Below are 288,358 nucleotides of genomic sequence, written 5' to 3'. Positions count from 1 at the left end.
ACTCTCTTTCTGCTAATCATAGGGAAGCTGGCTCTGTTTCTATATCTTTTTAAGCCCTGGCCAAATGGCAAGAAGTACATGTGTTGTTTTTCCCCAGCGCCTAAATCACACTTGCCAGGTCCACCAGGCAAAACCCAAGCTCCAGAATATGTCCCCTTTAAAGCACCAATGCATGATTTCTTTATTTGCTCTATTTGATTATTTCGACATGGGGTATGTACTTGAAGAGTTTGATCAGATGAATTCGGTCGTTAAAGAACCCAGGACGCCTATCGTAAAGAGTAGGGGGTTCCCAGACGTTCCTGGCCAAATTCCCAATCAGGTCTCTGACATCAAGGCCACCTAATCATCCCTTCCCCTTAATTGGCTGATATCAATCCCTGTCTCCTGAGCCGTTCAGCCATTGTGTAGTGTGATGTGTGCCTGGTGCCAGTGTATGGCAGCCATTGAGCCTGCATAGCCCAAGGTTGGGTGCTAGCAGTGGTGGTGAAGGAGGCAATTTCCTTAACCCTACATTGTAAAGCACTTTGAGTCTGAGAAAAGCGCTATATAAATGTAATGAATTAATTAGATAAAAAATCTGGTCTCCACATTGTGTGGAACATGGACTGCACAGATATATCAATTAAAGGTGCACAGTGTGAGGCAAAGAGTAAGAATAACAAATCAATTGAAACACGTAGGCCTACGACTTGATTGACAAAGATTGGAGGTCAAGGTTTTAAACTCTGCAACAGAGGGGAGTGTCTCAAGCTTTAAGGACTGTTGGAGTTCATTCCATGAGCTAGAGGGGCATCGTAGCAAAATGCTGATTTACCCTGTTCTGAGCAAACTCAAGGGATCTTAAGGACCAGCCAGTCACAAGAACGGGTTCCATAGGTTCCAAAATTCCATTCCAATAATAATGTAATTTAAGGAGGCATAAGGAGGTATATAGAATAAGTAGTATGTAGTATAAGGAGGTAGCTTACCAATCATTGCTTGCTCGTCTAAGTGGAGCATAGACTCAACCATTGAAAGTATCCAAAGAGTTTTCTACCACTAATTGATTAAATCGGTGGTGCTATAGAGCACAATAGGAGAAAAAGGGTCCCCAGAAATTGTGTCATGTGTTCTTCCAGCATGCACACGAGGAAGCACGCAGAAAGACACGAGCACGCCACAAGCATGGGGGTGACATAGAACACAAAAGAAAGTGCACTGAGGGTGTGTATTCAAATTGATTGGCCTGTACAATCTCCCTCATTATAACAAGCAAACTACCGTCATTCAAAGGAGGTCTTTGCCAAACCGAAAGTGGAATTTAACATGGATAGGATTATAAATAAACATTATTAGAGCAAAAACAAAGGTTAAAGGAAGTAACACATTTATTCAGCTTGTAGATTATAGAACAACAATAACGCTGTCTATTTGGGTGGAAATGTGAATATAAACAAAGGCCAGTTGTTTACCGTGTCATTTTATTTGGTTGTTTGTTTGGTATGTGTTTTAATTATTTCCCTTATCTCTGTGATGTATGTATCTTTTGTGTCCAATAGTCTTATCTGGATTGTTCTTTTTGGTTTATTTATTTTATTTATTTATTTATTTATTTATTTATTTATTTATTTATTTATTTATTTATTTATTTATTTATTTATTTATTTATTTATTTATTTATTTATTTATTTATTTATTTATTTATTTATTTATTTATTTATTTATTTATTTATTTATTTATTTATTTATTTATTTATTTATTTATTTATTTATTTATTTATTTATTTATTTATTTATTTGTTTATTTATTTATTTATTTATTTATTTATTCATTTATTTACCTATTTACCTATTTATTTACCTATTTATTTACCTATTTATTTACCTATTTATTTATTGACCTGCCTGGTTAAATAAATGTTAAATTAAATAAAAATTATAAAGATTATACAAGAATAACTTGTATATATCCCCTGGTTGAGTCTACAGAGACCTCATTCTCAACTATTGAAAATCTCTGAAAAAGAGAGTGCACTGTTAAATCAAGTAATTGATGTCAATAAAATCCTGTGACTACTAGCCAACTGAGTATTTCTGCTCTAATGTACAGTAATAGGCACCAGTGACAAAAACTACTTTAACCACGATTTTGGTTTCACCTCTGTTTCATGTCACATCTAGAGATGAAATGCACAAGCAGACCTTTTGGAAGTGAATCCCCTCCCTATTATCGTGTCTATTTTCACCTGAACATGCCTTCCTGCCTGAGTCCCATTCCTGCTGGGTTTATGTGCACCGTGACCTCTGGGAATGTCACAGGCATTCATCTGTGGGTGTCCCCGGGGCCGTAATGTCTTCAAGGCACGTGTTAATGGACCGTGTCCTCACATGTTGCATGAGGCAGTTTGGGGGATTACGACCTTGTTAAAAGCCTTTACAATAAAATTTACTTTTTAGCCTTTTCAAGATTAAAACAGTCAAACATAATGATTATGCTCATAATGATTTGCTAAACAAAACCCAAGGTCTTTGAAGGTTTCAAGGATAAGGTAAGAATGAAATGTGTACTTTAGAATATCTTTGTACATAGTATCTTTCAGCTCTAAGAGCAAGATTGCAATGAAATCGTATCAGCCGCAAATTTGGCACTTGCTTCTCATACGTGATGGTACTGAAACAAGCTCCCTAAAGGTTTTAACCCTTTCACTACCACACTACCAAAGGGTTAACCCTGTCACCACGACAATACAGAAGCCTTTCACTACCACACGACAAAGGGTTAACCCTTTCACTGCGACAATACAGAAGGTTAACCCTTTCACTACCACACGACAAAGGGTTAACCCCGTCACAACCACACAACAGAAGGTTAACCCTTTCACTACCACACTACAGACGGTTAACCTTCTGTAGTGTGGTAGTGAAAGGGTTAATAGACTATGTGTATCCAGGCTTTAATAGGCTATAGGCTGTGGTATTTATCCTAAACATAAAAAAAATGTATGATAGTTGAGTGGCACATTCAGTCCAATCTATGGATAGACAGTGACCATGAATGATGGTCAGTGTGACACACGGCAGAACAGGAGATCTTAGATTCTCAGAACTCTTGCTACCAAATCTGTTCACATTTATTAGTTGTTATTCTGATTATTACAGATTTATTTCATTATATTATAATAATTATTATTATTATTATAATATAAGACATGTCAATACACATACAGAGACACACTGACAGACAGACATACAGTCACACACACACACACACACACACACAGACACACACACACACAGTGGCTCAGGAGGTTGAGCAGTCGTCTGGTAATCGGAAGGTTCCCGGTTAGATTCCGGCTCCTCCCGGCAGCGTCCTTGAGCAAGACACTTAACTCCTAACTGCTCCTGATGAGCACCTTGCACGGTCGCCCCTGCCGTCAGTGTGTGAATGTCTGAGTGAATGGGTGAATGAGGGGCATAAATTGTAAAGCACTTTGGATAAAAGCGCTATATAAATGCATTATAATTTTCATTATAATATGTATCAAGGCTGTTTTCTTTTTCTTTTCCTTAAACAACCTGGGTTAGTGAATGGAACCCAACTGCACATCCATTAGATTGACTGATCCTAAATAGACTTTTGGGTCAACAGAGCCAGCAGGAGAGACACCAACAACCTGTGGTCGTGGAACTAATATAGACTCTAACTAATCTGAGGCAGTTCTTTATTTTTGATCACATGTTTGTTATTTTACGTGACTGCTGATGTATTCAGGTGATGGGATTATATTTGCAGGGACAGAGTGTTCACAACACGGGTAGAGCTTTTACTGAACACAGTGTCTTGGGGTGGAAAGGAACTGGCTATAATGAACAGATCGGCGGTTTATTTTTATATGATTTCAGCGATCTTGAGAAAATCAAATTTGCCTGGATGAAATTATATATTGCATTTACATTTCATGTAATGAAACCTTATCATTAACTGCAACCCACCTCCATCGGCAAATGTAGAACAAGCTTTTAAATGTCATCCTCAATCTCTTCAAATGTCAAAGGATGCTATTTAGGGGAAATAAGTTATGGTAGACTGCAAACTAAAAAGTTCTAAGATAATCATTTCAGTCTTACAGTTCAAGAAAACAGTCAAAATTAAATTAGTTTGACCATATTTCTTTGTGGTGTGATGCAAATTCGACCTGTCTAGTTTTCTAAAGATTCCACGAACACAAGAGAAATGTGCAGCATTTTCATCTACTAAAATGTGACCTTTTGTCCAACCACCTACGCAATTGCTTTGGATGTGTACATAAATTTGAATACAAATCGACAAAATGCATTATTTAAATTAATCCCAATAGGCTTTTTTTCTAATATAAAAAAGGAATCTGATTATATACACAAAATACAACAGACTGGATATAATGCATGTGCATTGTTACAGCATAATAAAAAGCAACTCCTGTAAAATGTGTCTGGTTGCTATACTGGGAGACATCATCTGAGCTCCAGTAGACTTTAATTAGCCACATATCACCTGATACTTGACATGTATCATCTCATCAGACGAGCCGAGTTGTCTAATTCAACATTTTATTACAATTACTATATCAACCTGTAGCTAAATTGAACTGGTCCACGGGAGATGCAGGAGAGGAGCCGGTGCTGTAATGAGGAATGGCAACATATCAGCATTACAGTGTAAGAAATACATGACACCTTGTATCACATGATTCTCCAACACTGAGAATAGCCTACTTGGTAAATACCAGCTACATTGTAATGTTATACTCCTCCCACATCCAAACAGTGGTCCTGCATAATTCTGAACACAGCAGCCGGTGTGTTCAGAGAAAGGTGATACCGCCCCCTATAGACCAAGCTTCGTATAACACATATCAACAACAATGCAAAAAAATGGAAAAAAGTGTTAGATTGTGCATCCCACGTTATTCATCTGTGTTCTACTGGCTGGTAAGATTAAACACAACAATTCACTCTTTGTCACACAGTTTCGCCGACACCTTGGAGAAGGTGGGGGATGAGTGATAACGGCAGAGAAGGAGGCCGAAAGAGGAGGATGGAAGCGACGGCCTGCCGTCTTCACTGTGAGGAGACGAGCGGAGAGGAAAGTTCCCTTGGCTGTGGGCAGATGCCGGTTGCCGTGACAGCTGGTGGGGGTGGGCACACCTGTCTCTGGCTCTCCCCGTCTCTTGCTCCTCTGGTGTCGAGAAAAAGCGACAGATGGAGTCCGAAGGTTCCGCTCCGGTCCCAGAGCCGTTTCCTCCGCCCAGCTCGGACTGCAAGGCATGAGGGGCCCCAGCCCTCACTGCCGCAGGGGTCAAGTGTTTACAGAGAGGGGGTCAACCCTGCGCCTCCTGGACGTGAAAATAATTCACTCCGCGAACCTGGCAGGATGAGGAGAGCGTTGCGTTCGCCCCCAAGGTCTCTCAAGGATGCTCGCATTCTTTCCCTCATTCTTCCAGTCGGCAGCTACTTGTACGTCTGTTCATTTCTCACAGTCCCTCCATTGAAGCCCATTGCGAGGTGACAATGACAAGAGTGTCAGAACAACATTATGTGTTGTGCATTCTGTTGTCCCATTGTATTATCCAGTAGGAGTGGTTCAGTCGTATCGATCTTTTCACAAGTGTTCCGTTGCTATTCCGTCTCTAGGGGAACAGCTTTGGCCCCCCCTGTTTAATTCCTGTCGGAGACTGTATTCACAAACGATGCAACAGGAAATACAAAGGGGCCTATTTAGAATGTGTAAGTCGTCAATTTACAAAAAGGTCTGCAGTGTGTCAACTGTGTGACAGCATGACGGGTAGCCAATAGTGACACAGGGTAGGGGGAGGTCACGGGGTCATGTCCATATAGTGAGGTCCATCACAGGTTGGCTTTGTGACCTTTGTGTCCCTGTCATGTGGTAAATCAATGCACAGCACTCTACGGCAAGACGGAAGACTCATCATGGGCTTCTATAAGGTGAAAGCCAGTTAAGTCAGTTGATCTATTGGCCCTCTTAATTAACCTCCTACGCATTTGTTCGCAGTGATACCCAGGACTCTAATTACTGCCTGCAGTGCAGATGTAGTATAACATAATAAATACATCAGACTGTGTCTCTTGCTGGAGAAACCTTTCTAGGAAACGCTTCAATTATAAAACACTGTCATGGTAGACTTTCCCCCAGACCTGAGATGTGCTGTCTACCGTGTCTGGTGAGATTTTGCCATTCCGGTCGGCTCCGGTTTTTCCCCCTCCGAGTCTGCCTCAGTAGTCAAGGTGTCTGTGTTCATTATTAACAGCGTAGCTGAATTATGACTAAGGTCCTATCTCCTATATGGCAGCATAGCCGGCTTGTTTCCACACAAAGCCGCTCCCAGGGGAGCCTTTACGGCACATTAATGGATCCTCCGCTGTTAGAGGAGGACAGTTAGAGTTGAAGCAAAAGCTTCCTCTCAGCACTAAAGAACTAGGCCCTGTCTCCCATGCCAGTTATCGATATTTAAATACCAGGCTCCTTGGATCTTGAGATTCAATATTATGCAGTGACTTGCCCGTCCTTCAAGCTGTATCTCTTAAATAACCGACTGAATGTGCAAGCGAGGACGTGGAGCGCGGTGGGGGCGCTCCCTCGTAGCACTCTCTTTGTAGGGTATCGAGGGAGGTCGGCGACCCCGTCTGGTGGTATGCGACGGCACAGGGGGACTTAAGACTTTCTTTAACTTGGCTTCGAGGCTTGTTCGTTTTCCGAAGACTTTCGGTATAGTGATACACAATTGCATAATGGAAACCTATCCAGGCGCTTGAAAACTGTGAGGCGGCTTATCCGTGAGCCTCAAACTATTTAGTCATAAAACTAAGACAGTAAAAGCAGACCGTGAGACAGTTTAGTATTATCTACACAGACAAAGCCTCTCAATTATCACTGAACATGAAAAGAATCCAAAGGGACCCATTTCAGCAAATAAGCGAGCCATTATCATTCATGACTCAATTACACAGGGGGAAATTGCCAGGGGGCTCTGCTGTGTGCCCAGTGGAGGAGAAGAGTGGGGGAACAAAAGAGATGGACAGACTGGTGGTGCCTGGTGGGGGAACGCATGGCCAGCGCGCTTCCTTTTCAGGACCGGTGTTGTCGGCGGTCAAGGCTAGGCAGGTGGGGGGGGGGGGGGGGGGGGGGGGGGGGGGGGGGCGGGGCGGGGTAGAGCGGCCCGGCGGTAGTGTGACGTTAATCAGCTGCTGGCGAGTTACACGAGCGGCCACTCTCCTAGCAGCGGCACCCCAGGTCGGAAGCCGGTTTGAAGTTTAATGATGCCAGCTGCCAGCTCTGCCAGTCTGTGAGCGCTAACGAGCTGGCACCGCCGGCAGCTCAGGCCACGACGGCAGCACCTGGAAATGTAGCACGCGTTTCAGAAGGGCGGGGCTCTGCCAGGGCTGTCGAGGGGGGCCGCCGGAGACCCAGGACGGCACGGAAAGCCCGGATCTCTTTGAAGAGCGCCCCAATTTCCATATTTCATTACGCACTGCTGACTGACGAGGCCCAGCCAGATGTTCTATTTCCAGCTATTTAAATTTTGACCTGCTTTTCTAGATGGATGCAACACACACAAAAAAAATAGATTTAATCAAATCACAGATGCCAAGGATAAGAACTTGGAGATGTTTGTCTGCCAGTTTTTGTTATCGTTCCCCCATTTCATTCCATCAGGATAAAGGTTGAGAGAACAATATCATCAGAGAACTATACAGAGGATTGCCGCCATTTAACTTAATCAGGAGACGGCTCCAAAGTGAATACTTCATGGCTCGGAAATGCTCTTTCAGCCACACAGCCTGAACTATCTGGGATGATTAATTCCTGTGGTATTCCCCTCAAATTGGTTGCTAAATTGCAATGTCCTTATTCAATCCCTCACTCAAAAATACATCGACATCCCTGACCTTTCCGAGTGTCTGCTACAAATGGCACTTTGTCAGATTGAGTGAGGGGGCTTGAGCATCAATGTGAATGTGTTGGTATAAAACTGCTGTATGGACTCTCTGTGTGTGTGTGTGTGTGTGTGTGTGTGTGTGTGTGTGTGTGTGTGTGTGTGTGTGTGTGTGTGTGTGTGTGTGTGTGTGTGTGTGTGTGTGTGTGTGCGTGTGCGTGTGTGTGCGTGTGCGTGTGCGTGTGTGTGTGTGTGTGTGTGTGTGTGTGCGTGTGCGTGTGTGTGTGTAGGCTTTGCATTACTGTGTGTTAGGTCTGACTGACAAATGCATATGAAAGAGAATTTATGAGTTGCACCTTTAAAGCCTCAAACTACAATTATTTGCTTTGTTTTGTTTTGACCATATCCATGTTGTGTTCTTCAACACTTTGATCTTAGGGTGAAAAATAAGCTTCTTGGAACTTATTCATTAACCCCTTGTAAATCAGAATATATGTCTGTCTACAAATATTAGCAACGTAAAAAGAGAAATAAAAAATACAATGCGTGCGTGCGTGCGTGTGTGTTAGGGCTGCTCGATTATGTCAAAATCATAATCACGATTATCTTGATAGCATGATATTGAAATCACGACTATTGAACACGATTACTCATTGATGTGAGAACATCATTCGAAGACGACTGAGTTTGTTTTACCTTTCTTCTCGACAAAAGGCTGCCTTTCTGTCATCTTCTACAAGTTATCAAAGACGTTTAAAAAATAACTGGAGAAACGTGCTGTGGACCCCTTCTCCTTCTGGAGCGCACCACTATGAAGGAAGGGTGCGCTGCATTTACAATAGCACAATCATTTTATCTTGATTATCTTGTTTTCATGATGGAAGCCAAAATCGTAATTGAAATTGAAACTCGATTAATCGCCCAGCCCTAGAGTGTATGTATGTGTGTGTGTGTGTGTGTGTGTGTGTGTGTGTGTGTGTGTGTGTGTGTGTGTGTGTGAAATTAATTGCCAACACTTGCAATCCAAAATATGTCCGTTTCACTCCCACATACATGCCAACACTTCTATGCATTAACATAGCATATCTGCATGCTCTATAAATACATGATATAGTGTGGGAATATCATGTTTGTATGAATGGCAGGCCAGCTGTTTCTGTCCAGCATCACCTCAGGCGTGACCTTCAGGAGACAATTTGCTGTGAAGCATTCGTCTTTCTCCACTCCCATATTATCCCCCCTCATTATTTTCCCTCAGAGATGCTCGCAGAGCAGCGACAAAAAAAAAAGAGCTGAATCCCACAAAGGGGTCAAAGGTCACGTGGAGCGAGGAGGGTAAAGATGCGGGTCAGGTCGGTGCTACGGTTGTGTACAGCCGAGACCCTGAGAGAATTCACGGTATCGTATCCATTTGACCTCAGCGCTCCAGAGCTGTCACTCAAAGCCTGTCCCTAGGTATTGACTGTTATCTGACAAGTTGAAGTAGGACAGATTTGAAGAAAACCTCACATAGTAATACCAGACAAGCAAATTAAAGCATTTTACAACAATAGAGCATTGTATTGAGATAATAAATGAACTTCACATGTTGCAAACATTATCCTCTTATCGATATCAATTAGATAAAGAGGAGTGACACAACCGTAGCAATAGTTTTGAACACTCATTTAGTTACATTACTTCATCTCTTGCTGATCATCGGTTTCGGTTTCTCGGTTTCTTTATTAGTTGTCATACAGAAGTACAGAATACTTTTATACAAAATGCTTATTTCTGTTACGCTCCAGAGACTGTGCTAGACAAAAATAGATAAATATCAAATAAAATAAGTATAGCAAGTATAAAATAGAAGTCACGTACGTAGACACAAGTGTTCAGTATGTACATATGTACAATGTTCAATGCAGAGTAGAAGTAACTGAGTTACCATACAATATACTATACAATATACTAATATACAATATACTATACAGTGCAAAGCAGAAATGGGATGAGGTACAATTTAGGTACAATTTACAGTAAGGTGTAATGAGGTATGGGTTGTAGTGCAAATTCTTTACCAATAAATATAAAGTGTGTTTAGGTGTTCTAAAGTGTGTAAAATGGGTGCTGCAGTGAGTTGTTTGTTTAAAGTGAGTGTGTGCGTGTGGATGTGTGTGCTGTGAGTGCATTTGATGGTTGTTACATAGTGTTATTGTTCGTTGAGCATCCTGATGGCCTGGGGATAGAAGCTTCTTCTGAGTCTTTCTGTGCTTGCCATGAGACTCCGGTATCGCTTGCCTGACCGCAGCAGTTCAAAGAGGCAGTTGTTTGGGTGGCTGGAGTCTTTGATAATTCTTAGCCTTACCCATGCACTGCTTGTTGTAAATGTTCTGGAGAGTGGGAAGCCCCCCTCCAATTGTGCGTTCGGCTGAACGGGCCACTCTCTGTAGTCTGCTACGGTCTTGTGCAGTGCTATTCCCAAACCAGGAGGTGATATTGCCAGTCAGGATTCTCTCTATTCTACATGAGTAGAAGTGCTTAAGGATCTTCTGACTGACTTGGAACTTCCTTAGGCGCCTGAGGAAATAGAGGCGTTGCCGTGCCTTCTTCACAACACTGTCAATGTCCATGTCAAGTCCTCGGATATGTGGGCTGGTTATTCAGGCCTCGTTTTCCTCCAGTCTGGTTTGTAAACAGTACGTTTACTGGAAAATGTAGTTGTCAAACTAGCAGTACTTTGAATAAATATAGTTCAGCTATACATTTACATTTACATTTAGCTGACACTTTTGTCCAAAGCGATATACAAGTTCTGTACAAGTCACACAACTCTGGCAGCTAAGGGCAAGTTGTTCATCAAACAGTGTTGAACTTGGGTGCTACAGTCTTGAGTGCATAGTAGAATAGACATAATTAGCATAGTAGGAAGTAATATAGGCAAGGTAGACATCAGTATATATTGAAACTGCATCACGGAAAATGATCACAATTCGAGTATGGAATGTCTTGTAGGTAGGTACAGTACATCAGTAAGGGGCAACAGTGGCTCAGGAGGTAGAGCAGTCGTCTGGCAATCCATAAAATCAGTCTCTAGTAGCTGCAGATTTTATACCTGATGACATCACACGTTTGAGTCTTACTTCTCTGGTGTCTGGTGAAATAACATACTGGAATTATTGATCCGGGTGGTGTTCCCCTCTAACTACATGACCCAAAAGTAGTTAACAACTGAACAAACAATAGATTTTAATGTAGTTAAACTACCACAAAGCCACTGCAAAAAATACAGGAACTAGTAATTGAACTACATGTGATTGATTGATTGATTGATTGAAAATTGTATTAACAGATTGCAGAATTGGTACAATACAGTACGGCTCAATACACACAATTGTTAAGGGGATGCCGACCCGACTTTCGTCTTGTTTACATCAGGGTCCCCCATTTTCAATTCATCATAACATTTATGACATACACACATACAGTACTGTTACATCCAGACATTTATGACATACAAGATATACAAATATACAGTACTGTAGTGAACTACTCTCTGGCATTTCTTACCCTTATGATCGTGCCAATCTAGTTAATTTCTTGATAAAACTGGTTACTACATGTTAACCTTGATCCAGTTTACGCCCTTTGATTTATTCAAAACCGGGATTAGCCAAGAGCTCAATGACAATTTTGGCAAATGTCCATACTATATAAAATATTCTGTAGTAAAAAAAAACATAATAATTTTAAAGAAGTTAACTTTCAACATTGATGAGAAAGAAAAGCCAGCATTTGAGAGGGTATACCGCCTATGTGAAGTTTGGAGATTTCTATTCTATTCAAATGTGAAGGTCTCCTTGACATTTTCCTTATGGCGGCGGCTGCTCATCCTTGTCGCATATTTTTCCAACACGAGATGAACAGCGTGACCTGTTGACATTTACAAACTCATCTGGCAGAGAGCGATGGCATTCTATAAGGAGAAACACCTCTGCACGTCCCTCTGCGAGAACCCCATCACCGCCGCTCCGTTTAATACTCTCACCAGAACATTATTACTTTATTCATCACAAATATTAATCAACCTTTTCCAGGCCGAGCGCAATGTTCTCCTGCACTCCCACTTCCCGGAGTGTAATTTGAGTCGGTAGCTAAAACGTCTACTGGCGATAGTGCAGGCGGCAATTAAGGGGCCAAGCATATAAGTTCATTTGACCCTTGATCACACATGATAAAATAAGACCTGGAGAAAATACACCACAAAGGGGAAGGAGGATGAGGAGAAGATGAAGACGAGGAAGAGGGGGGTAAGGATAAGGATACCCACAGCTCCGCTTAGTTAGCCACAAACTAATGCAAAGTCCGTCTGTGCAGGCTGACTGAAACTAACCAAAATCTATTTTTGTGCACACTGTGGAGTAGGTTGTCAGTTTCAGTCAGCTTGTACAGATGGTAGCTTATCCCAATTGACTTTACATTAGTTTGCGGCTACCTAAGCAGAGCTGCGGATATCCAGTATGGATTCTGCTGTGAAAGGACTCTACCAATAAACATCATTGGTATGTAGGAAATAGGGCTATGGTTCCAGAATTGCGAACTATTCCTTTAAGGCAGCATAGGCTGTTGCATGAACCTAACATTTCTTAAGAACCACGCAATAGTTGAAGTCACAACCTTTGTAGCCAGTGGCAGATCAAGTTCAGCCAAGTGAGATGTATGTAACATGCAGCGAATATGCACTTTTTTAGTTCATCTATGAGCGGTCCACATAATGAAATCAAAAAGCTGTCAAAATTCCGTTTGAGATAAAATTCAGAAACCTGTCAAGCCTAATCTAGATATTATGTAAAAAAATATATATATATTTGATTTACATGACGATTGATCACTTCATAGGCAAAAACTGGATGTGAAAAGATTCTATTTTCCATTGATTAAAATGTTAAATTACTTGAAATGTAGTTTGAGATTAAAGTATATTTGACACACTGCATCAACATGCACTCCCACATTATGTAATTTAGTTTAATCAAGATGCGTTGCAGTAAGTGCGCAGCAGACTACAGAGAGTGGCCCGATCAGCCGAACAATTGGAGGTGGGCTTCCCACTCTCCAGGACATCTATACCAAGCGTTGCAGGGCCAAGAGAATAACTAAAGACTAGTCACCCAAACTGCCTCTTTGTCTGGCAAGAGCTCATGGGAAAAAAAAAAACCAATCTGTTTTTTTTACTTTGGTCCGATGGTAGGAATTGATGTAAAGGTCTTGGGGTGATCAAACTTTCTGTGGATAGTAGCCCTAGTTTCATGAAGAGTGACCAGTCGGTTCTATGGGCTGCCATACAGTCGACAGAAGATAATGTACAAATGCAACAGGTGCCTACGCACCATCGGTGCTTGGCCCCTAATAATACTGCACTGCAGCAGACGGTCAGGCCATGTGAATAGCCAAAGCACGGGGCAGCACTGCATTACAAAGTTGTTTTAAATGTCATGGTTACCACCAGGAGTCGGGAGCCGTGTTGTGCCGAGACTCTGGTATGCAGAACGGCCATATAGATTAGACCTTTGGAGAGCAGCCAGGAACACGGTGGCATATAGGGAAGACAGCTGGGGTGAGGCAGGACAACGGTGGCATGAGGTGAAACTATAGCCCTTACAGTTACAAGAGTACAGACCATAACATTGACAGTAAACAGTGTGTTGATTAGTGTGTGGAAGGCCGACTTCATGGACATGCATGCCGTCGCAGATAGTGGAATAAATTTGATGGTAAAAGTCTGAAAAGTGATTTCTAGGAAATCATACGAATTTTTTTTTTAAATAAATCACACAAAAGTCTCAGTCCAAAGAAATTAGATAAGAACTTTTCTCTGTATGCAGGAGAAGAAACTCCTTCATTTAATTGCTGCAGACAACCGTACAGAACGAGAGAAGGGGAATGACATAGTCTGTCCTCACTTCACCTCTGAATAGGAGAAACTCAAATATATAAAACAGAAACTTGTGTGTGTGCGTTTAGCTTCTTTGCATCCATTGATTTCAGGGAACAAGTTCAGGGGGGGTTGTGTGGACTTGTGTTCTCAAGCCTTTGGTCCAGCAGTGCCCTAGCACCAAGTAACATCTTAGAAGTCTGGGCCATTCTTCTTCAGCTTGCTGTAGTCCATGTTGACTGCTAGGAACTGTGAAAACCAACGGACATAAATATTCAAGATTAAGCAATCCCATGTCCTATTACTGCACGGTGCAATATGCGTTGACACTGTTAATTGCTGCGATAGTGATACCACAAATATTCGATCTCAATTTATGTCTTGGACACTGAAAATAATAATCATCGCAAGAGGGCTTGACATACTGGACAGTGAATTGCATCAAATATGATGTACAATTTTTATCATATCTGGAGCCCTTTGGCCATTTTGATTCTTGATGGTCCAAACTAGTTAATTGCTCGATAAGATTGGTTACTACCGGTACTCTCAACGTTAATCCAGATTACACCACTGGATTTATTCAAGACCGGGATTAGCCAAGAGCTCAATGACAATATGGGCAAATGCCCATTCTATATAATCCCTCGACAAACTACCTGCACTCTTCAATGACAACTGAATAATAATGCATAGCCAATTACAATATATCCTATATAATGTATGTTAAGTTAATGGGATGTCCGAGACACACCTTGTACTGATCAGTTGGGGCCATTCTGCTCCAGGGCTCTGGGTTGTTCTTCTTGTCCCAGCTGCAGAGAGAAAAGATACACCATTACTCACAAGACACTACACTTGACAACACTGTCGCTGTCATAACTGGCTGCCCCTTTTTTGATGGGATGTTAATCAGAATGTCTGCTTCTTTGCATCAACTTCCCACACTGCCAAACACACATGTGGAGGAAATGTCTATGTCTCCCATTCAAATTAGTTGCTTTGAAAGGAGGTGTAAAAAGGACACCAGGAGGATCTTACCAGACTTCTGGGTTTCTCAGGCCCAGGCGAGCAAGGTAGATTCCGGACATGCCAACCCCACCGGCGATGAAAAAGAGGAGAGGGATTAACTGTAGGCAACAAACAGGACAGGTTAAGAATTGTCATGAGAAAAGCTATGCTGATAATATTGATTGAAAACTTTATTAACAGATTGCAGAATGGGTACAATACAGTACGGCTTAATACACACAATTGTTAAGGGGATGCAGACCAGAGAAAGACTTGCGTCTTGTTTACATCAGGGTGCCCCATTTTCAATTCATCATAACATTTATGACACACACGACATACAGATATACAGTACTGTTACATCCAGACATCCATTACTGTACATTGGAGGGGGTTGGGTGGGGGGGATTGGACATTTACAGGGGCCAGTTTCGAATTGTAGCCTCCCGTAGGTGCTCTTTGAGAGCGGTTTTGAAGGTGGGTAGGGATTCACATTATTTTACGGCTGTGGGTAGGGAGTTCCACATTGATGTGGCATAATTGCTAAACGTGTTTAGTCCCTTGTTTGTGCCGAATCTGGGTTGAACATGATTTGTGGAAGTCCCTCTGGTGTTGTGGTCGTGGTATTCACTGACCTTTGTATTTCGACATGTACATGGGTATCTTAGTGGTGTAGTGTATCTTGTAGACCAGGCCCATTGCAAGTTGCTGTACTCTGTCGTCTACTCTAAGCCATCCTAGGTTGTCAAAATGGGCAGGGGTGAGGTGTAGTCTTGTTTTTAGGGCCTTTGAGGTGCAAGCATAGTCGTAGTACCCTTGAATGAGTGCTCCCGTTAGAGTCTTCAGGGTATTCTTGTTTACCAGAGAGGAGATCCGGTACAAGAATCTTGTTCGTTGGTTGACTTTTTTGATTACATTGGTTGCCATTTTGTCACAGGAAAGATTTGCCTCTAGGGTGGAACCCAGGTAGGTAATTTCATCTTTCCTTGTGACAATATTGTCACCCAATGTAACAGAGAAGCTGTCGGTGTTGTTGAGTTTTGTTATTTGATACAAAGAGAATGGACTCTGTTTTACCCAGGTGTAATGATAGTTTGTTATCAGCGAGCCAGGTGCAGATTCTGCCGAGTTCAGAGCTGAGGGCTTTTTCACCCTGCAACTTGTCCCTGTCCGATAATAGGCAAGCCACGGTCAAGGCCAGGGTATGGCGCTATAGATATATATCAAATAACCATTGACATATTGCAGTAGCTCACTTCACAGCTAGCTGATACGCAGTACTGCTAGATAGATAGTATGGGGGGGGGACTCAGTAGGCCAGGTCACTGTGCCACTGTGCCACTGTCCTCACTTCACCCCTAGTGTCGCCCTTGAGGTGCGCAGCTGTCACGGACGTCATGGCCATGGGCCTTTTGTTGACAACTAGACATTCAACACGAGTGCCTTTATAATCGCATGAATGTCAGCAGTTAATTACTGGAATAATAAACGGTGGTTGGCATATTTCAGTTAGTATTTTAAAGAGGGTCGTCTACTCGTCAAACCTTAGCTAGCTAACCAGTTAACAAGATTAACATGCAACATTAGCTACGGCTAATGTTGAGCTGTTGACCTAAATCGACTCCAATGCATCACCTGTCCTAAGACAAGTAAGGTATTAAATAGCATCTATTAACTAAAGTCAATTCAACACTAAGGTTAACAGTTAGCTCACAATAACTTAATAGACAAACTGCCGTTTTCTTCAAACACAGAATAGACGCCGTGGGCTAGCTAACGTTAGCCACATAAACTGTCGATAAAGACATCTAATTTATTTAACTACATAACTATAACTCGATTTTCTAAATATCACCAGCAGACATTACTTACAGCTGGGTGGCTTTTAAGCTGTTTGCTGAGTGTAGTGAACATTCTGACGTCGAGCGGGTTTAATTCACCCAATTGTGTTGTTACTTGTACAAATGAAGAGAATGTTGGAAGATCAGCGAGACGAGAGGAGGGTCCAGCAGGGCTGTGCCGGATGTGATGCTGCCTGGGCGGATGTCGTGTGATGATGTCATACTAGTCTAGACAAAAAGTTGACTGACTTGAGAAAAAAAAACAATATTGGGCTTTCATCAACGCGTTATTGATGTTATTTCCCCCATTTTAATTTGGAATATACTATTAAACTGGCACGATAGTTTCCAATATGTTCCAAATATGTGTTCATGTATACACATTTAATTTAATCTGTTCAAATATATAGCGTTTTTATCATTTGAAATGATCTGCAAAGGCACAGCATGATGATGTACAGGATAGATTGAACAGTCAGCATCCTTTCTATTTTGACTCGAGAAGGGCGTGAAGCTGATGTTGGAATCCGATTCGTCTTCAGCCGTGAATAGCCCATGATACATTCACGGAACCTCGGAAATGTCAATGTCCAATACAGAAATCGTACAACCGGCGCACAAGAGATTAACTTAATTTGAAAACACATGGCAAACAGTTTGTATGTTGTATTTATTTATATACAAAATCGAATGTGCCTCAACATTTTGGATTTTCCCCTATACAGACCAAATCTATATAATAAAAAAACGGCTACTTAGAGTAGACAGATCCTAACCTGGACTAGATTAACAATACGATTAATAGAGGCTAAATACTCTTTGAAACCCGTTTCTGATTTGTGAAAACAGAACATGTTGATTTCTGTTTTTTTTCTGTACAGACCAGATATCAGACCAGATCTAGATCAAAAACTGCTATCAATCAATCAATCAATCAATCAAATGTATTTGTATAGCACGTTTAAACATGACGCTTGTCAACCAAAGTGCTTCACATGGCTAAGCTAAGTACAAAGAAAAGTATAAAATAAACAGAGAAACAAAATAAAATCAACGGATAGACAAAGGAAAAAACAGAACAAAACGTCAACAAGTACGGCAAGAGTCAAAGTGAGTCAGGGAAGGCCAGGCGATATAGGTGGGTTTTGAGTTTTGATTTAAAAGACTCGATGGAGGGGGCAGATTTGATGGACATGGGGATGCTGTTCCAGAGGTCAGGGGCTGCGACCGCAAAAGCACGTCCCCCCCTAGACTTGAAGTTGGACCTACGAGTGGTTAGGAGACCCTTATCAGCCGATCTGAGGGCCCTGGCGTTGGTATAGGGGGTAAGGAGGTCTGCTAGGTAAGCAGGGGCTTTACCATTTAGGGCTTTGTACACCATTAAGAGGACCTTGAAGTCTATTCTAAAGCGCACCGGGAGCCAGTGGAGGGAGGCAAGTACAGGGGTGATGTGAGCTCTCTTCCGGGTACCTGTGAGCAGTCTAGCGGCAGCGTTTTGGGGGAGTTGTAGACGGGCTATGGTGGATTTATTTAGCCCCAGGTACAGGGAGTTACAGTAGTCTAAGCGTGAGGATATGAAGGCGTGAATTATTCTTTCCAGGTCTGAGGGGGAGAGAATGGCCTTGATCTTGGCTATGGACCGGAGCTGGAAAAAGCATCCCTTCACCACCGAGTTTACCTGCCTATTGAAGGAAAACTCGGGGTCAAAGAGCACACCCAGGTTTTTAACAAAGGGCTTGACTAGGGGAGACAGGTTACCCAGGCTGCTGGCAATGACATTGGTTTGGTTTGGAGGGCCGAAAAGGAGGATTTCACATTTTGAGTGATTGAGTTGTAGAAAATTGTGTGCCATCCAGCATTTGATGTCGTCTAGGCAGGAATGAAGACTGTCAAGATTGTTTGTATTGTTGGGTTTCATGGGGAGATAGACCTGAGTGTCGTCAGCATAAAAATGGAAAGAGATGTTGTGTTTTTTAATTATCAGACCAAGGGGCAGCATGTATAGGGAGAATAGGATAGGGCCAAGGATGGAGCCTTGTGGAACCCCGCAAGAGAGAGAGGCAGAGGGGGAGGAGCAGTTTCCGATGTTAACGGAAAAGCTTCTGTCACTGAGGTAGGAGGTGAACCATGATAGGGCTGTGCCACTGACACCAACTGCTTGGTGGAGACGGTCAATGAGGATAGCATGGTCTATTGTATCGAAAGCTGCACTGAGGTCTAAGAGCATAAGGACAGCGCAGTCCCGGTTGTCTGTAGTGAGGAGCAGGTCATTGGTGACCTTAAGCAGGGCAGATTCTGTGCTGTGGTTGGCTCTGAAACCTGACTGAAATGTGTCCAGCTAGGTGGAAGATGGGTTATTCACTCTTCCTTTAAATATAAACTACCCCTTTTATCTCACCTCTGCTCCAGCTCACCACGTTATTCCACAGACTCCAAGGTCTCCAAGTAAATAAAAGTCACAATAATTTCCTTTATTCTATTTTGCCATCATAAATATCATCATGAATGTATAATATATTGATCAATTACTGACTGTACAACTAAATATATTACTCAATGGTACACTGGTTGAAGAAACATGGCTTGGTTTCAAAACCAAATTCTCCACAATACTAAACGACATGGCACCGATAAGAACCACCAGGGTAAAAAATCGCACTGAGCCGTGGATGCACTCCGAAATACTGGCCGCTATGAAAACCAGAGACAAAAAATGCTCTGAGTTTCGTAAAAGTCAGTCAAAGCTTACTAAAAGCACGAGCAGTGAACTCCAAGCCCACGTGACTGAACTCAAACTAGAAAGAAACAGACTAAGAAACGACGTAAACTCCATGATCAAAACTGCAAAAAAGAATTTCATCAATGACAAAACTGAGGAAAACAAAAACAAACCACGTGAACTTTGGAAATTACTCAATAATCAACTAGGATGCAGTAAAAAACTTAAAACCAGATTCTCAAACATAAACATAAAAACGGACAACACGCTCATCACAGACAAGCTGGATGTAGCCAATTACTTAAACATTTTCTTCACAAACATAGCCACAACACTGGTAAACAAACTACCCTCCCACTCAGGGCTTTATGGGGTAGAACACATAGTAGCTTACTACAAAAACCTAGGGGTCCGCAAGGACGACTTCAAGCTGGAAATGGTAACAACAGATGAGGTACTCAATAAACTGAGCGCCCTCCAACCTAACAAGGCCACTGGCCACGACAACATCCCTTCAAAATTCCTCAGAGACTCAGCAGCCGCCATCACCCCAATCATCACACACATAATAAACCTCTCCATAAAACAGGGACACGTCCCCAAGGACTTCAAAATTGCGAGGGTGACCCCTCTGCACAAAAAGGGCAGCAAATTAGACCCAGGCAACTACCGCCCTGTTTCTATTCTCACCTCCATCTCGAAAGTCATGGAAAAAATAGTCTACGAACAGGTCGAAAAGTACCTAGCGGAAAAAAATCTAATCTACGAATTCCAATCTGGCTTCAGAACATCCCACTCCACTGACACATGCCTTCTCTATTTGAATGACCACATCAAACAAGAGGTGGACGCAGGCAAATACTGCGGCATGGTCATGCTGGACCTACAAAAGGCCTTTGACACGGTCAATCACTCCATTCTGATTGACAAGCTAAAAGCAATTGGTTTTGATAGTCTATCAGTGAGCTGGATGCAATCCTACCTTGAGGGGAGGGAACAGATGGTGGAGGTAAACGGTACCCTATCCCCCCCCCTCACAGTGAGCTGTGGTGTTCCACAAGGAAGCATACTAGGACCGCTACTGTTCCTAATTTATGCAAATGACATGTCGTCAGCTTGTGACTGCAACTTGTTCCTGTTTGCGGACGACTCAGCCCTGCTGGTCTCTGACAAGAACAAGTTACAGGTTGAAAAAACCCTCAGCTCGGAACTAGGCAGAATCTGCATATGGCTCGCTGATAACAAACTATCATTACACATGGGCAAAACAGAGTCCATTCTCTTCGGTTCAAATAACAAACTCAGCAAGACCGACGACTTCTCAGTTACAGTGGGTGACAATATTGTCACAAGAAAAGATGAAATTACCTACCTGGGTTCCATCCTAGAGGCTAATCTCTCCTGTGACAAAATGGCATCCAATGTAATAAAAAAAGTCAACCAACGAACTCGATTCTTGTACCGGATCTCCTCTCTGGTAAACAAGAATACCCTGAAGACTCTGGCAGGAGCACTCATTCAGGGGTACTACGACTATGCTTGCACCTCATGGTACCAAAGCACCTCAAAGGCGCTAAAAACAAAATTACAAACATCTCAAAACAAACTGGTCAGACTACTGCTTGACCTTACTCCTAGAACCCACCTCACCCCTGCCCACTTTGACAACCTAGGATGGCTTAGAGTAGACGACAGAGTACAGCAACTTGCAATGGGCCTGGTCTACAAGATACACTACACGACCAAGGTACCCATGTACATGTCAAAATACTTCCCAAAGGTCAGTGAATACCACGATCACAACACCAGAGGGAGCTCCACAAATCATGTTAAACCCAGATTCGGCTCAAATAAGGGACTAAACACGTTTCGCAATTATGCCACATCAATGTGGAACGCCCTACCCAAAGCTGTAAAGGAATGTGGATCACTACCCACTTTCAAAACCTCTCTCAAGGGACACCTACGGGAGACTGCAATTCAACACTGGCCCCTGTAAATATCCTAACCCAACCCCCTCCAATGTACAGTCATTTACCTAGTATGGTTTTGTCAATAGTCCAATGTACAATTTTGTTTGTTTGTACAGTATCTCCCCCCCCCCCCCCTCAATGTACAGTTTTGCTTGTATATACAGTGTGCCCCCCCCCCCCCCCCCCAACCACCTCCAATGTAGATTACCCAGTATGGTTGTCAATATCCCAGTGTACCCAACCCCCCCCACCCAACCTCCTCCAATGTACAGTTTCTACGTCAAATGTATATACTCCCTTTTCCTGACTCCTTCTGTATCACAAACAGTACTGTATTTGCAAATCTGGTATGTCATAAATGTATAGATGTAGCAGTACTGACTATCTGTATGTCATGTATGTCATATATGTCCTGATGAATTGAAAATGGGGGACCCTGATGTAAACAAGACGAAAGTCTTTCTCTGGTCTGCATCCCCTTAATAATTGTGTGTATTGAGCTGTACTGTATTGTACCCATTCTGCAATCTGTTAATAAAGTTTTCAATCAATCAATCAATCAAACAGCTTAATACCCTTCTGCCAATTGTCATCTGCGTGTCTGAGGCAGCAGGGGTCTAAAACACAGTAGGCCTACATTGAATGATAAGTTTGTACATACATGTCAAATTGTCTCATAATCACACCAGATATGATCAAAACCTTAGTCAATTACACAATTTCTCTATATTTGATCACTTCTGATGCTATTTTCAAAATAAATGTATTACATTTTTTATTCTCTGTGCAAATGATGAAATAAATCCATTTGAAATACTGAAAAAAATATTTTTATTGTATTTGAAAAGCTATTTACAGTGGTAACAAAAATGACATTGGAAGAGGCTGTGGGAGAACTTAGTAGTAGTTTACACTTAAAGGAAGAGTGAATATCAATCAATAACCCGTTTTTCACCTAAACAATCTATTTTGAGATAGTATTTTAAAGGTGAAATATCATCTTATTTACTCTTGTCCTTTACATTAGCGAAAGAGAGGAATTCAACATGAGAATTCGTAATGACATGGAAAGATGTGGTGCTTCAGGAATTTATGGGAAAGGGATTGTTCTCGCTTAGAGGAACAAAACAATTAAGAGGACAAAGGGTCTTTAGGCTGTCATTGTTAATCTAGTCCAGGTTTGATGAGTCTAAGTAATAGCCATTTTCTTTTTGTATCTATAGATCTGGTTTGATATAAATGGTAAAATAGTAAATGGTGCATTTAAATAGCGCTTTTATCCAAAGTGCTTCACAATTTGTTCCTCACATTCACCCACTCACACCCCAACAGCAGAGGCAGCCATGCAAGGAGCCAACCTGCTCATCGGGAGCAGTTAGGGGTTAAGTGTCTTGCTCAAGGACACTTCGACACGCTGCCCGGGAGGAGCGGGAATCGAACCGGGAACCTCCGGATTACCAGACGACTGCTCTACCTCCTGAGCCACTGGCGCCCCCAATGATATAGTCTGCATAGAGATTTTTTATTTTTTTTTCACAAATCTGAAACATGGTTTCAAAGAGTGTTTAGACTCTCATTGTTAATCTAGTCCAGGTTTGATGAGTATAGCCGGTTTTGATCTAGACCTGTGGTGTGATGTGGTCTGTATGGGGGAAAACAAAAGCTGTGAATCGGAAGCCTTCAGCTTGTTGTATACAGGGTTCACTTTTTTTTCCTTTTTTAAAACCAGGCCATATTTAAACATCGTCTGGCATGATGTTGACTGATAAGGCATGATGTTGACCAGGCCATCATTTCACGGATCGCTTTAGTATTGAGAACCTTAGCATTGTGCTTCATCCTCCCACCAGCGTCTAATCCAATGGGGTCAAGTGTTGCCCTGAAAAACCATGATACATGATACCAAAACAGGAAGCTCACAGTAGCCTTTAATGATTATACTGTGAGAAAAGGACATGCATCGTGGTTTCTGTAGGCTAAAATACCTGCCCCATTGGACTGGTGAGAGGATGCAGCACAGTGCTAAGTTTCCTAATACTAAAGCAATGAGTGAAATTATGACCTATAGCTATACTAGTCAACGTCATGTGAAACCAAAAAAAGGTAGACTAACTTAAATTAAATTAAATGCATGTAATTTATTCATAATACATGGCCAAGATGCAATATACTCATAAGTTATGAGGGGGACTGTATTAAGCATACAATCTACAGAATCATATAGAGGTATTGCTGGACTGCCCCCATTAATGTCATAAACATTTTTACATCTATCCCACAATGCAAAGCATCTACATCCTTTTATGAAAGCATCTTCTTCTATATAACTATATTCATCCTTTGCCATTAGCAAGCATTAGCCCTAACATTTGTAACCAGAGCTGCTATGTCAGCTACCAAATGTAACAGCTAACACTAGTTAGCATTAATCAAAGACTGTCTTTAATTAACGGTACCTAGAGTTAGTTGCAACATAGGGCTAATGCTAGCTAACAGCAAAAGTGGATGTGTTAGACGTGTTGCATTGTGGGGCACATTAGCAGGACTGAGTGACATCATACTTAGTACAGTCCCCCATTCATCACAGTGTGGGTCACAGTTGACTCTTTATAGCCCAAGAAGACAGGAGGCGTCGCTGTTCTGGGGAAAACTGTTTTCAAAACAGTTGAATTGGTTGGAACTGAAAATTAGATTTCTGTCTCTTTTTTTGTGAGTCATGATACAAAACAAATCTTAGCCTCTTCTTCAAATCAAATCCATTTGTACTGTAAATCTGTTGAACAGGCACATGATGTGACTGGTTGAATGTTGTGGCAAAAAACATGGCCAAAGAAAGCTGATATGTGGTGGCTGGAACAATTATTTTCCCTTTGATATGTAATTTTCGACAAGACAAAAAAAGAAAAGAATAAAAACAGTAAGATTTGGGCTACACGATTTAGGCTACACACACCAGTTTATATTTTACAAATGATACTTGACTAAATGCCACAAAAGGAAAGAACATACAGTATATAATAACAATTGTGCATGTCCAGCTACTGACAACGTGTCATTCACTTTGTTCTGTAGATGGTTCTGTATCAATGTATAACTGGTCAAATCTTTGTAAACCAGGCATTCCTAGGTGGCGAGTTCATGAGTTAAAATGCTGGAGATATTATGTCTTAGGCCTTGTGTGGTATAGTGTCCATCCAGAGGAAATAAGACGGGCTTAAAAAAAAACAATAAGGATTCACCCATATGCAAATTTTCCACTCATTTCTTTTATCCAGTCGGAGTCGGACACAAAAAAAACATACCTCATGGTCAAAACGCACGTTAATGCCTCAATCTGACAAGTCAGTTCAACCTTGATCCCGAGAAAAATACATCTCATCATCATATCAAAAGTACAGAGGGTGGAGTTGAAAACTAAAAAGGGACTTCTCTCTTCAACACAAGTTAAAAATAAAAAATTGTACGGAACAATTCTATGGCAAATGTGCCAATAAAGGATCTCATAAGAAAATAATGGATAATGGCTATGTTGTTGTAGTATTGTCCATTTGACCTGCAGTCTTTCTGTCCTGGATCACATGTTCCAGTTGTCTTAGTGTGTAGTCTTCTTGGGGCCCTTGCCAAATTTGGCATCCAAGCCAAGACCTTGAATAAAAAAACAACACAGAAATGGTGATTAAAGGTGCTATAGATGTGCCACTAGATGTCGCACTAGAGCACAAACATTCATTTTGGACCGGCCACATTTTTTTTTATGACAAATTCATTCATCAATAATTTTTTGCACATGAAAAGCAATACTTTTATTATGCATTTATCTAAAAGCTCTGTGGCTGTGTTATTTACCAAAAAACATGACGACATGATTTATTTATATGGACCTCTCGATTGTTATTCAAGATATGTGATATATACACACATTAGTGCATAGCCCTTGTGAGCTAATACCTATCTCAATATTTCAATAAGTTATGCCGGCAACGCTTCACTTCAAGATTGACACAGTTTATGATTAAGTACCTAGGAAATAATGAGGAAATATACGTTAACAACACGCTTGTTAACCTTCAGTTACACAAGTCTCAGACCGGATGTCTCTAGTCTCTGGCTTCTACTTCTGCTGCATTCGATTATAACTCGGAGGTTGGAGAATTCTGACTTCCTACTAGGAGAAATCAAATAAAAAGGCTGCGTCGACTCGAGAGTTCCTAAGGTACGATTTCTCAACCCCCAGTAAGCCTCATCATCATTTTACGTCATTTCAATATGGCCGTCCACATTGTATAAACATTAATGTCGTTATTAGCCGTTTTAAGAGTACATTTGTACGTATATTAGCTATATGTCATTGTAAACCGTCCTCGTGAGTTGTAGTTCATGTGAGGCAGATTGTAAGAAAGAATTTAGAGTTTAGCGTGAGCATCCACGTTTTCTGTAGCTCGAACGCACGTAAGTCGGTGCCCACACGTGTTTCACTTCCAACTCGCAACCTCTGACCATAAACAAAAGAGAGATAAGCAGACACAAATGGGGAGGGTCAGATGGAAAATGTAAACGTGTCATTGTGAATCCAATGCTTATCTCTAATTCTAAGTAACATTTTAAGATTCAATACAATGAAAATCTTGTTTTTCAATCTTGTCGCATTTTTTAATAGAAGGTATGTTGACGTAAAATTAACCAAAATGTTAAAACTGTTGCTGTGGAAATTATGACTAAAGCCCTTTGATGTCTATCCCCCGGCTATCAACAGAATCAAGCCATTTCAGATATCCAATCTACTTCCTTTGAATTATTACACAACAGGTTATCCTAATTGGTCCATCAGTCGGTCTGCCAGTAGTTGTAAAGGATATCAGCTAGCTAGTCCACAAACAAGTACTAAAACGAATTCATCACCTGCTACTGCTAGCATAGCACAGTTAGCAAATGTTAGTCTCCCATAGCAACAGATCATATTGTGCTCATGGAGTTGTTTACATTTGAAAGCTTCATGTATTATGATACTAACTTGACATCTAATTTCAATGAACAGAAGGCCCCGCCCCCTCAACCTACTGAGAGTTGGCTGTACTCAGAGAGGGTGCACTAAAACACTTAACAAATCAAATGATACATCTGAAGCTGGAAAGATTATATTAACATTCCACAAAAAGCAACGTACCGTATGAGGAAAGAGATTTGGCCCGATCCTTACATGTGCGACTTGGCCACAATAAAGTCATTCATCTCCCTGAGCACCATAGAACGTGGATGCTTTTAAAAAAAGGGCCTCAAAACACATCTTTTTAATAGAGCCTTTTTGTTGATTTCTATCTAGTTTTAGCGCCACGCATTTTGTTATTTTACTAGTTTTAGCCCTTCTTATTTTATGTTATTTTATTATTTTACTAGTCTTAGCCCTACTTATTTTATTTAGATTTGTTCCACAAATATAAAGCGCCCCAACAAATTTAATATATTATTATTATTTTTGCAGTGCCCCTTTAAAACCATTCAATGTTAACAAGCCGGTATGGACTCTCACCGAGGAACACCAGGACGGTTCCGACCCACTGCATGCCACTTATCGTGTTGTTGAAAAAAATTACGGAGCCAAGGATGGTGAAGAACTTGCGCGTGGTGGTGACGATGGAGCAGGTGAGGGGTCCGAAGTACACCACCGTCATGAAGATGAAGGTCTAGTGGAGAGGAGAGAACGGATGGCTGTAACTATGGAAACGCACTGACACGAAGTTTGTCTCGTCACAGCGGCGGTGCGCGCACAAACGCACGCTCACACACACACACATGCGCAAGCATGTATACAGACTCACCTGGCCCAGAGCACTGGTGAATCCAAACAGAAGAATGTCGTATAAGATGCTGGGGTGGCGTTCAGTGAAACTCAGGAACTCCCAGACCTCCCCTGTCCACAATACAGCTGAGAACAGACAGAGGGAGATAGTGATCATCAGTGATATAAATCAGAAGAAAAAATTAATATATATATTGATCATCTAATGTCAACTGCTGCCAACATTTGAAAATACTCAAAATAGCATTTTCTCTGATCATAAATGGCACATTTCCCTTATGTGCTGAATTTCTTTTATATTGTTGTGTGGACAAAAGGTGACACCTAGTGGTGAAACTCAGCAACAGCAGTTAGATGAAGCCTAATGGAAAAAGCACAACAGTGAATTGAGAAAGGTAAAAACTGTTATAATCAGCTGCGTGCACAGATAGGGCCGCAGGGAGCCCCTCTGGCCGTTTGCCCCGAGTACCCTTCCAAAAATAAAAAAAATAGCGTTTATTTTATTTATTTAGTTTTCAAATATGAAGACAGAAAAGTATACTACTATCCACGAAAAAATATGAAGACAGAAATGTATACTACCATCCACAAAAAAATATGAAGACGGAAATGTATACTACTATCCACGAAAAATATTAAGAACATTTGGAAAGTGTAGTAGTCTGTGTCAGGCAGAGGCCGTGGCTGCAGGCCCACCTAGTCCCAGCACCACTGCTCTACCTAACCTGACTGTGTGTTAAACTGTGTAGTCTGAACAGGCTGCAGGCCCACCTAGTCCCAGCACCACTGCTCTACCTAACCTGACTGTGTGTTAAACTGTGTAGTCTGAACAGGCTGCAGGCCCACCTAGTCCCAGCACCACTGCTCTACCTAACCTGACTGTGTGTTAAACTGTGTAGTCTGAACAGGCTGCAGGCCCACCTAGTCCCAGCACCAGGGTGGACCACAGGTTGATGTTGAGCATCATGTGGTAGGCGGTGGTCTGGAAGCGGGTCTTCATGTGGTCCTGGGCCACGCCAGTCAGACCGTCCATCGTCAGAGAGAGCAGCTGAGACACAAGGAGAGTCGGCATTACGTCTACAGCAACGCTGTCTCAAAGCCCGCCCTCTTTTCTTGCCCCCCCCCCCAATCATCTTGCCCCCCCCCCAATCACAACTGTTGCTTCCCTCGACAAACAAAGATACTATGTGTTTGATTAGAGGTTAAAAATGAAGGCGACGCCGTGAAATAACAGTGTTTGGGTAGAGCCTTGGGCGAGTATACAGCTGTCAGTATTACGGATTGTAAACAGCAATGCAAATATTTGCGTCTAGACTTCAGGATTCACTACATCATAAGAATGTCATCAATTCTAGAGCAATATATATAATAAAATGTTTTAATTAAAATAAGATTATATATACAGTATATAATAAAGAGTTGCCAGGGAGCCTCCCAAATGCTTTCAGTTTTCAAAAATACTATATTAAAATGATAAATAAATAATAAATTGACAAAAGTTCTGATAGTAGTGATTCCTGAAAACCAGAAATATCTGTGTAGCATTACGATTTCCAGTCCATAATACTGACCCGTGTGATATTATGTTCGTCTCTACTAGATGAGATGAAGGTAGAGGTGGAGGAGGTAGAAAGGTTTATTAAAGGGTCACTCCGCAAAGTTACAATCAACATCAATACTGACAAAAGATCAGATAAAAACTTTCCGGACCACTCTTGAGTTTTGAGACACTATATACATAAAAAGAAATATTATAATAATAATAATAATAATAATAATAATAATAATAATAATAATAATAATAATAATAATAATAATAATAATAATAATAATAATAATAATAATAATAATAATAATAATAATAATAATAATAATAATAATAATAATAATAATAATAATAAAAGACATTTTACACTGTAATATCATAATGCATGTAATTTTGTGGCGTTGCCTTCCTTTATCAGGAGAGGGGAGTGTGGAAGTTAAGACCCCCCGCCCTCTTTGATCTCCCTCACCCATCTTTCATGCCTACCCCCATCCCTCATTCTTAACCCCAACAAACCCTCCCCCACTTTTCCATATGTTCCCAAAATGTCACGACACCCCTATACGTCGTTTGTTCCTGTGGGGGGGGGGGGGGGGGGGGTCTCTCTTCCCTGGTGTCCTAGCTAGCTAACCACCTCGTTGAGAGTCATCCAGCCCATAACTCTGACTATTTTGTATTGATACTTTGATTGAGTTAATAAATCGTATTAACCAGGTCTCTTTGGACCGAGTAAGTTATTAGCTTCGGCTATATTTTCCACCACAGGAGACTGTAAAACAAGGCGGTTCTCGCTCACCAACAGAATTTCACCGAACCCGAACATGGTCTCATCGGCAGCGATGGTCTTGTTGGGTTTGTAGAGGAACAGAGCCACACCAGACACTATCAGCAGCACACACAGGTACTTCGCCAGAGGGTATTTCTTCCTCAGTATCATCACGCCAAGGATCATCACTGGGAGAAGAAACACGCTCATTAACGGACTTAACCTTAAACTTTATTACAAACAAAAGTTATTTGTTTTAGGTGCATTTCGCCACAAAAACAATGTCAGGGAATCGGCCATGAGAGAGAACATATAAACCAGCGATAGTAGTAGTACTAATAGTAGTACTAGTATGTATATATATATGTGTGTGTGTGTGTGTGCCACGTATGCGCTTTTGTTCTGCCACAATCTCTAAGTGATAAGAGATAACCTTCATGTACAAACAGAACATATCGTAACGTGAAACTTGCCATATGGGAGGACAGCCACAGGCTTGCCAAGATAAAAGCACTGAGCACACTAGCTCCATTGATGAGCTTTGTGTGTATATATACAAATCGCCACAGATTCTGAGGGTCAAGTCAAAACTCGTCCTCCCATATGTAATATTTAATGCATACAAACAAAGCTGGTCAATAGAGCTACAGTATGAACACACCCTACATGTCCTACGTCGGTTCAGAGATGATGGTAATAAAGGGTGCGTGGCGAGAAGGGCCTTGCAGCTGTCGATGTCGCTCACACTGACACAGCTGAGAGGCCTAGTGTTAAAACATGACAGAGGTCGGTGTAACCAAAGCCCTGCCGAGCTCCAATCAGGCCAGGGGCTGCATGGCAACACGGTCGTGACGGGTGACGTTATGTAAGCGGTAAGGCGACAGTGGCTCAGGAGGTAGGACAGTCGTCTGGCAATCCGGAGGTTCCCAATTCGATTCCCGCTCCTCCTGTCTTAGGTAACCTAATGTTCTGTGTTCATCATGTTGGACTGCGTGGCAATGGGAAGTTTAATACAATATCAAACTGCGACTGTACATATCAAATTACATTCTCAAATGTTTCAGGAAGAACATCTTCTAGGAAGTCGAAGCAGACGGGTTCTATGGGAATTTGGGCGCCGCAAAAGACTGAAAGCTGGTATTGCATAGAGGCTGGTTTTTAAAGGAGAAACACATAAAACAGGGAGCGAATGGCGCATAGATGGTTGCATGTTGGGAGTGGCAATGGGGCAAAGTCACAGGGTCAGGTTTGAGGCAAGGTGGAAGGTGATAGCGTGTGTGTGAGAGGAGATGTGGGGCAGAACAGGGGGCCTTAAAAAGGAACACGCCAACATCATGGGAAATGATAAGATACAGACGAGCTAGCCTAGCTTAAAGCTCTGGGGAGAAGTGTTATTGGCCAACAGCTAGGCTAGCTGATCCCCATCTGCTTCCATTCATTTGAGCTCGGCCGGGCTATCTTGCAGCCGGATAGCTTTCTACTGAACGCAGAGAGGAAATTGGTATCCATCATCTTGTCCGACTGTGGTGAAGACGGTAAAGCACATTTTCCATAATGTTGGCGTGTTCCTTTAAGGGGCGTGTGTACGGAAAGTTGTAAGCCTTTCTACCGAAAATTACATTATTACATTTCAATGAATGTATGCTTTTTTTAGCACAACTTTAGATCGCATTCATAATAAAACACAAGATACTTGTGCTCCTATTGCCAAAAGAAAGTCTAACATGCCTATAAATACTTACTATGGAATTATCAAAATCTTTCAGCACCATTCATAAATAATGTCTCCCATCTTCTCATGTATTTACCACTGTTCCATCCAGCACCAATGTCAAATCCCTGTAAACCATCTCCCATTCTTTCCTTTCCTATACGACGACACAGATAGACTGTACGCAACAATAATTGATACATTGCCCAGCCCTATTAAGTGATATACTGTACAAGACAAGTGTGAGGTACGGGCAGAGAGGGAGGGCGTTCATGAGTCGTGTTGTCGTCACATACCTGGTATGGGCTTGCAGGATTTCCCCAACACCTATCACAAGATACACAACATTTTAGATTACAACACCCATCACAAGATACACAACATTTTAGATTACATTTTAGATTACAATACCCATCACAAGATACACAACATTTTAGATTACAATACCTATCACTACACAACATTTTAGATTGCAATACCCATCACAAGATACACAACATTTTAGATTACAATACCTATCACAAGATGCACAACATTTTAGATTACAATACCACCACCATATATAAGCAATAAATGGTATATAGAGAGAATAGAGAGTTCATCGACAATAAACTACAACTCTGGAGACAGCCTCACCTGTGTGGGGTAGTTGACATACCGCAGAGCAGAGTTACTGGAGACCATGGCTCCCAGATAAGAGAGGGAACACAGACCATAGATCCAGCTCGTGGTGTGGTCCGGTTTGGAGCTCTCGAAAAATTGGATCACTGATGATGATGATGATGATGATGATGATGATGATGATGATGAAAGAGGAAGAATGAGAAAAAGACTCGGGCAATGAAAAGACAGAGAAGGCAATTGACCCATCTCGAGCCCCGCCCTCTTTTCCTCAACCCTCCAATCACAACAGTTGCTTTCCTCGGACAAACAACAGTTGTGAACGGAGAATTAGGCTGGTAAAGCTATGCCTCCTAAAGTGTTAATCGGAAATACAGAAATACCGGCTACAGGCTTTCCGGTTTCCGGGCACCCCCTGATCTGTTTATAGTCCCCAGGGAAACAAACAACAAGCAGACGCTCGTACTGTCGAGGGAGGCAATAACGAGGTTGTTTCTGGGGGGAATACATTTTCATGAGCACCTTGTCGTGATTTCAGGGGCGGGACTTCCTACCCGATTCCCACTTTCGGCCGTAGTGCTTTACCAGGCTTTATCTCGAGAGATAAAGCTGGGAACGAGGTTAACGGAGAATTGAGAAAAGAGGGCAGGGCTTGAGATAGGACCATAGTGATAGGTCACAGGTCACACACACAGCTCTTTAGATTTCTACAGGTGTGATGTGGACTGTGGAGTCATCGGAGCAGATGTTATGCATGAAAGGTGGACAACAGAGTCTTTAATTAAGGATACAGTAGTTAACTGACAGAATGACATGTGCAAACACCCTGACATCTTTTAAATCAGCCCTCAAAACTCACATTTTCAATCTTGCTTTTGACCTCTAATTCTGTCGGTTTTATTTTATTTTATTTTGTCATGTATTATTTTGTTCTGTTTTGTTCTGTTTTTTGTTTTGCCATAGTTTGTCTCTCCTGCCCATGTAAAGCGTCTTTGAGCACCTGGAAAAGCGCTATATAAAATAGATGTATTATTATTATCTCTAAAGAATAGTGGGCTAACAAAGTATTTATACAGGAGAGTAGACAAAACTAAGTGGACCACGAGAAGGCTGTGTTTGTGTGTGTGTACAAGTTGAAGGCTATGTGTAGAGAGAGTGAGAGGGTGTGTGTATAGATATGTCTGGGAGTGAAGGCTATGTGTGTGTGTGTGTGTGTATATGTGATTGTACGTGTGTGTGTGTGTGTGTGTGTGTGTGTGTGTGTGTGTGTGTACGTGTGTGTGTGTGTGTGTGTGTGTGTGTGTGTGTGTGTGTGATAGCAAGAGAGACAGAGAGGTAATGTGTTTGTGCACGTGTCTCTCCGTGATCACATCTGCTCATTGTGCTTATTCCTTGTGTATATACTCACAGATCCTGGCAAACAAAGAATTGATGACACACTGGATGAATACCAATGTTTGAGCGTAATGAAACTTCTCCTTCTTGTCCCCCTGGCCATACTCTCCTCGAGTGCTGGGGGAAGTCAGAGACAGCGCAAAATATAATTACTAGTATACTACTGTATAATTATGACAGTGACGTTGCAGTATGTTCAAAGACCACGCATTTTGCACAGAGAGGTGAAGGCACTCTAAAAACACATAAAAAAACAGGGTTCATAACCATTTACAATGGAATGAACATGAAGAGGATATGTGCCTGAGTGAGCCACTAGTTTCAAGTCATATAACCTGAAACCAGATGCTGCCCCACCTCGCTCGAGTGACAAAGACAGGAGATACCTTGAGGCGCCACTCACTATGTGAATATAGCTAGACAACCATGAACCCTATATAGATCATATATAAGATAGCCTATGTGACATTACATATATCATGATAAGCCACTTAAATTTTAAACTAGATCCGGTTAACCGACCTGGCTGTGTAGCATCGATTTGCACAAGCATCAGTTTGTGTCAAGTCAACTTTATTTACACACAGCTATATAAACACATAAAGGCATGAGTTATTCAAAGTGCATCACGGGAAAGAACCATAACAACACACGGTATAAAACAATACAATTAAGGCATACATGCAGTGTTTACGTCAAATGTATATACTCTCTTTTCTGGACTCTTTTTGTATCACAAACAGTACTGTATTTGCAAATCTGGTATGTCATAAATGTATAGATGTAGCAGTACTGTCTATCTGTATGTCATATTATGTCCTGATGAATTGAAAATGGGGGACCCTGATGTAAACAAGACGAAAGTCTTTCTCTGGTCTGCATCCCCTTAACAATTGTGTGTATTGAGCTGTACTATATTGTACCCATTCTGTAATGTTAATAAAGTTTTCAATCAATCAATCAATCAATCAGTCGCTGGCACCACTTCAGAGGGGTGTCTGTCATGTCTTTGTATAGATTCGTCGTATATTGTATAGATGCAACGAGCTCGGTACTTACATCGTCTCCTGCAACAGGCCGTAGCAGAAATAACACACGAAGACTCCGAGGAAACAGACGGTGAATCGGACGCGCTCGCTCTGCATGAGCGCGGCGGGCTTCCCGGCTCCCTTTCCCGCAGCAGCCATGCTGTCCTCCAGCAGCTGCAGTCCGGGGATGGAAACCGACACCCCGCTGCTCCCCGAGCCCCGCAGACCCACGTCCCGCTCCACGACGAGCCGAGGTCACGAGTCCGAGCCCGGAAATGGTGCCGCTTCACCCCCAGTAGTGCAGTGGGGCGATAATAAGGTGATCCCACCTCAAAATGTCACACCTGTTTTAAAGTGCTTTAACGCATTGCTAACATTACAATACACTGAGTCTGGTTAATCCGAGTTTGTTGCACTGAAAACCAGTACGCTAACTAATCATGACATAATTATGTATGTACCATTCTTTATCTTTACGGTTATTCGATCACTCTTACGACACTATAATGCTACCGTCCCGGGACAGGCTTTATATTAATAAAAGCACCTGAAAGCCCGGTATAGAGAACAATAACGTGCCGTCAGATAAGCGACATATGAGTGTTTTCATTGGGTTCACGGGGAAACCAAACCACAGAGCAGGAAGTCGCGTCAGAGAAGGATTCCTACAAAGACCTCAAGGCTCGCTCGGAAAGAGCCTGATTTGGTTTATAAAACGGAATCTTAGAATATATATAATGATAGCGTGAAAGCTGAGGCATCCTATAGAAAGATATGAGCAAAACGTTAAGCGATATATCTTCTATGTGTTATATAATTATATATGGTATACTTATGATTCAATAATAGGGCAGTATGAAGGCCTACTATTAAATTGCATCAGGGTCTTTGTCGCGTGTGTTTTTGTCGTCCTTGGATGTGGATGAATATCATTGGTCCAAATCAACCGAGAGAGAGCCACTTGTAGCCAATCATGCAGTGAGGTTTAGAGAGAAGGCAGTGTTTCAGCTCAACAAATCGAACTACACGTGTCAAAAGGAAAAGACAACAACAAAGAAAGCCACCTGATCAAACCCTACAAGTTTGCCAATAATAACTTTATAATTCCATCATGTACATTAACACTCATGTGGATGGAAACAAGAAATCTTTGCATCGTCAGCATGAGTTATTTTGATTTGATTTTCCATAAAGAATCAGTGCCACACACCTGTGTATAGCCTAGCTTAAAAAGTACAAAGAGAGTACAAATTGTGAGACAACTATTCACAAGTGATTCTGATGTTATGACATCCATACAGGCTTTCTTGTGTTGCGCTGACAGTGAAAACAGGTTTCATTGTCAGTATGAACTATGGTCACAAGGAAAAATAAACGAAATAATGTCAGAGTAGAACATCAGCAGTGTGACTAAAAACACACAGGGAGGAAACTTCAAAGGGATTCAGGGCACAGGTTCAGCAGTGCCATTTTCCGTCATAACCTCCATTAGACTCATTCGGTTCAGGAAAGGTGTGGGACCATTTCTGCGTTTGAATCCCAGACAGAAAACCCTGCCTCTGATCTCCATCCCTGCTCACGCAGTATGTAACTGAGGAAGTGTAAACATTAGGTCTATCAATGTAAAAATGATGGGCCTATTTATGAATCCCAAAAAACAAGTACCACCAGCCTCCTTACTCTTAATCCCAAAATAAAAAGAGATCTCCATAGAAATGCATCTATACCAGCTTCCTTACTCTTAATCCAAAAATAAAAAGGATCTCCATAGAAATGCATCTATACCCTTCCTTACTCTTAATCCAAAAATAAAAATGATCTCCATAGAAATGCATCTATACCAGCGTCCTTACTCTTAATCCAAAATTAAAAAAAAAAAAAAAAAAGATAGAAATGCATCTATACAAAAGTACCACAGTATTCGTAGACCGTATGAAAACACTGAACAAATATCTCCCTTAATCCGAAAGTTCAAGAACAAATTCACTTAACACTTACAACATGTATGCCATTCTTTCATCGGCGAAACATCAAGTTGTAAGTTAATTCTGAGATAGTAAATACAATTACTAAGCGTTCAGGATTTTCAATATGAATTCACTTTGACATCAATTTAGCATGAAAACACTTTGATTGAGAATGTTAATCTTTCTCCATCGAAAACAGAAATGATAAAAATGCTGATCCAACGACTCAAAGGAACGACTGACAAAGTGTCGTTCATAATATATATATTTTTAAAACAGCACTGTATAATTTCCTAAATGTAGGCCCATAAACTAGTTCATAGCCAGTATAGGACAAGAGTGGAACGATACAAGTGCTGAACAAACGCATGTCTGAGCTCCCTGCAGGAAACAGTCAAAGTTTTTTATTACTTATCTTGATCGGATCGATCATGATGCCTCAACATGTTACAGCACAGTCACAGACGACATAGCTGGTAGTCCTGCATAAAAATGAATCGACTTCTTCAAATTCCCAAAAAAAAAAAAACAAGGAGTCCGCTGGTAATGTTCACATGTGTGGTCTAGTCCTGATAGGGTCCACTCAGATATGCACCCACAGTGTGCCCGGTGGCAGCTTGACCCGGGCAACCGGTGACGGGAGAGACAGACAGGCCACGGAAGAGGAGGTCCATAGAGGGCAGGAGAGGCTTCAGAAGACTCACGGGACAGAAGGCAGAGCCTCCGTGCGGGGTAAAGTTCACCTTGTTGGGGTCGGGGCAGGATGGCCGGAGGAGAGGCTTGAAATGACAGTGGGAACTGGAGGTAGGGTAGAAGAGATGAGAGAAATAATCAGAGAGAAATCAAGATTCTGTCTTCTAAGATTAAAAGCGAACCCAGGATCTAACCCGTCGAATTGCCTAGATCATAATTATGAATTGAGAATCAATTTTAGATCAAATTGTGACCCCAAAAATGTATATTGAATTGAAATCATAAAGATTCCGAACCCCTAGTATTCATAACCGTGGGGAAATTGCATGGTCAGCAATTTGTCAGGATAGAAATGTAGAGGAAAAATAGATAAAAAATAAATATGATGTTGATCAGTAGAGTCTTTTCTCAGCACTGTACAGCTGACTGAAATCTACTTTGTGTGAACTGTGGAGTACATTTCAGTGAGCGTCAGTCAGCTTGTACAGACAGGAGCTTGACCCCATTGACTTGAGTCTTTAGACATTAGTTTGCGGATAACTAGCCAGAGCTAGTATGAGGAACAGCATGGATTGTGCTGAGAAAGGATTCTACCAATCAACATAATTGGTAAGTAGACTAAGGTTCCACAAATCTGAACTATCCCTTTAAGTAAAACACAAGAATTAATTAACACTTTGAGTGCCACGCCGGGTTTTCCTTTTTACCCCCTTGATGCCACGGTCCACTTCAATGGTAACGTTAATATCGCCTAATCTATGTTTTAAATTATGGCTATGTGTCTAATCTGCCCGTCGCTTATCAAAGACTACTTTTCCAGTCAGTGCTGTCAAGGCAGATTGGTTTTTTATCGCTTCATTTCCGTTTCAGAGCATTTAGAAAAGCACCCGTTTTGAGATAAAAAACAGTTCATTCTGGACCATTCTATGATAATCGTCTTTTACTGGAATATTCCAGAACGTTGATATTCGTCGGCCTATTTATGAATCGTTTTCAAATAAACGCTAGATGAGCAATATTATACGTGCACGCAAGCACATTCGGGCCGTGCACGGATAATCGCCAAACAGCCTATATCTTCATCAAAATTTGTCTGATTATCCTAACACTGATAACATAGATTCCTTACCTGACATCAGATGGTATCCAACTGGTATATTCAAATTCCTGATCACCATTCGAAAAAATCGATAAGTGTATGGATCCAACGTGATACAGTAGTACACATGATTCCGCGGGGCTGAGAGGCTCCAGAATGAACTGTGGTAACCCCGGCTGGATCAGTGGACTGGAAAAAGTGGAGTACCGGATTTTTTTCCCCATCCATTTTCATTGAGTCCATTCCAAAATCCCTTATGTCATCTGGGAGACGATAGGGGGCGCTTTTTCCACATATGATCGCCGGCGGCGCTCGGGTAGGCTCGCGTGATGAAATATGATTTCAGATCGCTTAAAAAAAAAAAAAAAAAATCTGAGAAATCTTGTGAGTGGCTTTCAACATAACTATCGGAAACCCAAGATATCTCGTGTGGCAGTGAAAGTGTTAAAAGGTGGGGCGGCTGGGTGGCGCAGCGGACATTGCGCTCGTCACCAACGCAAGAGACACCGGGTTCGACTCCGGCTGTCGGCGTTGCCTCCGGCTTGGGCCAGCCGTCATACTAACTCAATGGCAGAGTTAGCGGGTGGAAGCCGATGGGTGGTAATCTGGACGCTGTGGACAGCGACTCCTACAGGTCGGTTGGAGACGCCTGCACAGCAGAGACAGGAAATGGCGGGGGTAGTGTGAGCCTCCCACACGTTACACCTCGCCAATGAGAGTCTGCGCTGGCAGGTGAAAAGATGTGACAGGCTGCCTCCTCGTGTATCGGAGGGGACACGTGATGCAAGGCTTCTATCCTCCCTACAACCGGCCAGTGGGGGGCATATGCGAGCAACGTTCAAGACAGGGGAGGGGAGAATTGGTACAGTGGAAAAATAGAAAGGAGAAAAAGTGGATAAAAAAAATAATAATGGTGCGGAATAAAAGTATTGCTTTCCCCCCCAAAAAATTATTGATTAATGAACTTATCATTTTAAATGTTGGCGGGTCCAAAATGAATGTTGTCGTTTACATGTTGCATCCATGCATCGCCTCCCTACCTCCATGCTGGTGCTCTAGAGCAACATCTAGTGGCTGAAAGTTATCTAGCACCTTTAAAAATGAATAGAAATGCAAGAATTTCCTAGCAGTCTATTCACATATCTCCAGAAATAATGAATGTAATCTAAAATGCATTCAGTTCATCACAATATTACTCACATGGCCTCTTCACATATTATGCGTATTCGCTCACAGCCCTCCGGAGGCTCCCGCTGGAAGGAGCAGGTTTTGCTGGGCCGAGGGGAGGAGGAGGAGGAGGAGGAGGAAGAGTGCAACAAAGAGGGGTCCAGAGGAACCGGAGGAAGTGACGGAGAGGGACACAGGGTCCCACATTCCACAGGCTCTATAAACGGGACAAAAACAGTCAAGGCTTTAAAAACACAACACAGTACCTACTTTTACAAAGCACAGACAAAACGACTCTGGGTACCAAAAAGAAAAACAAATTCCTTTCACTTGGAAGCATATTGACGTGACTCGTCGTCACACGCGTTTCCCCTCTGATTTGTGACATTTGACCACCGACGTTTCAGCGTAAAGCTAGAGGGACGATTTGTGCTGAAACATCGATGATCCAATAATCTTAAACCTCAAATTTAAATTCAGATTATTTTATTGTCAGCTTTTTTAAATGTACATACATTCAGAAAAACGTATTTTTTCCCCACCTCCTCAAACGTAGTAGATTTTTAGACAACAATACACAACGATCCATATAAACTATACAATACAAGGTATATACTATTTTTCTTCAAGGTAAGAAAAACAGTGGATAAATAAAAATTATTGTTGTAAATAGCAGCAGTGTGTGTGTGTGTGTGTGTAATAAGTGTGCTTGTGTAAGTCACTTAAAGGAAAACTCCAACATTTAGGGAAATTAGCTTATTTGGCATCTACCCTGGAGTTAGACAAGAAGATACATAGCCTTTTTCTTCTCTGTGCATGCAGTAGGAAGAAGACACGCACCTTTAGCCTAGCTTAGTGTCAGTCACTGGAAGTAGGTTCCTCCATTAGCCTAGTTCCAAACGTCTTCCTACTCCTACTGCATGCACAGAGAAGAAAAAGGTATGCATCTTCTTGTCTAACTCCAGGGTTCCCAAAATGTTGGAGTGTTAAGATACATACGTTTCTCTTCTCTGTGCATGCAGTAGGAGTAGGAAGACGTGCACCGTTAGCCTAGCTTAGCGTCAGTCACTGGAAATAGGTTCCTCCATTAGCCTAGTTCCCAACGTCTTCCTACTCCTACTGCATGCAGAGAAGAAAAAGGTATGCATCTTCTTGTCTAACTCCAGGGTAGATGGCAAATAAGCTAATTTCCCAAAATGTTGGAGTTTTCCTTTAAAGTGCTTTTGTGTGCTTCTTCAGCCAATACGTGAAGGCTAGGGGTGCACCGATGCATCGGTCGGGTATCGGTATCGGCCGATAAGTGCCTTGTTGACTGCAATCGGCCTATCGGCCGATAAGCTTGAATGTGCCGATGGCAGTAGCCGATAAATTCAGTCGCGTCCTGCACAACGCGCCGCCCCCAGTCCCCCACACACACACACACACACAAGCTACTGCATCAAAGTTACTACTAAATATTCAACATTGTCTTTTGAGACTCCGCTTCAGACTCTTATCATTTGGCACTAAAAGCTAAACATTGTCACCGATATGGCTGTCCGCAACATGTCATTAATTGTGTACCGCGAGGTGGTCGCTCAGTGACTACGTTAACATGAGCTAGGTTAGCTAGCATGAGCTACCGGGAGGTGGAAGACTAACGTTACTGGTGAAAATGTGATTTACGTTGGAATACTCCTTTGCCAACTTGCTGTACTTTGCTTGCAGGTCTGCAGCCATTATGGCTGGATTATGAATAGCCCCAACTTTAGCCAAGGTAACGTTATGGCTAAACCTTTAACGTTAGTTAACGCTAGCTTTTGGTTAGCTGTTCAATGCTATTAATAACACAACCAAGCGAACCCATCACAGCTCCCCGTCAACACCCCTCTCTCGGGAAGATGGCATTTAAGAAAGTATCTGCTGTTAAAATGACACAAACATTCGTTTTGTGGCATTAACGTTATATAGTTAGTGTTACACGTTCAATAACATCAGCATATTATTTACCCGAAGATAGCAAGTAAGCAAGGCATTACTCCGTTCATAGCTCAGTTCCATTCCGTACCCAACTACCCATTCTGCAATCTGTTAATAAAGTTTTCAACCAGACAAATGTATAGAAAGGCTTTGTTTTATTATAACATTTGTTGCAGTAAAATCATTGTGTCTCGTTTGGTCATCCTGTGGACTCTGGAGCGCTGGTCGGCGGGCAGCTAACGTATTAGCTTGTTGTGGTTCTCGCAAGCAGATCAATGGCGGCATGCCCGGAAGTAGAAAATGAATAAACGCTTGCCGATTGGTGGTAAGAACAGCAGGAGGTGGGTGCTAGCGGTGTGACGTAATTGGCCGAATCGACTGTCAATCAAAATGGTTCTATTGCATTGGTTTGAGAGCTCTGGTTGAGAGAATAGTATCCATCTGCAGGCCACCAGACGATACTGGGAGAGGGATAGTGCTACATGGCATGGTGGAATTAATACCATAAACATATTTCTTGATGTTTCCTTTTTTTAAGTAAGTAAAGAGGCCTACAAATACAAACATACACATACAAATATACAGTAGTTTCATTCAAAAAAAAAAAAAAAAAAATGAAAATAAAAAAATATATATATTAAAAAAAATTACAAATACTTATATTTTGCCACAAATATCGGTATCGGCCGATTGTGTTAGTTGAACAATCGGTATCGGTGGCCAATTTTCATATCGGTGCATCCCTAGTGAAGGCCACTACAAAAGATATAAACCAACAAGAAGAACATACAATTCACTAACCTGGCTCTGCCATGGGGCAGGGGGACTGAGACGGAGACAGAATACATGGGTCCAAAGCACATGGGGACGATGATGGAGACAGGAGGGCGGGGTCCAGGGGACAGGGAGACTGTGATGGAGAAAGGAAGGCAGGGTCCAGAGGACAGGGGGACTGTGAAGGAGAGATGAAGGAGGAATCCAGAGGGATTGGGGACGGATCACTTTGGGAGCCACTGCTGCATCTCTGGGCAGGAACGGGGGCCCTATGGCCATCTGGGACGTCCAGAATCTGAAATATCCAGCAGGGGAAAGAGGTGTGAGATAATTCAGCTAAAAGAGACAGGGGGGCAGCGGGTGTGGTTTGCAGTAGTAGTAGAAGTAGCAGTAGTAGCATAGGTAGCAGTAGTAGCAGAAGTAGCAGAGGTAGCAGTAGTAGCAGAGGTAGCAGTAGTAGTTAGAAGTAGCAGTAGTAGTTAGAAGTAACAGTAGTAGTTAGAAGTAGCAGAAGTAGTTAGAAGAAGTAGTAGCAGTAGTTGTTAGAAGTAGCAGTAGTAGCAGTAGTAGTTAGAAGTAGCAGAAGTAGTTAGAAGTAGTAGCAGTAGTAGTTAGAAGTAGCAGTAGTAGTTAGAAGTAGCAGTAGTAGCAGAGGTAGTTAGAAGTAGCAGTAGTTAGAAGTAGTAGCAGTAGTAGGAGTAGTAGTTAGAAGTAGTAGCAGTAGTTAGAAGTAGCAGTAGTAGTTAGAAGTAGCAGTAGTAGTTAGAAGTAGTAGCAGTAGTAGTAGTAGCAGAGGTAGTTAGTAGTAGCAGTAGTAGTTAGAAGTAGCAGAGGTAGTTAGTAGTAGCAGTAGTAGTTAGAAAAAGTGAATATCAGGAAGGCAGCAGGTCCGGACGGCATCCCCGGCCGCGTCCTAAAAGTCTGTGCCGACCAACTGGCCCCAGTATTCACTGACATATTTAACCTGTCCTTAGAACAGGCTGTCATCCCCACCTGCCTGAAGAAGTCCACTATTATCCCTGTACCCAAAAAATCCAAGCCTGCTTGCCTCAACGACTACCGCCCTGTAGCTCTCACCTCCATAGCCATGAAGTGCTTTGAGAAGCTAGTAAAGGGCTACATCTGCTCCTCCCTCCCCATCAACATGGACCCCCTGCAATTTGCATACCGCCCCAACAGGTCCACGGAGGACGCCATATCCCATGTGCTGCACACAGCAGCATCACACCTGGACAAGAGGCAGGGGAACTATGTGAGAATGCTATTCATCGACTACAGCTCGGCATTCAATACCATAGTCCCCTCCATACTCATAGCCAAGCTCAGGGACCTGGGCTTGGGCTATGACCTCTGCCAGTGGGTCTTGGACTTCCTGACTGGCAGACCCCAGGTGGTGAGAGCAGGCAACTGCACCTCCTCATCCATCACCCTCAACATAGGGGCCCCCCAGGGCTGTGTTCTGAGTCCCCTCCTCTACTCCCTGTACACACACGACTGTGTGGCTCAGCGGAGTAGCAATACAATCGTCAAATTTGCTGACGACACAGTGGTGGTGGGCCTGATCTCTGCCAACGACGAGAGGGCCTACCTGGAAGAGGTCAAGGTCCTGGCGGGATGGTGCCAGGAAAACAGCCTCTCCCTGAACGTCAGCAAAACAAAGGAGATGATTGTGGACTTCAGGAGGTCGGGGGTCAAGGACTACAGCCCCCTCAGCATCGACGGGGCACCGGTTGAGAGAGTCAACAGCTTCAAGTACCTCGGAGCCTACATATCCGAGGACTTGACATGGACCACACACATTAACAGTGTGGTGAAGAAGGCACGACAACGCCTCTACTTCCTCAGGCGCCTAAGGAAGTTCCAAGTCAGCCAGAAGATCCTTAAGAACTTCTACTCATGTACAATAGAGAGCATCTTGACCGGCAACATCACCTCCTGGTTTGGGAATAGCACTGCAAAAGACCGAAGCAGACTACAAAGAGTGACACGTGCAGCCGAACGCACAATTGGAGGGGGGCTCCCCACCCTCCAGAACATTTACTACAAGCGTTGCAAGGGCAAGGCTAAGAGAATCATTAAAGACTCCAGTCACCCGAACAACTGCCTCTTTGAACTGCTGCGGTCAGGCAAGCGATACCGGAGTCTCAAGGCGAGCACAGAAAGACTCAGAAGTAGCTTCTATCCCCAGGCCATCAGGCTGCTAAACGAACAATGAATGAACACTACACAACAACAACCACCAAACGCACATAGCACACACATCCACACGCACACACTCACTTTAAACAAACACACTGTAGCACCCACTCCACACACTTTATAGCACACACCCACTTTAAACAAACACACTGTAGCACCCACTCCCCACACTTTATATTTATGGATGAAGGATTGCACTACAACTCGTACACCTTACTGTAATTGTACCTAAAATTGTACCTCATCCCATTTCTGCTTTGCACTAGATAGTACTGTACATTAGTACACTGCATAGTATTGTGTATTGTATATTATATGGTAACTCAGAACATTGTACATATGTCTATACCGAACACTGTGACCTCATTTTCTTCTTCTAAATTCATGCTATATTATGTTATTATGTTATTTGATACTATCTTGTCTAGCACAGTCTCTGGAGCGTAACAGTAAGAAGCATTTTGTATGAAAGTATTCTGTACTTCTGTATGACAACTATTAAAGAACTTGAACTTCAAGTAGTAGCAGTAGTAGTTAGCAGTAGTAGTTAGAAGTAGTAGCAGTAGTAGTTAGAAGTAGCAGTAGTAGTTAGAAGTAGTAGCAGTAGTAGTTAGAAGTAGTAGCAGTAGTAGTAGTTAGAAGTAGTAGCAGTAGTAGTTAGTAGTAGCAGTAGTAGTTAGAAGTAGTAGCAGTAGTAGTTAGAAGTAGCAGTAGTAGTTAGAAGTAGTAGCAGTAGTAGTTAGAAGTAGTAGCAGTAGTAGTAGTAGTAGTAGTAGTAGTAGTAGCAGTAGTAGCAGAGGTAGTTAGTAGTAGCAGTAGTAGTTAGAGTTAACGTCCATCATCCTCATCGGAGTGTACATTCCACCACACGCGAACACTGAGGTCGCACTTTCAAAACTTCACGACGAGGTAAACAAACTCCAGGCAGCTAACGTTGACGCGGCCATTTTGGTTTTGGGGGATTTCAACAGCGCGCGTCTTAAAAAGGTGCTGCCGAATTTCTATCAGCATGTGACCTGTCCCACCAGAGGCGAGAACATATTAGACCATGTATACTCGCAATTTAAGAATGGGTACAAGTCACAGGCTCTTAGTCCATTCGGTAAAAGCGATCACGCCGCAATTTTTCTTTTGCCTAAGTACAAACAGAGTCTCAAGCGAACGCCGGTGGTCTCGCGAGAGGTTAAGCGTTGGGCCGTGACGTCAGTGGAGTCACTCCAAGCAGTGCTGGGAAGCACAGAATGGAGTGTATTCCGTGATAACACAGCCAATATTAACGAATACACCGAAACGGTGATTGACTATGTCTGTACTCAGGTAGAAGTAATAATCCCCACCACCAAAATTAATATCTACCCAAATCAAAAGCCCTGGGTAGACAAATCCGTCCGTGAGGCTCTGAAAGTGCGCACATCAGCATACAACACCGGGCTGGTGACAGGCAACATGGAAGAACACAAGATGGCAAGATACAACGTCAGGAGAGCAGTAATAGAGGCAAAACGGCGTTACAGGGATAAAGTTGAACTTCAGTTTGAACAGGCTGACTCTAGAGGCATGTGGCAGGGCCTCAGAACAATGACAGACTACAAAGGAACCCCCCTCAAACTGAACAGTGACATCTCCTTAGCAAATGATCTCAACTCCTTCTATGCGAGGTTTGAGGCTGTGAATAACAACACCAGCCTACAAACCACGGCAATGGGGGGGGGGGGTCTGCTGATGGAGACTCAGTGTTCAGGGTAACAGAGCATGAGGTGAGACGGATCTTTAAAAAAGTGGATATCAGGAAGGCAGCAGGACCGGACGGCATCCCCGGCCGCGTCCTAAAAGTCTGTGCCGACCAACTGGCCCCGGTATTCACTGACATCTTCAACCTGTCCTTGGAACAGGCCGTCATCCCCACCTGTCTGAAGAAGTCCACCATCATCCCTGTACCCAAAAAATCTACGCCCGCTTGCCTCAACGACTACCGCCCTGTAGCCCTCACCTCCATAGCCATGAAGTGCTTTGAGAAGCTAGTGAAGGGCTACATCTGTTCCTCCCTCCCCATCAACCTGGACCCTCTGCAATTTGCATATCGCCCCAACAGGTCCACGGAGGACGCCATAGCCCATGTGCTGCACACAGCAGCATCACATCTGGACAAGAGGAAGGGGAACTATGTGAGAATGCTGTTCATCGACTACAGCTCAGCATTCAATACCATAGTCCCCTCCAAACTCATAGCCAAGCTCAGGGACCTGGGCTTGAACTATGACCTGTGCCAGTGGGTCCTGGACTTCCTGACGGGCAGACCCCAGGTGGTAAGAGCCGGCAACTGCACCTCCTCATCCATCACGCTCAACATAGGGGCCCCCCAGGGCTGTGTTCTGAGCCCCCTCCTCTACTCCCTGTACACACATGACTGCGTAGCACAGCGGAACAACAACACCATCATCAAATTTGCTGATGACACAGTAGTGGTGGGCCTGATCTCTGCCAACGACGAAAGGGCCTACCTGGAAGAGGTAGAGAACCTGTCACAGTGGTGTCAGGAGAACTGCCTCTCCCTGAACGTCAGCAAAACAAAAGAGATGATTGTGGACTTCAGGAGGTCGGGGGTCAAGGACTACAGCCCCCTCAGCATCGACGGGGCACCAGTTGAGAGAGTGAACAGTTTCAAGTACCTCGGAGCCCACATATCCGAGGACTTGACATGGACCACACACATTGACAGTGTTGTGAAGAAGGCACGACAACGCCTCTACTTCCTCAGGCGCCTAAGGAAGTTCCAAGTCAGTCAGAAGATCCTTAGGAACTTCTACTCATGTACAATAGAGAGCATCCTGACCGGCAACATCACCTCCTGGTTTGGGAATAGCACTGCACAAGACCGTAGCAGACTACAAAGAGTGACACGTTCAGCCGAACGCACAATTAGAGGGGGGCTTCCCACCCTCCAGAACATTTACAACAAGCGGTGCAAGGGGAAGGCTAAGAGAATTATTAAGGACTCGAGCCACCCGAACAACTGCCTCTTTGAACTGCTGCCGTCAGGCAAGCGATACCGGAGTCTTATGGCGAGCACAGAAAGACTCAGAAGGAGCTTCTATCCCCAGGCCATCAGGCTGCTAAACGAACAATAATCGCTAAACGAACAATAATCACTATGCAACAACCATCAAATGCACACAGCACACACACCCACACGCACACACACACTCACTCACTCAAACAAACAACACACTGCAGCACCCACTCTCCACACTTTAGATCACACAAACACACTTACACTTTATATTTATTGATAAAGGATTTGCACTACAACTCGTACACCTACTGTGAATTGTACCTAAACTGCACCTCGTCCATTTATGCCTTGCACTATATAGATTATAGTATTGTATATTAGTACACTGCACAGTATTGTATATTGTATGGTAACTACGTCTACGAACATTGTACATATGTCTAAACTGAACACTGTGACCTCTTTTTTTTCTTCTAATTTTTACTATGTTTTTATTTCATACTTATCTTGTCATGCACAGTCTCTGGAGCGCAACAGTAAGAAGCATTTTGTACAAAAGTATTCTGTACTTCTGTATGACAACTATTAAAGAAACTTGAACTTGAACTTGAAAGTAGTAGAGGTAGTTAGTAGTAGCAGTAGTAGCAGTAGTAGTTAGAAGTAGTAGAGGTAGTTAGTAGTAGCAGTAGTAGTAGTTAGAAGTAGTAGCAGTAGTAGTTAGAAGTAGTCCAGCGAGTGCCTCACCGCGTGTTGATCCTCAGGCTTCTCAGACACAAAAACCCCTTCCAGCTCCAGGTTGAGACCTTCAACACTACGTCTGAGCCGAGGGGCCAGTCTGTTCAGTGGTATCAGGGGCATAGTCTGAGGAGAGACCACATAAACAATACAATGAAGCAAAAGAGTGTGTGTGTGTGTATATAGTAGATTAAAATGTATTTGATTAAAATGTATCGTCATTACAACAAGTACAGTATAATGAAAAGAGGTTTGACATCCAACCAGAGCAAATGTGACAGTAAAGCAGTATGAACAGACTCAAGTCCCGCCACCCCTACAACACGGCGGCACAAGAGATGCTCCGTTCCACCACTGAGAACCTATCCAGAAATGGATGGCTGGCGGCAGCCTGGAAGAGAGAGTGGGAGAGTGCTGGGCCAACCTGTATCCACCACTACATCTGGGATCCTGGAGATGGCGCCACAGGAGACGATCTTCCACGCCAGCAATGGGTTCTGCTGAACCGTTTAAGATCTGGGGCCGTCGCTTTAAAGCAGCATTAAAGAAGGGGGGCCTGGCAGACAGCGCTGCATGTGAATGTGGAGACCCTGAGCAGACTGTTGACCACATCCTGATCATCTGCCCCCTATACAAACCACCCTCGGAAGCTAGCCTCTTTGATGTGGGACCAGAGTTAAGGGCATGGCTACAAGATACGGAGTTGGACCTCTGACGTTACACGAAAGAAGAAGAAGAAGACACTGTGGTAGTAAGTCATACTGGCCAGCAGTGTAACTAGTAAGAGTAGGTAAGGGATATGTACAGATATAGTATCTACAGATACTATGTATAGTATACTATGTATAGTATAGTATGTGTACAGCAGTGGTCACCAACCCGTCGATCTTGATCGACTGGTCGATCTTTGAGACTGTCCCTGCAGATCTTTCCATGAAAATTAAAAATAAAATAATTTTTTTTTTTTTTTTTCGATCTTACCCTGAGAGTCCACATTACAGTTCTACCTTTGTTTTGATGTGAAAAGTGATGCTGCACTTAGCACTGACTGAGAAAGTACACATACAGTTCTACTTTTGTTTTGATGTGAAAATGATGCTGCACTTAGCACTGACTGCACTTAGCACTGACTGCACTTAGCACTGACTGAGAAAGTACACATTACAGTTCTACTTTATAAAATGCTAATTGTAAATATGTTTGTCAATGTAAATAATATGAGAAAGTCCACATTACAGTTCTACTTTTGTTTTGATGTGAAAGGTGATTCTGCATAAGATGACTGCACTTAGCACTGACTGAGAAAGTACATAATAGTTCTACTTTGACGTTTTAATGTTGGACCAAAGCATTGCATGTAATTAGAATACAGGCAAATAAAAGTCATTTAGTTTAAAGTACAATCTTGGCTGTCTTTTTCTCTCAACGCTTCAATAGGTAGATCTTGCCTTCACCAAAAAAAAAAAAAAAAGTGATCTTGGGCTTAAAAGGGTTGGTGACCACTGGTGTACAGTATGTGTGTGCCTGAATGACATGTCCTCAAATATGCATCTTTCTGTGTATAACAGCGCTGTAAAAGCAAGATGTTCATTGATTATAGATTAGGAACAAGAATGTTCACAGGGTCTCATACTAGGAGTCTACTAGGAATGTACTGGAGGTGTTTTGTTGTCCCGTGGTTTTGTATTGCCTTCCTGCGATCGCATGGTAGTAACGCAGGCAGCTCGTTGACAGCAGTTCCTAAGAAAAGCCGAGCTGTTTTTATATCACTGTTGCTAGCGTCTCCCTCCTCTGCCAATGAAAACAGAAGCTGGGCATCGGCAACACCCGTCGAAACCCATCTTCGTCTCATGTCATACCTCACACTTCATAAAATTATTTTTATAAAAAGTTGTTAAAATATTTCCCTGCCATTCTAAATAGAAATAACTATAAATCAGACTACATTCCATAGTGCATCATACGGAGATCTATGTGGTGTGCCGGCATATTTTACCTACAACAGTGACAGCAAGTGGAGAGTAATGTCCACACAGTGTAGTGTAGGTCTACCTGAGAGTAATGTCCACACAGTGTAGTGTAGGTCTACCTGAGAGTAATGTCCACACAGTGTAGTGTAGGTCTACCTGAGAGTAATGTCTATACAGTGTAGTGTAGGTCTACCTGAGAGTAATGTATATACAGTGTAGTGTAAGTCTACCTGAGAGTAATGTCCACACAGTGTAGTGTAGGTCTACCTGAGAGTAATGTCCACACAGTGTAGTGTAGGTCTACCTGAGAGTAATGTCTATACAGTGTAGTGTAGGTCTACCTGAGAGTAATGTCCACACAGTGTAGTGTAGGTCTACCTGAGAGTAATGTATATACAGTGTAGTGTAGGTCTACCTGAGAGTAATGTCCACACAGTGTAGTGTAGGTATACCTGAGAGTAATGTATATACAGTGTAGTGTAGGTCTACCCGAGAGTAATGTCCACACAGTGTAGTGTAGCTCTACCTGAGAGTAATGTCTATATAGTGTAGTGTAGGTCTACCTGAGAGTAATGTCTATACAGTGTAGTGTAGGTCTACCTGAGAGTAATGTCTATACAGTGTAGTGTAGGTCTACCCGAGAGTAATGTCTATACAGTGTAGTGTAGGTCTACCTGAGAGTAATGTATATACAGTAGTGTAGGTCTACCTGAGATTAATGTATATACAGTGTAGTGTAGGTCTACCTGAGAGTAATGTCTATACAGTGTAGTGTAGGTCTACCTGAGAGTAATGTCCACACAGTGTAGTGTAGGTCTACCTGAGTGATTCCCGCAGCATGGCCTCCAGGAAGGGGGCGATGGGGGCGCTCACACCCGCCTGGGGGAGGGGCATGTCGGGAGCGCTTCTGCAGCTGGTGCCTCAGCTTGGCCACCTGAGGGCAGAGGATTGATTGATTGATTGATTGATTGATTGATTGATTGATTGATTGAAAACGTTATTAACAGATGGCAGAATGGGTACAATACAGTACAGCTCAACACTAACAACTAACAAAGAGGATGAAGACCAGAAAAATACTTTCGTCTTGTTTACATAAGGGTCCTCCATTTAGTGACCCTAGGTTTGAGCGTCTACCTTCCTTTTTTAGAAAGGATAGATAGGGGAACTTATTTCACTTTGACTTTACTATGTAAACAGAATGCCTTGTGAAGGTGGATTAGCTCATCAAAGTGAACAGAGATTTTGTTATTTTTAGCTATTGCACAGGCAATCACTGCAACTGAAGAGGTTTTTTTTGTACTCATCACGCAATGGCGATATGTGTTCCGTTTAAATGTTTACACAAGTTTCAAGTTCAAGTTTCTTTATTAGTTTTCATACAAAAATACAGAATACTTTTATATGAAATAAATAGTCACAGTGAAAGAGGACCTTTAAAAAGGACCATCAGTGGGGCGGCTACGTGGCGCAGTGGGCAAGGCGCTCGCAACGAATGCTGGAGACTGAGCTCGAACAGGATGCCTCCTGTTCGAGCCCCGCTCTCCACATTGCTTTCAGTTTAGCTGGTCGTCCACAGTAATACACATTGGCCGTATTACGGGGAGGGAAACTGATGGGTGGGGATCGGGCGTTGTGGACAGCGACTCCTACAGGTCGGTTGGTGCGCCTGCGCAGTAGAATCAAGAAGCGACGGGGGCAGGCCCCTCCAAAGCCCAGACCCCCGACGCTGAAAGATCGAGCCGCGCAGGTGAAAAGATGCGACGGCTGTTACCTCGAGTATCGGAGAGGACTCATGCTATGTATGACTTAGTCCACATTGCAGCCGGCTTGTGGGAGGCAAGAAACAACGTTCGAAGACAGGGGAGGGTTGAATTGGACGATATGAAAATTGGGATGGGAGAAAAATAGAAAAACGGGAGAAAAAGTGGATAAAAAAAAAAGAAAAAAAGGACCATCAGTGATCGGGTGAGAACTGGGGAGAAAAGGGCGTCTTTGTTTCACGTCTGGTAAAAACGATTACTGGAAAATGAACAGAGAAAATTATTCAAATTAAATGGAAATACTTGCCTCCTTCAGGTGCTCCGCGCTGCCCCACGATGCAGAGCGTTTGTGTCCCCCGGCGCCTCTCCTACCCCGGCTCTCCTCCGCCCAGGAGCGTGGCGTCTGGGGAGAGGGAAAAAGATAGGTTTCTTTTAATCCAAGTGTCCTGTTAAATAAGCATATCAAGGATGCTGTGTTTTGGGCGGCTGGGTGGCGCAGTGGACTAAGCGCTCGCCACCAACGCGAGAGACACTGGTATCGAGTCCGGCTGTCAGCGTTGCCTCCGGCTTGGCCGGCCGTCATACTGGCTCAATTGGCAGAGTCAGCGGGAGGGAAGCCGGTGGGGTGGTATTCTGGTCGTTGTAAACAGCGACTCCTACAGGTCGGTCAGGGCGCCTGCACAGCGAGGGAGGGAGATGGTGAGGGTAGTGTGACCTCCCACACGTTACACCTCACCAATGAGAGTCCGCGCTGGCAGGTGAAAAGATGCTGCTGGCTGTCTCCTATGTCTCGGAGGAAGCATCTGATAGACTTCAGGGCTCCCTAGACCGACCAGTGGGGGGCACATGCGAGCAACGACCAGGAAGGGGAGGGGGGAATTGGCATAACGACTAAATTATTTATTTATTCTCGCCGTCAGCCAGGGTTGACCTTTTGCCTGCATTTCTTTTTACAGGAAAATCTTGGAACTCTTGAGCAACACCAAGACTATATTTGAATATTGAACAGAGGTGGCGTCCCACAGCTGTCCTTAACGCCTGCCGCACAGACAGCTGTGAAGAGGCAGGCGAGGAGACGAGTCACCACAATCCCCCTCTACACAGGCCACAGCATAATATATAGTACATTATAATACAGTGAAACACCAGCGTTCAACACATGAGTGCACCTGTGCTCGCAAAACACCCACACCCCAGTGTTATACGACAGAGAGAGAAGTACAGAACACCCAGTCACTCTGCAAACTAGATGGAACTTCTGATGGCCCACTTTCCCACACACACACACACACACACACACACACAAAGGCTGAGAGCGAACGGAAGGCTTAGCGGAGGCGTGATGTTCCTACCGACTTCTTGACATTGACCCTGGATCCCGTCCCGGCAGCGGGGCCCGGGCCGAGGCTGAGCACAGCGGGCTCCTGGGTGGACATGGAGGAATGGTGGTCCATGAGTCCAAACCACAGAAACAGACTCTTAGCTCTGGTCTTGCCACACTCTTACTTTGACACACACACACACTGCTTCTCATGAACTGGCCTCAGCTAGCCTTTTAGCTACCCTCCCTCCCTCCTCCAGAGCATGGTTAAGTATCGTCCTCCCGTGTCCTCCGCCCCCGTGCCCCCCACAAACGTCTTGGGGGTGCAACTCCCCCCTTGCCCGTCAGAGACGTCCCGCCGTACTCCGCGGCGACGACGTAACACACTGTGGCAGGGAGCTATAGCGCGCTGTAAGTGTGCAACGCCAATGCCATATTCCGCCCGTCCAGTGGGCTCGCTAAATAAGTTGGAGAGGAACACAAGTCGTCAGTCACAGTCACACACACACACACACAGTGACGTGTTGGTGTAGAGTTACAGCTACCACCCCTCCACCCCAAAACATAATCGGGGGAGATCACGGGACACCGGCCTATAAAAAGACTGTGCTCATAAGGTGATAGAATGTTCAGGATGGCATGTCTAATGTTTCCATGGCGGTATCAGCCTCGTGTTTTGACATTACACACACAAGTTAATTACATTTGTCATATTTATTATATTTAGCCCGTCTATAAATAACTGTGAATCAAAAACAGATGATATAACGTTAAACATAATCCAAGAGTCTCTCCCAAGTCAGTCAGTTTACCTCCAAGAGATCCCGTCTAGCAACAGTGGTCGTCTGGGTACTGGTGCGTTCCGTCGGTCCTCGTAAAGACGGAAATGTGTCGTGTGACCAAATGGTATATACGAGGTGATGGCGTTCGGTTGAGCTAGTTAGGTCATAAAGTCAGGAAACAATCGGATGTAAGGCAGCAGATTCAGCGAGATTATTCAACCTTTCTTTCTTGATTGCAGGCAATTTGAGAGATTCTTAGGAATCCCAGCATGTCATGTCATGATATTTCTTATGAGGTCTCACGATTCTCCATGTTCATAATAAAGTATGTTTTCACAAGAGGTGAAAGGTCACCGATACATCACAACTCATAAACTCGGGTATCATGGAACCTGCCAGAGTTTACCGCTGGTATTTACCACTTGGTCGGCCGATGGAGTACAACTTCCTGGTGGTAAACTCAGAAATCTCTGACTTTACGAGTTGACGAGGACCGACCGAATGCACCACCAGACAACTGATGAAAAGATAACAATGGCCAACAGTTACATCCTCTTAACACTTTCCGTGCCACACACGAGAATACTCGGGTTTATTAATAGGTGGTTGAAAGCCACTCACGAGATTTCTCTGATTTTTTCTTTTTTTTAGCGATCTGAAATCATATTGCATCACCCGAGCCTAGCCGAGTATAGCCAAGCGGCGCCGGCGATCATTGTGGAAAAAAGCTCCCCCTGTCGTCTCCCAGATGACATAAGGGATTTTGGAATGGACTCAATGAAAATGAATGGGGGAAAAAATCCGGTACTCCACATTTTCCAGTCCACTGATGCAGCCGGGGTTATCAGAGTTCATTCTGGATCCTCTGAGCCCCGCGGATCATGGAGTTCTACTGTATCGCGTTGGATCTATACACTTATCGATTTTTTCGAATGGTGATCAGGAATTGGAATATACCAGTTGGATACCATCTGATGTCAGGTAAGGACTCTATGTTATCAGTGTTAGGATAATCAGAGTAAGTTTGATGAAGTTATAAGCTGTTTTGTGAAATGTCCTCTTTCGGTTTCACTGTAAAAGTCCAAGAGGAAATCAACGCAGCGATTATCCGTGCGCGGCCCGAATGTGCTTGCGTGCACGTATAATATTGATCATCTAGCGTTTATTTGAAAACGATTCATAAAAAGGCCGACGAATATCAACGTTGTGGAATATTCCAGTAAAAGACGATTTTCATAGAATGCCCCAGAATGGGCTGTTTTTTATTTCAAAACGGGGGCTTTTCTAAATGCTCTGAAACGGAAATGACGCGATAAAAAACCAATCTGCCTTGACAGCACTGACTGGAAAATAGTCTTTGATAATGCGATGGGCAGATTAGACACATAGCCATAATTTAAAACATAGATTAGGCGATATTAACGCTAACATTGGCGCCGATGGTGGCATTCAGCGGGTAAAAAGGAAAACCCGGCGTGGCGCTCAAAGTGTTAAAAAAAAAAGGGGGGGGGAAATGCCACCCATTTTAAGAATTCACATATGTTCTTCCTGGGCCCCAGGACAGTTCTCACACCCAAATAAGGTTTATATTCTAGCATTGCTAGAAGGTCTCATTTGGGTGCAAGAGCTCACTCAAACAGGCCAAGACAGAGCCCCATTCATTGTCAACGGAGCATCCCCAGATTGTACATCCCAGCGACATCACAGATTGCAAGGTTCTCTCCATAGAAATCTCTGATTTCTCGCTTTAAGGGAGTGGTGCGTGTTCACAAATATTGACTGAACTGTGGGGCACAGGGAAAACGTGTATGAATTTTTTAAATGGGTGGCATTCCCCTTTAAGTAATACAGAGAAACTATGCTAAGAGGGGGGGGGTATGAGAGGTGTTAGGAGGGGTAGGGTGGTGGTAGCAGAGCATAAATGGGGGTGGGGTGGTTGGGTGTCTGTATAATGAGGTCGGGGGAGTCTGCTGTGCACAATGGAGGCGAGGGGGTTTCTTGGGTTTAAACGGTGCCATGAGTGAAGACGTAGCCAAGGAAGCTTGGTTATGTTGGCTTAAGGCTTTGTGCACTAGTTAGGGCTAGATACAGTAGAGGGGAGGGGGTATGAGAGTGTAACTGCATAGGCTGAAGAGAACAAAAACAACTATTTTCCAGTTGGCTGCCTTCGACTATAGAACCGCTAGACACCTGCGGAGCCGGGCTTACCCCTTCACATATACACGGATCCTCACAAGACAAAGAAATACAGCAACGTTACGTTTTGTGCCAATTCTCTCTATGGTTCAACTTGGGTCATAGTGAGGTTAACTTGGGGAATTACACAATGCCATCCAGACCGTATTGTGTCTATTAGCTGCATTTTTAAACCCATGAATTTAAGTGAACCCACCTGTGTGGCCTTGTCGTTGACACAGGAAACAGCTGGGCTCTCCGTCTCCTTGGGCCACTGACCCTGTAGATAGGGTCCAACTATAGCGTCCAAGGACAGGGTTCTGCGAATGGTCGGTTTCGGGGGGCGAGACTTGGTCCCGTCCGCTTGTGGGAACAGACAAGACACATTAAAGCCATAAATATCTGGTTACTTAATACTGAAAATTGGGCAATGTTTAACTGGATAGTACACCATCAAAACAATTTCTGTCTGGCAGACTTATTTACAAAACTACCTTTGGCCAACTTGTGCATGTCCCGTCATGTTTATAGCTTGCAGGAACATTGTAAATAGAATAAAAACAGTCACATAAAAACCTACATCTCAACCCCAGTTAAGCAGCTCAGAACTATTTATGTTAGTTCTACAAAATGGCCGCCATGCTACCCCCTGCCTCGGCCCAAAGGGCTTGGTGGTTACCATGCAGAGTGTGTGTGTGTGTGTGTGTGTGTGTGTGTGTGTGTGTGTGTGTGTGTGTGTGTGTGTGTGTAATCTCTGACAGGTGAGGGAAGGACCATGAGCTTGGAGTAAAGCCATTCAAAGACATGCTGCACAAGACTGGCAACAGTTCCCCTACTGCAAAATAGATCAGCCTATCTACCCCCACCTCAGACACAACCACATGCAAGCATGCACACACACACACACGCACACAAATACTGCTTCCCTTCAACCCGACCTCACAGGGCAGACAGGATGTATAAATAAACACCACAGCAAAACACACTTGAGTTACATCGTTGCAGTCAGACACATGGGAATTACAGGGAACCCGGGACAAAACAAAGAGCCCTTTAAACCTGTTGCGCAGGCAATAGAGATCACGGAGGTCAGAGTGCACAGGAGTGATTGAGTGTCCAAATATGTCACCTCGGGATGTAGAACAGCGTTATTCTGGGAACAGATTTAGAGCTCAAGGTCTTTCTAGATTGTTCCACGGGGAGCCAGCCTTGATGTTAACATATTTTGCATTAGGACTGTGGAGGGTCAAACACAGCGCAAAATAACTGGTGGACGTTCTTTCTTTATGACGTCATACAAGTAGAGAACATACTGACATGAAGGAGTACAGAATGTGACGATCCAGCTTGCCCATGCCATTTATTGTCGTCGATTCGTTGGTCATCACCGCATCCTCAGCCCTACTATCGTGAGCTAGCAAGGAGCTCTAGGCAATGCCTGTCTTTTGGTCGGGTCAAACGTCCTGCATTCAGTACATGTCACACTACACCTCCTTACAATAATGTTAAGATTGCACCAGCTCGTGTCATGCTAACTTGTCGGGGTTAGCCAAATTAGTGGCCGGTTCTCAAATCCCCCTTATGGACGGTGACCTGACATCATTTGTGGTATAATAAGAGCTGCAGGACTTTATTACTATTGAATTTGGTAATTTACTGTTCTATCTAATCTGTCCTTTGCTGTAATAAATATAGGAGAGAGTGATGTAAGATGAGCCAATATTTACATAAAATTACCTCTAAAAACGAGATGGAAGTAAAACAAGTACATCCATATTTTCTTCTTCTAATTGAAATGAGAATGCATCTGAACTAAAAGGGCATGGAAATACAACATCTGGCTCAACATTCCCAGGTTAGGAGTATGGTAATTTGATCCTAGTTAAAGGGTATATAATTTAATGAATGAATGAAAGATTTAAGTATATATATATATAAGTATAAAAACAAAGATATATCTGTTCATTTGACATATATATAATATACAAAGGACAACAAAAAGAGAAACAAATCATAGTGTACCCTGTTTGAAAAAGGGTATATAATTGAGCCACGCATAGGTAAACTAACCAATAGACTTTTGGTAAAAATCTGAATAGAATAAAATATTACCTATTCCTCTTCTAGATACTGAAGAGCACTTTCTCTCTTAGTAATTCAGAGCTACCTTTTTTGGTAATTACTGCATGTGTTCTTATACCTTGGTGATATAGCCATTAATGTCCAAGCCTTGCTAAATTTGCATTGAGACAAGTGAGTTACAGCTTATCAAAAACTTTCAACTGGAAAAAAACAAAAACAAAGAAACAATATCTTTATTTTCTGGTGTGCTCATATTACTCCACTCTCCCCTACAGTCTCTAATCGTGACATTAGAATGTGTAAATTACACCAACGCCTCTCTATCAAGTCATTTTACATCATGCAAATTCAAAACAGGTTGACAACAACAGACAAGAGGCCAACAAAGAAAAAGCATGGCATGCACAAGATGGGGGATGGCTGATGGCAGTGTGAGGAGGCCTGGCTACTGTACTGCCATCACCAGGGCTGGTCGTTTTGACAGCCAACATCTATCTAGCAGCAGCTTGCATTGGTGGTGGACATCATTGTTGACACTCATTAGTAGATTACAACAACAACAAACAAACCCTTCATTGTGTAAACGTCACACATTTGAGTTGAACATTTGAAAAATGTCTGTCTGTTAGTGTCCAATTTTGTATATTTACCAGCGTTGACATCTTTGCAGAGAAGTGCTTTATTGTGAAGCTGGAATGGGACAGTGGCTCGGAGTGGTTTTAAACTAGGACTGACGCTGACCCCCACAACTGCTCCACTCCTGCACGACATCCCCCAACGGAGGAGAACCAGTCGCCCACTCTGCACAACTCCAACAAACGATCAAAGTTATGAACGAGTGCAATAATTGAGTTCTCCTTCTCCCACCACCACCACTGAATTTCAATTTAGAATAGACCAATATTTTTCAAACGTTTATTCCAAAAGTATGGTTATCCTGTGGTTAGCCAGCTTGAGCTTTCTTTTGTGATGACCATGATTTCCTCTCAACTTCTTTCGAACTCAAAAGTAAGAAACCAGCTTGAGTGGTCCTTAAAGTTTAGCTAATACCAATAGATAACGGTAGTTGCATATACCTAAGCGCGGACAATCATTAGTTAACCAAAACTAACCCCCTCTACAGCTCTGGTTCAATGTGTATATAGCAGCCGCGCTGCAGAGTGACAACACCAGCACACAACACAACCTCTGCCACAATCTCGTGCGGTATATGATTCCAATGGGCGACGCGAAGAGCAGATGCTTCATCTGATTGGTTACTGCAAAATACTACTGAACGCCGATTGGTCATAAGCTCGATCTGTCTCATGAGGGTACGCCCCAACCCGGCCCACTTTGTAGAAATTCCTTCCACCGTGCCCCCTTCTTCCCCTTCTCTCTGTCTCTCAACAGGGGGGTTGGTCAGTTGTCCAGACAACCCCAGCCTCTATACGCGTTTTGTTCATAATGCAAACCCCAGGGGCAGGTCAGAGAAGGTTCCACGACAGCGTTGACGAGTCAGACAACTGTCCTATTCCGGTGTCCGCCCCGTCGTTAAGCAGCCGTTCTCTAAACATGCTGCAGTGATGACAGAAAGTCCAGTAACACCAAAAGCAAACGAATGAAGTGATTAGTTAGTGAGTGTTTTTTTTTTTTTGCCAAAGTGAATGCTGACTTTAGTTTAATCACCCAATAGAGGCCTTGCACGGAATGTTTTGTATAGTGCTGTTTCTTCCAGTATGGCTGCCTCAGCACATTGGTAACCATTTTCTAAATAAAATGATTGATTTATGTGCAGTGGTAGAGGGTTTATATTACATGTATATTACTCATTACTCATCAACACATAGCAACCGCACATTGGTGCCACGTACGTTATTGAGCTACTGTACCCATTCTGCAATCTGTTAATTAAAGTTTTCAATCAATCAATCAATCAATACAAAACAATGGTTGCTATGTTACAGGCAGCCATGTTGGAAGACACTACACAAACATTCCATGCAAGGCAGGCCAATAATCATCTGATGTATAGGCTACTGTAGGCTGGATCGGCTACTGCTACCAGCAACAAATAAACTAATGCATTTGGAAAATAGATCAATCAGTATTCTGTGATGTGTGTTCATTTCTACAACACAGATGAATGAAAATGGGGGACCCTGATGGAAACAAGACGAAAGTCTTTCTCAGGTCTGCATCCTCTTAACAATTGTATGTATTGAGCTGTACTGTACTGTACCCATTCTGCAATCTGTTAATAAACTTTTCAATCAATCAATCAAACAGATTTAGTGTGATTTTTCATGCATCTCCCATAGACTTCAATATTGACTCTAGGCTGAACATTGATGCAACAAAGAAAACGACCAAGAAGAAAAATTATTCAATCGTGAAAACTGTTCTAATCTGACAGTTGACAATTTATCAAGTAATCTTTACCCTATTTACATTTACATTTAGTAATTTAGCTGACACTTTTATCCAAAGCGACTTACAAGTTCTGTACGACAAGTCATCAGGAAGGGCACAACTCTATCAACTGAGTAACAATGTTAATCAAAGTGTTGTAGGTTAGTTAGGGTTATTTATTTTATTTAAAAAAAAATCTTCATTTCAGAAAATGGTTGAAGAAGTGGGTCTTTAGTCGACGGCGAAAGATTGGACGGGTTTCGGCTGTCTTAACTGGGGTGGGCAGTTCATTCCACCATTCTCTTTGATGACCCTCCCGGAGCTCGGATAGGAGTGGGTCTGAGACGGCCAGAAGATGCAGAGCGTAGGGGTCTTGAGGTAGTTAGAGACCATTGACTGGAGGTAGGCGGGAGCAGTTCCCTTTGCCGCACGGTATGCCAGGTCGAGGGCCTTGAAGCGGATTCGTGCAGCAATGGGGAGCCAGTGCAGGTCCCTAAGAAGTGGGTTGACATGGGCTGACTTCGGTAGGTTTGAGATCAGGCAGGCCGCTGCGTTCTGAATGAGTTGAGTGCATTGCCTAGTCGAGGCGGGAGATGACTGTTGATTGGACAAGGTGTTGGGTGGCTTCTTTTGTCAGGAAGGGGCGGATCCTTCTGATGTTGCTCAGGAGGAATCTGCAGGTTCTGGTTGTCGCTGCGATGTGAGTGGAGAAGTTCAACTGGTCGTCGAGGACAACACCAAGGTTCTTGGCGGTCAGAGACGCGGTCACAGCTGCATTCTCGACTGTGATGGAGAGGTCGGTCAGGGGGGAGGATTTGGCCGGCAGGTGGAGCAATTCTGTTTTGCTTAGGTTCAGTTTGAGGTGGTTGGTCATCATCCAGGGCGGAGATGTCGGACAGACAGGCTGAGATCCGCTCAGAGACGTGGATATCCGAGGGAGGGAAGGAGAGGAAGAGTTGAGTATCATCGGCATAGCAATGATACGAGAAGGCATGAGACGTGATAATGTTACCCAGAGATTTAGTGTAGAGGGAGAAGAGAAGGGGTCCTAGGACCGAGCCCTGGGGGCGGGTGGCCGACAGGGTCCCTCTCCAGGAGCTGCGGATGTTCTCCACTTTTTCCTCAAAGAAGATCGCAAAGTCTTCGGCAGAGAGAGAGGAGGGGGGAGTGAGGAGGGAGGACATGGTGACGTGCAGTTTGTGAAGGTTGAGGGCTGACCTTCGAATTCTTTTTGGCAATCGAAGCTTCGGGGCCGAGCTTCGGTTTTAATTCGAAGCTTTGAATTAAATTTTTTTTTATTAATTTTATTTTATATATAATTTTTATTTTTTTTATCTTATGTTGTGGGACTTGTACAGCACTTTGGTAAACTTTGTTGTTTTTAAATGTGCTCTATAAATAAAGTGGATTGGATTAATGAATTAAGTAGCCCCTTTCGTGACTGTGACGCAACACGGCTGTGTGATTTAATTCAAGGTGGATCGCTGTTGTCGTTTGAACAACTTCAGATTTCATGGGAACTACCAATCCCCCAAATCAAGAATGTTTAAGATGAATGAAGTAAGATTTTAATTATTTGAAATATGGCCTGTGTAGACTAAACTATGCACAGAATTATGTCAGTCTACAAGGTCCGGCAATGTAGACCTTGTAGACTCCACTACAGACCAATTATCAGTGAATGTTCATGCATTTTTAAGAAGGGCTACTTCCACAAAAAAACAAAGAACTCACCAAAACATCTCAGTAGCACCTTATCTAAATGTTCTATTTCATATATGGAGATTCATATTTATTTATGTATTGCATGCATTTCTACATTTTATTTCCTATTTTGTTTATTCATCCCAGTATCTTTCTTTCTTATGTGTGGAATTCTACAAGGCATTTACATTCACATTTACATTTAGTCATTTAGCTGACGCTTTTATCCAAAGCGACTTACAAGTTCTGTACAACAGGTCATCAGGAAGAATACAACTCTATCAGCTGAGTAACAATATTCATCAAAGTGTTGCGTGTTACAGTGTAGGTTCGTTTATTAGGACAAGTGCATGACAGTAAGGTTAGTTAGGGTTAGATTTATTTTATTTTATTTCAGATAATGGTTAAAGAAGTGCGTCTTTAGTCGACGGCGAAAGATTGGACAGGATTCGGCTGTCCTAACTGGGGTGGGTAGTTCATTCCACCATTGTGGGGCAAGGACTGAGAATAGGCGTGTAGTGATATGTGTTTGAGGATGATATCCTTCAAACAGGCAATAGTGATGATATAATTTGGGCAGTGCTGAGCTGGGTTACTTTCCTCCAGTGTATTTGTCCTCCGGCCCCACCCAATGGCCCCATGCACACACACACACACACACACACACACACACACACCGAAGTAAAAAAAAAAAAAAAAAAAAAAAAAATTTAAACTTTGATTTTTTTTTAATGTTCGAAGCTTGTGCCATCGAACGAAGCTTCGAAGTATTTAAGACAGCCCTAGAAGGTTCTTGGCCGAGGCCTCGATCCTATGGTGAAAGAAAGACGCTTTGGCAGTAGTAATGGTTTTGGATAATGTTAACGAGAGGTTGTGATATGTGGCGATGTCACTAGTGTTTTGTTGCCTGAGAGAATGCATTGTCAGACATGAATCCTAGTGAGCCTATATGACCTCCCTTTACATGGGAGACCTGTATCAGGATGTCACTGAGGACATGCTGTATGATCAATTCAACCTGGCTGGGCACATTCTCTCAATCCATCTATTTAGAGACATGATCACTCACCCGATTCCTCGGCTACATCAGCTGATGCTGAGCATACCTATGAACTTTAACCCTTTCACTACCACTCTACCAAAGGGTTAACCTTTTCACTGCGACAATACAGAAGGTTAACCCTTTCACTGCCACCGGACAAAGGGTTAGCCCTTTCACAGCCACACTACAGAAGGTTAACCCTTTCACTACCACACTACAGACGGTTAACCGTCTGTAGTGTGGTAGTGAAAAGGTTAACCTTCTGTAGTGTGGTAGTGAACGGGTTAATGTGATTGAAGGCAGACCCCCTGCGTATCATGTGGTCACATCACAACCCCTTGAGGAAGAGTGAGGTGCAGGGCCAACATCTTAATCAAGAACCTATAGACAAATCCATAGATAGTGAGGCCTTCAATGACACCTTCTCTGCCTTCGGAAACATCCTCTCCTGCAAGGTGGTTTGTGATGAAAATCAGCACCTACTAGCTCACCCCACCCTCTGGCTACTTTGTGGCCGCTGTTCCCCAGACTCGGAACTGTGTTGCATACTACTTGGCCAACCAGCTGGCCCAGCTTCGCCCTAGCCCTCACACTGGGCCACAGACCCCAACACTTCCAGAACACGCCCAACACTGTGCGTCCCTCTGCCTCCAGGCCCACCACCTCTCAGCTCCCATGCATGTCCACCCTGCAGGCACTCAGCCATGGTGGACGAGGCTGCTGTGCTGCAAGTCCACCAAGCCAAGGAGGCAGCCCAGAAGTCCATGGTCATTTTTATTGGAAAAGTTAATTAGTGGGAATCCACTAAAGAACAGTGTTGATGAATAGTTTGACTTCTTTGAGCCGTTCACCATAGTTATGGTCGCACCCTTGTGGCCACTGACTGGGCTGATTCCACATTTGCACACAAAAAAAACAGCCTGGATGCAGCAGAATCACTGTGCGCCAGGCGTGGACCTTTGTTCAATTCAGGCAATTTAATTGAAGGCAATAAAATGTGGTGACGATTCTTTCTATGACGATTCTGTCTTGGAATTCTGTAACTATAGCTTTCAATTGTTGCCACTGTGACATTGTCATTTGAATGTTCCGTTCTCAAAATTCCAATCTCACACAAGATTGTACAGCTGAAAAGGTTCATTCAAGCTTGCTGGCCTTGACTTACACTCATGTTCAAATGAAAACCCTCCTCGGGAGTACATGCTTTGTCCTTTTTTAGAAAGGCCGTCAGTGGGTCTACTGCTCCCAGCCGGGAAAGATACAGAATGGAATCGGCAGCTAATTGATACTTGGAAAGGAATCAAAGCAAAGCTTTGACACATTGTATCTATTCATAGCCACACAGTAACTCTACATACATGGCACCTGGCACACACCTATCTACCCCAGTAACACTGTTGTTAATAGTTCTATGTCTCATACCAGCAGTTCACATCATATAAGGACTTTTCCATGAATGACACAAAAGACGGGAGCAATATGCAATGCCCTAGAAAATTCTAAGTAAATTCATTGTCGCTGTGATTTATCTGTTTGATCCTACATTCAGATTACGAGATAAATCTCACCTTTAATTGAGTTCAAATAGTTTTGGTTTTGTTTGTTTTTTAATCATGAAACAATCATTTCCCCCCAAAACATGCATGTCACAATCATTAGCTCCCCAGAAATTCTCATGAACAAAATCTAATCAATGTATTTTCTGATTCAGATTTTACTTTTAAGAGGAGCTACCCCAGTTGAATAGGAAAAAAAATCAGATTTCATCCTATTTTAGTGTAAGCTTTACACATTGAATTTGGATACAAAAGAAACTGTTACTTTTGTATTATGACCTTTATATATTTTGCCGTTAACATACTATTACTCAAAGTAGCTAATATTTCATAAGAAATAGTGAATCTGCATAGTTAGAACACCTTTGTTTATCAGTGGTTTAAACCAGAATTAATTTGTCTGTTTCAATGTGATGAAGAACTAAATAGTTGGTAATTTACAGAGGGGTCTGTCAAAAGTTAATGAAATGATGTAGATTAAATAATAGAGATAAGAATTGTAATTTTTGTATCTACATAATTTCATTGAGCTGTAATTAACACAAGGATTCAGTGTCCTCTGATGACATCACAGGAGGAGATATTCAAACTCATTAACTCTCAATAACTGTCAAACTAAATTAATGTGTGCAAAACAGAGTCTTGGCATATGTGTGAGATTATGTGCAAAATAAATCAGCGTTGTTTTTCGGTGAAGTGCCCCTTTAATGGGATTTGAACTGTACAGTGGACATCAGAAGGTACTCAAGGTACTTGTACTCAAGCACAAGATTTCTCCATTGACTTCCACAGTAAAAAGCTATTGAAATTGCACCTTTCAAATTCATTTGTGTATAAGGTACATGTACATTCTATACTTTCACTTATAGTGACAGAAGGGTGATGAAGATGTATATTATCTTTGAACCCTCAGGGACTGAAAAAAATAACACTGAAGTCAATGACATATCCAATACTGTATTTGGATATTCTGATGGAGAGTCCACTTACACCTAAAATCCCATTATGTCCCAATCAAATGTACTGTATTGAGAGGCATTGATCTATGTTTTGTTGGCAGGAAAGACAGAATGATTTCATGACTGGTCGCTGAAAAGTTCCCAATGACTCATATACACTTACCTTATATTCATATACACAAAAAAAAGCGTAATAAGAATACACACCCAGCATCTCCTGGGTTAGTGGCGAGCGCCTTGCCCACTGCGCCACTTAGCCGCCCAGGGTCCTCCATTTTCAATTCATCAAAACATTTAGAGACATACAAATATATAGTACTAATGATTGTGACATGCATGTTTTTGAGGAAAAGCAATTCTTTGAAGAATTTAAACTCAATTAAAGGTTCGATTTCTCATACATTTAGAGTTTAACATCAAGCTGATAAACAACAATGACGTATTTTCACAGCCTTTTTTGTCCACATTTACTTAGGGTGCCAATAATTCTTGATGGCACTTGATGGGCAGTGGCATGTCACATCGAGTGCCCCTTTCACATTGAGAAATCAAAATAAAATTTTGCACTAGATTTAGCATCTCTTTCCTGGCTGATGGCGTGCCCTTAAAAAAAGACATGTTCAATGTTAGTGAACTAAAAAGTCACACCAGAGAGACACTTGAATGAATGAATGAATGAAAACTTTATTTAACAGATTGCAGAATGGGTACAATACAGTACGGCTCAATACATACAATTGTTAAGGGGATGCAGACCTGAGAAAGACGTTTGTCTTGTTTCCATCAGGGTCCCCCATTTTCAATTCATATAGACATATATGACATACATGACATACAGATAGTCAGTACTGCTACATCTATACATTTATGACATACCAGATTTGCAAATACAGTACTGTTTGTGATACAGAAGGAGTCAAGAAAAGGGAGTATATACATTTGACGTAGAAACTGTACATTGTAGGAGGTTGGGTGGGGGGGGTTGGGTACATTGGGATATTGACAACCATACTGGGTAATTTACATTGGAGGTGGTTGGGGGGGGGGGGGGCACACTGTATAAACAAGTAACACTGTACATTGAGGGGGGGGGGGGGAGGAGACACTGTACAAACAAACACAATTGTACATTGAACTATTGACAAAACCATACTAGGTAAATGACTGTACATTGGAGGGGGTTGGGTTAGGATATTTACAGGGGCCAGTGTTGAATTGCAGTCTCCCGTAGGTGTCCCTTGAGAGAGGTTTTGAAAGTGGGTAGTGATCCACATTCCTTTACAGCTTTGGGTAGGGCGTTCCACATTGATGTGGCATAATTGCGAAACGTGTTTAGTCCCTTATTTGAGCCGAATCTGGGTTTAACATGATTTGTGGAGCTCCCTCTGGTGTTGTGATCGTGGTATTCACTGACCTTTGGGAAGTATTTTGACATGTACATGGGTACCTTGGTCGTGTAGTGTATCTTGTAGACCAGGCCCATTGCAAGTTGTTGTACTCTGTCGTCTACTCTAAGCCACCTGATCCCCTGAACTAAGAGCATGGCAGGGCCCTCTCTTCCATACACTGTATCCCTATGCAGTATGGAACTCCTAGTAGCTTTAAAGATGATGTAAGTGGTATTCTTTTGTTAAGATAAGTGTTAAATAGCTCTACATTCCAACAGCCATCACTGATATAGAGTGTTTGATCAGTAACATGGGTTTCCCATTCCCTCCGCTCTGCAGTAAACAGAGAATAGATTAGCTGGTATCCCTTCTCACTTTATCCAATCAGGAGAGAGAACATTCGATATTTTTACTTATTTCAAGAAATCTTGCCACGCCAAATTAGCTTATTGCGCACTGGTAGATTATTTTACTTGTTTCAAGGACACATTTGCTTGGGGTTCTCTATATATAATTCTATGGTTCAGGGGTCAAGACGGTCCCATGGAAGTTCCCGTCCATCTCAGAACCATTAGTACTCAGAAAGAGCAATGTATAGCTAGGAGATGCTAGGAGAGGTGTGGAAGAGGTGATATGCTGCATGTTGTGGAAGATATCGGTTGCACTGGTGAGACAACAGTGACACCACCAGAGGGCGATCAACACACAGAGAGAGAGAGAGAGAGAGAGAGAGAGAGAGAGAGAGAGAGAGAGAGTTTGATTGGTTGATTGATTGATTGATTGATTGATTGATTGATTGATTGATTGATTGATTGATTGATTGATTGATTGATTGAAAACTTGCAGAACAGATTGCAGAATGGGTACAATACAGTACAGCTCAATACAACAACTGCTAAGAGGATGAAGACCAGAAAAATACTTTCGTCTTATTTAGGGTCCTCCATTTATTATTCCCCCCCCCCCCCCCCCCCTCCTTTTTCCTCAGTTTTTCTCCCATCCCAATGTTAGTCGTTATGCCAATTCCCAATCCCCTTCCTGGTCGCTGCGCACCTACCCCCTACAGTCGGTCTGGGACAGTGGAGGCTAATAGGCTATCACATGCTTCCTCCGACACATGTGTAGCCAATCAACCGCTTCTTTTCACCTGGCAGCGCGGACTCTCACTGAGAGGGTGTAACGTGTGGAAGGATCACACTACCCCCCTTAGATCCTTTCCTCGCTGAGCAGGCGCCCCGACCGAACTGTAGGAGTCGCTGTTTACAACGACCAGGACGCGTCTATTTTTTTACCAACAAACTTGCATTCTTCCGCGATCTGATTGGCCACTGACGTTTCTGGTCATGTGACATCTGCGCCAATCGTGTGATGCCTGTTTCTATCACTAAGCTTAGGCACTCTTTCGAAGTTGGTTAAGGTTAGAGTTTGTCTTAGAGCAGGGCGATAGTACACCAGCCCTGATTCCAAACTCTAACCATAACCAACTTCGAAAGTCGCCTAAGCTTAACCAGTGATAGAACTAGGCCTTAGGTAGTTTGCAGGCTGTTATAGGCGGAAATAGACGCAGAAACAGGCATCACACGATTGGCGCAGATGTCACATGACCAGAAATGTCAGTGGCCAATCAGATCGCGGAAAAATGCAAGTTCGTTGGTAAAAGACTACACGCGACCAGGACCCACCCACCGGCTTTCCCACCCTCTAACACTGCCAATTGTGTTAGTATGAACGACCAGCCAAGCCGGTAGCAACGCCGAGAGCTGGGCTCGAACCCAGCATCTCCTGCGTTAGTGGCGAGCGCCTTGCCCACTGCGCCACTTAGCCGTCCAGGGTCCTCCATTTTCAATTCATCAAAACATTTAGAGACATACAAATATATAGTACTATGTAAGAAAGAGAGAACATCATAAAAATAGAAAACAAAAGGGGAAGAAAATGTACATTAGAGGGGGCTGTGGTTGGGTGGGGGTGGGGGGGTGATTTTGACATTTACCAGGGCCAGTTTCTAATTGCAGCCACCCGTAGGTGCAGTTTTGGGATTCACATTCCGGCTGTTGGTAAGGCGTTCCACATTATTGTGGCATAGTTGCTAAACGAGTTTAATCCCTTATTTGAGCCAAATCTGGGTTGAACGTGATTAGTGGAACTCCCTCTGGTGTTGTGGTCGTGGATTTCACTGACTTTTAGGAAGTATTTAGACAGGTACATGCAGGCCCGGACTGGCCATCGGGACGTTCGGGACGAATCCCGATGGGCCGGAAGTAAAGTGGGCTGGTCCACTTTGGTAGGGTAGGGCTAAAAAAGTGAAAATTGCCACAGAAAGATGCTTAAAAATAGCCTACTAGCTCTTGCAGTGATTTCAGTCATCTCCCAGGCTACATGGTCTGTACGGCAGGCCGGTGTGGGCCAGTGTGAGTCGGTGTGTGGGCCACTAATGTGGGCCGGTATGTGGGCCGGTGTGTGGGGCGGTGTGTGGGCCAGTGTGTGAGTCGGTGTGGGCCACTAATGTGGGCCGGTGTGTGGGCCGGTGTGTGGGCCACTGGGCCAGTGTGTGGGCCAGTGTGTGAGTCGGTGTGTGGGCCACTAATGTGGGCCGGTGTGTGGGCCGGTGTGTGGGCCAGTGTGTGAGTAGGTGTGTGGGCCACTAATGTGGGCTGGTGTGTGGGCTGGTGTGTGGGCCAGTGTGTGAGTCGGTGTGTGGGCCACTAATGTGGGCCGGTGTGTGGGCCAGTGTGTGAGTCGGTGTGTGGGCCACTAATGTGGGCCGGTGTGTGGCCCAGTATGTGGGCCGGTGTGTGGGCCGGCAGTGGCGCTGGCAGGCTTCAATTCCATAGTACGCATGCTTGCTCGCACAGAAACAGTCCGTCCAGATGATGTAGCCTACACAGCTCTCTACTACAGATACACTACCCAGAGCGCAACGACACACGGGTGACAATAGTGTGTGTGCGTGTGTGTGTGCGTGCGGGCCGGAGTGACTCTGAACGTCTCAGGCTGAATTTGTGAAACACAGAAAAAAGGCATTTATTATGCATGTCCCCTTTAGATCAACTTTCCAGCCCCCTGTCAACTGTCAAATGATGTCAACTGTCAACCTGAATTAACATTCAGTGTTCAATATGGTCTGATATTAACATTCAGTATTCAATATTGTCTGATTCAATATTAACATTCAGTATTCAAGTAGAACAGCTAGCTAGCCGTTGTGGACACTCACCTTTCCACAGCAAAACGGTAGCCAAGGTACCTTCTTCTTCTTCTTCTTATTTGAATTTCCGGCAGTGTAGACGCATCGTGGCGTATTACTGCCCTCCGCAATTCTTTTTATGGGCTCTTCTTCTTCTTCTTCTTCTTCTTCTTCTTCTTCTTCTACTGGACCCCGTCATCAACTACATTGTCCATTGGAGTGCAGCTAATGCTGCTACTTCCTGTCTGAGCCCCCCTCCGCGGGACCCTCCTTGCCCCCTGCAATCTTATTCTGGGCTGCTTTGTCCCTCTCAGCCCCCTCAGCCAATTCGCTACACACCACCTCCCAGTCCAGACCTTCCAATCCCAGATGTTGAACCGCTATCCTAACAATCATCTTCACCATCGCTGTTTTACCCTTAGCCTCTGTCATACCAGTAACTACCCCTGCCAGGCGGCACGGTGGTGTAGTGGTTAACACTGTCGCCTCACAGCAAGAAGGTCCAGGGTTCGAATCCCGCTTGGGGACCAGGTTTCCATGATGCCAGTTACCCAGGTGGGGTATCTCCCAGGCCTTTCTGTGTGGAGTTTGCATGTTCTCCCCGTGCTCGCAAGGGTTTCCCCCCCCGATAAGATAAACCCAATGGAAAAACATGCACAACAACAAGATCGCTAACGCTGTGGCGTCCTTGACGAAGACGGACAGGAGCACTTGGATTGGTCCCCTGGCGCGGCTCACGTGGCGCCTGTCTGCTCCCGGCTGCCCTTGGGGGGGAAGGACGACGGGATGGGTTAATCGCAGATACGCATTGTATGCATGGTTCGCATGTGTGCCAAATGGTGACCTCGGAGCAGGTCCTAAATTATTTATTATATATTATATTGCCACGAAGGCCACAATACCTAATTTCTCCTCCCTTCCCCTCTCTCTTTCCACCTGCTCTACCCTCTCTGCCAACTGCCCTCCTTCAACCCACTGCACCCTTTCTTGGCTGCCCTGTCCTACCCTGCTAACCGCCTCAGCATACGACAACTTACCCTCCCTTCTCACTCTCCGATCCGCGACCTCCTTCTTCATCACCTCACACCCCCTAAACGCTACACTATGCTCCCCACCACAACTACAGCACATCGGCTTCACTCCCTCTCCACACTTCCCATATTCATGTTCCCCGCCACACCTAGCGCACCTCCGCCCCTTCCTACACGTGGTAGCTATATGGCCAAACTCCTGGCACCTATAGCACCTAAGAGGATTCTGAACAAATTCCCTAACCCTATACATCCTACGCCCTACAAACACCTCCCACCTGCGAGAATTGTTGAATATATATCGAACACAAATGTTCTAGATTGTTTGATTATGACATCATACTGTGACATCACAAATGTTCTAGAATGTTCTATTATGACATCATACTCTGACATCACAAATGTTCTTCTTCTTCTTCTACTTTTGAATTTCCGGCAGTGTAGAGATCGCTTGGAAAAGCGCCCGACTTCCATCATAATACATCATATTTCAACGCACAGCGCGTTACGCACTGATTGGCTGCGATGAAACCAGTGCACTGCGTGCACGCGCACTCAAAGCGCTATTGCGTCTAGCCCGAGAGAAATGCGGCCGAGAGAAATGCGGCGACGGAACGTATTCTCTAAGACAGTCACTTCCTGTTCATGGAAACAATTATTTATATTTGATATATTAACATTATATTGTGCATTGGAAACACAAACATACTTAAAATGAGTAAATATTATGTATTTATAGGGCTATAAAACAAAAAACTAAAAATTCTTATTCTTCTCTCATTTAACCAGGGTTAACCAGGGGGGGCGGCGCCCGAGCGCCCCTAGTGGCCAGCCGCCACTGGCGCATCGTGGCGTATTACTGCCCTCCGCAGTTCTTTTGATGAGCTCTTCTTCTTCTTCTTCTTCTTTCTTCTCTTGAATTTCCCGCAGGCGTATTACTGCCCTCCTCAGTTCTTATATTACGCTAGTGGTTTGGTTTCCATAGTTAGGCCTCTGGTAAATCAACTTTTGATTGTTTACCCTCTTCTTCTTCTCATCACATTACTATCGACTCTATCTCCTTCTTCTCCTTCTTCTAATGTTATATTATTATTATTCTTTTGTATCTCTCTTTCTCCGATTTGTCTCTGTTTTCTCCCGATCCCAATTTAGTCGTTGTGCCAATTCCCCCCCCCCCTCCCCTACCTGGTTGTTGTGCGCATGTTCTCCTACTGGTCGGTACAAGGGAACCCTGAAGTATCCGCATGCTTCCTCCGACACGTGCGGCGACAGCCAGTGGCTCTCTTCTCACCTGGCAGCGAGGGCTCTCATTGGTGAAGTGTAATGAGTGGGAGGTCACGCTGCCTTCCTCAAGTCCTGCCTCCGCTGAGCAAGCGCCCAGACCTGACCTGTAGGCGTCGCTGTCCACAACGCCAGTTTCCCACCCATGGCTTTTCTCCCCCTAACCCAGCCAAACGAGTTAGTATAGCGATCAGCCCAAGCCAAGGCGATGCTGACTCTCCGGGAGTCGAGACCGCAGCCTCTTGCATTGGTGACAAGAGCAATCTCCGCTACGCCACCTGACCGCTATAGAATGTTCTATTATGACATCATACTGTGAAATCACAAATGTTCTACAATGTTTGTTTATGACATCATACTGTGACATCACAACGGAACATGTTTGAGACATTTGAATAATATAAATAATGTTTGGTAAGGCTGTCCCCGAAGCCTGTTTTTGGGATTCAAACTTCGTCAGGGTTCTTCGAACGGACATTCGAACCTTTCCTTTTTTAATTAAAACATTTAAATAAATAAAAAAATTCAATTTTTTTTTAATAAATTCTTTATATATTTTTTTTATATATCCTCAAACTAAATCCTCAATTTGAATAAAGTGATTAATCTGATTGAATGAGTCTTTTTTCTTTTATTGTTTTGTTAGTGATGTAATCAAAGATAACACTTGAAACAAAACAAAAACGATAATATACGATTGGTCTCTGATTAACCAAAACACTTAAAAGAAAACTGGATGAATTATTATAATAATATGTGGTTGGCACTTCTTTATCGTTGCTATTGTAGATAACTGTGGCAATTCTAGAGTTAATACATGTAAAACATTTTATTCATTAATAACCCAAAAAAAACAGTATCTACTTGAGGAGAGAATGTGTATATCTGTGTTTTAACTTTGTGTACACACTTACCGCCCATAATGGGAGTAGGTATGCGTTACTCATAAATTGTTTCTGCTTGGGGAGAAGTCTTGGTTTTGGGGAGAGTAATACTTAGGGTTTCCAACATGCTCTACTTCTAGAAACAAAACAGTGAACAAAATGTGTATTTTAGCAGCTTTAGGGGCTACAGGCATGTAGTTCACCAGTTTGATAAGAATCTATTATTTGGGAAACAGAAATTACTCTGTTACACTATAACCACTTGTAGGATTGGGCGTGGGCGATATGGCCAAAAATAATATCGCGATAACGATATCAATAACAATATCATATCACGCAATATCCATAATTATCGATATTGTTATAAGTATAAAAACAACAGATGTATGTTTATTTTGCAGCAATTCTTTGTTGTTGCCGCCATCTTTAGTGTTACAGCCCCTCACACTCCAGTTCTCAGGCTGCAGATGGTTTGAAAGCTAAAGTAAACAGGCTTCTCTGCTGGCTGTGGCACCAGGGGAGTTGAACAGTTCTGGCTCTGCTAGTTTCTTTTCTATCTTTTCTATCTATCTTCTATCTTTTCTATCTTTCTATCAGTCTGTCCACTGTCTCTGGGTTTAAAAAAAAATATAATAATCCGATCTTTATTTTTTTCAACCTTTTTTTCCCGATATCGATTATTAAAATATATCGCAATAATTATCGTTATCGTTATATCGCCCAGCTCTAACACTTGAATGTGTAAACACCATGTCTCATGCCTCACCATATAGTGTGAACAATATGTATAATATATATATACCATCTTATATATCTTTACATATTGTTTTCAAAGGCATTTTTTTTGGTCTCATGAGTGTTTTACAAAGGTGTGAGAGAGAGAGAGAGAGAGAGAGAGAGAGAGAGAGAGAGAGAGAGAGAGAGAGAGAGAGAGAGAGAGAGAGAGAGAGAGACCTGGAAAGCGATCTTGTAGACACGATATAGACAGACAAATGATCTATATCCTTTGCTATTTTAAGCTTGTTCTGGAAGAAATTACTGTGAGTGTCAACCTTTAGTAAAGTCCTGTCTTTAGTTAGTCTAAATAAATCTTATACAATTGATATCTTAATTATAACTTATTAACCTTAGTTGTATAGTGCATAATGAAACGTTTGTCAATCTGTATTGTTCTAGAGAAAGAATGGGCATTCATTCAAGTCAAAGTTAATTTATCATGGATGATTCCATCATTCCAAGCTGTAGAGAGAGAGAGAGAGAGAGAGAGAGAGAGAGAGAGAGAGAGAGAGAGAGAGAGAGAGAGAGAGAGAGAGAGAGAGAGAGAGAGACACACACACACACAGACAGAGAGAGAGAGAGACACACAGACAGAGAGAGAGAGAGATCTGGAAAGCGATCTTGTAGACCAGGCCCATTGCAAGTTGCTGTACTCTGTCGTCTACCCTAAACCATCCTAGATTATCAAAATGAGCAGGGGTAAGGTGGGTTTTAGGAGTAAGGCCAAGCAGTAGCCTGACCAGTTTGTTTTGGGATGTTTGGAGCCTTGTTTTTAGGGCTTTGGTACCATGAGGTGCATGCATAGTCGTAGAAACCTTAAATGAGTGCTCCTGTTAGAGTCTTCAACGTATTCTTATTTACCAGAGAGGAGATCCTGTACAAAAATCTTGTTCGTTGGTTGACTTTTTTGATTACATTGGTTGCCATTTTGTCACAGAAAAGATTAGCCTCTAGGATGGAATCCAGGTAGGTAATTTCATCTTTCCTCATGACAATATTGTCACCCACTGTAACTGAGAACCGTTGGCCTTGCTATTGTTAAAATTAGAGGTTATATATGATTGCTAGTAACTGAGTAACTGTCTAACTATGCATAACTGTTTCCACTGGAGGGCGCTATAGGCGGAGCTGTTAATGTTACCGCCAGGTAGAGGGTATATAAGCTGATGCCGACTCCCCCTCTGTCTCTTCCCACCTACCTCTCACGGAGAGGAGATCTCATGTGCTGCTGTTGTGAAATGTAAATAATAAACCACGCAGATTAAAGGCTAAAGGTAGAAACCATGCCTCATGAACATATTATTGTCGCCCCATAGCCAGTTCTGTCAACAGCTATTTGATCCAAAAATAATGGATTCAGTTTTTCCCAGGTGTAATGCCCAGAAGAAGCTTCTATCCCCAGGCCATCAGGCTGCTCAACGAACAATAAACACTATGCAACAACCATCAAATGCACACAGCACACACATCCACACGCACACACTCACTTTAAACAAACAACTCACGGCAGCACCCACTTTAGAACACCTAAACACACTTTACACTTTATATTTATTGGTAAAGGATTTGCACTACAACTCGTACACCTTACTGTAAATTGTACCTAAATTGTACCTCATCCCATTTCTGCTCTGCACTATATAGTATTGTATATTAGTACATTGCATAGTATATTGTATATTGTATGGTAACTCAGTTACTTCTATTCTGCATTGAACATTGTACATATGTCTATACTGAACACTGTGACCTCTATTTTTACTTCTATTTTACATGCTATACTATTTTATTTCATACTTATCTTGTCTAACACAGTCTCTGGAGCGTAACAGTAAGAAGCATTTTGTATAAAAGTATTCTGTACTTCTGTATGACAAGAAACTTGAACTAATGATAGTTTGTTATCAGCAAGCCAGGTGCAGATTCCGATTTCAGAGCTGAGGGCTTCAACCTTCAACTTGTCCCTGTCAGAGACCAGCAGGGCGGAGTCATCCGCGAAGTTGCAGTCACAAGCTGATGTCATGTCGTTTGCACAGATTAGGAACAGTAAACGACCTAGTATGCTTCCTTGTGGAACACCACAGCTCACTGGGAGGGGGGGGGGGGGGGGGGGGCTGTGTTCCGTTCACCTCCACCATCTGTTCTCTCCCCTCCAGGTAGGATTGCATCCAGCTCACTGATAGACTATCAAAACCAATTGCTTTTAGCTTATCAATCAGAATGGAGTGATTGACGTGTCAAAAGCCTTTTGGAGGTCCAGCATGACCATGCCGCAGTATTTGCCCGCGTCCACCCCGTGTTTGATGTGGTCATTAAAATAGAGAAGGCATGGGCGGCTAGGTGGTGTAGTGGGCAAGGCGCTCACCATCAACGCTGGAGACGCTGGGTTCGAATCCAGCTCTCGGCGTTGCTATCAGCTTGGCTGGTCGTTCATACTACCACAATTGGCAGTGTTAGGGGTGGGAAAGCTGATGGGTGGGACCTGGGCGTTGTGGACAGCGACCCCTACAGTTTGTTCGGGGCGCCTGCACAGCGAGGGTAGGATCTGGAGGGAGGTAGTGTGACCTTCCACACGTTACACTCTCCCGGCGTCTATGCCAAATACAACGCAGTTCGGTTTCCGGGTTCCTCTGATTGGCCACTAAGCCCACGTGACCGCGGGCTAGCACGCCCCCCTTATCGCCCGCTGCCGCGTTGTGAAGCGGAAGAGCCAGCGAGGCGACGCGGTGGTTTCAGCAGCGGCCGTCTTCTTCCGAGGCGGCTCGTTCTTATTAATCCCTAATGTCATGTATGTTGTGTATGTCATAAATGTCGATATGAATTGAAAATGGGGGACCCTGATGTAAACAAGACAGACGTCTTTCTCTGGTCTGCATCCCCTTAACAATTGTGTGCATTGCGCCGTACTGTATTGTACCCATTCTGCAATCTGTTAAATAAAGTTTTCATTCATTCATTTCTCCCCCACTACTCCCAAAAGTAACACTAAATAGATAAAGTACAACAACGCCAGACTCAAGAAACTGTGTTCCCTTTGGATGTATTCTCATAAACAATGTTTGTTTACACTGCACACGACACTCGAGGCTGCATGGGTGTAATCTCCTCTAGCTATATCAAAGAGGTTGCGTTCAGGAATCGACGTTGTGATGTCCTACGGATCTTCCTCTCTAAAAACATTTATGACATACACAACATACATGACATTAGGGATTAATAAGAACGAGCCTCGTCGGGAGAAGACGGCCGCTTCTGCTGAAACCACCGCCTCGCTGGCTCTTCCGCTTCACAGCGCAGCAGCGGGCGATAAGGGGGGCGTGCTAGCGCGCGGTCACTGGGCTTAGTGGCCAATCAGAGGAACCCGGAAACCGAACTGCGTTGTATTTGGCATAGACGCGTCTGCCCGGACGCGTGAATATTAAAGGCAACCAACTTGTGTTCAGCTTTTCGTTCAGCGTTTCTCTGATTGGCCACACGGCCAATCAATCAATCCACTAGCACACGCCCTTGCGGCGCGGCAGAAGTGTTCTGTTGTGTGACTGTACTACAGCGGTGTTCTGTTGTGTGACTGTACTAAACTCTTCCACCACATGACCGACATTTGACATACAGTACACCTCCTATCTATGTTCTATGTATCTATGACGTGTTGGATGCATGCTTAGCTGGAGTTGAGGATACAGAAATGATTCTTATTGGGGATTGGAACACGGATATGCAACAAAAAGATGCACCCGTCTTCAAATCCTACAATAGGTTTTGTGATCTGCACGGCCTCAGCCAACTAATCACACAACCCACACGTGTGTGTGAGTCAACTCAGACTACCATTGACCTCATCCTGACCTCTGACAAGTCCAAGATCGCCAATAAAGGGGTTATAGCATGCGGGTTAAGTGATCATTATATGATATTCTGTACGCGCAAAAAGCTAAAACAAAAGGCTGGCTGTCACAAAACAGTCACATCTAGAGACCTAAAAACCTACTCTAGCGAGGCCTTTAACCTTGAACTGGAAAGTCTGGACTGGTCAGATGAACTCAATGGTACACTGGTTGAAGAAACATGGCTTGGCTTCAAAACCAAATTTTCAACGATACTAAACAACATGGCCCCCCTAAGAACCACCAGGGTAAAAAATCGCGCTGAGCCGTGGATGCACGCTGAAATACTGACCGCTATGAAAACCAGAGACAAAAAATGCTCTGAGTTTCGTAAAAGTCAGTCAAAGCTTAACATAAGCACGAGCAGTGAACTCCAAGCCCACGTGACTGAACTCAAACTGGAAAGAAACAGACTAAGAAATGATGTAAACTCCATGATCAAAACAGCAAAGAAAAAATTCATCAATGACAAAACCGAGGAAAACAAAAACAAACTGCGTGAACTTTGGAAATGGTACTCAATAACCAACTAGGCTGCAGTAAAAAACTTAAAACCAGTGTGGTAATATTGAGTTGAATTTCATAAACAGCCTTGTATACTGTTTAGCAGAAGTGGTGGCAGGGATAGTTGAATAGACAAAGGTCACACCTACTGTGACCAGATAGTACTGTATGGTAATCTGGCCCAAAGGGTCAAAGAGTATTCACACCCCCCCCACCAGAGGACATCAGGCTAGCCCCCCCTCGTGAGACAAGACAGGCCCCTTCATCTCAGCAAAAGATCACATCAACGGGGGCCACCGCTGTCCCATCACGTCGCCACAACCCAGGAGGGAGGGGATTAGGCACCCCGAACCTCTAGCCTTCAACAGGCGGCAGTGGGCTCGCAAGAGTCTGGGCGCACGTTAAACACAAACCTATAGTGCTGGGGAGAAACTGAAGGCCCTCGTGCGTAACGAGGTATGAAATAACATACCACTGTGGCACCGCCTAGTCGGCCCAGGAAACATCGCACGTAAGTTGGTGTGGGCACTGGGTGGTACGTGGGCGACAGTCCACACCTAGGAGCAGGGCGGTGCACCGGAGGGGGCACAGCTCCTGCCGTGAACAGGCAAGGCTGGCGAAAACGGTCAATATTTCCATGCCCAGAGCAAGCGGGGTGGGGACAAGACCGTCGGTTTCTAAACTGAGTGGCTGATAGGTACTACGGACAGTCAGCCGCTTGGGGTCCTGACTTGATGACGGACTATGAGGTCGCTATCGACTGGGTCGCCAGCCGGTTGGGAGAGCGTTATGGCAGAGACCATAAATGCACCTGGCTCAATGTACAGTCAGGCCACAGTAACCTTACTAGCCGATACAGGGTTAGTAGGCGAGTTGTGCTTCTGTGATCAGTGTTTTTGAAAAGAAAATGCTGGGAAGCAGAGGGATGAGGGGTGTCAATTCAGAGGAATCTGGATTGTCTCTCCTAAGATTGGAAAGGGACCCAGCCTTAAACTGCACCTGAAGGTAAAATAAGGGGGCTTCTTCCGTTCATGAGAGGAGACCTTACCGCCGGAAGTGGAGACCTGCATCTCTGTTGGGGGAGAGGGGCCGGCGTCGGACAAGGCAGTCCTAAGAAAGGAGCTGGTTGTACCGTCGTAGCGGACTGCCTAAACCTTACGGGGAGAGGTGCATCTAAGTAGGGGAAGGAGTGCATCCGAACGGGAGGAGGGTACTCTTAACTGGAAGGAGGTTAAAAGGGTCAAAGCGTTTAGATTTCTTTTCTTTTCTTTCTAAATAACCATTAAGGTGGTCTGCGGTTGGAGCTGGTTAATTTCATTGATTTGCTTTCACATCTGTTGGAATGTTTTTTTGATTATTTGCCTTTTGTTTCTTAATTTCTCTGTTATGATCTGGTGAGAGGACGGGTGAAGGGTGAGATGCATTGGGACAGATCGAGGCTGGGATACATTGGATCAGATCGATGGCAGTTAAGTGGTCCCATCACGTTTGCATAATGGTTAAACATTTGGCTTCTCTTGAGAAATATTTGACATATTGTGTAAAGAAAATTTGTTTTGTGTTTTTGTTCCCTTGCAGTTCAGTCGGAGGGGGAGGATGGACCATCACAAGTGGAGGGATCATGGGAAAAATGTGTAGGAATACATTTCATTAGATTATGACACGATGGTGTGAACCCGTTCAGTCAGTTCCTGTGGGAGATTGTTGGACTGTGGAAAGAGGTCGCTTGTAGACGCTGCCCCTCCGTCAATATAGCCCCGGATACAAAGGCCGGAGGTTTGGGACGAATCTGTAGATCCATGGAAATACAGTCATGGCTCGAAATATGACGAGATCACAGGCCTACAGACGTTGGCTTCAGCTGAGGCTGGCCGACATGGGGTGGAGGGGGGGGGGGGCGAAAACGGTCGGAGACTGTGCAACCAAAGCGTTGAACAAGGGCCTCTGTGTGATTGATTGGTATGTTGAACGGGAGGTGACTGAACGGTAACAACTGGTATAGATTATGACACAACGCAAGAGTACTAAACTAAACACATACACATAGGTAGGATATTAGGTGTAGGTTATGGCCGATAATTTCTGGTGAAATTTTTTTTCCCTTGAGTGCTGCTCCGCCCTCCCTGTCGACTGTGCGCTGAGGTGGTAGGTGTTATGTCCATGGGATGTTCATAAAAGGGGGGAGAGGTGAGAAGACCAACTGAATTGATTATGCAAAATGTGATTGGGCTGACTTGGAAAAGGAATTAACAAGAGAGGAGAAGCAAAATGTATGAAAGAATGAATAATAATTTCTGTGTCCTCCCCAGATCATGTAAACGAATACTGTAATTTAAAAAAAATTGTGATGGATTATACTTTAAATGTGTAATGTTTAGATTAAATTGTTTTATTGTGTTCAACAAGCTCAAATGTTGTTGTTTCAAAAGTAGGCCTCTGGCTATGAGCCATGAGGAGCAGAAAGCTAATTGATGATATGTACAAAAGAAAAATGGAAAAAGAAAAAACGCAGACATTTTGAAAAAATGAATTTTAATTTTAGAAAAAATGAATCCTTTGTATGATTAGTATGTATAGAAAATCAAGTCAATATATCATATGTGACGATAAGAATCGTCAAAACGGGGAAATGTGGTAATATTGAGTTGAATTTCATAAACAGCCTTGTATACTGTTTAGCAGAAGTGGTGGCAGGGATAGTTGAATAGACAAAGGTCACACCTACTGTGACCAGATAGTACTGTATGGTAATCTGGCCCAAAGGGTCAAAGAGTATTCACACCCCCCCCACCAGAGGACATCAGGCTAGCCCCCCCTCGTGAGACAAGACAGGCCCCTTCATCTCAGCAAAAGATCACATCAACGGGGGCCACCGCTGTCCCATCACGTCGCCACAACCCAGGGGGGAGGGGCTGCCAGCGCCCACAGGAGACCGCTCACAGAAGACGCCCACGGACCAACTGTATTATGTAAAGCTATTATTGGCTAGAAATTAGAGTATATAAGAGGACACAAAATGGTAGTTCAGGAGCCCAGACCGAACCAACCCCAGGGGTCTGCGGCTCCACCCCTCCACCATCGAGAGACTGCTGTGCTGTTTGCATTTTATGTGAGTAAATACATGGGAAACACCAATTGTTGTTTAAGCTTAATGTCTGAAACCAGATTTACTCATGTATAATGTGTGCAGTATGGTTAATGTATGTTCAGATTATGTTAACCAAGTGACTGTTTTATGTACATTATTGAGGTTTGAGATGCAAACCTGATTGTGATATTTCTGTACACAGACAGCCCTGTTAATGTTCTCTGATAATCTTTTGTATGTAAAAGGCAACCTTCTATTCACTCTTGGCCCTGGCTCAAATAAATCAGTTGAGTTGAATTACAGTTCTGGTTTGTCTGGCGTACACGTTTTATTCCTCATCTGCTAAGTCAGATGAGGAGACCAACAACTCTATCAAGTATGAATCCTTCCTCCTCCTTCCAGATAATCAATCTCATTGTATTGTACTACAATAACCTCAAATTATTGTAGAAAGTCTGTGGGAATTTACCACACCAGATTCTCAAACATAAACATAAAGACGGACAACACGCTCATCACAGAAAAGCTGGATGTAGCCAATTACTTAAATAGTTTCTTCACAAACATAGCCACAACACTGGTAAACAAACTACCCTCCCACTCAGGGCATTATGGGGTAGAACACATAGTAGCATACTACAAGAACCTAGGGGTCCACAAAGACGACTTCAAACTGGAAATGGTAACAACAGATGAGGTACTCAAAAAACTGAGCGCCCTCCAACCCAACAAGGCCACTGGCCATGACAACATCCCCTCCAAATTCCTCAGAGACTCAGCAGCCGCCATCACCCCAGTCATCACACACATAATAAACCTCTCCATAAAACAGGGACACGTCCCCAAGGACTTCAAAATTGCGAGAGTGACCCCTCTGCACAAAAAAGGCAGTAAATTAGACCCAGGCAACTACCGCCCTGTTTCTATCCTTACCTCCATCTCGAAAGTCATGGAAAAAATTGTATACGAACAGGTCGAAAAATACCTTGCGGAAAAAAATCTAATCTACGAATTCCAATCTGGCTTCAGAACATCCCACTCCACTGACACATGCCTTCTCTATTTAAATGACCACATCAAACAAGAGGTGGACGCGGGCAAATACTGCGGCATGGTCATGCTGGACCTACAAAAGGCCTTCGACACTGTCAATCACACCATTCTGATTGACAAGCTAAAAGCAATTGGTTTTGATAGTCTATCAGTGAGCTGGATGCAATCCTACCTGGAGGGGAGAGAGCAGATGGTGGAGGTAAACGGTACCCTATCCCCCCCCCTCACAGTAAACTGTGGTGTTCCACAAGGAAGCATACTAGGTCCGCTACTGTTCCTAATTTATGCAAATGACATGTCGTCAGCTTGTGACTGCAACTTGTTCCTGTTTGCGGACGACTCAGCCCTGCTGGTCTCTGACAAGAACAAGTTACAGGTTGAAAAAACCCTCAGCTCAGAACTAGGCAAAATCTGCATATGGCTCGCTGATAACAAACTATCATTACACATGGGCAAAACAGAGTCCATTCTCTTCGGTTCAAATAACAAACTCAGCAAGACCGACGGCTTCTCAGTTACAGTGGGTGACAATATTGTCACAAGGAAAGAAGATATTACCTACCTGGGTTCCATCCTAGAGGCAAATCTTTCCTGTGACAAAATGGCATCCAATGTAATAAAAAAAGTCAACCAACGAACACGATTCTTGTACCGGATCTCCTCACTGGTAAACAAGAACACCCTGAAGACTCTAGCAGGAGCACTCATTCAAGGGTACTACGACTATGCTTGCACCGCATGGTACCAAAGCACCTCAAAGGCGCTAAAAACAAAATTACAAACATCTCAAAACAAACTGGTCAGACTACTGCTTGACCTTACTCCTAGAACCCACCTCACCCCTACCCACTTTGACAACCTAGGATGGCTTAGAGTAGACGACAGAGTACAGCAACTTGCAATGGGCCTGGTCTACAAGATACACTACACGACCAAGGTACCCATGTACATGACAAAATACTTCCCAAAGGTCAGTGAATACCACGATCACAACACCAGAGGGAGCTCCATAAATCATGTTAAACCCAGATTCGGCTCAAACAAGGGACTAAACACGTTTCGCAATTATGCCACATCAATGTGGAACGCCCTACCCAAAGCTGTAAAGGAATGTGAATCACTACCCACTTTCAAAAACACTCTCAAAAAACACCTAAGGGAGACTGCAACTCGAAACTGGCCCCTGTAAATGTCCGAACACAACCCCCTCCAATGTACAGTAAATTACCAAGTATGGTCTTGTCAATAATCCAATGTACAGTGTTGTTTGTACAGTTGTACAGTGTCCCCCACCCACCCCTCCTTTGTACAGTTGTACAGTGTCCCCCACCCACCCCTCCCCCACCCACCCCTGTCCCCCAACCCCCCCCCCCCCACTCCTACCCAACCCCCCCCCCCCCCCACCCACCCAACCACCTCCAATGTACAGTCCCCCCCCACCCCCACCTACCCAATCCAATGTACAGTTTCTACGCCTAATGTATATACTCTTTTCTTTCTGGACTCTTTTTGTATCACAAACAGTACTGTAATTGCAAATCTGGTATGTCATAAATGTATAGATGTAGCAGTACTGTCTATCTGTATGTCATGTATGTCATATATGTTACGATGAATTGAAAATGGGGGACCCTGATGTAAACAAGACGAAAGTCTTTCTCTGGTCTCTAATTGCAATGCGTTTTTATATCGTGGGTGTTCAAAAGATCCGGCGCAGTCATGAGCAGTCGCATTACAGAGAGCTCTCACCATCGATCCAAAACAACAAGGTTTTGTGCACATTTTCTCCTCCTCATAATATGGATTACGGATTTATACCTCAATTCAGCAATGAAGCAACATCTAACAGAAGTGGAGAGAAGTGAAAACGGATTTAACGAGACCCACAGTGACTTCTACCTTCTCAATGGCTCTGAAAAGAAACATCTACACGTCGGAACGGCGGCTATACACACGCTACTAACAGCGAGCCCGGCACGTAAGAACTTACCCCCGAATGGCAGATTGGACCGTAGGACCATGATCATCCTGGTTCTACTACTTTCGGGAGACATTCATTTAAACCCAGGCCCGGTCTTGACCAGAACTCAGGCGAGAAGACTTGGTCTGGCAGCGCAAGAAGCGAAGGTGGTTTCCATCGCGACCAACAGCAACATCAACAACTCGACCCGTGGCAACATCCACTGCGCGGACGGCAACTGTTCCCCAATGACGCCGCAGCAGACGAGCACACGTGAGGCAGAGACGAGAGGAGGTGAACCGAGGGTCGAAACCATGACGACCAACTCGACGCGGGATTTAAACATCTCGACGCCCGATAGCCGGCTAGCTAGCAGAGCTAACAACGGAAACATCCAGGAACGAGTCCTTTGTTGTTCCAGCACGGCGCGGGACCCGACCCCCCCCTCCCCCCTTCTTTGTTGTTCCAGCACGGAGCGGGACCCGACCCCCCCCTCCCCCCTTCCCACCCTCAACAACAAAGCCCCCCAGCCCCACACAGAGGAACAGATCACAAACGAACAATACTTCGAACCTGCCAACATCAATGAAATAACCAACGCCAATGGACTGAACATTTTTCACATTAACATTAACAGCTTAAAAAACAAATTGGATGAAATCAAACAATTATTCATAAATGGTAAGGCAAACATACTGTGCTTCTCAGAAACTAAGCTTGACGATTCTGTAAAAGATCCAGAGATAGAGATTGAGAACTACTCAATAATTAGGAATGATAGGAACAAACATGGAGGTGGTGTCTGTATGTACATACACAAGGACACCAAATTCATCAACAGAAATGACCTGAATCATAAATCAATTGAAACTGTATGGGTGGAAATCCTATTCGAAAGGGCGAAATCCCTACTGGTTGGCACAGTCTACAGGCCGCCAGATCATAGTGACTTTTATGATACACTGGATGGGTGTTTAGCTGGAGTTGAGGATGTAGACAAAATTCTTATTGGAGACTGGAACACGGATATGCAACGAAAAGATGCACCCGTCTTCAAGGCATTCAGTAGGTTTTGTGATCTGCACGGCCTCAGCCAGCTAATCACCCAACCCACACGTGTATGTGAATCAACTCAGACTACCATTGACCTCATTCTGACCTCCGACAAGTCCAAGATCTCCAAGAAAGGGGTTATAGCATGCGGGTTAAGTGATCATTATATGATATTCTGTACCCGCAAAAAACTAAAACAAAAGGCTGGCTGCCACAAAACAGTCACATCTAGAGACCTCAAAACCTACTCTAGCGAGGCCTTTAACCTTGAACTGGAGAGCCTGGACTGGTCAGATGAACTCAATGGTACACTGGTTGAAGAAACATGGCTTGGTTTCAAAACCAAATTCTCAACAATACTAAACGACATGGCCCCCCTAAGAACCACCAGGGTAAAAAATCGCGCTGAGCCGTGGATGCACTCCGAAATACTGGCCGCTATGAAAACCAGAGACAAAAAATGCTCTGAGTTTCGTAAAAGTCAGTCAAAGCTTACTAAAAGCACGAGCAGTGAACTCCAAGCCCACGTGACTGAACTCAAACTAGAAAGAAACAGACTAAGAAACGACGTAAACTCCATGATCAAAACTGCAAAAAAGAATTTCATCAATGACAAAACTGAGGAAAACAAAAACAAACCACGTGAACTTTGGAAATTACTCAATAATCAACTAGGATGCAGTAAAAAACTTAAAACCAGATTCTCAAACATAAACATAAAAACAGACAACACGCTCATCACAGACAAGCTGGATGTAGCCAATTACTTAAACATTTTCTTCACAAACATAGCCACAACACTGGTAAACAAACTACCCTCCCACTCAGGGCTTTATGGGGTAGAACACATAGTAGCTTACTACAAAAACCTAGGGGTCCGCAAGGACGACTTCAAGCTGGAAATGGTAACAACAGATGAGGTACTCAATAAACTGAGCGCCCTCCAACCTAACAAGGCCACTGGCCATGACAACATCCCCTCCAAATTCCTCAGAGACTCAGCAGCCGCCATCACCCCAATCATCACACACATAATAAACCTCTCCATAAAACAGGGACACGTCCCCAAGGACTTCAAAATTGCGAGGGTGACCCCTCTGCACAAAAAGGGCAGCAAATTAGACCCAGGCAACTACCGCCCTGTTTCTATTCTCACCTCCATCTCGAAAGTCATGGAAAAAATAGTCTACGAACAGGTCGAAAAGTACCTAGCGGAAAAAAATCTAATCTACGAATTCCAATCTGGCTTCAGAACATCCCACTCCACTGACACATGCCTTCTCTATTTGAATGACCACATCAAACAAGAGGTGGACGCAGGCAAATACTGCGGCATGGTCATGCTGGACCTACAAAAGGCTTTTGACACGGTCAATCACTCCATTCTGATTGACAAGCTAAAAGCAATTGGTTTTGATAGTCTATCAGTGAGCTGGATGCAATCCTACCTTGAGGGGAGGGAACAGATGGTGGAGGTAAACGGTACCCTATCCCCCCCTCTCACAGTGAGCTGTGGTGTTCCACAAGGAAGCATACTAGGACCGCTACTGTTCCTAATTTATGCAAATGACATGTCGTCAGCTTGTGACTGCAACTTGTTCCTGTTTGCGGACGACTCAGCCCTGCTGGTCTCTGACAAGAACAAGTTACAGGTTGAAAAAACCCTCAGCTCGGAACTAGGCAGAATCTGCATATGGCTCGCTGATAACAAACTATCATTACACATGGGCAAAACAGAGTCCATTCTCTTCGGTTCAAATAACAAACTCAGCAAGACCGACGGCTTCTCAGTTACAGTGGGTGACAATATTGTCACAAGGAAAGATGAAATTACCTACCTGGGTTCCATCCTAGAGGCTAATCTCTCCTGTGACAAAATGGCATCCAATGTAATAAAAAAAGTCAACCAACGAACTCGATTCTTGTACCGGATCTCCTCTCTGGTAAACAAGAATACCCTGAAGACTCTGGCAGGAGCACTCATTCAGGGGTACTACGACTATGCTTGCACCTCATGGTACCAAAGCACCTCAAAGGCGCTAAAAACAAAATTACAAACATCTCAAAACAAACTGGTCAGACTACTGCTTGACCTTACTCCTAGAACCCACCTCACCCCTGCCCACTTTGACAACCTAGGATGGCTTAGAGTAGATGACAGAGTACAGCAACTTGCAATGGGCCTGGTCTACAAGATACACTACACGACCAAGGTACCCATGTACATGGCAAAATACTTCCCAAAGGTCAGTGAATACCACGATCACAACACCAGAGGGAGCTCCACAAATCATGTTAAACCCAGATTCGGCTCAAATAAGGGACTAAACACGTTTCGCAATTATGCCACATCAATGTGGAACGCCCTACCCAAAGCTGTAAAGGAATGTGGATCACTACCCACTTTCAAAACCTCTCTCAAGAGACACCTACGGGAGACTGCAATTCAACACTGGCCCCTGTAAATATCCTAACCCAACCCCCTCCAATGTACAGTCATTTACCTAGTATGGTTTTGTCAATAGTCCAATGTACAATTTTGTTTGTTTGTACAGAGTCTCCCCCCCCCTCAATGTACAGTTTTGCTTGTTTATACAGTGTGCCCCCCCCCCCCCCCCCCCAACCACCTCCAATGTAAATTACCCAGTATGGTTGTCAATATCCCAGTGTACCCAACCCCCCCCACCCAACCTCCTCCAATGTACAGTTTCTACGTCAAATGTATATACTCCCTTTTCTTGACTCCTTCTGTATCACAAACAGTACTGTATTTGCAAATCTGGTATGTCATAAATGTATAGATGTAGCAGTACTGACTATCTGTATGTCATGTATGTCATATATGTCCTGATGAATTGAAAATGGGGGACCCTGATGTAAACAAGACGAAAGTCTTTCTCTGGTCTGCATCCTCTTAACAATTGTGTGTATTGAGCTGTACTGTATTGTACCCATTCTGCAATCTGTTAATAAAGTTTTCAATCAATCAATCAATGGTCTGCATCCCCTTAACAATTGTATGTATTGAGCTGTACTGTACTGTACCCATTCTGCAATCTGTTAATAAAGTTTTCATTCATTCATTCATTCATGTTGGGATTATGTTTGGTCATGACAAAACAATAAAAATCGCTACTGTTAGTAATGCTGCCACCACCCACTTCAATGACAGAGCTCTCATATTTGCGAATGCATAAACTATATCTTAAATTATGGCGATGTGTCTAATATGGCTGTCGCGAAGTCATTGATAAGCGACAGCCATATTAGACACATAGCCATAATTTAAGATATAGTTTATGCATTCGCAAAATATGAGAGCTCCGTCATTGAAGGGCTTCGTTCTACAACGGAGCACGGCCGCTGCTGCTGGAGCTGGACCGAGTCAAGCCGGCGGCGGCGCACGGAAGCCGGGGATAAACCACCGCGTCGCCCCGCTGGCGCTTCAGGCTCAGCAGCCTCCACGGGCGAAATAACATATAACGTTACAGTTCCACACTGATGTACAGTGAGTGTCTAATATGGCTGTCGCGAAGTCATGCCTCTCCCTCTGAAAGCCCATCCACGCTGTGTATCATAGAGACATAATATCATAATGATGTGTTTTCTATATTATATCCACAATCATTCATCTAAAAAATTGTATGGGCTTTGATTAAACATGTAACCTACACCTACTGTAACTTACTGTACCTCTGCTTCCTACAGCACAGCAGCAGGTAATGGCGTTAATCAATGGAACGCGAAACATAATAACGTTACGCTTTCTAGTTCAGCGCATTTCATAACTGTATGGGCTTTGTTTATACACAAGTGAATCTGGTAGTTGGTTGTTAAAAACGCGAAACATAATAACGTTACGCTTTCTAGTTCAGCGCATTTCATAGCGCTCCACTGCTACCGCAGCCCAACACAAGTGCGTTGGAACAGCAGCCACAAGTTGGTTGCCCGCGCTGCCGCTCGCGCGCGCTCCTTGGATTTCATTTGGGACGTGGGACGCCTGCGCTTGCCTGCGCGTGGGGGCGGGGGGGGGGCGCGGCCAATCAGAGAAAAGCCGAACACAAGTTGGTTGCCTTTAATATTCACGCTGCCCGCGTCAACAGTAGGGGGGAGTGCGCAACAACCAGGAAGGGGGTTGGGAATTGGCATAACGGGATGGGAGAAAAATCGGAAAAAGGAGGGGGGAAAAAGATAAAAAAATAAAATAAAAATAAAAAAAAGACAGTCGTTCACCCAGCGTATAGGTTCTAAGTAGGTGCTGGATAACAAGAGGAGACAAGGAGAATATATCTGCAAACTATAGCCATCCTATATTCTATTAAGTGGAACATAGCATTTAAGTGTGCGAACATTGCGTAGCAAAATACAGGACACGTCTTAGATGAGCAAACCACAAGATGGCGCCATCGTATAGGCTAACATGTGTCCAATGTAGCAGGATGCTCTTTTCTTATCCTTCCATGTTACTATCTCTATCACACATTGTACTATTCACACACAGACAGAAAGACAGACATAACGGAAAAAAGGCAGTTTATTGCAACAAAATAAACAGATTATAGAACTATAACCAAATGTGTAGGCTACATTTAAAAATAATGTACAGCTTAATTTAATAAATTAAGATTGATGAACAAAGGCATAGTGTTCGCATTAGGTTTGATAGTATCAATCAATTGCTTCACAGATTCACACATACTGCAACAGTAATGTTTGATTACTCAAGCAGACAATGATATGGCAGTTCGGGTGTGGTGGGGGGGCAGAATTTGATCCTCTATCATTCAGTCACGTGCAACAAACACACCTCTTAACACTATCCTAGTAACAGTCCATCAACATCCAGTCATTATAAGGGCAGTCAGCATCATCCTAACGATAAGGACTGTTTCTAATCTCTGTTTTGAAAATCGTTTTATCTTTTTTCAAGTGTTTACGTAACCAGCGATAACTGTCATCTCGGTTACATTTGGAACAATAAACAGGACAACGTAGGAGCGAGGGCACATTGACGTACAAACAATGCAACGGGCAGAATAGTAACATTCAGAGAGGGAGTAGAGTAGGAGAGGAATCTGGATGCTTTACTAGAAAGTTCTGAAATGCTTCAGAGTGTCCAGACAGGCATGGGTTTAAATTTAGACTGGAGAGACCGACAGACTCTGCACTTCAGAGTGGTTGTAGGAGGAGTTATGTACGAGGAAGAGAGTGAGTAACAGCAAGCAAGGAAAGAACAGAACAGGGGAAGTTAAAGTATCATTTCAGCTTCACCACAACGTCATGACCGTCCACATGAAAGACCCAGACACGCTGACGACGCCTTTCCCCCCTGTGCTCGTGGTGTTGTAGCCAAGGTGGAGCAGAGAGCTGGGTGCTTGGTGACTGGGATGATGGTAGTCGTAGGAAGGGGGGGGTTCTAAGTTAGGTGGTTATTTTGTGGTCAATGCAGCATCACCAGGCTGGGAGACAGGGCTGGGGTTGGCTCTGGGCTTGGCTAATGGGCGTGGCGCTGCTCAGAAGGTTGTTGTTGTTGTTGTTGTTGTTGTTGTTGTTGTTGTTGTGCCTCCTAGCTGGGTGAAAGAGCAGGGCTGGGCTCGGTGCTGATGTTGACCAAACACTCGCTGGACTTGAGGCTAGCCAGGGACTTGGAGCTGGGCAGAGAGGCCAGGGAACCACACAGGCCCAGCATGGAAGGAGTGCAGTCCTTTCCTGGAGGGGGGGAAGAGAGATTGGACATAAACACTGTGTACCTAAAACGCGTTTGTCTGACCGGCATAACTTAAAACGCCCACATAAAAACACACCACGAACGGACCTCAAACATGCCTTTGTATGTATCTATGTGTGTGTGTGTGTGTGTGTGTGTGTGTGTGTGTGTGTGTGTGTGTGTGTGTGTGTGTGTGTGTGTGTGTGTGTGTGTGTGTGTGTGTGTGTGTGTGTGTGTGTGTGTGTGTGTGTGTGTGTGTGTGTGTGTGTGGATGCCTTTGACTGAGTTCGTGTTGGTGCGTGTCGGACAAAGGGCGACTGTGTGTCCGCTGCCAACGCTCTGTATCCGTGCATATGGAACATGCTTCTATGGATGTGTTTTCTCTTCTCGAGTGTGCCGCTCAGAGATGACACACCTGCTGAAGACCAGACGGCATCTCCGTTCTGCTGACCGTCCGTCCTCTGGGAGTCTGAGTTCAGGCTGACGTCAGTGGAGAGCTGCTCCAAACTGGGGAAACTCCTCCTGAATGGAGGAATAACGAAATGGCACACAGTTTTATATACTGTGTGGATTACCTTGTATGCACTTTCTGTTAGACATCGCATAATTACATACGCATACTGTAGTTATGTAACTGTGAATAAAAACAATCAATAGGTACATCGAGAAACTTCCATATCGGGAAAAGGAAGTACCTTATTTTTATAGAATTCTTTTTAACACCCTATGAAATAATTTTGGAGGGCGTTTGGGAACGAAACACCCTTCAAAAAATGAATGAATGATTACAATGATTACTCTGTATACAATTAGCTGAAACAAAAGAATTGTTTGTGCCCTTTTTGCACCATAATCCCATTTCATTTTTTCCCACCCTTAGCCCCTGTTCATTTCTTACACTGCTACACATACACACACACATGGCTGGTCTCGCACACATCATTAAGATGAAATCCTAGACTAAGGATGATTTTACCCCAATGGAGATCCCCACTGAAAGCAACATTAGATTCTAGGACTAGCCCACATCCCATTAAGGCTACCTGCGGAACAGCTTGACGTCACCCTGGTTGTTCTTAATGAAGGACCACTGGTTGATCAGGGGAATGGAGAGGTCTTTAGCCAGATGAGAGGAGTCACAGGGGATCAGGGAGGAGCTGTAGGGAGGACACAGGACAGATGATTCATTCTAGACCTCAGATGACTTCATTTGTCTGTGTGAATGTGTAACATGTATGTTGTTTGCGTGCCAATCTGTCCTGAGAGAATCAACAGATCAATGTGTGTGTGTGTGTGTGTGTGTGTGTGTGTGTGTGTGTGTGTGTGTGTGTGTGTGTGTGTGTGTGTGTGTGTGTGTGTGTGTGTGTGTGTGTGTGTGTGTGTGTGTGTGTGTGTGTGTGTGTGTGTGTGGGGGGGGGCGGGTCAGGCTTGTACTCAATTCAATGGACCTCATTCACCAACATTGTCTTAAGACCTCTCTTACGACAACCTCCTTGGAAGGTCGTAAGAGAAAGCCAACGACAATTACCCCGCATGGAGAGGTTGTCTTGCCAAATGATCACAGCTGCGAACCCTTGAATGATCGTATGTCACTCATTCATATACTCATATACTTCCTGCTTCTGCTATGCAAGCTGCTTTTCACTGTCGCTCCGTGTTTTTCTACCTATCGCTACCTTAATGATTTATTATAGCCCTTTCAACTCTAAATACTCTGTATGTTAACTCCCAGTTCCTATGGTACTTCTCCAGAACTGTGAATTTATTTATTTAGATTTATGACCGCAGTACTTCGCCGAAAGGAGAGTAGCGAGATCTCTCCGTGGGAGGACCAGTGAGATGAAGAAATCTCTGTCTTATCAGCTACACACAAAGGACTATATCGGGCACTGCTGAAGGCGAAGATATTTATGAAAGGCGAGAATACTTCATAAAGACCCCGGCTGAAAGAAAACCAGACCCACCATCACCAGCTAAGTACCTAGCTTAGCTTCAGTTTAGCTTAACCTAAAAAGACAATTAATAAGGGAAGATGCCGGGACTCGGCTCTCCCACAGAATGTACTAGCTGCATGAGGATGAGTAAGAGGATTATAGAGCTGGAGGCTCGAGTTACTATCCTGCACCAAATCCAACAGGATGAGCGACTCATTGACTCTATTCTTGAAGCTACTACAAATATAGCCAACAATAACATTATTGAGACCTGGCCTAGACTAGCTACAGTACAGCACCACCCAAAAGACGGTCCCTGGCACAAGCAAGGAGCTAGACCAAAGCAGTGGACCACCGTCAAGGATAAAAGGAGAAATAAACTAACCAGGAACACGACTATTACCTCGCCCCCGGTACCGCCAGGAAATAGTTTCAACCTACTCTCGGAAACACGCATATCAACACCAAAAGCAAAGAGACATAGAAGCGTGGCTAACGACGCTAGCGAAGCAAACAGCGAGCGGAACGGAGCTCACGCTAACGGCGCTAATAGCAGGAATACCGGAGCTCACGCTAACACTAGCGAAGCAAACAGCTTGCATGCCGGAGCTCACGCTAATGCTAGCGAAGCTAACAGCCGGCACATCGGAGCACAGCTAACGACGAGACAACGAGGAAAACAGAGCCACGAGCGACACGGCTAGCAAACACGACCCAGACCGAGCTAACGGCTAACAGCGAAGAGACTACCATGCGCTGAGGAGAACGTTGCGGTAGCCAACGCCGAAGGTACGGGACCAGCGTTAACATACCGGCTATTGAAAAGGCTAACAAGGCTTCACCAAGGCCACAGGACTGTGGTAAGAACCGGCAGACTAAGCCTAGCCCAAAAACAAACGTCCCCAAAACTGTTGGAAAGAAAAATGCTAACCTCACACAGAAAACAGACTGCATACTGATTGGAGATTCCACAACAAGGTATGTGGAGATGGCAAACACAGAAAATATCTGTCTAGACAATACATCTGTGAAAGAGCTGGCCGAAATACTTCCAACACTGATCAGACCGGGCATAACAAAAATTGTCATTCACTCTGGATCGTTTGACATCCTGCAAAAGAAGACTGGCACAGAGACTTTGAAAGACGATTTCACACGTTTAATGAACACACTAGACAAACATCAGTCTGTGTACATAGACACTGATGTGTCCATCAGTGGACCAATTGCATGCTTTCGCACAAGACAAGAAGCCTTTAATCGACTCCTAAATTTGTATTCATGGTTAGGGTCTGCATGTCTTGTACACGGCCTGAATTTCATTGACAACTTCAACGTTTTCTGGAATAACCCAGAACGTTTTCAAAGAAATGGCTTCTTCCCAAATCGCTTAGGTTCAAGGCTTCTAGCAGCAAACATGCGTCATGCCTTAATGGCCTCCAAGAATATCAAACTCATACCAGCACGAGAGATAATCACAAAGGACACAATCTCACCACGAGGTGCAGCAGCAGCACAAGGCGTCCCCCCCCCCCATATCACACAAGGCCATCTCGTCTGATCAAATGTCCCCGAAAGCACAGTACAGTCAGTACGGTGCAGTATAGCACAATTGCCATGCCATCTCTCAAAACATACCGGTAATCATAACCAGCCAATGGCATGGTGAAAAATATACGCCATTAATGCGTTTACCTGCTATTAACCTCAGGGCCATCAAGGTCAAGCCAAAGCAGACCTCCTCTAAAGAAGTCCAACAAATAAAATTAGCCCTCCTAAATGTCAGATCACTGAATAATAAAACATTCTTAGTAAATGATCTGATTAAAGAAAATAACTTAGATTGCATCTGCCTAGTAGAGACATGGCTAAATAATGACACAGCTACATCAATAATGATAGAAGCTTGTCCACCAGACTATAACTTTTTTCAAATACCCAGAAAAAATAAAAGGGGCGGAGGAGTTGCAGCAATCTTCTCCTCAAAACTCTTGTTTAGAATCACAGAACTAGGCGAGTTCATGTCAATGGAATATCTTGCCATTGAGCTCAAAACAGAATCAACTATTATTGTCACAATATACCGCCTAGACACCAATATTTATACAGGAGCTCTCTGAACTGATCTCACTATGTGTTACCGGATATGATGAGGTGATCCTAAATGGAGACTTGAACATCCATTTTAATAAGAAAACAGACTCCAAAACTATAGAACTAAAAAATCTACTGGATAGCTTTGACCTAATACAGCTTTATAACAAATGCAACTCACAGGCTTGGGAATACACTAGACTTAGTTATAACAACAACTGGGCTAAGCATAACAAATATCTCAATAACTGAATTACCTCTCTCCGACCATCACTGTATATTTTTTGATACTCAAATAACCCTTACTAAAACAAAAAAATAAATCATAGTTAAAAAGAGGCTCCTAAACGACAAGGCTGAATCAAAGTTCATTGATCTTATCAGACTACATGAACCACACAATCATGACAGCTCTCTAAATGAAATGGTAGAAAATCTCAATGATGCAATGTCATCTATATTAAATTCTGTCGCCCCATTAAAAATGAAAAAGAAGAAAACTAAAGCCTCGCCCTGGTTGAACTATAATACGGTCAACAAATAAAAAAGGAAATGTCGTGCAGCGGAGCGAAAATGGAGAAAAACAAAAACCACCATATGCTGTGATATATACAAAGATGCTTTAACTGCTTATAATAAAACCATCCGCTTAGCAAGGAAAGATTACTTCTCTAAAATCATTACAGAAAATGCTGGAAACTCCAGAATCCTTTTTTCCACTATTAATGTACTACTCAACACTGCCCCTACACCTCCTCAGTCATCAACGGTTAAGTGTGAAGAACTTGCACTATTCTTTAACAACAAAATAACCTTGATCAGGGCCAGCATTACTCATGATGGAAATAAAGCTGATTGCGGCAAACCGCGCAATGTAACCATGAGATGTTTCACATGCATCACATTAGATGTACTCTGCAAAACTGTCTCAGAATGTAACTCCTCCACCTCAGACATTGACCCTATACCTACAGCTTTATTCAAACGGGTGTTTAATAGTGTTTCAAGCCCTGTGCTAGATATCATAAACACTTCCCTTAGGACTGGTATTTTCCCAGATGCCTTTAAAACAGCAGTTGTAAAGCCATTACTAAAAAAACCTAACTTGGATAGTAATGAAATGGCAAATTATCATCCAATATCCAACCTACCATTCATTAGCAAAGTACTTGAAAAGATAGTTTCAGTTCAAATAAATTCCTTTCTTGAAGAAAACAACATCTTAGAAGAATTTCAGTCAGGATTCAGAAAATATCATAGCACTGAAACTGCCCTCACCAAAATAATCAGTGACCTCAGACTAAACTCTGACGAGAATAAAATCTCCATCCTTATCCTGTTAGATCTCAGTGCAGCATTTGATACAATCGATCACGATATTCTAATCGATCGTCTTGAAAACCATGTCGGTTTCTCAGAACATGTGCTGGGCTGGTTTAAAACATACATCAGAGGGAGGAAATTCTATGTTAAACTAGGAGATCACATGTCTGATATATATAACAACTATGGAGTTGCACAAGGGAGTTGCTTAGGTCCTTTACTCTTCTCCCTTTACATGTTACCGCTGGGTGATATCATCAGAGAACATAATGTAGATTTCCATAGCTATGCGGATGATACACAACTGTACATATCTGCTGAACCAAATGATACAGCGATTAGCTCCATTACAGACTGCTTACTGGCATTAAATAAATGGATGAGTAAGAACTTCCTGAAACTAAACGAGAACAAAACTGAAATTCTAATTATCGGCTCCAAAACTAAAAAAGAAACATTAATAAAGAACCTGGGAGAACTAACCCCTTGGATCAAATCTGAGGTCACTAGTCTTGGGGTTATCATAGATTCAGAACTGAACTTCAATTCTCATATTAGCAAAGTGACGAAAACATCGTTCTTCCATCTCAGAAATATAGCAAAAGTACGACCATTTATTAATCAGAACGATGCTGAGAAGCTAATTCATGCATTCATATCTAGCCGGTTAGACTACTGTAATGCACTTTTCACAGGTCTCCCTAAGAAAACCACAGAGAGGCTTCAGCTAATCCAAAACTCTGCAGCCCGACTGCTAACTAGAACCAAAAGGAGAAAGCACATTAGTCCAGTCTTAGCTGCTTTACACTGGCTTCCTGTAACATTTAGAATTGACTTTAAGGTCCTTCTCCTTACATACAAAGCTCTAAATGGACAGGGACCTAGCTACATCGCCAACACTCTAATAAATTACACACCAGCAAGAACACTGCGATCATCAGCTGCTGGACTACTGGAGGCTCCCAGAAGCAGTCAAAAGAGGATCGGTAATGCAGCCTTTATCAACTATGCCCCAAAACTATGGAACAAACTACCCCAAAACATCAGGGAAGCCAACTCGCTAGACATCTTTAAAAGACAGCTTAAAAATCTCTTTGCTCAGGCATTTCACTGATAGATATCTGCTACCACCTAGTGGCAAGAGGAAACATCAGGGATATCCTGACACAACTTCTTACCCTGCCTACTCTTATACACTGCCTATCAAATTCATGTGTCGGTTATTGCACTTTTTACTTCTTACTGATGACTATTTTTAAACTGAATAATTTTAAACTATTTTTATTATTTGCTAGATCCAAATGTGAAACAATGTGATTATTTGTATTACTGAATAGAGAGCCTATTAGGATGCTAGATCCTAATGTGAAACACTGTGATTTACCATACCTTGCTATGCTCGCTCATGCCTGTATTTTTTATGTCCGTTCTATTTTATAATTTTTTGACTATTTTTAAACTGAATCATTTTAAACTATTTTTATTATTTGTGTTACTGAAAACTGTAAGCGGAGAGCCTATTTGGGATGCTAGATCCTAATGTGAAACACTGTGATTTGCCATACCTTGCTACCTGTCTATCTTTTTTATGCCCGCTTATGCCTGTATTTTTTACTGTTGTGAAGCACTTTGAACTGCAACCTCTGTATGAAAAGTGCTATACAAATAAAGTTTATTATTATTATTATTATTATTATTATTATTATTATTATTATTATTCACAAACTGGAACGCTCGTTCCCGTTTACTTCATTTGCATACAGACACGCCCCTCCAGCTCATTATAATGTGAGGGCTGTGTGCAAAAAAAGGGTCGGCATTGCCCCGTATTCAACAGGTAGCGAGGAAGCGCTTTGTAACGGCATACTGTATAGTCTATGTGCGTAATGAATGAACAGTAGGCTTTTATTATTCTTATGACTTGTTTTATTAGGAGATCACAGATCCTGCGCTGCCCTATGGTAGTCATACTGTAATTCTACTACAGTACAGTACAGTACACATCTTAGCATGACATAAGGCCGCCACAGAGTTGTTGGTTGACATCGACCTGCATTAAATGTAGTAAACTGGCATGAGAAATGTAGGAAATTGGTAAGCGGTGGTAAGTTTGACTGAAACCTCAAACGATTGCGGACATGCCGCGCAGAGTCCGGTCCGCTCACAGTATGCCGGACTCTGTGGCGGCCTTAAGATGTCATGCATGTGTACTGTACGTACTGTACTATAGGGCAGCGCATACAGTATCTATCTACTATCTCCTAATGAAACAAGTACAATGAATTAGATTAGTGTATGTGTGTGTGTGTGTGTGTGTGTGTGTGTGTGTGTGTGTGTGTGTGTGTGTGTGTGTGTGTGTGTGTGTGTGTGCTGAACTGAACATTAGCTTTAGTTCTTATTTATTTATCCACTGGCATTTGCAGTGTTGGTGTAGTGTTTTTATCTATTTTTGGACATCACAATGCCTCTTGAAGCATGACTGTAAATGTAAAACAAATGTTGTATCATACAAATAGTCATATTTATTATTATTATGATTACTTTATTTGTTTGTATAGTTGACATGAATGCAATCACCATGATTCCTCCCAAATAAAGCCCGTAAGAACACGGCACAGACCAGTCTGTCCGACTTATGACTGCTCTTCAGTGCTCCTAAATCCTGCTCTTAGTTAAGACCGTATGTGTGTGTATGCATGCATGTGTGTGTGTATGCATGCATGTGTGTGTATGCATGTATGCATGCATGCGTGTGTGTGTGTGTATGCATGCGTGTGTGCATGTGTGTGTGCATGTGTATGCATGTGTGTGTGTGTGCATGTGTGTGTGTATGTGCATGTGAGTGTGTGTGCATGTGTGTGTGTATGTGCATGTGTGTGTGTATGTGTGTGTGTGTGTGTATGCATGCGTGTGTGTGTGTGTTTGTGTGTGCATGTGTGTGTGTATGTGTGTGTGTGTGTGTATGCATGCGTGTGTGTGTGTGTGTGTATGCATGCGTGTGTGCATGTGTGTGTGCATGTGTATGCATGTGTGTGTGTGTGCATGTGTGTGTGTATGTGCATGTGAGTGTGTGTGCATGTGTGTGTGTATGTGCATGTGTGTGTGTATGTGTGTGTGTGTGTGTATGCATGCGTGTGTGTGTGTGTTTGTGTGTGCATGTGTGTGTGTATGTGTGTGTGTGTGTGTATGCATGCGTGTGTGTGTGTGTGTGTGTGTGCGTGTGCATGTGTGTGTGTGTGTGTGTGTGTGTATGCATGCGTGTGTGTGTGTGTTTGCGTGTGCATGTGTGTGTGTATGTGTGTGTGTGTGTGTATGCGTGTGTGTGTGTGTGTGCGTGTGTGCGTGTGTGTGTGTGTGTGTGTGTGTGTGTGTGTGTGTGTGTGTGTGTGTGTGTGTGTGTGTGTGTGTGTGTGTGTGTGTGTGTGTGTGTGTGTGTGTGTGTGTGTGTGTGTGTGTGTGTGTGTGTGTGTGTGTGTGTGTGTGTGTGTGTGTGTGTGTGTGTGTGTGTGTGTGTGTGTGCTCTCACAGTTGCGCCTGCAGCTCCAGCACCACGGCCTCCAGCTCCTGCTTCTCCTGCTGGTTCTGGACACTGAGCTCCTCCACTCGGTTCCTCAGCAGCTTGCTCTCCGTCTCCACGTTCTTCAGCTGAGACTCCCGCAGGCGCACCAGCTCCTCCAGGTAACCCTGCACCAACAGAGAAGCCAACAACAGATTGGTTGATTGATTGATTGATTGATTGATTGATCAACCGTTCGATCGGTCAGTCGATTGATTGATTGGTTGGTTGATTGATTGATTGGTTGACTGATTGATTGATTGATTGATTGGTTGATTGATTGATTGGTTGGCTGGTTGGTTGATCAACTGTATTAATCCCCAAAGAGGGAAACTTGTTAGATATACTGTTCATCATAACTTAAAGGGGGAATGGCACCTAGTCTAAGAATTCACATGTTATACAATGTGCTCCAGGACAGTTCAGTCAGTATTTGTGAACATGTTATACAATGTGCTCCAGGACAGTGCAGTCAGTATTTGTGAACATGTTATACAATGTGCTCCAGGACAGTTCAGTCAGTATATGTGAACATGCACCATATTCTCCTAAAGCGAGAAGTCAGAGAGAAAGAGAGAGAACCCTCATATTTCAGATGTCACTTATGGGTGTAAACAAGTAGGCTATTGTCACTTATAGATGTTCACAAAGACTGACTGAACTGTCCTGGATGACAAGAATAACATTCTTGTTTGAAATGATAAAGATATGAATAAACTTTATTTGTATAGTGTTATGGTTTGTAACCGACCCCAATCGCACAACACAAGACAGGTATGATGGTTTGCCAAGAAACAGATATTTATTGAAACACAGGGAAAAACAGGGGAAAGGGCACTGTCCCTTTAAGGGAGAATCACAAATACAGGAATATAATATGAGGGGAAGGAAGGGTGCCTTTAAGAGGCGGGCAGGAAAAAGGGAACACTATGGGAAGGTAAGGGAACGCCTAAGGGAAGGTTAAGGGAACGCCTTGGGACAGAGGAACTAGAGACTAGGTAAACAAGGGACAAGGAGAACTAGGGAGAGAGGACTAGGGACTAGGAGAGCTAGGGATAGAGGACTAGGGACTAGGAGAACTAGGGAAAGAGGACTAGGGACTAGGAGAGCTAGGGATAGAGGACTAGGGACTAGGGGACTGAGGCCCGCGGAGGCGGGCTGGGGAACAGGGAGGAACTGGGAGGACTGGTGGAAATCATCTGGGCCGCTCTGCAGGACAGAGGAGATAGTTAATGCACAAAGGGAAAAAACAGAGCAGGTGCAGAACAGTCCAAATAACAAAGTGAACAAAGTAATAATATAAGTGAGAACCAAAAACAGAGGCAATACGCTGGGAGATGAAATGTCCAAACTAACTAACAGAGGCAATACGCTGGGAGATGAAATGTCCAAACTAACTAACAGAGGCAATACGCTGGGAGAGTGACATCACAATCAAAACTCACCCAGCGTATGCGTAATGGTACAGGAACAGCAGCGGCGGGGTGCCGGCTGTCCGAGCCGAGGACAGAGTGGTGCTGGAACAGGCGGCGGTGGCGAGGGTATCGCCACCGGGGAGCCGGCAGTCCGAGCCGAGGACAGAGTGGTGCTGGAACAGGCGGCGGTGGCGAAGGTGTCGTCACCGGGTAGCCGACTGTCGGAGCCGAGGACAGAGTGGTGCTGGAACAGGCGGCGGTGGCGAAGGTGTCGTCACCGGGTAGCCGACTGTCGGAGCCGAGGAACAGAGTGGTGCTGGAACAGGCGGCGGTGGCGAAGGTGTCGTCACCGGGTAGCCGACTGTCGGAGCCGAGGAACAGAGTGGTGCGCCACTGCTTGAGTGCGCACCGGAACCGAGGGACGCGTCGGGGTGCGTCTGCGAGGAGGAGTGTGCCAAGCACGAAGGTCTAGAAGATGCGCGTTGCGCGCTGGTCTGGAGAGCGTGCCAAGCTCGAGGGTTCTTGGAAGATGCGCGTTGCGCGCTGGTCTGGAGAGCGTGCCAAGCTCGAGCGTCCTTGGAAGATGCGCGTTGCGCGCTGGTCTGGAGAGCGTGCCAAGCTCGAGGGTTCTTGGAAGATGCACGTTGCGCTCTGGTCTGGAGAGCGTGCCAAGCTCGAGCGTCCTTGGAAGATGCGCGTTGCGCGCTGGTCTGGAGAGCGTGCCAAGCTCGAGCGTCCTTGGAAGATGCGCGTTGCGCGCTGAGGACTGGAGAGCGTCTGCGCTGGTCTGGATGTGCGTCAGGACGAACAGCTGCGCGGGGGTCTGCAGTGGAACGCTGGGGTGCCTCCCGTGGAAGTACAGGGAGCGCAGACCAGTCTCCCCCACAGGCAACGGCGACAGCTGGCGAAGGCTGGAGCAAACATCTCGACGCCGGAGAATGGAACAGCATAGGCAGACAGAGGATCTCCCGAAAGAGTCTAGATGTTTAGAGAATATGACTCGGCAAGTATACAACACGACCCCACGCCAAAACGAGGGGAAGCGCCCTGGTATTTAAAGCCCACAGGGGGACTAATTAGCCTGCCACCACAGGTGCGAGAGATAATAGAATATCGAACAGGTGTGGCCACTAAGGGTAAGGAACGAGAGGGTGGGGGCTAGAGAGAGTGAGTGAGAAGGGAAATAAACAGTATAGGCTTAAAGAAACAGAGAAAAGGTAGTGAGCAGCGGGCAAAACCTCACAGTATCCCCCCCTCCAACGGGAGCCACCCGGCGACCCAAAACAAATACAGACAGAGTGGCAGGGGGCAAAACAAGAGGTACTGGCCAAGCCAGCAGGGGAAGCCACCACAAGAGTGGGGCTAGCAAAAGAAACAGGGTCGCCGAGGGGTAACTGGGGGAACTGGTCTAGAGGAACCGGTCTAGAGGAACTAGTCTAGAGGAACTGGTCTAGAGAACTGGTCTAGAGGAACTGGTCTAGAGGGACTGGGTCTAGAGAACTGGTCTAGAGCAACTGGTCTAGAGGAACTGAGGGGCAAGCAGGGTAGCAAAGGGGTAACCATGGTAGCACCGGGAAAGGGCTAGCAGAGGGAAGGTTGCTGCCAGGGCACTGATAGCTACAGGGCCTCTGCTAGCTGTACTGCTACATCAACATAGAGGCTGCGCAAGCTGCCGGAGCCAGGCTAGCAGAGGGAAAGGGTAGCTGCCAGGGCACTGATAGCTACAGGGCCTATGCTAGCTGTACTGCTACATCAACATAGAGGCTGCGCTAGCTGCCGAGCTAGGCAAGCAGAGGGAAAGGGTAGCTGCCAAGGCACTGATAGCTACAGGGCCTATGCTAGCTGTACTGCTACATCTACATAGAGGCTGCGCTAGCTGCCGGAGCTAGGCTGGCAGACAGGGCTGGACCAGCATGAGAGAACAAGCTAGCTGGAAGGACAGTCCTAGCTGTGTGAGAAAAACTAACCTTGCTAGCTGAAAAGGGCAGTCCTAGCAGTGGGATAAACTACACAAAAAAAGTGGAGGCCATGCAGAGGGACCGGGTTAGCTGCTTGGGCCTGGCTAGCTACAGGGGGGTCAAACAGGGCAAACGGGGAGCAAACAGGGGAGCTAACCGGGGAGACTAACAAGCTAAACAGGGGAGTAACAGGCTAACAAGGGAGCTAAACAGGACTAACAAGGAAGCTAAACTGGGCTAACAGGGAAGCTAGAGGGGAGACTAACAAGCTAACAGGGGAGCTAACAGGGCTAACAGGGGAGCTAGAGGGAACAAGAAAAAAAAAAGGCAAACTCAACATACACAGTCTGTGCTGGCTGGGGTCGTAGACTTGGTGGGGTCGTACTGTTATGGTTTGTAACCGACCCCAATCGCACAACACAAGACAGGTATGATGGTTTGCCAAGAAACAGATATTTATTGAAACACAGGGAAAAACAGGGGAAAGGGCACTGTCCCTTTAAGGGAGAATCACAAATACAGGAATATAATATGAGGGGAAGGAAGGGTGCCTTTAAGAGGCGGGCAGGAAAAAGGGAACACTATGGGAAGGTAAGGGAACGCCTAAGGGAAGGTTAAGGGAACGCCTTGGGACAGAGGAACTAGAGACTAGGTAAACAAGGGACAAGGAGAACTAGGGAGAGAGGACTAGGGACTAGGAGAGCTAGGGATAGAGGACTAGGGACTAGGAGAACTAGGGAAAGAGGACTAGGGACTAGGAGAGCTAGGGATAGAGGACTAGGGACTAGGGGACTGAGGCCCGCGGAGGCGGGCTGGGGAACAGGGAGGAACTGGGAGGACTGGTGGAAATCATCTGGGCCGCTCTGCAGGACAGAGGAGATAGTTAATGCACAAAGGGAAAAAACAGAGCAGGTGCAGAACAGTCCAAATAACAAAGTGAACAAAGTAATAATATCTTCGTGTGACAAACACACAGGGGGAGATGTAAAGTCCAAAAATACTATTCTAAGTGAGAACCAAAAACAGAGGCAATACGCTGGGAGATGAAATGTCCAAACTAACTAACAGAGGCAATACGCTGGGAGATGAAATGTCCAAACTAACTAACAGAGGCAATACGCTGGGAGAGTGACATCACAATCAAAACTCACCCAGCGTATGCGTAATGGTACAGGAACAGCAGCGGCGGGGTGCCGGCTGTCCGAGCCGAGGACAGAGTGGTGCTGGAACAGGCGGCGGTGGCGAGGGTATCGCCACCGGGGAGCCGGCAGTCCGAGCCGAGGACAGAGTGGTGCTGGAACAGGCGGCGGTGGCGAAGGTGTCGTCACCGGGTAGCCGACTGTCGGAGCCGAGGACAGAGTGGTGCTGGAACAGGCGGCGGTGGCGAAGGTGTCGTCACCGGGTAGCCGACTGTCGGAGCCGAGGAACAGAGTGGTGCTGGAACAGGCGGCGGTGGCGAAGGTGTCGTCACCGGGTAGCCGACTGTCGGAGCCGAGGAACAGAGTGGTGCGCCACTGCTTGAGTGCGCACCGGAACCGAGGGACGCGTCGGGGTGCGTCTGCGAGGAGGAGTGTGCCAAGCACGAAGGTCTAGAAGATGCGCGTTGCGCGCTGGTCTGGAGAGCGTGCCAAGCTCGAGGGTTCTTGGAAGATGCGCGTTGCGCGCTGGTCTGGAGAGCGTGCCAAGCTCGAGCGTCCTTGGAAGATGCGCGTTGCGCGCTGGTCTGGAGAGCGTGCCAAGCTCGAGGGTTCTTGGAAGATGCGCGTTGCGCGCTGGTCTGGAGAGCGTGCCAAGCTCGAGCGTCCTTGGAAGATGCGCGTTGCGCGCTGGTCTGGAGAGCGTGCCAAGCTCGAGCGTCCTTGGAAGATGCGCGTTGCGCGCTGAGGACTGGAGAGCGTCTGCGCTGGTCTGGATGTGCGTCAGGACGAACAGCTGCGCGGGGGTCTGCAGTGGAACGCTGGGGTGCCTCCCGTGGAAGTACAGGGAGCGCAGACCAGTCTCCCCCACAGGCAACGGCGACAGCTGGCGAAGGCTGGAGCAAACATCTCGACGCCGGAGAATGGAACAGCATAGGCAGACAGAGGATCTCCCGAAAGAGTCTAGATGTTTAGAGAATATGACTCGGCAAGTATACAACACGACCCCACGCCAAAACGAGGGGAAGCGCCCTGGTATTTAAAGCCCACAGGGGGACTAATTAGCCTGCCACCACAGGTGCGAGAGATAATAGAATATCGAACAGGTGTGGCCACTAAGGGTAAGGAACGAGAGGGTGGGGGCTAGAGAGAGTGAGTGAGAAGGGAAATAAACAGTATAGGCTTAAAGAAACAGAGAAAAGGTAGTGAGCAGCGGGCAAAACCTCACATATAGCTTAAAAACAGATCCTGAAAACAAGGAATAATAGATATACAAATAAACAAAATAAAAATGTTATGATGTCGGTCACCTTCTGGGCGTAAACAATCTTAAACCTCTGCTCCATCTTGCGACACTTGTTGCTCCAGCTCTCCTCGTCGGTGACCAGGGGGATGTAGGGATGCTCTGGGACGCTCTCCTCGCTGTTGCTGCTGTCCACACTGCGACGGTCCTCCTCATCACTCAGGTAGTCATAGCTGCAAAGCAGAGACACCAGAGAGCCGTAAAACATCATTAAAAAAAATATATTATAATAATTTTTTTTTTAAATAATAATAGTATAAATTAATAATACTCTGTAATTTGTAGGTACAGTATACTAGGAAGAATTTGCACACCTCTGTTGGCTGGTGAAGTGGAGAAAAGCAGCATATATGAAAATATTCCAAAGATTTCTGCAGTGCATGGACTCTTTCATACACATCATTTGTAGGTATAAAATACATACATTGGAATTTAAAGTGCGCTGTGTTTAAAGATTAAAATTAGGGGAAATTCAGCAGTAGAAGAAAACTTGTGATATGCTGTATACTGTATTGCTAATGGATTGCATTACAGTAATAGTAATGGACAGCAACTTTTCAGGAATTAATAAAGAAAAACTAAGAAGAACATGTATTCTTTATGTTATACACTAGGTTTTCAATGGGTTTCATAGTCATTAGGTTCATGACAATTACTCACAACATGTGTGGACTTTCAATAAAAAAAGGGAAGCGATATTGAAAATATCCAAATGGAGATATACCGTATGTTATGCATCGTCTCCAGTTTATCAATTGACATAGCTCAAACCCGAGGAAAGCAACAGTTGTGATTGGAGGATCAAGAAAAGAGGGTGGGGCTTGAGATAGATCAATTGTCATCCACTGCCTCTGCGCTGAATGTGAGGTCCGAGTTACCCTTGTATACCACAAGTGTGTTACTGTGTTGTCAATATATCTCTGCATCAATGCCACCTATATGAATTCCTGTGCACTTATATCTGGCAATTAAAGTGGCTCTGCTTGTGATGACTGACTGGAGCCACTGAGTCTGCCTCACCTCTGAGTGAACTTCAGGTAGGGTGTATAGTCAATCACTGCTGGGGATTTCCCATCCAGCACCTCCCCCTTCAAGCAAAAACTGCACACAGAGAGAAGAAAATGTTAAGACTGCTGTTTAAGATCATGTTAAATATAGTCCTAGTAAAGATTTGTCTCTAGAGCAGTGTTTCCTAAAAATATAGGTCGGACCTAAAATGGGCCATGAACCTGTTACTGCCCAGTCTCCTCGTAGCATGTGTGGACTTGAATGACCCCGGGGTGCCAGGGATATATCTCCATTTAATGAGTTTGGGTCCTGGGTTTTAAAACCTTGTGCTGTATTTAAAATAAACAAGGATTTCACCTGAAGTCTATGGCACTGAGCCCAATGAGCATGCCTGTCAGAACAGTGGCCTCCTCACGCAGCATAATGGCACCGTCATCATAGAATCTCCTGTAAAGTGAAGGTGTAGTTATTACTGGAGTGTGGGTTTACCGATTTATTAGCGATGTGTCAAACACTGTAGGGGGGCGCTCGACTAACCATACATTTTGGCGACTAATGGATTAGTTGATTTAATAGACACATCTGTAAAAAGAAAAATGTCCCACATGCAATAATGCAGAAAAAACTCTTTATTATTAATAAGAAGAAGAAGAATACATTACATTTATATAGCACTTTTCTAAGTATCCCAAAGTTGCAAAGTCATGGTTACCAGAGATGTTCTTTTTTTTCAGAAAATATCTCATTCTGCATTAATTGATTAATCAAGAGAGAGGGGGAAGCCCTACACTATAATGGACAACTGGACACATTATCAGTGGAAAAGGATGTAGTATATTAGCTGGTGAGTCATTACAGTCAGATGTTTTTAGTCAATTAGTCATTTTAATTTATTTGAATGTCTGAGTTCTGAAAAACTACACGTACCTCACTGGCATCATTGCAATGATAAAATGTATTGTTTTACATCTACAATCATTCACAACACAATACAGTGGTGTGAAGCAAATACACTAAACAATTATTAGACCAATGGTCAAGGACAGTTATTAAGTGGTTTCCAGTCTGACCTGGTCGTTCTGGTGTCCCTCAGGGCTGTGGCCACATATTCAGACAGTCGCTTTTCCATTAGGGCCACTCGAATCCATGCCCGACCCTGCAGAGTGTGTGAGTGTGAGTGTGTGTGTGTGTGTGTGTGCGCGTGCGTGCGTGCGTGCGTGTGTGTGTTGGGGACACATAAACACAGAGAAGGAATTGAGTGGGAACCATGGATTTATTATAGAAACTATAATAGAGTGGGGTGGTTGGCCCTGTACAGGGTTTCAGTGAGACAAAACACGGCTGACAACAGCCTAAAAATCTACAAACGTGCAGCTGCTGGCTTCGAGTTATTCAGTGTGCATGGGCAGTGGCTCAAAGGCCCCTCCCACTTTTAGGCTAGCTTCAAAGACTGTTACACCCCCAAGGGGGTCTCTCTCTCTCTCTCTCTCTCACACACACACACACACACACACACACACACACACACACACACACACACACACACACACACACACACACACACACACACACACACACACACACACACACACACACACACACACACACACACACACACACACACACACACACACACACACACACACACACACACACACACACACACACACACACACACACACACACACACACACACACACACACACACACACACACACACACACACACACACACACACACACACACACACACACACACACACACACACACACACACACACACACACACACACACACACACACACACACACACACACACACACACACACACACACACACACACACACACACACACACACACACACACACACACACACACACACACACACACACACACACACACACACACACACACACACACACACACACACACACACACACACACACACACACACACACACACACACACACACACACACACACACACACACACACACACACACACACACACACACACACACACACACAGTCACAGTCACAGTCCTTGCCTTGGCTCGTGATGTGCTGATGTTTTCAATGTTTTCTATGCTGGCGATGCAGTTGTTCTGCACCTTGCTGCAAGCCAGCCGGATGTATTCCCAGAAACTGCGCTGACCATCTGAGCTGAACCAGCTTCCTGAACCTGGTCCAAGAATTAAAACACAAGCATCATTCATATTTACAGCTCAATACAGTTTATATACAGATACACGTCATCACCACTATATCTCACTGTAGGCACAGTAAGACCAGTGCTCTGTTCTGGGCAATTAAATCATTACATTTAGCAGTCTCTATCGTATACTGTATTGTGTTTGATAAACCTTACTGAGGCTTTCATATTCTGTATGTTGTACTTTTATTATCACATTTCAAAAGCGATATTAATTGATCAATGAAGTCTACAGTACTTGTCCCATCTTCTCTTGTGATATACTGTACTACAGTATGTTACCATCTTCTGTGATATACTACAGTATGTTACCATCGTCTCTTGTGATATACTACAGTATGTTACCATCTTCTCTCTCTTGTGATATACTACAGTATGTTACCATCTTCTCTTGTGATATACTACAGTATGTTACCATCTTCTCTCTCTTGTGATATACTACAGTATGTTACCATCTTCTCTCTCTTGTGATATACTACAGTATGTTACCATCTTCTCTCTCTTGTGATATACTACAGTATGTTACCATCTTCTCTTGTGATATACTGTACTACAGTATGTTACCATCTTCTCTTGTGATATACTACAGTATTTTACCATCTTCTCTTGTGCTATACTGTACTACAGTATGTTACCATATTCTCTTGTGATATACTGTACTACAGTATGTTACCATCTTCTCTTGTGATATACTACAGTATGTTACCATCTTCTCTTGTGATATACTACAGTATGTTACCATCTTCTCTTGTGATATACTACAGTATGTTACCATCTTCTCTTGTGCTATACTACAGTATGTTACCATCTTCTCTCTCTTGTGATATACTACAGTATGTTACCATCTTCTCTTGTGATATACTACAGTATGTTACCATCTTCTCTTGTGATATACTACAGTATGTTACCATCTTCTCTTGTGATATACTACAGTATGTTACCATCTTCTCTTGTGATATACTACAGTATGTTACCATCTTCTCTCTCTTGTGATATACTACAGTATGTTACCATCTTCTCTTGTGATATACTACAGTATGTTACCATCTTCTCTCTCTTGTGATATACTACAGTATGTTACCATCTTCTCTCTCTTGTGATATACTACAGTATGTTACCATCGTCTCTTGTGATATACTACAGTATGTTACCTGCTGTGTTACCATCTTCTCTTGTGATATACTACAGTATGTTACCTGCTGTGTTACCTTTGAAGCGGTGGCTGAGGATGTGTTCTAAAATGGCGGCAAAGTTGACAAACTCGTCCGAGGAGTCGTCTATGGGCTCTGCGGTGTACTTCTCCAGGAGAGTCTTCACAGAGAACCTGGAGGAGGCGGACAGACAAACTCACACATCACATACAAATGTACGACTGTACTTGCATCTCGCAACAATGGCAGGGAGGAGTTTCTTTTTTTTTGGGAGCCTCGCCATCTTACTCTGCTGAGGTCACCCCCAATTGTCTTGTGTGCTACACAATGTACCCCTTCAGTCCCTCGGCTGCGTTGTCGTGACAACAACACAATTAACACCCTGTCTGAACAACCGATGAGCAGATGACACGACCGGCGGCACTGCAGCCTTTGTCCGCTACGCGCTTCCAGGTCAATTTGGGTCTTGTATTTCTAACGAACCGGCTAAATCAAAGAGTGGTCAAATATACCCCCCCCCAACAACCCCCCCCCCCCCCCCCCCCCCGAGTACAAGGTGGTGTGATGTATTTAGAGCTGCTGCTGCCACTGTTTTAGCTTGGCTGTTGACCTCCGTACACAACACCCTGCTCCGCTGAGAGGCAGGAGGGTTATGCTGCGAGCGAGCTAGGAGCCAGGCTAAGGCTGACCGCCTCCCGCTTCCATTATGGGCAACACGAGCATCACCGAGGGCAAGACTGCCCTGGCTGTGGGGAGAACCTCTATAGCCAGGGGGAAGACTACCGTCTCCTTAGGCAACTCCTCCATCTTCAGGGGAGTGACCACCACCTCCATGGGAGATTCCACCATCCAGAGGGAGAAGACGACCGTCGCTCTGGGAAGAGCCAGCTTCACCAGGGGAACCACCAAGACCTCCTTCCGCAAAGCGCTAATGTCCAAGCGCAGGACCACTTAGATGGACAGGACTCCAGGCGCCAGGGCTAAGAAGGCATCCAGACCGGCAAAGCCATCAAACAAAGACTCTACCGATGAGTGGAAAACCGCATTCTTGTCGAGCAAGACCTCCTTCACTAAAGGCAGGGTTTCGATCCTGAAGACTAAATACGCCGTGTCCTGGGGCAGATCCTCTATCGCCTGGAGCCGAACCACCGTCGCCTTGGGAAACACCACGGTGGCGATGGGCAAAACCTCCGTCACGCGGGGCGACACCACAAGCGCCCTCATCACCTTGACCTGCACTGTTGGAACCAAGTCTGTGTCCGCGATCAAAACCACCCTCACCAGGGGCAACCAAACTCAAAGCAACACCTACTGGGATTTTCACATGTGAATACTGTACGCACACTCTGTGTGGATGTTGTCTAATACCCGGTCAGCTTTAGCAGGTCAGTAGCTCAACGTCACTATGAAATCGATGCCTTAATTGTGTTTGTGCTAAATGTGCATTGTGTGTCGGTGAAACATGACCTATCGCTTATTTTGTACAACATTTACCCAACAGCCCGGATTCCCGTGTGAGAAAGCGAGTTGCAGAACTAACAGGCTTTGCACTCGGATGAGTAAGATGTCCCGGTGCTTGCTGCCCCGCAGAGAGCATTATTCAAATGTGACAGTGATGAGATAGGGTTCCGTGGTGTGTTGGCAGGGAGGGGTATGTGTGTGATGTATGTGGAGAGTCACAAGAGCGCGTGGCGTCAGCACTGGTCTCCTTAAAACCCTGTCGTCCTGTATAATGTGCCTGTGCAGTAATCAAACTATCCACGTTGGTGGAAGACAGCATGTTGCGTTGGTCTATATATTTTTTTAAAGGTATGCGTGCATCTCAATAACTATAATGCTGCCATATGATCAAAGGTACTTGATGAAATAGAGAACTGTAAGGATTGATTGATGTGATAGTGCTCATAAAAGTAACCATATGCCTCAACACTGCTGCTTGGCTTGATTTAATTTTTTTTTGTTTTGTTTACAAATCGGATATTTTAAGTAATACTCTTGTGATCCAAATGTCGTAAGGTGGAAGAATATTAAGACTAAATTTGATACAATTCGATGAGGACACAAATGGATGAAAGAAAACGACCCCTGATGGGACCACGCCCATATTTCAAATGAAAGGCCAAATGCACAAAGAAAGGAGGTGAAAATGATATAAATAAGAAGTAATAACAGGAAAATATGGATACCTTGCATTCACCATTCATCACACGGTAGCGCGGTTAATTTCACACATGGTTTATATGGCGTTTGTGCACCAAGGGCGAGGCCATGTCTTTCTACCAGTGGGATATAGGGAACAATGGTTCAGAATAAGAGTGATGTCACTCCAGATTGTCTCTCTTTGCAACAATGTCTCCTTCAGCTGCTCAGTGTCGTCGCGGAGACGTGACAATCGTTCCACTGTCCCCGGTCCCCGGTCCCCCCCCTAGATAGGCTGTGGCCACCTACGACTGCCTCTGTCCATTCACGGGGACACATGGGTGGTATGTGGCCTTCCAGAGCCCACGTATAACGAGCTCAACGAAGGCATTATGTGAGACACGGGGGTAGCTCTGTCCGCGCTTAGCATTCTGGTCTGGTCTGGGGGATCATCGCCACGGGTCACTAACTCACTATCACACCCAGGGGCTTCTGCAGAGCAGGGTGTGCCGCATGAGTGTGCGATGTGCCTTGGCGAGTGAACCCCGAAATCCGCCGTCTCGTCTGGGTCAGGAAGACGCTCTTCTCCCCAATGGGCAACACCAGCATCACCGAGGGCAAGACGGCCCTGGCCGTGGGCAACACGCAGATAAAGAGGGCGAAAAGCAAGTACTCCATGGGCAGCTCGTTCATCGCCCGGGGCAGGAGCACCACCTCTCTGGGCTCCTCCACCATCACCAGCGGGAAGACCAAGATCTCCCTCGGTGGCGCGTCCTTCAGCAGGGGCAGCACCACCACCTCGTTCCGGAAAGCCTTCTTTCCCAAGCGCAAGAACAAGACCCTCTAGATGAGAAGGGACCTCATCGCCGGGGCGGGGAGACCGGCGTCCATCTCCACGACACAAAAGGACAGAACACAACACCACCACCACCACCACCACCACCACCACCACCACCACCACCACAGGGAACAACATGAGGACGTCGCCGTATACTCTGCGGGGGGGTTTATCAAAACTTCTAAAATTGGATTAACGTTGCTTTTGGAGCTTTTTTACTTTTTTGATCATGCAGGATTTATCAGAGATACAGGTCAGTGGATTGAGAATTCTGTCAGATAATCATAGTCACTCTACTGAAAACACGCAGGTAAATCCCTGGGTTTTGGTTTGGGGCGTACACATGTCCTGTTGGGGTTCTGCACACCGCCGACACCTAGAGAATTCCCTGTTGCCAAAAATATCTGTGGCGGTCAGTGTCAGTTTGCTAGCACAAAGTTCAGGGGCAAAACCATCCGTTTCTTATACACAGGTTTAAGTTTCAGATAGTCTTTCGTGTTGCAGCAGGAACTTTAAAAAGCAGGTTAAAAAGCAAATGTGATTCATATTATGACATAGAAGATCAGCGTTGATTTAATTGATGTAATTAAAATAATCTCATCCGAGTCTGATTGCAACAACAAGATTCAATGGAGGATTAGCAGAATCCACAACAGTGGATTGGTTTAGAAAATGGGCCTGAGGTCTTCTGATCAGAAGGGGGAGTTAAAGACCTGGAATAACTCACATGCCTCAGATGCAAATGTTTGGAGTGCCACAGCTACGTGCACTTGGTACGATTTGACACTGAAAAACAACCGCAGAGCCTTATGACAAGCTCTTTTGTGCCCCCTCTCACTCTCCTTGGATCACAGCCAGGCCCACTCTCAGCTCCCTCTCTTCAAACAACCTCTTGTTCTTTTCTCTCTCTCTCTCCCCCTCCCTCTCTCTTTCTCTCTCTCTCTTTCTTTCTCTCTCTCTTTCTGGTTTACTATACTCCCTCAGTCCTGTTTCATTACCAATACCACCTATAACTAATGCCTTCCTTTGTAATAATCTAACCAAAAACAGAAAGATCTTTTAACTCGTTCTCTGAACTGCGAGTTGTTAGGACATTGTCCTTCTGCGTGTACCTTTCCCTGACTCCTATCTCTCTCTTTCTCACTTCTCTCTTCCTCTCTCTCTTTCTCACCTCTCTCTTCACCTCTCTCGCTCTCTCTCTCTCTCTCCCTAGTCGTGGCATAACCGGCAGGATCAGCTGACACAGGAGGACTCCTCACGGGCCACAGTTTTGTGGGACACCACCTGATGGTGTGTTTAATCCTGGACTATGAGGGAGCCGTCTTGTCCTCTAATGATGGATCAGCATCCTCTGTCTCCATCTAGAGAACAGGAGGACGTCAGAGGAAATTACCTAGTCCTGTCAAAATAGGGAGGGTCAAAATATGATGGGCGGGTCAAAATCTGACAGGAGCAATAATAGTGTTGAGAGATGATATATAAGTAGGGTGTGTGTGCCCCCCTCCCCCCTGTGAACTGAGGGTCCAGGGGAAAGTGTTGCATGGTCTGAGCATGTGTGAACGGAGCAGGGTGAAAGAAGGACAATGAAGGGTGCTGGAAATGGGAAGTACTGAGAACAGAAATCAGAAACTTCAAATTAGACAGGGAGGAAAATATGAAGGGTAAATGTACGACACGTCACAGGGGAGACATTAGATGGAGGCGGTTGGGTTACCAACACTGTGATTTGAAAGTTCCGATGCACACGCCCCGTGGGTTTTGTTTTAGCAAGGTCAGATAAAGGTAAACAAGTAGGCTAGCCCCCTCTGAAACATTAGCTACAAAATCAAAATAATCGCAAACAGAGGGTTCTTTTTTTGAGATGTTAACAAATGACCGGTCTCAAGCCCCGCCCTCCTTTCTTGATCCTCCACTCACAACTGTTGCTTCCCCTCTGGAAGCAACAGTTGTGATTGGAGGATCAAGAAAAGAGGGCGGGGCTTGAGATAGGTTAATTTACAATGGCACAGCTACTTCCGAGAGGATAAAGAGGTGCTTTTATGAGAATAGTAGCAGATCTTGAGAGAAGATCTCAGAAAACACAATGCCTCAGTCAGTATCCAACAACACTCCTGTTCATTCCTGTCCTTGTGCGTTTGTCCTAAAGACATGACATACATGACCTCTAAAGCCTCACCCATCTTATTTATGTTTTCTTAGGTTCACCGTGTCAACAACAACAACAACAACAACAACAACACTGTTCCTCCAGTCATGGACCCACGGCATGCGAGCTCTCAGCCAGAATAATGCCACAAGACAGTAACTCATTACAGAGCAGCATGTGGCCTGTAGAAAAAAACAAAACACCACCCCTTGTGACCGCTGATGCTCCCGGTTTGGCCTATTTCAACACAGCAGAGTAGTGTGAACTGGAATCACATGTGAATCCCTATATGAATGATCCACCCCAAGTAGAAGAAGTGCACCTTAGCCTCTGCCACGTTGCCTATAGCAACGGCTGCACTGCGGAGAGGTGGGAGTTCATAATCAAACTCCATCCTATAATTGACAGTATGATAAAGTCCCCTGCAGCCATATAGCCATAAAATGATCACTTTTTCCATTGGATTATCTCCATAGGCGTGGAATCCCCCACTGACCCCCACCGCAAACAACCATTATCCTTGAGACTTAAGTCACGTTGCTTTACCATCAACCTCACGAGTTGCCCATACTCTGGAGAATTATGTGAAAAAGAAAAAAAGAGCAAAAGAAAAAGAAAATAAATATTCGACACGACGTAAACCTAATGTGAAAGGGATGTTCCTTGTGATGGTGCAAATGTTTGACCAGGTTATCGTTCCACTACACACACGTGTCCATTGCTGTACATAGGTAAAAATAGGTTAATTATTTTTTCTTTTCTTTTTAGATAAAATATGACATAGTGGGAAAAGACTTTGATAGAATAATTGGACGCTGTGTCTAGATGTAGCAGACATGTGAGAGGTGATCACACTCTGCCACAGCAAGGAAAGATAACTTGGTTTGTCCTTCATTATGACCCCTAACGATGAATACTGTTGATGAGGACATTCTACATCAACGCATTCCCTGTGTTAGACCTGTGTTAGACCTGAGTTAGACCTGTGTTAGACCTGTGTTAGACCTGTGTTAGACCTGTGTTAGAATCAGAGGATCCACAACCCCAAATGTTAAAACCCCAGGCAACCCCCTGGGGGGAAATGTCAAAACAATACAAAACAAGCCCTTCAATGAGGTCCCATGATAGAAGATGTTAATCTCCTGTGTGTCGATTGTATGTTCAATGTGTATGAAGTGATAGTGAAGGAAAAGATGTCTTTATTATGCAAAAATGTATTAGGCAACAAATGCTTGAGCTGGTGTGCTAACATAACACTAACGTGAGCTTAGCTTAGGTAGGTTTTAATTATCCGAAGGTACTGTAGCCGTGTCTCTCTGTCAGCGGAACCAGCCCGTATACTGTATCGCACAGCCGTGCACTAAGGCCTCCCTGCCCCCGCTGATCCACGCAAACATGATAGCCGGGGCGCGCAGGGCCCACAGCGTCGCCCAGCCTGACTCCAAGCACAACCAGAGGTCCAGAGGAGTCAACCTGCAGATACAGCATCTCTCAGACACAGCCGTTGACTATTGTAACGCCCATCTTCCTGTCACTGGACTATGGCTGACATGATGAAAGAAAAACATGTCACACGGACTCATAGTGTGACAGCCATTTTGATCGATAATGCCATGCCAGCCTCTGAGAGAGAGAGAGAGGCGGACCGGTGATACAGATGTACAAAGCCTGGAAAAGAAGTGCCCTCCGGTTGAACTTAATCCACGTCTTTCGCTATAAAACGGAAAGAAAGTTATAATAAGCATTACTGATGGAAAATTGTTTTAAGGTTTTCTTTTTTTGGTGTCCCGCGTCTTCTGTCTCGAGTCTTTTTAAAACGCTTGACTTTAAGTGTACTTTGTAAAGGTCGGTCAGTGGAAAAATGACCCAAGTGAAAACAGTCGTCTCTTTGTGCTAACATTTTCTCGAAGTCTCAAGTCTGTTATGAAAACGTTTTTTCTTTTGAAGTATTGCTCTATGTGATGTTTTACGTTCTGTTACACTGCATGTGTCACTAAAAGGCAGAAGGAACCTTCGACCGTAAGGTACTGTAATAAAAGAAATGTGCTTGATTGTGTGTCTACTTCGGAATCTGGTGTGCATTTTTTGGGTTTCTGGTTGCTTATTTATTCGCTCATTTCAACGCCACACACGTCCACTGGAGGTAAACACAAAGATGTCAACTCTTATGGTGTGATAGCATTCAGTGTTGTAGCACTCGAGTCCAGGACTGATTTTCAGGACTTGTGACTCGACTTGGACTTGAGCACTGATGACTCAGACTTGGACTCGAGCATTGGACGGAAGGTGCAGATGAGGACTCAAGACTTGTTAATTGATAAATACAGTTATTTATAAAATAAATAAATTGAATAGGCCCTAATAATTTGCCATAAGGTATTGATGGCTAGTGCATTTGTTTGGCTATTATGTCACAAAGTAAATAAACTCCCTTTGAAATGGTGACCGCTGTGTCATTAATGTTTAATGTAGACCTTTTTTTATTTGTATGTCAGCTCTTTGACTGCCAGACTGGAGTGGACTCAACCTTGATGAATCGGACTAGGGTAATGGGGACTCGACTCGGGCTCTTCTTTGGTGACTCAGACTCGGACTCGGACATTGGGGACTCGAGACTCGACTCAGACTCGAGATTTAGTGACTCGACTACAACACTGATAGCATTGTCGGGGAGGGGAAGTTAGAGAGCAAATCTGTGCAAAACAATGTCACTTCTGCTATCATTCATTGGACCCCATATCTCCCTCAAGCGATAGGCTAGATAGTTCCCTTGACAACTGAACTTCCCCACTTCCCCTGGTGACAACACGCTGGACACAAACATGCCAGCACAGCCCAGACCTTACCGGGGGAGGGGGTTGATCAGAGCCCGCTGATCAAACCAAACCCACATGTTTATGAGTCAACAGTTATGTCCCTGTTCCTACAGGAGCTCCATTTAGAACCACATCTTACTGGTGAGAGTTTTGATTGATTGATTGAAAATTGTATTAACAGATTGCAGAATGGGTACAATACAGTACGGCTCAATACACACAATTGTTAACTCATTGACTGCCAGGCTGTTTTTCCATCTTTACTCCCTGGCGCCAGCGTTAGTGACCATTTTCACGATGTTTGCGGACCCATCATATATTCTATATTATAGCTATGGATTGATTGATTGATTGAAAACTTTATTAACAGATTGCAGAATGGGTACAATACAGTACAGCTCAATACACACAATTGTTAAGGGGATGCAGACCAGAGAAAGACTTTCGTCTTGTTTCCACCAGGGTCCCCCATTTTCAATTCATCAGGACATATATGACATACATGACATACAGATAGTCAGTACTGCTACATCTATACATTTATGACATACCAGATTTGCAAATACAGTACTGTTTGTGATACAGAAGGAGTCAAGAAAAGGGAGTATATACATTTGACGTAGAAACTGTACATTGGAGGAGGTTGGGTGGGGGGGGTTGGGTACACTGGGATATTGACAACCATACTGGGTAATTTACATTGGAGGTGGTTGGGGGGGGGGGGGGGGGCACACTGTATAAGCAAGCAAAACTGTACATTGAGGGGGGGGAGACTCTGTACAAACAAACAAAATTGTACATTGGACTATTGACAAAACCATACTAGGTAAATGACTGTACATTGGAGGGGGTTGGGTTAGGATATTTACAGGGGCCAGTGTTGAATTGCAGTCTCCCGTAGGTGTCTCTTGAGAGAGGTTTTGAAAGTGGGTAGTGATCCACATTCCTTTACAGCTTTGGGTAGGGCGTTCCACATTGATGTGGCATAATTGCGAAACGTGTTTAGTCCCTTATTTGAGCCGAATCTGGGTTTAACATGATTTGTGGAGCTCCCTCTGGTGTTGTGATCGTGGTATTCACTGACCTTTGGGAAGTATTTTGCCATGTACATGGGTACCTTGGTCGTGTAGTGTATCTTGTAGACCAGGCCCATTGCAAGTTGCTGTACTCTGTCATCTACTCTAAGCCATCCTAGGTTGTCAAAGTGGGCAGGGGTGAGGTGGGTTCTAGGAGTAAGGTCAAGCAGTAGTCTGACCAGTTTGTTTTGAGATGTTTGTAATTTTGTTTTTAGCGCCTTTGAGGTGCTTTGGTACCATGAGGTGCAAGCATAGTCGTAGTACCCCTGAATGAGTGCTCCTGCCAGAGTCTTCAGGGTATTCTTGTTTACCAGAGAGGAGATCCGGTACAAGAATCGAGTTCGTTGGTTGACTTTTTTTATTACATTGGATGCCATTTTGTCACAGGAGAGATTAGCCTCTAGGATGGAACCCAGGTAGGTAATTTCATCTTTCCTTGTGACAATATTGTCACCCACTGTAACTGAGAAGCCGTCGGTCTTGCTGAGTTTGTTATTTGAACCGAAGAGAATGGACTCTGTTTTGCCCATGTGTAATGATAGTTTGTTATCAGCGAGCCATATGCAGATTCTGCCTAGTTCCGAGCTGAGGGTTTTTTCAACCTGTAACTTGTTCTTGTCAGAGACCAGCAGGGCTGAGTCGTCCGCAAACAGGAACAAGTTGCAGTCACAAGCTGACGACATGTCATTTGCATAAATTAGGAACAGTAGCGGTCCTAGTATGCTTCCTTGTGGAACACCACAGCTCACTGTGAGGGGGGGGGATAGGGTACCGTTTACCTCCACCATCTGTTCCCTCCCCTCAAGGTAGGATTGTATCCAGCTCACTGATAGACTATCAAAACCAATTGCTTTTAGCTTGTCAATCAGAATGGAGTGATTGACCGTGTCAAAGGCCTTTTGTAGGTCCAGCATGACCATGCCGCAGTATTTGCCTGCGTCCACCTCTTGTTTGATGTGGTCATTCAAATAGAGAAGGCATGTGTCAAATGAGACAATAGTATGGCTCATTTGACAGGGACTATTTATACTCCAACAGCGACTAAACAGTTTATTCCTACATACCTTTGTTTGTGCGCTATACCACGCTAAAAATCGCCCCGTTTCACAATAATCCAGGCTGGTTTTCTATTGTGAGATATAGTGGTTTGTGCGCATATGCGCAAATCTCGCGGCTGCTCGCCTGAAACCTATATTATTGCCAGGTCAAAGGTAAACACGGCCATGTTTCTTCACAAAGCCATCGGGGGGGGGGGGGGGGGGGGTTCCGACGCTGCAATCCTTACAAAAGCATGTTTTATGATGGGGTTTGGTAAAATAGACATAAAATAGATGTTACCTTTGTCAGAAGGTACACAACCATAATTATGTTTCTTCACAAGGCCATCGGGGGGGGGGGGTCGTTTTCTGACACTGCGATCATTACAAAAGCATGTTTTATGATGGGTTCGGTCAAATTTACGTAACGTAGACGTTACCTTTGTCAGCAGGTACTCCACTCTCGCTCAAAGTGTCTTGGATCAGAACAGGATCAATAACGTTAGGTGGCCCTCATCCGTTGTCTTCTTCTTCTATAGTCTGCTCGGGCCAGACTATACCACCGGTTTCCTCATCGGCCGGTTTGACTATAGTATTTTTATAATTTACCAGAAGTGCTGAGTCCAACATAGTCTGGTGGAAACGCACCTTATCATCCATAATCATCATCCATATAATCCATTTTGTCTTCTTCATAATATCCAATAGTTCGCTCTAGGCGATCGCCATTATCGAATGTTAGATTGCTGTAGTTTGCTCACTGCTGCCATGCCACTGCTGCCACTGCTGCTCACTCCCTAGTGATCCCTAGTAATCATTGCTCTCACTGAACTGGCTCATGCTGTTCATAAGGTAGGCGTTACTGCCACCTGTCGGGATTAAATCATCATTGCAGGTCCCAGCCACACTCACAAAGGCCTGCGCAAGTGTTTAGATTAGAATAAGAAAATAGAAAAAAAGAAAAAAGGAACCAGAAACAAGATATCTCGTTTTTGGCCCTCAAGCGTTGGCTCTCAGAAACGAGATATCTCGTGTTTGGCGCTCAATGAGTTAAGGGGATGCAGACCAGAGAAAGACTTTCGTCTTGTTTACATCAGGGTCCCCCATTTTCAATTCATAATGAGGACTACTATATTATAGAATAACAGCAGGGCAGGGCAGGCATTATTACATAATATTGGGATACAGTATACAAAGGAGGGAAATAATGTCACCCCTCTGCATCAGCACGACAACAATAGACTTAATCATTATAAAAACAATAATAATAATAATAATAATAATAATAATAATAATAATAATAATAATAATAATAATAATAATAATAATAATAATAATAATAATAATAATAATAATAATAATAATAATAATAATAATAATAATAATAATAATAAATAAATAAGAACTATCTACCTCTCTGTCACTTGTAATATTGCACAATAATATTATACAGATTATTGGGGAGAATGGGAAGAACATCTGGATCATACTGTATCATACTGACTACTTATATTTTAAATGAGCAGCTGTGTGTTACAAAGATGAAAACGAAGAGGACCTTATGCTATGCTCTTAGAGATATGGGCCTTTTTCCTCTGATATGATCATGGTTAGGTATCTTGATTGATAAACATACAGTATAGGCCTAAACACTGAGACAACGAGTCGAATATGATTGATTTCGCACAGCCAGATAAGGTCACCACAGATAATAACAGGAATGATCAGAAACTGCACTGTACATCCTAAGCAGCTCCTGCTGAGAAGCACTCTTTCGGATGCTTCAAAATGCCCTTGTCCCAAACAGGCCCTCGTCACTTGGTAGTGCCAGCTGGAGAACAGCAAAGCCCTACCTACACTGAGGGCTGTTGTACTCCGGTGTAATCCGCTTAAAAACATTTCCTTTAAATTCCACGATTTTACAAAAAAAAGGACAGAATTAAAAAGAGGGTAATTGAGCCAATGCTGGGTGTGATATTGGGGGGGGGGGGGTACCTGAAGGTGAAAACGCACCTGCCTCATAACAGACAAGTAACACCGGTTTGGCGTTGAGGAAAAATATGATGAATGTTTCTCTGAATCGCACTGTACAATAAATCCATTTTTGAGATATGAGATTATTTTACAAAACGTTTCCCCCCGACAACCGTGACAACAACTGTATACATAATGCATCATGCATGGAATGGCATTTGTATGTGTCGTGAATCTACCTGCAAACTGTGATGAGATTTTTTCGCTCCACGCCGACGCTCCGAGAAGATGCCTTTTTCGATGTCAACCCCATAGCCATTGCTGTCTGAACGCAGCCCGACTCCATTCAGCAGCGGCTCGGAGCCTCTCGGAATCCCTGCCTGCACTCGGACCCCTCCCTCCGCGGCCCTATGTCATATATAGATCCCTGCTGGAGGAGAGAGGGTAGACTGCCCAATCACGCAGGCACTACTAGTGATGCTCGAGTTTCATCTCACGACTGACCGCTGCACCGCACTGAGCGGAAATGTCCCTGTAGCGTTGGGTCCAATAAAGATATGAATGAATGAATGAATGAATGAATGAATGAAAACTTTATTTAACATATTGCAGAATGGGTACAATACAGTACGGCTCAATACATACAATTGTTAAGGGGATGCAGACCAGATAAAGACGTTTGTCTTGTTTACATCAGGGTCCCCCATATAATGATTGAAAGATCAAAAGCACATCACTGAAACCGAGTAAGTGTTATTTCTTGTGGATAAACACTGTCATTTTGCATCTTCACATTACTGAGAGAGACATGATTTCCCCCTAGCAGTAATAGTTCCAGTATTGGCCACAAGGTGGCACAATATATTATTCAAAGATACTGCCTCCAAGCCACCAGGTGGCGCTGTACGTGACGCGCCCCGCTAACGCTGTTCGTGTTTATGGTTCTAGGAAGATGGCGGAGTCAGAGGAGCCCAAACCAACTTGTACTTTTCTTTTTAAAAAATCCACAAAGAAATTCTCTGGACGAAAACGAAAAGCGAGTGACAGCGACAATGGTAACTATGGTCTCAAAAGCGACTGTTTTAATTTCACCTGCCGTCGACGCTACTATGGCGAAACTCCTCAAACAGCGTCCACTTCAACGCCATGATCCCTGATATACAATTAGCATTACGTTTATAGCCAATGACTTTTGATATTGGGGAAGACTTTAGGGATGTGTGTGTGTGATTGATTGAATTGATTGAAAAGTTTATTAACATATTGCAGAATGGGTACAGTACAGTACAGCTCAATACATACAATTGTTAAGGGGATGCAGACCAGAGAAAGACTTTCGTCTTGTTTACATCAGGGTCCCCCATTTTCAATTCATCATAACATACATGACATACAGATAGACAGTACTGCTGTGTGTGTGTGTGTGTGTGTGTGTGTGCGTGCGTGCGTGTGGCGTCTGCCTAGTGCCCACAGTGCAGCTGTCAGCTTCATTTGTTTTTCCTAGATGGCAACAGCGATGCAGATCAGAAGGCCGTGGTCAGAAAAGACAAAAGGGAAACTCGAATCAACCCGATGATTCAGACGGTAATAATGTGATTGTTGTTCATTTATCTGGAATTGAATAGCTTAATGTGTACACAGGCCTGGTACTTAAAAAATAATGTCTTCTCTCTTACAGTCAAAGAAAGTGGAGAAAGAGGCCGTGTCATCCAGTGAGAGTGACGAGGAAAAAGATCGGAAGAAAATCACAGTCGCCTACAAGTCCACACGGTCAGCAGTGAGTGCTGAGATTTCTAACGTCACGGTCACACTTTATACATCAAAACATTCTGTCTTCAAAACTATTAATGTTGTGTTGGGAATGTATGCTCCATCTCTTTCTGTCTGTTTGTCTCTCTATCAAACTGGTAAATTGTTTGCCAATGGGGGGGGGGATGATGGAACTGTCCTTTCTGTCCGTCGTCTCAATAGAAACCAGAGGGTCCTGAGGACATGGGGGCCACTGCTGTGTATGAGCTGGACACTGAGAGGGACAATGACGCCCAGGCTATCTTTGAGAGAAGTCAGAAGATCCAGGAGGTAAAGGAGAGAGGCTCCGTCTCATTTGAACATCACCAGAAGTCTGCTCTATGGGGAATGGACTACGGTTTAATTTATATTTGTAAAAGGAGCAAACCTCACTCATCATCTGATGAGTGGGTGGTGTGTTCAACCAGCCCAATCTCGCTTAAAATATGAAAACAATATACTAATTGACCACAGGGGAAAGGTACATATTGTACGTTATGTTTGTTACCATAAGTGATATATTGACAAAAATGTACAATGTGTTAAGATTTTAACGTTTTCAGAAAACGTTTGAGCTTCCCTGCTGGGGAGAGAACCCAGGGTGCTCGCATGAGAGACAAGTGCCTTTTACCTCAAGACTTCCGAGACACACTTTTCCGAAAACCTAACCTTAACCACACTGTTACCATAAACCCTTAAGCCTGTGCCGAGATTTATTTCATGTCATAAATAGATCAATACAGTCCGTATTAATTAATGTTGCATTTCTTTTTCAAATGTAGCAAAGAGTAAAGACCCTAACCCTATCAAAACGGCAGTCAAAGTCTATATTTTCAGCACTACGTTTGTTTACCAATGATTTTAAGTGTTATTGGCGAAATATGAGCTTATAATAATCTCTGTGCATTGTATCGGAAACCAGATGATTTAGACGCAATGACATTTTGCCGTCGTGAAATCGTTGTAGTCCTAACAAAGAGGAGACCTAGGGCTGTTTCATAAAACTCCACTACCCAGCTCACACCAGCCGCTGTCAAAGCTGCAGCCAGCTGACGTGGGGGAAAAAAACATTGACCTTATTTTCATGATTATATGTCATGGGTCGAACAAACCTGAACGTTATTGCCATGAAATACAACGTATATTGTTTCTGTACCTTTCTGTGAACGTCTACAAAAAAAACACGTTGCAATCTGGTGAAAATGGTGGAGCTATGGACATTATCCAAAAGTAACTGCACTTACAGTAGATTTCATTCACGGTTTTTGCTGCCCTGTAACCTGGTGGTACTAAATCCAGATTTAACTCTGCCATTGGAAAGAGGAGATTTGGCCAGATCCATATAAGTATGACTTGGCCATAATAAGGTCATTTATAGGCCTGATGTTCTTTATTCATATTTCAAATTGCATGTTGGCTGGATGGCAAAATTCAGTACTGTATCTACTATCTACAAAAACCCCTGTAAATCATTTGCAATTTTTCACATCTGGTCAATGTTAGCATGTTGTTATTCACTGTCGAAGATGAAAAAAAATTATAATTTATATTCTCCTTTGGTTCATTACAATTTACTCAAGCATAGTAACAGACACAATATTCCTGACACTGGGAATACATTCCCTGAGGTCCATAGATGTCCCTAGATACCGCAGTCAGTCATCAGTCTAACCTTGTAGAAGTGGAGCAATCTTCCATTTACTTGGGTATGTACTTTTAGGCAAATATTTTGAAAATATGGCTAGGGCTTAACTCAATCAGCGCCAAACCCGAGGATAGTCGGGTTATCTCGCCATGCGTTGAGCGCCAGGACCCCCGAAAACCCGAGTATAGTCAGGTTTTCATCGTTATTTCTTTTATTCGATATTTCCATTCATTACAGGCACACAGACTCGGGGTTAACATGGGGAATCATCCTGAGAATGCCAAAGTGCAATACCGGCCGCATCCACCCAGGTGGTGCGTCGATCAAATGTCTCCGGGCGCACTTTTCTTTGTCAGGCGGGCGGGTATCCCGATCGCACCGAGAAGCGTCAAATGCCTCCGATACATCTGTTGTGGTGGATTATGTTGGCGACACGATGGACACTGGTACTTGGACTCACGATCACATGTAATATTCTTTTTTGGGGTACCTCCCAGTGAAGGTAAGGATTAAATTATATCAATCCTGCTTTGATCCAACCATGATTTCACCTCGATTGCAACGTGTGTGTAACGTTACTCCACAACATATGCCGTTGGTGACGATCAAAGCATCAAAAAACTACCCCCCCCCTTTCATGCATTCATGATGAAACATAATACCTATTATTTGATTTGGAAATAGTAGCGTGTCCAGGTGAGAAACGGCAACGCTTTTAGTGAAATTCACGTTTTCCTGCATATCGTCGTTTTCTGGGATTAGACAGGATCACTCTAAAACTACTCATATTCACCACGATATAACACGCAAACGTATTGACGAAATTTATTCTTTTTCACATATTGAACGATTGATAGGTGATGTCAAATGGGCCATAGTATTGTATCCATAGCTATATAGCCCTGCAAACACAGCCACTTATTCCTATCTTTTAGAGTGTTGGCGTGGTAGGAACAAATATGCTCTAGGCCTCCGGCACTCAAAGAGTTAAGAGGTAACCATAACCATCGAACCCTAACTGCATATCTTAACCATCACAGGGTGGGTGATACATACTTTGTACATTATGTAGCTATTTTCCTGTGGTCAATTAGTACTTTATTTACATCTTCTGATGAGACCATGTTGGTTGAACCTAGTGTAGTCGCATATATCTAAGAGTAGTGCAGGTCTGCACTCATTTATGGGGTGTTCATGATTAATAAATCAGACTATTTATCTCCATAAATGATTGTGGACCTCCACTTATTCGTAAAATGATTCCTTGTTTCTTAACCGTAAATTAATCAATCTGGATATAGACCCACAGAAGTTGCATTATATTTGGCCTCACCTCCTGGTTTGACCTTTTTATTTTATTTTATATAGAAGGAACATTTTTCCCTGAGCCACATTTGCATGATGTTACATGGAAGGTATTTTGAACCAGGGGGTGGGACTATCACCTCTGCGGTCTATTCTGAGCCCAAAATATGGTCAGTCCGAACATGGAATGAACGTTCCTATCGGTGTTTGAGAATAAACTAGATCAGTTGGTTAGCAGAAGGAAAAAAGAAAACGGAAGATATTTGTAGTAGGTAAGGATGTGCACACACCCTTGAGCTGCCAGATTGCTAGCAGGGTTAATAGTTTCCTCGTTGTCGGATTAAATGTGTCTCCCCCTCACCCCCCCCTCACCAGGAGCTGACTGGTAAGGAGGATGATAAGATCTACAGAGGGATCAACAACTATCAAAAGTTCATCAAGCCAAAAGACACCACCATGGGCAACGCATCATCTGGCATGGTTAGGTGTGTGTTTGAAGCTCCTATATATATATATATAATATATTGTATAATCCTTACAGAAATTCTGCAAACTGTTAATTTGAATTATATTCACTTACGTAGACTTCCTCTTTTTTTTAACCCTAAAACAGGAAAGGACCAATCAGAGCCCCAGAGCACCTAAGAGCCACAGTCAGGTGGGACTACCAGCCAGATATCTGTAAGGACTACAAAGAGACTGGCTTCTGCGGGTTTGGAGGTGAGTGAGATTTTCTGTGCTTATGCTGGAGCTGCGGCCTTAGAAATAGTCTTCCTGGGTGGCGTAGCGGAGATTGCGCTCGTCACCAATGCAAGAGACTCCGGTATCGAATCCCAGTCTCAGCATTGCCTTTGACTTGGGCCGGCCGTCGTACTGGCTCATTTGGCAGAGTCAGCGGGAGGGAAGTCGATGGGTGGGGATTGGATGTTGTGGACAGCGACTCCTACAGGTCGGTTGGGTGACACCTGCACAGCAGAGACGGGAAGTATCGGGGGCAGAGTCTGTGCTGTCTGGTGAAAAGATGCGACAGGCTGCCTCCTCGTGTACCGGAGGGGACACGTGATGCAAGGCTTCTATCCTCACTACAACCGACCAGTGGGGGGCATAGTCTAGCAATGTTCAAGACAGGGGAGGGGAGAATTGGCAATACGAAATTGGGATGGGAGAAAAATAGAAAATGAGGAGAAAAAGTGGATAAAAAAAATTTAAATAAGTCTTCTGTCGACAATGTTTATTGACAGACACTGTACATCACCAAACCAAAGCTTTTGGATTAGATTAAAATGTAATGTCATTATACAGCACAAGTACAGTACAACAAAAAGAAGTGAGTGTAGTGCTAATCAGATGTATGTACATAGTTGTAGTATAATGTGTACAGTGATACAGGTGTAAAGAAAGTATGGTAGTAATCATACTGGTCAGCAGTGTAAGACTAGGATAAGTATAGATATAGTATCTACAGCATTTGTACATGTGTATAAGTAAGTATATAGAGGGGTTATATGCAGGTATATTCAGACAAATATGGATATCTATATATAAATATATGTGGTGAATATATGGGTAGACTATAGTTAAGATTATGATTTCACCTCCGTGCTCCTCTCTCCTCTTACCAGACAGCTGCAAGTTCCTCCACGACCGCTCCGACTACAAGCACGGCTGGCAGATCGAGAGGGAGCTGGAGGAGGGCCGATACGGGGCCAACGGTGAGTTCAGGGTTGAATTGTGCAAGTCTTTTCCCGCCCTCCACCCTCACGGTCGCAGCAGCCCTGAACAATTACGTGTGTTTGTGCAGATGAGGAGAACTACGAGGTGAGCAGCGACGAGGAGGACATGCCTTTCAAGTGCTTCATCTGCAGGGAATCCTTCAAGAATCCCATCGTCACAAAGTAAGGCTCTGTCGTCATCCCGTCACTCGGGGTTCCCATTCATCCTGGAAGACCAAGGAGACTATAAAAGAAGGAAGGGACATTGTGTAGCCCATGAACACACATTGGTGCTAAGTGTGGAAACTTTCAGTTTGGCCGACATTGAGTTGAATGGGATCGTCATCTCCTAATTTATTCATTTAAACAGATTATTACCTCGGATGTCAGAATCATCGGCAATGTGTTGCATTGTTAACTAGCTAGAAGCGGGTTTGTGACCGTAAGGTCACCGGTTCAATCCCCCGAACCGGCAGAAAAAATCTGGGCGGGGAAGTGAATGAATAAGTCTCCCATCCCTCAATACCAACTGCTGAAGTGCCATTGAGCAAGGCACTTAGCCCCCAACTGCTCCAGTGGAGTTGCTCAGTGGCCAACAGTGTCAGACTGCGGTTGTACTGGGCAGCTCCTAGTGGTCAACAGTGTCGGACTGTGGTTGTACTGGGCAGCTCCTAGTGGTCAACAGTGTCGGACTGTGGTTGTACTGGGCAGCTCCTAGTGGTCAACAGTGTCAGACTGTGGTTGTACTGGGCAGCTCCTAGTGGTCAACAGTGTCAGACTGCGGTTGTACTGGGCAGCTCCTAGTGGTCAACAGTGTCAGACTGCGGTTGTACTGGGCAGCTCCTAGTGGTCAACAGTGTCAGACTGCGGTTGTACTGGGCAGCTCCTAGTGGTCAACAGTGTCAGACTGGTTGAACTGGGCAGCTCCTAGTGGTCAACAGTGTCAGACTGCGGTTGTACTGGGCAGCTCCTAGTGGTCAACAGTGTCAGACTGTGGTTGTACTGGGCAGCTCCTAGTGGTCAACAGTGTCGGACTGTGGTTGTACTGGGCAGCTCCTAGTGGTCAACAGTGTCAGACTGGTTGAACTGGGCAGCTCCTAGTGGTCAACAGTGTCGGACTGTGGTTGTACTGGGCAGCTCCTAGGTCAACAGTGTCAGACTGGTTGAACTGGGCAGCTCCTAGTGGTCAACAGTGTCGGACTGTGGTTGTACTGGGTAGCTCTTAGTGGTCAACAGTGTCAGACTGTGGTTGTACTGGGCAGCTCCCAGGTGTGAATGGAACTGTGAAGCAGGGCGTTACTGAAAGAGAATTAAGTGCTCAGAACCTACCCTGGGTAAATAAAGGTTAAAAAACACTAGGCCTATCGGTAAATGATATGATCGTTTGTGAGGGAAAACTCCTGGAAAGTCAGAGTGTAGGAACCCCGTCTCCATTTACCATGCAGATCAGAGCGACCACTCCACCTCTTCTGTGCTAACCTGCTGTTTCCCAGGTGCAAACACTACTTCTGCGAGACCTGTGCCCTCCAGCACTACCGCAAGTCCAAGCGCTGCTACGTGTGTAACATCCAGACTAACGGCGTGTTCAACCCTGCTAAAGGTAAGCAGTATTTTAGGATCAGGTGAAAGTCGAGGGTAATAACTACTTGTAAATTGTGCGGTGATACACATTAGTACTACCTCATTTTAGTTTTCTATATAGTGGGGCAGCTTAGCTCCAAATTAACAGAATTGTACATTGTGATAAAAGCACCTAATTTTGTACACATGTAGCTTAATATATTTATTACTTATCTCATATCAGCCAGTGTGAAAAGACAGAGGCGAATGTTATTGTTCTAGTCCAAATAGAACCTGATATGCCATTTTAAATGTCTAAAAATGTACAGCCATAATGGCTATGAAATTTAGGGGGTGGTGGATCTAATAACATTGATGCCTGCCATGGCCAGTAGGGGGCGAATTTGCAGTGGTCCAATATCCAGATTTCTTCTAAATATATTAAGCTACATGTGGACCAAGTTTGAAGCTTTTATCACAAATTCTGCAAAATTCTTCAGCTAAGCTGCCCCACTAATAGTGTTTGGTCTTTTTACTCTTCTGCTGTATGAAGCACAATCTCAGGAGGCTCATACGGAACCAAGCATTTCACTGTAATGTACGTGACCTTATGTGACAAATAAAACAAAACTTGAAGGCAACTCCAAATGATTAATTCCAGCGAGTGCTCTTGTTGCACGTTCTCCTTCCTCCGTCAGAGCTGATGTCCAAGATTCAGAAGCAGCAGGCGCTGGCGGACCAGCCACCCTCAGAGGAAGAGGATTAGCTGTCTCTGGAAACCTGCTTCCACCCCTCCTTTTTCGTTTGTCACGTCTTATGTATCGTCAGTGTGAGCTCATTTGGAATAAAGTACTTTTTTTTACCCTTATTGCTTCATTCATTGGTACCATGAGATATTGAAGTGAAGATGTTTATTATTAAGTAAAATAGTCAACATTGACATTTGCAACACGTTCTCTCTGCCCATGTTCTCATAGCTACATGCAAACCACACGGAGCCTTCCGGATTCAAACACCATCGTAACATTCACTTTTATGTAACATTGCTCAAAGTAAAGTTGGGGAAGTACATAAACCTATGCTCTTAAGGAGTTCAAATTAAACAAGATGTTGGGTGTTTTAACTCCTGTGCAACAAAAAACAATGGCAGCTAAGCGTGGAACATAGCACATGGTGTAAACACAGGCAAGAGCTTCTAAGAGATGCGAACACATGCTGTCCATCAAGTCATCCCCCAGGATCGACTTCTGGAACTGTCCATCTGCCGTTGGAGCGCAGGCTAACTGGGTCGACCCTGGTTGGTGTAACGCCAGACCAGTGTGTTCCGTACGGTGGGGGCGCACCGAGCAGACGGGCCACGTCAAGTAACTGATCACACAAGAGGTAGAGAATCCCCCGTTCAATATTTAGCAGCTTTCCACAAAACTGTTTCACCACTCTTTAAAAAAGAAAAAACCACCCATTTCAAGAATTGGCATGTTCTTCCTGCGCCCCGGGACAGTTCAGTCAGTATTTGTGAGCATGCACCACTCGTCTAAAAAGGCACAGGAAGAACGTAATATTTGAATTGAATTATTAAAATGGGTGGTATTCCCCTTTTAAGACTAGATCTAGACCCACGACACTCGTCATTCTAACGCCTCCCAATGGTGAGGGACAGGAGAGTCCTGCTGGGCTCCGGGGGCCTGTGGTGAGGTCTGAGTGTGTCAGAGGAACAGGCCATCAGTGCAAGAGTTTGTGCATATCAATAGTAAGAGCAAAAGCTTGCAACAGACGCTAAGGAGAGGCAAGCTGGCAGCTGGCTCAGTCCGAGAGGAGCAACTCTTGTCGTTTTCTTTTTTACATCTTAATTATTTACAAGGGGGTCGTTACAAAAGACCACAGTCCCAAAGTCTTCTCATCAAAGCGGTTTCCGTCAAAACGGCTCGTCTCTTCGTCTGTTGCTCTGGTCGCTCCACTGTCAGAAGTCCCAGTCGTCCACATCCAGGTGGCTGAGGCCGGACTCCAGGCTGGCCAGCCCAGAGGTGGAGTCTTGGGGCTGGGTCTCGAAGCCGGTGATGGGGGACACGGGCCGGAACAGCTCCGGGAGAGCCTCCGACGGCCTGCGCTTTATCTGCCACAGAATAAACAACCGTTAACGGCTTGAAGGAATGTACACTGAGGAACGGTAGAACACAAAGCACTCAAGGGTAATGAGAACCTCTGTGGATTTATGTGTCTTATCACACACACCTGTTTCAAGAAGGAATGGCCTATGAGAGCGCTGGCAGATGGTCTGGAAGAGAAGAAAACTACAATTAGTGAACTGATCCATAACAAGTTGCAAAACGGCCTCATCAGAAAGTAAATAAAGTACTAATCCACCACAGGAAAAAGGGTACATAATGTACGTTATGTTATAGTAAGTAATATATGTCTTGTATATCGACAAAAGTCCAAAACAAACAGTGTGGCCGGGAGATGAACCAACAATGATTGAGGTCGTGGGCGAAGGCTCTCGCCCAGGGGCGTCATTTTGGTATGGTAAGGTATGGCACTCGCCATACCTTGGCAAAAAAATAATAATAATTGATTTAGAATTCGAATGTCAACATTATGAACGAAGCTTTGAACTATTCGGTACAGCCCTAGCATGTTTTGATAGTCAATTATCTCACTTTTACTAGGTGACTTTTACTGTGACTAACTGAAATATGCCCAAAAGAAAAGGAAAATGGACATAGGGAATTTTTTTTTATCAAATGGCAGCAGAGACAAGTGATACAGGGACACAGGTAAGGTCTGGCTTAGTGATTATAACAGTGCAGTTCAGCATTCAGTAACCCATACTTTTTGTGAATGTGTTTTTGATACTACATTCTGTTGAACACACCTCAAAACCATACCTAAGGAAAATTGGCTCAATTGCAAGAAAAGTAATAGACAGTTATGATATTACATTCTGCATAATTCGTATGCAAAATATTGTGGTTCCCTGCTTTAGTCTGTTGACACATTTCTATACTAAAAATGCTTGTGTAGTCCTGTCATACCTAAATGTCATAACTGAATTGTATAGAAACAACTCACCAAAAGTGACTATTGCACAACTGATTTGACAAAAAAAATCCACCAAGGGGCCTTCAACCCCCAACCCCCCCTCCTCGCCATACCTTGCCTTTTACTGAAATGACGCCACTGCTCTCGCCACTAGATTAATCCACCCACAAACCCTGATACGAACACAGCAATACTATGCCTATGGTTTGTTTTAACATTTAACAATTGTTAGGGTTTGACGGTTATGGTTAGTTTAAGGTAACAGTGCGGTTTAGGGCGAGGCTATCAGAAAAGTGTGTCTTAATCAGGAAGCGACGGGGGCGGCGTGTCCCTCCCACGCAGACCCTCGCCGCTGAGAGATCGCACTGTGCAGGTGAAAAGATGCGACGGCTGCCTTCTCGAGTACCGGAGGGGACACGTGATGCAAGGCTTCGTCCACATTGCAGCCGGCTTGTGGAAGGCATGGCCAACAGCGTTCGAGACAGGGGAGGGTAGAATTGGACAATATGAAATTGGGGAAGGGAGAAAAATTGAAAATGGGGAGAAAAAGTAGATAAAAAAAAATAAAAAAAGGTGTCTTGAGGTAAAGGCGTGTAAAAAGAGGTTTTTAAAAGATGAGGTAAAGGCACTTGCCTCCCATGCGAGCGCCACTGGTTTGTTCCCCAGTAGGGGAACTCAAACAGTTAAAAATAAATTTTAATATGCATTATATATACTTATTTGTAAGTACATATAGTCGATTAGTACTTTATTTACATATTTTAAGAGATCGGGCTGCAAGTTAATATCCACTTCGTCCATCACAACAACGAAAAGAGAAAAGGCCTTTTGCCTCTTTTCGGGGTCTCTCTGCAGACACAGCTCCACGAAGGCGTGGAAGTGAGGGGAGAAGGTCCGGCTGTAGGGGTGCCCCGCCGAGGAGGAGGGCTCTCCGTTAGAGTGGCGGGCCCCTCCGGCCCCGGGGCCCTCGCAGATCCCAGAGTCGGCTCCGGAGCGGGACGGCTTCAGCGACAGCTCCTCCGGGGGGATGGTGGTGGTGTCCAGCAAACACGGCACGGTCCCGTTCAGCTTCTCCAGCAGCATCTGGAGGACAGGGGGAGGGAGGTGTTTAATGTTCATGTAAACAAACCATGAGCGGAACGCGAGCGATGATAAATGGTAAATGGTGCATTTATATACCACTTTTATCCAAAGAGATTGACCATTTTGTTCCTCACATTCATTCACTCACACCGGCGGAGGCAACCTGCTCATCGAGAGCAATTAGGGGTTAAGTGTCTTGCTCAAGGACACTTCCACACACTGAGCGAGAATCCGGGAACCTTCGGATTACCAGACGACCGCTCTACCTCCTGAGCCACTGTCGCCCTGATGACGAGCCGGCAGCGTCACAAGGTGAAGAGGCGAGATATTTAGTGTTCCCCCGTCTTCGTCGATTAGTTGATTAAATCGGTCGGTTTGACCTATCAGACCTCGCCCTCTTTTCTTGATCCTCCAGTCACAGCTGTTACTTTTGTCGTTTAAAATCAATGACTAGTCAACAAAAATACTGACTATTAACCCATTCTGCGCCAATAACGGGTTAAGGCGGGTTTCTCCGCCATGCGTTGTCTGCCAATAACTCCGTAAGGCGTTTTTGAGATCAATATTTCATATTTTTGTCATGGTATTCATATTTCACTCACGGAGTCTTGGGTGATGCTGTCTGGGCCATCACAACTCTGCAACGCTTCAATACCGCCACCTCGTGGCCGATCGACGAGTTGCCAAACCGGAAGTGGCCGGACGTGCTTGGTCCGTCCCCTATTTTCGTCCGGCCACTCGCTTATCGTCCCGGGGCTCAATACAGACACCGTGTATATTGATCTTTGCCATAACTCAATAATCAACATGATTTGGCCGTGTATTAGTAATATACAACCCGGAAATGGATCGCATCGATCAACATCCCATAATAGCGATCTTTTTGCTCCACTCTCATCACCCAACGCTACGAGGAGACTGGGGTGAGTTTCAGCGTTTTTCTTTACCATTTTCGATACAAACTGCTCTGATCAATATATCACCCATACTACATGAATCATTTAACGTCGGTCATTGAATTATAAACGACCCCCCCCCCCCCCCCCTCCCCCTCCGTTCACCCGCAGATGACCAGTCATGACGTTTAGGACCATGTACAGTTGACATTTTTAATATTCATTCATTCAATCTTTATTTATACTCGATAATACACTGAGTAATTAAACTCATTTACAGTGCCGTCGAGATGTTACATACACAAGTGTCACAGTGTGTTCATAAATATAAAGACATCAGACAATCAGAATAATTGAGAGCACATTTTAAAATACATTAAAAAAAAAAAATAAAACATCTTTTAAAAAGAATAAAATAGCTCAAAATTAAAACAGAGGTAATAATTTAAAAACAATTACATATTGTGGTGACCTGATTGGTCATTAAGGTTCTAAACCGACCCATAGACACTAGAGTGTCTAGTTTCAGTGTTTCCTGCAGGGTATTCCATGATGTAGGGGCAAAAAAGCCAAAAGCAGATCTACCAAGTTCAGTACAAACTCTAGGCACTCTAAGTGTAAGCCAAAAACTGGATCGTGTAGGACAGGGTCCAGTGGTCCATTCCAATAAAGAACTAATATAATTTGGACAATCTCTAATTATGGCTTTATAGATAAAAAGATTGCAATGCAACTTACGTCTCTCTGCCAGAGAGGCCCACCGACCTTATTATATAGGATACAATGGTGAGTACCATAACTATCACCGGTGATAAATCTAATGGCTGAATGATAAACAGAGTCTAAGGGCTTAAGAGTGGAAGCCGCTGCATGTCTATAAATCACATCTCCGTAATCCAAAACAGATAGGAATACTGCTTCAACAACTCTCTTTCTACTAATCATAGGGAAGTTGGCTCTATTTCTATACAAAAAGCCAATCTTTTTCCGTAATTTACTGGCGAGAACGCCCACATGATATTTAAATGTAAGTCCTTCATCAATCCAAATACCAAGGTATTTGTATTCTGAAACTCTCTCGATATAAGAACTGTTCAGAGTCGATATATGCAAGTCACTATAAACAATATTTTTGGCTTTGGAAAACAACATGAATTTAGTTTTACTGGCATTAAGCACCAATTTTAGACTAATAAGTGCATCTTGCAGGGCGTCAAAGGAGAGTTGTAAATATTTAGTGGCCAGTTGCACAGAATCAGCAGTACAATAGAGAACTGTGTCATCCGCGTAAAGGTGGCTTTGACAGCTGCTCAGAGATTAGACAATATTATTAATATAAATGGTAAATAAGACCGGGCCGAGGATTGATCCCTGTGGAACACCTTTTGTGATGGGTAGAAGCTCTGATTGGGCATTTCCCATTTTCACACACTGAAATCTTTCTGTTAAATAGTTTTGAAACCAACTGCAAGCACCTGTATCAAAGCCAACACTCTGCAATCTTTGTAAGATGAGAAGGTGGTCAACAGTATCAAACGCTTTAGACAAATCTACAAACAGGGCAGCACAATGCTTTCCTTTGTCAAGGGCTGATACAATGTCATTTATAACTACAGTAGCCGCCGAGATTGTACTGTGTTTTTCTCTAAAACCAGATTGGTGTGGGTTTAATATAGAGTGTTTTGTGATGAATGTTTTAAGTTGGTTGTTTACCAATGACTCCAGGATTTTTGCTAGACAGGATAACTTGGAGATTGGTCTGTAATTATTTAGGTCACTTTTATCCCCCCCTTTATGCAAGGGGGTCACATGGGCTGTTTTCCAGGCAACAGGAACCACACCTGTTAGTAGTGAAAGATTAAATATGTGTGTTATTGGCTTTGAAACCAATGGTGCAGCTAGTTTGAGGAAAAAAGGATCCAACCCATCCTCTCCAGTTGATTTCCTGGTATCAATGGCTTGAAGTGCCTCAAGAACCGAGTTTACAGACAAGGGTTGTAAATGAAACTGAAAATCATGTCTTATCTGCACAGGGAATGTACAGGGCTCCTGATCCTGTCCACCTGGTGGCCCTACATGGCTATTCTCAAATAGATGACCAGCTTCAATAAAATTTTGGTTTATGGCTAAACAGACCTCTTTTTGTTCCGAGATCAAGGATTCACCCTTTCTAATCTCTGTAGGGAGGGAAATTGTGGTTCTGGTCTTATTTAAATTCATTAATATAACGTTGATCTGTATCAAACTGCATTTGATCATCTATTCTAATATATGCATTTATGCCTATATCTCACGTTCTATGAAATACAGCAGAAAACGATAAAAACATTTATACTCTAGACGGTATTTTAGTATGAATGTGTGAATGAAAAAGTAAAACGTTCCTACATCCTGAACGATAGATAATTGATGTTGAATGGGCCATAGTAATGTCAATTTAGCAATACAATTTAAAAAGTTATAGCCCTGCAAAGAAGGTGAACATCTCCATAGACAAATAGCGCTGGCAGAGGATGGTTTAGGATGGATATAAGCCCGGCAGAGAATGGGTTAAAAGGATTAATAGGCGGCCGCCGATTTTTGGCAACATTTTAGATTTCTTATATCTTGACAGTGCTCCAAAAAATAAAGACGTTTGACACTGAAATAAAAAAAGTTTCCGGTAAGGGGCAGGAGCTAAAACAACGGCATCCAATTAAATGAACGACCAAGTCAAACGATTGGAACGAGCGAGCTGTCTATCAAACCCCCTAGTGACACTTGCACTTGTTATGCACATAACAGTTCTGATTGGGAAGGGCGTTGTCGAATTCGGTTTAAGGATTTTAAAATATTTCTAAGTTTAACGGCCGCCTATTGCTCCTTAAGTGGATTAAGACTTAGTAGAGGACATTCCACATTTATTGTAACATATAATATAACTGAGATAGGGCATACCATTACATACCCTCATATGCACCTTGGTGTACAATCTTTTTCTCATTTTTATATTCAGATCTAATTGTATTGAATATATTTATGTCTTTCTAGTATTACCCTGCCCATACCTGTACCCCCCCTCCCCCCATGCTGCCATGATGCCCGAATTTCCTGAATTTCCGCAACAAAGGAAAACCTTATCTTATCCCTGGAGATACTAGATCTCTGCTCACCTGAGTAGCTGGCATGTCTTTGAAGGGCACGTGTCCGTTGGCCAACTCACAGGCTGTTATACCGAGACTGTAGATGTCTGACCGGGAGTCATATCCCTGTAGATTCTGACACACAAGACACAATTACCATTAATTGCTTAAAACTCAAGTAATGGTTCCATTTCTTTAACAGTGGAATAAACACATTTAAGTTATTTGGGGAAATACATACAGTAGGATCCCATGTAGGTGTGTGAAAAATAATAAACCTTGTAATAATCACGCTTCTGCACAGATGCACAGAATTCAATAATAAACATTTTCTGGATTTTAATGTGCGATTTCCGAAGTTTTAACCCAATTTTATTTTCGCTAGCACCACATGCTAGTTTTAAACCCTCCACAGTTATACAGTGTCGAAAACAAAATGATGGTCGTGACCGGAGGAAGCATCAGCATTGTTTCCATCCTGGGCTGTGAGCCAGGGCAGGACCTTAACACTGTACTGTTGCTGACGAAGGTGTGTTACCTGCTGTAGCACCTCTGGGCTGAGCCAGGGCAGGACCTTAACGCTGTACTGGGGGAAGTCATGGACCACCTTGGCCCGCTGGCCGTGACGGATGAGACTGAAGATGCTCCGCAGGCCTGACATGCACACCTGACCGTCTGCAGAGATCAACACGTGGCTGGCCTTCACACTCCTACACACGGACAGAGATCAGATCAACACGTGGCTGGCCTTCACACTCCTACACACGGACAGAGATCAGATCAACGCGTGGCTGGCCTTCACACTCCTACACACGGACAGAGATCAATTAGACCACTCAGTGTTTCCCACACAGTTACATTTGTGGCGGCGCCTAAAGTGAAATGTCTTGCGTTGCATGTACACAGTCTGCTTCGACTGTGTATATTGACCTAACACATACCCCGCCCTCCTTTCTTGATCCTCCAATCACAGCTGCTACTTTCCTCGGACAGCAGTGGTTTGCGATTGGAGGATCGAGAAAAGAGGGGTGGAGTTTGAGGTAGGTCAATTAGTTCTACCACCGCCACAAACCACCACAAGCCACCTTGTATTTGTGAGCACTTACCGGTGCACGTAGCCCATATGGTGGATGTATTCCAGAGCTTTGAGAATGCCCAGTAGAATGTATGCGATGGACAGCTCACCCATCCCATCGTTGAAGTGAGTGCTGATGAGGTCTCTGGCGGAACCTGGCAGACAGGATCCAACACACAACATGGTGAGAGCGGCAGGGTCTCCCCTCAGGGTCATCGTTTTGGATAAACCATTATGCACTTTGCTACTAAGGAATCTACCGTACCTTGCATATATTACTGCCTAGTACCTACTATGCTAATTATGCGTATACTCAAGACTAACACTCAAGTTCAACACTGTTTGATGAACAATATAACTTACCCTTAGCTGCCAGAGTTGTACCCTTCCTGCTGACTTGTTTAAGTTTATTTTAATTTTTTTTTACCAGGGACAGTGCACATTAATCAACATATTCAGTTTCCACATCAATGTAAATGTGCCAGAATTAGCTAATGAGCTAGTTTTCATCTGTAGTCCACTCCCTGCCTAACATGCATGTCTTTATGGTGTGGGAGGAAACCTGAGTACCCAGAGGAAACCCACGCGAACACGGGGAGAACATGTAAACTCCACAGAAAGGCCCCCTGCTGGGGTTCAAACAGAACTTGTAAGTCGCTTTGGATAAAAGCATCAGCTAAATGTCTAAATGTTCATCTAAATACGTGACTGTGACTGCACTGTACACATTATCACAGTGTTTAGATAATGTTGACCTATCTAAAACCCTGCCCATCTTTCTTGATTCTCCAATCACAACGGTTGCTTCCCTCTTCCAATCCGTCATGATTGGAGGATCAAGAAAAGGGGGGCGGGGTTTGAGAAAATGTTCAAGGCCCGTACACAGAGCAAGTCGGTACACATATAGTACACAGGGTGGTCAGGTGACCCCTACTGACAGGCACTGGTAGCATTAGACACCGTCTATACCCGAGGTTGAACCAGCAACCCTTTGACCACTAGATGGCCACCCTAACAAACCTGCTATCCGAGCTGCGAGGACAGTTCTACAGTGCTTGGTCAGCCTTCACCATCTATAACCCGACTGTGGGTTATAAGGAGTTGTTATGTAGCAGACAGTGTTAGTGTCGGCCGGTCTGTTCCTCCTCACCATAAGCCATGAAGGGTGTGATGACCCACAGCTCGTTTTCAGCTATGAAGATGCTCTTATAGGGCAGAATACTGGGGTGGTGGAAGAGCTTAGAGACATGGAGCTCGCCCTGCAGGGGGGAGAGAGAGAGAGAGAGGTTAGACACATGGAGCTCACAGGGAAGAGAGAAAGAGAGGTTAGACACATGGAGCTCACAGGGAAGAGAGAGAGGTTAGACACATGGAGCTCACAGGGAAGAGAGAGAGAGAGAAAGAGAGGTTAGACACATGGAGCTCACAGGGAAGAGAGAGAGGTTAGACACATGGAGCTCACAGGGAAGAGAGAGAGAGAGAGAGAGAGGTTAGACACATGGAGCTCACAGGGAAGAGAGAGAGAGAGGTTAGACACATGGAGCTCACAGGGAAGAGAGAGAGAGAGAGAGAGGTTAGACACATGGAGCTCACAGGGAAGAGAGAGAGAGAGAGGTTAGACACATGGAGCTCACAGGGAAGAGAGAGAGAGAGAGAGAGGTTAGACACATGGAGCTCACAGGGAAGAGAGAGAGAGATTAGACACATGGAGCTCACAGGGAAGAGAGAGAGAGATTAGACACATGGAGCTCACAGGGAAGAGAGAGAGAGAGAGAGAGGTTAGACACATGGAGCTCACAGGGAAGAGAGAGAGAGAGAGAGGTTAGACACATGGAGCTCACAGGGAAGAGAGAGAGAGAGAGAGAGAGAGGTTAGACACATGGAGCTCACAGGGAAGAGAGAGAGAGAGAGAGAGAGGTTAGACACATGGAGCTCACAGGGAAGAGAGAGAGAGAGAGAGGTTAGACACATGGAGCTCACAGGGAAGAGAGAGAGAGAGAGGTTAGACACATGGAGCTCACAGGGAAGAGAGAGAGAGAGAGAGAGGTTAGACACATGGAGCTCACAGGGAAGAGAGAGAGAGATTAGACACATGGAGCTCACAGGGAAGAGAGAGAGAGATTAGACACATGGAGCTCACAGGGAAGAGAGAGAGAGAGAGAGAGGTTAGACACATGGAGCTCACAGGGAAGAGAGAGAGAGAGAGAGGTTAGACACATGGAGCTCACAGGGAAGAGAGAGAGAGAGAGAGAGAGAGGTTAGACACATGGAGCTCACAGGGAAGAGAGAGAGAGAGAGAGAGAGGTTAGACACATGGAGCTCACAGGGAAGAGAGAGAGAGAGAGAGAGAGGTTAGACACATGGAGCTCACAGGGAAGAGAGAGAGAGAGAGAGGTTAGACCAGTGGTTCTCAACCTTTTTACATAAAGTACCACCTGAGAACGTAGCTGGCTCTCCAAGTACCACCATATGACCGACGTCTATTCAGCTATGCACACTTCATGCAGGAGGCAAATGTATTCCTAATAACATTATTTATTGTTAACTTTTGTCAGACACAGCCACAATGTACAAAGGGGTAGCACTAGAACTTGCAAACTCTTCCACACAATTATCATACAATGCAAGAGGCATTGAGAACATAATAACTAACATTCTCACATAGCAAGTGAGAAAATTAAGAACAACTGTATTTCAGCAAATTACTTAATTCAAACACACACTTTTTCATGTAATCCTCGACCGCGAGGATTCCGGTTACAACATCTGTACCAAATGACATAATTTTGACCCAGAAATCAAGAGAGTCAGTGAAAACGTAACTTTTGAACGGCAAGGTAAGATATATTTCAGTTTGTCTATAAAAGGCGCTTTACTTGTTAATCTCTCTCTCTCTCGTGTTCTCAATAGTGACTCAGTATTAGCAGAGTTTATAGCAAAAGGGAAGTTTTGTCTGGGCTCTGCTGAGAAGTCATGGGTCAAATAGAAAGTGCGGGGGTGAAGATGGGGAAGTTGGTGAGTGGTGACTACTCCCATTCTCAGAATTTGAGGGTTCATTGGAACCTGATGATTCAGAGTTCAATGAGGCAGAGAATGTTCTGATTCAGACTGACATATCTATATTCTGTACGTGCTGTTCCAACTCTTTGTTGAGGCTTTATTGATCTCTCTCTCTCGCTCTCTGACACACACACACACACACACACACACACACACACACACAAACACACAAACACACACGCCAGCCCCCTCTCAAACATGTACCAGCCCCCTCTCAGTCATGTACCAGCCAGGCCCCTCTCAGTCATGTATACCAGCCCCCCTCTCAGTCCTGTATACCAGCCCCCTCTCAGTCATGTACCAGCCCCCTCTCAGTCATGTACCAGCCCCCTCTCAGTCATGTACCACAGCCCCCTCTCAGTCATGTACCAGCCCCCTCTCAGTCATGTACCACAGCCCCCTCTCAGTCATGTACCAGCCCCCTCTCAGTCATGTACCACAGCCCCCTCTCAGTCATGTACCACAGCCCCCTCTCAGTCATGTACCACAGCCCCCTCTCAGTCATGTACCATCCCCCTCTCAGTCATGTACCACAGCCCCCTCTCAGTCATGTACCAGCCCCCTCTCAGTCATGTACCACAGCCCCCTCTCAGTCATGTACCACAGCCCCCTCTCAGTCATGTACCACAGCCCCCTCTCAGTCATGTACCACAGCCCCCTCTCAGTCATGTACCACAGCCCCCTCTCAGTCATGTACCAGCCCCCTCTCAGTCATGTACCACAGCCCCCTCTCAGTCATGTACCACAGCCCCATCTCAGTCATGTACCACAGCCCCATCTCAGTCATGTACCACAGCCCCATCTCAGTCATGTACCAGCCCCCTCTCAGTCATGTACCACAGCCCCCTCTCAGTCATGTACCAGCCCCCTCTCAGTCATGTACCAGCCCCCTCTCAGTCATGTACCACAGCCCCATCTCAGTCATGTACCAGCCCCCTCTCAGTCATGTACCACAGCCCCATCTCAGTCATGTACCAGCCCCCTCTCAGTCATGTACCACAGCCCCATCTCAGTCATGTACCAGCCCCCTCTCAGTCATGTACCACAGCCCCATCTCAGTCATGTACCAGCCAGCCCCATCTCAGTCATGTACCAGCCAGCCCCCTCTCAGTCATGTACCACAGCCCCATCTCAGTCATGTACCAGCCAGCCCCCTCTCAGTCATGTACCAGCCAGCCCCCTCTCAGTCATGTACCACAGCCCCATCTCAGTCATGTACCAGCCCCCCTCTCAGTCATGTACCAGCCCCCCTCTCAGTCATGTACCAGCCCCCCTCTCAGTCATGTACCAGCCCCCCTCTCAGTCATGTACCAGCCCCCCTCTCAGTCATGTACCAGCCCCCCTCTCAGTCATGTACCACAGCCCCCTCTCAGTCATGTACCACAGCCCCATCTCAGTCATGTACCACAGCCCCATCTCAGTCATGTACCAGCCCCCCTCTCAGTCATGTACCAGCCCCCCTCTCAGTCATGTACCAGCCCCCCTCTCAGTCATGTACCAGCCCCCTCTCAGTCATGTACCAGCCCCCCTCTCAGTCATGTACCTGCACGACTGGCGGGGGGGGGGGGGGGTGCTTAGTAAGATATATATGATTGGGCCAGCCCAGTGTCAGTTTTTTTTTTTTTTTATCATAACGGCCCACATATGCGTCGGCCCACCGGGCAAATGCCCAGTATGCCAGATGGCTACTCCAGGCCTGCCTGCTTCTAAGTTCAGTGACCTGACTGCAAAAAAAAAAAAAAAAATAATATCTTTTTTTTTCAAGTACCACCAGCAGGTACACGTACCACAGGTTGAGAACCACTGGGTTAGACACATGGAGCTCACAGGGAAGAGAGAGAGAGAGAGAGAGAGAGAGAGAGAGGGAGGTTAGACACATGGAGCTCACAGGGAAGAGAGAGAGAGAGAGAGGTTAGACACATGGAGCTCACAGGGAAGAGAGAGAGAGAGAGAGGTTAGACACATGGAGCTCACAGGGAAGAGAGAGAGAGAGAGAGAGGTTAGACACATGGAGCTCACAGGGAAGAGAGAGAGAGAGAGAGAGAGAGAGAGAGGTTAGACACATGGAGCTCACAGGGAAGAGAGAGAGAGAGAGAGAGAGGTTAGACACATGGAGCTCACAGGGAAGAGAGAGAGAGAGAGAGAGAGAGAGAGAGGTTAGACACATGGAGCTCACAGGGAAGAGAGAGAGAGAGAGAGAGAGGTTAGACACATGGAGCTCACAGGGAAGAGAGAGAGAGAGAGAGAGAGAGAGAGGTTAGACACATGGAGCTCACAGGGAAGAGAGAGAGAGAGAGGTTAGACACATGGAGCTCACAGGGAAGAGAGAGAGAGAGAGAGAGAGGTTAGACACATGGAGCTCACAGGGAACAGAGAGAGAGAGAGAGAGAGGAGAGAGAGAGAGAGAGAGAGGGGTTAGACACATGGAGCTCACAGGGAACAGAGAGAGAGAGAGAGAGAGGAGAGAGAGAGAGAGAGAGAGAGAAAGAGAGAGGTTAGACACATGGAGCTCACAGGGAAGAGAGAGAGAGAGAGAGAGAGAGGTTAGACACATGGAGCTCACAGGGAAGAGAGAGAGAGAGAGAGAGAGAGAGGTTAGACACATGGAGCTCACAGGGAAGAGAGAGAGAGAGAGAGAGAGGAGAGAGAGAGAGAGAGAGAGAGAGGGGTTAGACACATGGAGCTCACAGGGAAGAGAGAAGTCCTGAATGTATTCAAAGGGAAGGGAGCAATAGGGGGGGGGGGGCTTTGTTGTATGATGCCAGGAAGGCAAAGGGGGAGGGGATGACAGACAGATGGGTAGATGGATGGTGATGGTGGATGGTGACAGAGTGGTGGATGTTGGATGGTGACAGAGTGGTGGATGTTGGATGGTGACAGAGTGGTGGATGGTGAGAGTGGTGGATGTTGGATGGTGAGAGTGGTGGATGTTGGATGGTGACAGAGTGGTGGATGTTGGTTGGTGACAGAGTGGTGGATGGTGACAGAGTGGTGGATGGTGACAGAGTGGTGGATGTTGGATGGTGACAGAGTGGTGGATGTTGGATGGTGACAGAGTGGTGGCTGGTGAGAGTGGTGGATGTTGGATGGTGACAGAGTGGTGGATGGTGAGAGTGGTGGATGTTGGATGGTGAGAGTGGTGGATGTTGGATGGTGACAGAGTGGTGGATGTTGGATGGTGACAGAGTGGTGGATGTTGGATGGTGACAGAGTGGTGGATGTTGGATGGTGACAGAGTGGTGGATGTTGGATGGTGACAGAGTGGTGGATGTTGGATGGTGACAGAGTGGTGGATGGTGACAGAGTGGTGGATGGTGACAGAGTGACACAGACCTGAAGGTAGGCGACCATGTCGTTGGTACATGACTCCAGATCAATACGGCGAATAGCCACGTGTTCCCCTGTGGGTCTGTATCTGGCCATGTTCACAGTCATCAAGTCCTCCAGACCTCGACCTAAACCACACACACGTCATTAGAAGATAATGAAATTCAAACAAAAAACACCCGCCATCAAAAAGGGGTTCTTGAATCAACACAAAGAGTCACGCGTCTCTGACATCACTGACCGATGGCGGCGAGGAGCTCGTAGGCGCTGCTGTCGGGGAGGAAGCTACCCATGGTGTCTCCGCGCGGGAGGGAGGTCAGGCTCTCCTGGCTGTCCTCATGGGCCTGTTGCGGGGGAGGGGGATGACACACACACACACACGAGAGGATGAAGACGGGGGAGCGGCGTGGCACAAACTAACCTCGCTTCTGTGTGGAACTCTGTGAGTGTGACTAACAGAGGGGCTTGGTCATACAGGTGAGGAGGACTGGTGCAAGATTGTTGAACACATGACCTATCTCAACTCTTTTCTTGATCCTCCAATACCATTGACCGTGTTCACAAGGCGGACATTTTGCTCCTACGTTAAAAAAAATGGCAAACGGTGCATTAATGTAGCGCTTTTATCCAAAGCGCTTTACAATTTGTTCCTCATATTTTGCCCATTCACTCACACATTCACACACCGATGGCGGAGGCAACCATGATGATGCAAGGTGCCGACCTGCTCATCAGGAGCAATTAGGGGTTAAGTGTCTTGCTCAAGGAGGACACATCGACACGCTGCCCGGGAGGAGCGGGAATCGAACCGGGAGCCTTCCGACTACCAGACGACCGCTCTACCTCCTGAGCCACTGTCGCCCTATAACAGGGTGGAAAGGAATCCCGACCAGAGCGCGACATAAGAGCGAAATGGTCACCGTGGGAACGCGGTCAATTACGCACCGGGCTGAAGTCTGACTAGACACATGCTGTGAGATTTCTGTGCCCTTTTAGAACAGGCACCCAGACCAGGTGTGTGAACCACAAGACATGTAGCATTAGTCAAATACACAAACAGGGATCAGGACACATTAATAACACATCGCTTAAAGCTACTTTAACCGCTTCTGAAGTGAGGACCACGTAGATTACATTTTCAGCCACATGCAAAATGATGTTCGATAAGGACGTCATTTAAACACCGTCTGAACGGTCCTCACTTTGCCCGGACGGGCGAAATCAAAACGACTCTTCTTACTGAATGTAATCTGTACGTGGTTGAGTCTACACGGTCCTCATTTCAAAAAGCGGGTTAATACAGCTTTAAACCAATCACTGGCCAAAATGCGTCAACGTATCCATTAATATGAGTGAGTATTCACACCTAGCGATTCGCCAAGAGGCATTCCTATTCATTCATGAATTCCGCCCGTATTAAGAGATGTGTCCTTTAAGTCGTTTAGCTGATCTGAGAAACCCAGAAACTCTTGTGGCAAACTGTGTGAAGTGTGCGAGAGGGCACAGCAGTGTACATGGTCTGTGCGCTAGAAGCTGAAGACTTGTTATTAGGAGGTCTTGGTTATTAAACTCCCTCCCTTTGCTGAAAGATCACAGCGAATCCCCCATCAGCCCCACAGGTGTGTTGATGTGCCGTGCCGTCATTCATTCACCAGAAGAAGAAAAAAAAAACCTGTTCAGTTTTCAAACATGCCAGGCCCTTCTCCAGACTACTCCTAGATACCATTAGCCTGCTGGACGACTGTACTATTAATACCTAGTCGACTATGAGACTATATGTGGGCCTGTTATAGAGCCAGAACATTTTCAACACCAGCTAACATCTTCTTCAAGAAAGAGCAGATTAAGAAATGTTGTCGACTAAAGGGCAATGCCACCCGGTTTAGAAATTCACCTACGCTTTCCTTTAAAAACAGCAGTGTTGTCTTGAAGGGGTAGTCGTCATTGTAGGAACATTAGCCCTATTTCTTACCTACCAACGATGACGCTGATCAGTAGAGTCCTTTCTCAGCACAATCCATGCTGTTCCTCATACTAGCTCGGGCTCGTTACCCAAAGTTTGCAAATCTTCACACTTATTACTGTACATTTTACTGTATATTTTTGGCTGGATAGTTGTATATTTAAGATTTTAGAATGTATATACATACCAGAATGTATATCCCGGACCGTATTTTATTCTTTATTCTATTCTTATTTTTAATATTATTATATTCTTATTCTTATTTTAGTCCTATTGACTACCTAAATGTATATTGTTATTCGATCTGTAGTGCCGAATTTCCCTCAGGATTATTAAAGGATTTCTATTCTATTCTATTCTAAAGTCAATGGGGTCAAGCTCTCGTCTGTACAAGCTGACTGAGGCTCCCCGAAATCCACGTTGTGTGCACTGTGGAGTAGATTTCAGTGAGCCTCAATCAGCTTGTACAAACAGGAGCTCGACCCCGTTGACCTTGCTTGGTTTGTGGCTCACTATCCGGAGCTGGTACGAGGAACGGCATGGATTGTGCTGAGAAAGGACTCTTAACGATCAACAAGTAAGAAATGGGGCTTAGGGTTCCAACAATCACACCTATCCCTTTAAGTATGAGGCTGGCAAACATTGCAAATAGTCTGAGCATAGATCTATGCCTCATTATGCGTGTGTCTGCTCTTTGGAAAATACATTGAGAATAGGGCTGGGCAATTAATCACATTTTATTTTCAAATTACAATTTTGGCTTCCAACGATTATGAAAACAAGATAATCTGCTTTTAGTCAGGTCATGTTTTTGAGCTAGATTGTGTTTTTAAAACCAGGCCAAGCCTTTGAGCCAGGTCATAGTTTTTCAGTTGAATCATATTTAAAGTCCATTTAAAAAGGAAATCCACTATCAAAAATACATGTTTTTTTTGTCTGTTTTTTAAAGTTCAATAAATGCATGTTTCCAAAGTCAATGAGTAATCGTGTTAAATAATCGTGGTCTCAATATTGACCAAAATAATGGCGATTATGATTTTTGCCATAATGGAGGAGCCCTGGTTGAGAGGACAGTGTAATTCTATGAACAACAATCACACTTCTACCAAATCACAGCCACTAAAATGATGGAAATGGACAGAGAGCAGTTATCAATAGCATTTCTTTTCCTTGTGGTGCAAAAGAAAAAGGGAAAAAAAGCTGCATCTTATTAGGCAGTTGAAGCGTTTCCATGGTGACCACCAGTGTGGAGAAGCATTGGTCGAAGAATTAGAATGTATAGAGCAGGCGTGTCCTGTGAGCCTTCGGTGCAGCAAGACGGCAAATTACAGTATAGAACCAATAATGATATTGTTGTCATGGAAATCTGTGTTGTTGTCATGTTTGGACAATGTTATGAGACTCAGAAAGTTGGGAATTTTCCAAACAAATTCCCCCTGGAATCTTAAGCCAAAGCCATTTGTAAACATGTTGGTGTTCGGGGTCTCCTGCACTGTATAAATATTATAATACCATATATATACAATGCCAAGACAACATTATCAAACATGCTATGGCGGCTGTACCAGCCAAAATGACAAAAATATGTTGCTATGAATAGGGATCCCAGTTCTATCCATTCTAATTCTGTGTTCACACAGTCGAGATGGCCATGATCAGATCGGGCTCAGAAGGGGTTGCCATGCATTGCCAGAACTGAACACATGGTACTCCCATTGATTCCGTTCCATCTCTGCAGTCCACAGGAATCTATACAAGCTTGACATTTACCATTAAAATAAAAAAGGCGACATTATCAAAATCGCTCATCATTTCATTGCCAGGCCACAGGAAGAGACAGTGGGTGTCAAAAGACAAAACGTTTAGCAATCACAAACATGATACCGTCTGTATCGGGAATTAGTGAGGGGCTTTTAGTGAAGGGACTGAAGACACCATAAACAAAACCAAGTAGGTTACTAGGAAGTCACACAACGTACAAACAAAACATATGGACTCATGACCGTTTAGGCAGACAGTGTAAGAGGTTTACCTGCTCTCTCTCTCTCTCCCTCTCCCTCTCCCTCTCAGAGTGTCTGTCTGACTGGCAAAGCCCCCCGAATATTATTCTCAAAAGCCGCGACGAAGAAGCTCAAACAACCACAAGTGACCCTTATGTCAAATTCTGGAAAGTTTGACTTTGTCTATAGTATAGATTCTAGACTCTATACTTAAAAAATACTCTCCGCTTTAAAGAATCTTATTACGCTCTACCATTCCCCCGTCTTCACCGCCATAAAGCCCCTTTGTGAGTGAAGTGGGACGGCCATCGAAGCGTAAAGCGCGTACAGCCGAGTCATGATCCAGATGCTCATGCACAACATTACACAGCCTGGGGGCTGGTGACCCCTTTCACGTGCGTACACACACACACACACACACACACACACACACACACACAAACAAGGCACATGGGGGGATGATATGAAAGCCATGACAAGAATACCACACTTACTTTCCTGTGAGAGAGTCCCTGAGCTTGCTCTGGGGTAGAAAAACCACATCAACAATGACACAGAAACACAAAAAACAAGAGAAGGATCTGCGTTTTAAAGAAGGGGGGGGGGGGGGTAGCAGTGACCCGGAACGTGGACGGGTTCACACCGCTGGCCGCTCCGTTCGCCGACACGGTGAGTAGGAATCGGCAGCTTAAAGGGATATTTACCATATTTGAATGGTACGAGGCGGGCTAGTAGGGTAGTTGATGCTTCCTCACAGTTCCTCACAGCAAATGGGGTCACGAGACAAAAAAGAAAGTATTAATCCACACCATAACCTGCAGGCAAGATGTAACCATTCACAACAGAAAACCACGGCCCTGGTGCATTTCCTATGCTCGATTCATGTTGGAACAAGGCCCGGTGCATAGTAACATTTCCTATGCTCGATTCATGTTGGAACAAGGCCCAGTGCATAGTAACATTTCCTATGCTCGATTCATGTTGGAACAAGGCCCGGTGCATAGTAACATTTCCTATGCTCGATTCATGTTGGAACAAGGCCCAGTGCATAGTAACATTTCCTATGCTCGATTCATGTTGGAACAAGGCCCGGTGCATAGTAACATTTCCTATGCTCGATACAAGGCCCAGTGCATAGTAACATTTCCTATGCTCGATTCATGTTGGAACAAGGCCCAGTGCATAGTAACATTTCCTATGCTCGATTCATGTTGGAACAAGGCCCGGTGCATAGTAACATTTCCTATGCTCGATTCATGTTGGAACAAGGCCCAGTGCATAGTAACATTTCCTATGCTCGATTCATGTTGGAACAAGGCCCGGTGCATAGTAACATTTCCTATGCTCGATTCATGTTGGAACAAGGCCCAGTGCATAGTAACATTTCCTATGCTCGATTCATGTTGGAACAAGGCCCGGTGCATAGTAACATTTCCTATGCTCGATACAAGGCCCAGTGCATAGTAACATTTCCTATGCTCGATTCATGTTGGAACAAGGCCCAGTGCATAGTAACATTTCCTATGCTCGATTCATGTTGGAACAAGGCCCAGTGCATAGTAACATTTCCTATGCTCGATTCATGTTGGAACAAGGCCCAGTGCATAGTAACATTTCCTATGCTCGATTCATGTTGGAACAAGGCCCAGTGCATAGTAACATTTCCTATGCTCGATTCATGTTGGAACAAGGCCCAGTGCATAGTAACATTTCCTATGCTCGATTCATGTTGGAACAAGGCACGGTGCATAGTAACTGTGTCGCACCAGGGCTAGTTACAACTCATAGCATCGCACTGACTAAAGCATAGGAAACGTGCGGAGACAGAAGGCAGTTTTCTGCTGTGCACGGTTAAAACATTTGCCTGCATGTTATGATGTGGATTAACACTTCTTTTGTTTGCTACCTGTCTGAGGCTTCCTGGTTCACTCGGAACCGGGACAGAACTCCCACCGTGGGCCTCGTGAGTAAGTTAATGGCATTGCATCTACTACACCGTTTCCGTTTCATATCACTTTATGTCTGAAACTATCCCTTTAATCTTTAAAGGTGAGGACCCACAAAGAGATACAGCAATAACATTGGACCGTTTTGCATTGACTTGCTGGTGGTTGTGTAAAGATCCACAATACACAGTATACTAGGGCTGGGCGATATATTTTAATAATCGATATCGGAAAAAAATTATTGAATTATTTATTTATTTATTGAGACAGTGGACAGACTTGTCTTTCTTGCCTGCAACTTAAAGTAATGGCTTTGCTTGTCCAAATGACAATACTGACCAAATTGAGATTTATTTTTCTCTTGTCCATTTATTTTGTTTGCTTTCTAAATACAGTTTGAAACCGTCTGTTAGGCTATGTGTGCTAGCAGAGCTAGTCTCCAGTCAGGAGTCACGGTGCACATGTGCGGTGGTTTGTCCACCAAAAAAGTGCCAAAAGATAGAAAAGAAACTAGCAGAGCCAGAACTGTTCAACTCCCCTGGAGCTTTACTTTCGCTTTCAAACCAGCTGCAGCCTGAGAACTGGAGTGTGAGGGGATGTAACACTAAATATGGCGGCAACGACAAAGAATTGCTGCAAAACAAACATACATCTGTTGTTTAAAAAATAAAATAAAAATTATATTCGATTTTTTTTATCGAGTGATATGATATTGTTATCGATATCGTTATCGCGATATCATTTTTGGCCATATCGCCCAGCCCTACAGTATACCTGTTAAATTGCACAGCCTGCCTATCTGTATTTTGTCTCCATAAAGATCAAAAGCTCTGCATTGTATCCGACCCCAATAGGGTCCACCACTACTCACATTAATTATCTCTGGCTAAAACCAGTGACCCTGTGTGCGTGTTCTTTTGGGACACAGTATAATGCAATGCAATGGAATAAAGAACAGCCTAAATAAAAGGTATTCCACTTGGAACAAACATGCAGCGTTATGCAGTGACAAGCCAGCAGGAACATGAAGATGAAGCAAAGCTTGAAAAGCAAAACCACCCCCGGATCCCTTCCCTAAGGCACCTCATCTCTGATCACCTCTGTGCCAATAAACTACATGTTAAAGGTTAATGAGCAGCCCATCTAGTAGGAAACCAAACTTATATTAAGGCTGTCAAAGTTAACGCGGTATTAACGTGTTATCGCCCGATTCTATTAACGCCACTATTTTTTTTAACTCACGATTAACCTAAGAAAAAGATTAAATACATTTGTTTTTACTTTATTTATTTTTTTAGACTTCACTCGGGTGTATTATTGATGCTCTCATTGATACTATGTTTGTTTCTGAAGTGTGTGTGTGTGTGTGTGTGTGTGTGTGTGTGTGTGTGTGTGTGTGTGTGTGTGTGTGTGTGTGTGTGTGTGTGTGTGTGTGTGTGTGTGTGTGTGTGTGTGTGTGTGTGTGTGTGTGTGTGTGTGTGTGTGTGTGTGTGTGTGATATAGAGAGAGGGAGGGGGCGAGAGAGATGAGGAAGGGGCAAGAGAGAAAGAGAGTTGAAAGAGTGTGTGTGTGAGAGAGGGGAGGTGTGTGATTACTCAGCTCTTGTGTGGGTGAATGTAACAAGTTCCTAACGTTTTCTTTCCCCTATTATTTCATGCACACTTTATTCATTGTTTTAAATTATTATTTTCCTTTAAGTTATTTTGTGCATCACTCTGTTTTGAATTTGATGCAATGCATGAGGGTCATCCTTTTGTGTTAAATGGCTGCATAAAGCAAGCATTTGTTGACTCTCATGTTGATAAGAGTATTAAAACTTGGAACTTGAAAAAGATCTGTTTAAGGTAGAAAAAATAATAATAATAAATGCGATTAATCGCGAGTTAACTATGGACAATCATGCGATTAATCATGATTAAATATTTTAATCGATTGACAGCACTAATATATATATATAATGGAAACCTGTAAGCGGTAATCCTCACTATCCTCATACATGTACAGCTATTAAAATGAGTGAGGGTCTTTAAAAAGATAAATAGCAAAGCAAACAGGCACGACTTTCCTTCCCATTGATATTTTGTATCAAGCTCAATCTCAATACGGGTGTTTCTCTCTGCTGGGCATTAGAGTTGCACACATGTGCCTTTAAGAAAGAATCCCGTTGGCACAGTTTCTGGACCCTTATTATTACCCTTTCAATTAGCAGATAAGTGAGATCGAGCCTACAATTTGAAGAGGAAAACACAAGTCACAGAGTGTCCTGGAGGAAATCGGGTCCCCTATCGATGAACATCGATAGAATCCCTCCTGGTTTACCGCTTGTTGTTGCGCATCCAAGTGAGAGGGTACACATGGAAAGAAAGAGAGCTAGACTACGTTACCCCCCCCCCCCCCCCCCCCCCCCCATATCCTACAGCTTGTTCAAATCCGCACACTGAAAGACAGCCTACATTATAGATAGATGGAGTGAAGAGAGAGAGATATGTTACCCCTTCTATTTGTGATGGATTTAAATAGATACTGCAATAACCGCATAGCCTTATAAACCTATGGAAGAAATGCCCCTTGTTTATCTCTGTTTGCTATCATGACCCTGTGTTGTGAATTCAAATAAATATTGATAAGAGTCCTTATGGGCCTTTTGTTTGTTGCAAGTGTGCATCCGAGTGAGAAGGTACAGGTTAAAGAGAGCGAGAGACTACGTTACCCCCTACCCACAGCTTGTTCAAGTCCACACACTGAAGACATTGTGGAGAGAGAGAGAGAGAGAGAGAGAGAGAGAGAGAGAGATCTTACCCCTTCTTATCATAATGGGTTCAAAAGATACTGCTATAAATTCCCTCTTGGCATGAGCTTATAAACCTATTGAGAAATGCCCCTATCTTACCACTTCTTCTCATCTCTGTTTGCCATCATAATGCTGGCGTTTTCCCCTCTTCATTGACATAATGAAGTTGCTGACTGCCTCCCAATCGCACGCATAGCCCTCAGACTCTTCTCTCCTCCCCCTAAGCCCCCTCACCTACCTCTCTCCTTCTCCCCCTTTCTTCTCTCTCTGGTTCTCACTCTCCCTTTCTCCCTTATTTATTATAATTTTCCTTGTATACTGTTATTTTAATTTTTGTATTTACTTGTATGCATGTAAAATAAAACCCTGAATCTGAAACAACCTTGTTTTTGTTGCAGCCTTTTTTTTTTTTTTTTTACTTGAACTACCAATGGACAGAACTTAAGCTTAATGTGTACAAAGTACGAGTGACTATACAAGAAACAAATTCAATACTAAATGTGACTTTTGCTATTAGAGCCCCTATGTCTGGATTAGTTTCCCTGAAGACATGTGACTGGCAAGGTTTATATTTCCTAATAGCAACCAATAATACATTTTCATTAACTTTTTCAAATAGCATTATTGTGTTTTTAATCATTTAATGGAGACGATGTTGTTTCTGAACCATTAAGTTCAGCAGTTTCAGTTATTACTATTTAACTAACCGCGTCATTATTTGGTGCATGACAGCAAATTTGCGTCCCATTGCAAAACCAGCCGAGTGCCACTGGTCTAAACAAAGATTTGTGTAAAATAATAAAATAATAATAATAAAATAAATTAAAACAGAATTCCTCATCTCTCATACAAACAAATTTAGCCTAATGAAAATGCAGTGCTAAAATGTATGTATTATTTTGAACTAACAGAGACAGAAATAAACCACGCAAAGGCTTGTGTCTTTGGAGACTAGCACGTACTGACACACACAAGCACACATCCTTCTTTTCCTCTCTCGCTCATGATAAAAGACAGCCAGCAGAAGCATTAGGCAGTGGCACAGACACTCCTTGTGTCAAGCATACAGGACACATTAACTAAGACATGTGACTGATTCTGCTTCCATCCTCCTCTAACAAAAGAATGCAGGAGACAGAAAACATTGAGACTAACATGACAAGAGAATCCATAGACGGAATAGAAAAAGGTTCAAATGTGATAACTCCAGCATTGTTTGTGAAAGGTGTTGCTTTCAGCAGGAGAGCGAAGCAGTAGCTTGGGAGAGGAAAAGCTACACTAGGGACTAAAATTGTATTTTCTGTCGTGGCAGTGATACATAGTGAGATGTGAGCCTGTAAGCAGTGGCTTTCGAGATGCTGAACCCTCTTCCCATGTAACCTGGCTTGTTCTGGACCTCACCTCCGAACAACTCCAAATCCCGCAGGCTCTCCACACTCAACTTTTCGGAGACCCAACGCTGACAGACACAGAGGGTTAGTTACAGACATGAAAAACAGAGAGAAAAGGCATACAAGGGTTAAGAAAGGCGCCAAAGTGTAACACAATCACATTTAAAGATTTTGCTAAAATATGAGAGCTCTAATCATTCTAATGGTCAACGATTGTCATCTAATGGTGTCTTGTGTTTCCAACGTTTCTCAAAACGAGAGTACAGATGTAGCGTTACTGGTGAGGTGACATCATATACGACGTCGTACTTGTCTTATGGATGCACCGATTCCATACTATTTTTGTACGGTACCAGTCGGACAGTGGCCAAAAAAACTACATTGGATATTGGGAAAAATGTGAATGCCATTATCCGATTTCATACATTAATGCAAATAAATCCAGGTCAAAACAATGGTTCAAATATTTTACTAACATTTTATTGTGTGTAACAACACTTTATTAAAATGGAGTTAATGAAAGGAAGTAGTATGGCACATGTTCTAGTAGCCTTTGTATTTCTAACTCGTGCATGGCATTTTGCCGTCTTTAGATTTAGCATTACAAGAATGATCCCAAGTGTACTTATTAACAGCTGTGTGATTATTACAGAACAAATTAAGTCTGTATCTGACTGATACTTCTGGCAGTCTGGCTGAGTGATAAAGGAAAGGTACAGGATACAGGATATATTAACATAACCTTTTGTATAGGCATATCATGATGTGGTAGGTATGGAAAATACATGGTATTCCAATTGATGTTTGTCATATTGGACTGCATAGTAATGGCATGTGCAATATCAAACTGAAACCGGTTTTGAAAATTGTGTATAACAATTCCTGATATTAAAAACAATCCCACGATACAACACTGGTAGATGATAAGCCCTACATTTATATTGACCAGCCCTAATAGGCAGATAACTACTCAAAAGGTGTGTACTGAGAATCTGAGTATCAGCTAGGCCTACTGGTGCATCCCTTAATTTAGCCTACTGTACAGAAAAGGCTAACTGATCCCTGATCTGCTCCATTCTGAGAGGATTTCTGAATATGGCTTCTACAACGACTATAGGACTACTGCTGCTTCTGCCGCTGATGATGTCAACTGTTGTACCTAGCTGCTTGCAGTGTCGGGGCTCAGGGAGCTGTCGTTCAATCAAACGGTATATACCTACTAGCCTATTTGTTGAAAATAATTCACTTTCACTTACAAGAAAAGACATGGATCCTGTTGATTGCAGTACCTATGGTGTCAAAAACCCATCCAGAAAATACCTGCAGGGAAAAGTATTTGTATTTATTGGTTTAAAATACAGAGACAGTGCATATTAAGGAACATTTGACTGTAAATATGCCAGTTTAGCCAAGTTGGCTCATTTTCAACTGTAGTCTCTGGTAGAGCCATATGGAATCCGCGATCACGGAATCGCGGACGGAATCGCGGAATTGAGCAATAAAAATGGAATCAACTATAAAAAAAAAAATTAAAACAATTTTTTTTTCTTTTTTTTTTTACTTTTTCTTTCTTTTATGTTGTGGGACTTGTACAGCACTTTGTTCAACTTTGTCAGTGCTGTAAAGTTTAAACCTTTTTAAATATTAGACAAACAAAACACTTTGCTTTCATGAAATATTGTAAGTCGTCATTTGAGGCTTTATAAAAGCAGCACAATGAACACAAGTCTGTCAGTGCCGAGTCCGACCTCATCTTAAATAACAAACAGCATTGCTTGTTGTAGTTAACAAAGAGAGGCAGAGTTGATTTTGCAAAAATATATATATATATAATTTTATTTATTTATTTATTTTTTCATATTCGAATCCCATGCCCATCGAACGAAGCTTCGAAGTATTTAAGACAGCACTATTAAATGGACTGTTATATCTTATTAAATTGTGGACATTTATTCATTCCCACTTATTAGACACTATTTCTGATTGTAAAATGAGCGTACAAAGCAAAATACAGAATTCTGAAATATTAAAACGGAAAAAACGGAATTTGGAAAAAAATAAAATGGAATTTGGAAAAAAATAAAACGGATTTCATATGGCTCTAGTCTCTGGGGCAGGTGACATGAGCACTACAATAATTAAAACATAGTACAATAATTAAAACACAGTAGGAATCAGTATAGGTTACAATACACTAAAATACATAGAAATAAATACATTACAATACATCACAACCCCTCAGTTAAAATGGTCGCACACTTGACCATCTCTCAACCATTATTCATCCGTAGCTAACAGTGTATCACAGGACCTAGCATGTCCTACTATGCTCAACTCATGTACAGATACCGATATGCCCTACTTTGTTTACTTGTTTATTGCACAATGTTGTTCCATTGGTTGGATTCTTATTATATATTACTATTGTATTATGCACATCGTTGCGGGCGGGACCCCCCGCATTTCACTGTATACCTGTATGCCGTGACAAATAAAACTCTTGTATCTTGTAAGTTAGTTTAAATGAAATGTAACTTTGATACTCCCTGAGCCGTGTTGGCAGACTGTTCCAGGTGTGGGCTGCTCTCACAGAAAAGGCTGCCTGACTAAAAGCAGACCTCCTGTTTGGGACTACAGACCTGGTATATCTGTCAGCAGATGCTTTCCGTTTTATGAAAGTACAGAGGGGGGGGGGGGGGGGGTGGGGGGGGGGGAGCCAAGCCATGTAGGATTTTATAGGTAAGGCAGGCATCTTTGAATTTGACGAGATTGTCCCAGCTCAGTAGGTTCTGGTTTGCTATGCTATAACAATGGTGGTGGCTGTTTGTTTTCCTGTCCAGAACTTTCACAGCCTGATGGTAAACTACCTGTACAGATCGTAGTGTTGTACAGGAGGCTTGTGTCCGGCAGCTAGTCAGACAGTATGTTAAGTGTGACATAATAATGGCATTAAAATACAGTGCTGCTGCTTTTGTTGACAGAGAGTTTCTGATGTGACAGGGAAAAGTAGACCCATAGTAGTGAAAAAAGTGTGTGTCCAATGTCATGCGTGTGTTCTTGACAACACTATCCAGGACAGTAGTCACGTTGCACAGAATTTGTATAGAGATAAAGATGTCTCCTTTGTGTAGGCCTATATTATTAACATCAACACTCTGCATTTACCAAGGCAACACAAGCTGTATAGGCCGTATTCATGAATGAATAAATTAAAACTTTATTTAACAGATTGCAGAATGGGTACAAATACAGTACATCTCAATTACATACAATTGTTAAGGGAATGCAGACCAGAGAAAGACGTTTGTCTTGTTTACATCAGGGTCCCCCATTTTCAATTCATGATCATGAATGAATGAATGAAAACTTTATTTAACAGATTGCAGAATGGGTACAATACAGTACGGCTCAATACATACAATTGTTAAGGGGATGCAGACCTGAGAAAGACGTTTGTCTTGTTTCCATCAGGGTCCCCCATTTTCAATTCATATAGACATTTATGACATACACAACATACATGACATTTATGGCATAGGGACATATAGGTATTTAGTACTGATACATTTGTGACATAACGGTATTCAAATATACAGTACTGTTACCCCTAGATCCTGACAGAGTATATACATATGATGGGGAGGGGACTGTACATTAGGAGGGGGTGGGTGGGTGGGAGGGGGTGGGTGGGGACATTAGGAGGGGGTGGGTGGGTGGGAGGGAAATATACATACGGCGGGGAGGGAATATATACATGCGGTGGTGAGGAGACTGTCTATTAGGAGGTGGTGGGGGTTTTGGGCATTTACGTGGCCAGTTTCGAATTGCAGCCTCCCGTAGGTGCTCTTTAAGAGCGGTTTTGAATGTGGGCAGGGATTCACATTCCTTTACAGCTTTGGGTAGGGCGTTCCACATTGTTGTGGCATAATTGCGAAACGTGTTTAGTCCCTTGTTTGAGCCGAATCTGGGTTTAACATGATTTGTTGAGCTTCCTCTGGTGTAGTGGTTGTGGTATTCACTGACCTTTGGGAAGTATTTTGACATGTACATGGGCACCCCGGTCGTATAGTGTATCTTGTAGACCAGGCCCATTGCAAGTTGCTGTACTCTGTCGTCTACTCTAAGCCATCCTAGGTTGGCAAAGTGGGCAGGCCGGGGTGAGGTGGGTTCTGGGGTTCAGGTCAAGTAGTAGTCTGACCAGTTTGTTTTGTGATGTTTGTAATTTTGTTTTAAGCGCCTTTGAGGTGCTTTGGTACCATGAGGTGCACGCATAGTCATAGTACCCTTGAATGAGTGCTCCTGCCAGAGTCTTCAGGGTATTCTTGTTTACCAGAGAGGAGATCCGGTACAAGAATCTAGTTCGTTGGTTGACTTTTTTTATTACATTGGATGCCATTTTGTCACAGGAAAGATTTGCCTCTAGGATGGAACCCAGGTAGGTAATTTCGTCTTTCCTTGTGACAATATTGTCACCCACTGTAACTGAGAATCCGTCGGTCTTGCTGAGTTTGTTATTTGAACCGAAGAGAATGGACTCTGTTTTGCCCATGTGTAATGATAGTTTGTTATCAGCGAGCCATATGCAGATTTTGCCTAGTTCCGTGCTGAGGGTTTTCTCAACCTGCAATTTGTTCTTGTCAGAGACCAGCAGGGCTGAGTCGTCCGCAAACAGGAACATCATGATATTACTGGCCTAGGTTACACATTTCCATGTAACCCCCGTTATAATCTAACACCATCTAAAGTGACCAAATGACCATTCAAGAAGAAGGCTGATTTGAACGGAAATTCCTGTTCTAACCATTTCAATTATGTTGTATTAAGCGGCTAACGTTGCGTGTTGTGTGATGTATCATGTAGCTAACGTTATCTGCACGTTAGCTAAATGGTCTCAACAGTTCGAAATAAATCATGAACAGTTAACGTGATTCTGGTCAGATCGCAGCCAACTTAACGTTAAGTCGTTACTTAGCAACGTATTTAGTTTCGGCAACGACTAACGTTATCTTTAAATGGGGGGCAAGCTAATTTAGCTAGCATTCTTGACCGTTACCTTAATCACCGTAACACTAATCCTGTCCTACGTATGTTATAATAAAACCCGGACGACTTACCCGTTTTGTGTTTTAAACAGCAATTTCTGACTTTGCATACAATGTATGACTTTACTACTAGTATTATTATTAGCTCAGGTATGTTTCTTTGATCGCCGAGCTGCTGAACATCCTTTCTAGGGGCGGGGTGTTTTTGACAGCTCTCTGCTGTGATTGGCTGAAAGTCCCGTGTCGATCACAATATGACGACCAACACATCTCTGCAGATAATATATCCGGCGCGTACTGATGACGCGGAGCACCGTTCAGGTCAAACTGTGAAAACATATCTCTTTCTTTGGGATCAAAAAACGGGTAACTATTGATTTCCGGTGACCGCATCAACACGAAAACGTGTACCATTTGATACATAACGCTTTGTTAAACAACTCCGTTTGCAATATTAGATACATTAACGAAGCCACGTTTGCACAGTTAGTCTCTCTCCTGATTCCTCGCACACCCACATTAGTCGCAGTGCTTGTCCCGCTGCTTCGCGGCCATCGCTACTAGCTACATGTCCAGGGAAGTGTGAGCTGCTGTTAATATCAGTCAGTTATTATAACGTTAGCTAGCCACACTTATTACTATATCTATTACTTCCCCGTGTCACAACGAGCTATATAGCGAACAGTTGGCGATCTAGCTTCACGCCCGATTGCCTGGTTGATTGAATGATGTTGACACAAACACGCAACATCGTCAATGAGCTAGCTAGCCTTTGTTAGCACGGGGGGGCTGCTGTCTATTTTACTAATTTTAACGTTTCAACTTCAGCTCGTTATCATCACGCATGGTGGCAATGTGCGCGAGGTTACAGTAACAAGTTGTTGTTTTTGTTTCTGCAGCGCCGCTATGAATATGAACTGGAGTAAGGGTGGTCCGAGTGGTAAGCGAGGGTTTGGGTTTGGGGGCTTTGCCCTTGGTGGCAGTGGTGCAGGGAAGAAGGAAGAGCCCCCCCAGCCGCCACCCAAATCATCTCACACCTCGTTTGGAGCTACAGGATCAGCTGGAGGGTTGTATGGGAAGAACCAGCAGCTCCCGTCTTTCTACAAGATTGGTACAAAAAGAGCCAATTTTGATGAAGAAAATGCGTGAGTACAGTACCTTCCTTTCAATGAATTGAAAATGGGGTACCCTGATGTAAACAAGACAAACGTCTTTCTCTGGTCTGCATCCCCTTAACCGTACTGTATTGTACCCATTTTGCAATCTGTTAAATAAAGTTTTCATTCATTCATTCATGTATTGCCCAGTTGAAGTGTATTCAGTTTAGGATTGTCAAAGTTTGTACATTTGAACGGGATGTTTTTCCACAACCCTTGGCCCACTGCACCTCATTTCCCTCTCCAGGTATTTTGAAGATGATGAAGAGGAGTCCAGCAGCAATAATATGGACCTGCCGTACATCCCGGCCGAGAATTCCCCCACACGGCAACAGTTTAAGTCTGGTGGCGGCGGCTCAGACAGCGAGGACGACCCTCTGGACGCGTTCATGGCAGAAGTCGAGGTGAGAGGGTATTCTCCCCCCCACCCCCCTCAGGCCTAAATCCTCTGTCCTCGCTTCACATAACACACTTCAGAAGAAATAGTTATTTTTCAAACTTGTCTTTTTCTGATTTAGAGCCAAGCAGCCAAAGACATGAGGAAACTAGAGGAGAAGGAGAAGGAGAAAAAGTCTGCCAAGTAAGACCTGCGCTTTCACATCTATCTATCTCTTTGTTTTTCTTTTCTTGTTTAGTATATGCTAAGCGGATTAATATGCAGATTATCCACAGTTGATTATGTCATATATTCTGTGCACAAATGTATTACCTCATGCTGTTTAGGTCATTGCAATAACAATTCACTGATGTAGAAAATTACTTTTTTTTCCTCTTTTCTTTAAAAAAATATATATCTGCAATTGGCTCATACGACAACATCTAGACATGTTTTCATTGGTTTAGTGAAGAGCACTTAGTTGTAGTGGGATGTGGGGGCACCTTGAGTGTTGAAACGAGCCGCAGGGAGTTTTTTGTTTCTCCGCTTGTCTTTCCAGGGGTATTCGCGATGACATTGAAGAGGAAGATGAACAAGTGAGTGATCCCTCCAACGTTCCTAAATCATTTACATCTCTTGATCGCAGATGTCTCCAGATCACCCCTTCCTGTTTAAACCCTCTCCCCCTCCCGCCCCCACCCCTCTCTCTCTTAACAAAATGTGGTTGCAGGTTCGCCCATGTTGCTCTTTTCAACATGGCGTTCTTTTCCCCCCAGTTGCATCTATTGTTAACGTTGTTGTTTTTACAAACGAGAGAAAAAGGAAAAGCATGCTCAATAGTTGGTACATATGATTATGTCAAAACGAGACTAGGCGAGCCGGACCCCGAGACTCGCGACATGTGTGTTCCGACAACGGGGAGTCGGGTCATCTAGTCACTCAGTAACCGACATTGGCCGTCGAGTTTCTGAGAAATTATTCCACTCTTCACTATAAGAACCGACAGCCTAGTCAGATATTTGAGTATGGGTGTTAGCTTGTGTACACTTCACAGAGCGAGCGAGCCGCCTCTGGGGTTTCACACGGTACACTGTACTCTCCGCAGGAAGCCTACTTCCGCTACATGGCGGAGAATCCCACAGCTGGGCTGACCCTGGAGGATGAGGATGATAACATAGATTATGATAGTGATGGGAACCCCATCGCCCCCACCACCAAGAAGATCATCTTGCCCTTGCCCCCCATCGACCACACAGAGGTAATACGCCACATCTTGTCATATTACTTTAGATTAGACTATTGCTACAGTGTACATGTGTTTAATTTATATTACATGTATATGTGCATATACATACCAATTATTTGCTTGTTCTATTCTCCATCCATCTATCATCCATAGCAACACTGTATATCACCGACACCCTGATGGGGGATCCCCTTTGAACTGCCCATCTGAGGTTTCTCCCCATGTTTCTTTCCCCTATTGTTAGGTTTTAGGGAGTCGTTCCTTATCTTCATTGGGGAAAGTCTGGGGGTGTTGCAAAATTGTGGATTTTATGGTGTTTTTTGTTGTGGATCTATTGTGATGTTTCTTCTTGATCTGTGAAGCCCATGGGGGCACTTTGTTGTTCGAGCTATATTACAAATACATTTTATCAGTATGGCCCTGAGGTGCAAAATCTGGCACTCAAGATTTGTATTTGTCACATGCACAGTTAAACAGACAGTTACATTGTACAATGAAAATCTTACTTTGCTAGTCCCCCCTTTCACACAGAATCACAAAATATAGACAAACTAGAATAAAAAAATATTAAGAGTTTAATGCTAATAAAGAATCTTAAAAAAGATCAAGTATAAAAATAAGACACGAGTGATATAGTAACAGTGTTGCACATTCAATTCACAGTAGTGGTAGAAAGGATGTAAAAAAAAATAATAATAATAACTGCGTTGTAAATATTGCAAATGGTAGTGGAGGTGACTGTGAAGTCACGGCAGCAGTCTAGTCAAGTCAAGTCAGTTTTATTTATATAGCACATTTCCAGGCAGTGGCAGCTGACACCAAAGTGCTTCACAAGCAAGTTGATAAAAACAAAATAGTGTGATGCAAGGTATAAGATTAATAAAAACATAGCAAAGCAATGAAGGCAACAAAAACAAAACAATATGGTGCAAGATATAAGATTAAAAACATAATAAAGCAATGAAAGCAATAAAAACTGGTAGGACACAGTAAAACAAAGAGGATAGAAGGGCCAGGGGTCTAGTGGTGATTAAGTAGGGGGGAAGGCCAAGGAGAACAGGTAGGTTTTCAAGAGTGATTTAAAAGCCTGCACGGTCTGGGCAGTCCGTACGCTGAGGGGGAGGCTGTTCCACAATCTAGGCGCTGCGGTGGAGAAAGCTCCGTCTCCCCTAGTCTTGAGTCTGGTTCTGGGTACCACCAATAGCAGCTGGTCAGCTGATCTGAGGGATCGTGGGGGGTGTGGCGGTGCAAGAGCTCAGACAGATAGGAGGGAGCCGTGCCATTTAATGATTTAAAAACATTTAGGGCTCATTTCAAATTGATCCTGAAGCTAACAGGCAGCCAGTGGAGCGAGGCCAAAACTGGGCTGATGTGTTCGTGTTTTCTTGTTTTGGTGAGGAGGCGCACGGCTGCGTTCTGCACCAGTTGTAGGCGGCGGAGGAGGGACTTGTCGATGCCCGTGTACAGAGCATTGCAGTAGTCGAGGCGAGTGGTGACAAAGGCATGTATCACCGTCTCTAGGTTACTTTGGGAGAGGTATGCCTTTGTCTTCGCCAGGAGTCTAAGGTGGTAAACGCTGTTTTTAACTACGGCGCTGACCTGTTTGTCGAATTTAAAATTTCTGTCGAAGATGACCCCGAGGTTCCTGACAGAGGTGGAGAGGTTTGGACCCAGGGGACCAAGTGCGTCAATGAGGGGGGACGGGGGGGCACTATTAAAAACAATGACCTCGGTTTTCCCTTCGTTCAATGTCAGGGAGTTTTCGTACAACCAGCACTTGATTTCTGCCAGGCAGTCAAGCAGTGGTTCTATTGACGTCTTCCCTTGGGTGGGCTTTAAGGGGAGGTAAACCTGCACGTCATCGGCGAAGCAATGGAATGAGATATTGTGTTTTGCCAAGATCTGGCCTAGGGGGAGTATGTATAGGAGGAAGAGAGTGGGACCCAATATCGAGCCTTGGGGCACCCCGCCGGTGAGGGGGGCCACAGAGGAAGTGAGGTCACCGAGTTGGACAGAGAAGGTCCTATTACTCAGGTAGGACCGGAACCAGTCTAAGACGGGGCCCCTAAGGCCTACGTAATGCTCGAGGCGAGCTATAAGGATGTGGTGATCTACCGTATCAAAGGCGGCTGAGAGGTCAAGGAGTAGTAGTAGGGATGAGTTTCCTGCATCAGCAGCTGAAATCAGGTCGCTTAAGACACGGAGGAGGGCCGTTTCAGTGCTGTGTCGTGGTTTAAAGCCAGATTGGAATTTATCATGGATGTTGTGTTCAAGGAATGATTGTAGCTGTATGTAGACTATGCGCTCTAGGATTTTTGATAAAATGGTAGTTGTGAGATGGGTCTAAAATTGGTGAAGACAGAGGGATCGAGGTTGGGCTTCTTTATCCGGGGCTGGACCACAGCATGCTTGAAGGCAGCCGGGACACATCCAGTACTGAGGCAGGTGTTTAGTAGGGGTAATAAATTAATAATGTGAGGAGGACAGGGTCAGGTACTTCCTTTAGGATGCGCGAGGGGAGTGCGTCTGAGGGGCAATTTGTTGGTCGCAGGTGTTTAATGGCATCGGAAAGGGAGGAGAGGGAGACCGGGGCAAACTGGTCAAAAACAGCAGGCAGTGGGTGGGCGGGGATTAGGGGGTGTGGGGGGGGCAAGGGGGAGAGAGATCTAAGGGCAGAGACTTTGCTGATGAAGAAGTGTTGGAAGCCTTCACATAGAGCTAATGAAGGTACGACAGAGAGGGTGGCACAGGGGTTGGTGAGGGAGTTTAGGACTTTGAACAGGGCCTGGGGTTTGTTTGAATTTGCTATGACTAAGTTGGAAATGTAAGCTGTTTTTGCAGTTTTGACAGCCGTTTGGTAGATGGACAGAGCGCTGTGTAGGATTTGGAGGGAGACATGCAACCTGTCCTTCCTCCACTTCCTCTCGGCACGTCTACATGCACATCTGAGAGTACGCGTGGATTCATTTAGCCAGGGTGTGGGGAGGGGTTTTATGCGTTTAGTTTTAAAAGGTGCTACAGTATTTAAAATATCTGTGCATGACTCGTTGAACATGGAGAGATAGTCATCGATATTTGGGACACTGTTTGCATTTAGGACACAAATTGGGGAGCTGGAGAAGGCTTCAGAAAAGTGGGCAGCAGTGTCAGAGGTAAATGTGCGGGATTTTTTTGTAGGTACATGAGGGGAAATAGCAGAGCAGGGTATTTTAATGGAGAAAACAATAGGTGAGTGGTCAGAAAAATCAGCAGCACATAGTCAAATGACAGAACGAGATCAAGTGTGTGTCCTTTTTCATGCGTTGGTGCTGTGACAGATTGGGTGAGGTTGAGAGAGTCAATGAGATTTAGGAAATCTCGCGACAGGCGATGTGATTCGCAACACACATGGATATTAAAATCGCTGCATAGGAGAATGTGATCGTATCTAACCATCAGTCCGGAGAGGAAGTCCATGAAGTCATTTAAAAAGTCCTTGTTGTATTTAGGCGGGCGGTATATGATGGCGCAGAACACGACGGATTACAAGTTTAGTTCAAAAGATTGAACTTCGAAACTAGCGTACTTCGCTGCCGGCTGTGAGAGGCGGCAGTGGAACGTGGATTTGAACACCGAGACTATTCCACCCCCTCTGCCCGAGGGGCGAGGGGTGTTGAAGAAAGTGCATTCGGCGGGGAGAAGTTCGGAGAGCGGCAGTAGCTCGCCAACTTGGAGCCAGTCTAGTGTCTGTAGCGGTCACAGTTCAGTCAGTCGGTGATGCTCCACAACAGCATAGCCGTTGTGACGTCATCATTGGAATGTTCCGCTCTCAAAGTTCTAATTTTATATGCGAGATAGACTGTGCACCTTTTTAAAAGGTTAAATGATCAATGTTCTATTTAATGTCAAAAAGTTTGGCCACTGCTGTAGATTAGATTGACACCATCTCAAACCCGCCCTCTTCTCTTGATTCTTGATCCTCCATTCACAACTGTCGCCTCTTCCGATGTTTAAAGTGATTTGTGTTGCTCTTCACAGATCGATTATCCACCCTTTGTGAAGAACTTCTACAATGAGCACGAAGAGCTCAACGGCCTGACGGCATCTCAAGCCTTCGACTTGAGACACAAACTCAACCTGCGGGTAAGTCCCCCAGGATCCATATTCAACAAAACTGACCTAGGATCGGTGACCAGGAACACTTGCTTTCATGAGTTTATTCAACACAAGACCGAAGCTGATTCTAGATCTGTGCTCCCACTGCCGGAGGCCTTGTGAATGTGGACATATGCGCACACTTGATAAGTAAAGCTTCTTCACTGTAATCATGAACGCTATACAGTACAGACTCTTTGGCAGCATACACAGAGCTATAGACTGCATATCAATCCCAGTCCCTCCCTCACTGGAGTAGGCTCCTGATGGTAGTCCTAAAAAGAAAAATGAGAATGTGTCCTTGGTTGAGGAACGTACAGATCAGAGCTGAATGAACTCATTCATTGTGAAGACTATTCCCTTTCAACTTAATCAAGTGCCAAAATAAAAAGAATTAAATAAATACATACTATATATATATATATATATATATATATATATATATATATATAGAAGAGAGCGATGAGGGAGAGACGTGGAGCCACCGAAGGTTGCAGATGACCGGAGAGAGCAGGCGGGTCTTTTTTTTAGTCCTGCCTCGTCCCCCTCCGACTTGTTGAGTCATTCTCCCCTCTCGTCCTAATCATGTGACCAGTTCTCGCTCTTTTATTGACCCGATCCCAGTTAAAATGAATATACAATGACTTCTATTCTGTCCATATGTCTTAAATGAACACGTCGCTTACGACCAGCAGGACCTCCGTTCAAATGTCATCCTACAGGCAACAGCCATATAGTCGGTGGCGGTCCAGTGTTGTCACCTCTAAGTCATCTCAAGCGATACAATGACTCGCAAACACAACCTGTAGTGATGGATTCGAGTCGGGGCGATGTGCTCCATCTTCAGACCGTCACCCTGTGAGATTGCCAGTAGCTGATGCTATCGCCCACGTTTCTCCTCTCTCTATCACATCATACCCTACACATGTTAATAGTCAGTATCGATGTGAGTGTGACGCTACAAGCATCTGTTGTCGACATCTTACACATCGCATTTGGTAGATAAAATGATAATCGACAATCGGATAACTATCACACACTGTATAGAAAGGTACTGTCTTGAAAACCTCTAATTCTATGCTACTGTGAAGTGGCTGAACAACCAACTTTGTCAACATGCCTGTTTCTCAGAGTGCAGCTGCAATGCTTTGCTGTGTCCTCTCCCCCGCCGCTTTATCATTGTACTCCGGGTTTCTTGGAGTGTATAAAAGAGTAGCCTTTAGTTTTCAACCTCATAAATTAGCAGACCGTTGTCAACAGCAGGTCGCCAAGCGGTGCAATTTATTAGCTGGAAATGCTTTTTCTTTGATAAAAAATATATCGCCATTCATATTTTTGTTGAAATAATATACTATAAAAACAAGTGGATATGCCAAACTATTCCAATTTTTTTTTATACAAATTCATTTTTTTGATCCACTTTAAAAAAAGAAATTCTCCCATCCCAATTTTAGCAGTGCCAATTCTCCCCTCCCCTGTCCTGATCGTTACTCGCATGTGCCCCCCACTGGCCGGTCGTAGGGAGGATAGAAGCCCATCACATGTCCCCTCCGATACATGTGGAGGCAGCCAGTCACATCTTTTCACCTGCCAGCGCGGACTCTCATTGGCGAGGAGTAACGTGTAGGAGGCTCACACTGCCCCCGCCATTTTCCTTTCTTTGCTGTGCAGGCGCCCCAACCGACCTGTAGGAGTCGCTGTTCACAACGACCAGACTACCACCCATCGACTTCCCTCCCGCTAACTCTGCCAATTGAGTCAGTATGACGGCCGCTGACAGCCGGATTTGATACCGGCGTCTCTTGCGTTGGTGACGAGCGCAATGTCTGCTGCGCCGCCCAGCCGCCCAATTATTATTTTTTTTACACTGTATCTGTGTGTCACAGTATTGGGGGAAAATCGACTCCATTCCTATTTTACAGCAAGTGCACGCAAGGCACACAACCAGTTCAACAATGAAAGAGGAACTCGCCTATAATATTTGTCAGTATTTATTTTTCTAAAAGATTCGCCTGTAATGTCAGCCACTGCAAATAAAGGAAAGAAATAACTACTGGTAAGTTAATAACTTATTAGGTCCTGAATAGGCTACAACGCGGCAAAGAAAGTTGGGTCGCATCAGTGCCACTAGTGGAAAAGTTGCACATGAATTCTTATTGTTATGGTATCATCATCAGTCTTCAACTCTCCTTTATCTCCTTCTGTCGCATGTCTAGGTATCTGGTGCCGCCCCTCCTAAACCTTCCGCCAGCTTTGCCCACTTTGGGTTTGATGAGCAGCTGATGCACACGATCCGCAAATCAGAGTACACTCAGCCCACACCTATCCAGTGCCAGGTAACAGTTCAAATCAGAGTACACTCAGCCCACACCTATCCAGTGCCAGGTAACAGTTCAAATCAGAGTACACTCAGCCCACACCTATCCAGTGCCAGGTAACAGTTCAAATCAGAGTACACTCAGCCCACACCTATCCAGTGCCAGGTAACAGTTCAAATCAGAGTACACTCAGCCCACACCTATCCAGTGCCAGGTAACAGTTCAAATCAGAGTACACTCAGCCCACACCTATCCAGTGCCAGGTAACAGTTCAGATCAGAGTACACTCAGCCCACACCTATCCAGTGCCAGGTCTTCTTTTATATATATATCATAAATTGTGATGTACAATTTTTGGGGTGTAAAGTAATGATAAAGTAAATATAAGCAATGTATTTTCTCAACTATTAAAATTGCCATTTTCATTTTGACACTTCTTATTACCCTGCAGTCCAATAAGACCGGCCTAATGTGTTCTTTTCCATACGTGAGCCGATCATATACTGTGTATACTTAAAAAAAAATTTAATTAAAAATCATTTTCAGCCCACAGCCCACTCTGTACCATTAAAATATATACTAATTCTTAACATCTGGGATGCAGGGAGTTCCCATAGCCCTGTCCGGACGGGACATGATTGGCATCGCCAAGACGGGTAGCGGGAAGACGGCAGCTTTCATCTGGCCCATGCTAGTTCACATCATGGACCAGAAGGAACTGGAGGCCGGAGAGGGCCCCATCGCCATCATAGTGTGTCCCACCAGGGAGCTTTGTCAGCAGGTAAGAGAGGGGGGGGGCTCGCAATACCAAAAATAAGATAATGATGTTGAGAAAGAACTGGCTTTTATTTTGAAAGAGTTACTAAAGAGTGGCACAATAAACGCTGTACAGATCCATACGGAGTGCAAGCGCTTTGGGAAGGCGTACTCCCTGCGCTCCGTGGCGGTGTACGGAGGAGGCAGCATGTGGGAGCAGGCCAAGGCGCTTCAGGAGGGAGCGGAGATTGTGGTGTGCACCCCGGTAAGCAGTCCAGCTTCATTATGTACTTAATGTTCTATAACATAACCTCCCAGAAGAGGAACTTTTGAAGCAAATGTCACTTTACCAATCTGTGTGTGTGTGTCGTTCACACACAGGGTCGTCTGATTGACCACGTGAAGAAGAAATCCACGTCCCTGCAGAGAGTGACCTACCTGGTGTTTGACGAGGCCGATCGCATGTTCGATATGGGCTTCGGTGGGTTGCCGTTTCTGAATGCTCTGCGTTTGGAAATATTCTAAACTTGACTCGGCTTTTAAATCTATTGCCGCGTTGTGACTTTTCTTTCTCAGAATACCAAGTGAGGTCTGTCGCCAGCCATGTCCGTCCAGACAGACAGAGTAAGTGGCCGTCCCTGGTTGTTTTTGTTTTATATACACACATTTGTTACACGTGTGTGTTTTGTTTCGGAGAGTAGCTGGGGATGATAAGCGATTCCTCTGAATGTAAACACGACTTGTCTTTGCAGCCCTTCTGTTCAGTGCCACCTTCCGTAAGAAGATAGAAAGGCTGGCCAGAGACATCCTGACAGATCCCATCCGCGTGGTGCAGGGAGACATCGGAGAGGTACAAGGCCTCGCTCGTTAACAACCTCTGCAAATGTCCTCGCCCATAATCAACTCTTCCTTTTCAACTGTTAAGTGCAGAGAGCCAGACAGAGGGTGACCTTTTCCTTCCTTCACCCCCCCACCCCCTCCTCTTTCTCTTCCTCCAGGCCAACGAGGACGTGACCCAGCTGGTGGAGCTGATGCCCACCGTGGGGGACAAGTGGGCGTGGCTGACCCGGCGCCTGGTGGAGTTCACCTCCTCGGGGTCCGTCCTCATCTTCGTCACCAAGAAGGCCAACAGCGAGGAGCTGGCGGCCAACCTGACCCAGGAGGGACACAGCCTGGGCCTTCTGCACGGAGACATGGACCAGAGCGAGAGGAACAAGGTCATCGCTGACTTCAAGAAGAAGAACCTGCCCGTTCTGGTGGCTACCGACGTTGCGGGTGAGTGATGGGGATGTGGGAGGGAAGTACTGAGCGAAGTGCCCCCCCCCCCCCCAACCCTTGTTCTTGGAAAACCCCTATAGACCACTGCACTTCCGCGTTAGATTGAGCTCGTGGAGAGAGAGCAGGGGGAGAAAATTAATGAATGTGGATGAGAGCCTTGACATAGGGAGTGGTAGTCTGACGGTACTTTAGTTTCCCGCGTGGTCCACCCGTATAGGGATTTAGCATTAGGAAAATGGATTATCGGCTATTGTAACAATTATGCCTCATGAACATTGGCAAGCTTTCCATTTTTGCACAAAATGAGTTCCCTTCTATCACTAACATTATTGTTTTTGGTTGAAATAAAGGTAGTTATAAGGTTTTTAATTTGTCGTTAAAAAGGAACTACACTTACCAGTAGAACGCCTGTCGTTCAGTGCTGTCGGCGTCAGCAGCACCAGAGTGAAGTGTAGTTCCTCAGTGAACGAAAACATAAACGTTGTTATTTTGCTACATTTATGATTAATTGCGAATTCTTTCATGTTGAGCTATAGATTGTGGATGAATACAAACAGAAAGGTACACCATGCCAATGTTCATGCTTTATTTGTTTTAAACAAGACGATTTAGAAATGGGTCCATTGGAAATACATGGCGATTTCAAGAGGGGTGGACCGCACGGGAAACAGCAATGACGTAACCACTATCCCTCCCTATTAAGTGCATGCGCAGATTGATAAACTTAGATCTCTGGACAATCCAGAGAGACTCCCTGGGCGACCTGCAGAGTTTGGGGAGTAGGTGTGACTTGGGATTGGTCTCTCCGTGTTCAGGAGACTCGGGTGTATAAAATCTGTAGCCGTAGCTACGACCACTTAATGTCGAGGCTCTCATCCACATTCATTCATTTTCTCCCCCCACTCGCTCTCCCAAGATTTCAGAATACCGGAAGTGTTGCGGTGGTCTATGCTAGATAATTGTAGTCACACTTCCTATTCTACCATTATTGGTTGTGCAAAAAGAAAAAATGAGAAATTAGGAGAGAACGTAGTCCAAATATCATGATAGAAGTGTCCAAATGTTGGCCATTGTGAACTACAAGAGTTACTGGAACTGCTACTGGGAATGAAACTGGGAGAAAACTGAGCACTTTGAAATGGATCCTACACGGATGCTGTACACTACATGTTGAGCATCGTTTTCCGTGCTAGATAGCAGTTGCTTAGCGCTCGGATAGAGCAGAACGTTGAGTGAAACTGCGCTCTTGATGAGCATTCTCTCTGTAAGCACACCCTTTAAGAAGTTCCTATTCTCTCCCACAGCTAACAAACCTTCATGGGAAACACTGCTTTACAATTTATCTACTGTATTTGTCTGCCCATGGGATAACTCTGTTTGATATACAATAATGCTGTATATTTATTCTTACTGTGTATATATCTATCCACATCTATCATAATCATTTTACATATCTGTAGATACTATATCTGTATCTATACATATCCCAGGGATGTGATTTTTCCGTTTTTAACCGGATTTCCGTTTTTACTGACCTAAAATCATGATAAAAAAATATTCATAAAAAAAGAAATGTACCGGTACATACTTTTTTTATTTATTTTTTTGTTTAAGTAATATATTTTGATTATTTTCCCACCTGGTCTAAGTGAAACGCGAAAGCAACATTTATCAGACCTGCTATTCTTGCATAACAGATTTTCACTGGCTATCGATAATGTTAGCAGTTTTGTTGAGTGGCGCGAGATGCTGTAAAGACGTCAACACACTAGGAAACACACTAACACTGCATTGCTTTTGTAAAACTAACCAACCAGGGAAGGTTACTTGCAAGCAGTGCCGCAGTCTGCCACTCACACTACTCAAGGGAGAGCAAGCATTGTCCAGTTAATGTGAAGCTCTGTAGAAACATCAAACTCTCAAGCATGAGGTACAGAAGCCAACCTAGACATAACCAAGAAGCTGAGATGGAGAAATGTCACCACCTTCATTCTCAAAATCGACCTGAAAGCAAAAGATAAGCAAAAGAGTCCATTAGTCCAACTGCAGCCCTTCGCAGTAGGCAAGACTTCGAGAGGAGGCAGTTACAGGTGTTGCACAATCTGGTTGCAAAGAAAAAAAGATAAGGTCCTAACGTTAGTGTTTGAGCCAGGATGACTTGGGAGGGGTCAAGATGACCCCCTTCAAATTTTTTAGGGGGACACTGATATATTTGATTCATTTTCTTTGTCCCTTTTTTCTCCCACCTTCCTCTTCCCTGTGAACAGTTCAATATATACAAATAAAATGTGTTCATTCATTCAAATGGAGTGTTTATAAAAAAAAAAAAATATCGTTTAGAAAATGTTCAGGTTCTTTTTCTTAAGGCGCAATCACATCCCTGATATCCCTTACCTACTCTTACTAGTTACGCTGCTGGCCAGTTATGACTACGACCATACTGTCTTTATACCACTCGTACATATTGGTATTACAACTCTGTACATACATCTGATTAGCAGCACTACACTCAGTAGTACTAATTTATATATTTTATAACCAGTTTAGTCACCTGTACATTGTATATTACTTGTTGCACTTTACCATTACATTTGCACTCTGGTTGGATGCCAAACCTATTTTTGTTGTACTGTACTTGTGCTGTATTATGACAATACATTTGAATCTAATCTAATCTATTCTCATTTCATCTCAGCCCGTGGACTGGATATCCCATCGATCCGTACAGTGGTGAATTATGACGTGGCCCGTGACATTGACACGCACACACACAGGATCGGCCGAACGGGTCGTGCTGGAGAAAAGGGAGTGGCTTACACCCTCCTCACCAATAAAGACACATCATTCGCTGGTGACCTTGTCCGGAACCTGGAGGGAGCCAATCAGAGCGTTTCCAAAGAACTGATGGACTTAGCCATGCAGGTGAATTAAATGAGGAAAAGGCCCAGAGATTATTCCAAATTCCTTTTTAACTGGGTGGTAAATTTCTTAACTCTATTAATCTAATGTTGTTCCCAGAATCCCTGGTTCAGGAAATCCCGCTTCAAGAGCGGTAAGGGGAAGAAGATGAACATCGGAGGAGGCGGTCTGGGCTACAAGGAGCGACCTGGCCTGGGGGCTGAATCTGTAAGTTTAAAAACCTATAAATCTGTCGGACTAAGTAGCCTTGTGTTCCATAGACGGAGTTGAGTAATGTGTAAATATGAGACAATTCAAACTGAATTATAAGGAAATTATGTTCACAAGGTACAGGGAGGTACAGGGATTTGACATTCACGGGTGTTTACATTTTTTTTTATTTCATGTTTTACATGTATAATTTTTGTTTTTTGTTTTGCATATATATATATATTTGTTTTGTAAGGTTTTAAATTAGTACACTCATTTGAGTAGTGGAAAAGGGGTAGGATTAAATAAGTGTATACTTCTTCCTACTCCTTTTTGTAAATTGAGTTATGTTTTGCATTTATTTATTTATTTATTTTCATTTAATTTCTTGATCAATGATTTGTTTTAATTTTATATTGTTTGTGTTTATTTACATGTTTGAAATAAAGATATAAAATTAAAATAAATGTCACTACGATTCATGTTTCATTGCTAGGAGCGCGGCGGGTTGTCTGCCTGCAGCAGCTTTGAGAGCTACGGCAAAGTGCCCGGCGGGGCGATGGGAGACCGCATGTCCGCCATGAAACAAGCCTTCCAGGTAGCCTTTCCTCTTTCCGCTGAGTCATCTTTCTTCACCTCTTGTTTGTTAGTTTACTTAATGGTCTCTTCCTCTCGGTCTGTCCTCGTTCCCAGGCACAGTACAAGAACCACTTTGTGGCAGCGTCTGGCATGCCTCCTAAGCTCAACCCCAAGTCCAGCAGTTCGTCGGGCTGGACCAGCGCCGGCAGTCTGAGCTCGGTGCCCACAGAGGCCGCCGAGGCCCCCGACCGGTCCCGGGCTGCTCCTGCGCCCATGGCCCCTCCCCCAGCTCTCGGTCTAGGAACCAAGATGGCCGGTTTCACCAGCGCCGGTTCCCTCAGCTCGTTGCCCAACAGGGACGGTGGTTCACAACCTAGCTACCCGCCGGCTGCCCCGCCCTCGCCCAGAGACAGCTCCCGGGACCGGCACGGGGAAGACAGAGGGCGCCACGGAGATGGTCACCATCGTCATAGCGACAGGAGCGATCGGCACAGCGGTGGAGACAGGGACCGCCATGGGGACCGGGATCGCCATGGAGACAGGGATCGGCACGGCGACAGGGATCGGCACGGCGGCCGCCACGGCGACAGTCGCAACGGAGACGGCAGCAGGAGAGACAGGGACAGAGACGACTGGAGGAGCGAGAGGGAAGGCGGAGACAGGGAGGGGAGGGGTGAGAGGGATGGGGGAGACAGGGAGGGGAGGGGTGAGAGGGATGGGGGAGACAGAGAGGCGAGGGGTGAGAGGGATGGTGGAGACAGAGAGGGGAGGGGTGAGAGGGATGGTGGAGACAGGGAGGGGAGGGGTGAGAGGGATGGTGGAGACAGGGAGGGGAGGGGTGAGAGGGATGGGGGAGACAGAGAGGGCAGGGGTGAGAGGGATGGGGGAGACAGAGAGGGGAGGGGTGAGAGGGATGGGGGAGAAAGAGAGGGGAGGGGTGAGAAGGATGGGGGAGACCGAGAGGGGAGGGGTGAGAGGGATGGGGGAGACAGAGAGGGGAGGGATGGGGGAGACCGAGAGGGGAGGGGCGAGAGGGATGGGGGAGACAGAGGGGGCAGGGATGGGGGAGACCGAGAGGGGAGGGGCGTTAGGGATGGGGGAGACAGAGAGGGGAGGGCCGAGAGGGATGGGGGAGACCGAGAGGGGAGGGGCGTTAGGGATGGGGGAGAAAGAGAGGGGAGGGGTGAGAGGGATGGGGGAGACAGAGAGGGGAGGGGTGAGAGGGATGGGGGAGACAGAGAGGGGAGGGGTGAGAGGGGAGGGGCAGACAGAGAGGGGAGGGGCGAGAGGGATGGGGGAGACAGAGAGGGGAGGGCCGAGAGGGATGGGGGAGACAGAGAGGGGAGGGCCGAGAGGGATGGGGGAGACAGAGAGGTGAGGGGTGAGAGGGGAGGGGCAGACAGAGAGGGGAGGGGCGAGAGTGATGGGGGAGACAGAGAGGGGAGGGGTGAGAGGGATGGGGGAGACAGAGAGGGGAGGGGCGAGAGGGGAGGGGCAGACAGAGAGGGGAGGGGCGAGAGGGATGGGGGAGACAGAGAGGGGAGGGCCGAGAGGGATGGGGGAGACAGAGAGGGGAGGAGTGAGAGGGAAGGGGGAGACAGAGAGGGGAGGGGCGAGAGGGATGGGGGAGACAGAGAGGGGAGGGGTGAGAGGGAAGGGGGAGACAGAGAGGGGAGGGGCGAGAGGGATGGGGGAGAGGGGAGGGGTGAGAGGGATGGGGGAGACAGAGAGGGGAGGGGCGAGAGGGATGGGGGAGACCGAGAGGGGAGGGGTGAGAGGGATGGGGGTGGAGGGCGGAGATCTGATAAAGATGACGACAGCTTCGCTGTCCCTGATCCACCCAAGCGTAAAAAGAGTAGGTGGGACAACTAAACACAACAGCAAAACATCTGGAACCAATCCAACCGCTCCTTCATGGGTGTCTGATGTGTAGACGGACAGACAGCAGGGCCTATCAGAGGAGGCTGACACAAGCACAGGAGTTGACAGGAGTATTCTGTCAACCTTTTCAAATGAAAGGGAAAGATCTGCCATGAGGAGTTTACGACTGTGACCTCCACTCAACCTCCACTCAGTGGTAGGCCCGTGCATGCAGCTCCCAAGACCGCCACTGTACATATACCATCAAGACTGTTTGAACCGGGCTTCAAGTCCAATTATTACTGTAAACAAGTCAATAGAATCGAGCAATAGAGCCGTAAATTCATTCTGCCAGGAAGCACTCAAAAATTAAGATTTGTGTTGGCTGTTGTCTTGTCCTTTCTCACTGAGCTCCCTCTACATTTTGAGCTTATAGAATTGTCCCTGAATCAACCCTTGCAGTGTGTTTTGTCAATCTTCAATGCTAATATTAGTTTGACAAAATGTTATTTTTTTTTGGAAAGTGTTCAGCGGTGATGGTATTTACATGTCATAAAAATTGTGGTATTTTTTTGTGTCTTGTATTCGAGTTTTAGTGAAGTGCCTTTCCTTGGCATTCAGTGTTTTTATGCTTTTGAAATAGATGTCGAGATGCATTTGTTTGTACTAGAAGGACATTTTCAATTCTTCATTCACAAATGGATGATGTCAAGTTTGGATTAAAAAAAGGCTTTGTCAGGTTTCCTTTGTCATCTACTTTTTGTCTCTTATCTGTTATCTTAAGAAGTCCCTTAATCTATTTTCCCAACTAAAACATCTGTGCAGCCAGTAGAACTGAACTTTAGCTCAGTTGGTTCTTTCAGTGCACTCGTATGAAACGGGTATTTGGGTTTGTCCTTTATTACCAAATAAACCTGGTACAATATTCTCATGTTTTGTGATTATTTACTCCAGTTTTTACTTTTTTACAAATAATAATAATGGATTGGATTTATATAGCGCTCTTCTCTGACTGACTGTTGCTCTGACTCAGAGCGCTTCACAGAGTCCATTATTCGTTCATACACAGTCATACCGGTGGTGGTAAGCTACAATTGCAGCCAGAGCTGCCCTGAGGCAGACTCACGGAAGCGTGGCGAATAATCAACGCCTACGGCCCCTCCGACCACCACCAACATTCATTCACATGCATACACATTCATACGAGGCAAGTAGGTTAAGTGTCTTGCCCAAGGACACAACGGCAATGGGATGGACATGGGCTTGAGCGGGATTCGAACCACCAACCCTTCGATCATTGGACGCCCCGCTCTACCCCTGAACCACACCTTGTAGTTAGACAAATATGAGCACAGAAAATAAATGAGAAAAGTATGGTCTGTGAAAGTAAAAATGCCCATCCCTACTTTCAAACCCATTTTCTAGATAGCATGAATTTAGCAAATGTTTACATTATATCTGGGAGCATTTTTTTTTTACTTGCGAGTCGTTAGCTTTATACTAGCATGGATTTCGAACCATGCAATTGTACATATTTTATGTACATTTGCATGTAGGATACCGGGCATACACAAAGTCACAAATAACTAGCTTGGATGTCTTGGATTCCTGAGTGTACAAGTTGAGACTCATGTGGGAGAAACCATCTGGCTGTCAGCCTAGCCTTCACTATCTACCTGGCAGGTGAAATTACAGTATGATCCTGGCCATACCCCTCTATGGTACGTTTTTTTTTCTCATCCTGTGAATCGACCCCCCCCCCCCCCCCGTCTCATACAAGAGCACCATCCCCCACATTCACAACCGCCGTCCCTACCAGTGTGAAGAAGGGAGAATCTGAACATCTGTTTTTTATTACCACATTGTGGTGGGTCACCCTTGAGTAAACACGCACACTTCTGGAACCCACACACGCGATTTATTACGACAACAAAATGAATGACTTGTCCACATTTCGCCTTTCATCTAATTGCATTATATACACCGAGAAGGCCTACATGATGCTGTATGACTGCTGATTAATAGGGGGGTGGTGATGCTGCTGCTCATTCAAATGCTCGGCAACACCTTCATGACCTGCATTGCACACCACAACATGGACCCATTACCCGAACGCCCATGTTCTCAGATTTGTACAGTATGTACTGCTGCTACACTACAGTTAAGTTGCAGAGGAATTAAGTTCATTAGGTTTTATTCTTTAAGCCATTGCATACTGTTTTGGGTGAAGCTCGGTTTTTATCCAGGGCCATAGTGCAAAAGGGCTTGGAGAGCCAATTAGAGTGGAAAAAGGTACTCGTTGTTCAGTTGCATAAACACCGAAACACCTTATTATGCTTGACACACCGAGCGCCCCTCCACCTTGCCCATACTGTAAGCCACCGTGTGTGTGCGTGCGTGCGTTTACAGTCAATGTGTGTGCGTGTGTGAAGAGATAGTGTGGTGTCGGTAGGAGACGTGTTCAGTTTAACCCTAACAGACGGAACTGGGGGCTGCATTGTGTCAGGTCTATAATTTTCCTAATTATCTTCATACAATTATGTAAAATTGTCACAAATATTTTCATCCAGATATAGTACAGTAAATGTGATGATTGATGACAAGTATTTCCCTTGTCTAAAAAAATAAACAAAAATAAAATAAATAAAGATTGTTTGGAATTTTGGTAGATGGAGGGGGCGGGGCTACAGATTAGAAGAACCAATAGCGAGCGACATCCTGCAGATAGAAAAGATCGCTGGAGAAAAAAAAAGCGACTGTAGAAAAACGAGAGGAGGAGGAGGGGAGAGACAGAGAGAGAGTGAGTCGAGAGAGAGAGAGGTAGTAACTCGCCGGGTCTGGAGCTGCAGGCTAGTCTACAACAAAGCACCACCACATTAAACCGAATGAGAGCGAGAGAGAGAGACAGAGCAAACGTCTCCGGCAGATCGAGTGAAACGGGCTCCCCACCATCGTGTCGTTGTGTTTGCACAGACAAGAGTACAGATGGTGAGTGTTTCTCTCCTCCATTATCTCCAGCCTCCTCCCTCTGTTTGTGGTGATGAGGTGAGATGATGTCCTGCTAACAGCAATAGCTCTCCAGGACCTGCTGGTTCTGCCTGCTATATAGTCCTCCTCCTCATAGTATTTCTATATGATCTGTAATGTCAGGTTAAAGCTAGTACCTCAGCTAATAAACGTGTGCTTAATGGATTTAAAACAGCATGTGTGGTGTGGCAGCGAAGACCATCTAAACCTAAATCTTTTGTTATTAGTTAGCCTGCTTGCTAATTATTAATACCGTCCAACGAGGTAACGAGTTGGCAGAAATGTTAACGTTACCTTGATGAAATATTGCGTTATAAGCTTGTTATAAATAAGCCCCCCTTTTGAGATGGTTTGGTTGGTGGTCCCCCCCCCCCATTATGTTTACCAAATTGTGGCAAGGGTGTTTTTTAGAGCATCGTCCAATGCATGGTGGTGGTGATTCACGCGTTTTCTCTCCAGCCGTGCTGCTTGTGTACGATCAGTTATCCCATCTGACAGATGTGTGTGGGAGACGGTTCTCTTCTCAAATAGCCGTTTTCCGAGAGCTATGAATTGAAAATGGGGGACCCTGATGTAAACAAGACAAACGTCTTTCTCTGGTCTGCATCCCCTTAACAATTGTGTGTATTGAGCCGTACTGTATTGTAACCATTCTGCAATCTGTTAAATAAAGTTTTCATTCATTCATTCATTCTCTCTTATTGTGCAGAGGACCTGCCTTTAGCCTTAGTGCCCAGTGTGTTGCATAAAGCTCTGTGCGTGCCTATGTGGAATACAGTATGGCCAGGCAGGTACTGTCTGTAGCAACATCATTGCCACTGTCTGTGTGTTCAGTGGCTGCCTGCGGATGATGAACTCAATGACCGGGCTTGGCTGTGTGATGTTACCCAATGAATGAACCGGTGGATTAGACCTATCAGCAGAATCATTTCGGAGCTTTCCCTCTGTACATCATCATGGCACACTACAGACCTGCTACACCGCACTCCCATTTCCCAGTGTTTGTGTTTGTCGAGCAGTTTAAAAAGAAAATAAAACCTCCCTGTGGCCTTGTTGTCAAACCACTTTTTTTTATCCATTCAAGATGCTCCGTCTACACCAGCCTGTGTAATTATAGCCCTGGCACATGGTGATGAGACCTATATATATATATATATATATGGTCATTTTCATTTACTGTAACAGTGTGGCCAGATGACATGTCAGCAGCTCATGCCCGGTTGTAATTTCAGCCATCGTCCACTCCATGGATTGACACACATGGGTCTGTACAGACAAGATTTACATCAATTGATTCTCTGGCGGATTTGTGCGGCTTCTATAAATTAACTGACTTGTGTTGCTCAAGAACATTCATGTGCTGCCTAGACAAAGCACCTCACACAAAGACGCAATGAAAACTAATAGCATTTATTTTGTTTGGCCATATGCTCGCTCTGACCCACGGTTATCATTAATGGGTGCAATAAACTCATTTGCTGCTCATGTCGGTACTGCCATATGTTAGGGAGAGGGGATGGTCACTATGAGCACAACAATGCTCATAAGCCTTCTAAGCCATGAATGAGCAAATATGTTTTAAACCACCAACAGCTTAACTGTACCCCCCCCCCCCCCCCCCTCCCGGTTGTCATATATGTGTACTATGTTAACGCACAAGGTGAACTGTACAATGAAATGTGTTGTTGTTTTTTTTACTATTTATTTCATACTGAATGATTTATAAGAACATTCTAAGGCTAAGCACATCACACACAAGATTCAAAGGTGCCCTTCTGCATCAGAATCAGAAAGGTCTTTATTGCCAAGTAGTTTACACATGCAAGGAATTTGGTTTGGTCGTTTGGTGCGACATTAACGGACAGACAATTAATTTAAAATACGATTTTAAAGAGGAGCACTAGACTCATTAGAGCACAAGCCATATAAAGGTAGAATAAAGACTAAAAAAAAGTTGACATATACAACAGACAGTATTGCACAAGAGGGAGAGATGGGAGAAAGGAACGAGATAAATTAAAAGTAACACTGTATACATGTATGACTATGAGGATTTGTGTAAAAGTGACAAGTGTATGTAAACAGTATTGCACGTTGGGTATGTAGCAGTTCACGTTCAATAGCAGCAGTCGACGTCGACAGTGCATTTTTATTTAAACAGAGCAGACGGCAGGTAAGCAGATATGCAAAGTGGAATATTTAGGTTTATGAGTTGAGACGCCTGATGGCCGGTCAGCATGGTGGTGGAAACTGACCACTATTCTCACCATAAGCTCTGCACACGCTGCACTGTGAACATCTGATTTCAGATAATCATGTAATAACTCCCAAATAATACTACACTACTACCGGCAATGAATCCCATTCAGCGAGATGACAGAAATAATCCAATAATCGTCATTACAATCGCTCCAGGGAGATTTAAGAGACTTCGTTCACGTGGCCTTATGGGATTTATCCAGGCTGTTAGCTACAGTCCAAACTCCTCTGGCTTTTCTTTGCGTATTTAATGTGACACGGAACGGGAGCATGTCAAATGAAGAGAGCGGCCTCTTTGTCTCCTCGTGACCTTGTTCAATAATCGTGCCGGACCGTGAATCTCACGTTATTTGTGAGCGGTTTTAATTCATCCCTCCATCCCTGAGCCCTGTGGCCCCAGTGGCTGATCGCAAACTAAACAAAAGACCCAAGGAGACTAATTGTTCAGTACAGTAGGCCTGGCCCAGATGTAAGAGACCTTCCCACTGGATCCTTCTTCAGGCGAGAACAGAAAGACGCCTAAAAGACCCATTTGGGAAACATTCTATTATTTTTTACTTAGTCTGCCTAGAACTGGAACCACCCACGTTTATTTCATCTTGGTGACACACCTACTCTGGGATCAGCACCCTGAAAGTGAGTTTCAAACATCCCTTGCGCCTTCTGTGCCTTTTGCCTTCGCCGTTCGAGTGAAACCTGTGACAAGAGAGATGCCGGGTAGAATGTATCTCCTTGTCTCTGGGCTGGAGTTAAGAAACCCTTAACCCTCCCATGTTTTAGTGGAAAGCCCATTGGAATGGCAGACCTGGTATTTGCCTGTGAGTTTCTTGGTGGACACGATGGGGCATGTCGTCCTGAATTCCGATCCCTTCCTCTGCTGGTTTTGGTTGCGAAATGTTCCCCTCGTTCCTGCTGTGTGTGTGTGTGTGATATAACGTGTGTTCTGTCCTCCTGGCCTGCTGAAGGCACTTTGTTGAATGTCTTCAGTGAAGTGTCAGATCTCTGTTGCGTCTCGCCAGGTTCATGCATGTTTCGACGCCCGCGGGTTTCGGAACGCATTCTTTTGAATAAGCAAAACAAGTGCTGTGTGCTTTCTGATTGGCGCCGCGAGGGTCGGGTATAATTTTTTGTTTTCCATGGAAGCCATGTGAGACTTATGGGGTCTGTGAAAGAATATGTCTCATCTTGTGTTGTGTTTTTAAATACCTGTGTTTACTAAGAGGGAACACTGATGGTTATTTCAGTAAAGAGAGACAAATGTTGCAGTGGGGAGTTCTGGGAGCCTGGTCAAAAGGACCTGGGGGGGCGGAGATCCCTTGTTTGTCCATTAGTGAGACTTTGGTCTTTAGTTGACTTAAGACCTTTTTTGATTGATTAGGCCTTGTTGTTGTTGTTGTTGTTTTACTACTTATTTCACACTGATTTATATCCAAGAACATTGTAAGCACATCACACACAAGATTCAAAGGTCTCCCTTTGCATCAGAATCAGAAAGGTCTTTATTGCCAAGTAGTTTACACATACAAGGAATTTTGGTTTGGTCGTTTGGTGCGACATTAACGGACAGACAATGAATTAAAAATTCGATTTGAAAGACTTGTCGGAAAATGTAATAATCAATTGGTCGCCAAAATCTAAATGGCCGCGCTACGTCCGCTAAGAATTTCTATTAAGGCGATGGCAGCCCCTATAGCTCTGCACCAACTGCAAGTGAAACATCTTGAGACGGTAGTCTCTGTATTTTCCTAAATGGCACTTTTATGTGAAAAATCCCAGCGATGTTATTTTGTCACTCAAGGGTTCAGCGCCCCTCGGTATCAGCTCGGTGTTACCGCGAAACCCATATCTGGGACTTCTCTCTTTACTTCACTTTTTTCACATCTTTAGAATAAGGCCATATATGCGGCCCTCAACCGCTTGACGCTTGTCGCCCCGTAGCGAGTGAACACGCACTTCCTCACAGGAAGTGCCCCCCCCTGGACCATGAGGTGACGAATGTAGGGTCAGCTGAGCTGAACCGAAGATGGATTCCATATGGCGGCCCATATACCATCAACACTGGCCCTGTGCCAACAAGGGCGGCAAGTGCATTTTGCATCGTCACTTCACAGTCGAATAGGAAGTTAGAAAAAAGGGAAGAGAACGGGCTCTGTTGGGCCAACACTTCAACATGTCTTCCGTCTGTCAGTTTGCACACTCATATGGGTGTAACTGAAAAGAGAGAACAAGAAAATGAGGCACGTTTTTGGTGGTAACTGTGACCCTTGAAAATGTTTTACTCAAATTAAATGCTGGATTGATAAGATGACACACTCCACTCCAAAACAAACCATCTCACTGTATTTTTACTATGTACCTTACTACTATGCCACTATTTATACTACTACCTATCATGCTAATATGTCCGTACTACTATGCTCTCAGAGTGTAACACTCAAGTTCAACACTCTTTGAGGAACAATACCACTTATGGTATTGTACCCCTCCTGCTGACTTGTTGTTCACAATTTCTAAGTCGCCTTGGATACAAGCGTCAGATAAATGTAAATGTAGGCTGTATATATTAGTTTCAACGTGTGGTTTTCTCAAAGCATCAGCACAACAAACGACAGTATGTTCAGAAGAATGTCCAGCTGCATAACTCTGTTACACAACTCCCATTACCAACAAACAAGTGTCAAAACCCCATGAAGTGGTCTTGAATCTAAAAGAAAACATCTTATGCAAGCTTTTGGCAGGCCTGCCTTGATTGTGTCATTATGTTTTTCACCCCAGGTACATTTCCAGATAACTTGCTGTGTCTCGTCATGTTCTATGGGGGGGGGGGGGGGGGGGGGGTCGTGGCGTGCTCCAAGATTACAGTCTAGCAAGCTGGGCTATATATCAACCCCCCAGCTGCTGTTTTTCACCGTTGGAGTGGTGCCAGCGCCCGCAGGCATAGGCAAGAAAAGAAAGTGTAATCAATCAGTGATGTTATCCACAATCGGTTATTTAAAACGCGTAACTCGAGGCCAACACTACGTATCCACTTCAGAAATCGCAATCGCTGAAATATTTATTTTGTTATTTGATTTATTTTTAAGGCGGGGTGTTAATATTACAGGCCCATTAACACTGTTCAGAAGTTTATGTAGAGACGAGCGACTTGGCGTTTCTGTTTACTTCCCACAGCTCTGCCTTGAGTGGTCGGGACTGTGATCGCGGTGCTAAAAATAAAAGATGAGCGAGTGAGCGGGAGACCGGCTTTAATTAATGACCACTGACGGTTGTTATGTTAGCACCAGGCTTCTCTTCCCATGTAGGGATAGTTGCGCTCGGAATTATGTACAGCAGCGTGCGAGCGGTCTTGCACAAGCCGCCCCCCCCCCCACCCCCCTCGTCATTCGACTCAGTCCGGCCGGGACTAGTTCAAGTTTCAAGTTTTGTTTTATTTTATTTTATTTTGTTTTATGTATATAATCTACATTACAGTGAAATGCTTGGTTCTGTATGAGCCCCCTGAGATTGTGCTTCATACAGTAAAAAAGGAATAAAGACCAAGCACTATACAAAATATACAATATACAAACTAAAGTACAAAACGCAAAAATGAGGTAGGGATGTAGTGCAAATTTGTAGATCAAATATGTGTTTAAAGTGACTATGAAGAAAGGAGACCTGTTCAACTTTACAGTTTGCACACCATGCGCGCGTGAAACACCGCCGACCCCCTTTGCCCTCCTAATATTCCGTAGCGGTCGTGTAATCTCCCTAAATGGGTCTGATTCCAAGGTCGGTTGATATCTCTTGTAAACACGGGAGATTTCGGCGAGAGAGGTCTGGTTTACAGTCAGCTTTCCGCCTTGAGAGTGAGACGTGACGTGACCTTTTTCAGGATCCTAAACATGCACACTTCATTCTGTAGGACACACGTGTGATGACCGGCTGCAGACATGGTTAATGGACCGCTAGAGCGTCACAGCAAGCCCAACACCTTCTGACATGAAGGGAGGGTCAAGGGTCAACGCGGGGAGGACTGGACATTGATCATTGAGAAATGCCTTCTGTCTGGGTGTAACAGTATAGTGAGAGTGTTTTAGGTTTTTAGGAACATGGCAACATTGTGGGGAAATACCGCCTTGCTTCTCCAGAGTCGGACAACAAGATGGATACCAATGTCCTCTCTGTGTGTTCAGTAGAAAGCTATCCGGCTGCAAGCTAGCCTAGCTTAGCACAGATGAATGGAAGTGGATACGGATCGGCTAGCCTAGCTGTTGGCCAAAAACGCCTCTCCCAGAGTTTTAAGCCAGGCTAGTGGTCCGTATCCGGTTCCATTCTTTTGCGCTTCAGGCCATTTCGAGGGGCCCCAAAAAACATGTCGTGAAGGGGCCAAATTTGGCGGGAGTCTAGGCCTAGCGCCCGCCACCCTCAGTCTCTCCCCCTCGTCATCTAAACGTTCACGCCCCTTCCTACCGCTGTCCCTGGCCGGTTTGTGGGGGTCATTGTCGTGGTGGTCTGAGCTCTGGGGGATTTAATGTCACAGTAATGAGATTAAAGAGTCCCCTCAGCCGCGGGAGAGAATGGAGTCTGAAGCTCCGGCCTGTCCATCCGCCGCGCGCAGCAGGCCTCCCACAATCAAACCACGCCATGGAGAAAGAAAGGAGATGCTGGCGCACGGTGACGACAGCAAGCATGCAGTCCCTCTCACACACACACACGTTCATACGCTCAACCTTAAAGAGGCCGAGGGGTGATGATGTCAGTGGTATCGAGCGAGCCTCGTAAACCCGGGGAAGGGAGACTCGACAACAACAACACTGTTTGTGTGGAAATTATCTCTGCACACGTGGCTCCAGCTTCACACACATAACCATATATGGGTATGTCAGATCGATGCGCCGTTTATCTTGCACCGTTAGCGGCGCTGTACATTTCCCAAGTCATTTCACTATCTAATGACGTCTGTTATCTTATCTTGTTTGTCCTGCACCTCGTGAGCATTTTACACCAGCCTAAAAGCCCTCGTTTCTCCTCTCTCCGCGCTCCCTCAGCTCTGCACCGTCTCTCTCGGACGGCCAAGAGCCCGACTTGCCCTCATTTGGTTTGTTTCGACAGTTGTTGAGGCCTGGGAACGAGTTACAATAATCTCCAGTCACTAATCAGCAGTAAGGAGGCCTGAGTCTTGAGAGCCTCTACTACTTTAACCCTTTCACTACCACACTACCAAAGGGTTAACCCTTTCACTGTGACAAATACAGAAGGTTAACCCTTTCACTGCCACACGACAAAGGGTTATCCCTTTCACAACCACACTACAGAAGGTTAACCCTTAACCGTCTGTAGTGTGGTAGTGAAAGGGTTAACCTTCTGTAGTGTGGTAGTGAAAGGGTTAAAGTTAGCCGGGGTCCATATCAGTAGCAGTCTCCTCTCCGCTGGGACCGCGCAAGACGGAGGGGGGGGGGGGGGTCAGATGTGTCATCGCAACTTCCTGTCGCGGCCAAGTCCTTCGGTGGCAGTTTGCGAGTGTCTTCCCCAAATAAGGCAAAGGAAGACAGATGGCACGGGGCTCTTCTGAAACCTTATGGGATTTGTGTTTTTGTGAGTCTTGTGTGTTGGAATGCGGGCCTACTACCACCCACTGGGCTTTCAGGCCCTGTTTTGTGTGTGACGCCTACTAGAGGGACACGGCAGTTCTATGGCATCACACAGACTTAAAAACTTTTTGTTTTGTGGCTCAAGAAGCCTTTTCTTTTTTGAAGCCACCTTTCATTTCACACACAAAGCTCCGTGAACTACAGACTCTATTCCGGTCACACATTATTGTTGGCGCTTTTCAGACTTGTTGTTTTTCCAGCGTGTTAATAAATTAACTTAAAAACTGCGTTCGCTCAGCAGTTTTGTGTATTACAACATCAACAGGAAGTGGTGGCTCTGTGCAGCCTAGCGTGCAGACGGCTGAATAGCCGGCCAAAAGTGAACCCTCTCTCTCTAGCTAGTAGCAGCATTATGGAGCTTAAGGAGATCCAGTCAGTGATGGTGAGGAGGAGGAGGAGGAGAAGGAGAGGGATGGTTTGGATGTGTGATTGCATCTACAGGAAGTTGGAACGGTTACACTGTAAATAAGACAATCATTTCCAAACGCTTGGACATGTCATCCGGTTCTCATTAGTTAGGAAAACACCCCAGTTTCCCCCTCCTCCCGAAACATTAACCAATAGATGCTACTAATACAAAAGGTCAATCGTAATTTTGTGGAAAGAGTTTGTAAAAAGAGCAATTGTATTCCCATAAGGCCTATATTGACTGCCTGTACGTCGTTTGTGTGTTGCTCTATTTTAGAAATCTGTCATTTAATTTGAGCTAAATGGAGAAGCGGTGCACAAGCCTGGTGTGGTGTCTCTCTCTGTTGGCTCCAGTCGTGGCAATAATTGAATCATTGGTTAATCCGATGGCCGCTCTGAACTATTGCAATCTAAAAAGACTTGCGACACTGTATCAGATTCCGATGCCTTTCTCATTTTATTGCGTTAAAAAGTCTACAGCGTTTCGAGCCCTCATGGGCTCTGCATCCTCTAACCGCGGAACACTTCTTTGATAGCACAGTGTGCCTGTAAATTCCTTCTTTCACTACCCACAAGCGAGAACTTGCGCAGGTCCACAAAAGCACAGTAGAGTCGCAAGCGTAGTGATCGGTGCCTTCTGTGGGGTCTCCCTCTGGAGCTCTGCTAGATTGAAAACCCTCACCACGACCCCGAGCCGACCTCATTACATAACATTGTTTTAGTAAAGTCCGTGTTGGACTTTCCTCCCGGTTAAATAGAGGCAGCCTCCCCCCTGCACACTGGCCGTTCGGCTCTCACTTGTACATACATCTGCGTCGGAATCTGTTTTATTTTAAGATAAGATAAGATATTCCTTTATTGATCCCCTTGGGGAAATTCAGGCATCATAGCAGGTAGGGCTGAGCCCAAACGTTCGAACCTTCGTTCGTTACGTTGGCATTCGAATTCTAATAATGGACTCTGTAAGCGCTCTGGGGTCACTGGGGTGTCATGAAGAGCGCTATATAAATCCAATCCATTATTATTAAATCAACATTCGAATTTTTTATAAAAAGATTTTTTTTTTTTTTTTATATATATTTTTTAAATATTCTTTTATATTCATTCTGTTTAAACCAATGGGGGTTTTCTTCACAGTTGCAGATAAAGATTAGGCTACACTAATATTATAGTATTAAAATAAACTGATGAGTTATATTCATTAGAAAGTTGATTTAATTGATTTAGTTGGGCTGGGGCTTCTCCCTGGGCTGGGTCTGGGGCTGGAAAGTTGATTTAATAAAAGAAAAAATACTCATTTAATCAGATTAATCACTTTATTCAAATTGAGGATTTAGTTTGAGGATAAAAAAATATATATATATATATATATATATATATATATATATTCTTAAAAAAATTCTTTAAAAAAAGATTTATTATTAAAAACGAAGGTTTGAACGTCTGTTCGAAAAACCCTGACGAAGTTCGAATCCCAAAAACAGGCTTCGGGGACAGCCTTACCAAACATAATTATTTATATTATTCAAATGGACTCAAACATGTTCCGTTGTGATGTCACAGTATGATGTCATAATAGAACATTTTAGAACATTTGTGATGTCACAGTATGATGTAATGTTGTGATGTCACAGTATGATGTCACAGTATGATGTCATAATAGACATTCTAGAACATTTGTGTATCTATTTAACAATTCTCTCAGAAGATATTAATGTGCATTTTGAAACAGGACTGAAGATATTAACTGTTAAACAACATAGATTGAAACCTGTATTTCTCAAACAAGATGTCTCGAAACGAGGTGAACCTTCGTTCGTTACGTTGGCATTCAAATTCTAAATCAACATTCGAATTTTTTTATAAAGAAAAAAAACACATTTTTTTCCTATTAATTCTGTTTAAACCAATGGGGTTTTTCTTCACAGTTGCAGATAAAGATTAGGCTACACCAATATAGTATTAAAAGAAACTTATATTCATTAGAAAGTTGATTTAATTGATTTAGTTGGGCTGGGGCTTCTCCCTGGGCTGGGTCTGGGGTTGGAAAGTTGATTTAATAAAAGAAAAAAGACTAATTTAATCAGATTAATCACTTTATTCAAATTGAGGATTTAGTTTGAGGATCAAATATATATATATATATATATATATATATATATATATATATATATATATATATATATATATATATAAGTTTACATAATTTTTTTTTATTAAAATCGAAGGTTCGAACGTCCGTTCGAAAAACCCTGACAAAGTTCGAATCCCAAAAACAGGCTTCGGGAACAGCCTTAACACTTTGAGTGCCAACGACGAGAATTCTAGTTATTTCATGCCAACCGTTCAGTGCCAAGGATGAGAAATCTCGTTATTAATCGTAATTCTTTTTATTAGCGATTTCCATTCATTTATCATCAATCTAGCCTCACGTTACCACTGGGACTCTCTCTGAGCTCGAACAGGGAAAATACCGCCCCCTATCATCTCCCGGATGGTAATGCACCCTTTGGATTGGACTGAATGAAAATGCATGGGGAAAAGAAAATCCGGAATCCACATTTTACTTGTCAGGCATGTAATCCGAGCCGATTGCAGTCTTTGTGGTCCCTCAGAACAGCGTGGAATATGTGTTTCGAGCACCCAGCGTTGGATCAATAAACGCGATCGATATTTGGAATGGCGATCAGGAATTGGAATAATCTTTTTGAAGAACATCTGATCTGAGGTAAGGAATCTATTTTACCAGTCTTGGGGTAATCAGAGCTTTTTTCACAGATATATCAACATGGGCCCTATACGTGTATGTGTGTGTTGATCAGGAAAGCGATTTTTCGATATACTGTCGATAAAAAAAATTACAACGTTTTTTGTGTATTCCAGTAAAGGGCGATTCCTGTGGAATCTTTTTTTTTCTGGAAATGTCCACTAACTAGCGTTTTTTCAAAATGGTATAAAACGGAAATGTACTGATGAAAAAACAATCCGTTTCAACAATGTTGACTGCAAGCAAGTCATTGATAAGCGACGGGCGTATTTTTATTTATCATTTATTTATTCGTACATGGAATTACCACAGTCCAACAGTACATATTCATATAATTCACCAATTAGACACATAGCCATAATTTAAGATATAGTTTATGCGTTCGCAAATGTGCTCGCCCTCTCATTGAATAGAGCGCTGGCACTCATGTGCTAAATCGTGCGCCCCCTGCTGGCACTGAAAGTGTTAAGGTGAGACACCCCAGGTGAATAGGCAAAAACAATATTTGAATAGATATCACTATGAAACTTTCCCAGTTTGTTATGTACATAACAACTTAGAAAAAATGTATTGCCAGTTTTCTGAGATCTTATGTTTATATATGCAAAATAGGCATTACCTCATTAAATATGCACTAATTTGCATATGACGTTTGGGTATAAATACCAACATTGGATGATGCCAGATTTTTTTAAATGGTTTCATTATGTTGACACATAACACAGTGAACTTTTTACAGAAGGGATTGTGGATATGTCTTTTTATCATCCCATGAATCAGGAAATGCTGACTACAGTCATAAACAATCTATTTTCGCCATGTTTTTTGGTCTAAATGTACTATAAACCAGGCTATGAATGATATATCAACAAACCCCTCTGTAAAAAGATGCAGGGTATATATAGGAAGAAATGTGGAAAGTATGGTGTGTGTAGGTGCTATGGAATGGTACACTACCCTTGCGTGTAAGAAAAACGCATAAAAACTCATTTTTGGGAAAACGCCTTCAAAGTTCTGTATTGTAAAATGCCATAATTTTTTTTTGAAACAGCTATTTACAAACACAATACCTAATCAAACCATTAGTAATTGACAACCTAAACACATGCCTGATAACTGTAATAATAATAATAATAATAATAATTAATAATAATAATAATAATAATAATAATAATAATAATAATAATAATAATAATAATAATAATAATAATAATAATAATAATAATAATAATAATAATAATAATGATGTTATTGAACTGAACAGAACTACACACAGGCTACAAACAGTGTAGTACAGTGTAGTACCCCCTATTAGGCAAAACAATATTTGAATAGATATCACTATGAAACTTTCCCAGTTTGTTATGTACATATAAACTAAGAAAAAATATATTGCAAGTTTTCTGAATTTTATGTTTATTATGCAAATGAGGCACTTCCCCATTAAATGTGTGCACATTTATGGATGCAATAAGGCAAAATGAAGTAAAATAAACAACTAAATGTGTGTTATTGACGTTTTATTGTCACTAGTTTCATAGAAGACATGTTTAGGAAGCTAAATATAACAAAATCTCAAAATCAACAAAATAAATGATATTTGCCTATTCACCTGGCAGGAGGGGAGGGGGGGGGGTACAGGTAGTAGAAGACATACAGGTACAGGTCACATAATTATAGTACAGTGGAGAAGTAAAAATGTAAATAGAATAAAAAAGGCAGTGTAAACAATATACAATATAATTAACTCTGGACATGCGCATTATGGGCAACAAGGTGCGAGATGAGGGTATGTATGCCATCTCAGTTATATTTGCCCTACAATAAATATAGTTGCTTAATATAATATATAATCTAAAAAAACCGAAATGCTAAATATATGCAATATATAATTATTTAATCCAATAATCAAAATCTAATATATAATCTAAAAGTGCTAAATGCTAAAAATGCTAAATATATGCTCTGATGAAGTATACAGTATTCACATAAGGTGCGGTATGCATAAGGTAAGTATATTGTCCTTTTAGGTGGGAGTCAGCTATTCATTAATATCCGACTCAAACTACCTGTAAGTCCCGCTTAACCCTTTCACTGCCGCACTACCAAAGTGGTTAACCCTTTCACTGCGACAATACACAGAATGTTAACCCTTTCACTGCCACATGACAGCCGGTTAACCCTTTCACTGCCACACGACAGAAGGTTAACCCTTTACTATCACACAACTGACGGCGACCGTGTGGCAGTGAAATGGTTAAAGGCTTGGCCGTGCTGCGTTGCTGCAGGGTAAACACAGCAGGGGTCTGATGGGGCAGAGATACAGAGAGAGGCCTTGGGGCCAGAGTTGCCTTCTCTCAGCCAGGTGTTGTCACCTGAGGTCCTGGGACCTTTACACTTTCTCTGACCCCTCAGTATGTTGTCATCGGCTCCTCTCCGCCTCACCTCTTGACCCTGCCGTAGTCATTAGGCGACTGCTACGTCTGTTTTCTAGCCTAGTGGAACTACTAGCCTACTTTAGGGAAGGCTACTGTATAATGTGGAGACAGGGGTGGGGGAGGGGGGGCTCTGTGCATGGTCGTAGGTCTGTGGACACGAGGGAGGGGAGTGATAGACATGCTTCAGTATATGGATTCACATGTGAACCGTAATGGCTATGAGAGGAAGTAGGGAGGAAGCGAGTTATGTTCATTCCATTTCCTTAAGTCTGTTCTCATTGTCTATATTTGCATTCTAAGCATTTAACACGCTCTCTTATCCATTCTGTTTTCATCGACCTCGCAAGTAGCCAAAATGTAGTACTGAGTGGGCAAATCAATTGAGCTTTAAGATAAAAAGGAAAAGTCCTATAATGAATGAGTACATGGAAGAAGCAAGCTTGAGGTTTTGTTTCGGGTTCAACTTCAGTTTGAATGTGGTCTGGAAAATATATTTGAAAACATTGAGACAAGAGGATGAGACCGGCCATCAGCTGGCGACAGCACCACAGGCCACGTGGTGGCGATGCGTCGCCCGGTGCCGCTCGACTCGCGTGTGACGCGCATGCCTAGTACGCGCGAGTCTCGGCCCGCCGTGATCACGGCCCTCGGAGGTTAGTATTTGGAACACTGGCGGTGTCCTGTGATGCTGGTAGCTGCCCCATGCGGAGAGTCCCACAGCTCGGCTCACATGCCCAGACAGAAGGCACCTGATCCTCTCCCCAGGGGGCCACAGACAGATGGAGAATAGAGGAGAGGGAGGGAGAGCGAGGGAACGAGATGAAAGAGGGACATTTTGGGTGGAGCTGCAAAGGTAATGAGGGCACAGTGGAAAAATGTTTTACAGAGTTTTTGTTTGGGCTCCGCTGCTGTCTATTAGGTTCTGTCCACTCCCAATTACCTTTTGTTCGGCCTCCAAAGCCTGGTTCTTCCTCCACACAGAGCTTTGTGGGGTGGATGAGAACTATGTGGTCGATTCGGTTTTCTAAAAGTTCACTTGACCTCATAATGTCCTCATCTGACAAGAACTTGCAGCCGGATAGCTTTCTACTGAACACACAGAGAGGAAATTGGTATCTTATCTACTTGATTGACTCATAATGTTGGTGTGTTCCTATTTAATCGGTAGGCATATTCTCAACCATACAATCAATAACAGACATCGCCAGGTAACAGTGAATGAAAACGGTAAAGGAAGTGTGTACTTCTTCCACCACTGCCTCCGACGATGACACACACACCACTGCCTACAGACACACACACACACACAGACTGGCGCCCACACACACACACACACCCACACCCACACACACACTGGCGCCCACACACACACGCCGCTGCCCAACAGCCTCCACCCTCCACAGTGCTGACTGTTACTCAGCCCTCCTCTCCTCTCTTGTTATAAAAATAGTTTGCAGGTCTTGTCACTGTAAATATGACAAGAGCAGAGCCTCCGCGGCCAGTTTTGATCACACGCTGTACACCCAATGCGGCACACACATATACACACACACACTCGGCACACAAACACACACTCAGCACACACGCACACACTCTGCACACACACTCAGCACACATACACAGCACACATACACCCTCGGCACATGCACTCTCAGCACACACTCGGCACACGCACACTTTTCTTTTGGCTTTCTCATTTGCTCCCATCCCCCAATTTTAGTCGTTCCAATTCCCTTCCTGGTCATTGAGCTGCCCTACTGTCGGTCTGGGGAGGGTGTAAACAATCACGTGCCTCCTCCGATACATGTGGAGTCGCCAGCCGCTTCTTTTCACCTGACCACTTCACTGGGAGAGCGCAACATGCGCAGAGGTTCACGCCATCTCCCCCAGATCCCCTTCCCTGCCGAACATCGTGTTCGTAGGGACTGACTACCAGGAACTGAACCCCGGCCTCACACAGACCTGCTTGCTTTCTCTCTAAAAGCAGCAGTGTTGTTTTGGTTCTAGATGGGATTCACGTGACCTGTGACGTAGCCTGAATGTCTGGCCAGTTAGACATCATCTGTCTGGCCACTTGAGGACCCGGTTTGCGTCCAGATGCCCAGCTGTAAGCGCTGGCCCTGCCATTCCAGCAAAAAGGCTGACGCAAATGACACAGACCGCTAACACTGAATGGACTCTTGTTTGGCCGCAGACTCGCAGCGCCTTGATGTCACCATTACTCGCACAACCCCGGCTCATGCTAGCAGGTGAAGAGTTGGAAGCCTAAATTAACTTCCCCCCCCCCACCCAGGCCCCTAGTCCATAGCACAATGACCCCAACAGGTCTGGGGGGCGTGGCGGCGTCCACGGCTGCAGGACCTCAATCTCATGTAATTGGACATGAAAAAAATGTACACTCCAGGCGGTAGCCATGAAAGAGGCTCTCTTATACTTGGACCAGACAGTTTTGTATAAATGGAAATGTCTTTGTGTGCAACTAATGTTTACCAACCGTTTTTTTGTTTTGTTTCCAGGACAACTTAAAAAACCCAGAAGAGAAACCTGTCCAGAGGTCCAAAGTAAATATACTTCCAGCACAGTCAGCTCCCTGTCCTCCTTTTTTTTTTTATTCTTTTTTTTTTAACTAGGCGTTCTGTTTCCATCACATCTTCACCCCCTCATCTCAGTTTCATATCCCTCCATCCCACTGTCTCTGATATTACGCTCCGCGCCCCTCATTCTCACGAGCCTTTGATCTCCGCGAGGGGCTCTGAACCTCCCGCCACGCCGTGAATCTCATCTTGTGTTTAGTGGATCCTGCATCATTTTCTTTCTAGTCGACTGTACATTCTTGTCCGGCTAGGGATGCACTGACGACGCTTTCTCCGCTGCCAAGGACCGGTTTAGAGGTCCAAACCTTCAACACCAGGGATGCACCGATGTGAATATTTTTGCCCGATACCGATAACGGATATTAACTGTTATGTTAATATTTCGTATTTGTATAGGCTATACTATTTTTGTACAATAGTGAAACAATGTGAGCCCGCCCACAATCCTCTCCTGCGTCATTGTCACGCGAAAGTAATGTTAGTGTTACCCAAAAACGAACCGCGTAGCCAAGAAAAAGACGGCAGCTAGACGGAGAAATAATCATCGGTTGTTCACATCGGCCCAGCTTTGCTCATCGGATCCATGGCAATATATGAAAAGATCACCGATACCGGCGATATGGTCACCGATATATAGTGCATCCCTACAGAGAACTGAAGCGATCCATTACTTTTTACAATGGAGACTAGTTTGGCGTCACTCAGGACAGAAGCGATTGACATCTGGTCCTTGGTGGTTGGTGCGTCCTCGAGTCTAGAGCACTGAACCTGTTTGGAAGCATATCACTAAAAAACTGTGTATCTGTCCTGTGCTCAGTCTTTCAGCTTCAACAAGACCCAGAGGGAGGTGTGCGCGTCGTGCGAGAAGACGGTCTACCCCATGGAGAGACTGGTCGCCAACAACCTCATCTTCCACGCCACCTGCTTCTGCTGCAAACACTGCAACACCAAACTCAGGTGACTCTTCCTGCTCTGTGCTTCAGTTCTCCTTTTATCTTTCTTTCTTTTGGTCTTCTGTCTTTGTTCCTTTATTTCTTCTCTCCCCCCCCTCCCCCCACGGCGCAACCACAGGACCGCCACCGTGGGCTACGCATGGCAAATTGGGATCACTCACTCACTCACTCACTCACTCACTCACTCACTCACTCACTCACTCACTCACTCACTCACTCACCCATGGACGATCTGGCGGGGACGTGTTGGTGTAGGTAGCGGGCGTGGGTCATGCTCGTTTCGTGCTCGTTTGTCTTTCAGTCTGTACGTTTAGATTAGATTTGAGGTTTGACATCCAACCAGGTTGCAAATGTAACAGTAAAGTGCAAAGGCAATATACAATGTACAGGTGATCAAACTGGGTACAAAGTATATAAATGAGTACTACTGAGTGTAGTGCTAATCAGGTGTATGTACAGAGTTGTAGTATTATTATGTACAGTGATACAGGTATAAAGACACTATGGTAGTAGTCATACTAGCCAGCAGAGTAACTAGTAAGAGTAGGTAAGGGATATGTACAGATATAGATATAGTATCTACAGATATGTAAAAGGGTTATGTGCAGGTAGGTATGTAGACAGATGTGGATAAATATATATATATATACAGTAAATATATAAATAAATAAATATATATACACGGCATATACAGCATTATTGTACATGCTGTCATACAGGGTTATATGGGTAGACTATAGTTTGAGGCAGGTAGTTATGATTACAGTGTAAGGCAGTTTGTGGATAGTATTTCTTTCCATCTTTGTCTTTATTGAAATTCAATTTTTACTCCCTATTTGTCTCCCTCGTTACTTTTGTTTTCTATATTTGACCACTGCACTCCCCTCCTGCAGCCTTGGTACCTACGCAGCCCTACAGGGTGAATTCTACTGCAAGCCCCACTTCCAGCAGCTCTTCAAGAGCAAAGGCAACTACGATGAGGGCTTCGGGCGCAAACAGCACAAGGAGCTCTGGACCTCCAAGGAGACGGAGAACATGACCAAGACGGCATAATCACATCTGCCTGTGCCCCTCGCCCCCCCCCCCCACCCCCAGACCCGTTTCCTCTCCCCTCTTACTTCTCCAAAACACCTCCCGATACGTCATGATGAACACAAGTCTCATATGTGGGACTTAAGGGATAGTTCTAGTTTTTATTTTCAATCCAGACCCAATTGCTCTCTCATCTGGCATTACGGATCGGTTCTGACCAAATTCTTGTAAAATTTTACCCAATTAACTGTATTAAGGGTAAACCGTTGTCCTCGAAGCAACCAGGTGTGGCTTTTTAACTCTTAAAAGGACATTTATTTCTTTATTTCTTTATTTCAGATCCCCATTAGTCACTGCCTCAGCAGGGACTATTCTTCGAGAATAATCAATAAAACAACATAAAAACAAAACAAATATCAATAAAACACCAATAAAATATACAAACCATTATAGAACATTAAACCAATCAAAATCAGACATACAAACAAATATGTATGCCAAATGTTCTAATATAGAACAATAACAAATATACAAACACATAGAACAAATCAAATATCAATAATGGGGACATCTCAGAGAAAACTAAAACGTGCTCAAAAACAGCACAACATTCCATACACTCATACTCTAATACTCCTCATAACCACTAGACAAAGACATTCCAAATCAACACATAACCCAACACAAGAACCCATTCATTAGACACAGATTAGACCCAACCAAAATCAATCTCTTTCTGCATTACAGCCATTCTTAGTCTCCTCTTGAATCCCACCTTACTGGTCATTGAAACCAAATATTGTGGAAGTCTATTCCAGTAGGACATTGCCCTGTACATTACAGTTTTAAGGCTTCAGTTCTGGGTCTCGGCAGGGCGAACCGACCCCTCAAGCCTTGTCTAGTGCCATAGCCATGACCATCACTAATAAGCACCAGCTGCAAAAAGAGGCACACAGGTTTATGTAAAGTATAAATATTTCTCATAAACAAAATAAGACTACACACTCTGCCCAGCTTTGCTCATCGGATCGATGGCAATATATGATCTCATATATTGATCAAATATGTTTGACTGTTTTGCGGTTGCCCCATTGACCATATGACAGCCATTTTGCTCTTATGTCACACTCAGGTTGGGTTCCTTTCCACCCTGTTCATGACATACGAGCAAAATGGCCACCATGTGAATATGGTCAATTGGGTTGAATTACTGCCAGTAGAGCTGCAACTCACTCATTGGTGCTCCTGTTGATGAGGTGAATAGATTGGTATGATGCCGGATGATTTATAAAAAAATTAAATAAGAAATCTCTAAATTGAAAATAACCAGAATTATCCTTTTAAATCTCACATGCGCTCATTTGCTTTTTCCACCATCAAAACAGACGCACACGTGCACACACTCAATAATTTGCTAAATGCAAAAATTCAATTGCAAAAATGTTATTTCTCATTATATATTTCTTTTTTATCTTTTTATTTTCTTAAAAATATATATTTTACTATTTCCTTTTTGGAAATTGGTGGTTGTTTGTGACCAAACACCTTCTCAACAATCCAGCGTTTCATACCTGCTGGAAACAGGGGAGTTTAATCACTTTTTCTTTTGGTAAATCTTTTCTGAATAATTTGCACCCTTTTTCATGTGAGTAAGTATGTAAACTGTATGCTCAGGGGAACATATCAATAGAGAGTCTTTAGAACATCCACTCTGCAGAAGGGCATACACTCAGGTCAACATTCTGAGGGGTTTATTATTTTTGCATTATTTTCACAAATTCTTTCTAACTCAAATCAAAAGACCAGTCCTCAGTATTTTTAACAGCGCTGTCAAGAGGCCATTTTGTCAGGTTTAAAGTATTTGAGGAACAAACAGGGTACAATGTACTGTATAACGATCGCACACATAAGGCAATGGACTTGCCGCTCTTTTGTTTTATTTTTTCCAAACTAGCTTTTATTATCATTTGATTTTTTTCTTTCCCCATTTCATTCCATGTCTCGTTCATCTCGATGACCTCTGTGGCTGATCTGGTTTTCACTCTTTGCATGTCTATTCGTATGAATGAGCCTTATAGCCTTATCTTATGACCGTGTTATTAATCTCTTTGTGTTGTGGATGACTTTAAATGTGTGTTTCATCAATACATTAACTTACCACTTTTTAAAACTAAAACAAAAAAAAGTTCTGAGAAGCACTTCCTGCTCTTGTGTGTTTGCTGGGTTTGATTGACATCATGCCATAAACGGTGATCCTCTTTTATTGGGCTTTTCATGGTTGAAATAATATGGATTTAAAAAAAAAATGCATCATTGGTAGAAGTCTTATCTGTAGTTTTTGTGTCGAGTGAACCAATCACACTCTACTTTACTGTACTCTTGTCTTGCACATAATGACCATGCATGATCACCAGATGAGAGAGATATCGTTGACAGGGAAATGAAAGGCTCAGTCCATAAATATCTTCTCTTTTTTTGTAATAATTTTTTTTTAAAATCTGAAACACTGAATTAAATCTGCAAATGGAATAAAGATTGAGGACGCCATAGACCCGGCCCGCTAAACGACAAAGCTCACTCCGTGGGTTTCGTCCGCACGGTTCCTCCGTTCCAAATGATCGATTTTTTTTTTTTTTTTTTTTTTTTTTTTAATCTTTTTTTTTTTTTTTAAAGAGTTATACTTGATTCACAAAGTGTCACAGATTGAGTGGATGTTTTCTGGACCAGGCCTGTGTGCCTCACAGGGAGCCACAGTGTTGTGACGCATCACCACTCCCATCGTACTGTACACGGTCCAAACTGTTGTCCTCTCGTGCTGACTTTCTCCCCCCAAATGCTGTATTTGACTGTTCCCTGGACCGTTGTCGTCATGGGGACAAAAATGTAGAATGACATTGTGGTTTGTCTTCGCTGTTTTTCTTTTTTTACATCATTCATACAGTATGTACTGTTTGTCTCAAGTCCCAGCAGTAAGCATGGATCCCCCCCTTTTTTATTTTATTTTTTTATAAAGTAAAAGCCTTCCTGTTCTCATCTATTCTCTTATTATTAGCTAAATGCTTCTCAGCGCCAGGACCTATTCTATTGGAACAGGAGTTTAAAATCAGGGCTCCTAGAATGTGGAGGCCCCCAAAGCCCTTGGTGGAGCGCCCTCTGCTGGAGAAAGTGTGGCATAACGTGTTTTGTAGGATGTGAGGAAGATGTCTCTCTCTAGCTTTCATTCAAAGTTTTGAAGAGGAGAGTTGCCTCAGCCTGACATACATACAGCTGCTACACTACGGTAACTTTTGTTTTCGAGTTTTTCTTATTTTCTTTAATCACATGCTTTTTGATGAATTAGTCGAGCCAAGACTCCTATGCGTCTGCTTCACTCTTGGCAAAGAATTGAGACTAAAGCCATTTATTCAAATATCTCATTTTTTATTTTTTTTATTTTTTATATCCAATGCCACTGAACGCTTTGACTGACACTTGAATGACACAAAAAACCCTTTTTTGTGACTGAAAGTTTACTGTGAATTTGAACACGCGCGGAATAGAAAAAGATAAACAAAAGAGGAACATATTAGCTACTTATTTTTTAAAACAAAGCCTTAGAAATGAACAGCCAACCTTTTTCTTTTAGCAAACAAAGACTTTTTATCGAGTGCACGGATCTCTGTGTTACCTGATCTTGCCTTTCAAAAAATAAAAGCATCTGCTTATTCTATCGAGGCCCGGCATAGAACCTAGGGTTTCTTAATTTGACCAGCAAATCATTCTTATTATATATCTGGTTCTCATCATCCCATGTGGGACAATGTATGATTTAAATTTTTTTTTTCATATTGAAATGGTCCTTTGGGATCTCCCAGGATTCTTATAATCCAAGAACATGTCTTTCTAGAACACTGTCCATATTGTCTTTTGTCACTCTCTGCCCCGCAGCGCGCCAAGGTACAACTGCACAATATGTGAATTATAGCTTTTGTTTTGTTTTGTTTTCTTACATGAGAAACAACAGAAGAGGAAGGTACACTTTTCCCACACTGGTGCCAGGTGGCTCGGGTGAATGATAGCAGTGTGACTGTCATTTGTTATGCGAGTCATTTAATCACGTGCTAAACATTTTTACATTTCTTTATTTTTTAATGCAGGTGTCGCTGTCGTCCATTGATGAGACATTTTAAATGTATGAATCTTAAAAAATATATATATGTATTCTATACTACAAACTTGACTTGTGAAATGAGGTTGCCTTACAGCAAAAAAAAAAAAGGACGTTTGGGCTGTCTGCTGTCTTTTCCTCCCATTTCTCTCCCTTTGCCTCATCTTAGCTCGGTTGTGGTTTATAGAGGAACACAACTATGAAATGTAACCTTCCTTCTTTATACACACAGACACACACAGTACAATCATGTTTGTCCATTTTATTTCCATCGTTTTTTATTTTCATTTTTTTACATGCTTTTGGAGAAAAAAAAAGAATAAAAAGATGCTGGTGTTGACTGAACCGATTTTATTTGTGTGATTGTGACCGTGTGCTTTATTCGCATGGCGTTCCCTACACAAGCACAATATCCTGCACACCGAGGATACAAAACATTAACACCTTGCTCTTTTCATGACAAAAAAAAGGTGTCTGACGACAAGGAGGATCTTGAATGCCGGTGGTTATCCTGGCCTTCCTTCATAAAGCGGTTTCTTACAAGTAATTTTTCACATTCCATGTCAGGGACTCAAGTGAGACCTTTTTTGGCACGTCATCGAGGGACCCAGGCTCCTTGAAACACAAACGGATTACTCGCATGGAAGGAGACACTCTTGCGTGGAGTGCCTGAGGTTTGTCTCCTTCTGTGTGATCTCAAACCCTTTTTCCTCGAGAGCACCTGCGTTTCCCTTTGACTTGTGATAAAGATCAGTCCTCGAGCAGCACAGTCTCTTCTCACACGACACACCGGTTACTACTGTTGCCACCTGGGGGACCCATGAGGAGGAAGCCCAGCACCCAGCAGTCCTTTAACCCTTTCACTACCACACTACAGATGGTTAACCCTTTCACTACCACACTACAGAATGTTAACCTTTCACTACCACATTACAGATGGTTAACCCTTTCACTACCACACCGCAGAAGGTTAACCTGTTCACTACCACACTACAGAAGGTTAACCCGTTCACTACCACACTACAGAAGGTTAACCCTTTCACTTCAGAAGGTTAACCTTTCACTACCACACTACAGAAGGTTAACCCTTTCTGTTGTGTGGTAGTGAAAGGGTTAAAGGAACACTACAACATCTGGGGAAATACACTTATTTGCCATCTTCCCCAGACAAGGAGATCGATATCAGTTTCATCTGTGTGTGCAGTAGCCCCAGAGAGAGAGGTCCGGGTGCATGCTAGCCTAGCTTAGCACAGGGACTGGAAGCGGTAAGGAGCAGCTAGCCTAGCTCCATCAAAAGTGAAGAAGTACAACTTCCAACAACTCCAAAACGTAATGCGCAAAGATGAAATTCATATCAATCTTCTCGTCCGACTCTGGGGAACATGGCAAATGTTGGAGTGTTTTAAGAAACCACTGTGTAAAGGATTCTTTAATGCTGGGTTTAAAGTGGTATATCAACATTTATTGTTTTCATGAAATACACTGACTGAAAAGGACTACATTGATTTTACATATTGTACTGTATCCATTTGAATCATGGATGGGAGCTGTAATAACCAAGTAACATTACTAGGAATATCTACCCAATGTTTTGTACACTGAGTGCAGCTGAATCAGTTCAGTCCTGTAATAGGTCGGTGGTTGGATGCATGGAAATTATGATTAGTGATGCACCAATACTGGTAGATATCGGGCTAAAAATCAGGCTAAAATCCTTTAGGGGGTTTCCTCAATACTCAAATCTGATACAAAGAGCTATGTGTAATATCAGGGATCAATATTATTAAGCATTAGTAATGGATTGGATCAGACTTATACTTCAGGTCTAGTACTCAGAATTTGTATTGGCAGTGGGAACCCCCTTAGTTGTGATTACTTTAAAGTAAACCTTTCACTACCAAAGGGTTAACCTTTTCACGGCGACAATACAGAAGGTTAACCCTTTCACTGCCACACTACCGCACTAACCATCTGTAGTGAAAGGTTAACATTCTGTAGTGTGATAGTGAAAGGGTTAAAACTAAAGAGATTATCGTAGTTCTCAATTAAATTCAAACTACATAGTTACATCAAAGGCTAGAATATCCACGCTAACACAGAATATATCTTTTCTGAGTATGAACAGATCTCTTCCATAGCTAGAAAACTAAGACTGGCAGCCAGATAGTCAATCTTTACCCATGTTCTTCAGCACTAAGTACACCCACAGCCTTACAGGGCTGCATTAATGACTGCATGAATCAGTAACAAGGTCTCCTTGATGTTACAGTGAGCTCAAAGCTACAGAGTTCTACAGTCCTAAAGACATTCAATAAACCTACACCTGAAGGGGTTAATGTCTCTCTACTTTGTAATCTGCCCTCTGAAGAGAACAAGCCTCTTGGTGATGTCATCTAGAGAGAAAACCTGGATATGCAACAGTGACAGTGAATGGGAAACTCCTGGCTGACTTTGTGGACCATCCTGCCCAGTAGGCAGATCAGACTCTGGGTTTAGGCCCCTTAATAGGCCCCCAATCAATCAGATTTTAAAAGAAAATGATAGATTAGTCTAGTTATTTCATCCAAGCCCTCTTATTTAATTGGTTGTAGAGAGGTCAGTCGGCCAACCACAGGGCCCCTCCAAACGTCAATCATTATGTCAAACATAATTTCAACCAAATGGCAAAACAGCTGTTATGGAAAGAAAGAAAACGGAAGCGCGCCCAAAAGCATAGGGCGGCTCTGACAACACTATATGATCGAAATCAGTTTGATTTACTCAAACTTTTTCTAGAGATCTAAAAGTGAGTCCTCAATTCCAATGTCAATAGTGCTGCTTCAGGCTTTGTCTCCTGGTGACATCACAGACGCTAGATATAGCTTTTGCAGATTGTCATTAGACTAAGTAATGTCCAAACCCAACCCCCTCCAATGTACAGTTTCCCCGCCTACCCAACCCCCCCACCCAACCACCTCCAATGTACAGTTTCTTCCCCCTCAAATGTATATACTCTCTTTTTAGACTATTTTTGTATACTCACAAACAGTACTGTAGATCTGGTATGTCATAAATGTCTAGATGTAACAGTACTGTCTATCTGTATGTCATATATGTTATGATGAATTGAAAATGGGGGACCCTGATGTAAACAAGACGAAAGTCTTTCTCTGGTCTGCATCCCCTTAACAATTGTGTGTATTGAGCTGTACTGTACTGTACCCATTCTGCAATCTGTTAATAAAATGTTCAATCAATCACTATTGATTGAACAATGAAATTAGTGGATTAGCATGGCCCCTGTTTGGACCTTCGCTATAGATGACGGAGAACGCACAAATGGAAGGCTGTGACTTTCATATATTTGACGTCATGAATGTATGTGTACATCTAGCTGGTCGCGAGTCTGTTTTTGAACGCCCCATTAATATAGTGCGCGCTACCAGAGGAACAGCGCGCTCCCAAAAGCGCACAACGCTCATTTACTTATACAGTATTAGGAATCACTCCTGGGACCTTGTCTACGTTATAGCGTGTTTATTGCACATAAACAATCAAGGCATTCGGGGAAACATGACGAGCAGCTTGGAACATATATTCTTGTTGGAAGAAAGGGGGGTTCCGGTGAGGATATCTTTTTGTCAGGAAGTTTGACGCATTAAACATTCGTTTTTACTTTGTTTTGGTGGGGAAAGTCGCAGAAGTTACCGGACCGTCGTCGTTTTTTAGGACATGTTGTCTCAAGACAAACGTTGACAAGTTTGTGAACATTTGTATCTTTTGCAAACAGCGTTGATCACTTATTTATGGCTTCGATCGCGACCGCTGCAGGAATGGTAAAAGTTCGATGCTCTGCTTCTTGTGTCGATGGAAGTGAGTGACCAAACATTGCTTTGCATGGAGTATCGAAGCAAGTTGAGCTATTAGGCCATGTGTATTTTGTTTTCTTTTTGTTGACAGTAACCTTTGATTTCAGCCGACTATTCCGACATCAGTCTCCATGTCGCGCACTCAATCACTGTTTCCTTACTTCGGCTATAGGCCCTAAAGATATGGATGCTTCAGTTGATCACTTTATATACATTTTGAAGTGGCTTTACAAAACGATTCATTTACTTGTAAAAGTAACAATTTGCCATATTTAGGAGTAAAAAAAACAACAACAAAACGACATAATCCAAAGAGTGAAAACCTGCAAATTTAGCAGGAAGAGAAGCCATCATCAAACTCACGGAACCCGCCTGGTCTTTTCCTCTGGTGTACTGTTACAAATGGATTTCATAAAGGCTACACGATTGTTGTTACACCTTTTGTAATGCGTTTCCAATGCAGAACGTTTTCATTCGTATGCATATGAACATGGAAAAACAGTCTCAGTCATCACGACCAATGTTTTGTCTACTTTTGGCAGGTTAGGCTACAGGCCTAACTTATTCAAATGCTATGGGACTGTTGTTCAAATGTTTTGGAAAATAGGCTTTTCGACCGTTATCTTGTGGGGGACGACGAGTAGAGCGTTTTTTTCGCGACTCTGATGTAGTAGATTTCGAACTTGTTTTTTTTCTAAAACATCGAGAGGATCCAATGTGACATTGTTGTAGCGTAGTGCTGCACACAAAACGTATCGGATAGTCTGCAACAAACTGACGGGGAAGGCGCGCGCACCAGGAGCCCCCATACCTGGGGGCCACGTCGCCATGGCACCCACACGCACACCAGTGTGGCTGTCAGCCTGATGGACACGGAGAGAGAGGGGGCAACTCACGATGACCCGGTGACCCCGCACTGGAAATAACGGACGAATAACCTGCGTCATCTCTGCCGAGCGACCCTGCGCTGAAAGAAGTCCGCTCGCCACCTATAGGACCCGAGGCCAGTAGGTAAGTGGCAAAGAGCACTTGTTGCCAGTTATCAAAGGTAACATAATAAAATGTATGAACCTGATGCTTTTCATATATTCTCTGAAAATATGATCCCCCCATATGTATTTTTTTTTAAATTCAAAATGACCTATTTGAAGGGTAAAGAAATCATAATTTCAGTATAAACTCGTCATGGGCATTTTTCACCAGGATTAGGTCGGTAAATTTACCTGAGCCCTAGGGCTTCTAATATGGTACCTATGCACTTAGGCACATTACAGACCCCTGGGTTTGTAGGTAAATGCACACCACAGTCTTCATGTGGTGCTGGTACTGGCATCAAGATTCAAATAAGGACTCAGGAATACCACATTCAATGTAGCTTCAATCACCAATGTTTTGACAGTGAACTGTCTTCATTAGTAGCTATGGCGGATACCCGAATGAAGACAGTTCACTGGTGGTTAACATTAGTGGTTAAAGAGTTATTATGGAGCATTGAGTTTGTTCCTTATTTGTTTGCATGTAGGACCGCTTGACAAAGAAACACTTTGGAGTGGGGCTTCCATTTCAAACTAATAGCCGATGTAACATTTATCACAAATGAATTAGCCAAGGCATCTGATAAGCTGACTGTATAAAGATGTTCACTGCAGCTCATAGGGTGAAAACAGGTTGCGCCCAAGTCATGTCTGTGGCAGAGGAGGCAACAGTTAGCCTGTTTGGGACAAGATGAAGATGGATCCAATATTGAGCGATCTCGTCCATGAGAAGTATGAAGGCTATATTATAGACACAAGTATACAGATTGACAATATTAAAGGTGCTGTATGTGGTATTTTTTTGTATGTTCAAATGTCTACATGTTCAAATAATAGCTCTACATTCTGACAGCCATCACTGATATTCTTGTCTGGTCAGTAACATGGGTCAGACTCAGTCCCTCCGCTCTGCAGTAGTCAGGAATAGATTTTCTGGTATCCCGTTCCCACTTTATCCAATCAGGAGAGAGAACTCCACACTGCAAAAATGGTCTGACAAAAATAAGAAATAAAAACTAGTTTTAAGCAAATGTGTCCTTGAAACAAGTAAAAAAAAAAAAAAAAAAAATGTAACTGGTTACCAACCAAACACTATATGTAAATGTAAATGTATATATCAGTGATGGCTGTTGGAATGTAGAGCTATTTAACACTTATTTTAACAAAAAATATCACTTACAGCACCTTTAAGAATGTAGGAAAAGCTATGGTTTTACAAGTCCCATTCCCGGTGTATGCCCCCGTGTCTTTTGAAAATTGTTTGTGTGTAACATTGCAGATGGACCGGCCTCTTTAGACACTATAGCAGTGGCCGTTTCCAAGCATCACTATGCAGGTGTGAGCAGCACGCTGTCACAGATCGCCCCCAGACATAGAGCGCTTGCGACGTCAGGGCCAGGGGGGCAGTTCCAGGGGATTTCGATGAGGCACCACTGACTCCAGATGCAGCACCAGTCCTGAGACAGAGCAAAGAAAGACTGTGGCTGGGAAAAGCTGCCTTTAGACTAAACACCTCTAAGCAGGCAGAAAGGAGCGGGGGGGGGGGGGGGAGGAGGGGGTGGGGGGGATCCATGTAAATCCTGCTAGTCCTGGAAATATGATACAAGGAAAATAAAGCGGACACAGCTGACTGGACTGGCAGTGCGTGGCCTCTCTCCTCGCCGAATTCCCCGCATTCCTCTCGGAAGGTAATTAAAGTCAGGAGAGCGGGAGAAGGAGTGATGGACAGAGAGGCCAGTGAACTGTGTAAGACTTACAGGAAGCCCTCGTGGTGCTCTGACATCACCCACTTAAAGCCTGGTTTGAGGACGTCTTTCTGGACCAGATGCTCTCGCGTGTGCTCCAGAGAGTGCCCTGTGTTGTTGTGTCCCTGTGTTGAGGCCGATGGCTTTGGTTTTGCCTCAAAGCGCGTCGGTGCAACTGTGGGACCGGCTGATCTCTCAGACCACACGCTGTCGTTTCCGCAGGAGGAGGGGGGAGTGGTATTGGCCAGTTAGTCTGCATTCAGTTCAGGGGTTGAAGGCCAACCCTCTGTGGGCACCGCTCCCCTGCGGCAGGGAAACGTGAGGCGGCTTGAAAGCAGCATGGTAACGCTACGGCGACCGCAGACGGACATGCCCAGCATTCCAGAGGTTTGATTATTACCCAGGAATCCAACAAGCCACTCTGCCGCCTCAGGTGCCGCTGTTGCCCCTCTTGCCTCTCTATTACCTCTCTTGCCCCTCTGTTGGCTCTCTTGTCTCTCTGTTACCTCTCTTGCCTCTCTGTTACCTCTCTTGCCTCTCTGTTGCCTCTCTTGCCCCTCTGTTGGCTCTCTTGCCCTTATGTTGCCGCTCTTGCCTTTCTGTTTCCCCTCTTGCCTCTATGTTGCCCCTCTTGTCTCTCTATTGCTGATCTTGCCTCTCTGTTACCTCTCTTGCCTCTCTGTTACCGGTCTTGCCCTTCTGTTGCCCCTCTTCCCTATCTATTACCTCTCTTGCCTCTCTGTTGCCTCTCTTGCCCCTCTGTTGGCTCTCTTGCCCTTATGTTGCCGCTCTTGCCTTTCTGTTTCCCCTCTTACCTCTATGTTGCCCCTCTTGTCTCTCTATTGCTGATCTTGCCTCTCTGTTACCTCTCTTGCCTCTCTGTTACCGGTCTTGCCCTTCTGTTGCCCCTCTTCCCTATCTATTACCTCTCTTGCCTCTCTGTTGCCCCTCTTGCCTCTCTGTTGCCTCTCTTGCCTCTCTGTTACCTTTCTTGCCTCTCTGTTACATTTCTTGCCTCTCTGTTACCTCTCTTGCCTCTCTGTTACCTCTCTTGCCTCTCTGTTGCCTCTCTTGCCTCTCTGTTACCTTTCTTGCCTCTCTGTTACCTTTCTTGCCTCTCTGTTTCCTCTCTTGCCTCTCTGTTACCTCTCTTGCCTCTCTGTTACCTTTCTTGCCTCTCTGTTACCTCTCTTGCCTCTCTGTTACCTCTCTTTGTCTCTCTGTTGCCCCTCTTGCCTCTCTGTTACCGGTCTTGCCCTTCTGTTGCCTCTCTTGACTCTCTGTTGCCCCTCTTGCCTCTCTGTCACTTCTCTTGCCTCTCTGTTGCCTCTCTTGCCTCTGTACTACTACCACTACCACTACTGCTACTACAACTACTACTACCCCACCACCACCACCACCACTACCACTGCCATTGACACTACTACTACTACTCCACCACTACTACTACCACTGCCACTACTACTACTACTACTGCCACTACTACTACTACTACTACTACTACTACTACTACTACTACTACTACTACTACTACTACTACTACTACTACTACTACTACTACTACTACTACTACTACTACTATCACCACCACCACCACCGCAAGTATTCAACATCATGATCCCAATCCCTTGTTCTTTTGAACCCTGGTGTCTTGGATTTGCTCCTCACTGTAACTCAGTCACCAGGGCAGATGTGTCCCACTCCGTTCCAATTCAGGCTTTATCTTGCAGACCTTCAGGTTTTATTTCCACTGACTTGGGGGCAGAAGCATGAATGCTGATCTATTTTTGGTTAACATTGCTACAGTATGTCCCTGCTGGGCAAGGTGAAACCCGGGTCGGGGGGGGGGGGGGGGGGGCACTGTGCCCAGTGGGCTCTGGTTTGTGTCTGTCTCCTGTGGTGTCTTTTCAGACCAATGATAAGACGTTATTGATCTAAGAGATCTGAGATGTTAGGCAGGGATGGCTGAGAGGCTAATCTTAATGCAATGACGCACTTCAGGTTACAATTGTAACTTCCACTTTATACTTGGTTTGTAGTGGTTTCAAGCCACAGAGGGGGGTACTGGCTTGGTATGATGCGCGACTGAACATCAACAGATCCCCCCAATACACCGCTATAAGTCTTGTTTTTTATGGCTGTATCATCTCTACTGGTCTATTGAAGGTTCCCAACCATAGCCAAAAGGAAATCGAGGACGCAGCCTTTGCGAATTATGCACCAAAGCTATGGAACACCCTGCCTATGGACATTAGGGAGGCTAGATCACTAAATATCACTAAACAACAGTAAGCTAAAAACATTCCTCTTCACCATAGCCTTTTACTGTAATACACTCTGCGACTGCCACTTAGACTCATTGCATCCACACTATGTCTGTTTTATACAAATTCTATGTCTGCACGTTATGCATTGCTTTTATTTAGTCAATTCTCTGCTAATTTTATGCCTGTCTATATTTATGCCAATTTACATTACTACATTATCTACATTACTGCTGTGAAGCACTTTGGGCTGCAATTCTTGTATGAAAGGTGCTATACAAATAAAGTTTATTATTAATAATATTATTATTATTATTATTATTATTATTATTATTATTATTATTATTATTATTATTATTATTATTATTATTATAATTATTATTATTATTATTATTATTATTATTATTATTATTATCATCAAAATAAGCCAAAGCAGGAGAGCTGAATCCTACTGAATTCCCATAAACGCAGATGAAGTTGAATATGGATTCTAAGTAATAACATGATTCCCTGGCCACAGCACAGAGAATCAAGGGACCACTTCAGCCTCAAGGAGGCATAGGTTATTCAAAGAGCTAACATTATAGCCAAAAAGCTATCATCTATCTCAGCGATGGTTTGCGTTAGATCAGATCAGACCACATGAATTTCAGTTAAATCAAAAAGTGGAGGGTAACCTGGTCTATTTTAGGACACCCAACATATGCTATAAAGGCACTCGTGTACAACACCAGCGGTGCTTCGTGAAGCGTAAACAATAATAGATGTTAATAACGCAGAATCAAGCGTCCCACATTTTCCATGGCACGCCACATACGTGGCCATTACGCACCTTCTTTTCATGTGGGCTGAGCTCTCTACTGGTCTATCTCATTATCCTGTTTTCAACAAGCACTTTTACTATCAGCTACAACACACTTGCAATTAACTTAACTACATCTGCATTCTTATGTGGGCTGTTACTTTCCCTACAGCAACCGAGCACATGTGCCTCATGCCTCTTTAGCCTGAAGCGGCCACATAATCACAAGAGCGTTCAACAATAGGAGCCTATAATCTACTGCTCACTCCAGTTTTCCTCAGCATATCCAACCATTGGACAACATGCCTAATGGGCTAATTATGATCATCCACTCCATGAATGTTGACATTTTCTTGTGATCAAAATGAAAATGTTTTACGGGACGGTCGGCACAGAAGCTACCATTAATGCTAACCCTACATGGTAATTTTATTTTATTCAACACATTAAGAATACACATGGTATGCATACAAATTCATCAGGATTACGCAAAAAAGTTTAACTTATTTGTTATTTCCATTGTGGTCCTTGGGGCATGGCAGCAAGCACTGTAGTGGGAAACTTGTATACAATTGTTGATTCATTGATATCCTACAAATATCACATCACAATAAAAACATTACAACAAGTAAAACAAATAAAAACAAATGAAACATTACAATAAGCATAATAAAAACAATCCGGGTCAAACAAGAGCAGACATTAGGTTGTAAAGTATCGGCCTCAGGAGCCTGCCTGGACCCTTATCCTAACCTGCCCATCATCCACCTTTTAGCTGGACTTTAAAGCTAGTCAGTGACTGAGCAGTTTTGATGAATGTTGTTCCATTCTTCACTCCCTGTGTAAAGAAATGTACTTCTGGCTAGTTTACTTTTGCAGTTAGGAACTTTCAGATCTGCTATACTGGCCCTGGTGTTCATGTTATGAGCACCCCTGACATGCTGAAAGTACCCTTTGAAATAATTTGGACACTGACCTGCCAGAATCTTGTACACAAGAATCAGTCTGAGCTGTTGAACTCTATTTTGGACAGGGAGCCAGCTTAGCTTTTTATGGTGGTTTGGGCAGATACGAGTTCTATAACTAAGATGTAAGACTGTACTCTAATCGGTTTGTTCTGGGCTTTCTGGAGCTTCTCTTTTTTTTTTTTAAACTTTGACCAGTCAGCTGGTTCTTTTTAGCGTTTATCGCTTTTTCATCGCACTCATACTTGGTCAAGTTCGACCGACAGAAGCAGGCTGAAAGGGTTCAGATGGGGGGGAAGACACTCTGGGAAAGGCACGGCTGCCGTCCGGGATTCGAACGCGCTCAGCCCCAGATCCGCGCGAGCGCGGTTGTCCACGGCGCTGAAATAGCACTCGCGGTACGTGGTGAGCTACTGGAGCTCCCCTCTGGAGCTTCTCTTTAGTTGATTCGGTAATGCCACTGTACCAGGTTAGGCAGGTGTAATCGAAGTGGCATTGGACCAACGCTGAGGCTAAAGTTCTCATGGTGTCCCTGTCCAGGAACTTTGAGATTCTGTCCAGGAACTTTGAGATTCTGTCAAGGTACTTTGAGATTCTGTCCAGGTACTTTGAGATTCTGTCCAGGTACTTTGAGATTATGTCCAGGTACTTTGAGATTCTGGCCAGGTACTTTGAGATTCTGGCCAGGTACTTTGTACTTTGTTGAATCATGTTTTAGAGTAAATCTTCAACAATCTAGTTTTCCCTTTTATTTTAGTGAAAGTTATTCAATCAACACCAGTCATTTTTATTTTAAAATCGAATCAAAGTAACAGCACATGGATGATACTTTTTTAGCTAATGTTAGTAGGATGCTTTTGTACTTTATTCACTTCTGTTTATTATATCCTCGAACGACTGTGTTTAACCATGACCACAGTTAACACATTTTGATTGTGAACACGATAACTCAAAGCGCTTTCATTCCAATCTTTTCAAATGTGTGCTGCACAATTTAGTGTATCAAATACCGTTCATTCTAATCTTTTATAATTGGCTGTATGCATTCATGACCCAGAGAGGAAGAAGCCTATTTATTTTGGTGACCCCAAGACCACAAGCACCAGCATCAGGCCGCCGCCAAATGTTAAATTTTCACATTAGTGTATAACAGCTTTCATCCAAATCTTATCAAATTTCCAGTGCACATTCATGACCACAAGAGGAAGAATCCTATTGATTTTGGTGACTCCATGACCTTTCTTTTAGCACTATCATCCGGTTCAAATGTTTGTATCATTGTCAAATGAGTGTATTTCCTGATCCGATTTCTACCAAATGTGACAGATATATTTGCCTTACTATAGCAAGGAGGCGTGTGAAGTTCTGAGTCATTTGGCCTAAAATGTTGTCAGCACCGTTTAGGTGGAAATAGAGAAAGAAAATAGTTTACGAGTGAGCCGCCATGAATGAATTGAATGAATTTATCTAAACAGATGTTAAAATACACACAGGATTTAAAACCCAATTGGGTCACAACCATCACATGCATTGCATTGTTTGAGGAATTATCACACAATAAAGTCAGAGACTTATTTCCATTGATATGATATGATATGATACATTTATATTGCGCCCCTCAACCAATAGTTACATCGGCCCGGGGCGCATCCCGAGAAAGAAAGAGAAACAAAAAAGACAGGAACAATACGAAAACAGAAAAAAATACATGCAGTCCAACCAAGCAGATAGAGAACAGACAGACATAATACACCAGTCATACTACAATACAAAACGAGCTCATGGATTGTTTATGGCGAAAAGGTGGGTTTTGAGCATGGCCTTAAAGAGTGCTTGCAGATTTCAAGTTGAGTGGGAGCTTCTTCCAGAGTGTCTGTGCTGCGACTGCGAAAGGCCCGGTTTCCCTTCGTCGCTCGCCAGTCTTGTGGGCGGGATTTTTAGGCAGATTTGGTTGTTTGATCGGAGGGATCTGGAGCTGGTTGTGGTCCTCATCTCGACAAACAGAGATACACAAATCAGGAGTCAGACCAGAGCGTATCGGGTTTTTCTTATCGCAAGAGTGAACAATAATAAACATCATATGCCAAACTATTGTGTTACATAGTGACATATTTGATTAACGGAAGAAACGGCGGGACTAAATCGAGACATTCTAGCAAGAAAGGCTGGATTACAGACTATAGACATTTCAAGCAGTCCAGACGCAGCGTTTTATGTCGGAGAGAATAATAACTCCTTTCGGCGTGGACTTTGGATATTATAACTCTGCAAACGTTCTACATGCACCTCCAGTTATACACACCAAAGAGGGGAAACTACTCCTCACCAGCTCCAGGCTGTTTGGGCACGGCTACAAAAGGTGGATTGAGAGTTTGGGGCCGTTCGGGGATATACCTGCTGTTGGCCACGGACAGCACATGTCTAGTTGATATGTGCAATTTATTAAGATAATAAAAAATAGACTTCACTTATAGTTAGTTTAAAATTCCTTGGTTTATAGTTACAAATTTGGGAAGCTGCTGCACTGAAGGAAATGCCTACATTTATAATATTGTCGTCGCCTTGGATACGCTGTGCGATAAATCGCCTGCCCTTTAATACTCCACCTCGTTGAGGGATATGGCAAGTCATTGAAAAATGTGTGTCTGACTCCAGGCAGCCACCTCTTCAAGAGGAATATTGCCCTCTTAACATCAACAGCAGAGTTATGACACAGTTGATAAAGTGTTTTATGGCTCACGCAGTCTTGAGAAGTTGAAAGCTGGCAGATATTTGAAAAGGCCAATTATTCCCAGTAAAAAACTGGCTCTGTGTGGACCATGCCAGAGTAGTCAGTGGAGTGCCAGAGTAGTTTCAGGTTCAAGTTCAACTTTGTTTATTAGTTGTCACAATAAAATACATGTACTTTACCACAATGGAAATAAGTCTTGACGTTTTTGTGTAGCATCCTTGACGTTTTTCTGGAATCTTGTATTTAAAAAAAATTTCTAATCAAATCAACTCAAATGCTTGGTTCTGTATGAGCCCATGAGAGTGTGCTTCATACAGTAAAAAAAAGTAAGTAAAAAAGTAAGTAAAAGAGGAATATAATATACAATATATACCCTACTTACTATATAGTCAGTGGAGTGCCAGTGCAGCTTGAGTTTCGGGCCGTTTTCAATTGTCATTCTTCCTCGTAGGCTCCACTTCTTCCCCCCTCACTCAATCACTGACATTCTCACGTGCGGCGCACACAGTTTCTGCACTTTTTATGTTGCAGTTTCCCGTTCACCCAGGCGCTCTTCGTCCCAGAAAAATATTTGCGTTTATGTTCCACATTTTTCTTCATTTCTTCGTGCCTGCGAGAAACCACTGAGCTTAAAAAAAATCCGATTTCGCATAGGAAACTGGTTATTTATTAACATATCCAGCATGCAAGTGATTTACATAACAGTGCCGTTTAGAAAGGCTGCCGTGATGATACACAATGTTCAGGTCTTAGGATACAATCGACAAATACAAAACCTTGTTGGTCCGAGGGAAGCGACAGGGAAGCAATGGGAGGATGGAGAAGAGAGGGCAGGGTTTGAGACAGGTCAATTCACCCTCTTCCCCTATGGAGTCAGGTGGTTGAAGGTGTATGTAACGTACTCATGATGCCGTGGGTCTGAATCCCTAGGACCGGGCAATATGGCCAATGGATCATATCAAGACGTATTTTCCTAGTTTCTGATGGTATAACGGCGCCTTCGTCTTGTAACACAATCGTTATGGTGCTATTTAATAAAAAAAAATCCTTTTACTTATTCAATGCTGCTGCAAGGAATTTATTTTTATTACATTATGTATATATTTTGAAAATGATATGTACATATGTTATTGTAGTCGACAATGGTGTTGTAAAAATTCCTACCTGGCTTGTATCCATGACGATACACCTCTCCCAGCCCTACCCCCCCCCCCGCTTTCACCTCCAGTCTCTCGTCACTCACAAGTGGGATCCTGCTAAATCTCTCTCTACCGCTGGTCTGTTGATCTAAATAACAGAAACGGTATAAAAAGTTATCAACCTTCTTATAATAAATGACTTGTGATGAAGAAGCGATCCGAACTGCTGGGTTTCATTTGGTGCTTTCATTGGTTACTTACTGGTCCGTGTTGGTATTTACAGTTGCAAGCTGCGGGTCTGCGGTGCGGAGAAGTCCCTGGAGATCTGAAGCTGTTTTGGCGAATAGACGACAGACACGTACGCCGCCAACATGAGTAAGTTCCACATGTGGAGAGGTGATGTGTGACGGAGAGAGTTACGAGTGCATGTGTGCCCGGCGGAGATTGCGTAGTGGTTGAGAACCGCATGTATTGTACCCCCGCTGGCCTGGGATCAGATCCTGCCGGATAAAACTCCTTCTCTCCCATGTCTCCCCCATGCACCACTACCTTCCCACTGTCTAAACAGAAGACACTAAAGGGAGTGGACACCACTCTCCCTAAAGAATGAAAAAGAAGACTGGTGCATGATTCATGATGCCCTTAATACAGCGTGCATGATTGTGCTGTTCACTCAGATGAAAACTTCACACACTGGACAAAGCCTATTCCCCGGCCGTAGGATGTGTGAGCCGGTGCTCCAGACGCTGGCGTGTGAAGGATAGGTTTCCAGTGTTTTGGAGATGGGGGCCTGGTTCTCTCTACTGCCCCGGGGCTGTGTGATGTCTGTCCAAGCTACACAAGAAGAATATTTTCCCTTTCGTGAGCTAACACAGCCACGGCAGAGCTTGCTCTGAGATCAAACATGGGAATAGGAATATCGAAAACACCGAAGCCCTCCCCGCTGCCTCTTAATACCCCGTCATGAGATACTCTCGGCCTGGCTTCGGTTTAAGACCACTGGCTAATTGCCTGCATTCACCTTTTAGCGCAGCGTTAAGTGGTGCCATACTTCCATAATCTTCTGTTGCTCTTATCTCTCTCTCTCTCTCTCTCTCTCTCTCTCTCTCTCTCTCTCTCTCTCTCTCTCTCTCTCTCTCTCTCTCTCTCTCTCTCTCTCTGTCTCTCTGTCTCATACATCTCACCACACCTCAATGCCTTCCCCCCTCCCCAGATGAGCGACAGGCTCTCCACTCTATTATGAAAGACCTGGTGGCCCTTCAGATGACGAGGCGCCAGCCTGCGCCTTCCTACGAAACAAGCAAGCCCAAGACACCGCCCCAGGCCAACAGACAGGTACGGAATCTCTACGCCGTTACTCACCGTCGCTACTCAGAATCAGGGACGATCGGATCGGTGAGATCGGTATCGGGGGCCGATCATGGCATATTTTAGATGATCGGATATATTAAGCCTGATTAAAGCCAGATGCTTTTTTTGTAAAACAATTTAAATAAAATCTATGAAAACCATTAAGGGAAAGCTGTGATTTTTCTTCTTGATGCAGAGGTATTCAATTACTGTCATCTGTTCTTACCTACATTGGACTGGTTTTTACTAACTTTAATATACTTGAAGTCTGCACTGTGCTGTTATATTATCTAGGAAAATACAAATATCAGATCGGGACTCGGTATCGGCGGATGCTCAATATTAAATGACTCCGATCAGGGTAGGGGCGCAAAAAAACTAGATTGGGACGTCCCTACTGAGAATGGAGACACTCAGAGCATTTTAGGTTATGCTAGTCTGTGGCTTGTACTTGTTGGACCAGGCTAGTGTGTAAACACCTGCCAGAATCGGAATGTAGGTTAGCGGAGATGGTACTGTACGGAGTCGGCAGGAAAACAGTCAGTTACTCTCCCCTTCTGCACTATTTTTGCAATGGCACTGTTTAGCGCCACCCTAGACGATCGTGATTGATTGGAGAAATTCAAAACAAGCCACAGGTATGATTTTTATTTTTATTTTTATTTTTTTACTATTCCTAAACAGACCCTTTCCTCTAGTATGAAGACATGTCTGCCCAGTGCGAGACTAGCAGTAAAATAACTAGTAGGGTCTAATCACCTGCTAGTGTCCAAAATCTACTTTGGTCAGAACACCCAAATAGGAACCAAACCATAGTCCAAAAAGTCATATATGCTGCGATTTAATAAATGTAGTTTTACCATTAGTGGGGTCACATATGTTCCGTTTTGTGGAAATCATATCATGGACGATAAGACGGAATCTGGCTTTAAAAACAGAATTCAGACATAAATGCGGAAAGCCACGAAATGCTGAGTTTGGTGGAAACTTGGCAGAAATATTATGACATTTCTCTCTTCATGAGTAATTAATACCCCGATAAGATTACCAGAAACATAATTCTACACCAAAGCCAACAGGAACTGTGGCCAGAGCTGTGTGGCCAGAGCTGTGTTAGTGGAATGCTGTGTGTATTGTGTGTGCGTGTGTGCGTGTGTGTCTCTGTGGATGTGTGTTCTTCCCTGTAACTTTCACCAGGGAATAATCCATCAGTAATGGAGGGGGGGGGGGGGGGGTTTGAAAGTCCAAAAAACCCCAACAGATGACCAAGTAGGCCTTTTCAAAGCAGAAAGAAGCGTCCCTGTATGACCTTAACGTAGTGAAGCCTGCTTCATACTGGCCACTCGCTTGCCTTGGGAGTTCAGAATGTGTGAGGTTTCTGTCCTTGCTCTCTCACTCGTTCTGTTCCTTTAACCACCCTCGCTCTGTTTTCATTTGTTTTTCTGTTAATTATTTCAATTCCCTCATTCACACGCTTCTCCCCAGTGACGTCATCAGAGACGTCGCTGATTGGTTCTCTCAGGACCGCACGCTTTTCAATCACATTCCCCAGCTGTCACTGCCTTTCAATCAATCGATCCCTTATTATTTATACCCCGTTTCTCCACTCTAAGTTTGTTGGATCGTCTTGATTTTTCTCTGGTTGCATTTCCCTGTGTTGTTGCTGCTGCTGCTTTTGCTCCTTGTGCTATCTCCAGGAATTTCCAAGAAGCCTTCCCTTGGACACCTGTTCCCGTGGCGCGCCCTCGCTCCGCTGTTTGTTCCAGCACCTTTACGCATTACGTCTGGGTGAGTTTTTATTGACTGTCTTGATCTATTCCGTTTTTCGTGTGTAACTATTACACTGAAGACTACCACCTTTAGTCAGACAGTCACTCACCCAGCTTTTCTATTTTTGCTTGTTCCCTTATGGGATAATATTTTTGGGACCTTCCATCTCCCTCTGTGTGTTGCTCACACCGAAGATATTATTTCACTATTGGATTGTTTTGGACTTCACAAACTGTGTGTATATTACACGAAGATATTCACTGGGACTGTGTTTGGATTTTTGCTAACGGTGTGTACATTACACGAAGATATTCACTGGGACTGTGTTTGGAGTTTTGCTCACTGTGTGTATTACACGAAGAGATTCACTTGGGCTGTTTTGGAATTGTGCTCACTGTGTTTGAATTACACGAAGAATTGTTCACCCTGTTCTCCTGCTCGTTCAAACTGCACTGTGTTGACTCGTTCCCTCTCTCCCTCTCTCGGTCTCGCAACACATCTGAGATTCTGCCGAGAGAATTCTGCAGAGCGGTTCAGACGTCAACACCGGCTATCCCCAAGACTACCATCACGGGAGAAGCTGCAGAGCAGCAGAACTTTGCCCCTTGTCCTATGTACCTGTCTTGTTGACCTGCCTTTCCTGTACTCTTATATATTTAGTATCAAATAAACAAGCCCTCGTATTTGGCAACTCTGAATTCCTACTCTCTTGTGTCGTGCGTTTGGGGTCGGTATCAAACCCTAACATTACGATCCAACCAATATGACGACCCCAGCCGACACAGAGAGGGTCAGAACCGCACTTGCAATTCAAGTCGAGTTGACCAGGGATCACGGTCTCCAATTAGAGCGGGCTGCGGCTGCGGTGCAGAACCTCAGGGATCAGGTCCTGCCTATGCAGGGTTCAATGGCCGCTATGGCAGGACAACAGTCCGAGATTCTCGCTCAGCTTCACTCGCTGGGCGACACCGTTAATACCTTTAATCTCTCACACCCTTCAGGAACATTCCCCGCAGCCCCAGCAGATCTCGCATCTCGGGAACCCCGTCTCTCCGTCCCACGGCTGTTCGACGGTAATCCCGAGGAGTGTGCCACATTCATCATGCAATGTGAGTTGGTTTTCCGTCATCAACCAAGCCGTTTTTCTGCTCATGGGTCCCAAGTGGCTTATATAACAAACCTACTTTCAGGCCATGCTGCCCAGTGGGTCACTTCCTCCTGGGCAATGGAAGCAGATTTTTTGTTTTCCTACCCAGACTTCGTGGCGGAGCTCCGCAGAGTGTTCCACCATCCAGCCCGAGGTCTGGACCCTGGAGCCCGGTTGGGGACCTTCCGACAGGGGAGCGGCAGGGTGACGGACTATGTCATGGAGTTTCGACTGGCGGCGGTGGAGAGTGGATGGAACGAACCTGCTCTTCGCCTAACCTTCTTGAGGGGGCTCAGTGACGCAGTCCGGGACCAGCTCGCTACCCGGGAGTTGCCCGACTCCCTCGAGGAGCTGTTTAGCCTTGTCATCCGTATTGACGGACGCCTCCTGGAGAGAAGGCGCGAGAGGACCCGACTGTTACCTCCTGAAGCACCCCGGACTCCTGGACGCCCCTGGACGCCCCGTCCCCAACACTACTGGTGGTAACAGGCTTCCCCGTCCGGTTCGCGAGGAGGAACCCATGCAGCTGGGACGCTCTCATCTGAGCCAGGCGGAGCGTGAGGCAAGGCTCAGGTCCGGTCTCTGCCTCTACTGCGGAGGTGCGGGACACCGTATCGCCGACTGCCCTACCCGGCCAAAAGATCAGGCTCACCGAGACCCCGGGAGATCCTGGTGAGCCGTTTTTCCCATTCCCAGCGCCGCGCACCACCTGACCATCTGATGAGCGTCACCCTGGCCTGGGGGGACCAACGTGCCACGGTGGAGGCCCTCATCGACTCTGGGGCAGACGAGAACTTCCTCGACTTCGAGTTTGCCACCCGAGCCAACATACCTCTTGAGGACCTTGTGAGGCCCTTGGAGATCTTTTCGTTGGACCAACACCGCCTGGCCGACATCTCTCAACGCACCGGCCCAGTCGTGCTGACCATCGCTGGGAACCACGTCGAGAGAATCCAGTTCCTCATTACCCAATCCCCCCTTGTCCCGGTGGTCCTGGGTAGGCCCTGGCTCGCGCTGCACGAGCCCCACATCGCCTGGTCCTCCGGTACCATCAGGGGCTGGAGCTCCTCCTGTCACGCCCGCTGTCTGCAGGCGGCGTCCTGTCCCCCGCCCCGGAGGCCGGCTGGTGAGTTGCCCCCGGACCCCTCGTCCATTCCTCCCGAGTACCACGACCTCATGGAGGTATTCAGTAAGACCAGGGCTCAGGCCCTTCCACCTCACCGCCCCTATGACTGCGCCATCGACCTCCGCCAAGGGGCTCCCCTTCCCGGCAGCCGCCTCTACAGTTTGACTGTCCCGGAGAAGAAGGCGATGGATCTCTACATCTCTGAGTCATTGGAAGCAGGACTCATTCGGCCTTCCTCCTCCCCGGTGGCGGCCGGGTTCTTCTTTGTTGGTAAGAAGGATGGGGACCTGCGACCCTGCATCGACTATCGTCAGCTCAACGAGATCACCATCAAGAACAAATACCCCCTACCTCTCATGAGCTCCACCTTCGAGCCACTGACCCAGGCCTCGTTCTTCACCAAGCTGGACCTCCGAAGTGCCTACCATCTTGTCCGTATCCGTGAGGGCGATGAATGGAAGACCGCCTTCAAGACCCCCAGGGGCCACTACGAGTACCTTGTAATGCCGTTCGGCCTCACCAACGCCCCGGCGGTATTCCAGGCACTCATGAACGACGTCCTCCGTGACATGCTGGAGGTGTTCGTGGTGGTGTACCTGGACGACATTCTCATCTTTTCCAGGACCCTCGAGGAACACATCCTGCATGTCCGCCGTGTGCTGGAGCGCCTCCTCCACAATCGGCTCTTCGTCAAGGCGGAGAAGTGCCGTTTTCACTCCAACTCCGTCGACTACCTGGGCTTCATCGTTGAGAAGGGCTTGACCCGAGCGGATCCTCGCAAGATCCAGGCTGTGGAGGATTGGCCAGAACCCACCACTCGGAAGGAGTTACAGAGTTTCCTCGGGTTCGCCAACTTCTACCGAAGGTTCATCCGGAACTACAGTCAAGTGGCGGAGCCACTTACCAAGCTGACCTCCCCCGCTCTGCCGTTCGACTGGTCCCCAGCGGCATGCGCTGCGTTCCGCTCCCTCAAGAGAAGGTTCACTTCCGCCCCTATCCTGCTCCACCCTGACCCCAAGAGACAGTTCATCGTGGAGGTGGACGCCTCGGAGTCTGGCCTGGGCGCTGTCCTATCCCAACGTTCTCTTTCAGACCAGAAGGTGCATCCTTGCGCCTTCTACTCGCGTCGCTTCCTCCCCGCCGAGAGGAACTACGACACCGGCAATCGGGAGCTGCTGGCGGTCGTGGCTGCGCTGGAAGAGTGGCGTCATTGGCTAGAGGGTGCCGAGGAGCCTTTTACCATCTGGACGGACCACAAGAACCTGACGTTCATCCGCGCTTCCAGGCGCCTCAACGGTCGGCAGGCGAGATGGGCCAGTTTCCTCAGTCGGTTCGACTTCTCGCTGACCTTCCGCCCCGGTTCCCGCAACACGAAGGCCGACTCCCTGTCCCGGATGCACTCCAAGGGGGCTCCACCCTCTGAGGACCCTTCTCCCATCCTCCCGGAGGCCCGAGTGGTTGGAGCCATCACCTTGGGCATCGAGGGTGTGGTGAGGCGTGCCCTGCGCTTCCATCGTGCTCCAAGCAACGTCCCTAGGAATCGTCTCTTCGTCCCCGACTCTGTCCGGTCCCAGGTACTGCTGTGGGGCCATACCAGCCGGTTCGCCTGCCACCCAGGCGTCCATCGCACGTTCTCCTTCCTGGCTCGTCGTTTCTGGTGGCCCACCATGCGGAACGACGTCAAGGAGTTCGTATTGGCCTGCGCGGTCTGTGCCCGCAGCAAGGCCTCTCACCAGGCACCCTCCGGGCTCTTGCAGCCACTTCCCATTCCGAGCCGTCCATGGTCACATGTGGCGCTCGACTTCGTCACTGTTCTACCCTCCTCCCAGGGGAACACCTGCCTTCTGACCGTGGTGGATCGATTCAGCAAGGGGGTCCACCTCGTGGCCCTCTCCAAGCTTCCCTCAGCGGCCGAGACGGCGGACCTCCTGACGCACCACGTGTTCCGCCTTCATGGCTTTCCCCAGGACATCGTCTCTGACCGGGGGCCCCAGTTCACCTCCCAGGTATGGCGGGCTTTTTGCAAAGGGTTGGGGGCAACGGTCAGTCTCTCCTCTGGCTATCATCCCCAGACAAACGGGCAGACGGAGAGGATGAACCAGAGCGTAGAGTCAGCTCTTCGGTGTGTGGCAGCCGAGAGACCGGCATCCTGGAGCCGTTTCCTTCCCTGGGTTGAATACTCCATCAATTCAATGGTCAGTTCCGCCACCGGCCTCTCCCCTTTTGAGGTCTCCCTGGGCTACCAGCCCCCTCTTTTCCCCGCACAGGAGACAGTTCCCTCCGTGCAGGTCCACCTCGACCGCTGCCGGCGTGTTTGGGAGATCACCAGGACCGCGCTGCTCCGAACATCTGAGCGCGCCTGTCGTGGTGCCGACCGGCGCCGGGTTCCTGCGCCGACTTACCGCCCTGGGCAGAGGGTGTGGCTCTCCGCGAAGGACCTCCCGTTACGGTCCTCGGCCAAGAAGCTCAACCCCCGCTTCGTCGGGCCTTTCGAGGTCCTAAAGGTACTCAGTCCGGCGGCCCTGCGCCTGAAGCTTCCTGCATCCATGCACATCCACCCCGTGTTCCATGTCTCCCGGGTTAAGCCCGTCTCCCTCAGTCCCCTTATGCCTCCAGCTCCTGATCCGCCGCCTCCCGTGTTGGTGGATGGTCACCCCCAGTGGCAGGTCCGCCGGTTGATGGGCGTTCGTCGGCGGGGCCGGGGGTTCCAATACCTGGTGGACTGGGAGGGTTACGGCCCTGAGGAGCGTAGCTGGGTCTCCCGGCAGCTCATCGTGGATCCCGGCTTGATCACCGACTTCCATCAAGCCCATCCTGACGAGCCGGGTCGGCCTGGTCGCCGGGTGGCTCCCGTGGAGGGGGGGGTACTGTGAGGTTTCTGTCCTTGCTCTCTCACTCGTTCTGTTCCTTTAACCACCCTCGCTCTGTTTTCATTTGTTTTTCTGTTAATTATTTCAATTCCCTCATTCACACGCTTCTCCCCAGTGACGTCATCAGAGACGTCGCTGATTGGTTCTCTCAGGACCGCACGCTTTTCAATCACATTCCCCAGCTGTCACTGCCTTTCAATCAATCGATCCCTTATTATTTATACCCCGTTTCTCCACTCTAAGTTTGTTGGATCGTCTTGATTTTTCTCTGGTTGCATTTCCCCGTGTTGTTGCTGCTGCTGCTTTTGCTCCTTGTGCTATCTCCAGGAATTTCCAAGAAGCCTTCCCTTGGACACCTGTTCCCGTGGCGCGCCCTCGCTCCGCTGTTTGTTCCAGCACCTTTACGCATTACGTCTGGGTGAGTTTTTATTGACTGTCTTGATCTATTCCGTTTTTCGTGTGTAACTATTACACTGAAGACTACCACCTTTAGTCAGACAGTCACTCACCCAGCTTTTCTATTTTTGCTTGTTCCCTTATGGGATAATATTTTTGGGACCTTCCATCTCCCTCTGTGTGTTGCTCACACCGAAGATATTATTTCACTATTGGATTGTTTTGGACTTCACAAACTGTGTGTATATTACACGAAGATATTCACTGGGACTGTGTTTGGATTTTTGCTAACGGTGTGTACATTACACGAAGATATTCACTGGGACTGTGTTTGGAGTTTTGCTCACTGTGTGTATTACACGAAGAGATTCACTTGGGCTGTTTTGGAATTGTGCTCACTGTGTTTGAATTACACGAAGAATTGTTCACCCTGTTCTCCTGCTCGTTCAAACTGCACTGTGTTGACTCGTTCCCTCTCTCCCTCTCTCGGTCTCGCAACACATCTGAGATTCTGCCGAGAGAATTCTGCAGAGCGGTTCAGACGTCAACACCGGCTATCCCCAAGACTACCATCACGGGAGAAGCTGCAGAGCAGCAGAACTTTGCCCCTTGTCCTATGTACCTGTCTTGTTGACCTGCCTTTCCTGTACTCTTATATATTTAGTATCAAATAAACAAGCCCTCGTATTTGGCAACTCTGAATTCCTACTCTCTTGTGTCGTGCGTTTGGGGTCGGTATCAAACCCTAACAGAATGACCGCTAAGAGAATCTAGAGGTGGCGGAGATACATGCAAAGTCAATGGGAGGAGATTCAATGATTTAAAAGATTAAATGATTTCAAATATTCAATGCTTTCAAAGATTCAATGATTTCAAAGATTCAATGATTTCAAAGATTCAATGATTCAATGATTCAAAGATTCATGTCCCCGATGACATCACTGGTGGTCGGTCATATTCCAAATAATTTACTCTCAACATCTGTCAGACTAAATTAATGTGTGCAAAACGGATTAGAGTTTTGTTTTGGATGTGTTTGTGTGATTATGTACAAAATAAATCAGCATTGTTGAGTAGGTTTCACGTGTTAAAATGTGACATGTCACATAAATGTCATAACCTTAAATTCTGACTAGATTCTTTCTTTTTCCTCTTATAATGTGAATCTTTCATGACCTCTGGTGACCTTCTCTGACCTCCCCTGACTGGCCTGTCTCTTCTTTCCTCTCTTAGGATGATGTCAGAATAAAATTTGAGTTCTCAGGAGAGAGAAGGTGAGTTATTAGTTATTCATATGTACAGTGTGTGTGTGTGTGTGTGTGTGTGTGTGTGTGTGTGTGTGTGTGTGTGTGTGTGTGTGTGTGTGGGGCCAGGGCACACTTACACAAGAACAAGAAACATGTGAAGAACACTGATAGTTATACAAGAGGAGATAACAATATATGAGCAGCTGCTGACCAAGGAGCTACATTCTTCAACTTTGGGGAAAGTTATAGGCTGATTTCACTCACACACACGCACGCACGCACGCACGCACGCACGCACACACACACACACACACACACACACACACACACACACACACACACACACACACACACACACATACACACATTGAACTTGTCCAGTCACATGTTTTTTGTTCATGAGAAAAAGAGCCCAGTCAAGTCAGCTCTAACACGCACGCACGCACGCACGCACGCACGCACACACACACACACACACACACACACACACACACACACACACACACACACACACACACACACACACACACACACACACACACACACACACACACACACACACTTACTCCGGGGTTTCATTCAGATTGGTATGTGAGCTGGAGAATGGAAAGGGGAAAGGCTGTGGTTAAGCTGTGGCTGCCGGGAGAAACCACAGCTATGCAAGGTGTACCAAGAGCAGTCTGCACACACTGCAAACCTGCTCTGTGTGTGTGTGTGTGTGTGTGTGTGTGTGTGTGTGTGTGTGTGTGTGTGTGTGTGTGTGTGTGTGTGTGTGTGTGTGTGTGTGTGTGTGTGTGTGTGTGTGTGTGTGTGTGTGTGTGTGTGTGTGTGTGTGTGTGTGTGTGTGTGTGTGTGTGTGTGTGTGTGTGTGTGTGTGTGTGTGTGTGTGTGTGTGCGTGCGTGCGTGCGTGCAAGCATATACAACTATTATTTAAAATAGGTTTTCTGACCACCAACTAAACCCCCAATCATCCGCCTGTCTGTCTGCCTAACTGTCTGTCTACATGTTTGTTTTGGTGTGTGTGTTTGTGTGTAGGATCCTGATGTTTGGCCGACCCGTGCAGTTTGAGGAAATCCAGCAGAAAGTCAAGTCTGTGTTTGGCCAGCAGCTCGACTTGCAGTATATGAACAATGAGGTAAAACACTATATGAACAACGAGGTAAAACACTGACTGAACAATGAGGTAAAACACTGACTGAACAATGAGGTGAAACACTGACTGAACAATGAGGTAAAACACTGACTGAACAATGAGGTGAAACACTGAACAATGAGGTAAAACACTATATGAACAACGAGGTAAAACACTGACTGAACAATGAGGTAAAACACTGACTGAACAATGAGGTGAAACACTGAACAATGAGGTAAAACACTATATGAACAATGAGGTAAAACACTATATGAACAACGAGGTAAAACACTGACTGAACAATGAGGTGAAACACTGAACAATGAGGTAAAACACTATATGAACAATGAGGTAAAACACTATATGAACAACGAGGTAAAACACTGACTGAACAATGAGGTAAAACACTGACTGAACAATGAGGTGAAACACTGAACAATGAGGTAAAACACTATATGAACAACGAGGTAAACACTGACTGAACAATGAGGTAAAACACTGACTGAACAATGAGGTGAAACACTGAACAATGAGGTAAAACACTATATGAACAATGAGGTAAAACACTATATGAACAATGAGGTAAAACACTATATGAACAATGAGGTGAAACACTATATGAACAATGAGGTAAAACACTATATGAACAATGAGGTGAAACACTATATGAACAATGAGGTGAAACACTATATGAACAATGAGGTAAAACACTATATGAACAATGAGGTGAAACACTATATGAACAATGAGGTGAAACACTATATGAACAATGAGGTAAAACACTATATGAACAATGAGGTAAAACACTATATGAACAATGAGGTAAAACACTATATGAACAATGAGGTAAAACACTATATGAACAATGAGGCGAAACACTATATGAACAATGAGGTGAAACACTATATGAACAATGAGGTAAAACACTATATGAACAATGAGGTAAAACACTATATGAACAATGAGGTAAAACACTATATGAACAATGAGGTGAAACACTATATGAACAATGAGGTGAAACACTATATGAACAATGAGGTAAAACACTATATGAACAATGAGGTAAAACACTATATGAACAATGAGGTAAAACACTATATGAACAATGAGGTGAAACACTATATGAACAATGAGGTGAAACACTATATGAACAATGAGGTGAAACACTATATGAACAATGAGGCGAAACACTATATGAACAATGAGGTGAAACACTATATGAACAATGAGGTAAAACACTATATGAACAATGAGGTGAAACACTATATGAACAATGAGGTAAAACACTATATGAACAATGAGGTAAAACACTATATGAACAATGAGGTGAAACACTATATGAACAATGAGGTAAAACACTATATGAACAATGAGGTAAAACACTATATGAACAATGAGGTAAAACACTATATGAACAATGAGGCGAAACACTATATGAACAATGAGGTGAAACACTATATAAGCAATGAGGCAAAACACTATATGAACAATGAGGCAAAACACTATATGAACAATGAGGTAAAACACTATACTGTATAAACAATGTCATAAAATACTACTGTATATGAACAGTGAGGTGAAACACTATGAACAGTGAGGTAAAGTGAGGTAAAGGCTTGTCTGTCCCCGCTCTCCGCTAGCAGGGCCTTCTCCACAGTAACACTCTCATGCTTAGACTGACCTAATCACTGCGTCTAGACTTGCGGGTAAACAAGTAGAGACATTGCTTGGTCCCAGTGTTGGTTGTGCACGCGTGTGTGTGTGCGCGCGTACGTGCTTGGTTCCAGTGTTGTATGTGTGTATGCTGCTGATTTGGTTGCTATAGCTGTCAGAATTAGCAGCACTCAGGTGTGATGCCGGAATGGTTCATGATATCTTTTCAGATCCTCCTAACACCAATGATGTTCAGGGAGAAATGTTTGTCCTTGAGATAGGTGGCTCATTTGGCCTTTATATTTAACAGGCCTTCTTGGATCAACCGAACCAGTATAGGCCCTCACCATCACATATCAAGAGGTCTCTTGGCTACGACTGTAGGCTAATGGTCCTCATATTGAGCAGTCTCGGACATATTCATAAACATGCTGTTAGTGGTTTGAAATTGGCAGGCCTGCCATAGAAAAGGGCCAAACAGCTAGCAAGATTCTCTTCCTCTACTAGTTTGTTTTGTATCCTGAAGTGCCCTTAAACCATGTCGAAAATCTGAATATTTGAGTGTGTGTGTGTGTATGTGTGTGTGTGTGTGTGTGTGTGTGTGTGTGTGTGTGTGTGTGTGTGTGTGTGTGTGTGCCCTCTCAGTTGTCCATCCCTCTGCGAGGTCAGGAAGATCTGGACAAGGCCATTGACCTGCTGGACCGCAGTTCCAACATGAAGAGCATCAAGATCCTGCTGCTCACACCAGAGCACAGCAACGTGAGACCTACCGTACACACACACACACACACACACACACACACACACACACACACACACACACACACACACACATTCATATACAAATACTTAAAAAAAATAAGTAAAAGACCTGGATTAGTTAAATACTTTCCATAATTCTTACCAGGACAATTCAGTATGTCAGATACGTGGTAACTAATTGAATGAATAAGCACACCCCATAGTCTCATGAGGTGCTGGTACTGGTAGTAGGATTTAATGAGAGGGAATCACCAGTGTTTCGACGACAAAGCTGTCTTCAGGACACCCTGTAGCAGGTGGAGAGTGTGGGACCTTCCCTCTCGTTTGGATAAATAGTAAATCGCGGAAAAATCGCACTAAACTGACTTTTCAGTGTAGCGAGTGAAGGCAGTGGGCAGGTATGAATTGAGTGTAGGCAACAGAGTTTGTACATTATGGGTAACAGAGCCTAGAGTTAAAGGAACACGCCAACATTTTGGGAAATAAGCTTACCGTAATGGAAGCGGACATGACCGGTTAGCCTTCGGGAGAGGTGTTAGTTGGACAATGCCTAGGCTAACCGGTCATGTCCGCTGCCATTCATTGTGCTAAGCTAGGCTAACATGCAGCCAGATAGCATTCTACTGAACGCACAGAGAGGAAACTGGTATCTATCTTCTTGTCTCTCTCTGGAGAAGACGATAAGCTAATTTCCCCAAATGTTGGCGTGTTCCTCTAACTCATCTCTCCCTCCTCTCTCCCCCTCCAGGCCTCTCCCTCCTCCCACCACACGGTATCCAAGCAGGTGAGGATCAAGGCCTCCCAGTCGACCGGGGACGTCAGCACGGCCTACCAGGCCCCGGAACCCAGGGGAAGGCACTTATCAACCAGTGAGTACGAGTAGCAAGGGATCTGCTCCCAGCCACGTCCTCTCTGCTGCCATTCGGTGTCCCCTTCGTGTCCGCGTACACATTGGGGAAAAGCGAGGCCTTAGCGGGTCATTACCCGTTATTTCCGAGGGCTTCCGAGTGCGCTGCTCTGCAAGCTTTCTCCCAGAGTCCGCTCACAGTGGCGGGACCCCCGCTCCACCAGTAGAAACAAGAGGCGACTGGCCAAGCAGTGGAGGGAAGTGGGAGGGGGGGGGGGTCATTAGAGGTAGGATCAGAATCCCATGATTTGCACATCGACATATTTCCAACCAAGGCGTTATACCAGGCGTGTTTACCCCTTTCACTGCCACTCTACCAAAGGGTTACCCCTTTCACTGCGACGCTACAGAAGGATAATCCTTTCACTGCCACACGACAAAGGGTTAACCCTTTCACTGCCACACGACAAAGGGTTAACCCTTTCACTGCCACACGACAAAGGGTTAACCCTTTCACTGCCACACGTGAAAGGTTAACCTTCTGTAGTGTGGTAGTGAAAGGGTTAACCATGAAGATGAGCTGTTATTATGATCTGTCCTTCAACTCCTCAGAACACCTCTTTTGCTCTCTCCCCGAAATCAGAGTCCGATTTGCGCCGAGCCAAGTGGCAGAACAACCCGGAACCTACTGTGTGATCAGGCGCTGTGTCCTACGCACTTCTCTTCTACTCTCTATTGGTTTCCATTGTGGTCTCTCTCTCTCTCTCTCTCTCTCTCTCTCTCTCTCTCTCTCTCTCTCTCTCTCTCTCCTCTCTCTCTCTCTCTCTCTCTCTCTCTCTCTCTCTCTCTCTCTCTCGGTCTCTGTATCTGTTTCTGTCTCTCTCTCTGTGTCTCTCTCTCTCCCTCTCTGGCTGTCTCTATCTCTGTCTCTCTCTGTCTCTCTCTGTGTCTCTCTCTCTCCCTCTCTGGCTGTCTCTATCTCTGTCTCTCCCTGTCTCTCTGTCTCTCCCTCTGTCTCTCTCTCTGGCTGTCTCTCTCTGTCTCTGTCACTCTTGCTCTCTCTCTCTCTCTCTCTCTCTCTCTCTCTCTCTCTCTCTCTCTCTCTCTCTCTCTCTCTCTCTCTCTCTCTCTCTCTCTCTCTCTCTCTCTCTCTCTCTCTCTCTCTCTCTCGCTCTCTCTCTCTCCCTGTCTTTGACTGTTGTTTCTCTAGCTTCCCCTCTTAGCAGTGGGTCCTCTTCCTTTTCCTGTCCACCATCACTGGCTGCTCTACAATGCCTGCTGGCCACCGGCCAATCAGATTGCGAGACGCTATTAGTGCGGTGGCCAATGGCCTGGTTTAGAAACGCTGGTTGTTTTGGGGGATGGGGTGGGGGTTAGAGCTGTAAAAACTCCACTGGCTCTCAGCAGTTTTTCGCCTCAAGTGGAATGACATTTTCCAACAGTCACATGATTAACCCATACTTCAGTCTGCTGGGAGAGAGAGAGAGAGAAAGAGAAAGAGAGAGAGAGAGGGCATTTTTACTGATGTTGACGGTGGAGACAATGTCAAAGACACAACATTAAATCTAAAGTGAAATGCCTGCACTGGGGGAAAATATTTTTAAATAGGGTGTTTTTCGAGTGGTCTCTCTCTCTCTCTCTCTCTCTCTCTCTCTCTCTCTCTCTCTCTCTCTAATCAAATGTGAACCATTACAGATATTGATGCGTACCACATTGTCATTGACACGTTCCATGCGATGCACATGGTCCATAGGCCTGTTAAGGGGCCAGTTTCACAGATGTCGATTAAGCCTCCTAGGGTTTCTGTTTCGGAGAGATCTCCATTGACAGTGAACGCTTAAGTCTAGGACTAGGCTTAATCCATGTCCGTGCAACCGTCCCCACATTTCTCCTATCCTTTCCTATCCTCCTCATAACCCCGTCCTTTCCTCTGGCCCTCTCTCAGGTTCTTATAACCCGGTCCCTTTTCCTCTGGCCCTCTCTCAGTTTCTCATAACACGGTCCTTTCCTTTGGCCTGCTCTCAGATTCTCATAACCCGGTCCTTTCCTCTGGCCCTCTCTCAGGTTGTCATAACCCGGTCCTTTCCTTTGGCCTGCTCTCAGATTCTCATAACCCGGTCCTTTCCTCTGGCCCTCTCTCAGGTTGTCATAACCCGGTCCTTTCCTCTGGCCCTCTCTCAGGTTCTCAGAACACGGGTCGCAGCTCGCCGCCCCCTGGCTATGTTCCTGAACGCCAGCAGCGGATCGCCCGCCAGGGGTCGTACACCAGCATCAACAGCGAAGGGGAATTCATCCCCGAGACCAGTGACCAGTGTGTGAGTTGCAGAGTTTCAAGAACAAAATGCACCCCTAAAACACACTTCACGATCCTGAAGAGTTAGGTCAAAGGTTGATATTCAGTGACAAGTGGTATTTAAAGATCCCGTCCGCTAAAAAAAAAGTGTTTTTATTATGGTTAGTCATGGAGGCATGACTTTGACTATACAGGTTGTTATTTGTGCATAACTTGTCACGCAATAGTGCCTTTTTCACATTCTTCCCCTGGAGACAGAGAGCTTCTCTGTACTTCCCTGAAATCTGAGTTGCACGTGTGATGTCACTAGCCGGTTGAACCTATCATGGTTCAATATGTACCCCGACACCTTTATCTTCAGCATAACGTTATATAGAAAGTATGGTACATATCAATAGGTGCATTTTGCCCATTTTGCATATAGATCCTTGCATTCCTAATGAGGATAAAGGTGTAGAGCTGCTGCTAAGCCATTTTCAGTAGTGTATGGAACAAGTTGGTGGAAATAAGAAACATATTTATACAAATTGTTATTCAATATAGAACATTTTTAAGTTTAAAATGCACCTGGATCGTTAAAGGAACACGCCAACATTTTGGGAAATTAGCTTACCGTCTTCTCCAGAGAGAGACAAGAAGATAGATACCAGTTTCCTCTCTGTGCGTTCAGTAGAAAGCTATCTGGCTGCACGTTAGCCTAGCTTAGCACAATGAATGGAAGCGGACTGTGCCAGTTAGCCTAGGCATTGTCCAACTAACACCTCTCCCGAAGGCTATCTATTAGTTAGTCTACTGGTATCTATCTTCTTGTCTCTCTCTGGAGAAGACGATAAGCTAATTTCCCAAAATGTTGGCGTGTTCCTTTAAAGTGAACGGTGTAGCTCCAGCATCGTCTTTGGCTTCCCTCTTAACACTTTCCGTGCCAGCCATGTGGTGCCCCGGAACCCCGGCGTTGCGTGCCACCACCCACTTCAATGATAGAGCTCTCATATTTGTGAACGCATAAACTATATCTTAAATTATGTCTATGTGTCTAATATGGCCGTCGCTTATCAATGACTTGTTTGCAGTCAACATTGTCGAAACGGATTGTTTTTGAATCGGTTCATTTCCATTTTATACCATTTTGAAAGATGCTCGTTTTATGAAAGTTCCAGAAGAAAATAAAGATTCTGTGATAAACACCCTTTACTGGAATACACTGGAATACACAAAAAACGTTGTAATTTTTCTGCCTATTTATGAATCGTTTTCAAATAAACGCTAGATTATTGATAGTATATGTGTACTTATGCACGCTATAGAAGCGGGCTGAAAAATCGATTATCCATTTCCTGATCAGCACACACACACACACACACACGCACACGCACACATAGGGCCCACGTTGATATATCTGTGAAAAAAGCTCTGATTATCCCAAGACTGGTAAAATAGATTCCTTTTTTTTTATCCAAATAGATTCCTTACCTCAGATCAGATGTTTCCAAAAAGATTATTCCAATTCCTGATCGCCATTCCAAATATCGATCGTGTTTATTGATCCAACGCTGGGTACTGGAAACACACATTATCCGCTGTTCTGGTGGTCGGCAATGACTTCGATCGTCTCGGGTTACTTGTCTGACAAGTAAAATGTGGAAGCAGGATTTGTTTTTCTCCATGCGTTTCATTCAATCCAATCCAAAGGGGTGCAGTACCATCCGGAGAGACGATAGGGGGCGGTATTTTCCCAATGGAGCTCAGAGAGAGTTCCAGTGGTAACGTGAGGCTAGATTGATGAAATATGAATGGAAATCGCTAATAAATAAATAAAAAAGAGATCTCTCGTCGTTGGCACTGAATGGTTGGCATGAACTAACGAGAAATCTCATCGTTGGCACTCAATGTGTTAAAGAAGTGGCCCAGAGGCGTGTATGCCTTCGACGACGGAACTGCATTTCCGCGTTCGAGTTTTGCGCTCTGATTGGCCAGGTCATGTGACATGTGCGCCAATCGTGGGACAGCAAGTTCTGCGCCTATTTCCGGGTCTAACAGCTTGCAAACTACCTGCCGTTCTATTACCATGCTCTAAGACAAACTCTAACCTTAACCAACTTCGAACGAGCGCCTAAGCTTAACCAGGGTAAAAACTTGCGGTCCCACGATTGGGCGTGCATGTCACATGACCAGAAATGACCTGGCCAATCAGAGACGCGGAAATGCAGTTCTGTTGTAGAAGGCATTCAGGCGGCCCAGAGACCTGTGTGTTTTTCAAAGCCAGAAACAACAGAATCTAGGGAAGGTATTTTCACACCTTCATGAACGCAGTACAACAAGGGAATGTTTTACTGTCTTACATAAGAAGACACCCAGCCCACACATGCTTGCGAAACACTACCAGGAGAACACATCCATAAGCAGACGTGAGACCAAATGTCATTATGTTAGGGACAAGTTGTATGTTCTGAACATACTTGACATACATCAATCCACAATTTTCTTTTTTCATATTCATATCATTCGTGTACTGTATGTAATTCAAACAAAGGGTGTGGTTCGCCCTCTATTCCAAGATTTTTAAATAAAACTAGCACCTAATTTTATACATTTACGTACATACATACATGCTACATATATAAATACATACATATGTACATGCATGTATACTGTATTGGCGTATATATATACACAAGCATATTCATATACGGTCCCAAAAGAGCCAGTATGAGCTGCCCTCTCTCTCTAGGTGCTGGATCCCTGGAGCAGTGCGGAGAACTCCGTCTCTGGTAGCTGCCAGTCCCTGGACAGCAGTTCAGACAGGTGAGGACCATGGGGTGGATGTGATCTATTATGATGGGTGTTTTTACTATTTAGAGATGGTCTATTTACTATGGGAAGCCATTACGACTCCTAAAATGATCAAATCAGCCAATTCGGTCACTAACTTTACAGGGACATTTTCATTATTATTTTTTCATTAACCTTTATTTAACCAGGTAAGACCCATTGACATTAAAATGTATTTTCCACGAGCGACCTGGCCAAGTATGGCAGCAGTATAGCAGTTTCATACAGTACACACACACACACACACACACAGACACACACACACACACACACACACACACACACACACACACACACACACACACACACACACACACACACACACACACACACACACACACACACACACACACACACACACACACACACACACACACACACACACACACAGCTGCACAGCGAGGAAGGGAACTGGGGGAAGTAGTGTGATCCTCCCACGTGTTACATTCCCCCAGTGAGAGTCCTCGCTGTCAGGTGAAAAGAAGCGGTTGGTTGACTTCACATGTGTCAGAGGAAGCATGTGGTAGTCTTCACCCTCCCAGACCGACTGTAGGGGGTAAGTGCACAACGACCAGGAAGGGAATTGGCATAACGACTAACATTGGGATGGGAGAAAAAGTAATAAATAAATGACTAGATCCTGAGTTTAAGGTCATGAAGAGTGACTAGATCCTGTAGTTTAAGGTCATTAAGATTGACTAGATCCTGGAGTTTAAGGTCATTAAGAGTGACTAGATTCTGGAGTTTAAATTCATTAAGAGTGACTAGATCCTGGAGTTTAAGGTCATTAAGATTGACTAGATCCTGTAGTTTAAGGTCATTAAGATTGACTAGATCCTGGAGTTTAAGGTCATTAAGAGTGACTAGATCCTGTAGTTTAAGGTCATTAAGAGTGACTAGATCCTGGAGTTTAAGGTCATTAAGATTGACTAGATCCTGTAGTTTAAGGTCATTAAGAGTGACTAGATCCTGGAGTTTACGTTCATTAAGAGTGACTAGATCCTGGAGTTTACGTTCATTAAGAGTGACTAGATCCTGGAGTTTAAATTCATTAAGAGTGACTAGATCCTGGAGTTTAAATTCATTAAGAGTGACTAGATCCTGGAGTTTAAATTAATTAAGAGTGACTAGATCCTGGAGTTTAAATTAATTAAGAGTGACTAGATCCTGGAGTTTAAATTAATTAAGAGTGACTAGATCCTGGAGTTTAAATTCATTAAGAGTGACTAGATCCTGGAGTTTAAATTAATTAAGAGTGACTAGATCCTGGAGTTTAAATTCATTAAGAGTGACTAGATCCTGGAGTTTAAATTCATTAAGAGTGACTAGATCCTGGAGTTTAAATTCATTAAGAGTGACTAGATCCTGGAGTTTAAATTCATTAAGAGTGACTAGATCCTGGAGTTTAAATTCATTAAGAGTGACTAGATCCTGGAGTTTAAATTCATTAAGAGTGACTAGATCCTGGAGTTTAAATTCATTAAGAGTGACTAGATCCTGGAGTTTAAATTCATTAAGAGTGACTAGATCCTGGAGTTTAAATTCATTAAGAGTGACTAGATCCTGGAGTTTACGTTCATGGATGACGTCCCCCAATAACCTCTAGTGAACTGCAGACACCATTTCTTCCAGCTTCCCGGCGTTGAGCCTGTTAACAGTTGAAAATAGTTGAGGAAAGAAAAATTGCCTATTGCCCCTTTAAGAAACTCCTACAAACATACTTTTAGAGTAACGGAGGGCGTTTTCTTAACATTTACACAAAATCGTATACTTTTGTGTTTTGTACAGCTGTCCTGAACTCTTAGCTGACTAATAGTCAACTAATTGATTCGTTAATCGACACGTCCGTAAAATTGTGTTTCGAACTAAGTTTTTCTGAGGGAAGTCGTGATTGGAGGATCAAGAAACGAGGGCGGGGTTTGAGATTCTCACTTAGTTACTGTAAATGTCTTACTCTCTCTCTCCTCTCCCTCGCAGCCCCTCCTTGAGAAAGTCGCGTATGCACAGAGCCAAGAGCTACCCTGATAACCGCCAGGAGGGTTCAGGTGAGCGGCCAGAAACGTGCTGCCAGTCTATAAATACTTCTCTCTCTATCTCTCTCTCACTTTATACACACACACACACACACACACACACACACACACACACACACACACACATTTCCGAATCCCTGTTCAACGTGAGGTTTAACTATCATCGTCAAAACCCATCAACAACCCATCGTCCTGCTATATTCCTTTATCTGTCATTTATCCTCCCCAGTTAGTAGCTAGACTAATAAACTTAGTGGAAATGTCAATAATTAAATAACCTGGATAAAATCATCGCTTTATCTGTCAGATTCAGATGACGCTATCGACCATTTTGAGCCTCGCTTGGTCCATATATTGGCATATTGTGTCCCGTGACGTGAGGGCTTCCCCAATCCTCCTTTTAACTGGGTATACGTCAGCTCCAGTCTCCTCTGTAGACCAGACTAACGTTCTTTTTCCTCACAGGGTGATACTGACGTCTGATAAAAAAATGCTTGAGGGTATACGGTAATACCACGGCTATGAACCAATTAGATTACTTGATTTGAGCTACCTGTTTTATGAATATATATATATGTATCACAACACAAGAAGCAGCAGCAACAGACCCTTAGTGACAATGCTACAGTGTTGTCCTGAGCAACAGGACAGAGTGGCTCCTAGAAGCGGAGGCTCACATGGATGCCGTGGGAACAGAGTGTGTGTGTGTGTGTGTGTGTGTGTGCGAGTGTGTGTGTGTGTGTGTGTGTGTGTGTGTGTGTGTGTGTGTGTGTGTGTGCGTGTGTGTGTGTGTGTGTGTGTGTGTGTGTGTGTGTGTGTGTGTGTGTGTGTGTGTGTGTGTGTGTGTGTGTGTGTGTGTGAGAGAGAGACTAGGCTCAGCTGAGGTTGAGTCATGGCGCGTAACACTGTCATTTTGGTTTCAGACCGGGACGTGTCCGTGTACGATAAGGTGGTGGGTAAAGGAGGGACCTACCCGCGTAGATACCACGTCTCCGTGCACCACAAGGACCACAGCGAAGGTGAGACTGAGGAGGACATTTGTTCTGGATTACGGGCGGCTTTCGTTTCTGTGTAAAGGCGTCCAGCTGTGGGGGAACGGGAGGGTTAGAATAACCAGCGTGTCCGACTCACCTCCCGACGGAGAGGAGCTGGAGCTGACTCTGTGGGACGTAAAGCCGCGGCCGCCGCCACCGTCTCACGCGCCGCTACGGGGCTCAGCGTCGGGTAGAGTCAGAGAAAGAAACGCGAGAAAGGCGTCGTCAAGATACATCGCGGATATATTGATTATTGCAGACTGTTATTCTGCGGTGTAAAGATGGTCATAACGGGTAAGAGGAGGATAGAGAACGCCCGTGGGAATTGATCGTGATCAATCTCTGGTCTTCTCTACGGCATTTGACCGGGTTCAGTCTTGCATCTTAACCCTTTCACTACCACGCTACCAAAGGGTTAACCCTTTCACTGCGACAATACAGAAGGTTAGCCATTTCACTGACACACGACAAAGGGTTAACCCTTTCACAACCACACTACAGAAGGTTAACCCTTTCACTGCCACACTACAGACGGTTAACTGTCTGTAGATTGGGTTAAATACCATCACCCCCCACTGGAAATCATCATCCATAGAGATTTTCTAGTCTTGACAGTGCTTGTAAGGTGAGTTTTGAGGCTGTAAAACGGTTTGTTTACGTTAGCATTCTCGGGCCAAACATTGGAGTAACCCGGACCGTTATTTTGAGTTTTAAAGTGAACATGTGTGAATATAACCAAAATAAATAAATCCCAGAGGTTGTATCTTTAACTAATCCGCTCTGATCCCCCCCAGGCCGACGGACGTTCCCGCGGATACGCCGCGCCCAGGGCAACCTGTTTACGCTGGTTCCCTCGCGGCGCTCTCTCAATGGCAGCGAGGAGAGTCTGGGTAGCTGGCAACTCGTCGACACCAAGGGCAGGCTCCGCCCCCCCGAGCGCCCCGTCGCTCACAAGTGTAAGTCCCGCCCTCATCTTTCCACTTAATCAGAATCAGAATCAGAAAGGTCTTTATTGCAGAGTAGTTTTCAACATACAAGGAATTTGATTTGGTTGTTTTTGGTGCAACATTGACAGACAGACAATTATGGTAGAATAAAAAAATTAAAAGGTGGAATAAAATTAAATGGAATATAAACTAAATTAACATAGAAGCACAATAGAATAGGGCGGCTGATTGGCGCAGTGGGCAAGGCGCTCGCCACTAACGCAGGAGATTATTATTATTATTATTATTATTAACGCAGGAGACGCTGGGTTTGAGCCCAGCTCTCGGCGTTGCTACCGGCTTGCCGGTCGTTCATACTAACACAATTGGCAGTGTTAGGGGTGGGAAAGCCGGTGGGTGGGGATTGGACGTTGTGGACAGCGACTCCTACAGGTCGGTTTGGTGACGCCGGTGCGGCGGAAGCAGGAAGTAGCGGGGGCAGCGTGAGCCTCCCACGCGTTAGTCCTCGCTACTGAGAGTTCGAGCTGCTGCGGTGAAAAGATGTGACAGGCTGCCTCCTTGTGTACCGGAGGGGACACATGATGCAAGGCTTCTATCCTCACTACAACCGACCAGTGGGAGGCATAGTCTAGCAACGTTCAAGACAGGGGAGGGAAGAATTGGATAATATGAAATTGGGATGGGAGAAAGATAGAAAATGGGGAGAAAAAGTGGATAAAAAAAAGAAGCACAATAGAATAGAATTATAACATTTACATTTAAATAATAATGTACAGTGTGATTAGATTAGATTTGATTAAATTCAAAAGTATACAGCACAAGTACAGTACAACGAAAATAAGTTTGGCATCGAACCAGAGTGCAAATCTAACAGTAAAGTGCAATAGCGATTTACAATGTACAGGTGATTACACTGTATAACTTAGTACTGCTTATTATAAATTAGTACTACTGGGTGTAGTGCTAATCAGATGTATGTACAGAGTTGTAATATTAATATGTACAGTGATACAGGTATAAAGACAATATGGTAGTAGTCATCCTGGCTAGCAGTGTAACTAGATATAGTATCGACAGATATGTCAAATTATTATGTGCAGTTATATACAGACAGATGTGGATCATAGATATATATACGGTAAGAATAAATATATATATATATACAGTGTATACAGCATTATTGTACATGCTACATCATACAGAATTATATGGGTTATATGCAGTGTATAAGTAGATATATAGAAGGATTATATGCAGGTATATTCAGGCAGATATGGATATATATATGCAGTAAATATGAGTATATTATTACTAGGGATGTCTGATATTATCGGCCTACCGATATTGGCATTAAAATGTGATATCGGAAATTATCGGTATCGGTTTTCAAAAAAATAAAAAATATTTATTTTATTAATTTTCTTTTACATTTATTTAACCTTTATTTACCCAGGCAAGCAAGTAAGAACAAATTCTGATTTTATTTATTGTCAAAAGTATGCATAATGTTGTGGGGGGGGGGAACCCTGCATATATCGGTATCGGTTGATATCGGTATCGGAAATTAAGAGTTGGACAATATCGGTATATCGGTATCGGTAAAAAAGCCAATATCGAACATCACTAATTATTACTATTGTTGTTTGTTTGTTTGTTTGTTTGTTTATTTACACATATAAAAACAGTTACATATATAATACAATATAGTCCACAAGGGATGTGTAGGAGAATTGCCTAAAAACCCTCAAGGGGCTTGCATGTGGCATTCACCAGGAAGCAAAATTACATTATATCAAGATAAATATAAAATATAAAATAAAATCCCCCCCCCCCCCCCCCCCCCCCCCCCCCCTAAACAAACAAACACACACAAGCAGGCCTACATAGACACCGAAGTAGGCACCCCATGCCATACGATTTCTGGTATAGAGAAAACAATCAATGACAGGAAGAATATATAATAAAACGAAAATACAATAACAAAATACATCAAGCCATCAGACCACAGTTTGTAAAGGAAGTCCATATGGGAAATATTGGTGATCTAGGAGATGAGATTTCAGTGCTCTTTTGAATTTCAGAAAAGAAAATTCCAAAATATGTGGAGGCAAAGAGTTCCACAACTTTGACCCTCGGTAGAGCAAACAACAGTGTAGGGCAGTTGTAGACAGTGAAAGCAGTGGGTAGGTATAAATTGAGTATAGGCAACAGAGTTCAAAGTCGTACAGTATGGTGATGCGGTGTCTACACGATGCTTATGTAAAAGTATGTACTGTATATTTTAAAGTGTATTTGTCTCACACACTGTATACACCGCAGTGAGTGTGGCGTGACAGTAAGAGCGTGCGTTCTTCGTCCTCAGCGCCCAGCGCTCCGGTGACATGGCGGAGAGGCAAGCTGCTGGGTCAGGGGGCGTTCGGGAGGGTGTACCTGTGCTACGACGTGGACACGGGCAGAGAGCTGGCCGCCAAGCAGGTCCAGTTTGACCCTGACAGTCCTGAGACCAGCAAGGTGAGAGAGTTGTTTGAACGGGCGTAGGATAGAACGCTTTATTGTCATTGTACATAATACTATGGCATTAGGAGTGCTTACTCCTGATCAGTGCAGTTAAAAACAAGGTAAACAGGACAGCTACAATACATATTCATCCCTCCATGCTACACATATTCATCCCTCCATGCTACACATATTCATCCCTCCATGCTACACATATTCATCCCTCCATGCTACACATATCATTCACTCCATACTACACATATCATCCACTCCATGCTACACATCATTCACTCCATGCTACACATCATTCACTCCATGCTACACATCATTCACTCCATGCTACACATATCATTCACTCCATGCTACACATATTCATCCACTCCATGCTACACATATTCATCCACTCCATGCTACACATCATTCACTCCATGCTACACATCATTCACTCCATGCTACACATCATTCACTCCATGCTACACATATTCATCCCTCCATGCTACACATATCATTCACTCCATGCTACATATATCATCCCTCCATGCTACACATCATTCACTCCATGCTACACATCATTCACTCCATGCTACACATATTCATCCCTCCATGCTACACATATCATTCACTCCATGCTACACATATCATTCACTCCATACTACACATATCATTCACTCCATGCTACATATATCATCCCTCCATGCTACACATCATCCACTCCATGCTACACATATCATGCACTCCATGCTACACATCATTCACTCCATGCTACACATCATTCACTCCATGCTACACATATCATTCACTCCATGCTACACATATCATTCACTCCATGCTACACATATCATTCACTCCATACTACACATATCATTCACTCCATGCTACACATATAATTCACTCCATGCTACACATATCATTCACTCTTGATAATGTGAAATATTGACGGAGACACTTTGATGTCTTTCTCTGGAGGGCTTGTTTATAATGCTTCAGCTAATACTGTCATCTGGCGCCCCGAGGGCTCCAGCATGGGACCTGCCCCTAGGGCTGGATGGTCTATGTCCACCTCCTTTTGAGTCCTTGCCAGAGGCAGAGCTGAGGTGGTTGTCAGCTAAGGCTGCATTTCTCCTTGCCACCACGTCAGCGAAACGTGTAGGTGAACCGCATGCCTTGTCAGCCAGCGACCATGTCCTTGTGTCTGAGGTGGATCTCAGACGGCTCCGCGGAAGATATACCCTAGCTCGGGTCGCCAGGGGTCACGCCTGACTGTCAGTATGAATACTCGACCTGCACAAGACAGAAGATTCAGTGATTTAAGCGCCGCGGGTCATCCAGGATTCATAGAACCTCAGTTACATGCGTAACTATCGTCGCTCGTCAGTCCTCAAACATTGCTTGCATATTTCGTGTATCAGACGCTCTGTCCTCTGAATTGTCCTCAAAACATACGTGTCAAAAGTTTCAACCAAGACATGATTGGCACAGTATTGTGAAGTAGCAGTGACTGGCATGCAGGTTTTAGTGCACACTCACAATGAGCTTCACACACCTTCCGTTTAATTAATGACTAATTCATGTTTAACTAATGTTGTTTAATTAATGTTTGTTAATTGGTGGCCTAAAGACACCGTTCAGCTCGGAGCGATGTGAAGAATGATGTGCTGTGCTGTGCATGTTAATCTGTTGAGGCTGTTGTGTTGGAATGCAGGTACGGTAGTTAGTATGACTGACTGAGCACCGGGCTGCTGAATAAACCTTTTGAAATGCAGCCGTGTTTTCATTCACCTCTGACACAGTAATGAAATACTTCTCTCTTAATGCTTATCATCCTTCCCTCTCCCACAACGCAATGACCTCAAGAAGTGGAATATATTGAAGGGATTTTCTCCCGCCCCCTGCCCCCAACCCCACCGGTTTTAATGTCTTTTCCTGTCTGCCACAGAGAAAACATGCATGGTCACTTCCTGTATCTGAGTTGAGTGTGTAAGGGGGGGGGGGCAGTGTTGCCTTGGCCTCTTATCACCCCTCTGAGCCCCCCCCCCCTGCAGCGGATGTGAATCAGTTGTTGTTGTTTCTGTCTATTTTGTGGACTTTTGTGTTGGGAATATTCCGTCTCTCCCCCTTCCCTCCGTCCTCTGCTCTCTCTTTCTCTTTCTCTCCCCGGTGACATGACCTTAGTAGACACGTTCTCTCGAGGTAAACACAGGAACTGCTTTTGGGGAACTGCGGCGCTGTTCTGCCGTCATTTTCTTCTTTACTTGGCTGCGGGGTCCGCTAGGAGCCAGAATGATGTCCCCCCCCCCCCCCTGTCGTTTTCCGCTTGTCACTGTTTGTTGTTTTTAAAGTGCGTGGTGGCGGCTTTACGTGGTCAGCGGAAACCAGTGGAAACTTTATCTCTAGTTTATTGCGGTTGCCCTCTTTTCTACTCTCCTCAACGCTGTAAAGCTTCCATCGTTTATGGATTAGGAACTCGGTCCCCTTTGGAATCGTTGATTAGTACACAATACAGAGTGTGTACTTATGATTAGTACACAATACAGAGTGTGTACTTACGTGGTCCTGTACAGCTCTGTGGGTAGAGCACGGCACTGCCTCTTCCAGGGTTAGGGGTTTGATTTTCACCAGGGCCCTGCTACAAATGTATGCACTCACGGTTGGTGTAAGGTACTTTGTATAAAAGCATCATATTTCATTACAAATATATGTACATGTGTTTATGTATTTGTTACAATGTACAAACATATATATTTTTGATATTTCACATAAATCAAATCCAAAATGGTTGCTTTGTTTCTCTTCAGGAGGTGAGCGCTCTGGAGTGTGAGATCCAGCTGCTGAAGAATCTGCACCACGACCGCATCGTTCAGTACTATGGCTGTCTGAGGGACCACAACGAGAAGACCCTCACCATCTTCATGGAGTACATGCCAGGGGTGAGTCTGCAGGGTCCTCCGCGGTCAAGTAGGGAATTACTTAGGTATCGGATGACACAGCATTTTTATGATGAATACTACAGTGTAGGAAGAAAAAACAGGAATACTATAACTCACTGCAGTATTCCTCTATAGTGTGTACAAAAAAAACCCACTAGAGGTTACCATCATTCATGTTTGTATGGGTTAGGGCTTAGAGCCTTCGTGGGGGGGGGGTTGAGCTATGGTCTTCAGCGCTGGAATATCTTTGCGGTCTTATATGTGTAGCTGTCGTCCATAGGGGACAGAATGTAAACAATGTGCTTCCTTCCTCCCAGGGCTCAGTCAAAGACCAGCTGAAGGCCTACGGGGCTCTGACAGAGAATGTGACCCGGAAATACACCAGACAGATCCTGGAGGGCATGTCCTATCTCCACAGCAACATGATCGTCCACAGGGACATCAAAGGTACGGTTAGCTGGTCATAAATTAACAGGCCGAGAGCCAAGAATGAGTTTAGACATTGTTTAGACCCTGGATAAATATATCCAGATACTGGATAAATGTTTAGACACCGGTTGAATGTATCTGTGTTTACGCTCTCGGAGCGCGTGGAAGGCGATTGGTTTATGTGCGATGTTTACACCTTCTCTCTGGCGCCTCCGCGCACTCAGGTGCCAACATCCTGCGGGATTCAGCGGGCAACGTGAAGCTGGGAGACTTTGGCGCCAGCAAGAGGCTGCAGACCATCTGCATGTCAGGCACGGGGATGCGCTCTGTGACCGGCACCCCCTACTGGATGAGCCCGGAAGTGATCAGCGGAGAGGGCTACGGCAGGAAGGCTGACGTCTGGTAAGATGAGACGCGTTACGAAGTAGAAAATCACTAAACATAAAAACAGGGGTGGAGTGACACAGGCTTGTGTTTATTTGCTGTTTATATTTATTTATGTTTTATCTATTGACAATTTTATTTATGTTTTTTTTATGTTTTATGTTTAAGGAAGCAAACAGCGAAACAGTTTGATGATTATACCTATTTTTATACCTGCATATAACACACATATATATCATATTTACTGTATATATATTTATCCACATCTGTCTGTATATACCTGCATATTATAAATGTGTATATATTCCTTACCTACTCTTACTAGTTATACCACTGGCCAGTATGTCTTACTACCCATAGGGTCTTACCATAGTCTACCACAGGTATAGTGATATATACCTGTATCACTGCAGTACAATAATAATATAACACTGCACAGAATATACATCTGATGAGCATTATTACTCAGTATATATATATATACTCCAGTTTAATCACCTGTACATTTAGCCCCTTTCGTGACTGTGATGCACTCTTTTTCTTCCGCATTTTGACATGCCGGAGCGCTGTGATTGCTGGGCGCACCAGGCATGTGACAAAGCAGAAGAAGAGAAGAAGCCAATCACAGCACTCCGGCATGTCAAAATGCGGAAGAAAAAGAGGAAGCCATTTTGACGCAACGCTACCTCAGTGATACTCATTTATAAAAAATATTTAAAATGTTTATTAGCAACGCAGAGCTTTCAAACCACCCCGCTTTTGTGTGTGAAACCCTCGTGCAACTGTGAGTACCTTTGAAAACTCTCTGTGATACATTTAGAACGAACCGTTCGTAAATAACCAGTGCTTCATGGTGAGCATTAATGTGGTGAGTAATGTGGAGCAAGTGACTGCTGTATTCAAAGCAAGGCGTGCATCACAGTCACGAAAGGGGCTACTGTACATTGTACAAATGCTATTGCACTTTGGTACTCTGGTCGGATGCCAAACCTTTTTTCGTTGCACTGTACTTGTGCTGTATAATCCAGAGTAAGATCACATACAGGTGTTGTTTACATAACGGTCGCTTACATACACTTGTTTGGTGACTGAGGAAACGCGAGTCATCATCAGAAGGAATCGTGTGGTTAAGCCCCCCCCCCCCCCCCCACACACACCTCTGGCACCACATGTACCCCCTGCGTGTAGCCTTTTTACAACGCATCCGCGTTTCCGGCACTCTGATTGGCCAGGTCATGTGACATGTGCGCCCAATAGTGTGTTTGCCCATTTCCGCGTCGAACAGCCTGCAAACTACCTGGCGTTCTATCGCCATGCTCTAAGACAAACTCTAACCTTAACCAACTTCGAAATTAGTGCCTAAGCTTAACCGGCGAAATAACTTGCCGTCACGCTCTAAGACAAACTCTAACCTTAACCAATTTCGAAGAGTGCCTAAGCTTAACCAGTGTAGAAACTTGCCGTCCCATGATTGGCGCTCATGTCACATGACCTGGCCAATCAGAGTGCAAAACGGGAACCCAGAAACGGCGATGCGTTGTAAAAAGGCTTCAAGCGTACCCCCTGCAGGCCCATCATTGAATCCCTCCAGAACTCATTATTTTGTCTTCCTTACTCTGTCTCCTTCTCAGCCTGGGGAAGAAATACTAAGGCAGTGAGTAGGCTGATTGCTCTCCCCCTAAAATTATTTACTGTGAGTGCCCTGCCTCACCAGGTTAAAGCTGTTATTTGCTCTTATAAGGCGCTTAATTTCTTGGAGCGATTGAGCCGCCATGATGGCTGTTGGCTAGACGACTGGAATTTTAAGGAAGGGAAAATAACTTCTAAAGGCAGCATTCTTGAAGCAGAAGGGAAAAGCACTATATTTAACCCTGTTCAACGAAAATACCACAATGCTCCCACGCACTGAGCAGCGGGATGATGAACCCACCTGCTGCCCAGGGATTCCCCTGTGCAATCTGATTGGGTAAAACCATCAGGCGAGGGATATGATTGGCTAAGAGCCAGCCAGCCAGCTTTTAACAGAGATCAGAATGTTCTAAGTTCCCAGTCTCCCTGGGGGCCAGACCAGGAGCCACAGCGGGGGGTGAGGCTCCTGAGGGGGTCTTGTACCCCCCCCCCAAGCCCTCAGCACCCTGGCCTGTCTCTGTCTGAAGAGGCCCGCAGTAGCACAGGTAATTGTATACAGTTTGGAAGGTAGAACGTTTCCACCAAAACATTCCAATGGAACCGTATAGCTGAGCAGCTCTAGTGAGAGCTCTATAAGCTGCTGCTCTAGTGAGAGCTCTACAAGCTGCTGCTCTAGTGAGAGCTCTACAAGCTGCTGCTCTAGTGAGAGCTCTACAAGCTGCTGCTCTAGTGAGAGCTCTACAAGCTGCTGCTCTAGTGAGAGCTCTACAAGCTGCTGCTCTAGTGAGAGCTCTACAAGCTGCTGCTCTAGTGAGAGCTCTACAAGCTGCTGCTCTAGTGAGAGCTCTACAAGCTGCTGCTCTAGTGAGAGCTCTACAAGCTGCTGCTCTAGTGAGAGCTCTACAAGCTGCTGCTCTAGTGAGAGCTCTACAAGCTGCTGCTCTAGTGAGAGCTCTACAAGCTGCTGCTATAGTGAGAGCTCTACAAGCTGCTGCTCTAGTGAGAGCTCTACAAGCTGCTGCTCTAGTGAGAGCTCTACAAGCTGCTGCTCTAGTGAGAGCTCTACAAGCTGCTGCTCTAGTGAGAGCTCTACAAGCTGCTGCTCTAGTGAGAGCTCTACAAGCTGCTCTAGTGAGAGCTCTACAAGCTGCTGCTCTAGTGAGAGCTCTACAAGCTGCAGCTCTAGTGAGAGCTCTACAAGCTGCTGCTCTAGTGAGAGCTCTACAAGCTGCTCTAGTGAGAGCTCTACAAGCTGCTCTAGTGAGAGCTCTACAAGCTGCTATAGTGAGAGCTCTACAAGCTGCTATAGTGAGAGCTCTACAAGCTGCTGCTCTAGTGAGAGCTCTACAAGCTGCTGCTCTAGTGAGAGCTCTACAAGCTGCTGCTCTAGTGAGAGCTCTACAAGCTGCTGCTCTAGTGAGAGCTCTACAAGCTGCTGCTCTAGTGAGAGCTCTACAAGCTGCTGCTCTAGTGAGAGCTCTACAAGCTGCTCTAGTGAGAGCTCTACAAGCTGCTCTAGTGAGAGCTCTACAAGCTGCTCTAGTGAGAGCTCTACAAGCTGCTGCTCTAGTGAGAGCTCTACAAGCTGCTGCTCTAGTGAGAGCTCTACAAGCTGCTGCTCTAGTGAGAGCTCTACAAGCTGCTGCTCTAGTGAGAGCTCTACAAGCTGCTGCTCTAGTGAGAGCTCTACAAGCTGCTGCTATAGTGAGAGCTCTACAAGCTGCTGCTCTAGTGAGAGCTCTACAAGCTGCTGCTCTAGTGAGAGCTCTACAAGCTGCTGCTCTAGTGAGAGCTCTACAAGCTGCTCTAGTGAGAGCTCTACAAGCTGCTCTAGTGAGAGCTCTACAAGCTGCTGCTCTAGTGAGAGCTCTACAAGCTGCTGCTCTAGTGAGAGCTCTACAAGCTGCTGCTCTAGTGAGAGCTCTACAAGCTGCTGCTCTAGTGAGAGCTCTACAAGCTGCTGCTCTAGTGAGAGCTCTACAAGCTGCTCTAGTGAGAGCTCTACAAGCTGCTGCTATAGTGAGAGCTCTACAAGCTGCTCTAGTGAGAGCTCTACAAGCTGCTCTAGTGAGAGCTCTACAAGCTGCTGCTCTAGTGAGAGCTCTACAAGCTGCTGCTCTAGTGAGAGCTCTACAAGCTGCTGCTCTAGTGAGAGCTCTACAAGCTGCTGCTCTAGTGAGAGCTCTACAAGCTGCTGCTCTAGTGAGAGCTCTACAAGCTGCTCTAGTGAGAGCTCTACAAGCTGCTCTAGTGAGAGCTCTACAAGCTGCTCTAGTGAGAGCTCTACAAGCTGCTGCTCTAGTGAGAGCTCTACAAGCTGCTCTAGTGAGAGCTCTACAAGCTGCTGCTCTAGTGAGAGCTCTACAAGCTGCTCTAGTGAGAGCTCTACAAGCTGCTGCTATAGTGAGAGCTCTACAAGCTGCTCTAGTGAGAGCTCTACAAGCTGCTCTAGTGAGAGCTCTACAAGCTGCTCTAGTGAGAGCTCTACAAGCTGCTCTAGTGAGAGCTCTACAAGCTGCTGCTCTAGTGAGAGCTCTACAAGCTGCTGCTCTAGTGAGAGCTCTACAAGCTGCTGCCTTATGTTCAGGTTACCGTACCAAGCAATCATAGAAAAAGTAAGAACAGATTCAATAAATGACTCGTAAAACAATGACCCCTATCTACATTACAAGCATTTAACTTCCTATGGAAGTAAACATTTTGCTGTCCCATTTTACAGGCCACATCGGAATTTGCATAAAATGTCAGATTATTGTCAATGACCATTCCAAGATATTTATATTGTATTTCCTTCTGAAGTCCATGACCACATAATTGGTCTTTGTGATATTTAGTTGTAGGAAGGCCTCATCACACCATTTGACAAACTAATCTACCTCTGGCCCATGCTCAGATGTGCTGAAGCACGTTTATTTATGGTCTGCTGTTGTTGTGCATTAACTCATTGGGCACCACCCTCTTTCCCCATCTGTACTCAATGGCGTTAGCGTTGTTGACCATTTTAGCGATGTTTGCAGACCCATCGTGTATTCGGTATTATAGCTATGGAGACAATAGTATGGCTCATTTGACATGCATTGTTCATAGTCCATCACTGACTAATCAGTTCATTTCTACATACTGTAGTTTGTGCGCTATTACACGCTAAACATCGCCCCTTTCCAAAATAATCCAGTCTTTTTTCATTGCGAGATATGACGCGTTATATGCAATATGCCCAAATCGTTCTGGTTGATCGCCTGAAACCCCAAATACTTCCAAATCAAAGGTATATACCATGTACATATGTGTCTTCACAAAATCATCAAGGGGGGGGGGGGGGGGGTCGTTTTAACTAGAAACTGCGATCGTGTTTGTCGAGCATGTTTTACGTCCCGGTAAAACACGACACTGTGATCGGTACAGAAGCATGTTTTACGTAAAAAAAATACCAGCAGGTTACCTAAGATAGACCTTACCTCAGTCAGAAAGTACTCCAAAATGAATAAATCCCAGTCGATCCCATGGCGATCGCAATTACTTGTGTATATTGGGCATGGCTACCATACGGGAAAGAACCAAATCTTCCACCGATTGCTATGTTGTGATCCACTCCTAGGCGGAAACAGCTGGTGGTAAACTCAGTACTGGGGACAAGTGATATCCCCAGTTCAAAAGGTAGGCGATACTGTCACCTGGTGAGATTCGATGGTCATTGCAATTCCAACGTAGGCAGATGAGCCAGGGAGACCTAGGGAGTGTATAGAACAGGGATCAAAGGAAAAATATCAAAGTATCAAAACCTGAGTATACTTGGGTTTTGGTGCTCAACGCATGGCGGCCGACTCTCTAGAAGTTGACTGTAGTTCAAGAGCGCCGTACTTCCAGCGTCTCCAGTAGTCCTCCAGGAACAGCCAGGGCCAGTGTTGTAGTCGGGTCACTAAATCTCGAGTCCGAGTCGTGTCTCGAGTCCCCAGTGTTTGGGTCCGAGTCCGAGTCACCAAAGAAGAGTCGAGTCCGAGTCGAGTCCCCATTACCCTAGTCCGAGTCCAAGTCATCAAGGTTGAGTCCACTCCACTCTGGCAGTCAAAGAGCTGACATACAAATAAAAAAAAAAAGGTCTACATTAAACATAAATGACACAGCAGTCACCATTTCAAAGGGAGTTTATTTACATTGTGACACAATAGCCAAACAAATGTACTAGCCACCAATATCTTATGCCAAATGATTAGGGCCTATTACAAAATAAATATGAAAATATTTATCAATTAACAAGTCTGAGTCCTCGTCTGCACCTTCCGAGTACAAATGCAGTCAATGCTCGAGTCATCCGAGTCATCAGTGCTCAAGTCCAAGTCGAGTCACGAGTCCTGAAAATCAGTCCAGGACTCGAGTACCACAACACTGCCTCCGGCGCTGAGAGCATAAAAACAGCTCTCGTATGGACATACTGTACCATCTTAGTTTCTTGTTTGTGAATAGGCTCATTTCTGTAGCTATACTGTACAAGTTTGTTTTCTAAAGTAACAATGAAAATATATACATTTACATTTACGTTTAGTCATTCAGCTGACGCTTTCATCCAAAGCGACTTCTGTACAACAGGTCAGCAGGAACTTAAAGGTCCCCTATCTTTTTTTATCCACTTTTTCTCCCCATTTTCTATTTTTCTCCCATCCCAATTTCGTGTATCCAATTCTTCCCTCCCCTGTCTTGAACGTTGCTAGACTATGCCTCCCACAGGTCGGTTGTAGTGAGGACAGAAGCCTTGCATCACGTGTCCCTTCCGGTACACGAGGAGGCAGCCTGTCGCATCTTTTTGCCGCAGCAGCTCGAATTCTCAGTGGCGAGGAGTAACGCGTGGGAGGCTCACGCTGCCCCCGTCACTTCCTGCACCGGCGTCACCAAACCGACCTGTAGGAGTCGCTGTCCACAACGTCAAATCCCCACCCACCGGCTTTTCCCACCCTCTAACACTTGCCAATTGTGTTAGTATGAACGACCGGCCAGCCGGTAGCAACGCAGAGAGCTGGGCTCGAACCCAGCGTCTCCTGCGTTAGAGGCGAGCGCCTTGCCCACTGCGCCAATCAGCCACCCATAAAGGTCCCCTATCTTATAAATGGCAACTGGTTTGCATTGTTTTCTAGCAATGTGGGGTTGTACCAACACTGAGATATGAAATCTCTACCCAGTCCCGTTTTTTCAGTATAGCTTAGGCAGGAACCTCCCCCACTGAACTAAGCCATTCTGAATTTACTCGGATCTGTGACGTGTAAGAATTCTGATCTGCCACCGCCCGCCCACAATCAACTGTGATACGTTTATATAAGCAGAGAGTGGAAATAATGCGAAAGCGGTTTCGACAGCAGATATCTTCAGCTGTTCCACTCTCAGCACTTCCTCAAAAGTGTTGACAACATAGCTCCAGAGTGCTTATAAATCCCAGCTTTACCCCCCTGCGCTGTTTCTATGTGCAGTGAAAACTTCAATGCTTAAATAAGCTTTGCAATGCACCCTCGTAACGTTAACATAACGTTAGCCTCTAGCTAGCCAACCCAATCACACACACAGAAGCAGCTTCACGAGATAAAATGGGTGGGAGGGATTCGGGTACTCGGGGGGGGGGGGGGGGGGGGGGGGACTCTCGCTCTCTCTCTCGTATCTGCTAGTGCAGGCGGGTGACTGTCACTCAAAGCGCATTGCGAGTATGGGCGGAGCCAAAAACAGCTTGGCCATTGGAAGGGCAGAAAGTGGTGCTCCACAGTACTTGATTAAAAATACAAAACAATGAAATGTATTGAAACAGATGTGTTCCATAGACTCACAGGAATTGTGTAAAATTGCCCAAAAAGTGAAAAATAAAGCAAAATATGGGACCTTTAAGGGTACGACTCTGGCAGCTGAGGGTAAGTAATATTGTTCGTCAAACTGTGTTGAACTTGAGTGCTACATACTTGAGTGCATATTAGTATAATAGGTAGTAATATAGGCAAGGTAGATTCCTTAGTAGCAGAGTACATACTAGTGAAAGACAGTACAAGTTTTTTTTCAGATATTGATTGAAGAATTGCGTTTTTAGTCGACGACGGAACACTGGGCGGGTTTCAGCCATCCTGACTGGTACATCCTGTGGTCCTGACTGGTACATCCTGTGGTCCTGACTGGTACATCCTGTGGTCCTGACTGGTACATCCTGTGGTCCTGACTGGTACATCCTGTGGTCCTGACTGGTACATCCTGTGGTCCTGACTGGTACATCCTGTGGTCCTGACTGGTACATCCTGTGGTCCTGACTGGTACATCCTGTTGTCCTGACTGGTACATCCTGTGGTCCTGACTGGTACATCCTGTGGTCCTGACTGGTACATCCTGTGGTCCTGACTGGTACATCCTGTGGTCCTGACTGGTACATCCTGTGGTCTTGACTGGTACATCCTGTGGTCCTGACTGGTACATCCTGTGGTCCTGACTGGTACATCCTGTTGTCCTGACTGGTACATCCTGTGGTCCTGACTGGTACATCCTGTGGTCCTGACTGGTACATCCTGTGGTCCTGACTGGTACATCCTGTTGTCCTGACTGGTACATCCTGTGGTCCTGACTGGTACATCCTGTGGTCCTGACTGGTACATCCTGTGGTCCTGACTGGTACATCCTGTGGTCCTGACTGGTACATCCTGTGGTCCTGACTGGTACATCCTGTGGTCCTGACTGGTACATCCTGTGGTCCTGACTGGTACATCCTGTGGTACTGACTGGTACATCCTGTGGTCCTGACTGGTACATCCTGTGTGTTTGTATTTTTCCCAGGAGCCTCGGCTGCACCGTGGTGGAGATGCTGACGGAGAAGCCGCCCTGGGCAGAATACGAGGCCATGGCGGCCATCTTCAAGATCGCCACCCAGCCCACCAACCCCATGCTGCCCTCGCACATCTCCGAGCACACGCGCGACTTCGCCCGCCGCATCTTCGTGGAGGCCAAGCACAGGCCCAGCGCCGAGGAGCTGCTCAGACACCCCTTCTCCCAGATCCTGTGCTGAGATCCGCGTCCCCCGGCCTTCAGGAGCTGCTCAGGAGCCTCCGTGAACTCACCGGACAACGACGAGGCCGTTGAACTGTCCGTCCAAATCGTCCCCATAAAACCCCAACGTGCCGCCACTCTTCAGGGGTTCTTCAAGATTTTAATTGCATTCACACACAGTCCCAGAGACATCCCCACGATATTTCTATTGACAATCGATTGGCTGTCAGTTGCTATGAACAGTCTAATGTGTCGCCTTGACAACCTTCGCCGGTGCATGTTCAAATAACATCCTCCACCAGGGGGAGACAAATCACAGCTTATGCTCCACTGAGTTCCATGTGAGTTGGTGATCCCCTGGCGCCTGGGAACAAACACACACACACGAACGCACGCACACACACACACACACACACACACACGCACACGCACGCACGCACACACACACACACACACACACACACACACACACACACACACACACACACACACACACACACACACACACACACACACACACACACACACACACACACACACACACACTTAAACATTATGCACTCCAAAGACAACTACATGCTTGTCATGGGTGACGTGCCAAATGCAAATGCAAAACATACCAATGTATCCACTCCATTGTTTACATGCTGTGGCTGCAGCTGTTTTGAGAAATGTCTTTGAAGTAGTAGAAACGTGTTTGACACGGACCATATCAAGCTCCAAGCATAATAGGCCTGTAGCTGAGCAGTGTCTTCAAACTGCAGCAGGTCAATAACTGAACCTTCAACCCACCCCCAGTGCCCGGCATGCTGGATGTCTCTGGTGTGCTACAGTGTTAATGACAATGGATCGTGCTTATTGTTCATTTTCAGCTCGTATCCGTCCCTGAATTTCTCTCTCGGGCCAAGATCCCTTCTGAGATCTTTTTGTTTGTTTGTTTGTTTGTTTTTTTAACCTCCTTGTCTTTTACCTTGGTTACCAAAGTAACAGACAAGGAGGTAAATTTTTTTTAAAGAAATCCCACCTCCCCACCCTCCTTTGCAGCTCCTTACTTTCACAAGTGTTCTCAGCTTAGAATGTGCCAAAGAGGAGCGATATAGGATTTTAGTATTGAATTTGTTTCAGTGACGTGTGACAATGAAACAAATAATGTATTTTTTTAGTTTTAGTTTGTTTTTTTATGGTTGCAAAATGCAACCCAAAGGCCTTGATTTGAAAGTGATTGGACCGTTTTGCCTTAGTGTTATATATTATAGTGTTGATGTGTATCTGGGCCAAACATCCCTGACTGAGACGCCTTTTTATTAAGGATCCATTTGAGTCAGATGCACTTTTTTCTTTTCTTTTTTGTAAAACGAATGTTGGTTTTTATTCTCCCTATCAAATTCATTTTTTTTCTTTTTTTTTGTGAAAATTCTTTCACTTTTATTTATATCCCTGTGTTCAACCGATTTGATTTTATATACAAATATATATGTATAAATATATTTTTTATATATAGACCATTTGAAATCTAATGACACTTTTAAGAAACGATGCGGTTAAAAGTGATCCATTGAAAGCAGCTGGTTTTGCAGAAATGACAAAATTAGGTTTTTATAAGTGAAAAGAAATAGGTGGAAAGTGAACTCTGGCTGCCTGGTCCCCGTTCCAATGCAAGAAACGTTCCCCAAACTACCTACCCTTATGTTCCAACGCAGGAAACGTTCCCCACACTACCTACCCTTATGTTCCAACGCAAGAAACGTTCCCCACACTACCTACCATTATCTTCCAACGCAAGACACGTTCCCCACAGTACCTACCCTTATCTTCCAACGCAAGAAACGTTCCCCACACTACCTACCCTTATGTTCTAAAGCAAGACACGTTCCCCACAGTACCTACCCTTATCTTCCAACGCAAGAAACGTTCCCCACACTACCTACCCTTATGTTCTAAAGCAAGACACGTTCCCCACAGTACGTACCTGTACTGTATGTTCTAAAGCAAGAAACGTTCCCCACAGTACCTACCTATTTGATCAAATTGCTTTATTTCATGGCATATCATTTATCCATTGGAATCTTTGCATCAACTTACAGATTTGTCAAACTTGGAAATGTCACTTACTAAATAGCACTTAATTAATGACACCAATGTGGATATTGAAGGCTAATGTTGCTGTTTTGCGAAAACATTTGTTTCTTCAAAAAGTCTGCTTTATTTGGAATTTAGATAAACAACCTGATTTTCATATTGATGACCTTGTGCTTTTGGAAATTGTACAATGCGTTTTAAAACACTTCCATGTGCCCTAGGAATACGAAGCGCTCTAAACCCATAAAACAAACGCTTAAACCCTCAGTCCAAGTAAAAACATGAATATATAAATGTAAAAACTAAAAGTTAAAACTAAATAAAAACAAAGGAATGCACAGGAATGCATTTTATACTAGCATTAAAATGCATTTGCCTTTTGAGGACTCAGCATTATAGCAACTGAATGAGGGGAGTGTTGTGTTTCGTAAAAGCAAAAGATGAGCAGGAACGGACCAGGTACTAGATGTCAGAGGCCGGTGTTCCAACACGAAAACGAGACGACTTTGTTTAGCCCAGGGTTCAGCGCACCAGCATTGAATGATTGTCTGGGCCTAGCAACACTGAGATAAAGGCTTGCTAATGCCCTCCCAACTCTACGCATTACGTTTTATGTGGCTGCTACATGCTGAAGGCAGCTAAAAATTATTTTGGTATTTGGAAGAGTATTAGAAAAGAGCCAAACATGAGAGAAAGAACCCTGGGGTAAGCAAAGGAAAACAAGCTAGTAGTTTAGAGATATAAATATATATATGTAAATGTATGATTATGTATCACGACAGGACTTGCAGTGCAAAGTCTGGTGTATCAAATTTATTTTACAAATAAAAAAAACAATATGTTTGATGACAGTGCTTTTTTGGTTGTTGTTGTTTTTGTTTGTTGTTTTTTACACATCGTGCCTTTTCAACGACAAATAAATCGCTCTCTTCTATTGGTGTGCGTTGTTTGTATGTATGCATAGGGGGTCAGTTCTGTGAGACACAGGGTGGAATTATCCGAGCATGTCTTGTCACGGTGTCAGAGCTAACAGTCTAGTCTACGCCCAGTGGATCCACTAAATAAAGGGGCACAGTAGACAGAGGCCATTGTTGGAAGTAAGAAGCTGCCTGATTGATGCATTCCTCTCCCTCGTTCTTCTCCTCACTCTCTCCCTCCTGCTTCTCTTCCTCCTCTGAGGGGAAAAACAGGAGGCAGAGAAGAGAAGGGAGATCTCTGGTAACCCAACTATGTGCCCCGGGAGATGGGAGGAGGACAGCGTATCAAACAAAGGTTCCTTTTCTTGAGCCGGTGTGACAAGGGAGATGAATGGCATATTATGTCGGTTTATTGCCTCTTTTTAATTGTTTCATTTCAACGTTTCCTTTCTCTCTCTGTGTTCACTGTACAACGAGCACGCGTGCTTTGGAGATTGTGAACACAATCATTGTGTATGTTTGTACTCAAGCCGACGGCACAAAGGAACATATAGCAATAGCATGTGTGATGGTAAATAGTGACTGACATAAGATAAGATATTCCGTTATTGATCCCCTCTGGGAACTTCGGAACATTTTGGATAAAAGTCTTCACATTATTTGTACATGCTGACCCAGACAGATTGGATTCGATTAAAATGTATTGTCGTTATACAAGTACAGTACAACGAAAAGAAGTTTGGCATCCAGAGTGCAAATGTAACAGTAAAGTAAAACAGCAATATTGTCATAATCACGGCGAGAGCCTTCTTCACTCCTCCTCATCCTCCCCCACATTCACGACGGAAGCCTCACTGTCCCCTTATCCTCTCACACCCATATATGGGCAGCATCCGTTCCCCGGATTCACACACTGCCAAGCTCATCAATCAACACGGCTGTGACTCATCCCCTGATCAACGAGATGGTACTTCAGTCTGCAGATCCTGTCCTTGTCGGAGTGTTAAACTAGCTTCCTAGGTACGACGACGAAACCTAAGCCTTGCAAACCTGTTCTTGTTGATATTCCTTGTCCTAACCCTTGTTCTCTATGTGCCCAGGACCTCCGCTCCAGTACACCTCCTACCTGGACATCCTGTGCTGCACAAGGAGTGCTCCTGCTCTCGCCCACAACACAGTCCTGTGTCTACTGCCCTGTGCTGCACAAGGAGTGCACCTGTCCTAACCCCAAGAACATTCTTGTACCTGTCTGTCGCCCCGTGCTGCACAAGGAGTGCACCTGTCCTAACCCCAAGAACATTCTTGTACCTGTCTGTCGCACATTCCATTTGTTAAACTGTCTGCTTGGGGAAACAACATTAAAACACCCTAAAACGCTCCATTCTCTCTTCTCCTGTGTTCACAGAACACTCCGACCACGATGACGACTCCAGCACCACAGGAGACCGGAGAATGGGGCAACAACATCCAGGACGCCATCAATGGACACGCCGTTCTGGTAAACCAACACTCACAATTACTAGACGAAACCATTGCCCAACTCGGCGCTCTCTCGCTCCGCGAGACAATGTGAGCGTTTTGATGCATACATCACTGCCCAGCTAGATGCCCCACCTGTTGTTTCCCCGCACAGGGAGCCCCATGTCCCTGCACCAGAACGTTATGATGGAAACGTCTCTAAGTGTCAAGTCTTTATTTTCCAATGTTCATTAGTATTCGGGCAACAGCCACAGACCTTCCGAAGTGATACATTTAAAGTCTCCTACGTGTCAGTTCTGCTCACGGGTCCCGCGCTAGAATGGGCAACCGCCCTCCACTTCAGTCGTTCCCCCCTCTGCGATTCGTACTCTGCATATATCGGCGACATGCGAAAGGTCTTCGACCATCCTCCTGGGGGCTCGGATAGTACTGCCGGCTTGTTCACAATCCGCCAAGGTAATCGCAGTGTGAGCGAATATGCAATTGAATTAACCTCTCACGCCCGGAGAGGGAGTCCATGGAGAAATACGTCCACGAGTCCCTGGCCTCAGGCATGATTACCCCCTCCTCCTCTCCTGTCGGCGTGGGTTTCTTTTTCGTTTCCAAGAAGGATGGCTCCCTTCGCCCCTGTATTGACTACCGGGGTCTCAACAACATCACGATCAAGAACAAGTACCCCCTGCCATTGATTAACTCTGCTTTTGAACCCCTGCAAGGTGCCACCATTTTCACGAAGCTGGACCTCAGGAATGCCTATCACCTTGTCCGTGTCCGGGAGGGGGACGAATGGAAGACCCTGCTCGGTCACTTCGAGTAGCAGGTAATGCCCTTTGGGCTGACCAACGCCCCTGCTGTCTTCCAAGCCCTTGTCAATGATGTTCTCCGTGATGTCCTTAACCGCTCTGTTTTTGTTTATTTGGATGACATTCAGATTTTTCCCCGCTCTATGGAGGAGCACGTCCAGCATGTCCGCCGGGTCCTCCAACGCCTACTGGAGAACAAGTTGTTCGTCAAGGCGGAGAAGTGTGAGTTCCACGTCTCCTCCATCGGGTTCCTCGGCTACATAATAGAGAGTGGCCGGATCCGGGCGGACCCCGAGAAGATCAAGGCAGTGTCCGACTGGCCCCGGCCCACCAACGTCAAGCAGCTCCAATGCTTCCTGGGGTTTGCTAACTTCTTTATAATATTTTATTTTCATCTTTTATAGTTTCACAAACACACATCAAGACAAATCACAAACAAAAAAAAAATAAACAAAAAAAAACACAAACAGTATGTTGCCAGACACTGTCACATCAATGAACAAACATACACCATGTCATATACTGTGCACCAAGGACGCAAGGGGCTGATTCTCTGACATATATACACCAGCGTTTCCGTTAGCCGGTAATTACCGGTATTTGACTGGCAAAATCTGTTGAAGTCCGACAAATTTAATCTCTCCGGTCATAGTGTCCGGTGAAAATAGTTCCCTCTGGGCACAGTTTGATTATTTGAATTGTATTTGGATGGGCTGGAGTTGGGTGGCCTATGCGATGAACGAAACAATCATTGCGTTTGTTGTCGTTGCTTCGCCAAGCAGCCGGTCTGGTAATGACGACGCTGTGTCAGTGAGAGCTTGCTGCTGGATTTGCGGAAGGCATGCAGCTGCAGACCCACAGAACCCACCAGCTTTGCTGGCACAGTGCGGTCCCCAGACCTGGAAAGCTGCTCTGCGGGTCTGCAGCTGGATGCTTCTTGCAAACTAACTGCGGCCGGCTCGCGCTGATATTGTTGGACCGGCTGCTTGGTGGAGCAACGATGAAACGAATGTAATGAATCGTTCGTCGCATGGGCTATTTAATTTTGGCCTGTTTTGGTACGGTTCGGGTGGTCAAGTTGTGCTTGGAGGGAGTTGTTTTCACCGGACATTATGACCAGCACCAAGTCGTTGGGAGGTGGAGATATACATCACACAAACCCACGATAATGTTGCCGTCTCTCTGCCAAATTTCTCAGTTCTTCGCTTGATATAATTAATACAAATGTCCAATATAACGGAATTCGTTAGCTCATAAAAATGTGATTATAACAGACTGCTGTTTAGTGTCGGACCGACTGCCCACATACGCGGTCTATTTTATTTCAAGTCAGCAGCAGCACGGAGTATCGAGGGAATATATTAATGACTGTATACGCAAAAGTAGTCTAGTTTTAAGTAATAATATTATAAATCTACATGCCTTGAGGATGACATTCTTTATATAGCCTGCCTATCAATTGTTTTAAAGCTCAATAAACTATGACCGGAATTAATCTCATTTGTCCGGTAGATTGAAATCTTGCAGGTCACGGAGACCGGCAACAATTTTTTCTAACGGAAACCCTGATATACACACATTACATATATACACATATACATATACATATACATATATATATATACATATACATACACAGTACAGAAAATACACGGGAGGACATTGAGAAGCACTTATGTTCTAGCTAAGCATTCCAAAAAGGGACCCCATATCATATTAAATTTGTTCGAGGACTCAGACCTACTGTGACGGATGCTTTCCAGCTGCAGAGAGGAGACCATCTCAGTGAGCCATCTTTTAAAACTTGGAGACGACGTGTCTTTCCATTCCTTAAGGATAATTCTTTTGGCCACAGCCATACCAAACATCAGGGCCTCCTGCTCATTGTAAGGTAATTCCGCAGTGTTAGCTGAACAGCCGAGTAGAGCTAGAAGGCAGTCAGGGGCAATCTCTTTTTTATACACATTGGTGTACCAGTCAAAAATGTCTACCCAGTACTTAAATAGCTTGGGACAAAACCAAAACATATGTGAAAGATTACCCGGACATGCAACGATCACAGAGAGGCGATACAGAGGGATAGATTCTATGCAGTTTAGTTTTAGAGTAATGTAGTCTGTGAATGACCTTAAACTGTATAAGTTGGACTCTGGCATTAATAGAACATTTATGTATCCTGCTAAGTCCCTCCTCCCACATCTCATCAGATATTTCCATACTAAGCTCTGTGGACCATACATCTTTAATGTGGTCGGAGGAAGCCATAGATTGGACCGAGAAATATGAAACAAAATCAGAGATCAGGTGTTTTGAAACTGGTGATCGGCTCATGAGATTATAAAACTGGTAATCAGCAGGACATGTCTGGGATATTACTGCAGACATAATTTCTAACCTGCAGGTAACGAAAGAAGTGTGAGCTTGTAAGATTAAACTTAGACTTAAGTTCGTTAAATGAGGCAAAGTGACGATCAACATATAGATCTTTGATAGTGGCCAGACCCTTTCCCTTCCATAATGAAAAAACAATATCAGATTGACCAGGGGGGAAATTATGATTATCACATATTGGAGCATATGCCGAGGTTGAAGGTACTTTGAAAACCCTTTTGATTTGACTCAGTATTCTCAGTGAGTTCCGAAGGATAAAATTATTGAGAGCCATCTTATTAATCGTATCACACTTAGAAAATAACATTGCAGGGTTTGCTAACTTCTACCGGCGTTTCATCAGGGACTACAGCCAGGTCACTGCACCCCTTACCCAACTCACTTCGCCCTCCGTGCCCTTCGTCTGGTCTGATAAAGTGGACTCCGCCTTTGCCGAACTGCGCCGGCGCTTCACCTCCGCGCCCATCCTCGTCCAGCCGGACACGTCCTGCCAGTTCGTGGTGGAGGTGGACGCCTCAAGTACCGGGGTAGGGGCGGTCCTTTCCCAACGCTCCGCTCTCGACCAGAGACTGCACCCCTGCGCCTTCTTCTCTCGCCGCCTGACCCCAGCAGAGGTCAACTACGATATTGGAAACCTGGAGCTCCTGGCAGTCAAGCTGGCTCTGGAGGAATGGAGGCACTGACTGGAGGGCTCAGAGATCCCCTTCCTGGTCTGGACGGACCATAAGAACCTCGCCTACGTCCAGATGGCCAAGCGCCTGAACTTTCGCCAGGCCCGCTGGGCGCTGTTCTTCGCCCGGTTCAATTTCACCCTGACCTACAGGCCAGGCTCCAAGAACACTAAACCGGACGCACTCTTCCGGCAGTTTGTCCCCGAAGGGGGGCCCGCACACCCTGACACCATCCTCTCCTCCTCCTGCTTGGTGGCCTCCGCCACCTGGGAGATCCAGTCCGTCGTCCGGGAGGCTCAGCGCGTCCAGCCTGATCCAGGTAACGGTCCACCTAACCGGCTTTTTGTTCCCACCCTTGTCCGCTCCCAGGTGCTCCAATGGATCCACGCCTCCCGGTTCGCCTGTCATCCTGGGATCGACCGTACCCTGTCCCTACTGAAGCGGCACTTCTGGTGGGTCTCCATGAGGGAGGACACCCGCGCCTTCGTCCTTGCCTGCACCGTCTGTGCTCGTGGGAAGGCTTCCCACCGACCACCCGCCGGGCTCCTCCGTCCGCTCCCTGTTCCCGGTCGGCCCTGGTCACACGTCGACCTGGACTTCGTCACCGGTCTGCCCCCCTCACACGGTAACACAGTCATTCTCACCATTGTTGACCGTTTTTCGAAGGCCGTGCACTTTGTTGCTCTTCCCAAACTCCCCTCTGCTTCAGAGACCGCAGACCTGATGGTGCTCCACGTCTTCCGCCCCCACGGGATCCCGGTGGACATCGTCTCCGACAGGGGCCCTCAATTCATCTCCCAAGTCTGGAAGGCCTTCTGCCGGACCCTGGGGGCCACGGTCAGTCTCTCCTCTGGATACCACCCGCAGACCAACGGCCAGTCGGAGCGGGCCAACCAGGACCTGGGGTCCGCCCTCCACTGCGTGACGACCCGGGACCCCTCCGGCTGGAGTACTTTCCTGCCGTGGATCGAGTACGCCCACAACTCCTTGTCCTCCGCGGCCACAGGTCAGTCCCCCTTCGAATCGTCTCTGGGCTACCAACCCCCACTGTTCCCTGCACAGGAGGAGGAGATCTCTGTTCCCTCGGTGCAGGAGCACCTTCACCGCTGCAGACGGGTATGGGAGGACACCAGGGCCACGCTGCTCCGCTGACCAGAACCGCAGCTTCGCCGACCGCCACCGGACCCCGGCTCCCAACTATCAACCAGGTCAGATGGTTTGGCTCTTCGCCCGGGACCTGCCACTCAAGTCTGTTTCCCGTAAACTCACCCCCCGTTTTGTTGGTCCCTATAAAATACTATCCATCATTAACCCCTCAGTCGTCAGGCTCCAGCTTCCCTCCATCATGCGCATTCACCCCTCGTGTCATGTTTCCCAGCTGAAGCCGGTGGTCTCCAGCCCCCTGTCTCCCCCAGCTCCGGAGCCTCCCCCTCCGCTGGTCATCGACGACCACCCGGCCTACATCGTCCAGCAGCTGCTGGACGTGCGTCGCCGCGGCCGCGGCTTCTAATACCTGGTCGATTGGGAGGGCTACGGCCCGGAGGAGCGCAGCTGGATCTCCCGCGGGATGGTTCTGGACCCTGACCTCATCCGGGACTTCCATCAGGCCAACCCTGACAAGCCTGGAGGGCCGCCAGGAGGCGCCCGTAGAGGGGGGGGGGGGTCCTGTCATAATCACGGCGAGAGCCTTCTTCACTCCTCCTCATCCTCCCCCACATTCACGACGGAAGCCTCACTGTCCCCTTATCCTCTCACACCCATCCGTTCCCCGGATTCACACGCTGCCAAGCTCATCAATCAACATGGCTGTGACTCATCCCCTGATCAACGAGATGGTACTTCAGTCTGCAAATCCTGTCCTGACCTCGTCGGAGTGTTAAACTAGCTTCCTAGGTACGACGACGAAACCTAAGCCTTGCAAACCTATTCTTGTTGATATTCCTTGTCCTAACCCTTGTTCTCTATGTGCCCAGGACCTCCGCTCCAGTACACCTCCTACCTGGACATCCCGTGCTGCACAAGGCACACAGGCCATAAGAGGAAAATGAAATATGATGCTTAAGACTTTCCCATAGCTTCTTAATATATCCCGCTAACAGATATCAGCCAGCGACATGACTTGAATTACATTTTATCGTGTCTTTTTGGTTCTGTTTGCGCCTTTCCTTCCATGCCATGTGTTTTACAGCTATTTCGGTGGTGCACAGTATGGTGTTGTGTTCTGAGGTATGTGCTTCTCCCTTCATGTGGTATGCGTTTGGGTTCGTGTGGTATGCAATTCTGTCTGTGTGGTTATATCGCCGAACCGCCGAGCCCCCGGCATTACTGCTGACGAGCAGACAACGGGACCAAGCCTAAACCTGGCTCCCCACTGCCCCTCTTTGTGACTGCACTCTGTTTGGACCCAGTGGCGCTGAGTCATATGGCCTGCCTGTCTGTCCCAGTTAAGCTCCCTGCTTTTCCACCTCACAGTCATTCACAGAGGTCCGGTTTCCAAGCTCCAGCACCAAGCGCTTCTTATCGTTTCTCTACCATATCGGAACATCAGACGCGTCTCAGAGTCGAAAAAACGCACAAAAAGCCTCTGTGCCCCGAGCCCGTCTGGTTCCAAACGCTCTGTATCATTAGAAACACAGCATGCATACAGTGTTCTAGAGATTAATATACACTGTGTGGTCATAGAGCTGAGGCAGGGTGGGCCAGTGGGACGCTCTTATTCCCGAGCTCTGGAGGAATAAAAAGAAGCTTTGTTGCCAGAGCTGCAGAGGTCCATGTGTGTGGACTGAGATGAAGTGGTAGGATGGAGGCATGTTGATCTAACTGACAAATGAGCTGAGCTGATGATGCACACTCCGGTAGAAGGCCAGCCCGGTTGGTCGGGATTCAGATTTGGTATGTGGCCATTTACATTCATGTGTTATTCGGGGGGGGGGGGGGGGGGGGGCTGAGGGATGTGGCCGAGGTTAAGCCTGGTTGGCCGAGGACCCTGGGCGTAAAATGCCAGAAGGAGACAAAGCGGACACAGAGTGTTGCATAATAAAGACAGGGCTGGCAGCCGTGTGGTGCTGGCTGGAGATCAGTCTGGTCCAGCAGCATTAAGATTCTGTCCTGCAACAAGGCAGGGTAGCTTTTCTCCTGCCTGATACAAACGAGGTGGGCTCCTCCTGTCTCACACATGAATCAGCTGTTTGATTTGGCTCTCTCTCTCTTCTCTCTCTCTCTCTCTCTCTCTCTCTCTCTCTCTCTCTCTCTCTCTCTTCTCTCTCTTTCTTCTCTCTCTCTCCTGTGGATGTTTCGCCTTTGGGAGATATTACCTCAGTGACCAGATCTGAGGCAACGGCTGTGATGGCCTCAGAAATCCAGGGGGCCAATGCGATTAGTGTCACCTTAATGATGCAACCCTGCCATCAATCCTCGGTTTTAAACCAGAAACCCCTGCCAAACCTGCAGCGGGCCCTCTCATTTAACCTCTATTAACAAGTACCAATTGGAATTCAAGTCACTGTGTTGTTTTGTGTCTTAAAGGCCCCCATCCATGGTCCAAAAGTCAACAAATGGGTCGCCCCGCCACCAAGCATATGAACTGTTTTCATTCTCTAGCTGACTGACTGAGCTCCTGATACAAGGGCTACTAGATAACAGGTCAATATTACTTTTATTTTAATGTATTTTCTGCATTTTCTTTGGCATTAAAAGGTTAGTTTACATTTATAATATTTGTAAACATTGGAGAAAAACAGCCCTATATTCTGATTTACAGTGAGTTAAGAAAGCACATTTCCATCTATAAATCAAACTTCTTCTAGGATCTAATGTGAATATATACCCCACAGTTACAGTATGTGGTGATTGGTGAAAGAATAATCCGGATTGGGGCTTTAATAACACTCACAAGCCCAAATAGTAAAGTTACACTAAGGTTGTATTACTGTCTCACCACTGGTTCCCACTTTCCACAACTTTAAGAGCAGGTAACAAAGCCGTCCTTTATATCCCCTGGAGGGATGTGGGTTTACTACCTGTTGTAAGGACAGAGTTTAGCTAAGAACCAAAGGGAGACTGATAAGTCATGTTGAGCGACCGTTCCCCACATAGATTTTTTGAGTTCCTCGACAAAGTAACTGTAATTTAGTAACATACTATTTATTATAGTCAGGGCTCCAGGTTCAGAAATAAAGAGTTTCCACAGGAACCACATTCTTTCCGCAGTCAGGAAAAGTTATACTGCAGTGTTTTGACGTACCTAACCCTGAGGTTGCCGTGGGAACGGATGGAGACAAATCTGTGGTGGAGCTTCTGTCCATATAGGGTTCAGGCCGAGGTCTCTAGACCCATTCCACCAGTCTCCGCCGTCCATCTAAGTCTGGGAACCCTGGGGCAAGTAGTGACTCTAAAACTCAAAGACAATTGGTAATGGGGCACTTCACCAAAAAAAACAATGCTGATTTAATTTGCACAATCTCACACACACATCCAAAAACTCTAAACAGTTTTGTACACATTAATTTAGTTGGACAGTTTTGGGGTAAATGAGTTTGAATATGGCCACCGGTGATGTCATCAAGGACACTGAATCCTTGTGTTGTTAATTACAGCTCCATGAAATAGCAATACATTGTCTTGTAGGGACTGCTACCTTATCATTTCATTGAGCTGTAATTAACACATGATTGATTGATTGATAGATTGATTGATTGATTGATTGATTGAAAAGTTTATTAACAGATTGCAGAATGGGTACAGTACAGTACAGCTCAATACATACAATTGTTAAGGGGATGCAGACCAGAGAAAGATTTTCGTCTTGTTTACATCAGGGTCCCCCATTTTCAATTCATCATATGACATACAGACAGTACTGCTACATCTATACATCACAATGTGCCAGGTGACGTCACTGGTGGCCATATTCAAACTAATTTACTCTCAATAACTGTGAAACCAAACGAACGTGTGCAAAACTGTTTCGAGTTTTTGGATGTGTGAGATTATGTGTAAAATAAATCAGCATTTAAAGTTAAAAATGCTGATTTGTAGAAGTGGAACAATCTTCCATTTACTTTTTTAGGCGGATTTTCAGAAAATAGGGCTAGGGCTTAACAATGTTAAAGGATCTTAGACGAAAGCCACGATTCATGTGTTATTATCAGAGTATTTGGAGAAGAGAGTAGATTTAGCTCCGCCTAAATGCAACCAACAGTTTACCAGATTAACAGAAAACGTTCATAACTTTCCAGAATATCAAACGTGGGTCTAACAGATGCCACATTGATACCAATTGAGTTATATGTCTCATTTCATGCCCCATATCTAACAGATTAATGTGGATTAACATGGTTTGGATTAAAAACCAAATTCTCATCAATACTCAACAACATGGCCCCCCTAAGAACAACCAGGGTTAAAAATCGCGCTGAGCCATGGATGCACTCAGACATACTGATCGATATGAAAACCAGAGACAAAAAATGCTCTGAACTTCATAGAAATCAGTCAAAGCTTTCCAAAAATTCAAACAGTGATCTCCAAGCCCACGTGGTTGAACTCAAACAACAAAGAAACAGACTGAGAAACGATGTAAACACCATGATCAAATCTGCACACAAAAAATCATCAATGACAAAGCTGAGGAAAACAAAAACAAACCCTGTGAACTTTGGAAATTAATCAACAACCAACTAGGCTGCAGTAAAAAACTAAAAACCAGATTTACAAACATCAACATAAAGACAGAAAACACTCTCATCACAGACACGCTGGATGTGGCCAATTACTTAAACATTTTCTTTACAAACATAGCCACAACACTGGTTAATAAACTACCCTCCCACTCTGGGCATTTTGGGGTAGAACACATCCTAGCCTTCTCCAAAAACCTAGGGGTCCGCAAAGACGACTTCAAACTCGAAATAGTAACAACAGATGAGGTGCTCAAAAAACTGAGCGCCCTCCAACCTAACAAGGCCACTGGCCATGACAATATCCCCTCCAAATTCCTCAGAGACTCAGCAGCCACCATCACCCCAGTCATCACCCACATAATAAACCTCTCCATAAAACAGGGATATACGTCCCCAAAGACTTCAAAATTGTGAGAGTGACCCCCCTGCACAAAAAAGGCAGCAAATTAGACCCAGGCCACTACCGCCCTGTTTCTATTCTTACCTCCATCTCGAAAGTTATGGAAAAAAAATTCTACGAACAGGTAGAAAAGTACCTTGCGGGAAAAAAGAGAATATACGAATTCCAATCTGGCTCCAGAACATCCCACTCCACTGACACATGCCTTCTCTATTTGAATGACCACATCAAACAAGAGGTGGCCGCGGGAAAATACTGCAGCATCATACTGTACCTCCAAAAGGCTTTCGACATTGTCAATCACTCCATTCTGATTGACTAGCTAAAAGCAATTGGTTTTGAAGATGCAATCCTACCTGGAGGGGAGAGAACAGATGGTGGAGGTAAATGGTACACTGCCCCCCCCCTCCCAGTGAGCTGTGGTGTTCAACAAGGAAGTATACTAGGACCGTTACTGTTCCTAATTTATGCAGATGACATGTCATCAGCTTGTGACTGCAACTTGTTCCTGTTCGCAGACGATTCAGCCCTGCTGGTCTCTGACAGGGACAAGTTGCAGGTTGAAAAAGCCCTCAGCTCTGAACTCGGCAAAATCTGCACCTGGCTCGCTGATAACAAACTATCATTACACCTGGGTAAAACAAACTCAGCAAGGCCAATGCCTTCTCTGTTACAGTGGGTGACAATATTTTCACAAGGAAAGATGAAATTACCTACCTGGGTTCCATCCTAGAGGCAAATCTTTCCTGTGACAAAATGGCAACCAATGTAATAAAAAAAAGTCAACCAACGAACAAGATTCTTGTACCGGATCTCCTCTCTGGTAAACGAGAATACCTTGAAGACTCTAACAGGAGCACTCATTCAAGGGTACTACGACTATGCTTGCACCTCATGGTACCAAAGCACCTCAAAGGCCCTAAAAACAAGACTACAAACATTACAAAACAAACTGGTCAGACTACTGCTTGACCTTACTCCTAAAACCCACCTCACCCCTGCCCATTTTGACAACCTAGGATGGCTTAGAGTAGACGACAGAGTACAGCAACTTGCAATGGGCCTGGTCTACAAGATACACGACTACACCACTAAGATACCCATGTACATCTCGAAATACTTCCCAAAGGTCAGTGAATTCCATGACCACAACACCAGAGAGAGTTCCACAAATCATGTTCAACCCAGATTCGGCTCAAACAAGGGACTAAACACGTTTCACAATTATGCCACAAATTACAATAATGTGAATCCCTACCCTCCTTCAAAACCGCTCTCAATGAGCACCTACGGGTGGCTGCAATTCGAAACTGGCCCCGGTAAATGTCCAAACCCCCCCATCCCCCCAACCCCCTCCAATATACAGTTTCTTCCCCCTCAAATATATTTTGTTTATGATCTCTTTCTCTTAAACAGTACTGTATATTTGTATATCTTGTATGTCATAAATGTCTGAATGAAACAGTACTGTATATCTGTATGTCATGTATGTCATAAATGTCATGATGAATTGAAAATGGGGGACCCTGATGTAAACAAGACGAAAGAATTTTTCTGGTCTGCATCCCCTTAACAATTGTTTGTATTGAGCCGTACTGTATTCTACCCATTCTGCAATCTGTTAAAACCCATTCTCTGCCGGAGCTTGTATCCATCCTTGTAGCCTCTCTGCCAGCACTATTTGTCTATGGAGATGTTCACCTTCTTTGCAGGGCTATAACTTTTTAAATTGTATTGCTAAATTGACATTACTATGGCCCATTCAACATCAATTATCTATCGTTCAGGATGTAGGAACGTTTTACTTTTTCATTCACACATTAATACTAAAATACCGTCCAGAGTATAAATATGTTTTTATCGTTTTCTGCTGTATTTCATAGAACGTGAGATATAGCCATAAATGCATATATTAGATGATCAAATGCAGTTTGATACCGATCAACGTTATATTAAAAATTTCAACTGTACACGATCCTAAACGTCATGACTGGTCATCTGCTGGTGACCGGAGGGTGGGGGGGGGGGGGGGTCGTTTATAATGCAATGACCGACGTTAAATGATTCATGTAGTATGGGTGATATATAGATCAGAGCAGTTTGTATGGATAATAATAATAAAAAACGCTGAAACTCACGGCAGCTTCCTCTTACCGTTGGGCGATCACACTGGCGCAAACAGATCCCAGTTATGTGATGTTGATCTAGGTGATCCAGTTCCGGTTTGTATAATACTAATATACGTCCAATCATGTTGTTTATTGAGTTATGGCAACGGATCGATATGCACGGTGTCTGGATAGAGTCCCCGCGAGCGATAGCGAGTGGCCGGACGGAATAGGGGACGGACTAAGCACTTCCGGCCACTTCCGGTTTTGGCAACTCGCCGATCGGCCACCAGGTGGCGGTATTGAAGCATTGCAGAGTTGAGCGGAGTCATACAACACCAGCAAAGACTGGGTGAAATGTGAATACCATGACGAAAATATGAAATATTGATCTCAAAGACGCCGTAACCCGTCATTGGCAGATTACGCATGGCGAGGAATGACGTGTAAACACGTCATCGGCGGAGAAAGGGTTAAAAAGTTTTCAATCAATCAATCAATTGGATTTAGGCAGAGCTAAATGCTAATGTGGCTCCACTGTTAGTTAGCCACATTAGCATTTAGCTCCACCTAAATCCAATACATTAATCTGTTAGATATGGGGCATGAAATGAGACATATAGCCTACCTCAGTTAGTATCGACGTGGCATTTGTTAGACCCACGTTTGATATTCTGGAAAGTTGTGAACGTTTTCTGTTAATCTGGTAAACTGTTGGTTGTATTGGATTTAGGCGGAGCTAAATGCTAATGTGGCTAACTCTCAGTAAACTTTTTTACATTAAATACAGCCCAAAAACCTTAAAAGACCCAGCTGACAAACACACTTTACAAACATTTGCATATTAAATAATTTTTTTAAGTAATTCAAAAAGAATAAAGTGACTATAAAGTTGTTTAATTGACGGGAGAAAAGTTGCTAAACTCATATTGTGATGGGACCGGAAGAAGTCTACCCCTGCCCCAGTCAACCAAGGTGTGCCGCAGGGCTCCGTTCTTGGTCCACTCCTCTTCACAATCTACATGCTCCCCCTTGGTCACATCATCCGGAAACATGGTCTCAATTTCCACTCTTACGCTGATGACACTCAGCTCTACATCAGCACCTCACCCTCCACTCCTCTCCCCCACAGCACCTCGTCAACTGTCTCCTTGACATCAAGGCCTGGATGTCATCCAATTTCCTGAAGCTAAATAGCAAGAAGACTGAGCTCATGGTTGTGGCCAAGCAGTCACTGCTCCGGAAGGTTGGAGACCTCCTCCTTGAAGTGGATGGCTGCCTAATCCACCCTTCCCCAGAAGTTCGCAACCTGGGCGTCATACTGGACTCCACCCTCTCCTTTCATTCCCACATAAAAACAATAACCAAATCAGCTTTTTTCCATCTCAGGAACATTTCCCGACTCCGGCCATCTCTCCCAGACTCCGTAGCAGAGACTCTCATCCACGCTTTCGTCACCTCCCGTCTTGACTACGCAAACTCTGTCCTCATAGGGCTACCCAGTAATGCCCTGAACAGGCTACAATATGTGCAAAATTCTGCTGCCAGGGTTCTCACCCGCACCAAGTCCTGGCACCACATCACCCCCACCCTCATCCACCTCCACTGGCTTCCAGTCAAGTCCTGCATCAATTTCAAGATCCTCCTCATCACCTACAAAGCCCTTCACTCCCTTGCCCCCCGGTACCTAGCGGACCTCCTCCATCCCTACATCCCGCCCCGGAGGCTGCGGTCCTCTGACTCCGGTCTCCTCTCCATCCCCACCACCAACATGCAGACTGTTGGTCCCAGAGCCTTCTCTGTGGCCGCACCCACCCTCTGGAACTCACTCCCTCCAAACATCTGTAGTGCTACATCCCTGCACTCCTTCAAATCCCAATTCAAAACCCACCAAATTTGTAAATGACTGCCTGATTTCCCCTTTTTTCTTTCGTTTTCTTTCTTTCTTTCATTTTGATTATTATTTTGTTGTTACATTGTTCCCTGTCCCCCTCCCTTAGCTGTTAAGCGCCTTGGGTCTCCTGAAAGGCGCTATATAAATTTAAGATATTGTTATTATTATTATTATTACCCGGCTAAAGACATAACCGGATATGACGCCCCCACATTGTGCAAGTGGAGAATAACGTTCAGTTTTGTGGTAGATAATCCAGAGAAATAAAAGAAATTCATCGACAAGTAATTTGCTTGCAGGAAGCTGGCATGAACTGTGTAATGTAGTTTTTCAAAATGTCAACGCTCATTGAGAGCTCTGGATGTCCTCTCCTCAAATGACTACAAACCAAATTGCAACGCAAATTCAAAATTGTGGATATTCGCTAAATTATGAACACATTCCATAAACTAAAATCTCACTAATAACACTTTAACCTATTGGTAAACAAACGTATTGTTGAAAATATACACTATGACTGCTGTTTTGACAGGATTAGGGTCTTTACTCTTCGCTACATTTGAAAAAGAAACACAACATTATGTCATACAGTCTGGAGAGATTGATTTATGACATGATGCCATCTGCGGTCTGCCGGCGGACCACTCGGGCTAAAGAGGTTAACATTGTTATTCTTATCATATTTATCCAACGATTCCTGCTTTCTGCAACTAATAGATGTTAGGTTGCACCGCAGTGCTGTACGTGGTGTGCCACCCTGGTGCCCCTCTAATGTCTAATCTAACGGCGTCATCCACCGGTCTCGCTGTCAGTCGCCGTCACCGTCTCTTTCTGGGAGTGGAGAGAGGAGAGACTTCACTCCTTCAGTTCCCTCCTTTTGTTCCATGTCACCCCGTCTGTGTTTTCGTGAGAGAGCATGTGTGTGGTCATGTTGAATAGGTGGTGAGGCTCTGTCACACAAATTCCTATTCATTCAAATGAGACAGAGAGAGAGAGCGAGAGGAAGGGAGACGGGAAGGGAGAGGGCAGGGAGGAGAGCAGGAGAGAGAGAGAGGGAGATGGTTGAGAGACATTTGTAGTTGAGTGGACAAACACAAACAATCCCTGGCACACAGCTTTTTGAGTGTCACATAAACCACCCCTCGGCTCTCTCTTTTTTTGTCCCATTCACTGCCTGCCACTCTCCCTCCCCTCTGCCCCACCCGTTGGCCTCTGCTTGGGCCTGGGGGGGGACCACGGTCCCTATAAAAGCCCGGGTTGTCCCCGGACCGAGCTTCATTCCCCCATCATGGAGAGTCAGAGAGTCCAGTCTTCTTACAGGAAGCGTTTCGGGCCCCAGGGCTCCGGCAGCACTGGAGCCCGAGTCGGCAGCCTTTCGTCCAGCCGCCTCTCCTGGCATGGCAGCCCTCGCCTCCTCGCCACCCCGGTGTCCCGGCTATCCCTGGGCTCGGCCAGCGGGGCCCTGCTCTTCGGGAGCCACGGCGACCGGCTGGACTTCTCTGCCGACACGCTGATGAAGACCCAGTACAAGGAGACGCGCACCAACGAGAAGGTGGAGATGATGGGTCTGAACGACCGCTTCGCCAGCTACATCGAGAAGGTGCGCTTCCTGGAGCAGCAGAACAAGGTGCTGGTGGCGGAGCTGAACCAGCTGAGGGGGAAGGAGCCCAGCCACCTTGGAGACATCTTCCAGGAGGAGCTGAGGGAGCTGCGCAGGCAGGTGGACGGCCTCGGCACCGGTAAAGCCCGGCTGGAGATAGAGAGAGACAACCTGGCCGGAGACCTGAACACACTCAAGCAAAGGTGAGAGGTGGCAGCTGCGGATTAGATTAGATTCAAACTTTATTGTCATTGCACAGGAGTACAGGTACAGAGTGCATATATATGTATTGCCATACATTTTGTCCCTGAACACTCCACAAGCTCCAGTCTGAGCTTGCACCATACCCCCATCTCCCATTGGATGGCTGACTGGTGATTTAGCCTACACGTATTAGCCTCGCAGAGTTCAGCAAGGTGACAGCCGAGGGCAAGAAGCTGTTCCTGAACCTGCTGGTCCTGGAACTGAGATTCCTGTTGCACCTCCCAGAAGGGAGGATGGCAAACGGGCTGTGGTTGGGGTGAGAGGGGTCCTCGACAATGCTGCAGTAGGATAGCACATGCTGCATGTTTGGTGCGATGCATGCAGGACCCATTGGATTAGCATGGACTGCTCACGACTCTTGTTCACGAATCTTGTTGTTATCCAGTAGTTGTTTTTCAAGTTCCTGCCTAATGTTATATGTCTAATAGCTAAGGGTGTGTGAGAATATTTGGGTTGCTGGTCTTTCAGATCAAAATGAGGAAGGCTTTACTCCTGGATCTCTCTTAACAAACTTGATCCTGACTGGAGCCCCAGCAGCCATTGAACGAGCACGGAGGAGAAAGACAAAATCGCTTCCCCACAAAGAGAGCTGTGGACCAGGCAGATGTTCCCTTGTTGCCTGTTACCTCAAAACTGTGATTCACTGTCTTGAGGATTGAAGCAAAGGTTGGCTTATTGAAACATTTTAATCAGTAAGGTGGGGGCAGTAAGATTTTTTTATATATATCCCCACAAGATTAAACTGCATGGTTGGCATATTTTTAGAAGGGAACATCTATAAAAAAAAATAAAAACATGTTTACTGAACATCCCTGAAGTCATCGGAGTCTATTTCAGAGGCATCTCAGCTCCCTTTACCACACAGCAGCTGCTCCCACTGAAAGGAGTGGTGGTGAATAGCGATGGTCCTGGCTGAGAGGTCAGAGGTCAGTCTGTACATCCTGCTGCTCTTCTTCAACCGCTCCATTCATCCAGTTCTGCATGAACGCGTACATATTTTGGCTTATAGGTCTGGGAGCATGTGTGAATATGCTTGCATGTGTTTGTATTTGTCTTGTGTGTATATGTAATGGTGTGTGTGTATGTGTGTGTGTGTGTGTGTGTGTGCATGCATGCGTGTGTGCATGCGTGCTTGCGTGTGTGTGTATGCGCTTGCATCTGTTTACGTGTGTGTGCGTGTGTGTGTGTGTGTGTGTGTGTGACAGATGGAGAGCAGAGTGAAGTGTATCTGTGTGTGTGCGTGCATGCATGTGTTTGTGCGTGCGTGCGTATGTGTGCATGTGCTTGCATCTGTTTACAGGTGTGTGTGTGTGTGTGTGTGTGTGTGTGTGTGTGTGTGAGAGAGAGAGAGAGAGAGAGAGAGAGACAGTGACTGTGTATATATGGATCCTTTGTGAAAGTGTAGAACTCGTGGGAAAGGTCCCAGGCCGCTTGGCTGTACCGAATGGCTATTGGCTAATAACGCATAAGCCCCTCATTCAGTCCTCGCTAGGTCTCACCTCCCTGCACTCTGCCACTGTGGCGCAGGGAACCGCACTGCACTGTCGTATGTCATGATCAACACTGCATGTCTCTCATCATGCTGTTAAAAGGGGAATTCCACCGCAAAGCAACATTAAACTCGCTCACCGGGTTGAGGCATAATCAATTATCTCTCTATGACTAGGCAAAGTAACCTCTGCACAGAAACACCGGCCGCAGAAGGTGCTATTTTGGTAGAGCCAGATGTCATAATGACACTTTACCCTCACTCAGTTTTGAATAACTACAATGGGTGGGTCATTTAAATACCTCGGTCGTCTCTCTTGACCAGCTTGCCACTCTCTCTCTCTCTCTCTCTCTCTCTCTCTCTCTCTCTCTCTCTCTCTCTCTCTCTCTCTCTCTCTCTCTCTCTCTCTCAGGTAACAGAGTAGCCAGAGGTAAAAGCTGGAGCATGCTCAGTAGTTCAGGGCTATTGCTCTGGCCTGACTATTATGTATAGAGCTGGCTGTGAGTAAAGCTATTTTGTACTGATACAAGAAAGACCCAGATTGGGATTCCCCTTAAATTTACTTTAAGAAGTTTCATACATTCTAAGGAGGTAGATGAGGTTCAAGGGTAGTACCTGCACAAATAATCAGACAGAAAAAGTTAAACAAGTTGTTGCTATGTGTTCATACTTCATACATAATCTAAGTAGAAATTAATATAATGTTGTTTCAATAATTTTTTGGTTTATGGCTGTTTTTGTAGTTTGTAGTCAATAGGGCTGTGTATCGTTTAAAAATGTTTGATACCTTTACTGAGTTATGTGTGCTGTGCAATCGGGGGCTTTGTTAAATTTTGGATGATTTTGAATTGTGGTTGAACAGAAGAAATGTTATATCTTGGAACAAACGTACTTATTGCCTCACCGACACTGATGAGATTAACTATACTTAGGTATCGGAATTTGGTATCAAATGGCACAGTGTCATTCAATACCACATTTAGATACCACAGCATTTTTCAATACTCTAGTCTATAGTATGTAAGCGATTTGATCCATACCATAAAAGTATTGAATTTCGATACCCGACCCAAATTGTCAAAGAGCAGAAACATATAGTTGTATGTCTTGTGTCCTTATGGGTTCTGTGAGGACAGCTGATAACCTCCTATAAAGTACAGTATCATCATCAACATCAAGATCAACATCATCTTCTTCTTCTTCTTCTTCTTCTTCTTCTTCCTCTTCTTTGTCCTAATTTCTGTCTAATTTCTTCATTCTTTGTGTCTTATTCAGACTACAGGAGGAGATGGGTCTTCGACAGGATGCAGAGAACAACTTGAACACCTTCAGACAGGTGATTCTCTCTATATATTTGTCACCAATCTCAATTTGTGATCTAAGTACCAATACGTATAATATCTGTCTGCACTCACCGCCACCTTGATCCTGTATTATCTGTGTAGGATGTGGACGAGGCAGCTCTGAACCGTGTCCAGTTAGAGAGGAGGATCGAGGCTCTGCAGGATGAGATCATGTTCCTGAAGAAGATTCACGAGGAGGTGAGTTTCTCCTTCTCTAAGCTGCAATGATGGAAACCTGTTTATATAGTTATATGGCGATGAGAGGGAGACTCTCCAGGATAGGATCAAAGGGAAAAATGTCCCCTAAATATTTACAAGATACCACTGAAATTGGGATTATGGGTGCAATAAATACTTCTCCCTTCTCCTAATTGACCTCCTCCATCCTTTCCTTCCTCTCCAGGAGATGCGTGAGCTCCAGGATCAGCTGGGGAGCCAGCAGGTGCATGTGGACATGGACATTTCCAAGCCAGACCTGACCTCCGCTCTGAGGGACATCAGGGTCCAGTATGAGGCCATGGCCTCCTCCAACATGCAGGAGACTGAGGAGTGGTACCGATCCAAGGTGTGGAGAATATAGGGTCCACTGTAAACCTTTTCCCCCTCTCTGGCCAACCACAGGTCCAGTTGGGCTAATATGTCAACATCTCCAAAGCACTACTAGCCCTGGTAAAAAATTATTTACTTTATCATTATTGGGACAGTTGGGGATTCACGGGCGGAGTTTGTGAAAGGCGGTAATTAGTTGTTGGAAGAAGCACTGAAAGGAAGTCAGTGGATTTGGTTGAGGAGAAATAATGTCAGCTGGGGACCAAAGTAAACAAAGGGTATTTATTTTATTGTCTGTTGTTTCTGTTTCGTGTGTGATATTATTATCAGGAACAGTTCTGTTTTCAACACAAGGATAGGATAACACAAGGACGTTCTGCATGTGGGTGGACAATCATGGACAATGAGAGCTAGCATGGAGGGGGTGGTTCTGAGACACTGGAACTAACCGTGGAGCCTTCCCAAGGTGTTGCGGGCCTAACTTAACAAAACACCAGTGAAGGGAGGTTCCCACTTGATAACCCTGGTGATATGCTGACTCTCACTGCCTATCTATCTACATGTTGGGTTGTGGTGGCCATTAGGGGCCATGTGGTAGGGTATGACTATGTAGCAATCGGCATTGTCAATACCTGGAGCTCGTATCAAAGGGGCATGGGTCTGTTGAAGTTGGCTATGCTATTTGGGGCCATTATGGGCCATGTAATACATTTGCAGTGTGTAGTTCCATAGTATTAAATTATTTATAGGCATGTTCGACTTTCTCTTGGCAATGGGAGTGGGTTTCTTCATTGAACACTTATCCTTATCATTAGGGCACAAGTATCTTGTTTTATTATAAATTAAATTGATTATCCACTGATGACTCTTTATTTGTTTCCTACCTCTCAATACGAGATTTCAGCATCTCTACTGTGTGACTTACTGTTTGGAATCAAATCTAAGCGTGCTGGAATATGGGCCAAGAGACATAAGCGCAGGGTTCAATTTATTCAATTGGACTGAAGCATGTCAAAATCAATCAATAGCAAATCAGCCTGCAGTCATGGCCAGACAGACACCCATCTTTGAAATCTACTGTATACACATCATACTCACACACACTGTGTCATGTTTGTTGCTATGCACAGTTTTCTGACCTGACGGATGCAGCCAATCGGAATGCAGAGGCCTTACGCCTGGCAAAGCAGGACGCCAATGATTATCGCCGGCAAGTCCAGGTGGTGACTTGTGACCTGGAGGCTCTCCGTGGAACAGTGAGTGAAACAATCGATCAAGGGAGAGATTTGTATTTGAGTGTGTTGCAGGGAATCCATCAATTCCTCAATTCCTTTAATCCTAGTTGAGCTCAATCACCCTCTCTCCTCGTGTCCGTCAGAACGAGTCTCTGGAACGCCAGCTGCATGAAGTAGAGGACCGCTTCGCCATGGAGACGTCTGGGTACCAGGATAGCGTGTGTCGTTTGGAGGAGGAGATCCATGCATTGAAGGAACAGATGGCCCGACACCTGCAGGAGTACCAGGAATTGCTTAACGTCAAACTGGCCCTGGACATTGAGATCGCCACCTACAGGAAACTACTGGAAGGAGAGGAAAGCAGGTAGCTAGGAAGATGAAAAACGGGTTGGTTGGTTGGTTGGTTGGTTGGTTGGTTGTTGGTTGTTGGTTGGTTGGTTGGTTGGTTGGTTGGTTGGTTGGTCGGTTGGTTGGTTGGTTGGTTGGTTGGTTGGTTGGTTGGTTCTTGGTTGGTTGGTTGTTGGTTGGTTCTTGGTTGGTTGGTTGTCAGTTGGTTGGTATAATTATGATTGACATGAAAATGTGTGAATATAGCTGTAATTGTCTCTCCGGCTCCTCCTCCTATTCTTCCCCTTCCATATTTTCATCCTAATTTTTCTTCTCCTCCTCCTCTTCCTCCTCCCTATAGGATCACCGTTCCAGTCCAGAGCTTCACCAACCTGCAGTTCAGAGGTGAGTAAAAGACTGTAGCACCTAAGAACTGTGGTTTAACACAAATACACATGCTGCTGATTGCTGATCATTACAAAGTGCATGCAGTTATCATTAAACTAGGCTATTAAGCAGAATACAATACAGTGCAGTATAATTTGTTATACACTTTGCTTGCTTGCTTGTATGCAGTACTGTATTGTGTGTAACTCCTCTCTCTCTCTCTCTCTCTCTCTCTCTCTCTCTCTCTCTCTCTCTCTCTCTCTCTCTCTCTCTGCCCCTATTTCAGAAGCCAATTTGGACACCAAACCTCAAGAGGCTCATGTGAAGAGAAGCATACTTGTGCGGACTGTGGAGACCAGAGATGGAGAAGTATGAACCAAAATAGGGCAACCTAGAACTAACACACACACTACACTGTAGTGACTACAGTATAAGGTAAATCTGTGGGTGTGTATTTACACTGTACAAACCACCTAGATCCTCCAGGGGGCAATGTGATACACGGTTTAAGGCAGTATACCCAAGTTGCCACATTGAACCAGACGCAGCCCAGCCAGCACACCTGACAACTCAACCAGGACTATCTTTTTACTTTGATCTCTTTGCTTTTCAGATCATCAAGGAATCGACAACTGAACACAAAGATCTTCCTTAACAACAAGGCGGCCACACCCAGCTGTGCCATCTTGTCCTCTGAAACCATTTGAGGATTTGAATGATTATTACAGCTATGTTTTGTTTTTCAAACCCCCAAAGTCTATCCTACCAGACTAGCCTGGATCCGGCCCCCTCAAGTGCTCCCTCTTTTTAGATTTCCCCACAAATATTCTATGATTCAGTTCATGCAATCTGAATTTTATTTGAAAAAAGGGCAAGAGCAGCGCCTGACAGCGAATTAAGGGGGGGGGGGGGGGCTGATTTAGACAGCCATCGCATCATTCCATTTTCTCGTTCCTTTATTAATATTACTACATTACAAGTCATGTGCAAGACTGATATGATGATCACAGCATAACCATCAAACACCCCTAGAATCCCTTGTTAGAATTTCAACCAAAAAGCTGTATGTCCCGTGTTTGGACCATTGGCCCTTCATCAGGAACACGCCAACATTATGGGAAATTTGGTTATCGTCTTCTCCAGAGTGAGACAATAAATATACCAGTTTCTTCTCTGTGCGTTCAGTAGAAAGCTATTCCGGCTGCACGTTAGCCTAGCTTAGCACAATGAATGGAAGCGGATGCGTAGTGCGACCAACTAACACCTCTCCCGGGGTTTTAGCTAGGCTAGCCGCTACGCATTCCTCTTCTATTCATTGTGCTAAGCTAAGCTAGCGTGCAGCTGGATAGTTTTATACTAAACGCACAGAGAGGAGGAAACTGGTATCTTCTTGTCTCACTCTGGAGAAGACGATAAGCACCTTTCCCACCATCTCTGCGTGTTGACATTAACCATTTGTATTAATTCCGATAGTGGGCACACCAGATTGTCGTTAATTGTTTTGGAATAGTTGCCAGAGAAGAGGCCTTGAAACGTAGTGAATGTGTTCAGCTATGGGAGCAGGGCGGAGGGAGGGTGAAGTCGCGTGGTTGGTTAGAGTGTATGTGAAATGTAGTGAGGAGACTGCTGGGAGCCGGGGGTGAGCAGCGGCACCGCAGAAGGGTTTTAGACGAGGAACAAATCGTGTGCGTGACAGTAACTTTTGACAGGACCATAGGTGAAAGTAGACTGGTGTTACCCTCCTACGGGGCTATTGCAGAATCATGTGTTATTCCGCAGTCTCTCTTCCGTCTGTGTGTTCCATTTATAACCCCCCCGCCACCCCCGCCTCCATCACTTCATCTCCCATCTTCCATCTCCCTCCCTCCCTCCCTCCCTCCCTCCCTCCCTCCCTCCCTCCCTCCCTCCTCCTCCTCCCCTCTAGCGCTACCAGGTCACTCACTGTCCACTTGGTGGCCTTCCTTCTCAAAACGCCAGTGACTATGCGAGAAGAACAACAACATCATCATCTTTTCGACACCAGGACAGTGTCAGGGGGGGGCATGCCCACTTAAAGGCCCACTTGCAGGTTGTATTTTTGTTCAATAAACAATGTGGACTAGGCCAACGGTGACTTTCATGAAGAGGGAAAAAAATAAATACTGAAAATAGATGCCAATGATATAAACTACACATAATTGAAGACTAGGCTTTAACCTGCAAGTGGCACTTTAACTAGCAAAAGTGATATGGACGGCACAGAGGTGAGAGGGTGGGGGGCGATATTGCATTGACCTTTGCCCTCCAACCTCCAGTGACCTCCCCAATCTCTGGCGTGTTGGAGTGATAGCATGGAGAGACACAGAGACAAGAGGGGGGGGGGGGTGTCGATTGAATGGTGCATGGGACAGCTGCTGAGGGGGGGGGGGTCTTCTTGACCACAGCCCGCCCCCCCCAGAGAGGCCCTTTATTGCTACTTTGAGGGTAAAGGAAAGGGTGGATGTCACAGTACTACTAAAACTCTGTAATCCATCTCCCCTGTGGAAGCGCTGCTGATTTAACCAAGCTGACAGCCCTGTCGTTAATTACAGTTGCTGTGTCTCTTTGTCTCTGTCTCTACTAAAGACACACTGCCTCTTTGTCTCTGTCTCTACTAAAGACACACTGCCTCTTTGTCTCTGTCTCTACTAAAGACACACTGCCTCTTTGTCTCCGTCTCTACTAAAGACACACTGCCTCTTTGTCTCTGTCTCTACTAAAGACACACTGCCTCTTTGTCTCTGTCTCTACTAAAGACACACTGCCTCTTTGTCTCTGTCTCTACTAAAGACAAACTGTGTCTTTGTCTCTGTCTCTACTAAAGACAAACTGCATCTTTTCATGTCTCTACTCTCTACTAAAGACAAACTGCATATTTGTCTCTGTCTCTACTAAAGACAAACTACGTATTTGTCTCCGTCTCTACTAAAGACAAACTATGTTTGTGTTTCTCACACTGATAGCCTTCCCTCTTTCTGTTTGTGTACGTCAGCTTTTTAGATAAGATTTCTGAGTCCTTGAGTCTTGTGGCAAAAAAAACACACAGCTGAATCTCACTTTGTTAAAAAGAAAACCTTTACAGTTGAATAAGTTATATAACCCTAGTTTTGAAGGACAGTATACACTATATGACAATATGTTAACATCAATAAAACGTGTTTGTTACAAACTATGTCTCTTGCTTTTCCCCCCCTCCCCTTTAAATGACAGGTGAGTTTTCATTTGACTTGCTTTGGGTTGCATTATGAAAGCTGTGGTCTCTGCATTATAATATCCATAGTTTGATCACAGACTTATTGGTTGCAAATAGGTGATTGCAATCAACTAGCAGTGATTATAATTAAATGACAGCCTTGGCCAATTGGATGGCAAAATGCGTCATGAGAATACTATGATGTCAAGTTTAGAAATTACGTTGGCTCATTGATTTCAAGACCATAGTCACGTTATGTTTGGAACATTTTCATACTCTATGAATAAATGCCCGTTTTGCTATTCTATCGCCGGTTGATATTATACAATAGTGATTCCACCTACACCAAGTTCAAGAATGCTTTTATATTTGCTGGTGTCTGGTAGGTAATTCCTGGGAAGCTCATGTGACGTCCTCGAAGAGATGTGGTTTACATCGTCAGCAGCAACAGTAGAGAAATTATAGAACCCATATTAAAGTCATCTCCCAGTTTAATATTTTCATTTCCGTGGTCTATTTACAAACATTTGTTTCTGGTCCAAAAGCACATACAGTAGTTACTCAAAAAAACACATAGCTATTCAGCAGCAGCCTCAAACAGGCAGTTTTGGCTCCTGTCTCTTCAATAAATGAAAATGAGCTATTTCTCCCCATGCTGTTGCACTTCTGGTCGCAAAATTCAGATAAAACTGTAAAACTAGGTATTGCAGATCAGATCCAGCAATTGTATATTTTATTTCTCACCTAAGAAACAAATTTCTGTAAACCGTTTAGGCAGGAAAAGAGAACGAAAGGAGTTTATGAGGGAGGCGCCATCTTGACAACTGGAGATTAACTTTTTTTTTAAATGTATATCAGGAATCAAACCAGAGTGTATCTTTTTTTTATTGCAAGAGTGAACAATTGATTGATTGATTGATTGATTGATTGATTGATTGATTGAAAATTGTATTAACAGATTGCAGAAAGGGGAGGAACTGTACATTGGAGGTGGTTGGGTAGGCGGGGGGGGGGGGGGGTAACTGTACATTGGATTATCGACGAAACCTTACTTGGTCCCAAGAAGAGGGTCTCGTGTATTATTGGGTTTAATAGGACATTTACTGTACATTGGAGGGGGTTGGGTTAGGACATTTACAGGGGCCAGTTCTGTATCATTAAGGGGCTCCGCTTGGCATCACTCATGCACTCCCTCGCGTACGTGCACGCGCACTGAATAAATTCCACAAATGTACCTTTAATACCAGTATTAGTCTGACCACACCCCTCATCAGCTTACCTTCATAAGCAGGTGTGTGGTCACCTGCTCTCCTCCTTCTCGCTTTCACCACAAGGAAGTGCCTCGGTAGTACCCCACTTGACGTGCTGATTAGTTGAAAAGAGTTGTGACAAGTCTACATTGTGCTTCATTTTTTCTTCTCTCATATCTGTTGTAAAGAAAAAGTTTGGGTCATAATGTATTCTGCGGAGAGTAGACCCGCTAGACCTACTCTTCACCAGCGGTTCTCCATTCCCGCCTCCGTCGTGCGTTCTGGTGCTGGGCTGTTGCCACTTTCATGGTTGCCGACCCAGCCCAGGAGACAGCCGATGGATAGTTTGCCTCTCCGAAGAGCCGAGGAGTCGGTGCCGTCGCTCCGGCGATGGCCTGATCTCGACTCTGGTTCTTCTGGTTCCAGGGAATCGTCCGTTGGTGAACGGTCGGTTGTTTTGGAGCCGGAGGATTTGCGACGCAAACTTTTCGCGTCTGCCCGTTCACGTCGCAAGATGGTAGCATGCAGGCGCGAACGGCCTGGGTTTGGGGAACTGCTGGAGACCAGCGAGGATGCGTCCGGCTCTGGATTTCCGATGGAAACTGAGGACTTCATGGAAGAGGCGGACGGATTCTTGTATGATGGTCCCGTGGAGGAGAGTATCCCTCCTCAGGAAACACCCGAGGGGGGAGAAATGGCTCCATGGGGCTCCCTGTTCGAGGATGTCGAGGAACCACCTTGGCCTCATCAGCAGGATGCCCTACTGTCGGCCACATCAGACTGTGGCTCCTTGACCAGTTGCAGCCTGCTGCATGTGAGGGATGCGGGTTCGGTGGAGGAAGGTCCGCAGGGGGAACTGCAGGCTTTGTTTCCCGAGCTCATGGCGGTAGCCGCCGCCGCAAACGGCGTGCCGCTGCTGCTGCCATTGCCTGCACCTGTCCCTGATGATCTCATAGGTCATCGCTGGCAGCGTCGCCCAGTGAGAGGGGTGGACGTTGTCTACCCATTTTTCCCCTCAATGGGGGCCTATGTTCGTCAGGGTCAGGCGGTTTCCAACATCATGGGACTAACCCCCACTTGCGTACCAGTTACGCGGGTGTCGGGGTTAGTCAAAGGTATGGGGGAGGGCGTGCCTCGGCTTGACAGTCCGATGGCCGCTCTCCTCTGTCCGGATATGGTGTGGGAACCCTTGTGCAAGCCGGTCCTCCAGGGGAAATCGGCTAGGCGATTGGCTTATTGGGGTGACCAGTCATTCATCGCTGGTACACAATCGCTGGCTGCGGCGTCTAACATCGCCCACCTGGCTAGATTTGTATCTGGGATTATGACGGGCGGCACGGATCTGAACGAGGTAAAATGCGATCAGATCACCCAGGCGGCAGGAGCTGTCCTGCACCTTTCCCAGGTGCTGGCCATAGCCATGGGGAAAGTGCGCGCCCTGGCTACCCTGGGCCAGCGTCATCTTTGGCTGGAGCAGGCCCGTGTGCCGGAACGGAAGAGAGTCCCTCTTCTGACGGCCGCCCTCTCCGACGCTGGTCTGTTCGGGAAGGCCCTGCGGTTGATGACCTCAACATGCAGAGAGATGGCAGAGGAGAGATCCATCCTCCAACCCCATTTTCCGCCTCCCGTCCTTGCCGGTGGAGTCAGAAGGCTTCCGCGACGTCGAGCTGTCTCCGTCGCCCCTACCACTGCCTCCGCCGCCGCTGCTGGCCCTTCCAAGAAGGCCAGGAGAAGAGACGGCGCTTCTGCTACCGCCGGCCCATCCACGACCGGAGGAGACGGTAGGGAACGTCGTGACCAGCAGACAGTAACCTACCGTCCCTCCGGGGCTCCTCGGCGTGGCAAGACTCGAGCGGCGCGAGGTGGCAGACGCCGCTGAGAGTGACTTTTCCCCTCTGTGTCCCCTCTCTTTTACACCCTCCCCGGCCCCTCTATGATTTTGTGCCTTAAAACATTATAAATAAAGAAGTTCCCCGACATAAGGGGGACTATGTTTTGGCCGAACAAACTGTGTGTTTCTTCAACAATTCATATGGTGGGGTTGTGTAAATATGAATCTGCACTTTTACGTTGTGAGATGAGTCGTGTTGTGTTACGAGGTTAAGCAAGGTCTGCAACATACACTCAGTAAT

General features: G+C 44.7%; 11 protein-coding genes across 16 annotated transcripts; 6 read left to right on the top strand and 5 right to left on the bottom strand.

The window, feature by feature from the left end:
- Positions 1 to 13,742: 13,742 nt before the first annotated feature.
- Positions 13,743 to 16,871, bottom strand: LOC311239778 (cytochrome c oxidase subunit NDUFA4-like). The gene is made up of 4 exons (XM_084328211.1): positions 16,714 to 16,871; positions 14,872 to 14,960; positions 14,585 to 14,645; positions 13,743 to 14,079 (listed from the first exon to the last, which is right to left on the bottom strand). The coding sequence occupies exons 1-4, from the start codon at positions 16,753 to 16,755 to the stop codon at positions 14,023 to 14,025; spliced, it is 249 nt and encodes an 82-aa protein (XP_084184337.1). The 5' UTR covers positions 16,756 to 16,871; the 3' UTR covers positions 13,743 to 14,022.
- Positions 16,872 to 22,188: 5,317 nt separating this feature from the next.
- slc35b1 (solute carrier family 35 member B1) lies at positions 22,189 to 34,858 on the bottom strand. Its single transcript, XM_084328206.1, has 9 exons — positions 34,270 to 34,858; positions 33,224 to 33,327; positions 31,831 to 31,961; positions 31,491 to 31,521; positions 29,514 to 29,671; positions 28,093 to 28,219; positions 27,191 to 27,297; positions 26,902 to 27,055; positions 22,189 to 25,019 (listed from the first exon to the last, which is right to left on the bottom strand). Exons 1-9 carry the CDS (start codon positions 34,395 to 34,397, stop codon positions 24,967 to 24,969), a joined length of 993 nt encoding a protein of 330 aa, XP_084184332.1. The 5' UTR covers positions 34,398 to 34,858; the 3' UTR covers positions 22,189 to 24,966.
- Positions 34,859 to 36,126: 1,268 nt separating this feature from the next.
- Positions 36,127 to 59,039, bottom strand: fam117aa (family with sequence similarity 117 member Aa). 2 transcript variants are annotated; one of them, XM_084328202.1, is made up of 8 exons: positions 58,588 to 59,039; positions 56,073 to 56,218; positions 51,885 to 51,980; positions 50,635 to 50,748; positions 47,854 to 47,970; positions 41,925 to 42,192; positions 39,198 to 39,381; positions 36,127 to 37,003 (listed from the first exon to the last, which is right to left on the bottom strand). In XM_084328202.1, exons 1-8 carry the CDS (start codon positions 58,706 to 58,708, stop codon positions 36,769 to 36,771), a joined length of 1,281 nt encoding a protein of 426 aa, XP_084184328.1. In that variant the 5' UTR covers positions 58,709 to 59,039; the 3' UTR covers positions 36,127 to 36,768. The 2 variants fall into 2 exon arrangements, with proteins under 2 accessions (XP_084184328.1, XP_084184329.1); XM_084328203.1 differs by lacking the exons at positions 56,073 to 56,218; positions 58,588 to 59,039 and adding an exon at positions 52,930 to 53,062.
- A 31,156-nt stretch (positions 59,040 to 90,195) lies between these two features.
- On the bottom strand, positions 90,196 to 122,899 carry rundc3aa (RUN domain containing 3Aa). 2 transcript variants are annotated; one of them, XM_084328197.1, is made up of 11 exons: positions 122,741 to 122,899; positions 110,521 to 110,648; positions 109,161 to 109,294; positions 108,184 to 108,269; positions 107,471 to 107,560; positions 107,126 to 107,206; positions 106,113 to 106,278; positions 100,264 to 100,421; positions 92,430 to 92,543; positions 91,802 to 91,908; positions 90,196 to 91,388 (listed from the first exon to the last, which is right to left on the bottom strand). In XM_084328197.1, exons 1-11 carry the CDS (start codon positions 122,845 to 122,847, stop codon positions 91,246 to 91,248), a joined length of 1,314 nt encoding a protein of 437 aa, XP_084184323.1. In that variant the 5' UTR covers positions 122,848 to 122,899; the 3' UTR covers positions 90,196 to 91,245. The 2 variants fall into 2 exon arrangements, with proteins under 2 accessions (XP_084184323.1, XP_084184324.1); XM_084328198.1 differs by having other exon boundaries at positions 110,533 to 110,648.
- On the top strand, positions 113,084 to 117,632 carry zwi (zwilling). The gene is made up of 2 exons (XM_084328210.1): positions 113,084 to 113,705; positions 115,652 to 117,632. Exon 1 carries the CDS (start codon positions 113,207 to 113,209, stop codon positions 113,459 to 113,461), a length of 255 nt encoding a protein of 84 aa, XP_084184336.1. The 5' UTR covers positions 113,084 to 113,206; the 3' UTR covers positions 113,462 to 113,705; positions 115,652 to 117,632.
- Positions 122,900 to 123,443: 544 nt separating the features above from the next.
- Positions 123,444 to 131,372, top strand: rnf113a (ring finger protein 113A). The gene is made up of 10 exons (XM_084328207.1): positions 123,444 to 123,556; positions 124,006 to 124,085; positions 124,180 to 124,278; positions 124,473 to 124,580; positions 127,615 to 127,724; positions 127,853 to 127,959; positions 128,862 to 128,951; positions 129,041 to 129,134; positions 130,445 to 130,551; positions 131,210 to 131,372. The coding sequence occupies exons 1-10, from the start codon at positions 123,454 to 123,456 to the stop codon at positions 131,275 to 131,277; spliced, it is 966 nt and encodes a 321-aa protein (XP_084184333.1). The 5' UTR covers positions 123,444 to 123,453; the 3' UTR covers positions 131,278 to 131,372.
- Positions 131,373 to 131,400: 28 nt separating this feature from the next.
- On the bottom strand, positions 131,401 to 161,452 carry strada (STE20 related adaptor alpha). 3 transcript variants are annotated; one of them, XM_084328199.1, is made up of 13 exons: positions 161,319 to 161,452; positions 157,461 to 157,524; positions 156,215 to 156,272; positions 150,571 to 150,599; positions 146,355 to 146,457; positions 146,120 to 146,241; positions 140,877 to 140,985; positions 139,758 to 139,881; positions 139,190 to 139,361; positions 138,682 to 138,786; positions 134,383 to 134,633; positions 132,744 to 132,786; positions 131,401 to 132,624 (listed from the first exon to the last, which is right to left on the bottom strand). In XM_084328199.1, exons 2-13 carry the CDS (start codon positions 157,470 to 157,472, stop codon positions 132,472 to 132,474), a joined length of 1,281 nt encoding a protein of 426 aa, XP_084184325.1. In that variant the 5' UTR covers positions 157,473 to 157,524; positions 161,319 to 161,452; the 3' UTR covers positions 131,401 to 132,471. The 3 variants fall into 3 exon arrangements, with proteins under 3 accessions (XP_084184325.1, XP_084184327.1, XP_084184326.1); XM_084328201.1 differs by lacking the exon at positions 150,571 to 150,599 and having other exon boundaries at positions 161,319 to 161,336; XM_084328200.1 differs by lacking the exons at positions 150,571 to 150,599; positions 156,215 to 156,272.
- A 91-nt stretch (positions 161,453 to 161,543) lies between these two features.
- ddx42 (DEAD (Asp-Glu-Ala-Asp) box helicase 42) lies at positions 161,544 to 178,799 on the top strand. The gene is made up of 19 exons (XM_084328212.1): positions 161,544 to 161,612; positions 162,146 to 162,391; positions 162,651 to 162,807; positions 162,922 to 162,983; positions 163,339 to 163,375; positions 163,885 to 164,037; positions 168,043 to 168,147; positions 170,376 to 170,495; positions 171,082 to 171,258; positions 171,370 to 171,498; positions 171,615 to 171,714; positions 171,810 to 171,857; positions 171,986 to 172,083; positions 172,232 to 172,508; positions 175,207 to 175,433; positions 175,530 to 175,637; positions 176,116 to 176,217; positions 176,313 to 176,871; positions 177,991 to 178,799. The coding sequence occupies exons 2-19, from the start codon at positions 162,153 to 162,155 to the stop codon at positions 178,068 to 178,070; spliced, it is 2,778 nt and encodes a 925-aa protein (XP_084184338.1). The 5' UTR covers positions 161,544 to 161,612; positions 162,146 to 162,152; the 3' UTR covers positions 178,071 to 178,799.
- Positions 178,800 to 180,840: 2,041 nt separating this feature from the next.
- Positions 180,841 to 203,661, top strand: limd2 (LIM domain containing 2). Of its 2 annotated transcripts, XM_084328208.1 has the most exons (4): positions 180,841 to 181,046; positions 197,107 to 197,151; positions 198,002 to 198,141; positions 199,031 to 203,661. In XM_084328208.1, exons 1-4 carry the CDS (start codon positions 181,044 to 181,046, stop codon positions 199,188 to 199,190), a joined length of 348 nt encoding a protein of 115 aa, XP_084184334.1. In that variant the 5' UTR covers positions 180,841 to 181,043; the 3' UTR covers positions 199,191 to 203,661. The 2 variants fall into 2 exon arrangements, with proteins under 2 accessions (XP_084184334.1, XP_084184335.1); XM_084328209.1 differs by lacking the exon at positions 197,107 to 197,151.
- Positions 203,662 to 206,915: 3,254 nt separating this feature from the next.
- Positions 206,916 to 256,699, top strand: map3k3 (mitogen-activated protein kinase kinase kinase 3). The gene is made up of 17 exons (XM_084328196.1): positions 206,916 to 208,175; positions 218,128 to 218,219; positions 219,058 to 219,179; positions 227,737 to 227,777; positions 228,787 to 228,886; positions 231,182 to 231,295; positions 232,047 to 232,167; positions 234,327 to 234,460; positions 237,167 to 237,240; positions 239,245 to 239,312; positions 240,224 to 240,319; positions 241,129 to 241,290; positions 243,644 to 243,792; positions 246,573 to 246,704; positions 247,022 to 247,151; positions 247,358 to 247,535; positions 255,939 to 256,699. The coding sequence occupies exons 2-17, from the start codon at positions 218,216 to 218,218 to the stop codon at positions 256,165 to 256,167; spliced, it is 1,854 nt and encodes a 617-aa protein (XP_084184322.1). The 5' UTR covers positions 206,916 to 208,175; positions 218,128 to 218,215; the 3' UTR covers positions 256,168 to 256,699.
- Positions 256,700 to 275,859: 19,160 nt separating this feature from the next.
- gfap (glial fibrillary acidic protein) lies at positions 275,860 to 282,420 on the top strand (the record flags this gene model as incomplete). Its single annotated transcript, XM_084328205.1, has 9 exons — positions 275,860 to 276,374; positions 279,200 to 279,260; positions 279,370 to 279,465; positions 279,671 to 279,832; positions 280,947 to 281,072; positions 281,195 to 281,415; positions 281,740 to 281,783; positions 282,052 to 282,134; positions 282,379 to 282,420. The coding sequence occupies 9 exons, from the start codon at positions 275,860 to 275,862 to the stop codon at positions 282,418 to 282,420; spliced, it is 1,350 nt and encodes a 449-aa protein (XP_084184331.1).
- Positions 282,421 to 288,358: the final 5,938 nt, after the last annotated feature.

Source organism: Notolepis coatsorum (assembly GCF_963971535.1).
Source record: "Notolepis coatsorum genome assembly, chromosome: 14".
Lineage (NCBI taxonomy): Eukaryota > Metazoa > Chordata > Actinopteri > Aulopiformes > Paralepididae > Notolepis > Notolepis coatsorum.
This window is presented reverse-complemented; position numbering and strand designations above follow the sequence as displayed.

What these genes read in the sequence shown, in the direction of transcription:
- LOC311239778 (XM_084328211.1), bottom strand. Translation starts at nt 16,755, where the DNA reads ATGTTCACTACACTCAGCAAACAGCTTAAAAGCCACCCAGCT. An exon ending in CTGAGAAACCCAGAAGTCTG is followed by an intron (nt 14,646 to 14,871) that starts GTAAGATCCTCC and finishes TTCTCTCTGCAG; the next exon opens with CTGGGACAAGAAGAACAACC. An exon ending in CCCCAACTGATCAGTACAAG is followed by an intron (nt 14,080 to 14,584) that starts GTGTGTCTCGGA and finishes TGGTTTTCACAG; the next exon opens with TTCCTAGCAGTCAACATGGA.
- slc35b1 (XM_084328206.1), bottom strand. Translation starts at nt 34,397, where the DNA reads ATGGCTGCTGCGGGAAAGGGAGCCGGGAAGCCCGCCGCGCTCATGCAG. An exon ending in GGCCTGTTGCAGGAGACGAT is followed by an intron (nt 33,328 to 34,269) that starts GTAAGTACCGAG and finishes GACTTCCCCCAG; the next exon opens with CACTCGAGGAGAGTATGGCC. An exon ending in ATGTCAACTACCCCACACAG is followed by an intron (nt 31,522 to 31,830) that starts GTGAGGCTGTCT and finishes ATCTTGTGATAG; the next exon opens with GTGTTGGGGAAATCCTGCAA.
- fam117aa (XM_084328202.1), bottom strand. Translation starts at nt 58,708, where the DNA reads ATGTCGTGCAGGAGTGGAGCAGTTGTGGGGGTCAGCGTCAGTCCTAGT. An exon ending in CTGCAAAGATGTCAACGCTG is followed by an intron (nt 56,219 to 58,587) that starts GTAAATATACAA and finishes TGTTCCCACAAG; the next exon opens with CGGACGGGACCAAGTCTCGC. An exon ending in AGCCTGAGGATCAACACGCG is followed by an intron (nt 42,193 to 47,853) that starts GTGAGGCACTCG and finishes TGGATATTTCAG; the next exon opens with ATTCTGGACGTCCCAGATGG.
- zwi (XM_084328210.1), top strand. Translation starts at nt 113,207, where the DNA reads ATGGGCAACACCAGCATCACCGAGGGCAAGACGGCCCTGGCCGTGGGC.
- rundc3aa (XM_084328197.1), bottom strand. Translation starts at nt 122,847, where the DNA reads ATGGAGTCGGGCTGCGTTCAGACAGCAATGGCTATGGGGTTGACATCG. An exon ending in AGATTGTTTACGCCCAGAAG is followed by an intron (nt 100,422 to 106,112) that starts GTGACCGACATC and finishes CTGTTGGTGCAG; the next exon opens with GGTTACCTGGAGGAGCTGGT. An exon ending in TGCCGTCTGGTCTTCAGCAG is followed by an intron (nt 91,389 to 91,801) that starts GTGTGTCATCTC and finishes CCCCCCCTCCAG; the next exon opens with GAAAGGACTGCACTCCTTCC.
- rnf113a (XM_084328207.1), top strand. Translation starts at nt 123,454, where the DNA reads ATGGCGGAGTCAGAGGAGCCCAAACCAACTTGTACTTTTCTTTTTAAA. An exon ending in AGCGAGTGACAGCGACAATG is followed by an intron (nt 123,557 to 124,005) that starts GTAACTATGGTC and finishes TGTTTTTCCTAG; the next exon opens with ATGGCAACAGCGATGCAGAT. An exon ending in CGTGTTCAACCCTGCTAAAG is followed by an intron (nt 130,552 to 131,209) that starts GTAAGCAGTATT and finishes TTCCTCCGTCAG; the next exon opens with AGCTGATGTCCAAGATTCAG.
- strada (XM_084328199.1), bottom strand. An exon ending in ACATGGTCGCCTACCTTCAG is followed by an intron (nt 140,986 to 146,119) that starts GTCTGTGTCACT and finishes TCCCCCCTGCAG; the next exon opens with GGCGAGCTCCATGTCTCTAA. An exon ending in AAGACATGCCAGCTACTCAG is followed by an intron (nt 134,634 to 138,681) that starts GTGAGCAGAGAT and finishes CCTGTCCTCCAG; the next exon opens with ATGCTGCTGGAGAAGCTGAA.
- ddx42 (XM_084328212.1), top strand. Translation starts at nt 162,153, where the DNA reads ATGAATATGAACTGGAGTAAGGGTGGTCCGAGTGGTAAGCGAGGGTTT. An exon ending in TTGAAGAGGAAGATGAACAA is followed by an intron (nt 163,376 to 163,884) that starts GTGAGTGATCCC and finishes TACTCTCCGCAG; the next exon opens with GAAGCCTACTTCCGCTACAT. An exon ending in CCACACCTATCCAGTGCCAG is followed by an intron (nt 170,496 to 171,081) that starts GTAACAGTTCAA and finishes TCTGGGATGCAG; the next exon opens with GGAGTTCCCATAGCCCTGTC.
- limd2 (XM_084328208.1), top strand. An exon ending in AACCTGTCCAGAGGTCCAAA is followed by an intron (nt 197,152 to 198,001) that starts GTAAATATACTT and finishes TCCTGTGCTCAG; the next exon opens with TCTTTCAGCTTCAACAAGAC. An exon ending in CACTGCAACACCAAACTCAG is followed by an intron (nt 198,142 to 199,030) that starts GTGACTCTTCCT and finishes CCCCTCCTGCAG; the next exon opens with CCTTGGTACCTACGCAGCCC.
- map3k3 (XM_084328196.1), top strand. An exon ending in CCGAGACCAGTGACCAGTGT is followed by an intron (nt 234,461 to 237,166) that starts GTGAGTTGCAGA and finishes CTCTCTCTCTAG; the next exon opens with GTGCTGGATCCCTGGAGCAG. An exon ending in TCATGGAGTACATGCCAGGG is followed by an intron (nt 246,705 to 247,021) that starts GTGAGTCTGCAG and finishes CCTTCCTCCCAG; the next exon opens with GGCTCAGTCAAAGACCAGCT.